Raw genomic sequence first — 251,043 nt, 5'->3', positions numbered from 1 at the left:
AAAAGGTAATTAAAGGTAATAATAGCTAAAAGATGATCTACTTTTCCTTCACAAAAGGATCAGTCTGGGAGGGCAGGATCCTTCAAAGTTTCTGACCAGAACAGAAACAATTGCTATTTACTCCCACTCTGAGCCATTAAGACTCAAGCAATAAAGAGGTGAGGCTTGGACTGGGACTTATTGCTGGCCAATCAGTGAAGCCATACTGGTTTGGGTTTAAAGGCATAGTCTATTTGTTGAATCTTAATGTTCTTTATGATTTCTTGAAATATATTTCTGGAAGTGAAACTTAAAGAAAGCCAGAGAAAGCCGTAGGTAGAACTTAGGAAGGTTCTGGGAATGGGGAATAGTCAAAGAGACTTTAACTATTGTCATTGAAAAATGAAGTGTCTTGTTTATGGAGCGGCAAGGAAGCCAGTGTCCTCAGATCAAATAGTAGGAGAATAAAGTGTAAGAAAAGGGGGAAAAAAGGTGGTGATAGGATGAATCAATGGGAGCTACTTGATAATACCAGATCCTCATTCTCTTTTGTGGCCCTGAAGCTCAGAGTTTTTAGTTGGGACTTAATTGTGGTTTATCATTTATTCTTGAACAGAACTAATGATTTGCAAGTGGTGAATTTGTTTTAAATGAGGTAGGTTAAGAGATCTGGTTTCTGTTCCCTATTTCAGTAAGTTGTGGTTGTTTTTGGAAATCTTCTAAAAAACTTATGATCTAATTCATAGTGAACAGAAAGATCTGCTCCTGTAGGAAGGAGGCCAAGACACTGGTGGTGATGATGCGGGAGAGAGAAAAACTTAAGAGGGAGCAGGAACAGGAATAGTGTCCGCCCTGGTTCCCTTGTGTTAGGGGCGAGGTAGATGAGATGGTTGCAGGGAGGTATTAGTGTTTTAACAACTTTAGAAGAAAAGAATGTATACAAGACAAACTTAAGTTTACTCTTCATTTTTAATATTTTCTCCATCAACTTTATTAAGTCTAGACAATCAACAAAACAATGAATCAAGGCAATAATTTTTAGCTTTTGCTGAGTTCTGAGGTATAAACGCTCACAAAGAAAATTAAACTATAGGTTAGTTTGAAAGAGTTGGTTGCAATATCATCCCTCTTTCCCCCTCAATCATGACTATATTTGGCTGTCTAGAGTAATGTGCTTTGTAATACAACTCCTTTGGGACCCAAATACTCTGGGAAGTGATGATTCTGGTTCAAGCAATTCAGGTGACTAAAAAAGACCAGCTGGCTGATTAGTTCTAGCCATAGGGCATTAAGGAAAGATAAATGTGTAGGCTGGTTTCTTCTAGGTCTCAGTCAATGTTCCTACATAACAAAGCTAAGATTTCCCTCCAAAATTCTATATCACACCACTTTCAGATTTATCTCTTTGAGGAAGAAGGGAAGTCTATACTAGAAGCACATCAAAGGGTGTTTAGGCTATTTGTTTATTCTGTAATATCTTACGAGATTTGATCTTTATCTTCTGAAGGATAGTAGGAAGACTTCCACAGAGGAAGCTACGATCCTGTACCACCTAATAAGGCCCACTAATTTATAGGGACTCCTGAATTTGGGACTGAGACATAGGGTTGATGAATGAGAGATGCCAAAAACCAGTGAGTAATGATGAGGTAACATAATTGTACTTTTGGTTTACATGCTTTTGTGTGCTCACTGAAAAAAAACAAATCATAATGGTATAGTCCTCCTGGTTATTTTTAGGAACTTATTTTTCCTCTTGCTATTTGCTAAAAACCCTTTTTTCATGCTTAAAAACCCTTATGGGTTTAGCTTACTCTTAGCAGCATAATAAAATCTTTGCCTCTTGGGGAAAAAATGAAAAGAACAAATTAATTCCTTAGAGTCTGTTATTTTATAAAGGGTCTATGGGTATGTGTTCTTCAGACCAAGAAACTATACCATTGAGAGCACATTTTCTAGAAATCCTAGGATAAGAGTTTCAAGGTAGGATGACTTTTTTTTTCTCTGATAAACATCAATTCAATGATCCCCATATCTTTTCAAACTGGACTAAAAATAATGCAGTGCTGAATACCATTTAATATCGATGGGCTACAGTTAGAGCTTAGAATTCTTCTTTATAAAGGGATTGTAGTCCATTACTGTCCATCGTAATAGGATTTGACCTATGAAAAGAGATTTTGTTAATGGATTAGCAACAGAGGACGAGAGAAGAGAGTTAGGGAACAGAGGAAATTGGTTCTTGAGAATGGTAGTTGGAGGGATACCATATATATACCACTGTCTCCAGGAAAGCCTGACAATCATTTTCTCTATACCCATAGCATTGATTCATCTAATCCAGATGTTTTATCTTTTTTTTTTTTCAATGTCTTGGGGATTTGCAGTCTGGTGAAGCCTATGGACTCTTTCTCAAAATATTGTTATTGATTACTATATTCATAATCAAAGGAAACAATAAATTTCAATTAGAGATTGGTGAAAACAAAACAAAGATATAATTTTTTCCCATCCAAATTCACTGAATCCCTGAAATTTGCTTGGAGTCCATGGATTCCAGATTAAGAACCTATAATTTAATCAAGTTTCTACTAACCTCTTACTAGCTCCAATTTTCCAATTGAGAGTGAAGCTGTATAGAGTAGCAACATCATTGTATCACATGAGGAATCTTCCAGACTTGTGGGCTACCCTAGCATGGTCTGAAAATTTAGGAGTGTTTATATGGTGAAGAAGGCAGAGAACTATCAGCATTTAGAACCATAGTTGGGAGATTAAGGATGTGGTCTAGAAGCTTTCAGGAATAGGAATAGGATGGGAAGTGGGCGGAGCTTTGTGATAGAACTATTCCTGTTCCATTAATTTCAATTTGAAAAAAATATTTTTTCTTCTCTTCTTTTTTAATGATAGATAATATGCACCTTTCTCCCAGTACATTTCTCTCACCCCTTAATTTCATAATTTAAAAAATTATTATCCTTTCATATTCAATTTACACCTGTGGCCTCTGTCTATATATTCTTTTCCTAACCATCATAATAATGAGAAAATTCTAATGAGTTATAAGCATCCTCTCATGTAGGAATGTAAACAGATAAAACTTTATTAGGCAAAAAAAAATTATTTTTTCAATGAACAAAACTCATTTTATTTTCTGCTCCTTTCCTCCCCAAACACCTAAAGCCTTATTATTGTTATTATTTTTTTGGTAAGGGAAACAAAGTTGGCCCTATAAACCTGGAAAAGGGAGCCAGGAAATCCTGGGGTGTCATATTAGAGAGGATTTTCATTGTTTCCAAAATTCCACCTTCCTCCATGTTATAGTGACTAAATAGAGCCTGTGTTATTTTTCTCCTTCCTACCCCATTTACTGATGCTAAATGCATGGATGGGAAAGAGGAAGGATGGGCAGCAAACTTCCTTGGTGGGTCTCCTTTGCTGAAAGAGGGACTTATATTGATAATAGCTATCATTTACATAACACTTTAAGGTTTGCAAATATTATCGGATTCTTGCAACAACCTTGGGAGATTTTTTTTTTTTTTTTTAACAATTGAGGAACCTAAGGTGGATGGAATATGGATGATTTGCCCAAAGTTACGCAGATAGTAATGTCTAAAGAAGGATTTGACTCAGATTTTCTGTGTTTTGTAGCCGACTGGAGTGCTAATGGGGGACAAAGATAGGAGCTTGATAATAAATCCGGGTGAGTTAATAGATTGGGGAAATCAGAGTGGAGTCTTTTTGGTTCTGAGGAGTCACCTAAGTAAAAATAACAATCCAGGGATGAGATCTGCATATTTTTATCAATGGCGTGGATAAGGCATAAATAATCTGTTTATCACATTTGCAGGTACCATAAAGATGGGTGGGATAGATAACAAAATATGGGTATATATAGATATAGTTCATACTAAATGGGGATGCTGAGGTCACTTCCAACTCTGAAATTCTGTGATTGATTCCATGAAGTAGTGTTACATTTCCAAATAAAGCCTTATTTTCCCCAATTGAAACAAATGTAGATTAGAGATGAAAAGCTATGTCTAGGAAAGACAGAAAGCTTCTTGGGTGTACATGTCTGGGTAATGCCCATATTGTGGATAAAAGATAAATAGATCAGCCTGCCAAGCTTGTTGTCAGGAGACACAGTTTTGAACCTAAGGGTCACTTGTCTGATTTCCTTCCCCAAGAAGTTCCTCTGGTTGCCAAGTGAAAGCCAGAGGTATGTATTCCATCTTTCTCCCTTCCCCTGGGTGTCCTGAAACAGTGATTACTTTCCATATAGTATATTCAATGATAAAAAATCAGGATGAATGAGCAAACGTGTTGGGGAAAGGCAAACAAAAACACAGAAATTCCTCCAGTTATTAGTGGCTTCACCTGTCAAAATGGTCTTGCATTTATTTTGTGTATACTTATACATGTTATCTCTCCATATGGTATGCAATCTTCTCGAGAATGAGTTTTCAGCCTTTATATTTGAATCTCCAGTGCCCAGCACATAAGGTTTTAATAAATATCTGTTGATTGATACAAAACTCAGACTGAAAACCCTGGTGGAGATGATTAGAGTTGAGAGTGGAAGAAGAAACTTTACCAGTATTTTTATTTTTTCCAATATTTCACCAGGTTTTTAGAAGACCAGCTCTTCCTCAAAAGGCAAGGGAAGGAAAGTTAATGGATAACCTGGGTTATTCAGGCTGAATATCTACCGTGGATCTGCTAGTTTCATAGGGAATTGAAAACAATAGGACGCAGCAAAATCTTAGGATCTTAGATTTGGAACTAAAAGGAACCTTACAGGTTAGCCAGAGGTTCAAACCAAGATTCTCCAACTGCAAATTCAGTGCCCCACAAATGGTATAAGGCCTTCCTTAGAAAAGGAGTTAAAGTAAAAGATGCCAGTAGCAAAGACTTAATTCTTTGGTAATGACGCTGGCCAGAAATCTAGTGGTAAAGGTCATAGTGCATCGAGGAAGGGAGTTGGCAAGAGGAGATAATTAACAAATAGAGTACTCTGGAGGTGTTAACCAGATTTGTCTTCCTTGCCACATATCTGTCATGGATGAGAGAAGAAGAGGATATAGCCCTTCCCTTCCAACCCCGAGGCAGGGAATAAATCTGTTTTCTGGAAAATGATGCAACTTCTTGATGTTCTAACACTAAATGATTTTCAGACCTGTTGGTTGTAACTTAATGTGCATAAGGTGCAAGTGTGAGTTATAAAGAAGTAAGCATCCTCAAAAATAACCCAAGTATATCAGGAAGACTTTTTTTCCATTGACTTGCTGGCAAACATTGCCATCTTGTGGCCATATCTTGGTTTTCTTGCCGGGGCATTGCAGAAAGAAAAAGAAATGGGGCAGAATCCTAGGATTCTAAGGTCACAATGGGGAAATTTCAAGGCAGCTTAGAAAAATCACTGGCCTTTCTAAGAAATAGGGATCCAGAGACAAAGAATGCAGACACTGAGATTTATCAATTTTTTTTTATTTAGAAAAACAACCAAATCCCTTTCTTCCACACACAAATAACCCAAACCACTACAAGAGTAAAGCTTTGAAGTGTTATCGGTAATGCTGCTTTCAGTCCAGAATTATGATGTTGAGATGGGGAAAGGAGCCCAAAAGGTTGGGGTCGCAGACCAGTGTCACGAGTATCTCAAAAGAATTTGCAGGTTTGAACCCATATCCAAGGCAAGGAGCAAAGTTTATTGTAATTGTAACACCAATTAAAGTCGGCTAAGTTCCAAAAGAATTTAGCAAAGAATCAGAAACAAGGAGACATATTATCCAGTTCTTCATGTCACTGATATGCTAATTTTATAGTCTAGAGGTAGAACTGAGGAGTGGTCTTAGCAATTTGGCCATGGCTAGCCAGCAGACCCTAGGATTACCCTAAAACCAGAAAACTTTAGAATGATTGACATAGATGGTGAGAACAATAGCACTCTCTGGTCAGAGAGTCTCAGGATCACTAACGTATCTTCCCTAAAGTTTAAGACAAGAATTATTATTTAATTCATAAATCAGAGGACTTTTACTTTCATTGACAGACATACTGCCAGAACACTAGTACTCCAAGATTGGGAGGGGGAACCTCAGGATCACAGATTCCTAAACTAAAAGACTTTCAAATCACTGACAGATTGTTAGAATAGAAGCACCTCCCTAGTTCTGTCTCCCCTAGAAGCTATATTCCATCAGTAATTCCAGGGAAATGTGTAGTCTGAAAGTTTGCCAGGGCACCATTTAGATAAGGAAGATAATAACTTGTCCCCATGAATCCATCTTGGAATGCACATCCTCCCTCTAGTCAGCCTCTCCTGGGAAGCCAGAGGCACTTTTTGTTATTACATAGCATCTCTCCCATTCTAACCAGTCTGTGTTACATGGCCAAGGCCTATTCCAAGTTATAGTGGGAGGTCCAAGAGCATACTTTTGGACACCCTAACAGGCTGCTCTGACTGTCTTCTAAGGTGAGAGATGAGTGGTACATGAGGTCTCCTCAATCCAAATTGGCTTGGGTCACCCAACCCATATGGTAAATGTTTAACCTGGATGTTTTTCATCTGGAGCTCATGGATAGATTCGAACTTAATGGGGGAAAAAAACGACATCTTTATTTTCACTAACCTCTGACTGAAATTTAGAATTTTCTTCAATTATTATTAACAAAAAAACCCTACCAACATTATTGTGATGAGTCTGAAGCTTTTAACAAATTATCTAAGGGTTTCATGACACAAAAAAGGGTTGTTATTATTGTTGGTGTTGTTCAGTCGTGCTGTGACCCCATTTGGAGTTTTCTTGGCAAAGATTCTGGAGTGGTTTGCCATTTCCTTCTCCAGATCATTTTACAGATGAGGGAACCAAGAACCCCTATGTTATGCCCTCTTATCTAGACAGTGAATGAACTTTCTCTAGGTTTTAATCAGTGTAACTACTGGGGGGAAAGGGGGGGACAAGGGCTAGTGGACAAATTGGCTAATTCACACTTAAGTAGGACATAGTCTGCATTTCTTACCCAGAAATTAAATGCAGCAAAGGCCTGTCTGACCTAAATAAAAGGAAGTCAAACTTTGAGTGGTTCTTTTGGGTTAGGAGAATGGTAATACAGCACCTCAAAGATGTCATCCCTATGAATGTGTGTAGGACTTCCCGATAGTTCTGGCTTGATCTCTACATTTCTAGGAGATCCAGGAAAGATCTACTGGGAGGAGAAGAGTTATAATATGAATTAACTTTATGTGAGAAGTGGGCTTTCTTATTCCTTAAATTCTAACCTAAAAATAATGTAGCTACTTGAATGATGCAGTAAAGCCCTATTCCTCAAGCCTCTGAGAACTATCATAGTATGATAGAGGACTGAACTCAAGTCAGGAACACCTGGGTTCAGACTTGGCCCAGACACTTAATGGGTGACCCTCAGCAGGTCACAAATCCCTCTGAATTTTCCTCATTGTCTTATACTTTTATTGGTATTGGGAATCCCCTGGATAGAAACTCCTTCTATTAATGCATATTTTTGTTTGCTAGGCAATTTATGGTCTGCTTGATGATGCAGTGGATAAACCAGAAAGACTCATCTGCCTAAACCAAATCTGGCTGAAGACAGTTACTAACTCTGTAACCACTTAATCCTGTTTGCCTCATCTTTAAAATGAACTGGAGAAGAAAATGGCAAATTACTCTAGCATCTCTGCTGAGAAAATATCCAAAATGGAGTCACAGAGAGTTGGACACAATTGAAAAATGACTTGACAAATACAACTTACAGTATTAGTTTCCTGAGCACTGATAATTTTAGATAATTAGCCCATGGTCATATAGCTAGTATGTGTTAGAGGCAGCTCTGGACCGGCTATCTTTGGCTGATTACACAGAATTGCATAAGTGTAAGCTATTATTATTATTGGTCATTGTGTAGAGGTGATCCTGGGTTGGCACAGAAGGGAGTGCAAAGTCTGGGAGATTCTCCTAAGGTGACAAGATCTGAGACCATGTACTTGTAAATGAATTATGTCTGTCATCCCAAGTTCAGCTTAATGAAACACATAGAGGCTCATCATCAGAGGATTGACTACCAGGTAGTTAATTATTTCTGCCACAGAAACTCAAGACAAAGTCATTGCCATCTGCATCAAAGGAGGTACACCATATCCATGGACTCCCAGATGTCCTAAAGACGTTAGAACAACCTGTAAATTAGGCAATTCCTGCAGGATGGATGGCTTTTATTCTTTAATTCTTCATTTTCATTCGGAATAACACTATATTCTTGAGTGAGTAAGTGATCTAAAATTTCCTAGATTGACACTCATTTTTGAAGCCCATACCAATGGGCTTAGATTATCAATATATTGATGACTAAGGGTTTCCTTAGTCTGAACATATAAGAATAGTTTTCACAATTCCTTACACTTTCCTCTTTGTTGATAAAAATACAGAGAACCTTGTTTAAGATACAATCACTTTCTGCTTTGACCCAATAACCATTTTTTTCCATCTATGCCCGTTCTCCCAAATTAGGAAGAGGGAGGAGACCTTTAAATCCTATCCTTGCTGCAAAATGCTGCTGCCACCAGTAATCTCCTTTCTTGTGCACTAGGAATCTATCCCATACAAAAGTTTCTAATACTATTTGCAGTTCTCTGAACCTTAAAATGCACTAATCCTGAAGAAAGCTTTCTGTCTCCTTTCTCCTTTTTCCTCTCTCCTCCCCTCTCCCTTTCTTTACCTCTATTCCCCCAATCAACTGAATTCCACTGTTCCTCATCCCAATTGGCTAAAAATTTGGTGTTACAGAAATATACATAAGAAAGCTAATTTACCCCCAATTCTATAATTTTCATGATTTTATTATGCTACAACGATTTTTTTCCCAGAGAAAGAAGGGAGTGTTTTCACCCACATGCTTGCTGGATATTTCTATCCTCCATAACCTGATAAAGAGTTTAGGTGTCAACTTATATCCTAAGTTGAAACCCAAACACTATTCTAAGGAGGAATAACTCAAGGAGCTTGCTTCAAGAACTACCAAGTTAGGGACTGTTTCCATTGGGACAGTAGGGACAACTTCCTCCTCCAGGAAGACAATTAGTAATCCCACCATAGTTATTCCAATAAAAAAGGTAAGACTCCCATCTCCATGTGCATTATTGAAGAGAATGAGGAAGAAAATAAAAAGGGAGGGTCAGTCTCTAAGCAGAATGAGAATAGATAATGATTGATTTCCGGAAAGCCTTTAGTAGGGTGCAGGAAAGAAAACATCAACTCTGAAGCTTGTACAAAAGAACTGTACAATTCACATATATATTTATATACAGTATATAAATCTCTTTCTTATCAAGGCTGAACAAACTCCAACAAAACAAAACAAAACAAAACTCTAAAAGTTGTCAGTAGCTGAGTCAAAAAAAGAGAAAACTTTTGCTTTTTTTCCTCTTCTCTTCTCCCACTGTGGTATTCAATAACAGTGTTAAAAAAAAAAAAAAACAGGACCCAAAACAAAACAACACACACACACACATACACACATGAGAGAATGATTTAAAAGTGCAAACATTGTGGGCACCTCTCCTGGTAGGCAGGATGTGACTTGTCAGGGTCAAAGGTCTCTGATCCATTCTCTCTTCATGGGACTCTCCACCCGCTCTTCTGCTTTTAGACCAGTTGTCCTACTGGGAATATGGATAAGTATAGAGAGAAGGAAGAAAATATAAGCAAAAGTCACATGGAGCTTCAGGTAAGATGGTTGTGGGGATGGAGGTGGAGAGAAGAAGAAGAGAGAGCTGGGTGAAAAGATCAACTTGCTTGCAATTGCAATTGTAGAAAAGCTTGCAAATAAACACAATTTATGAACCCACTCTGGCCTCTGGAGGAATCACTTTACAGATTTAAAAGAGGGACTTTCAGTGTTGTCTCTGTTTATTCTTTATCCTAGAAAAATGTTTGCCACAAGATGGTTGCACATGAGCCCTAAACTCAACTGTATTGAGTTGCTTGTAACCATGGACTGGGGTAGGGTGGAGAGGAAATAATAACATAAGCCTCGTTTCTTTTGGACCATCTCATTATGAAATGAGAGAGTTAGAATAAGTTTCCTGACAGGATGTTGAAATAGTTGAGGGAAAATAAGGACTGATAGAAAAGGGACAGAAAGAAGAAAGTGACTTACTGAATGGGGAGAAAAAGAGGAAAGTGACTTACTGAATGGGTTAATGCCTTGTCTTTTTCCATGAGGAAAGCTGCCCATGCTGCTACCTGCAAAAGACAAGAACATGAAGGTGCTTTGTCACCAAAGGAGAAGGAGGGGACAGCCATTTGTATCTGGTCTTTTGTTCCCTAGTCTAGCTCCTTTCTCTAAATGTGAGTATGGGAAACAGGTGGAAATTGAGTAGCTATGTTTATTTTTCCTTGCATCTTGCACTTGCAGTCAGAAAAAGTTAGGTTGGAATCTGGTCTTGGAACATTTAGGAACTTTGTGATTCTGTGTGAGTCTTTTGTATCCTTAGTTTTATCTGGAAAATAGTACTACTAGTACCTATCCCTCAAGGTTATTTTGAGTATTTTGGCTTGAAATATAGAGGACTTTTGATTTACAAAATGGCACAAGGGCTGAGTCTAATTCAGACTAAATTCCTAACCCTAGCATGTCCCTTCTGCATTGCCCTTCTTTCCTGCTTCTACCTAGTGCAAAAATCTCTAAACTTGGAGAGAAAGAGACCGGGTTGGCTAGCTTCAGTGTCCCCCTTAATCAATTGGATGACTTTGGGGCAAATATGATGTTGGATAAGTCATTTTTCTGGATTCCAGTTTCCTCATGTATACGAGACAGTTGGATTAAATGATCTTAAAAATCCTTTGCACCTTTAAAACCTATGACCTCACTTTCATTCATCTCATTGGAAAAATGTTATGTCTGCTTTCTACAAGAGCATGAAAATAAGTGCTTATGTCTGGTAGCTAGCTGAGCCTATGTTATCCTTTAGTCTGGCAACTAAAATTGAATAGTCATCTTAAAGACAGTAAGACCCTCTCAGGCCATGGGGATACCCTGTTGTAATTATCCCTCTTTAAATGAATTTCTGTATTATTATTGTTAAAGAATTAATTCTTTATTATTCTGTATTATTAAAGAAAATCGAGGTAAAGAAAATCAAGAGCACTTAAGACTTGAACCAGCAATTGGAAGAGGCTCAAGGCATTAGACTACCATGAATGACCCCACTTGTAGTAGCCAATTACCTCCTTCCTTTCTCACTCCCAGGCAGCCTTTCAGCTCTTGTAGTGAGATGGATTTGTCCTTGTTCAGGTCACAGTAGTCTGTAAAACGCCGGGCACATTTCTTGGGTTTGGCTTTCTTCTTCACATATCTTTTGAAGGGCTTCATCTCTCTCTTGCTGATGTCATTACTGCTGTTGTTATCCAGCTGGCTAAAGTACCAGTGTACCACCCGCTCTTCCAGAGTGTGGCTTGGATCTGGCTCAGAGAACCTAGGCCCAAAGCATACCCATTCCCCATACTTAGATCCCTTGGAAAGTCTCCCAAGGGAAAGGTCACAATTACCTCAGATCATTCCCAAGGAGCAGGGCTGAATAAGGCAGAGGCATAATTTCTGTCCCAAGTCAGCCACTGAGGATGTCTAATTCACCCTCCTTCAATTTGAATCACAAGAGATTTGTTCTCTCAAGAACCCACAAACTGAGAGAACCTTCAACAAACCAACTTGCCCAACCTGAGCAATACAGGTCAGGAGATGCTTTGCTGCGCCTCCCCAGAATAAGTGGGAAAGTCAAAAAGAGGAAAGATTGCATCTCCTTCCAGAACAAGGATGTTAGCCTTTTTCATGACATGGTCCTTCCCCCTCAAAGACTTTGCAGTCTACTTGACATTGTTATTATTGAGGCACGGTGGAAAAGTCTAGCATAAGAAGTTGGGTAACCCGAGTTCGGCTCCCTATTCAGCTGCTTTGTGTCTTCCCCTGTGAAATATTAATAACTACACTTGCACTGCCTTTCACTCAAAGCTGTTATAGGAAAAGCACTCTGTACAAATGAAAGTGCCATTTAAGTATGTCTGTAGTGTAGAAAAAGGTGTTGAAAAGTAGTAAAAAACAAAAAGTCAGGAGTGAAGAGATGATCATGGGTTAGAAGAGTTAAAGAAAGCTTTATAAAAGGCTTTATGCCCTGTGGTCATGGTGTGAATATAAATTCACAAGGCTCATTCATATACACAGTTCATGGAAATTATTCCCGGCTTTGGATAGTCACCTCATATAACATATTGAAATAACTGCAAAATCAGGAACAAAATATATCAGCACCTTTAGCATACATGCAACTGAAAAGAAGCACTTCACTTAGATGGACAGACTGTGTTGATAATGCTGAGCATGAGGTTCCATGAGTATGATCTGATGGAATACAACAAAACCTTGTAGCTTCTAATCCCAGCTTTGATCACCAACCCATTAAAATGGTTGTAGAATGAGTACTTGAAGCTAGGTGGCGCAATGGGTTTGGAATCAAGAAGACTCATCATGAGTTTAAATTTAATCTCAAATTTACTAGGTATGTGACCCTAGACAAATCATGGAACCTTATTTGCCTCCATTTCCTCATTTGTAAAATAAGGTAGAGAAGAAAATGGCAAAGTACTCAATTATCTTTGCCAAGATACTCAAGATTCCAAGAGTTTTCACATTTCTGGCTCACTAAGGCAGAAGGTTATCACAAGTACAAACATTTGGCTAAGAAGGAGAGAGCTATGGGATGTGGTACTCTACTAGAGTTTCACTATTGAATCAAAATCATAAAATTGAAAAGGACCAATTTGAAAAGTGGACTTGCAATTTCTATTATAAGATCTTCAGTAATGGAAATATTATTGCCTCTTTCTCTCTCCCTTTCCCAAATTTCAATTTTAGATGGCTCTATTAAGAAATTTTCTTTTTATATCAAGCCTAAATCTGTCTTGATGCAACTTCTAACCAATGCTGCTAGTTCTATCTTCTAGAGCTAAATTAAAATAAAAAAACTTAATCCCATTTTTATGTAACAGGACTTCAAATGCATGAAGACAATGCCATCTTCCTTTTTAAACAATTTAAATTTCAGTTCCTTTTTTCATAACCTATGGTTTGGTTTCTAGTCCTTTATTCTTCTTCTCATCCTTCACAGATGTGTTCTGGCTTATCAAAATTTTTCTTTAGATGTGGCAACCCAAGTTAAACACAACAATCTGAGCTATGACTATCATCCTGAGTAGGGCATGATGGAACTATATGGGTTTATAGCTTACCTTTATTTTGGACATTGTGCTCTTATTAATGAATTATTTTTGATGGATTGCATTATTAAGCTTACAATCCAATGAAGATCCTCAGCCTTTTTTCACCTAAATTGTTGTTTGGTCATTGCTCTTCCATTGTGTGTTTCTATGTTTAATTCAAGGATAATACAACACCATTAACTTTCATTTTATTAGATTTAATCTTTACATTTAACAGGTATCTTTTTTGGATCCTAATTTTGTTGTCATATGTGTGAGTTATCACTTCTCTACTTTGAGTTATCTACACAACAGATATCCAGGGCATTACACTACAGGCCTTTCTTTATTATTAAACCATAAATAAGGATCAACTAGTGGATGGATAAATTTGACCTGATAGATCTCCAAGTCAGGAAGCATAATCACATCCATCTCTCCTCTTTGGTTTGCTCAGATGCCCCAAAAAGGGGGTTAGATGGGGAATATGATAATGGTAGTAGTCCCTCTCCTGCTCAGAAATTTTTCTATGGCTACCTATATTAAAAAAAGGCATCAATGGTAACAGAACAAATTAGAGGAATAAAAAAATAACATCTCACAGAAAGTTTGGGATATCTTTATAATCTATTTTATAGCTGCAATTTAAAGAGGAATTAATCCAAAGTAAATTAATAGTTTAATACCAATAAGATCTCATTAATGTTGTCTTTGGGAGTTCTAAAACTGTTCCATAATGACACGTGGGAGTATTATCTATACAGACAATATATAGTCCTTAAACATCGAAGTTTTCTAGGAAATACAAAATGTTTGGAGATTTGGTGAGGGCATTTTTATCTTCAAGCTATCTTCAGTATCCTACTGCATTTGTTACAGGAATAAATGGCATAGCTGGTCCTTCGCATTTGACTATAACAAGCAGGTACTTGAAAGTAAATTCTATTGAGATTATAACATGTATAGTTCTTTGTGGGAGGAAAGAGAAAGACTATAGTCTAAGTTACAACTTTAAATATGACCCAGCCAACTGGCCTAGAATCTCCCTATATACCCAATGAAGAAAGGACACTGAGGAGGCATACCAAAAAAAAAAAAGCGTCTGACATCTACTAACCCATCAGAAGCATTTCTAAGAAGGAGAGAGGGAAAGGCTGCTAACCCTTAAGCAGTGAGTTTTACTGTCTGTCTCTCCCTTGCTAGGGGGAGGTCATGGGATTCCCAGGCAAAATCGAGCTTTTCCTTTAACCTTTAGGATTAGCATAACGTAATGTCTCACCTACAGGATGAAATAATAAAGCCTCAGTCAGGGAAAGATGGAAAAGAGTGGGTCATCCGACCCACTGATCCTGCCAGGGAAAGATTGCTCCCTCTAGCATGTGCTCTCAGGACTCTGTCCTGTCCAGTTTTTAGCTGCTCAGTTGACAGAGACTTTCCCTACTTTCTTTTAGGGCTTTTCCATAGGAATAAATCGTCTTACTTTCCCCCACTTCACATCAACAACTCTTCTATACTTCTCTCAATATCCTTAGGAAAAAGTATAGAAGTTAGAATTTAACATTTCTTAAATCTTATCCACCTACCATCCTCAAATTACATTTTGCTTCTTGGTCATAATTTGGCATCACTCAGATTATTTTATTTCAATTACACCTCCTTACTGCTCGACCTTCCCTCTTTTGGGGGCAATTTGTGGGTGAAAACCCCTGAATAGACATAGACTCACTTAGGAGGCTATACTACAAATCATGGAACCACTATCACTTTTATCTGCAAGAATTCCAGTACTGGCCCCTATTTCAACCTCTGGGCAAGTCACTTCCCCCAAACCTAGTTAGAATGAACAACACACACTCAGATATTTTTCCCCCACTGCTTATAAATTAATTCCTTATTAGATCCTATAATGTCCCCTGAACAGATGGTATGAAGGTATTATGTCCTTTTTGACTGATACCAAAAGAGATTAAGACATCTTAGACTCATACAGAATGTGGAATTCAAGTATCCTCACCAGCATAGTCAACATGATACAATGGTGACTCTTTACTGTCCTCCTTTTGCCCCCAAAAGTAAATGTAATCCTAGGATGAGGAAAATTACTTCTAAGCAATAAGGCTCCTGTTATTGTTGAAAGAAGACAGATTAAAAGCAGGTGTCCTATCTAATGCCCTGATGGTCCTGACAGTCAAAATCATTGGCACTACAATGTAAGAGAGAAATAAACCATCATGGGATAGAGGAAGAGAAGGAAATACAGAGCAATATTTAAGGATAAAAATAGAGATTGGGTGAAGGCAGAGTAATCGTCATATCTCTGTTGTTATTTTTTAGTCTTTTCTAACTCTTTGTGACCTTGGGATTTTCTTGGTATTGATTCTAGAGTAGTTTGCTGTTTCCCACTCAAACTCATTTTACAGATGAGGAAACCGAGGCAAACAGGATTCTGTAATTTGACCATGGTCACATATCTAGTAATTGTCTGAAGCTGAATTTGAACTCATGAATATGTTTTCCCATCTCCAGGTCCACCTTCTATCCATTGTGGCATCTAGCTGCCCTTTATACCTCTACATAAAGCCCAAGAAGGGAGAGTCATAAAAATAATTTGAGTGAAGGAATGAAAAGGCTTATTATATATATTATATGCCAACTAATGATACAAATCTAAAAATAAAAATTGTTCCTTTCCTCAAAGATCTTATATTCCATTGCAGGAGGACAACACAAAAAGAGGAATGGTATCCAATAAAAGGCATTTTGTTAGAAAAGTTATAAGAACAGTGAGGAGGATTTTAGAGATATACTATTTAATGAAAATCAGCTGAACCATACTATTGGCTGAGAAGCATCCTAAAATCCAAGGAAAAACAATCACTTAATACAACATAAGCAAAATGTGATCAATGAGAATAGTGCTTAAGTTCCCCAAATCAAATCATGAGAATTAGATGTGTGCACATCAAATGGAACACACATATAAAACTAATATTATAGGGAGAGTTCATTAGTTGGAAGGAAAAACATCTAGAGCCAGAGGATTTGGATTAAAATCTTATCTCTGATGATTACCACCTATGTGATATTTGATAAGTCAGTCTGGGTCTCAGTTGGTGGTCTTTCACAGGACTATGTCATCATAAGAGAAAGGCTTGGATACTCCCCAAGGAAACACAGTAGAGGGAAGTCATGTCTCCTATGCTGCTATAGACTGGAATCATTTTATCTTACTTTTAGATTAATGCTTTCCAATTTAAGAAATGTGATTCATTGAGTTTAAATCTTGATCTTGTTCAGTTCCCTGGTTTTCAGTGATTCCTTGCCATTAGGCAAATATGTGTGGCAGCTGCTTTTCCACAAAAAGAAGTTATTACCTCTTTGTATTCTCCATAGGTCTGATGACTGATAATTAATCAGCAACCAAAAGGCTTTGGGGAAGTTACAAAATTGATTTTCTTTTTTAAAAAGTTAGAGATTCGTATCTAAAGGCTTTGGTACTCTAGAGGTCACTATATTGTCCTCTACATTTATGTCACCGAAGTGAGGAAGAAAACAAACACTTGTTCAGCATTTACTATTTGCTAGGCACTGTGTTACTAGTATCTCACTTGATCCTCACAACAATCCAGTAAAATAGGTGCTAGTATTATCCCTAGTTTATAGTTGAGGAAATTGACTCAGACGGAGGTTGAGTGGCTTGCTTGTGTCCGAGGCTGCACTGAACTCAGATTTTTTTTTTTTTTTGACTCCTAGCTCAGTATTCTATCTACTGTGCCACCCAGCTAATTCATAGGAGAAACCATGAAGTCTTTGGGGTATTCCAAAAAACTAAAAGCATTTGGACAGGATCCATGTGATATCAAATTTCAGGTCTTGATTAATTGTATTATGGTCCAATGCTAATTTACCTTGTGTCTGTAGTTGATCATTGAAGGTTGTTCAGGAAGAGAGTACTTGTCTACTTATGTTGGGGAATCTATGCAAAAACTAGTAAGGTCCCTCCCTAGAGGTTTTCTCTGAATTCTGAAAAGGGCAAAATTTCACCCTTCTCTTTTTAAGTTTCTATCTTTAATTGCTGCCATAGCTTTTACGAACTCTAATTAAGGTAAGGAACATGAATGGCAGGAACTCTTACTTCAAAGCAACCAGCTTTGGCCAACATCTCGAGTCCATTTCTGCTATGCCAACCACTTTTCAGGAATGTGTAAAAGGTCATCTTGGATATTTAGCCAAGTCAAGCAAATATTCTAAATCTCCAGAGACTTATTCAACTCATTCAACTTATTCAATTTCCTTTCTTACTGATGCCTTCTCTCAATTCATCATTGTATATATGATCACAGTGAAAAAAGGATAGGGCTAAAAATACTACACTGATTGTCTTTTTCTTGGTGAGATAAAATTACAAACTATAACCCATAATGTAATATCACTCCAGAGGACATGTATTTATTGAAGATAAGTTGAGTCAGGAGTACTTGAGTTCAAATTCAGCCTCATACACTTATTAGACACTGGTTGTTTAACCTCTGTCTTCTTTAGTTTACTCAACTGTCAAATAGAGAAAATAATAGAACCTACCTCTCAAGATGGTTGTGAGGATCAATGAGTTAATATTTGTTTGGATCCTTCTCTTCCCTTTTCCTTTCTCATAGGGGAAAACTATCGAATGGAAAATCTTTCTATGCTTAAAGACTCTCAATTTTTCACCTCCAACATTTATAGAATTGTAAAACAAAATCCCTCATTTTTCCATTGAATAAATCAAGATCAAGACTGACATAATAACATGCAGAAGGTCAAACAACCTGGCTAATGGCAAAACTAGAATGAAAACTTATTTTTTTTTGTATCCAGCAGAATTAAAATGCAAATACAGCATCAAATATTTGTACTATTCTGAGGAACTTGAGGGGGAAGGACAAGGGTGTCAAACATTAGCATAGTCCCATGAACACAAAACTGATCAAGATTTTCAAGCCTCATTGGAAGGTAGAAGTTTCCATGGAAATATTTATATATTAAATTTCATCCATGCTTGCTTTCAACACATTTTCTGTCAGGGAAGATTAGATGGTCAAAGATAGTTAGTGGCAAAAGAGTATTATGAGAGAGTTTTGAAGAGAACAAGATATTAAAAATATTATGAATGGAGTAAGTGAGGTGGAAATTTTCTCTTTATTGTTGCCATTATTAGGACCAAAGACCTCTCATTCAACTAAGCTTCCTCCATCAGAAATGCAGGGAACTTTAACTTATATCCCACCAGAGACTAGTACCTAGAGCTAGAAAGATCCAGGTCAAACAAATAGGCCAGGTCTGATTTGACCTAACTGGCTTCATGCGACAAATTCTATATTCAAAACTGAAGTCACTTCAGACTTCTTCCAAACCAGATCCTCAGACTGAGTTTCCTATTTCTCTAACTGGTATCACTATATTTGCAATTATAAAAGTTCAAAATCTTCAGTCAACCTTGTCCTTTTCTCCCCCTATCAGTATTCTTTTGTCCATTTTACCTATGTTATATCTCCCTCTATTCATTCCATGATACAGCCCTAGTTCATATCATTGTTTTTTCAAATAAACTATGCCAGTAGGCTTCTATAATTATCCAGTCTCATCCTCATCTAATTCATCCCTTGCTAAATATGAGAATACTTTCATGAGATTAATCATGTCTCTCCCATGGAAGATGGTGTCTTCCAGGAAGTAGAGTCCTCTCATCCCATATCCTGTACCCACAACTATTCCAAAACAGATCTAGGAAATGTACCAGGCCAAATAATAATCAGGAATTTTTCAAAAATTCAATTGGATCATTTTTCCCACTCCAGGTCAACATAAGAAGATAAACAGAGACATTGGGAATAGAGTTCTGAAGGAATATGCCATGAACAAAATATTCCTGTGTAGAGAAAGGCTATGTGTGTTTTGGGGGCAAGAAGATATCCTAAATCCAGCAGGGAGGCACCTAAACTTCTGTGAGGTGCCAAATGGCAGCTGTGTTATTCATTACTTAGTTTTGTGTTATAGATTCAAGACAGACTAAGGAAGGGATTTATACCTTGGGGTAAATATTACAGGAGAGAGTGATCATGAGCTCTAAAGTATCTGCCGATCAAAGAGCAAATTCAAAAGCAAGTAGCAAGTCTATGATTCTGACTCTAGGAGCACAGTTGGGTTCAGCTTCTAGCTCAGTTGAAGTCTGCAGAGGAATAACCAGGGCAGAAATCCTAAAGCAAAAGGAAGCTTATAGTAAGTCATTCTGAACCAGTGGAGCTTTCTATCTGGAGGATAGCAGTTGAATCCTAAAATAATGTACTGAAACTCCAAATGGGGCAAGTCCAGAGGCCTGTTGTTTAACCCCAAATTTAGGTGAGAAACTTGTAGAGCTTAAACCAAAAAGGCCAGCAATCAAATTGTCTAGTGCGTAAGTTTTCAGGTTTTCCAGGTCTCCAGGCTTATCTGTTCATGAAATCTTAGAATGACACAACATTCAATATCTCAAGAAAGCATCAACAAAACCTGTCCAGACATTCCTTCCAGAAATTTTCAGAGACTGGCCCTAACATAATTGGGAAAATGAGCGAAGAATCTCACCATAAAAAGCTATTGTGGTGACAGGGAAGTTCAAGATAAACCTCAAAAGAAGAAAATGACTTTAAAACATCTATAAGCAAAGTCTTAAATAACTCAGCTTAAGCAGATTTGACTGGAGATCCTGAAAGAGATGAATTAAAAAAAACAAAAACCAAAAATGATTTTATAAGAGAAATAAGAAAACTATAGGAAAAGAATTGAAAGCTACTAAAAGAAAGAATTGGAAAGTACATAGCTTGGCATGAAAGAGATAAGATGTTGCCAATGCAATTAACTCCCTGAAAATGTGAATGGACCCAATAAAAGCCAATGATTCCATAAGATAAAAGAGAGGGAGAGGATATAAAGTATTTTTTGTTTAGTAAACAAAAACTGAAACAAAAACTGACCTTGTTTCTTCTTTCACAACTATGACTAACATGGAAATCTGTTTTACATGATTACACATATATAATCTATATCAAATTGATTACCATTTTAGAATCTGGGGAGGGAGAAAAATTTAGAACTCAAAAATTTCCAGAAATGAATGCTAAAAATTGTTTTTATATATAATTGAAAAAAGAACAAAATATTATTTTTAAAAATTGACCTGAACAACAGATTAAGGAAAGATAATTTAAACATTGCTGAAAAGTCACAACTAAAAAAAAGAATCTAGACATTATATTTCAAGATTTCTAGAATAATACAACATTCAATATCCCAATAAAGCAGCAGCAAGACCAATCCAGACATTCTCTCCAGAAGTATTTAGAGCCTAGAGCTAAAATAATAACCAACGGAAGAAGTAGGCTCAAAGAAAACTGCCCAGATCTCATAGAACAAGAAGGCAAGATTAAAATAAGAAAAAAAGTTACACTGGCCACTTCTTGAAAGCAACTTTCAAATGAAACTCTTAGAAACATTATAGTCAAAATCCAGTGAGATCCCTCATAGTACTCATAGGCACGTAAGTTCTGACTTGTCCTGTTTTTTTTTTTTCCTCCTGGTTTGACCCTTCCTAGGGAGCCTTGTAGATCCCTCTTAGGCACCATATTGGTGCCAAACTTAGTGAGGACCCTGAATCAACTTTAGACCTTTTGAGAATTCCCAATCCCAATGATCCATCAGTCTCACCATTTCTAGCACCCAGGATTACTAGCATATATCATGATACTCTACTCCATGAAACCTTTTTTGATACTTTCAACCAGTCAAGGCTCCAAATCTTTCAAATACTTTGTAACACTCTTACATATATTTTAGTTACATAAAGCTTTGTTGTAGGTCTTAAACTAACAGAGTTCAGGAACCATCTCCATTGTATCTTTATATACTTCCACACCACCCAGTACAGTGCTTTTTTCAAAGTAAGTCATCTCTCTATGTATTTCTTCCTCTCATATATGTATATATGTTCATTTAAAATATATAATATACACACATATTAAAGTGAATCTTATGCCGTGCCTTGCTCTCTATTTTCTTTCTAGATATGATATTAAAATTCTGAGGCAGATGATACAAGATTAGCTGAAGACAGAAGGAAGGGACCAATTTAAATTCTGTGGTTAGAATTCTAAAGCTTTTGTTTTCCCTATCAAAGAAAATTACTTGTATAGGCTAAAACAAATATAGTTAAGAACAAAACAAGGTAATAGAAGCATCTACTTAATCTAAATAAGTTTGTCTTTAAAACTCACATATGGTTTATCCCAGAACACTGAAAACATACAATTGAGATTTCTAATTGCTGCTTATTACCATTGAGTAATTATAGAGAATGACAGAGGTATTGGAGAGAAACAAGGTTCCAATTTTCAAAAAAAGTAATAGAAAGGTAAATTCTGCAAATCATAGACCAATGAGATTAATTTACTTCATCAGAAAAATCCTCCAGTAGATTAAGTGAATGACTTATTAACATTCAGAAAGAGAAGATAGGAATTATCATGGATTTGCCAAGAAATCAAAACTGACAGATTTCAACATTGTCCTTAAGCTCCTGGGTAGAGAAGTATTTTCAGGAGATTACATATTCTCTGACTGGTCTCCCATTCATTATCCTGGTACTTCTAAGGTTGCCACCATAGACTGCCTAGTACCTTTTGCTTTCTCCTTAGTAATCAATCAAGTCCCAAGCCCCAATATCATATCCTCTTAAACTAAGGGGAATGTGTTTCTGAGCCATGTTACACAGTAAAGCCTGGCCATGATGAAAACCCCTGTAAATAAAATGGGGTTTGAAAATAAAAAAAAAAAACATACTTGAAAATTGCTTCTTTTAATAGCTTCTGACTGAGAATTTATAATTAACTGAGATCTTTGCTCTAGGTTTTCTCTGACCTATTTCCCAGATTTAAATAATATAGATGATACAATGATAAACTCACTTGAATTTAGGACAACTCATTTTTCATCAAGACAAGAAAAAAATAGCTTCATAGCAGTGGGACTAACAGGAAGGGGGTTTCTCATGCTCAATGTGAAAACAGATCTTATGAACTGCATGTTATGACCGAATCTATTGCTTGAATTGATCTATATAAGAGGCCCATCAACTAGAGCTTGAGGAGAGTGAGCTCCATATTTCTGTGCAAAAACAGTTTCAAATACCATGTCAAAGAGGCAATAACTTTGGATTTCTCTATGAGAGTATAAAATCATGAAGTCCAGAATCCTGATTCACTGACTGGCCCTATGCTGTTTCTGATGTAAAAAGTCATACCAGGGCAGCTAGGTGGTGTAGTGGACAGAGCACCGGCCCTGAAATCAGGAGAACCTGAGTTCAAATCTGGGCTCACATTTAATACTTTTTGGCTGTGTGACCCTGGGCAAGTCATTTAACCCCAATTGCTGCAGCAAAAAAATAAATAAAGAAAGAATTCATACCATATGTTTAACATTCTACCCCCTACTCTGTTCTTCAATAATTCTGTGTAGTATTTCTTTGCTTTCACGAATTACATCTTTTCCATCATACACACAATTCCTTTCTTCTATTTCAAGCTCTCTACATCTGAATCCAACCACTCTCATGAACAAGAAGATATTTGGCCTATAAACAGTACTAAAAGGCTACAGAGCAATAAATTCTGATTAACTAGAGGAGAGAGAAAAAATGAAAGTTTTCAACTCATAATGAGAAAAAGAAATTTACTCTATCCTTAAGCCCTTTTCTCATACTATCCCCAGATTCCCTGCTAAGTCAAAAAAAGTCATGCTTACCTCCCACCTCCAGTAGGTGCTGCCGAATTAATAGCCTGAACCATATCTGTGGTGAGAGCATCTAGCAAACTGGTGATAAATTCCATTTTCTTCCCTTCTGGACAGCCTATAGGAGGGAATAATAAGAGAAAACAGATGATAGATATCAACTAGGCAAGGAAACTGCCTCTCCCGACTAGAATGGAAAATTCTTTGTATTAAAGGAACTTTAGAAGCCATCGAGTCTAACCTCTGGTCCTATGAAGGAGAATCCTCTACAATATTACTAACAAATAGATGTAACAAATATCTCTAATGACTGGGAACCTTTTGGTTTTCATTTCTGGAAAGCTAATTATTTTGGTGGTCTTCCTTATATTAATATTAATTAATTAATTAATATTAATTCTTATATCCATATTAAAACAAAGTCTGCCTATATTTGTTAATCTTGGTTCTTGCTTACTAGGAACAAAAATAATGTCTTCCCTTCAGATATCTGAAGAGAGTGAATATATTTCCCTAAGTGTTCTCTTGGGCAACTAAGTGGCGCAGTAGAGTACCTGTCCTTCCATCAGAAAGACTCATTTTGAGTTCAAATCTGGCCTCACATACTTAGTGGATAAGTCACTTAACCTTATTTGCCTCAGTTTCCTCATCTGTAAAATGTAAAATGAGCTGGAGTAGGAAACAGCAAACCACTTTAGTATCTTTCCAGGAAAATTTCAAAGGGTTCACAAGGAGTCAGGCACTGTTGAAAAACTACAAGTGTTCTCTTGTTCATATTAAACATTTCTAATCCCTGCAAGTAATCTTTGACATGCATCGTCTTTCACCAGCTTAGTAGCTCTTCCTTAGATGAACTCCAGTTTGTCAATATCTCTGAAATGTGACATCCAGATATATACATTTTTAGCTGAGATCTGACCAGGGCATAAAAGAATGGAACAATCTCCAGATATGCTATGCCTATGAGATTACCACATCTCTCCTTATCTTTCCTTGATCAGATAATTTTACTTCTGGGATTTTTTCTACCTTCAAACAATTCCATGCCATTTTAATGTTCTTTTGACCTCCATAGGTAAGTAGACTAACCTAGGATCCCAAAGCTCAGGTATTCCTGACAAATTAGCAATGTCAGACTTAATTTTCCCCTCAATTCACAAAGCCAGGAGCACAAAGTGATTCCTAGATCCTCCCTTAAGTATAAATACAAGCTATTGATAATCATATGAAAGAATGCTCCAAATTACTACTAATATGAGAAAGGCAAATTAAAACAACACTTAAGTTTCTCCCATCAGTCTGGCAAAGATAACAAATTATGAGAATAATAAATGTTAAGGAGGATTATGAGAAGCAAGGGACATTAATGCATCATTAGTTTATCTGTGAACTACAGATGAATCCAGAAAATAATTTGAAAATATAAAAAAGAAATCATTAAGATGTATATAGTCCCCTGACTCAATAATATCATTACCAGGCATATACTCCAAGGAGATTAATGGTGGAAGAAAAGGAATAAAATATACAAAAAATATTTTTAACAGTGCATTTTACAGTTACAAATTGATTGGGGAATGGAGGACAAGTTGTCATGAATTAATGTAGTAGAATATTGGAACAATCTATATGTTGATCATGACAATGTAAAGGAAAATAACAATGAAAGATTTCAGAATTCTGCTCAGTGCAATAATCAAAGTTAATTTTAGTACAGTGAAATATGCTTCCTCAGATGGGAGCTAATAGATTAGCAATGTGGAATGAAGCCTATACTGTCAGATATGCTAACATTTCTCTTTCACTTAATTGTAGTTCTTTGTTATAAGGGTGAGGGGGAGTGTGTGTGTGTGTGTGTGTGTGTGTGTGTGTGTAGAAAAAGGGGAATAAAAAGATTTCATGTTATCTTTTCTACCTTTAAATCTAATCTGTGCTTCCTTTCATGAAAATCCTTTCAACACTGTATCAAAAAGGCCAATCCAAAATGGGCTCATCTTATGATGTATAGTTTCACAGATTTGCCTGGATCCTAGAGTCACTGATACCAAGGAAAATGTGCTTTGGATAGAATTTAGAGCCTGCAAGGCTGGTACTATTAGTATTCCAAACCACAATTCTGACCTTGTTGCAAGAAGGGAAAGCAAAAAAAAAAAAAAAAAAAAAGTCAGGCTGCAAACTGGACATTTATCACCTCTAGGACCTCTACACTTGCTTAGATATGCACATTTGAGTCCAACTCCATGCTATTTGACACTATAAGGAGAGTCAATCTATTACCTACAAGGTGGATAACATGGCCATAGAATGAGAGGCTTCCTCAACCTGAATCTGACTGACATATTTTATGCAAACCATGTGTTTTACTTATTTAAAAACTGAATGAATTATTGCCACTTTTGCATTAATAGAACTCCTTTATCTGTGGGGTCCCAAAGCACTTGCACAGTCAATTTCTCATCCATTCCAAGGTAGGTCAGTGGATGGGTAAGCTAGTCTGCATCCATACTTGGGAAAACTGGGGCATAGAGAAGAAGAGAGATTTTTCAGTGAAAGAAAAAGGAGAAAAAAATCCAGATAAGAGACAGATTTCATCCTACCTGGTAGTTCTCTTTCTTTAAATGGATCGTCCATTTCTGAACTCTTCGACCTGGCGTCACTTTCACATACAGGAGTCTCATATCTGAAGGAGATAAAAATGTACTTCAGTTTGACTAATAATTTGCAGCTTTGCTGTGAGTTTAGCATTCATAACAGAGCATCCAGTTGTTATTTTTATAATCATATAAATAGTGATGAACTAATCTGATTATTCTAGAAAATAATTTGGGATTATTTTTTTAAAAAATCACTAAACTGTATAGTATCCTCTGACTCAGTAAACTCATTACTAGTCATTTACTCCCAGAGGTCAAAGGAAGAGGGAAATCAGTAATATGTACAAAAATATCTATAGCAGTACATTTTGTAATTGCTAAGAGCTGTAAGGAAAATGGATGCCCATTGATTGGGTAATGGCTAAACAAATTGTCATAAATGAATATAATAGAACATTGTTTTGCCATAAGAAATGATGAATATGAAGATTTTGGAAAACTTGGAACATTTGTAGCAACTAATTTAGCATTTTGCTGATGAACCAGAAGAGCAATTTATACATTGATCACAATAATCTTCAGGAAGCCACAAACTAAATAAATCTCATTATAAATGATTCTAATTGTATTATTTTAATTATCTTTTAAAGGGGATCACAAAAGCACTTTTTGAAAGGTCATTATTCTAGTTTAGGCAATTTAACTACCAATGAAGCACTCACAAAACCCAGGTGGCAAGACTCATGTATAACCATTGTAAAGGGAAGACTGTTTTTTGGGCAACATGAATAGATCTCTCATCCTTACCATTTTTCTAGTCCCAGTTTCTAATTCAAAACCTGAGACAAACAGCTTGTCAGTCTTACCGAGTGGAAGTCCCAGGAAGTGGGCGTCCTGTGTCAACCAGGACACACCAACAATAGCCAGTGGACTGGTGGCACTGTACTGGCTTATAAAGCCCTCCTGGGGCACACTCTGGGATAACGATCCCCTCCCGGGGGTTCTGACGAGCCTCTTCTAGTGCACTCTGTCTTTCCTGGTCACATGAATGGACTTTCTCTATAAGAATCAATAAAGATAGATATCTCATCATATCACCTCAAGGATCTACCTACTGGACCAAGAGTCCAAACTAAAATTTGAAAACCTGGCCTATAACATTAAAAGAATATGTTTATCAAAGAAGTCAATGTAGAGTTCTTTCTAGTAACAATGTAACAATGGCACCTACTAGAATTTTGTTCCAATATATGCCAATTTAGCAATTATTTTGCTTTTTTAAAGCCAGGTCTCTATTTCACCCAACCTGGAAGTACAATGACCATTAATGGGCAAGATCCCTGCAATGATCAGCAAGGAAGTTTAATGTGCTCAATTTCTTCTAAGCTAGAGCAGTGAGTCCCTCATTAGGCAACCTGATGCCCTGCTTCTTCTGGGGGTCCACCACCTTGATAATAAGAAGAACAGATACAATTTTAATAGTGTCTACTATGTGCCAGGTACTGGGCTACATGCTTTACAAATATTATCTCTTTTTGTTCTCACAACAAGCCTGAATAGTAGATGCTATTATTAAAGTCCCTATTTTGCAGATGAAGAAACTGAGGGAAATGGCATTTAAGTGACTTGTCCATAGTTATACAACTAGTTATATTTCTGATAGTTATGATTTTGATTTGATTCAAGTCTTTCTGACTTCAAGCCTAACATCTGCAGACTTAATGTACATACCTAATCAGCTATTAGCTTATCCCAGCTCAAGAACTCCAAAGCTCAAGTGATCCACTAGCTTCAGCCTCTCCATCAGCAAGAACTACAGAATATACTCCCACTCAAAGTGGTCTCTGTATTGTTATTAAAGTCATGGAATGTGATTCAGGAAAATATATGCTGTAGCCTACTGAAAAATTCTGTCATGACGTCTTACCTGCAATACTATAGGCCCATCCTTTATTTAATGATAAAAGTATATATCTAAAACCCCAAACTAGTATTATTTGCAACAGGGAAACACTAGAAACTTTCCAATACAAATATAGGTATAAACAAGGACACCCCTTATCCCCATAATTATTTAAATATTTGAAGAAATGCTAGCCATAGCAATAAGAGAAAGAAACTAAAGGCATTAACATCAACAAAGAACAGAAAACAATTATTCTTATTTTCTGAAGGTGTAATAACTTGTCAGAAAAGTAAAGAAACTGGCATCAAAAACTTTGTTAAAGTAGCAGAATACAAAATAAGTCCACAAAAAAACCATGACCATTTCCATACACCAATAACAAAACGTAGGAGAAAATAATAGAAAGGGAAATTCCATTTGTAAAAGCCTACAAGACATCTGGAAGTCAATCTAGACTTAAGACAAACAAGACATTTAAATGCAATTACAGGGACTTTAAAAACTGTAACCCATCAACTTTCACAACCTTTTTAAAGATAGTGATTATGATAATGATCTTAAGAATCTTGGAGAATTCTTAGCTTGCTATTTTAAATACATTTTATCATGATAAGACTGCAAATTGTTATAAAGTAGATAACAAAAATGAATCAATGATGAAATTTTATACAAACATGTTCCAGGCCATGGCAACTAGTAGAGACCCCTAAGATATCACTAATAATATTCTAGGCAAAAAAAGCTCTTGACTACCAGACCAGTGTTATTTCTGTTCTTCAAGGTCTTCTAATCCATATTTATCTTACTCTTTCTGGACTGAAAGACATTTTTATTGAGAGAGAAAAATGAGAACAAATTCCTGACATCCTAGAAATGCTGACTGACCCTGGAATAAAACCACCACCATTGGTTCCCATGATACTTGAGAAGAAGGGCAAAAAATAGTAAGTGGAAAGTTAGCAAAACTGAGTGGGGTCTCAATTTCTAAACTGAGGTCTCTAGCTAAGATACCTTGGTATTAACTTAAGAAAAGTTGAGTACCTTGGGTACTTTTTAAGATTACCAAATCCAAAGATCATTTAAAAAAACATTTTTTGACTCATATTTGATGACACAAAAAAATGCAACACAAGGAAAGAGCATTGATCACTCTCAACTCCAACAAAACCAACAACAGTTTTTTGTGAACACCATGTACAAGGAAAATGTCATTGATATTCTACAGTGCCTCAGTGTAGTGAGAAGGTGATATTAAGTTCTCCAAGGTTATACCAATAGAGTACAAACATTGACAAGTCTTTTTCCAAGCAAAGAAGTCTTCAAGTATAAACCTTGCAGTAAATGGAGTGACTATTTTCCTAGGACCAGTCTAGCTAAATTGCAAGAGGCTTATCGCCAGAAGATTGGTCACCAGGTGATAATTATTTTTGGCCATAGCAGCCTATAAAGAATGTCTAGTACACAGAAGGGCTTTATCTACATCAGTGAAGGGATAGCGTTAATACTGATGATATCATGGATATTTTTAAGTGTTGAAGTTTATGTAATATAACTGTTTGACTAGAGCTTTAAATTAATGTATTATATAGGCCACCATTCTGAAGTAATAAATGTGACTGAAAGAAAAATTAGGAACTGAAAGTTAGAACTCTTCAGACAGAATAAAATATGAGAGATACACATTTCTACCATCAGAATCTACCATAATCATCTGACAATTCTTGTGGACATGTGTAATAAAGCCTTAAATAAACCACCTTATTATAAAAGACAAGAAAAGCAATAGTCCCTATTGGGAGATTTCTAGAAATTGTTGACAGCTATTCTCAAATGTTTACAAAGAGCTTGGTGACTCACAGGTCAATCAAAATGTCATATACTCAGAAAGTAGTTCAGAAACTGGAAATATAAGTATAGAAGACTTAGTTCATTGAGACCAGAAGCTTAATCTGAATTAGTAAACATGAAAACTATAGAATGCTCTTTAAAAAGTTTAAGGTTTGTTGCTTTCAACTCACTCAAATTTGGTTTATAGTTCTTTCAAGAAGAGGTTCCTCTTTAAAGAATACCTAAGCATGATTTATATATTTAGAAATATTAACCTTTAAAAATAATAATATTTTTAAATATGTAGACTAAAAAGCCCCTCTTGAGGTTTTTTTTTTGGTGTGATTTTGCTTTGAAAAATCTGTTTTTCCTTTATGAAATGTAAACAATTTCATCTTAGTCCCAATTCAATTATTCTAAATTATCAGGATCCAAATTAGGAAGGGGAAGGGAATATGAATTTATATGTCAGGCATTGTGCTAAGTGCTTTTTACAAATACTACTTTGCTTGATATAGAGATAGGAAAGAAAGTACATGAATTAAAGTGCGGGAATTGGAATTTAGTTCAATTAAGTTCAATTCTGATTAACATTTATGTGAACTTAGGCCTCAGTTTCTTTATCTGAAAAATGAAGGTTATCTAGAGTAGTTGATTTCTTCTCTCCCTCCTTTTCTCCTTCCCTCCCTCCCTCTTTCTGTCCCTTCCTTCCTTCATCCCTCTCTTCCATTCTTCCTCCCTTCCCTCATCTCTTCCTTCCTTTCTCCCTTCCTTCTTCTCTTCCTTCCTTCTTCCTTCATTCCCTCCCTCCCTCCTTTTTTTCCTTCCCTCTTTTCCTCTCTTCTTCCTTTTCTTTCACAAGGTAATTGGGCTTAAGTCATTTGCCCAGGGACACACAGCTAGTAAGTGTTAAATTGTCTGAAATGGCTTTTGAACTCAGGGGTAGTGCTCTATTCACAGTGCCATCTAGAGGCTAGATGATTTCTTTATTTTATTATTATTATTATTATTATTATTATTTTGGTTATGCATGTACACTAGTTTTTTAAAAATACATATTTCTTTATGAATCATGTTGGGAGAAAAAATCATGACAAAAGGGAAAACCCATGAGAGGAAAAAAATCAGAGGAAAAAGAAGTGAAGATAACAAGTGTTGATTTATATTTAGTTTCCACGATTCTCTCTCTGGATGCAGATGGCATTTTCTATCCAAAATTTATTGGGATTGCCTTGGATCATTGAATCACTGAGAAGAACAAAGTCTTTCATAGCTGATCTTTGCACAAATCTTGCAGTTACTATGTACAATATATTCCTAGTTTTGCTTGTTTTGTTCAGCATCAGTTCATGTAAATCTTTACAGGCTCTTCTAAACTCAGCTTGTTAATTATTTTTATAGAAAAATAATATTCCATTACTTTCATATATCCTAACTTATTCATCCATTTCCCAATGGATGGGCATCTATTCATTTTCCAATTCTTTGCCACCACAAAAAGAGCTGCTACAAATATATCATTTCTAAAATCCTTTTCTGTTTAAATTTATAATCCTATGAAGTTCTACTATAAAGAGAAATGAAGTGCTTCCACTAATTCATTTGTTATTTCTTGTCTAAAGGTCACACTTATAAATATCTTATCTATAAAATGAGAGAACATTTGTAAAGCACTAAATAAGACTATATGCATATATACATACATACAGACACACACACATATATAGACACCATATATAAAGGGTGTATGTGTGTGTGTGTGTGAGTATGTGTGTGTGTGTTTTGTGTAGGCACTATTATTCCTTTCCCTTCTCCACTGTCCATATTTATAACTATCCCAATAACCAGCTAGAGATGATAATTTGGCTAAACTTTTTTCTGTACAGATGGAACATTCCCTTTCTTTCTGAACTACCTGAAAAAACTAGATTCCATCTGTCCTATGCTTAAAGACCCCAATCCTAGCTGCTTTGGGATTTTCTATACTTGAACTGTCTGCCATATTCCACCTTTACTCTGTTCCTCACAAAAAGAATATTTGAATCCACACCAGTCACTTCTCCCAAGGATAGAGGGATGAAGTACCCACAAAAACATCTACTGCCTTTCAGGATCTATGAATCACTTGTAGCTTGAAAAAAGCTCTCTAGAAGTAGATATTCTTTTAAAGACCTGCTTTTTCTTGGAAGGGTTCAGAAAGGGGCAATATGTCTCACAGTGGGAATCAGGACTCTAAGTGATACTAGGGGTTAGTGTTTGGTACAGGAACACGAACACAGATCACTTTCTTATCTGAGACATTTTTCTAGTTAAACAAAAGGCATACAGTGGGTATCCATTATATTCATCATTATACCAGGATATAAATAATGCAGTGATAAAAATAATGCAGAAGAGGTCAAAGAACAACAATAAAAAACAAAAACCCATTTCTTAAGGCATTTACCACATAGACGGACTAGAGAGAATTATAAGACATCACAAAGCAAGGGAATAGTATATAATCCTATTAATAATTCAAGGTTAAGAGTATAGGGGAATGTGCCAAATTCGGGTTCAAATCCAACCTCTGGTATTTACAAGTTGTGTGACCTTGATCAAGTCATTGAATTCCACCAAGACTTGGACAACTCTTTGCGAGGGTCTACAAACTATGACCAGAGGGCTAGAGAGGAGGCAGACTTGCAGGGATGTACTAATTTATCCCTCAAGCTGTAGTTTGCCAACCCTTGTCCTAGGGCTATAAATTTATGAAATATCTTTGATATTTTGTCTTTTAAAGTTCAACTCAAATCTCACCTTCTGAATATTTCCTATCCTGTCTCTAAACTCTTAAAGCCTATATCATCATTGTCAAACATATGATGTTTATCATATCTACCTTCTGCAAGCCATTTCTCTTCTGTGGTGCTTTCTGAGCTTACCTTCTATCTGCTCTGAATATATCTTTTCTCTGTATAGTTGTTCATGTATTATCACCCCTGTTAAAATGTGAACTCTTTGAGAGTAGGAGCTTTGCTTTGGATTTTTATCCTTAAAAAATCTTCAGGCTACAAAAAGGACACCAATAAAGAAGCTTAATTTAGAGTTCAGCATAAAGTGTTTCATAAATATTTGTTGACACACTATTGCCAATGAACTAATTTACACATATCATATATTTATTTTAAAATATACTTACATACATGGACAAATATACATTTGTTTTCCCAACTAGAGAACATCAGTAGCTAAGTAGTTGCAATGGATAGAGCAGTGGGCCTGCACTCAGGAAGATTTGAGTTAAATTTGAATTTAAATTAAATTAAAATGTGTAATCTCAGGTAAGTTACCTTATTTTTGTTAGCTTGTTTCCTCAACTGTAAAATGAGGATAATAATAGCAATAGCAACACAGGGTTTTTGTTAGGATCAAATGACATATTAGTAAAATGCTTAGCAGAGTGCCTAATCTATATTTTGCTTATTTCCTTCCTTTATCAACTACATTATAAGCCCCCAAAGAGCAAGAATCATCTCATATCATGTGTCTGCAAATTATATAAATGTCTTCTGTGACCCTTAGCAAGTACATGGATAATTTATTGACTGATTAGCAAGGACTTAATTAGTTGAGTCAGATCTCAAGAGCTCAACAGAAAGAGCAGAAAGATTACCTGCTGCCTCAGGTTAATGATACCGGAGGGATTTTCTAAAGCAAAGGTCAGACCATACAATAATTTTTAAAAAGTTGGAAAGGCACATAGGGGCTAGATTGTTAAAGGCTTTAAATACAAAGCAGAGATCTTAAGAGGTAATAGAAACCCACCAGAATTTGAGTTGAGGAGAGATACAGTCAGACTTAAACTTTAAGAAAAATAACATGGGAAGAAAAATTGGATTGGGGAGACACTTCAAGTAGAGATACCAATAAGGAAGCTATTAAAATTAGCCAAGAGAAAATGATTTTGTTCTATTTAATGAAGCTGGAGGAAATAAAATTGGTTACTGGATCCAGTACAATTTTATGTTATGTAATGTTAGCGGGGCTCTCACTACAGCAAGGCAATCCTTTTACATCTCTTTACTTAATTCACTATTCTACTCCATATATTGATTCTTCTAAATCTTCCATAGCTTTCACTCCCCCATCCCTTTAGCTGAGAAATTTGCCTTATATTTTTAAAAATAGTATTTTATTTTTACAAATACATGTAAAGATAGTTTTCAACTTTTACCTTTGCAAAATCTTGCATTCCATATTTGGAACATCTACATATATCATATATTTATTTTAAAATATATTTTTTCTCCTTCTTTCCTCCCTCCCCAAGACATCAAGCAATCTGATATGGGTTAAACATGTGCAATTCTTCTAAACATATTTCCATAATCATCATGCTGCACAAGAAACATCAGATCAAAAGGGGAAAAACACAAGAAAGAAAATAAAACTAAACAACTACCACAACAACAAAAAGGTGAAAATACTGTGCTTTCATCCATATTCAGTCTCCATAGTTTTCTTTCTGGATGTGGGTGTTTACTTCACATTTTACCAAAAAAAGTTGGTCATTTGCAGAGAGCTTTTTCTTCCTTCCTCTTCATCTCAAATCACCCAGATCCCTTCTGCCACTATTTCCTTCTTCACTTTTGCCTCACACAAAGAGATAGTCCTCATTGCCATGGCAAATATCTCCATGTATATGTTATTCTCTTCCATTCTACCTTCATGTCCTATTCTCCTACTGTTCTTCAGTCTCCCCCTGATACTAGCTGCTGCTTCTTTACTAACCAAAAACATGCTCATGTCTCCACCATCTGCCAAAAAAAAAAACTCAACAACAAACTAACCTTCATTTGATTCAACCATTCCCAGTAGCTATCATTCCATATCTCTTGCCTTTTGGGGCTAAACACTTTGAAAAGACCATCTATAACAGAAGTTTCCTCTTCCTTTCCTCTCTTTGTTTTTTAATTCTCTAAAGTCCAATCTCATCATTAAACTGAAACTGCTCTCTTCAAAGTTGTTTATGAACTCTCGTCGAATCTAATGGTCTTTTCTTCAATTTTCATTTTTCTGACTTCTCTGCACCCGTGACATTGATAATTATGCTTTTCTCTTTGATACTCTCTTCCCTCTAGGTTTTCATTGACACTATTCAGTTTTGTCCTCCTAACTTCTTAATCTCCCTTGTTGGTTCTTCATCCAGGTCATTCCCGTGGGTATGTCCAAGATCCTCTCTTCTCTTCTATCTATATACTATTTCACATAGTGATTCTCCATGAACTCAATTATTATCTCTAAACTGTTAAAATGTAAAACCTAATTATCCAGCCTTACCCTCTCTACTGATCTTCAGTCTCCCATCTCTAACTGCTTATTAGTCATTTCAAATATGTTAATATGATAATATATTCCAAACTGAACTCATATTTTTTCTTCTCTTTTACTGGTTTCTCAGTAATCTCCATCTCAGGCTTGTAATCCAGATTTTATCCTTACCTTCCTACTCTATCTCACCCTTTATATCCAATCTATTGCCAAGGCCTGTATATTTTATCTTCTTAACATCTCTCATATGACTCTTTTTTCTCATATGATACTAAAACCACCTTAAATTATGTCAGAGCCTTCTTGTTGTTCTCCTTGTCTCAAATCTCTTCTCATTCCAAATCATCCTCTATGTAGCTGTCAAAATGTCTTCCTGAAGCAGACTATGTCATCCCCTCAGTCAATATGTTCCAGTGACTCCCTATCATCTCCAGGATCACATATCAAATCCTGTTTAATTTTCAAAGTCCTTTATAATCTGTCCCATTTATCTTTCTAATTTTCTTGCACCTTACACTTTCCAAACCATATTCTGTAATCTAGTCATTTTGATCTCTTTGCTGTTCCTCAAAAAAACAAACAAACAAACAAATAAAAACCCACTCCATCTTTTGATTGAACATTTTCACTGGTTGTCCCTCATGTTTAGAGTGTTCTTTTTTTTTTCATTTTTGCCTTTATTTCTTACTTCAATACCCATATAAAATCTTACCTTCCAAAGATAGCTCTTTCTAATCCCTATTAATCCTAGTGCCTTTCTTATTATTACCACTTTATTACACATCTTGCACATGCACACATCTTGTTTGTACAAGATTATTTGGGAGGTTGTAAGACATTATCTATTATTTTATGAGCTACTTAAGGGCAGGGACTTTGCCTTATTTTGTAGCCCTGGGGCTTAGCACAGTGCCAGGAAGATAATAAGTTCTTAATAAATATTTATTGACTGACTGACTGAGTTAGGATGGTGATAGGTTAAGTGGAGAAAGGGGCACAAATGCAAGAGATGCCATTGAGGTAAAACTGACAAATTTGGCAATTGAGGGATAAGGGAAAGTTAGAGAATTAAGAACAAAACTGTCTATAAATCTGAGGGAAGTTCAGAAGATAGGTAGATTTTGGGAGGGAAATAATGACTTCTGTTTTTGACATATTGAGTTGAAGATGCCTATGGAATATCCAATTTGAAAAATCCACTCATCAGTTTGCAATGTTGAACTGAAGTTAAAAACAGAAACTACAGCTAGATATACCATTAGTAAAACCATGACACACTGGAAGAAGAGAGCAAATAGAAAAGAAGATCCAAAACAGAGCTTTGGGGATATACCCACAGGTAGGAGGTAGGATATGAATATGGTCTTTAAGAAAATAAAGAAAACATTTAAGCTATGTTCCCTACAATTAGACCTAACCTCATCCGCTAATCTAATCCTTCTAGACTTCTGGCAAAAATGAACAAAATATTGGAGGAAAAGCCAAAGTAAAGCTTTTTATATGTTCTTTTATAGCTAGTTAAATTTCTTAACTTTTAATATTTCTGGTGAAGATGGTGACATGAAAGTTCATAAAGGAGTTCAGAAGAAAAAAATTAGAAAGTTTATCATATTTAAACAGGTGGAAGGGACTAAATGATTATTAAATGTTTATATTCTAATATAGGAGAATAAAGAAGTGTCTCTTCAGAATTTCAGTGAATTCAAGGGTCATAGAAGAAGTGAGGAAAGACAAATATAGGACTGAGGTGTGGTTTTGGTCTGTTGTGCTGTTTTTAAAAGAGCAAAGAAAAGGGAGGGAAGAGGAGTGTACTAGGGAAGAAATGAAGAAAAAGAGGACATTACTATTTTTTCAAAGTTGGAGTATGCCAAAAGAAAAGTACACAAACATGAAGGTTCTAAATATTTCTCCCTTCCTCTCTCTGCTCTCTTCTTTTAAAAAAAAAACACAACTGTATATAATGGAGATTGATATTTTCATTGATAATCGTTTTTATGTTCTTTGTATATGGAAATGTTCATGTTTGTGGATGCTTATTAAGTTCAAAATAATAAAAAGGTTAATAGTAAAATGAATTATTTGTTTTTCACCCTGAAACAAAAATTGGGGTTTCTAGTCTGCCAAAAATGGCAGATTAAATATTTTTTTAACCAGAATCAATTACTTCTTAAAAGAACATCCTATAAATGCATAATTATGCACCAAATATAAAACAATTATAAATAAATCAACAGGACAAAAAAGAGATATGATGAACCTGATAGAATTCTTATGAATTAACTGACTCAATGGTTTGTCCCAACCAGCATTCATGCCTGGAGTTCAGATACACAAACTACTCTGAGGACTTCTGCCAATGGTCCATATTGGAATGCCATCTTGCTGCAAGTTAGCATCTTTCCCATCATGTTCTCCTTCTGAACAAGGAAGATCCTGACTATTCCCAGAAGCATGAAGAAACAAGGGAAGAAAGTATATTGCTTTCTGCCTAGGACTGCCCTCATATGAGGGAGTCCCAAGACTAAAGAGAGTTCCCAGAAAATACTCCTTGACCTAACCTAATTCTTTAAAAGGAGGCAAATATTGATTTAGTTCTAATGAAAAGAAAAAGAGAAAAGCCAAGAGAGGAAATGAAGCATGGAGGCAATGTGCATGGAAGCTCCTAACCTGAAGAAATTAAGGATTAGTTGTAGTCAGTCTTGTTATCCTAGGAGAAACCCAAGGCAGGGACCCAGCTCAATACCCTCAAAACCCTAACTCAGAAGGTACAAGATATAGTCCAACCCCAGAGGTGCAGCAATAATGCAAAGGTGAAGGAATTAAAGAGGAGGAAAGGAGAATTATAAACATCAAAGAATTCAAGAGAAAGAAAACCCAATAAAATCACCCAATATAAGTAGACAAATCAACAAAGAATATCTTAAAACTTGAAAATAGGATGAGTACAAAATCCTCCAAAAAATTACAAAATTATCATTTAAAAAATCAAAAATTTACTTTTGAACTTAAACACTAAATATAATGAGTATTTCCATATACTAAGTAGAGCAAAAAAATGAGGGAAAACAAACATGAAAATATACCATGTATATTTTATTTTTATACAGTGTTACTTTTGAAGCCACCCTACTTATGTATTTCTTTTGAAATTTTCTTTTTCTCTTCTCTGCAGGAAAAAAAAAATTCTTCAATGACTCTCACTAATTTGTTTTTGTCTTTTTTGACATTACTAATGCTAATGCACCCTTTTCTGATCCTCTTCCATTAGAAAAAGGAAAAATAAAAATCTTATAACAAATATTCATTATAAACTAAAACAGATACACAAATTGGACATAATAGAAATATTTGCCTTTTTTAATACCTTAAATGATTTTACCTAATGCATCATCTATTTGCAATTTCTGCATGTCCTAATATGTTTTTAAATATCATGTGGGATTTTTATTTAAAAAAAACACAACAGATTATGTATTAGGGCATGGAGAAATTGAAATAAATGTAAAAAAGCAGAACTATTAAATATGTCTCTAACAATGATAATATGAAGCACAAGAAAAAAACATATACCCACATGGAAACATATACTACATGATGAGTGGGCCTAAAGAACAAATCATCAAAATGATTATGAACTACTTGAAAGAGAAACAATGATAATAACAAGACAACATATCAAAATCTCTGGGACGCAGCTAAAGCAGTCCTCAGAGGAAAAAAATTATATCTCTGAAAACATATGTTAACAAAATAGAAAAAGAGAGCATTAATGAACTGACTATGAAATTTTAAAAATAGATACTCCCAAAATAAACCCATAAAGAGAAGAGAAAAAAATTTAAAAATTAGAGGAGAAACAAATTGGAAACCAACAAGATTTTGGAACTGATAAAGAATGAAATCTCATTCTTTGAAAAGAATAAAAAATTGATAAACTTAAAGGCTAAAGCCAAACTAGAGAAATGCTATTAACAAAATAAAAAAATGATCAAAATTTGAAGAGAAGAAATAAAAAATTATCAGAAGCTGTGAAGAAAATTAAAAAAATTATCAGAATATATACATATGCACACACATGTGTGTATGTATCCTCAAATTAACAGAACACTTTTAAAATACAGATCTTGAATAATTTAATCTCAGAAAAGGAAATTAATGTATTTGTAAAGCAACTATCAAAGAAGGAAAGTCTTGGTTCAGATGGATTTATAGAAAAATAATATTGATCTTTTAAAGTACGATTAAAATTAATACATACTAAAAAACTTATTCTCAGGAGCTGAGAAAGAAAACACTCTGTCATCCTTCTTTTGAGACAATGCAGTTCTAATGACTAACCCAAAGAAAGATCAAGCAAATAAAGATAATAATCTAAAATTATTAATGAATATTGATTAAAAATTAAATTATATCCTAAGATCATATTGGATTTATACCTGATGAAAGGATAGCATCATGTTGGGAAAATAATTGTTGTGTTATTTATTAAAAATTAAAACATTTTACACAATATGATTCTATCAATAGATTTTTTAAAAGTACCTTCAGTAGAAAGACAGTTTTATTAATATGATTTAAAAAATCTTTCTAAAACCAAAAACTAGCATTATATGCAATAGGGAAACATCAGAAGCTTTCCCAATAAATATAAGGATAAAGCAAAGACATCCTTTCCCCTACGATGTTAATTGACAAAAGCCTAGAAATGCTACCATTAGCAACAATATAAGGAAAGAAATGAAGACAGATGGGTAAGAAAGGAAGACATAAATCTATACCTATTTGCTGATGCCATGATGGTTTAACTTATAAAATTCAAAGGAACTAGCAAAAATACTAAATGAAATTATAATTTCAGTAGAGTTTCAAGACACAAAATAAAACCAGAAAATCAATAGCATTTCTATGGAGTAATAAAATATAGAAATTATGATAGAAAGACCCAGCCAAAAATTATGAAATGCAGGAAATATTTGGAAGTCAATTTAACAAAGCACATTCAATATTGGTATTAAGAAAGAATAACTTATATAATTGAAAGTCTCTTCAGTGTTCATGGCTAGAACATATATGATTTGTATATGGCATATAATAAAAATGATGATGCTACTAAAATAAATTCTAAGAGTTAGTGCTATTCCTATTAAACTACTGAGGAAATCCTTTATAAACTAATGAGAGTAATAAAAAATCCATGTGAAGTACAAGAGATCTAGCAGCAAAGGAAATAATGAAATTTGGTAGAAAAGAAACGAATAGTATGAACAGACTTCAAAATAAATAGTAATCACAGAAACAATATGGTACTGGTTTTTTTAAAAAAAAATAGATCAATGAAGCAGACTAGATTATGAAGAACCAGAAAAATTCCACTTGAAAATCCATTGTTCAATCAACATGAAAACATAAAATATCAAGGAAAAAATCTTTTTTGAAAATAATTGCTGGGAAAATTGGAAAATAGTTTAGCAGAAAATAAGTTTAGAATAATAGTTTATGTAACACAACAAGTTCAAAATACATATATGACCTGAATATTAAAACACATATCACAAGAGAAGAGAAGAATTATGCTTTCCATATCTGTATCTAAGGTGTGAAATTCTTAACTGATCATGAAATAGGGATGATTATGAAAGATAAAATAGATACTTTTAATTGAGATATTCTTACTGAACAAAATTACTGCAAACAGGAAGAGGAGACAAGTCACTGATGTAAGAAATAAATCTTTTTACATCGAATATTTTTGATAAGGGTCTGACATAATAAAATATATAAACAGTTAACATATATACATATATATATATACATATATATATACATATATATATTATATATATATATATAAAGTTGAAAGCCATTCCCTAATAAGGAAATGGCTAAATAAAAGAAGAAATGGTCCTTTAAAGTCCTTTAAAGTTCTGGAAAACTATTGAAAAGTAAAGAATGCTCCAAAGCACTAATGAGAAAAAGCTAAAGTAAAAAGAACTATTAGATTTTAGGTCACACTTGGCAAGTTGGGAAAGATGATAAAAGAAATGATAAGTCAATGTTAGAAGAATTGTAAAAAGATGGACATTTGAGTGCATCACTGGTAAACCTGGTCTCACAATCTGGAAAGAAATTTGGAATTGCATGAGAGAATGACTAAAATGTCACTCTTTTTAGTTCTAGAAGTGACATATATCCTAAAGAGAATGGTGACAGAAAGTTTCCATGTAGACCAATCATTTATAATGTAATGAATGTAATGGTGTATGTACATGTGTATGTGTGTATGTGTATATATATATATATATAATATATATATATATATATATATATATATACATCTCTCTCTCTATATATATATTGAAAAATGACTGAACAACAATCTCTCTCTCTCTGTATATATATATATATATATCTATCTAGATATCTCGCTCTCTTTCTCTTTATATATATATATATATGTATATATATATATATAGTCAGACATGTTGAAAAATGACTGAACAACAAAGACTGTCAAAGATTGTTGTTCAGTCATTTTTCAACATGTCTGACTATACACACACACACACACACACATATATATATATATATAGAGAGAGATTGTTGTTCAGTCATTTTTCAACATGTCTGACAATTCATGACCCCCTCTGGAGTTTTCTTGAAAAAATTACTGGAATGCTTTGCCATTTATTCTCCAGTTCATTTTATGAATGAGGAAACTGAGGCAAACAGGGGTAAGTGACTTGCTCAGGGTAACACAGATAGAAAGTGTTTGAAACCAGTCCAGCCCCAGCTGGATTTTAGTCTCCTTTCCTTCAGACATTGTGAAATTTTACACAGTGACCTCCTGTCCAATTTCCATCTGTTCTCTGGTTCTCTATTTGTACTATTTGCACTATTTGTGGCCTTAGAGGAGGGCATAGTAGGTATTCTGGACAGAATTTCTGTTGTTTTTGGCATTACATTATCTAAGGCTGTCCTAGAAAGAAAAGAAAAATCGTGTTTCTCCCCTCCCCCACACCCCTCTTTCCTTGGTGAGTGTGCAGAGTTTAGGTATGTTGTGTGCTATATTAAGAAAATATTGGGAAAGAGATGGGGGATGCTGTATGCTGGCAGAGACTGAAGCACGAGAGAAATCCCTGAATGGGTTTGAAAGTACAAGTCTGTAAGTTAATATTTTCTGCGCGAGAGTGAAAGATAGTGGGATAGGGATGCTAAGTGTGTTAGGGATTAGTTTTCTCCACCATTGATTCATGAAACTTTACCTCATTAGATTTCTTGATGTCTTGTACTGTGAAAATAGCTATAATTTTTCTACTTCTGGACACTAATTTCTCTCTAAGGTGAACCAGCAGATATTACTCCTGATTTTTTCAGGATCTAAGGATGAAGTTAATATGGACCAGGTGACTTGAATTCATAAAGAGAAGCCAAATGCTCTTTTATTCCCTCTTTATTTATTTTGGGTATCCTCCCTATTAGTCATTTTTGTTGTTATTTCCAGTATAAAGGTCATTCTCTTTAGGAGAGAAAATAGAAACAAAATAAGACCCAAGTAGTTCTTCTAGTTCTCTATTGTCAGTATCATTGTTCCAATTATTCTAAGCAAATGTCTGATCCCTTCTTTGTTTTTACTTTTCTTTCAGTATAATTTTTAAAAATCCCTTTTTATTGTCCTGACCTTCCTTTGCTTGCCTCAACACATTTTGAGCTTTAGCATTACTGACACTACTTGCATACTCATATCATCCTCAGTAACCTTGCCTTGTTTCTATCTTCCATACTTTTTTTTTGGTAAGATTTTGTATATTCCCTGTGCATCATTGTTGGTCTCTTCATGTTTTTTTCCCCTCCTCATTCAGACTGTTTCCCTTTGTTTCTTCAGAATTTCATTCCTGAACATCTTTCTTGAGCTGATTTCTCTTGAAGCATTTTACTCTTTGATGATATTCAATCAATCTTTCATCTGAACTTACTGAAATGTGTTTTCCTAAGATCTAGAACACATGTCAAACTATGCCTAATTTTCCTTTCCTCTATCATAACTTCTAGGATATAGTGGCCATTTCCCTCTCAATTCCATTCCAGCAACCGGTTAGTTTTCTCTGTTAGGAAGAATTAGATCCAAAATAGAACTTCCTCTTCTGAAGAATCTCTCCACCTTTGGCAAGATGTAATTATTTAAGGCAAATCATGAAATTATTAGCTGTTCTACCTTTGGGAAAGAGTAACAGCTTCAAAAGACATGTGAGGTTCTTTATCATTATTTCATGAATCTGTGATGAACTTATGATCTATTTTCCAAATTTCTCATCTTTATTTCCATGTCCAGAAGGTCTGTAATATACTTCAAAGAAAAAAAATGATTTCTATTCTTCATCCTTTTACCCATACCTATTTGTCATTATTTTTGCCATTCTTCCCTTCTCTTGTTCCTGATTTCCTCAACATGAGCATACTATTTTAATCTATAATTCCATCTCCCTCTTACCATCATCTATTTATCACATTTCTTTTGAATAAAGTATGCCCTTACAGAACCATGATCTGATATCAGGTATCATCCTGTCAAGTCTCATTGATAACTAGTTTATTTTATGTGTTGCTTCAATTGTGTGTGTTTGCATATAGACACTTGAACCATGACCACTTTCTTGGTTTTTGTTTTCAATGAATGTCCCAGTTTCTATTCTGTTTCATTATATTCTCCATGGTAGTTAACTTTGGGGATAAATATAAGCAATCTTATCCTACCATCCTTTTCATTTTAAATCCTTTTGATTAAATTTATAAGATTTGAAATATACATTCTTACTTATCTTTATTTAGTGTACTCCATTATTGGCCAAGAAATGTTCAGTCCTATATTGTAACCTGAGATTCAGAAATCCAACCCATTCAAGCTATTTACTCCCTTCTGAAATTTAGTTTTATTCTTCTGTTTCTTTTAGCTTCAAAAAGCAACAATGAAGAAGATAATAATTGTGTCTTTGTGGACTTCGGTTTCTTGCCTAAGACTTCATCATTGTTAGTAATACTTTTTAGGTTCCTTCTGACAGTGTCATTTGTGCTCACATGAATTCCTTAAAATAGCAATCATCTAAGTCCTGGGAGGTCTTCTCTATGTCTTTCTACAACTTTCCCAGTGAAGTTAAGCCATTATTACCATGATTTTAATCACCAACTTCCTGCATATTTTGATAGAAATAATCCACAATTCAAGAGATTTGAGAATAGGCATGGCCTCTATGTCACCAGACTTGCTTCTAGCCCAGTCCATGAAGCCATCATTGAGGAGAAAAATCACTGGGAAAAGAAGTCAATTTTCCTCATCACTAAATATCAGCATCTTCTGATAGTCTCCAATTCACCGATAAGTAAAAGAGCCCTAGGACTGGCAACCTACAAATCAATTATCAGTCTTACTTCTGGTCCAGCCCTCACAGTCATCATCTGCAGAGACAACTCCTAAGGAGAAGGGATCTCTTAACTCCCATTGACTGTCATTTATACCTGCCTATCAGAAAGGCAAGGAACATTGAAGGAGATGAGAAGTACTGTACTCTAGGAAGGTCAAAGCATAATCACCATGACTGCCATTAAACCTTGGAGGAGATTGCTGAGAACTCAAAAGCCTTTGGAAGAGCAATATTTATAGATGAGTATCTGCAGTCATTATCCTAAAAAGCAACTCTTGAGGAGATGTAGTCTGGCAACTGCTCCTGCAAGTGCTAAAGCAGTAACTATTAAAGACCCAGAAAAGAAAGATCTTATTCCAAACTTCTTATTACTTTTGAATGATGACATCAGACATGAATATAATTTTATTAGCAGAAATGTCTATAAAGAAGAGGTCCTCATTTTCTTTGCCATTTTACCCTCAGGATAATGGGACATTTCCATCTAATTTCATATGTGTTATCTATGTCATTGGAATGGAAAATCTTTGAAGGCAAAGATTTTTTTCTATTAGTATCTCTACTGCTTAGTATAGGGCTTTATATAAATAATAAGTGCTATATTCATTGATTTATCAAGTTCCAAATCCACCTATCATTTAGTCCACCATTATCATTTAGTCCGTATCCATCTATCCTTTCTAAATGAATAGCAAAAATGACTGTTAAATATTATACCAAAATCTAGATAAGTTATGTCTACAGCATTCCTCTGATTTGAATATAATGTTCCTGTTAAAAAAAAAAAGAAAATCTGTTCTTGCTGAAGTCAAACTGGTATGTAGCAGTTTCCTTTTCTACTATATTTGTTCGCTGATCAAAATTAAATAATACATTCTATAATTTTTTTTTCCAGGAATCATAGTCTCACTGACCTAAAATTTGCAAACTCCATTCTCTTCCCTATTTTTTCTACCTTAAAAAATCAGAACTTGCACTTTTCTCTAATCCTGTATTACCTCTTCAATTTTTCACAGTCTTTCAAAGTTCATGCACAGTGCCTCAGAACCTTTTCCAGTCATTCAATAATTGCCTAATTCATCAGGGCTAGTAACTTTAATACATTAAGGCAGTCAGATGCTTTCTCACTACTTTTCTTGGTTAGCAATACTACTCTATTGGCCATTTTTTTTGTTCTGTCTTTTTCAAAGATCATTCTCGTTGGCAGAGAAAACTGAAGCAAATTAAAAGATAACTTGAGAGTTAATAGTTCTGCCCTCTTTCCAGTGTTTGTAATGATTGTTCAGCCTCCCTAAGCAACAGTCATCTTTGCTTTGATTTTCTTTCTTTTTTAAATATTTGTTGCCTTAGCTTTCCTCACCAGTATCAGCTCTTTATTTTTTATTTTTATTGTCTTATCTTATATTTTTCTTTAATTTTAATAGTATTTTATTTTTCAAACACTTGTAAAGACAGTTCTTTATGTGCTTTAAGTATCATGATTGTCTTCTAAAATGAATGACAAATAACAATAAGAGCATGTCTGACAATATTCTTTAAAGGATTGTATTATGCCTTTTTATTCATCAACTGTTATTTGCTAGTACTTCTGTCTTCAATGAATCTGTTGTTTTTGTTGCTGTTGTCATTGCTGATGAGTCCTTTTTGTTGGGTCTGATTCCTTATGACCCCATTTAGGGTTTTCTTGGCAAGGGCACTTGAGTGGTTTGCCATTTCTCTAGCCCATTTTACAGATGAGAAATGGAAACAAACAAGGTTAACTGACTTGCCCAGAATTACACATCTTGTAAGTGTCTAAAGCTGGATTTGAACTAATAAAGATGAGTCTTTCTGATTCCTAATCCAGGGCCCTATCCATTGTGCTACCTAGCCATCCCTGTGTGGATCTTTTAAAATCTATTTTGGTTGATAACTTCTCCATGCAGAACCCTTTAGATAATACATTTTTGTCTTCTTTGGAAGTTCTGTCTTTGTGCCTTCAGAATTTCATTCTTGAGAGCTTTTAACATCCTTCCTTGACTTTCCCTGTAGAATTTTAATTTATGGGATCCTATATCTTCTCTCTGAACTTTGTGAAATCTCATCTTCAAAAATCTACATGTTAGACCATGCCCAGATTTTCTCTCCTTATAGATCCCAAATTCTAAAATAAGATGTTCATCTGCTTTTAGGGTTCCTTATAATTCTCACTCCAATATCCAGCTTCTTATTGATGAGAATCAAATCTAAAATATAATTTTCCCCACATTGGATCTTTTGAAAATGAAATCATCATTAAGGAAAGTCAAGAAGTTATTAGCAACTCCACTGTGGGGAGCAAGAAAAAGGGAGAGAAAAAATTCTAGCACAATCTATGTTTAATCACATAGAATTTAATCATTCTTTTATCACTATTATATTTTGCCTCTATGCAAGTCCTGAGATTTATTTTATAAAACACTCATCATTTCCTCTCAGGGGGCCTGTAACATATTTGATGAACAATATCAGTTCTATTTCTATTGATTGGATTAGGGACTGGCACTATGATTTAATTTCCAGGTAAAGAATGCCCTCTACTGATGCACATCACCATCTTTCCTAAAACTTGTCTAAAGCACTTTGAAATTAGTCAATTTGTCCAGGATCATACATCCAATATATAACAGAGGCAATACTTGAACATGGATCTTTGTGGATTTAAGACCAACTCTCTATTCTATGAAACATCTTATATCCTGATAGTCACTTAAATACTCTCAATTTAATTTACCCACTCTTGTTCCTATGTGAGCATATCTTTTCAGCAGATCTATATTCCATTTGTGAGGGCTCATCCAAAATCTCAGTGATATATGTACCCAAAGATTCTTTGTAATTAGGACTGCTGATTCATTTGTGGGTAGATATCTGAAAGTATGGACTTTGTTATTGGCTTCCTTCCTTGGATTCTGCCATGGACTTCTGAAAGTATTTACCAATGTTCATTTTCCTATATTATAGCTAGTCGCCATGGCATCTAGCCTAGTTATTCACTTCCCAAACTAGTTTTATTTTTGTGTATCTCTTGCCTTCAATATGTAAGAAAACAATATTTCTGTCTCTAAGGATTTCAGTCTCTTACCCAAGATTTCATAATTGTTAGTAGTATATTTTAGGTTCCTTCTCATAGTGTCATCCCTATTCCAAGTTCTGGAAGGTCTTTTCAATGTTTTCTGTAACTTTCTACTCCCGGGTTAAGCTAAACCATTATCATCATGACTTTTCTCCCTTCCTCTTACTTTTCATGAAATAATGAGAAGGATCCCATTTTTTTTTTTTAGCCAAACATGTTTTTTAAGCACCTACGGTTTCCCCTTGACTGGTATATTGTGTTACTTTTCCTACTTAAGTACATCACACAATTTAATAGGTGGGATTAAGTAGCTTCAGTGGCGTCAATATCTTTTAGCTAGAAGAATTTTTCTGTCCCTAAGCTGTCTTTCACCTGCTCCTATCTTATCTGTCTTTCTGGCTCCTATTTGGCAGGCTTCTTATCTCTACATTTCAAAATCCAAACAGCTGAAAGTCATTTGGAGTCAGGATTGGGAGTGAACCAATTGGATCACAGCTTCAATGTTCTATGTCAAAACAAAGATGCAAAAACGTTCTTAGAGGACAAAGGCAAAAGGAAAGTACCCACAAATGTGGAGATACTTACAACAGCATTATTTGTAGCAGCAAAAAATTAGTAGGAAAGTGGATGCTTATCAAAGGTGAAACAAATTGGGATAAATGAATGAAGGAGGAATGAGGGAATAAGGAGGGGAGAAAGGAAGGGAAGTATCATAGACTCAGAGATGTAAGAAGCTACCAATAGATGTAGGAATAACCCCAATGAAGCATATGCACTACCCAAAAGATAACTAAGTGTATACTAACCAGTTATATGAGAAATGATTTGGGAAGAGGGAAAAGGAAGAGAGAGGTAAATTTGACCTTTTCTGGCTAGGAATAGATAGGAAAAACAGTGTTCTATGATTCATAATTTTCTTCTTTACTCTTTTATTCTCCAATTTTATGGAGAGTTATCTCTTCTTAGTCTGCTGGCTTCATATTCTCAGGAAAGTCATTGAGTAACATCTGAATTGTAATGTCAGTTCAGGGCACTCATAATTATCCTTTCTCTTCTATCTTTTTTCATAGTGTGTTTTAGTGAACTCAGTTTTAGAACAGGAATGCAGAAATTTTGCTAATGGTCCCTGTATAATGAAGTTGGGATGGAAGATTGAGAATAGAAGAACCATTACATAAATTAACTTCTTTATGAAGAAGAAAATGACCACCCTACTCTAGGGGGAGAACTCCCAATTCTACTTTCCTATGTCCCAATCTCTCATTTCTATTGCTCCCCTGGATATTGCCACATAATTGTCAATGTAGAATTTTAACCTCAATATCTTCAAACTGAAGTCATCTTTCCCTCCAAAACCAGCTTCTCTTTCTCTCTTCATTAATTAACTTGGGAAAGAGAAGAATAAAATTTAAAATCCAACAGTTTAGGGAACAATGACAAAAGCCAAGCTAAGCAGTCTTACCAAAAGCTTAATATGAATTTTGAGAAAAATTGGAGGAATAGTCCCCTTTTAGAATGCTAAAGTCTGTGAGGGCAGAGACTATATCTGATTTGTTTTTTAAATTTTATACTGCCCCATCTTATTTTCTATGCAGATTAAGATATATAAAAGGAGCAATTTATACGTATAATTTTAGGATTTATGCCCTATTTTCCTATAACGTATTTTAAATATTTTTTAATGATGATATAAGAATAAAACAGAATTCAGAAGCAGAACAGCTAAAGGAAACTAAGGAAATAAATTTGTTTTTCAGATCAGTCTACAAGGAAACACAATGGATTTTATAGTTCATTTTTTTTCTGAGAGTAATTCTGTACAAATTAATAAATTAATCTTCAAAACTCAAAATTTTTTCCCTTAGGGCAACAAGTTAATAAGAATGGAACCTGTGACTTTCACCAGCCCCATCTCACTATCCATCCATGGATACACTCAGGGAAAAGAGGTAGCAAAATCAAATGGGAAGCCTAATTTTAAAACAGAGTAAAAATGGAATGAGGGGAATAACCACATTGGTTCCTCCAGCCTTGTTTACCATTCTATTATGCAGAGGGAAAACTTGAAAGAGCAAAATGGGTTTAGTAGTAGTGAAGAAAAGTTATAACCATATTGGCTTCTGAATTATTCTTCACACCCTTGTACCATGTTTCTTCTTGCCATTCTCCCTCTAACCATTGTTGACTATAACTAAATCAAGTCACCTGCATAGGGAAGGCCAGCAGCAATCCAGAAATAAACATTTTTTTAAAAGTACATGCACCCGACTGGTCCTCAGCTGCTAACGTTCATGGATTACTCATTCTTCCTTCCAATCACGTCATGTGCAAGTCTCCAGGTGGCTGCGGGGTATTTGCTTATGGTGACTACCACTGGTTTCCCTGAGAGCTGTTTATTTTTCCAGACCTCAACTTATTACATCACTCTGTGGTTTTCCTGCAAGCAGTCGATGCAGACCAACGGAGTTTAGGGGGTGAGAGAGCACAAGGGTTAGACTCAGCAGCCTTTGAGCCATCAAAATCTAAAGACAATAGATTCTCTGTCAGAGGGAAAAATAGGCTTATAGCCTTGAAGATCTGATGGCATCAAGTCAGAGATTATATAAAGAGCATCCTAAATCCCAGTGTGTTTATGCTAAAAAATTTATGTAACCATTGACACATACAGACTAGATTAAAGTAAGCACTGCCCTGTCTATAAACAAGTGGCAAGCAACTTAAGGAGAAGAATGATGTTAATAATTTTTAGAAACTACAATATCTGTAAGGGAAGGCATGAGAAATTTAGGACTCCTTCTATACATGAAGACCAAGGGACAGTGAGAACCAATTAGGCAAAGAAAGAAGTCAGGATCATTTTTGATTCAGCCCATAGAATCTAGTTCCAGACATTTCTGTGCTAAATAGTGTATTTTACCCAATAAAGGAAGGATTCATTGAATGAATGGATTGTACTGGCATTTCTGTTCCTCTATGACCTTTCCTTATTATCTCTATTCTTCTTTCTCTCTATTTATACTACAAAATATTACTTTATGGCATCACCATCTAAAAAGATGAGATCTCCTGGAAAGCTGAGGCAGGTGTACATCAAACCAAAGGCAGGGAAAAATGAAGAAATCGTTCAAGCAGAATAGATGAAAGCCAAATAACCTTATCAAAGCCTTTTAAGAATTCAAAGGAAAAGTCTAGGTAGGAATGAGAACAGAATAGTAACTGACATAATATAATGATGTTATATTATCATTATGACATAGAATGATGTGATATGATACAAATGCTTTAAAATTCAAACATATTTTACATATATTTTCTCATCTGACCCCAACAATAATGGAATGAGAGAGATTTTGCCTATTTTATTTTACTGAAGAGAAAACCAACGTTCAGAAAGGTTATATTTAGTGAATGTCATAGTCAGGATTCAAACACAGATCTTGACTCCAAGACAGGAATTTTATCTATTATGCCTTGTTATCTTTCTCCATAGCAACCATTTAGGGCATTATACACTCATATTGTATTTAGTAGATAGAGGAAGATTCATATGAACATGTCTTCAGTTGTGAAGCCAATTCCCAAAGACAAATGGAGAGCAACACTGCCATTTAGGATATAGAAGGAAAAGAAGGACATTGAAAGATTATAGGGATTTACCAGACAACAAGATCTGGAAAGGGTGAATAAAAGTTTGTCAGAAGAGTAGAGTGAATTTTAGAGAACTACAAAAATAAGAACATGAATTCTAATCTAGGTTTTGCTATTAAGATTATTGTGTCAACTGATGTGATTCTAAACCAGCCACTAACCCACTTTCTTCTTCTGTAAAACAAGGTTAAGGAAATTTGTAAATAATGCTAAACTCTTCAAAACCCAAAAGATTAAAGGCAAGAGAACAGAGATCTAGGCTAAAACTTAACTCTGAGAGAAGCAAACTCCCAGGTTGTAAAGCATTTTATTTGTGTGCATTCATGTTGTTTAAAAAAAAAATCAAAGAAATTTTCCAAATTGAGGGAGAGGGTTATATAGGTTCATAGAAACACTGATCTAGAGCTCTAAAAAAACCCACAAGATAATCTATTATAATCCTCCTATTTTACACATAGGGAAACTGAGGCCCAGAGTAATTAACTAAATGGCAGAAGCAAAATTCAATGCTTACCATTGCACCAAGCTGTTTTCCATAGAAAAATAGGGAGAAAAAGGAAGATTTTTTTTTAAGGGAAAAAATCAGTCCAACATCTAAAGGATGACACAGACTATGGGAGAATATGACAAAGGCTTAAGGATTTGAAAGACCAAGATACCTGGCAGAAAAGTGTGTCAGTGTGGGCAGGGAGGGTTTGGGGTGAGGGATGGCAGGCTGAGCCTGTCTGAAGATGTGTCATGGCTTCCAAAACCTTTAGCCACTTTGCAGAGCATTTCCAATACCAACAATTCCCAATCCAACAAGAAAAAAAAATAGAATCCTACAGTCTGAGCTTGGAAAAAAGAATGTTTGAAAAAAATGAAGCTGGGATAGTCTCTTGTAGAGGGAAGAGAGAAATCACGCCAGGAAGATCACACTCAGAGGTTATCACCAACAGGTAACTCCTCTTGTTTCCACTGGAGCTTCCCAGGGTGGAAGGATTAGAAATACCTAAGAGCTGAAAGGATTTCTACAATCAAATCTTCATTAAAACCAAAATAAAACAAAACACATTTTTGCCAGATACCTGACTGTACAAGACACAATCAGTATCAAGTTCTACCTACTTCACTAAGCGGCTTCTCTCTCATACCCTAAGAGAGTATCATTGACATCACCATTGGCGTCATAATGGAAGTTAAAACTCCAGGTTCCCATCAAACTTTGCAGACTACTTCTGAGAGGCTAACACAAGCATACGGGTCAAATAACAGAGAAGCAAAAGAATCATAAGTAGTTTTCTTTTTTCAGAGCATTGGTTTACTTGGATAAAACTAGGAAGCATTTCATATTTAGAAGAGGGCACTTAGTCTCTTAAATGAGACTGACTTCAATAAATATTTAAACGCCCATTGTGTACAAGATGCTAGGAATAAGAAATTTAAAACTGACTGGCTCTGCCCTTCAAAAAGTTTACAATCTTTTTTACTGTCTTCATGCTACTTGACCTTTCTATGGCCTTTAATATTTCTTGTTGATACTCTCCCCCTAGCTTTTCTATTTTGGTATTACTCTATATTAGTCCCCCACTTACCTAGCTGGTCATTTTTCCCCACAGTCTCCTTTTCTGAGCATCATGAAGTCTTCCATACCATTAAGTGGGTATCCATCCAATTATTTGTCATGGAAATCTCATCTATTCTAAAAGGTTTTATTATCATGCTCAATTTTATGTATCTGAATCTTTAACTCTAGTCCCATATTATTCCCTGCAATTCATTCACATCACTTTCCTTTAGTAATTCAAACTCAACAAGTCCATCACCAAATTCATCATCTCCTCCTGCTCTCATAGGTAATAGAAATGACCTATTTCTACTGAAGATACCAACATCCTCCCCATAATCCATTTTCAAAATCTAAGTCATCTTTCATATTTTATCCTCCCTCACCGCCTCCATCTACACATCTAACTGGTCATTATCTTGTAGCAATACTGCCCCCATGACATCTTTTGTTTCCTTCTCTTTACTTATAAGGCCTTTCCCTGAATTATAAAAGCCTTTTAATTTCACCTGTTCAACTCTCCTCTCTATAATTCATCACTCATACAACTGTCCAAATAATTTTCCTAAAAGACTTACCATAATCAAAAGCCGTTAAAGGTCCCCTCTCTCCTTTAGTCTAAAATAAAATATAAACTCCTGCACCTGGTATTCAAGGCCTTCTTTCTCTATGTTACTCTCCAGACTTGATTTATCTATCTCTCCTTCACACTCTTTACATTCCAGATAGCTAGCTGATATCTGCACTTATTTCTGTGCAATTTTAAAAACCTTTCCTCATACCAGAAATGTACCATCTTTTCTTCACTTTTCAGAATTTTTCTTCTTTGAGGATCAGTCCTGAGGTAGTTGGTAAGAGTGCTGGACTAAGAGAAATGGAAACCTGAATTTGAATCTTGCCTCAGTCACTTAGGGACATTTCACTTAACCTGGAGAAAAACCATTATATTAGTGCACAGAGCATTGCACTGAGGGTCAGAAAGAGCCACATTCAGGTTGTTTGACACTGGGCAAGTCGTTTAACCACTCTGTGCCTTAGTTAACTCATCTTTAAAATAGAGTCAGATTCCATGATTTCTGAGGTCTCTTCAGGATTCAAATTTATAATTCTGTGGTACTCCAAATATACACAAAATTTGTTCAATAGGAATATACCTCCCTTACTTATTCTCTCCTCATTTTTTCCTAATTAAATAATACCTAACACATATAGCATTTACTATGTGCTGAATACTGTACTAAGTGTTTTAAAATTATCTCATTTGATCCTCACAACAACTCTAGGATCTGGTATACTGCCTAGCATATAGTAAATGAGGCAAACAGAAGTTGTTTCTTTCCTTGGGTCCTACAGCTACCATGAACTCTTCTTGACTCCAAGTCCAATGCTCTATCTACCACTGTACTCCTTAAACACTTTGGCTATCTACCCTTTGTCCAGTTCACTCCCTGAGAGTATAAACTCATTGTGGGCAGAGTCTATTTCATGTCTGGTTTTTTGCCCTCAACAATGGGGACTGAGTTTGCAATTAATATAAGCTTAATACATATTTATGGAATTGTTATTGTTTTAAACAGTGACACATGAACTAGTTAGCCTTGAAGAGAAAAAAAAAAGGAGAGAGAGAAAGAAGGAATTCCTTAAGGAGAAGGAATGTAAAGTTAGTGTTTTCCAGGCAGAAGTCAGAGAGAAGAAAACAATTTTTACTGGCAAATCCCCAGAACATCCACCCTTGAAAATTAGTTCTGGTTTCAATTCTTTTGGGGGAACCACCATTTCAGCTCCCCTAAAGCTGCCACATCCCAAAACAATAAGCATAATGACCTCATTTATACTTCTTACTGAAACAACCTTTGGTCAATTGAAGCAATGCAAAAGGATATAGGAGCCAACAGTAAGGGTTCAGCTACTTCTAAAAAGGAATCTTGGCATCTCTCTTGAAAAAGAGAGATAAGGGAGAAATAATTGCCATACTATCTGGGAAAGAATAAGACTGTCCATCCTGCTCTTTTGCCCAAGAACCTATAAGGACCTTTGTGACAAAATACAAACTCCTCTTTGACATTTAAGGCATTTCACAATCTGGTTACAATTGAGTCTTCTGAGATTATTGCGTTTTACTGTTTTTTCTAACATTCTATCTACATCCTGACCAAACTGAGCAACACTTCCTCTCCCCCCACCTTTTTTTGTTTTTGCTCGACTTTTCTCCTTTCCTAAAATAGGTTGTTATTTGTTTCTGACTCTTTGTGACCCCATTTGTTTGTTTTTTGTTTGGCAAAGATATTGGAGTGGTTTGCCATTTCAGTTTACAGATGAGAAAACTGAGGCAAATAGGATTAAGTGACTGGAACACACAGCTAATATGTATCTGAGGCTGGATTTGAACTCAATTCTTGACTCCAGAGCCAATGATTTATTCACTGTACTACTTAGTTGCCTGGAATACACTCCCTCCTTAGAATTCCTAGCTCAGTTTATGCGTAACTTCCTATAGAAAGCCTGTGATGATCTCCTTAGTTATTAGTGCTCTCCCTTTTCCTCGGATTATCCCATGTAAACTTATCTGTTGACTTGTACTATATTCCCAATTCCTATCCTCTTGTAAAATATAAAACCTTGAGGATAGAGATGTTTTTGAGGGGTTTTTGGTATTCCCAGTGAAGTGGACATACATACTGTGCCAGAACCTTATTAAATGCTCTTTGGTTTAGCTTGGGATAGAATGGATCCAATTACCTGATCTTTGGAATAAATGCATTTCCAGAATTCCTGTTGTTGTTTGTCCTTAATTCTCAAAGAAAGCCATGACATCAGGGAGGTGATTCCATGACATGCAAGTGAATTGTATTTAAGTTAGATCACAAGCCTTATTTTCTCCTTCAGAGCCATCTGGGTCCATTGGCAAGATATAGATTATGGCAACTAGCGATGGCCCTGTCCAGCATTAATGATAAAGTAATTATCTCCAGAGGTTACTACTATCTACTTCCCAAGATAAATCTCCCTTAATATTTTACCACCATGAGAGGTAACATAGAAATCCACACTAACAAGTTGGCTTTGAGGTCATAAAAGCCTGGATTTTCCCATGAATAAAGAAATACAATTTTGCCTGAATCACTATCATCATCATCATCATCATTATCATTATCATCATCATCATCATCCCTAATCCCTCTTCCTCTATCATCAATATAAGCTACACACACTATAAACCATAATTATTTGTCTTCTTAATTTGTAGTCACTACTGTTTGTATACATTGATATTTTTATATTTATTAGAGAAATCTCTGCCCTTAATCAACTTTCATAAAAATCATACTTATCAAAGTAATATTCCTAAAACACAAGTCTGATCCTGTCACCATTCAACTCAGTAAATTCCGGTGATTCCCTATTACCTTCAGGATCAAATATAAAATTCTGTTTGATTTACAAAGCCTTTTATATCTTTCCCTCATTTCATCTTTCCAGTCTTCTTTAGATCCCACTCATACCCTATGATCCAGTGACAATGACTTCCTTACTGTTCCTTGCACGGGACATTTTATTTCCAGATGTTATTCCACTGGCTGTTCCCCAAGTCTGAAAGGCTTTCCCTTCTTATTTACAATTCTTGAGTCCCTTAGCTTCCTTTTTTATCTTCTACAGATTTCCCAGTTTCCCTTAATTCTAATGACTTCTCTCCCTTAATTTTTCCAATTTATCCTGCAAACAGTTTGTACAAAATTGTTTAGATATTTTCTCCCTCATTAGACTGTGAATTCCTCAAGAACAGAGGTCCTTAAGATAATCTTTAAATGGTTCTCCACTATTTGTCTTTTTTTGTGGCTCAGAACATAATAAGCACTTAATAAATACTTATTGACTGAATTTTAGAGATTAATACATTAACAAATGATTATACTTCATAATAGAACTAATTAATGAATTTGTTAATAGTTATTCCTATTTAGAAACCACATAGATGTGTGGTTAGGAAGCTGATTTCAGAACCAGAAAGACTTGGGATTCAAGTTTCCACTTCTGATGCATACTGAAATGCTGTGCATTTCTGTGAGAATCACTTTACCTCTCAGTGTTCTAGGCAATTCTTTGGGTTAAGAGTTCTTAACCTGAAATCTATGAACTCTAAAAAAAAACCTGATAACTAAACTTCAACATAATTAGTTTTCTTCCTATACATTTAAAATCAATATTTTGAGAAGAGTTCCATAGGCTTTATCAGACTTTTAGAGGAGTCCATAACATCATGATTAAGAATCCTTATTCTAAGTTTAAGAAGGTGGTGACTTGAATTAGAAGGGGGAGTTGCTCCAAATTCCCTATATCAATGAACTCTTACTTCTAGTTCTTACCTATTCCAGTGGTTTTCCTAGTGCGATTTAGGGATCCCTGGGCATCCTTGAGACTTTTTAGTGCATTCCCAAGGTAGATACTATTTTTCTCAATATCATGAGATGTTTTAATTTTTAATTTAGCAATATTAAATATTTGTAATAATTTAATTTTATATAATTTAATATATTATAATATAATTTAATAATAAAAGATATGTCATGAACAAAAGCTCTCTAGGGTCCTCAGTATTTTTAAGCATCTTAGAAGGATCTTGAGACAAAAAAATCTGAAAACTGTTCTTCTATCCTATGGCCTATTTATGAACATTAATCCAATGTTACTCTTCAGGATAAGGAAAGTAATCAGAGATTTCCCCCAAACCTATTAGTCTTCAAAGATTCACATATATCTCACCAAGTTCATAATCATGGAAGATCCAATCAATGTTAAACAAGGTCCAAAAGAACTAATCATAAAGAATATCCACTATCAGCACCCAAAGACAGTGAACAGTTTTGAGAGAGTTGTGGCTTAAATTAGGTCCGGAATTAAGAGTTTTAAGGGTCAGTTGGTAGATATCTTTATGAATAGTCTTGCTTCTTTCAGATTCTGGGCTATTCTGCCCTAGAAAGTAAACAAAAGTAAAACATGAAGTTGAATCACACATATCATAGAATGTTCAATTTGGAGTAGACTTGAGTGGCCATCTCACACGTGCTTGGCACCTCGTAGAAGCTTAGTCCAACCTTCTCATTTTATAATGAAGAAAGTGAGGATCAAGATGGTCAGGTTACATAGCTAATCAGTAGCAAAAGATATGGGCTAAAGAATACTCTCCCCAAGGATCATTTACCTGAATTTCTTACATTAGAGTTGTTTAGCTTCGAGTCTTTGATTACCAGGTGCTTAATCCACAGAGTGGGGGCTGTGATTTCTTTAAAAAAAAGAAAGAAATGAAAAAGGTTAAAGATTAAACGAAAAGGATAAAATTCCCATAATCATGAAGTTGAACACAGTCAGACTCTGAGCTTTCATTCCTTGATTCTGATTTGGTCACATTTTCTAAGAGCCTGGGGTATCTCCTAAAATCTATGAGATGATATCTCTTTCTCCTCCAAACCTGCCTTCATCTCTTGCCTTCTGCCTTTTTTCCTCTTCCCTACATAAGCTCAAAGTATCTGATTCAGGATAATAAGTTTAACTCCCTCCCCACCCTTTAGTGATTCCATGGGGAGACATCTGCACTGTACAGTGGGGACCAGTCCACAAAGTGGTCAGAGGCTGGGGGCCCTAAGTCATTCTGACCAGAAATAAAAATATTATTCCAGGAGTTGAAGAAGGCTGGGCCAAGCCCACTTCCTCTCAGCTGCTTCCTTGGGAGAAGATTTAAAGGGGATAAGTCAACAAAATTTGCTCCAAACAAGCCACAGAGACCGCTTTAACTGGGAACGGTTGAGACTTTACCAACAAGGAATAGAAAGTGAAATAGTCATATAAATTCTCTCTTGTTGTCTTTCCAATCAGCCAAAATATCAAGGTAGGCCTGATCCAGACTGGCCTTCAACGATTCCTTTGTCTTGAAGACTCCAGGAAAACAAGGTTGGTTCTAGGGCCTCTAGTAATTTGGGTCTCTCAATTTACAGTCCAGAGGTGTGAAATCCATTCCTTTCCAGGGGCAGCCAGAGCCACAGGTCATCTGAATTCCCAAGTTGTCCCCCCAAATTCAATTGGTATTTACAGGAAATTTAAGACTGTCAAAGAACCAGGTCTCTTTGAAGTTCTCAAGGTGCTGGGCTCAAGCAAGCCTTACCTCAAACTCAAACAGCTTTGCTATACAATTTTCCCTAAACACCAAATCTAATAGGTTGATCAATATTAGCTCATTTCCATTTAAAGATGGCATATATAGTTTTAGACACCTACTTTATGAATTAGAGTTCTCTCTTTTCTATTTTTATTTTAGTTTTAAAAATCTCATACTGTTATTTAATTTTACACATGCAATTCTTGTCTCATTTATTATTATCATTAGTTCTTTGAGGCAAAGAACTATATTCTCTACTTCCCCTTGTTCCATATGGTAAGCAATACAGTGTGTTACCTGAGGAGTGCTTAAATAAATTTAAACCTTCCTTAATTACCTGTGATATTTCACATACTCTGCTAGGTACTAGGAGAGAGACAAAGATCAATGAGGTACAATCATAGTACACAAGTAGCATGCATTCTATTAAGGGAAATGAGACATGCACAAAAAATATAACATAAATAGAATATGGAAAAGAATGAGTAAATGAGAAAAATATAGGCAACTTTCCACACAACTTCTGGAAGAGAAGATGGCTTCTGGCTCTGAGAAATTATTGGAATGACAATTCAGATAAAGCATTTGAGCTGAAGCTTAGAAGATTTTAAGGGTTCCACAAGCTGACATTAGGCAGAGCAGGACATTGAACCCAGAGGGAACAACCCTGCCAGATGCAAAGGTCCCTAGGGATGTAAGTGGTGGATTCTAAGAATCCTAGCGTGATTGGCGTATGAATATACTAAAGAGAGGCATGTGAGATAAGACTGAGGTGGTGAGTTGAAACCTGATTGTAGACAGTCTTGAATAAGAGGATAAAGAGTTTAAGCTAAAGTAGAGTCAATGAGGATTGCCATGGAAGTTACAGGAAGCATGAGGAAGAATACTTACCTACTAATAGCTATGTGAAAGATAAAATGGAGTGGGAGAGATTAGAGGCAGTTTAGGGAGGTTGTTGATTAATTATTCCAGTCAATTCCAGTCACCTCTTCCTTATAATGCTCATTTTTATTTCAGGAATAACTGAGATCCAGAAGAGGAAAACATTGAATAACATTGTACATTAAGCAAGGAAAGAATAAAGATTAAAACTCAGGTATCTTGGCTCACAGCCTCATTTCTCTGCCAAACACATAATAGTCAAACAAATAGCTGTTCCAAAAAATCAAAATATAATATTCCAACTTGAGTATACAAGAGAAAACCAAGTAAGTGGCTGCTGACCAGAGTGGCGCAATTGTAGGAGCAGACAGGCAGGCACTTGCCCAGTGGCCATAAGGGAATCAGCCATTTTTACACTTTTCTGTACAGAAGCAAAGAACACTGGCTTTACAGCCATCGTGGAAATCTACTGCACTACCTATATTTCTTGTCCAAATGTAGAGGTGATTGCTGACAGCTGAGTCTGATAAAAACAAGTTGTGACAGACCTGTATAGTACAGTGAGAGTAACGGTTTTTCTCAATAGACTGATATTCTCACAGGAAAATGGCTATAAAAGAAATAGAAAGTTATTATCTCCATGATAGAGAGGGTAAGAGTTTCTCTTCAATTAATACTTATTTGCATTTTACTTTGATGGATCTGTGATTATCAGCAAGGTGACTACTGCCTTCAATGATGAAGACTGAAATGAAATCTTACTGTTTTATTCCATCTAACTATTGTTTATGTCCTCCCAAAAAATTCCCAAAGAGAAACTTCTTGATGTACTGTTTTTTTTTTAAATAAATCTTGACATTGATGCATATAGGATATTTGAGCTATTAGTCTCTTTTTTTCCTTTCACTTTTTCTTCTCTTCATATACTTCCTGATGATTTCCTTTATGACTTCTTTTTATGCAGAATTTTTTGTTGAAGCCTTTTAAAATTCCCCTCTCCATTACCTTTTGGATAGTCTTCAAGTTGAAATTTTCAGAAACTATAATGTTTCATAATATGTAACTGTACAAACTCACTAGAAGAGTACTAATTTTTTTTAATGGCCTTTTTATTTCCCAGTGGAAATCACTGAATTGTTTCCCAAATATAATCCTCTTCTTTTCAAATTAAGTTCCTTCCATTGTCTATTCACTATTTATTTGTTCAAAATTGACTACCTACTTATTGATATGTTTATCTATCTATAATTGTCAATGCTAGTTAGCTAGCTCTATCTACATTTATGTATTTCTATACATTGATAGACAAGCTTCATGAGCTGTCCACCCCACTGCATATCATAATCTGAATAATAGGTATTATTGAATCCATTTGGATTTTTTTGTTATTTTTTATTTAACAATTTTATTTAGCAATTAGTGATCTATATGTTCAAGGCTTTGAAACAAAACAGCATAGTATCATATGCAAACAGGAATAACTGGAGGTTGTCACACTGCATAAAAGTGTCTTCGTTTAATATGAGCTTTGGGCAGACAACTGACCCTTTTATTTGAATGGAACTTGATATAGAGAATTACTGGTGAAGAACTACTTTTGCCAATGCAAATTAGAACTAAGAATTGCTTAGGGAACTGGAGGGTTAAATCACTTTCCTAAGGCACATAATCAATATGAGTCAGTGTGTGCGGGAAAAGAAAGACTTTAGCAAGTAGATATCTTGTTTTAGTTCTTGTTTATATTGATACTCATCAAAAAAATTCTCTGTTAAAAATGTCAAGGAGTCTTGTGATTTTAATATATACAAAGGAAATCAAATCAAAATTATTCTTATAGTCAATAGGGAACACACACACACACACATACAGAGTTGGACCTTGTATTCTCTGTACTTTTTGGCCAATTGTGTGCCTATGATGATGTAGCCCACATTAAAACCCAATTTTCCCAAACCTACCTGTTTGTTCATATTCTACCATTATAGAAATTTTGATAGTCCTTTTTTGTTATCCTCTCTTTAGTTTTATCTTTAAGAGCTCTTATGATCTGGCTGAACTGATTCTTGTGCTAATATTTCTGTAACATTGTTTTTTCCTCTATGACATCTTTCTATTTTGTGAGAGAATATTCATGATCTTGTACCATCCTCCTCTAAAAGATCTGAAAAAGGTTCATATTCCAAAATGGCATTGTTCTTTAGCAGTATGTTTCTCCACTTGGCAGGGAGATTGAATGTATACTGAATGAAGTAGTTTTAGGTTCTTCTGTCCTCTTCATTGTGACAATTGATTGGCCTCAGGTTAAACTTCATAAGAATTCCCATTTTTCCCCTCATTTAAACTTAGTTTAAATAAATTGTTAGAACTGTCTCTATTTTACTTCATGTCTTCTCATGATTATTCTTCTAATTGGTATTGATTTCCATCTGTCCTGTACAGTAACAGCTGATTTGAAATGAGTCCCATTTCTTAACAAATTAATTCTTATCTGTTACAAAATAATTTCACTTTTTTGGTGATAATTATTCAGTGCTCATGATGGCCACTGTATCTTGACTTTCTTTTTGAAATGTTCATGGGGATTAGGTATAAAGCTTCTATAGAGTTTAAAACTCATTTTCAGCATGTTTTTCTCCATGTTTTTGCCTATTGAATCTGATACCTCCTTTGCATTGAAGTAATCAAGTATGTATCAATTAAATTTGGAGAGTTTATCAGTTTTTTCATTATATTCTCTAACTCCTCTCTCTTTTCAATAGATGTTGCTGCAAAAGTTATAGTATATTCTTGATGATGTTTTTGCACATACTTGTTATGAGCATGACAATCTGAGGTTTATCAAATATGCCACAAAATATTTATTATCTTTGTTCACACAACAAAAGCAATTTAGTCAGTTCATTTATTTGTCCCTTAAGGAGTTTGTGAGCTATCATTCCGTGAGCTATGACTACTACTTTCTTTTTTTCTTCAGGTTTAATTTAACAGGGGTTCTTAACCGAGGAACTGGACAATTTAAAAAATATATATTTTTGAAACTATATTTCAATAAAATAGGTTTCCTTTGAAATCCTATTATTTTATTTTGTGCATTAAAATATTATTCCAAGAAAGAGTTAGTGACATAAAAAAGGTTAAGAAACCCAGATTTTTATGAGACAATTCAGGGCAGCCAGGTGACACAGTAGTGACCTAGACTCAGGAAGGTCTAAATTCATACACTGGTCTTAGGCCTGGTCTCAGATTCTATGTAACTCTGGAAAAGTCACTTAACCTCACTTCATTTTCCTCATCTGCAAAATGGGAATAATAAAACAATACCTATCTCCCAGGATTGTTGTTTGAGATTTAAAAAAAAATTAAATATAAAAAAATAAAAAATAAAAAAGAGTTCATATATCCATGGCAAAAATCCCATTCCAATGCCTCATTTTTCTCTGTGTTCTCAGAGGCTGTACCAGCAAAGCAGAAGCTATAGTACATCATATTATGCTGAAAGGCTTGGAGTATGGTCCCCACAAGTCTGCTTTCTGTGAACTCTTTTAGCCAAATAGAGAGAAAAATCTCAGACAATCATTCAATGTACATTCACTTCTTGTTTCAGTTATTAGACTATTATTAGTTTCTTGAGGCAAAGAACTGTATGTTCTATTCCCCCTTGTTCCTTATAGTAATCACTCTAGTATATTACCTGAGAGATCCTTAAATAAATTTAAAGCTCCATTAACTACCCATTATATTTCAGATACTCTGCTAGGTTCTGGAAGAGAGACAAGGATCAATGAGGCACAATCCTAGTTTACAGATAGCTTACAATCTATTAAAAAGATGAGACATACTCAAAAATGTACTGTAAATAGAATAGAATAAATGAATGAGAAAGGTAGGAACAACCTTTCATACAACTTGATGGAAGAAAATATGGCTTCTAGCCCTATCAGAGAGAAACATCAGATAAGACTTCATAAAGAAGGTAGCATTTAAGCTGAGAATTTACCTCTATGGTACCTTAGAGATTTTTAAGAGTTCAACAAGCTGACATAAAACAGAGCACAACATTGCTAGAGATGTGCTTGGTGGATTCTGAGAATCCTCTGTGACTGGAGGATGAATACATTAAAAAGAGGCATGTGAGATAAGTCTGAGGGAGGGGGTTGGAGCCAGATTGTAGACAGCCTTGAATAACAGGGTAGAGTTTAGACTAGCCTAGAGTCAATGAAGATTGACATGAAAGTTATAGGAAGCATGAAGAAGAATGCTTATCTACTGATAGCAGAATGAAAGATAAAAATGGAGTAGGCAGGTTAGGGAATTTGTTGATAAATTACTTCAGCCAAGTAGGAGCCACCTTTTCCTTAGTAGATGATAATGCTCATTTTTATAATTTTTTATGATTAACCAAGATCCAGAAGAGAAAGGCATAGAATAGGACCTCACAGAAAGAAAAAAAAAATAAAGGCTAAAACTCAGATGAATAGATTACTTGCTTCTTAGAGTTAACTCTTTTAAAGTTTAAAAATGCATACTTAACTCTGCAAAAATGAAAGATCATCCCCCAACTTTAAGGTGCTAAGTAAGAAGAAAAGAAAAAGAAACTCTTACCATCTCCATCAAACACCAACTGTGTCTCCATCGTGGGTGTTGGCTTAGATCCATCATCTGAATTGAGAGTTAAAAAGAAACGAAAAGAAACTACCATTATTGAGGTAAATTACTATCTACTCTCCAGAACTGTTGAATGGTTGGGGTTTGTACATGGCCTGGCCAAGTCCAGAATGAGGGCAACAAAGAGGGAAAACATAGGTGAAGAAAAAGGGGCAGAGTGAGGAAGACATCCATAAAAAAGAAAATCCTACACTTGCTATTTCAAGGGGTAAGGAGGTGAATAAGAAAAGGGAAGTGGGCCTTCATTTCTTGAGAGACTTCAATTCCCAGGTAAAATATGGCACAGGAAAGAATTATCTTGCCAGCTCTTATGTCTACCCATTTTAGATACTAGAAAGAATAGTAGATATGGTACACAAGGCTTAGGCAGATCTAAGTGTGCCCTGCAATATCTATTTCTTGCTCTCATAGAGGACAAGGAATAGTAACCAAAAAGATAAAGACCTCTTCCCTTCATGTCTTTCCCATCCTTCCTGTGACACTTACCAACATAAAACCTGCCCCAGTACTTTCGTAGCTGTAGACGAACAAGGGCTTAAAAATAGTTCTGATGATTCTGTCCCCATAGTCCTTGGCTGTAGCTTCCATTTCTGGTGCTCACCAATTTTAGAAAATAGAGAGGTCCATCTTGCTATCATCTAAGCCCTCTGTAGTATTCTTATGACTTGGAATAAGAATAATTATAACTGGGCATTTGTTGTTGTTGTTGTTCAATTGTTTCACTATTCTCCAATTCTTCTTGACCCCATTTAGAGTTTTCTTGGCAATGATACTGGAGTAGTTTTCCATTTCTTTCTCCAACTTATTTTACAGATGAGGAAACTGAGGCAAACACATGGTGAAGTAACTTACCCAACATCACCCAGTTAGTGTTTGAGTTCAGATTTGAACTCAAGAGTTCCTAACTTGAGAAACAACACTCTTATTTATTGTATCATCTAGGCATTTTTTACTTTGATCTAAAGAATCCATTTCATCATGGTCTACAATGTTAAAGAAACAGAGAGATTTCATTTTGTATATGTTCTTAACATAGAGGTGAGAGTGAATATTTTTGTCATTCTAATCCTATTCTTGAAGTAAAGATTTTTGTTTCTTTACAGCAGTGGTACCTAGGAGCCAATAATCCATACATAAAGATCTGTCTTCATATTAACTCAATTTGAAAATTTAACATTATCTATATTTTATTGTATTTTAAAATTTATTTTGTTAAATATTTCTTAATTACATTTTAATCTGTTTCAACAGCACTTGACAGAGTGGTGAGCTGCATACTGGTTGATGTTTGACATTTCTGCTCTATAGAACAGAAACCCCTTGTTTAAAGTGTCAACAATGCCAAAAGGTGATCAGGATTGGAGGAAATAGATAGGCAATAATACAATGATCCCAGACATCTGTGTTATTATATATCTCCTCTATCTCATAAAAAAAGAAAATTGTTTTCATGTAATGCCAAATGATTCTGTGATCTCATTAATTTGAGAAGTTCTGTTATTGATACAGATTGTAATTCATCCATGGCTATCAAATGAGATATCTGTAAAGTACTTAGGGCATGCTGGATATAAGGTAGGTGCTTCATATGTGCTTTTTCCCTCCCTTCCCATCCTGTCCATTTGGTGTGACTCCCAAAAGTTCATCATTAGGGGTTTATCCAACTTGCTGGAGATCTTCCCTATTGCTTTTTTTTTTTTAAATCATGAGGGTACCAGGAAAGCACTGGTAAGATCCCATTGTGTGTATATATATCTATATGTATAATGTAATACTATAATACCAATTATTAATACTAAACAAGGAATATAGAACACATTGTTTAGAATACTAGTAAAATAATTCATCAGTAATAAAAGTCAGCTAACTAGAGCTGAAACTAGAAATTCTTGCATACAGAATAAATTCAAGAGTTAGGAACAACACAGAAGACAATTGACTTTGGATACCAGGTTCTATAACTCCAAAAGAGGAGTCAATATATGATTCATCCCCCAAGGAGTCTAGTCAGCACCCCCATGGCAAAGCTAACCATCTCTGACCTCAGCCCCTGAAATCAGGAAAGGGGGATATGGTAAACTGAAAAGGATAAAGCAGTAGGGGAAGGTAGGACCTTGGAAAAAAAATGATATTATAATGATAACAGCCTTTGAGTTGTGGCTTCCAGTCAGATAAGAAAAAACAAAATGTGGTCATACCCTCATTACAGGATTTAGTGGAAAATCATAAGGAATGATTATATTATATTATATATTATAAGGACAGCAAGACAAGGAGGAAACATATTGTCCAGATATTGCTATCCCTAGAGCAAACAGGACTCTGCCTTAAGTTTAACATTGAATCAAAATAAGAGGAGGGGAATCATATTGCTTAGAGCTATTTATCCTTTTAGGAAAAAAAATCAGTTATTTGATTTAATTTAATTCTTGCTAGGCTGATCTCTGTGAAGGCCAGTCATATTAATAGAAAATAAAAACCTAAATCCTTTATTTGTTAATACATATAAACTATCACTCCTAATTGACTCACAGGATTCAAAAGGATATAGAATTATCTGTAGTAACCAGTGAGATGCAGAATCCTGGGCTGTGCATGTGTTAGGGGAAGAAGAGGGGGTGATATTGGAAGTTGGAGGAGAGTAGGGTCAAATGCCAGAGCAGTAAAGAAAAAGAAAGAAAGAAAGAAATCCAGCTGTATTTGCATGTTTTAAGCAGGCTCCTGAAACAAAGATCTTTTGACTCCTAAGCTGCTCAAGGTTGATCTGGAAGTCATTGAGGGAAAATAAACACAGCACAGAGCCACACAATGTCATTTTTATAGCATCGTTTCCCCTGACTCTATTAACACCTTTTTCCATTCAATTCAACAAACCGCACAAGTTCTCTTGGCTGCTCCAGCATACAGTTGGTTGCTCTTGCTGGATATGAAGCTCATATTCTAAATGCCTGTGTACACTCGGCCTCTCTGCCAGTTTATTGTCCTTGTCTGTATTTATCCCCCATATAACAAAGGAAGTGTTAGAGACAGAAAAGTTTCAAGAAGCAATAGATATAAGTGGAATGAACAGTAAATCTGTCATTTCATGTCTCTACCATTATTCTACAAGACACTTAATTTGTTTGGGCCTCAGTTTATTCAACTGCAAAATGAGGGAATTGTACAACACAATCTCTTTCTGATTTAAATATTTGTTCCTGTCATTTTACAGAAAGACAATTGGATAGGTCACCAGAAAACCTGGATTAGAATACCATTTTCTTTACTAATTATGTGGCTTTTGACAAGTGTCTCTGGACTTGTTTTCCCAAATATTAAATAAAAGGGGTGGTGATGTTGGAGAGGACTGACTTAGATCTCCATGAATTTCTTTTCAGTTCTAAATACTATAATATTTTAGGGAACAGAAAACAAATATTTACAACTGAACTGTGAGCAATGTCGTACAAAATATTTAAGGTGAATGACACCTTTGAAACAGGGTATTCCACAAATCAGTGTAATTGGAGCTTATAACTGCACTAAGGGTTTTGATATATCCTGTATACCTTTATATGTCCAGGGTGCTGATGGGAAGTGTAGTTTTTTTCAGGAGGAAAGAGAGCCAGAGAGATCATGGCAGCCAGAGCTGCTAAGGATAAGGAAACTGCAAACTTTTAAGTTCCACAGACTGACCTGTCGAATATGCAGAAGAATGCCAGTGAAAGGTTCATGAGCCTGATTGCCATGAAAGGAGTTGCCCCTGGACTTAATATAATCATGAGCTGTTCGAGCTTTGTCTGGCTCACTGACCCACTTAAAGAGTGAACTTTCTGGACAGAACTTGCTGCCAAACTGGTAGAGTGAATTTATCTCCTCTCTCTTTGTCTCCCTCCTCTTCAATTGCTGCCTGGTAAAATGGCATTTACACAAAATCTTATATATTTGCTGTCTATATTTTTATATTTTTTTCTCAAAAAATAAACTATTTTTTATTCTAAGAGATTGATTAAAAACATATAATGATATGTGATGATATATCACATATCATTATATATATATATAATATGTATTTATATATAATGATATATACATCATATATTAAACATACCAAGGAGAGAACCACAATCTGGCCAAAGGACAAAAGGGAGCCTCTGGTCAATATCCCTATACTTGATCATGAGCTTTTATCTCTCTCTGCCCCACCCCTTCTCTCTCTCTGTCTCTCTTAAAAAGAGTTTTGACATATATAAGATCATAAAACTGCAGAATTTAGAACTAGCAAAGTTTGTAGTTGTCTAGTTTTCAGCTCCCTTGTTTTGCAGATGCAGATTCAGAGACAGGTTGAAGTTATTTGCCCACAAGCCTACATCTCATAAGCAGCAGAGCTGAGATTTGAATTCTGATTGTCTAAATCCAGTGTTCATTCTACCAAGCCAAAACAAGCCAAATATTATATTATATTTGTGACCATGCTATATAACTTAGTAGAATGTCTTTGAAAATTGCTATGTGCAAAAAATTCATTCCTCTTCAGCCAACTAGGTGAAGAGACTTTTGTAGTTAGCTACGCTAGTCCTAGGAAGAAACTCATGGCTGAGTTTCTATTCAAAGTTTTTTTTCAACTTGCTAGTATAAATTCCACCTGTGTATAGTCATTGAAAACCCAGAATCATTAACAACAAAACTTTGGAAGACTTAAGTCCACTGATTAATGCAGTGACCAAACATGATTCCAGAGGACCCATGATAAAATTTTCTACCCATCTCCTGACAAAGGTGATGGACTCAGGTTGAAAACGGAGACATACATTTTTTTTTTGGATATGGCTAACTTGGGAGTTTGTTTTGTTTAACAATGCATATTTGTTATAAGGGCTTTGTAGTTTCTCCTTTTTTGGAGCAGGGTTAAGGAGAAATAGAGAAAAAACTCTTGTTCATTGGAAAAGAATAAATTAAAAAATGAAAACACAGGGTCACCATCTTGTTGTTTAGTCATTTCCATATGACTCTGCAGGACCCCATTTAGAGTTTTCTTGGCAATATACTGCAGTGGTTTGCCATTTCCTTCTCCAGCTTATTTTACATGATAAAACTAAGGCAAACAGAGTAATATAACTTTCCTAGGGTCACACAGTGACTAATGATCTTAGGATGGATTAGAGTTCAGGTCTTCCTGACTCCAGGTCTGGTATTCTATCCACTAGGCCATGAAGCTGCCCCCAGTTACCACTGTAGCACAAAAAGTAATCAATCATAAGAACAAACTAATAGAGGAGACCGTTTTATGTTTCTATTAATGTGATCACTAAAATGCTATGATTGCAAATTTCTCTCCTGATGAAATAACATCCTGAGTACTGATAAAATTTTTTCCATTTGTTCATTACCCAGGATGAGAATCTGAAATTACTCAATTCCTCCAAATCAATGTTTAGGAAGACCCCAGAAATTCCAGCATGCAAGAAGATGTTGATTATATACATTTTTTTAAATGAGGTTTTTTTGTTTTGTTTTGGTTTTTAGTTGAAACTTTCAACAGAAATACTAGGACCAAAAAGTCTAGTAGTCTCTATTATGAAAAATAAGGTAAAATAATTGTTGATACCTTCATAGAACAGTATCATCAGAAACTTGAAAGCACTAGATCAAAAACTACATATTGAGATAAGATAAGGAATTATGCTACTGTGGCAGAAAACTGTTAAATCCCAAATATCCAAGGAACCAGAAAGCCAGGCTGAAGTCAGTGGGTTCTGTCTCAAAGTTAAAAATCAAATATTTGACCAAACATTATACCATGTTACCTGGCACACAGGTCCCTGATCTCAAGATGCAGATCACATCCATTTTCCTGGCAGGACTCAGCAAGAGTGCTCAGGCACACTGCCAATTAACAAGTGTCAGAATAAACTACCTGGTTACCGAATTTTAGGGGTTACTATCAGTCCACAGGTCTGAAATTAAGAGTCAAAGAATAAGATTTTCTGGTCTTGGATTAAGAAGCACAAGTTTCCTCATCTAAAAATAAATATGATGTCTGAACCTATAAAATAAAAGAGCAGAATACACACATGTACCTATACATATACATACACATATGTGTGTGGATATATAGATATGTAGGTATGTATATATATATATATTTGTGTGTGTATAATACATACACACATAATACACACATATTATTGCTGTTGTTCAGTTATTTCAATACTGTCCAGCTCTTTATGATAAGATCCTAGAGAGGTTTCTCATTTCCTTCTCCAGATCATTTTACAGCTGACAAAATTGAGACACACAGGGTTAAGTGACTTGCCCAGGGTCACACAGATAGTAAATGTCTGAGGCCAGATTTGAATTCACAGTCTTCCTGACCCCAGGGCTGGTACTATATTCACTGTGTTATTTAGCTGCCAATAGCTAAATAGATCGATTGATCTATAGATAGAACAATAGAACAGACTTATATGTTATGCAAATGTGACTGGAAAATATAATTTTCATACAAACTACTTATTTTAAAACTTTTTTCAAATGATTTAATTTTTTAAAAGAGTCAATTTGGGGGAATTTCTTCTGGAAAATGTTAAGAATAGTAATATTAAAATTATTAATTTAGCAATATTAAAACCACCACTTTGGTTAGATCTTATTCCTTTCCCTCTCTTCCCCTACCTAATTCTCAATGTATTCGAGGCAAACTTTTCTCCATTCATTCTCCTAACCACCTGGGGAAAAGACAAAGACCAAACACATGCAGAACTAAGATACAGAGAGTTTGGATAATCTGTCCAAATTCCTCTAGCAGCTCAGCAGCTTTGGAAATTCAAAAGTGTTTTCTAATAGTTTAGAAGTTTATATGACCGGTCTTCCAAAATTCAACATCCAGTTCTCCCTCCTCTCAATGGCTTGTACTTGCCTTGCAGGTGTTTCCCAGAGGAAATCATAGCCCCAAAGGGCTCTGTGGGCCAATACAGACAGCGGGTTTATGTAATAGCTCAATTCCTAGCCTTGCAGGAAGGCCTGGCCCACGCACAGACAGCTGGAAGTCTCTTCGACCCCCATGACACTATTCAAAGCTTCCTCTGTTTGGCTTTTTGATTCCTGATTGACATTCAGTGGCAGGTGGAGATAAATGTCGGCAGAGGACAATGTTGATTTGGTCTGACTATTCTAGGGAAAAACTTTTCAGAATAAAACAAAACAAAAACCAAAAAAAAAAAAAAATGTGCTTAAGGGACTGAATAGAATCTAAAAGGTCCAGAGAAGCAGGGCTGCAGTTTTCATGGCACTGGCAAGTCAATTGAAGAGTTAATTGTTTGGGTGTACAATGAGTTTATTCTGACTACATACAAAGAGCTTTCTCTTCCAGGTCCTTCAAAAGCAAATGTGTCAAAGAGACTGGAATAGTCTTCTATACTAATGGCACCTCTTGAGGTCTCTAAGATCACACAGCCTTGGAAAAGGAGGAAAGAAAAGAAAACTATTGCCCCTTCCAAGATCCAAACACTTCCCCCCCAAAGAAAAGGCTTCTCAGTGAGCCAAAGTTCCCCTTTGCTTCTTGGTCTCTTAAACCACTTTTGTCTATTTCTCCTAGAGTCTATTGTGACTATTATCATCCCCTAATAAATATATCCGTCGTTATGTCTTTATGTATACAGACAAGTATCTTGTATGGGGTAATAGTAGACTAATTCTTCCTCAGGAGAAGGGGGAGAAAGTTTGTGCTTTTCACAACCAGTGGGCAGAGACTTTCTGTAAATTATGTCCTCAAGGTCTGTAATGTTGAAATGATTTTTCTAAGATTTACCTTTTATAAGGAATAGATAGTACCTGTTTGCAAAATTCCTTTGTGAATCTGACTGGAAAAAAAACTGTAGAAGGGTAGTTATGGAAGAATGAATCTTAGCCTATTTAGCTATCATTCTGGGGTGGATTTTCTTCAGGTCATCTTTACCATGAATATTCTCCCTCCATGAAGACCCATAAATTCCATTATTAGCTATTCTGATCCTTTTGTTTGAGAGTGTTTGGGAGTATTTTGAAAAAGGGAAGAATGGAAAGTGGGGAAATTATTTTCTAATCTTTTATGCAGTCCCTATACATGGATATTTCCACCTTCTAAAAATGCATGAGGACAGATTTTGACCAGTCATTCACATTCTCATATGTGCATTTCCTAGGATCATAAAAAAGGAGCCTTGGAATAGTGCTTCTGAGTCAGATTAGAGGTAGAGGATAAAAAGCCTAATGACTAGGCCCAGATAAAGGACATAAGAGGAAAAAAAAGCAAAAATGGTTTGCCATGTCTCAGGGCTGGGATACAGTCTTTTAGAATTGGTCCTAAGATCTTTCCCCCATTGGATTCATGATCTGGGCTGCACTTTACTTCTCCCTGGAACACTATTGCACATCTGGATTTAGAGGTAATGTCCCAAGCTCTAAAAATAAAGAGAAAGAAAGAAACTTTGGAGGAAAAAAGTACTCATAGTCCTCCTACCTTAAGTTATTTTGAAAACTTACATTTGTATTTCACTCCATTCCTGAAAACAGGATGAGAATACTATGAGGATGCAGGAAAGTCTTTCAAAACAAAATGATTCTCTTGGTCTAAAAGGTTTTTTTATTTTTGATATCCAGGGGAAACCCCCCAAAATTACTTTCCATTTTTTTTCTTTCCATTTTCTTTGTCTAGAAAAGACAAAAGCTTCTACATGGAATTTTGATTTTTTTCCCCTTAGAAGTTTCTTTAAGTAAAGCTTTCAGAAAAATAAATTAAAGCAAAGGCTTCAAGAGTTGGATAATTTACTCACATCTTTTTTGGGCATTTGTCACAGTAGGAATGAATAATTTGAGTTCCTTAGTTTTGGGGAAAGATTATTCATCATGAATTATCAACTCTTTTCTTCTTAGATATCACATTCTTGTGCCCTCCTATCATGTGATCTCCAATAGAAGATATTGGATATACAGTAGTATAATTGAAATAATACTGAATAACAATATACTTTTGGTTAATTATTTAAGATTAACAAAATTTTCTTCCCCCTTCCACTGAAACCCTCTCTGCCTCTATAACAACTTTATGACTGTAAGTATTTTCTCTATCACAGTACATAGGCGAAGCCATAGAGAGAGCCCTGGGCCTGAAATCAGCAAGACCTGAATTCAAATCTGGTCTCAGACACTTGGGAGCTAAAGAACAGTGGACATGTCACTTAATTTGTTTGCCTCAGTTTCCTCATCTGTAAAATGATCTGCAGAAGGAAAAGGCAAACTACTCCAGTTTCTTTGCCAAGAAAACCCCATATAGAATCACAAAGAGTTGGACACAACTGAAATGACTGAACAACATTTTCTCCATATTACAGATTATGAGACTGAACTTAGAGAGGTTTGTTCCCTATCCATGGTCCCATAACTATTTAGTGCCAGAGCCAAGATATGAATCTGGGTTATACTTGACTCCAGTTTGATGCTCTTTACCTGCAAAGAGAGTGACCTAAGCTGGAATTGCAGCTCAGATGCTGATTTATTAGGCTAGTTACAATTTCCCGGAGATGCAATTTCTTCATCCATAACAGGGGTGGAGAACCTGCAATTGTATATGGCCTGTGAAATCATTTGCATAATCAACTTCAGGCAATGATGGGCTGAAATTTAGGTACAACCACCTTCCCTTGCTTGAGTTCTATAAAATGATAATTTTATATGGCCCATGAATGATGTTTTAAATATCCAAATGGCCCTTGGCAGAAAAACAGTCCCCTATTCCTGATTTATAAAATGATATCTACCTTATAGGAGTGTTTTGGGAATCAAATGTGAAAATACAAGAGAAATAAAGGTCATAAAGAACAAACTGCTAAATAAATGTCAGGTGTCATTGTTAAATTAGCACACACACACACACACACACACACACACACACACACACACATCTTGAAGCAACAGGCCCTAAAAGGAAGAAACACAGGGAAGGATGTGATCTTTCCAGATCAATTGTTGTTTGAAATTCAAACATATGGCACAAGACCTAATATAGCTTGTGTTAATTACCACACATGTGCCCCATAAAAGAGTCTGTTAAACCCACAGAGCACAAAGAACAGAGAGGGAAAATCTATTCTGAGAGATTAAGTAAATAGTCTGCAGTTTTCACTCCTCTCCCGTCCCTGCAGGTGTCTCTAAGATAACAGAGCTGCTGCCTCCCCTTTCCTTCCCTCCCTCAGGCTTCACACCTGGGAGCCAGAGGACCCGGGGGCACTCAGAGGTTCCCTTCTAGGGCCGAAGCTCACCCAGCTACTGTGACCTTGTAAGTGATTAGTCTTCTCTCCCTCTTTTTCTCCCTATTTCCATGTTTTTTTTGGTCAATTCTCCTGCTTTCCTTTAAAGGGCTAATTCCCAATTGGCAACCAGACTCTGGCTCATAATATAACTTTTCATTACTCCCAACTAAAGAGAAAGAATCCTTTTCTAGTCTTGTCAATGAGCAATGTCATGCTCATAGAGATACGTGGGAAGGGGGAGGAAAGTTATAGTGGATCTGGATCCAGTCTATGCCCCTGCACACATTACATAGACTTGGGACATGTCCTCCCCTTAACCCTTCTTCCTATATCTCTCCACTGTCTAAATCCTCATTTTTGAGGCTGGCTACAAAAACAACGAACTGGAGAAGATGGAGACGTGTGATTATGTTAGGATCCGATATAGGGAAAGCAGACAAGGAGTCTTTTGTCCCTTTCCCACCTGCTACCCTCCAGAACACATTCCACTCTTAAGTGGCAGCTGAAAGAGGAACCTTGGCAGGTTGATTCAGGATATTACAAATGCCCTCTGCCACCTTAGGGCACCAGTTCAAATCCAGCTTTCCTGGACAGGTGTGCCCGAGGGTGGTCATTTCTACCAGGTGGCCAGGAAGGGAGACTTTACATTCCAAGGACACCAGCTCTTCCTATCTCACATCTACCCAGACAGGCAGGGGAATACATTACCTCCCTACAGTGGTTTTCTCATCAGAGGCAAACAATTCCCCCAGATTCTCACTGCTGTCGTTTTGCCAAAGACACAATCCTAGTTGGTAGCACCAGTGTCTATGGAAATTAGCACTGGATGGTACACCAGAAAGGAAATTGCTAACAATTCCCTCATCAGAAGTCATTCTTTGATGGTTGCCAGCAGATTTCATTTTCTCTGCCATTCCAAATCTCCCCATCAGAACAAGACTAATGCTGAAGCCCCTTTTAATAATAATAAAATACACAGGAACCCTGGCTCATCTCAGATATCCTTTCTAACTTTATTAACAGCTTAGTGAAGCATTATTTCTGAGATTTGTTATTCCTGGGGTGAAGGTATCTTAATCAATCTGGAAATCTGCTGAGTGATCTCTTCATTAGTTCATTTTAGTAAATAAATAATTCCTATGTAACCCATCCTTTTATGCAGATCATTCATGGTTGTCCACTTTGCTCCTTTTAGGGGAAAAAAAGCCAAACTAACTCATTTTGTATTGTTGTTGGTCAATTTCATTTGTAAGATCTCTTCTGAAGATAATGTTAATTTTTATAAGGATTTCTAATGCATCAAGGAAATTGAAAAACTCCCCTCCAACATCAATTTCCCCAAAGTTCCTCATAAACCACCCCAAACTATAGTACCATAAGGAGAATTTGCAAACCACCAGTAAGTTTGCCAAGAAAACCATGAAGACTTGGAAATGATGGAACAACAACAATTCACAGGATGATTCAGAGCAGGGCACTTGAACTCATATTTTTTTGACAAAGATCCATCTACTTCTATAGCACCTCTCTTGGACATCCTTCTAGGCTGTGCCTCAAGGTATTAAATATGGGGAAATTAAAAACCATCATTAAAACAACCTCAAGAATATCTGGTATCCTTAATTATACTGGGATATATAATGAGGAAATTAGACAAGATAGCCTCTAAGTTCCCTTCCAGTTCTAGAGCCATCTTATCTGTTACTACATTTCTCTCTTCCTTGCACACACACACACACACACACACACACACACACTCATTCTGTGTGTGTGTGTGTGTGTGTGTGTGTGTATAGATAATGAATACTATATCCTTATTGACTGAAAGACTGAATCATCCCATAGTGGGTGTACCACATGACTCTGTCCTTGCTCAATAGCAGTTATGATGTATTTATTATATGACTAACAATCGAGGCTCTTGCTGGGGATTCCAGGTGTTTGCTCTCATACCCCAGACCTGACCAAATTTTCTGTGAATAATTATTTGCTTTAAAAAGGAGAGGCTGGGGAGAGAAGCAAGGACTCTCTAGGGGAAAGCTCCAGCTTTTACAAGAGGTTCTTTCTAGATTGACTAAAAGTTGATTGTTTAAGAATAGCTTAGGAAGCAGGACTCACATTTTTAACATGTAAGGAACTCCTTCCACCAAAGCAAATAACAAGTCCTTGATGACTTAATGGACCTATAGAGTTGCTGAAGATGGATCAAGATTAAGCAACATGTTGAGAATCATAGCCAGTTAAATTTAAGAGATAAGATTTTAATCAAGATTTTCCTAGCTTCAAACTTAGCACTCCATTCACTTGACCAGCTGTTCTCAAGCTTTTTGGTCTCAGAACTTTTTTACATTCTTAAAAATTATTGAATAGCTACCAAAAAGCTTTTGTTTTTGTTGTTGTTGTTCAGTCATTTCAGTAATGTCTGAATCGTCATGTCCCTAATTAGGATTTTTTTTTTTTGGCAAAGATACTGAAAGGGTTTGCCACTTTCTTTTCCAAATCATTTTACAGACAAGGAAACTGAGGCAAACAGAGTGAAGTAACTTGCCTAGATTCATCCAGCTAATAAGTGTTTGAGATCAGATTTGAATTCACAAAGATAAATCTGCCTGATTTGCACTCTATCCACTGTGCTAACTTGCTGTCCTTTTGTTCATGTGAGTTTATATATATATATATATATATATATGTATGTATGTATGTATAGATATGAATATTTATTATATTAAAACTTGACCTCATAGACCCTTTAAAAAGATTTCAGGGACACACAGGGGTTCCCAGACCACCCTTTTGAGAACCATTGTACTATACCATATTACCATTATACCACTCAGTGGAGATAACCCCTGAATAAATCACAAAACTTCACTCACCTTTCCTTCCTGAGTTACCATGGCCTGAGGGTTTATCTGTGACTGAACCTTTGTTAAGGAAGGGAAAAAAAATAAAGATATCAGGATGTATTCTAGATTGACTTCTATTAAAGTCTCTGAACAGATAGTGAGGTTTGTGTTATATAAATTGGTATAATCACATACAATGTTAGTACACACACTTGAGATTTATTTTGCATCAGTGGTTCCAATATCCAAATGCTACTGAAATACACCATAGTTTTCTCATTTCCCTAACTCAAGATATCAGTGGAATTCCACTCCCTTCCCCCCACTTTAGTCATCCCTGTTTAAAAAATAAATGTGCTAAGTAGCATCCCAGTCTGGACTAGGTTATTTCTTCAGCAAAATCAGCTGAAAAGAAAACATTTCTCTCATACCAGCTGTAATAACTGACATCTTATTGGTAAGAGCAGGAAATCAGTGATTTTCCAATTGCATTAACTGGAAAATAGTTGATCCAACTGAATAGGCAAAAATGGTCCAAGACATGGAAACAATTTTCCACAGAGGGGCTTGTCCCTTGAGGGAATGAATGTCAAACACACTTGGCTAAACAAGCTGCTGTACACATGTGGGTGTCCTACACAGACCTGTTCTACTGAGGCACCTGTAAGTTCTAGGGAAGCTGTATCCATAAAAGGAGAGAGTGATAGGGAGAAAGAAAAACACTATTGCAAACTCATCTTCAAAATGGCATTTAGGGAAAGATATTCCCTTAGATATATCTCTTCTTGGAACAGTGAATCCTATGATATCACTCCCTTCCATAAACTGCTCTTAGAGAAGAATTCACTTAATTTGGATCTGTTTTGTTTTAAAGAAAAAAAGATGTCCAGGTTATTTATAAGATGTCTAAAGCCAAAGAAGTCTTGACTTTTCTCTTTTTAAGTAAAATTTTCCAGTTCTCCTTTAAAGCAATACCAAAGAAAGTATTCCTAATTGCCTTATGGATTTAAGTATGCTATTACTAATACTTATTTCCTTTTCTACTCATTTTCTCTATTCCCTTTTTTATCTAAGGAAGTCATGAAGAAGGAGAACAATCCAAAGTTTTTAGAAATAAAATTACTGTAACAGTAGTATTGGAATTCATTAGATCCCGGTTAAAAAAAATCTGGCCAGGGTAGCATTAAATTGTTTTTGTTTGTTTGAAATTTCATTGGGAATGGGGAAGATGTATTAAGAAAAATGAAGGGGAAGTAGTAGGTGATTTATTTCTGGGTGATAAATTCTTATATTAATCTCATGAAGCAGCCGCTATCTTTAGTTTTAGTTGAATTGAAACTTGTTGACTTTGTCACTTTCACTCTATCCCATCTTGACCATCTTAACTAAACCAAGCAAAATTTTTGTTTACAAAATTAGAAACAGAAAAATAGAAATACATGCTCCTTTTGTGGACCAACCCAAAGGGTATCATGTGTTTTACAATCCCATATGTTTATCTACCCTGAATAATGTATCATTTACAAGATAAGAAAGAAGGGACTGGACTAGAACCAAAGCTCATAAATTATGATCACTTGGCATCTTTTCTAGACAATTCCAGGCATGACTATTTGAGCTGCATGTTCCTCTGTTAGGACAAATAAAGAGCTCACAATCCTGACCAACATTCTCAAGTATTCCAATCAGATCTACTGGGTTTCTCTTTCCAATCCCCTGATTCTTCCCATACTTCCACCCCATAGTACCTGAACATACAGGAGTTTTGTTCTGCACAGAAGAGCCACTGATGGGCTTCCCATCAGTAGTGACACACCAACAGTATCCAGTATATGTATGACACTGCACCTGTTTAGAGAAATGAGCAAAGACCATTAGACACAGGTATTGCTTCACCAAGAGTAGGTCAAGTTAGCTTGTGAAAGTAAAGATATATCTTGTACCTGGTACCTGTTGCCAATTCCCTCTATTCCTACATCTCACTTCTAAGTATTTTTATATGAAGAGGTCAGTCATTCAATATCATTTATCAAAAGCCCATTATATACATAGATGTATATGAATGTACATGTATAGATATATGATTATAGAGCTAGCAGGGAGGAAAGGCCAAAAAAAAAAAAAAAAAGAATGGAGTCAAAAGTGCACAGCAAAGAACAAAAAACCTACAAGGAAGAGAAGAAACAAGATGGACAGCTCTGAATAAAATGTATAGTATTTACCATATCGGCTTTCTTGAAATGGAAATTTATGGTTTCATATTTTGAATCCTTTTATGTTCTGCTGGGCATATGACAATGTTTTTTTTTTCTTTTTCTATCCTAAGTTTTAAATAAATAATTTTTAAAAGCCTATTGTAGTATGATAAAGTAATTCCTGGGAATAAGAGTATGTGCTGAAAAAAATAGCAGGGACATCCTTCAAAGGTAATTTATCTAAAACAAAGCTGAAAGCAACTACCTGCAATATTAATATCATACTAGTTTGAGGGTCTTAATGTTGAAGGAATACAGAGAAATGGGAATTACTGTCAGATTGGGTCAATCAGGAAGGTTCCTAGAGGAGAAGGACTTAGAATTTTAAGAATGGCAACAAATACTCTCTGCCTTTGGGGAGATGACATGCATGGATCAAAGATATTATTCTTTTCACCCTCCTTAAGTGAAAATAAAATTAATTAAGATAAATCACAAGTTCAGAGGCACGAGCTGGAAGGGGCCTCTGGGGAAATCAAGGTCAACCCTTTCATTTTACAAAGAGAAAACTTGAAGTCCAGGAGGAAGCTAAAGCAATTTGCTTAAACTCACAGAGGGAGTACACTTAACATGGGATTCAAATCTTAGTCCTTTGATTTAAGAGCTAAATTTTTCCTCAGTACATATGTTTTTACTGTCACTTTATTTAGTTTATTTGTAACCTTATTTATTAGGTTAAATAACTCACTGAAGATCACAGGTAGTAATCACCAGATTTCTCTATAACAGACACAAGCAAGAAGGCATTCTATGTAATTAGCAAGGTGACCGTCACATAATAAAGAATAGTAGGTCTATGGGAACAATGGGACATGTGGTTCATAACAACAATAATAATAGTTATTATTTATGTAGTACTTTAAGTTTTAAGCAAAGCACTTTTCAAATATCTCTTTTTATCCTCACAATAACCCTGGGAAGGACATATTATTATTATCCCTATTTTACAGATGAGGAAACTGAGAAAGACCAGAGTTAAGTGACTTGCCTAGAGGGTCACACTGCTAGTAAGTTTCTGTAGAAGAAGTTAAACTTGTCATCAAAGCCAGGTACAGTATGCTATCCTCTTTACTATCCATATCCAGGACTTATAAAAACAAAAAGGCCTTTGGTTATCCTAGTGATTTTTGTCTTCCTGTAGGTAAAAGAATATCATCTTACCCCTTGATACCTCCCTGCCCAGGATGGTGGGAGGAAGTTTCTACAAGTCAAAAGGCTGGTATCATTCTGCAAAGGTAAATATATATTGCTGCCATCTTCAGCCCCCATCATTACCTCCCAAGTGATATAGCTAAGTGATTATCTATTCTCAAACAGAGCTGTTTCAATGGTACCTTGAGCCAACAGTGATGTTGAGAAGCCCATTGTATACAGATCCGAACACTGAACAAAGACTTCAGATGGAAGCTCAACATGTCCAGCTGAGTCAAAGTCCCTTGTGATACTGGGCACTGACCCAGTTCTGTTCAATCTGAGCTGGATAAAAAAACACCTCTTGGATCAAGAGTCTCCCTTGACACCCAGAGTGTCTCTAAATCCCTAGATGTCTCCAGTCGTACTTTTTGGGGGGGAAGTACAGCTGGAAACTTGGAGAGGACCCTCTAGATTTTCTCAGTGCCATAGGAATAAGCTCATACAGAAATCATCCTTCTCTAACAGCTAAGATTTTAATGAGATCTGGCTGTTAACTTTCCCCTCCTCTGCCTCTAATTATCATTATAGAAAGATGTGTCTTGGAGACCATGCAACCATTCTGACTCCATCTGAAAGTCTTGGACTCCTACTGCTCCATGAAGCAGTATACTACTAAACAGGCAATGCCAACCAAGTCTAGCACCCTGGGGTTGTTTGAGTTTTCTCTCCAAAGAGATTTACTGTTGAATTTGGAGAATAGATGTGAAAAAAGGGATATGGGAATAGATGCCAAGCTGGCTCTGGAGGTTCATCTCAGATTCATGCTACTTATGGAAGAATTTGCCTCCACCCAGAAACACGGTGAATAGCCAAAGTCAATACTATCTCCTGGTGTTGAGGGACAGAATGGGGCATCCATAGTAGTGCTCAACAATGTAAAACCAGATTTTTATTATATTGAGAACCATATTTTGAGAATTATATTATACTGAAAACTATAGTTCAGGGGACATGAACAAATGCAAGGTCTATCCAAGTCTGTAGAGTGAAAAGCTAGTGTATTGGGGTTAAAGTTCTGGGAAGGGAGTAAGGCTAGTATTAAAGTTTCATCTTATTAGCTGCATGAATATAGAAAAGTTAAAATCCCAGGCTTCTTATCTGTAAAGGGAGAGGGGGAATGATACCTGTAGTATCTACCCCATAAAGCTGATATATGGTTCAAATGAAATCATGTGTACAGAGAAGTTTATAAACTTTTAAAAAGAATTATGTAAATGTCAGTGAGACTACATGTACTGAAAAATCTCTTTCTATTCAAAGAATCTCTGACTCTCCATATAAACCTATTGTATAAAACCCAAGCTGTTATGCCAGGATTTTTTTCCAGGCATGGGAGAAGCCTGGAAGCACACATGCTCAAATTCAGCATCCTTACTCATGGATTTTGCTGCTAAACAGAACAATTACTGCTTAGATTGGATTATGATAGCACAGTTGAAAGGTAAGGAGAGATTGATTCCCAATCCAATAAGAAGAGAGATGGAGGGAGATAGAGAGGGAGGGGAGACAGAGAAAGAGAGGAAAGAAAAGAGAAAAGAAGGGGAAGGAAGAAGAGAGGAGAGAAAGACAAAGACAAAGAGACAGACAGAGAGTCAAAGACACAGAGACACAGAGACAGAGAGAGAGAGACAGGCAGAGACAGATTTAGAGACAGATACAGAGAGACACACATACATATACACATAATGTTTACCATTTTCTTTAGACTAAGTACAAATAAAATTCACACTCTTTTATAGCATGTAGGTATACAGAGTCACTCCAAAGCAGAATGCCTCAGGCAAAGAACAAAACTGAAGTAAACCTGGATCAGACCAAGTTCAAAGGGCTGGTGGAATTATTCAAGTGAATTTCTTTTTCCATGAACATTGCCTTTAAACAGGCATAAAATCAAACTTTAAAAGCTTGATACTTTTTTTTTTAAAGAAGTGATTTTAAATTTGTTTTTTTCTGTGAAACAGAGGATACATCTAGGAATGTATGATCTATTTGGAATTTTAGTTTTGTTGTTATTGTTTGTTTTTTTTAAGCAAACTGGTGGAAATAAGCTTTTACCTAAAAGACACAACAAATAATAACTCTTGAAAGCAGAACATCATTGAAGCTTCACAAGAACCTTTAATATAGCAATTATTGGCTTTATTATTTCCATTGGAGAAATGAGCTGAGTCTGACAGCAATTGTATAACTTTCCCAGTTTCACATCACCAGTAAGTATCAGAGAGATTTAAACTCAAGTCTTCCTAGTACAACATTAAGCATTCTACCCTCTATGTCATGATCTTTTTTTTTTTTTAGCAAATTGCCTGCATACTGATTTGTAATAGATCCTCAGCTTTTTAATTGGAGGAAGGAGACAGTTTAAACCAATAAAATTTTTATCTAGCTTTTTTGTTTAAAAATTTTAATTCATTAAATTTTATGTTATCTACTTGTATTTTCTTGTATACATGGTAAGATCGCCTTCTTTATTATGGATACTAGAGAGTAGTCTCATGACTATCATTCTGATAATATACAATCTAGAAAGGTTTTTTACTATTATATATGTATTGGACAAATGCTACAAATGAATAGTAAGCTGGACACAGGATTAAAGTGCAAGAGAATGGATGAATTTCCTTTAGGAAAGTACAGAATTCCTTTAATGGAGCTACCTTCTCCTAGAATCAAAGATTCAAGTGCCAGAGAATCTGCCAGGGAATAGGCAGATGCCAATGCAGAAACACCCCACTGAACTCATTACTCCAGCTCAGCACTAGGTAAGCTGCCAGACCCTTACTGTCTCCAAGAGCACTAGTTACCCTCAACCCTACCCTTCAATATAGCACCAGACACAAGGATCCCCTTTGGGCCTCAGGGTGATATCAGTACAGCACTAGGTAAACCACAAGGTTTACCTCTCACAAGAAACCTGAGACACCACAAAAGCAGAACTCAAATTTAAAAGACAGGAAAAAAGCCAAAAAAGATGAGCAACAACAAGAAGAAGAATCTGACTATAGTAAGTTATTATAGTGACAGAGAAGATCAAGACACAAACTCAACAGTGTCAAAATACTTTATGAGTATTTTGCTCTATGAGCTCTAAACAAAAATGAAAAGTGATCTCAAGCCTAGAAAGAATTCATGGAAGAGATCAAAAGAGAGCTTAAAAACCATGTATGAAACGTAAAAGAAAAATTGGAGGCGGGGAGGGAAATGAGAGTGATTAAAAGAATTATGAAAAAAAGAATCAATTATGAAAAAAGGAAATGACTACTTAAAAAGTTAAATTGGTTGAATGGAAAAGAAGATACAAAAATCCACTGAAGAAAATCACTCCTCAGTTTTTATTCTTTATTTTCCAAACTGGAAAGGGAAGTATAAAAGCTAATTGAGGAAAACAATTCCTTAACAGTTAGAATTGGGAAAATAAAAGCTAATGACTCTATGAGACATCAAGATTTAATCAAACAATTTCAAAAGAAAGAAAAAAAGAAGAAAATGTAAAATACCTCATGGGAAAAACAACTAATCTGAAAAATAGATCCTTCAGAGACAATATCAAAATCATTGGATTATGTGAAAGCCATGATCAAAAGGAGCATCTGGGCAGTGTTTTTTGAGGAATTATCAAGGAAAAGTATCATGATGATGGAGGGCAAAATAGAAATTGAAAGAATCTACTGATCACCTCAAGAAAGAGATCCCAAAATAATAACTCTAAGCAATTTCAGAACTATCAAATCAGGGAAAAAATATGGCAAGTGGCTAGAAAGAAACAATTTAAATGTTGGGGAGCCACAATCAGGATTACATAAGATTCAGCAGTTGCAATTTTAAAGAATCAGAGATAAATCTGGGAAGATGGTATAGTAGGTCAGAAAATTCCAACCTCTCTAGATCTTACTGATGAATGAGACAAAATAGCACTTCAAAGTGAATATAAAGCATTAAAAACAAACAAAAGTTGGAGTAGAAGAGTTGTCTTTCTGGGACAACCATAGAAGATACAAAGAAAGATCTGGACCTGAGGTTTGGCCTAAGTGAAGTATAAATACTTCCAGGCTAGTTCTGATGAAATAGAAAGCAGCAAACCCTGTATTAGGAGGTAGCTTCAGCTGTAGCTATAGGAATTTTTACTTTCTGCACAGAATAGGGAAATCTAGCATCTGAATCAGGGAAGGCTGAAGGAACCTCTGCTTTTAAGGAAAGCCAGGCCCAACTGTGGCTGAGACACACCTGGGCAAGAAGGAACCAGCACATACCTGATGAATACAGACGCAGTAGACTGGGGATGCAGAGGTCTATGGACACTTACAGGAGAACAAAAAAAAAAAACAAACAAAACAAACAAAAAAAAAAAACAGGAGTTGATTTCAGTTTTAGATCACAAGAGGCCAGAAATTCCATCCCCCATATTCTATGACTAGAGGTGATTATACTAACGAACTACTGTTAAAAAATGAACTTGCAAAGGAGAAAAAGCCAACCATAGAAAATTACTGTGAGACCAGTGTACATCTTCAATAGAGGATACTGAAGCAAAAAAGGCCTCTCCTACGTCCAAAGAGTAAAGTTAAATGGTCATCTGCCCAAAAAGAATTCACAGAGGAACTCTAAAAAGACTTAAAATCAAATGAAGGAGATGCAAAAAAATTTTTTTAAATATCAATCTAGGAAAAACAAGATTATGAAAAGAAAGTCAACCAACTGGAAAAGGAGATCTAGAAGAAAATAACTCCTTGAAAACTAGACTTGGGCAAGGAGAAGCCAATAGAACTATGAGACCAAGAAATAATAAGACCAAATATATAGAATGAAAACATAGAAGAGAATATAAAACATCTCATAAGGAAAACAACTAATCTAGAGGATAGATCAAGAAGAGAAAATGTAGAGGGCTGGAACTCTGAAAAGATATACTTGAATCTAAGACAGCAGAGAACTTAAGGCTAAGTACCTATTCAATGTGTTATAATGGTTCTATAAACATATACTTAGATGATATGGTGATGTGATGGCTCTCCTCATGATTGGTGCCTGCTGAATGTGGTGTGGTGAGGTAATCTTAGGGAAGGACTGGAGGGTTGAGCAGAAGAGTCAGAATCTCTCTGCTGCAGCCAGCACAGCAGGGAAGACTTCAGGCTCCAGACTCCAGAGTCCAGGATCCATCTTTGACGAGCCACATGGCAGATTGCCTGACTCCTTCACTTCTCCTCCTAAAGACCAAGGACTCTGACTGATCCTGACACTGACTGATCCTGAGGCCCTCCAGAGATCTAGCCTGGACATTACAAGAAAACATAAGAATAATCAGATTACCTGAAAGCTATGATTTTTAAAAGAATCTTGATATAATAATACAAGAAATAATTAAAGAAAATTGTCCTAAGTGTTAGAATAAAAAGGGAAAGTAGAAATGGAAAAAAAAATCCACTGATCACCACCTGAAAGAAATCCTATGAGGAAAACTTACAGGAACATCATAGCCAAATTCTGAAATCTCCAGATCAGGGAGAAAATGTTACAAGCAACAAGAAAAAAATTCAAATATGGCAGAACCACAGTTAGAATCACACAAGACCTGGCAGCAGCTATATTATGAGATCATGGATCTTAAAACATTGTATAGTGAAGAACGATAGAAAGAAGCTTGTGGCCAAAAATATTATACCCATCTAAATTAAGCATAATCCTGAAAAAAGGAATGGCTATTCAATGAATTTCTAGACTTTGAGATTGTGAAAAGACCTAAACAACAAAGGCTAATATCAAAGGACAAACTGTTCAAGTTTTATATATGGAAATTAAAATCATAGGTCTAATATATTGTAATTGTTGAGTAGCCCCAAAGAAAGAGTGGGGTAAAATTGAATATTAGGCAATTCTAAAAAGAAAATCACATAGGAAAAGGTAAAAGAGTAATTATTTTATATTAATGAGGTATGAGAGGAAGAACTGACACAAAGGAATTAGATAGGGGAGAAAGGCTATTAGTTTTGAATCTACTCTCATCAAGAATGGATTAAAGAAAGAACAATACATATATATGTAATCTAGAAGAGTGTAAAAAAATCTTCTAAATTCAGAAAGAAATAAGAGGGTAAGGGGATAGGGTGAAGGGAGAAGATAAGGAAGGAATTTTTTTTATTATAGCTTTTTATTGACAGAACATATGCATGGGTAATTTTTTACAACATTATCCCTTGCACTCGCTTCTGTTCTGACTTTTCCCTTCCCTCCCTCCATCCCCTCTCCTAGATGGCAGGCAGTCTTATACATGTTAAATATGTTATAGTATATTCTAGATACAATATTTGTGTGCAGAATGATACAGTTCTCTTGTTGCACAAGAAGAATTGGATTCAGAAGATAAAAATAACCTGGTAAGAAAAGCAAAAATTCAAACAGTTCACACTCATTTCCCAGTGTTCCTTCTCTGAGTGTAGTTGATTCTGTCCATCATTGATCAATTGGAACTGAATTAGATATTCTCTTTATCAAAGATATCTACTTCCATAAGAATACATCCTCATACAGTATTGTTGAAGTGTATAATGATCTCCTGGTTCTGCTCTTTTCACTCAGCATCAGTTCATGTAAATCTTTCCAAGCCTCTCTGTATTCACCCTGCTGGTCATTTCTTTCAGAACAATAATATTCCATAATATTCATATGTCACAATTTACCCAGCCATTCTCCAGTTGATGGATATCCATTCATTTAAGGAAGGGATTTTTAAAAAGGAACCTTATTTACATCAGATTTGAGTTAAAGAAAGAACAACATATACCTTTAGAAGGGAATAAAAATCTTCTGAATATATATAGAAACAAGAGTATGAGGAAATAGGATAAGAGGGCAATATAGAAAGATCTTAGATTGATGGGAATGGAATAAGGTGTATAGATTAGTGGTACAGGGAGGGAAAGGGTAGGAGGAAAGAATAAGGAAGAGATCTTTGGAGAGAAGATAGGTTAAGAAATAGGAAGGAATAAGGAAATAGGAAGAAATAGGGCAAACAAGATTAGAAGGGAAGCAACAAACTGGGAAAACATCTTCACAGTTAAAAGTTCTGATAAAGACCTTATTTCCAAAATATATAGAGAACTGACTCAAATTTATAAGAAATCAAGCCATTCTCCAATTGATAAATGGTCAAAGGATATGAACAGACAATTTTCAGATGATGAAATTGAAACTATTACCACTCATATGAAAGAGTGTTCCAAATCACTATTGATCAGAGAAATGCAAATTAAGACAACTCTGAGATACTACTACACACCTGTCAGATTGGCTAAGATGACAGGAAAAAATAATGATGAATGTTGGAGGGGATGCGGGAAAACTGGGACACTGATGCATTGTTGGTGGAGTTGTGAATGAATCCAACCATTCTGGAGAGCAATCTGGAATTATGCCCCAAAGTTATCAAACTGTGCACACCCTTTGATCCAGCAGTGTTACTTCTGGGCTTATATCCCAAAGAAATACTAAAGAAGGGAAAGGGACCTGTATGTGCAAAATGTTTGTGGCAGCCCTGTTTGTAGTGGCTAGAAACTGGAAATTGAATGGATGCCCATCAATTGGAGAATGGCTGGGTAAATTGTGGTATATGAATGTTATGGAATATTATTGTTCTGTAAGAAATGACCAGCAGGATGAATACAGAAGGACTGGCGAGACTTACATGAACTGATGCTGAGTGAAATGAGCAGAACCAGGAGATCATTATACACTTCAACAACAATATTGTATGAGGATATATTCTGATGGAAGTGGATTTCTTTGACAAAGAGACCTAACTCAGTTTCAATTATTAAATGATGGATAGAAGCAGCTACATCCAAAGAAAGAACACTGGGAAATGAATGTGAACTATTTGCATTTTTGTTTTTCTTCCCGGGTTATTTTTACCTTCTGAATCCAATTCTCCCTGTGCAACAAGAGAACTGTTCGGTTCTGCAAACATATATTGTATCTAGAATATACTGCAACATATCTAACATATATAGGACTGCTTGCCATCTAGGGGAGGGGATGGAGGGAGGGAGGGGAAAAATCGGAACAGAAGCGAGTGCAAGGGATAATGTTGTGAAAAAATTACCCTGGCATGGATTCTGTCAATATAAAGTTATTATAAAATAAAATAAAATATATTTAAAAAAAAAGAAATAGGAAGGCAACATAATGGGTAGGTAAAGCAGAGGAGTCAGGAGAGATAGGAAACACGATACATTCAATAATAATAATAAATATTAGGAGTACAGTTTATTAGGTTAAAAAAGCAGAGATAATAATCATTGATCTTAAAGTTAAAGATAAATACATTTAATCAAAAGAGAATAATAGGGAAACTATACCATATGTAGTATTAATCAATAGTGTTTTATACTAAGCAATATAGATTTGAATATTCCTTTAGTGTAGGAAATGATGAGTTCATAGATTTAGAAAAACAAGGAAAGGCTTAGATTTATGAAGGAAGATGTACTCCACCTTCAGAGAAACAGAAGACAAACAAGAATAATATGATCTTACAAAATGTATATGAATATACATATGATTATAAATATATATTTAGTTTGTGGATGTCTGTCTAAATATATATGTGTGTATATGTGCATATGTATATGTATGTATATATAAATAAATATATTCCTGCTCGATCACAGCCTTTTTGAGGAAGGAAAGGAAAGAGGAAAGAAAATTATAAAGCAAAAAATGCACATAAGAGAATAAAATAACAAGGAACAAATAGAAGATTGACAGCTCTGAATACAAATTGTGGTATTTATTTTATATGCTTTCTTGAAATGGAAATTTATTGTTTTATATTTTGAATACTCTCCTATGTTCTTCAGTACACATAGTAAAGTTTTTTCCTCCTCTGGTGTATTTAAACTTCAAATAAAGAAAAAAAAAAGGAAAAAAAAAGAAAAAAAAAATTAAAGGTTTAGAGATCTTAAAACATGATATTCCAGAAGGCAAAGGAGCTAGGACTACAACCAAGAATCAACTACCTAGTAATTTGGCTTCAAGCTTTCATAAGGAGCCCAATATTGAACAAAAAACAATTGATTTCTTATACCAAGACCCAAGGGAATCCTAAAAAGGTAAAAAAAGAAAAAAAAGAAAAAAAAAGAAAACATAAAGGATTCAGTGGAGCTGAACTGTTTACATATCTACATGTAAAGATATTTGTCATTTTTTAAAAAGAATAACACTAATAGTATAATTAGAAGGAATATACTTAGATGGCATCAGTACAAGGGGAATTTGAGGGAATGACAAAATATAATTAAGGAATGAAAAAGAAGAGTACACTAGATGCAAAAGGAAGGGAGAAGTAGTACAGAATAAATTATTTCATGCAAAGAGGTATGAAAAACCTATTACTGTGGAGGGAAAGATGGGAGAGTGGACAATGGGTATAACTTGAATCACATTCTCATTAATATTGGCTCAGAAAGGAAATAATATAGACAATCAGTTGAATGTGGAAATCTGACAGGGAAATAAGAGGGAAAAATAAGTAAAAGGGGGATGGGGTGGTGACTGAGAGGAGAGAGGACAGATTGGTAGACGTGGTAGATAGAAGCAAAACACTATTGAAGAAGGAAAGAATGAAAGGAGAGAGAGAGTACAAACAGGAGAAAAATAGGCTGAAGGGAAACACACAGTAATCATAATTGTGAATCTGAATGGGATGAACTCTCCCACAAAATGGAAGCAGATAGTATGAAGATCAAAAGCAAGAGTCTCACAATACATTGTAAGAAAAACACTTGAAGCAGAGAGACACATAGAATAAAAGTAAGGGGTTGAGGCAGAATCTATTTATGTTTCAGCTGAAGTCCAAAGCAATCAAGATTAGAAGGAAACCTGAAAGTTGGAAAATTATCTTTAGAGTAAGAGTATCTGATATAAATATCATTTCTCAAATATATAGAGAACTGAGTCAAATTTATAAGAATACAAGCCATTTCCCAATGGATAAATAGTCAAAGGATATGAACAGGCAGTTTTCAGAGAAAAAAAGAAGAGTTCTAAATCATTTTAATTAGAAAAAATGCAAATTAATGCAGCTCAGAGGTACCACCTCACATTTATAAGATTAGCTAATATGACAAAAAAAAAAAAGGAAATAAAAATGTTAGAGAGAATATTGAGAAATTGGGACACTAATGCACTATTGGTGGAGTTGTGAACTAATCCAACCATTCTGGAAAGTAATTTGGAAGTATACCCGAAAGATAACCAAACTGTGCATACCCTCTGATCCACCAATATCACTACTAGGTCTATACTGCAAACAAATCACCAAAAGTAAAAAGGACTTATGTATGCAAAGATATTTATAAGAAGCCTTTTTCATGATGGCAAAATATTGGAAATTGAGGGGATGCCCATCGAGGAAATAGAAATAGATAGCTTCAAAGCCTTAAGTCTTTCATCCTTATTTTCCCACATTTCTTTGAGAATTCAATATTTCTAGTAGCTTTCAGAACAAAGATTCTTAATCTGGAATCCATAGATTGTTTCTTTTTCAATTTTGGTAATTAAAATTTCAACATAGTTTCAAATTCAATGTGGAGTTTCAACTTCAATATAGTTTCCTTTATAATCTTAATAGACACCAATGGAATTTGAAGGTCACATTGATCTCAGGTTTCTTGTATAGGCTTTATATATGTTTATGTAGTCAACAAGTAACAACTTGGGGCAAGCCAATATACCCATCACTGGAATGGTGATGGGAGCATCTGATTTTGAGCTAAGAATATTAGGTAGTGCACTTACTTTGAATCTTCTGCTATGTATACCATACCTTCTGATATAGAACTTTATCACAAAAGAAGAGGATGGACATTATAGAGCAATGTCTTTAAAGAGTATTGTTATTGAAATATCAAATAAAATATTAGTAAGAAGGAGAGAGTAGTATATTAAAAAGATTATACACAATAACCAGGTTGGATTTGTAAATTCAGGGCTGATTCAATATTAGGAAAATTATAAATGATAGACCTCATTAACAACAAGAGCAATAAAATATATAATTATTCTAATAAGTACAGCAAAGTTGTTTGTTGTAAAAACAAAATAAAACAAAACCAGTAAGCATAGAAACTAATGGACCTTTTCTTAACATGGCAAATAGTATCTATGACCCCTATCATTCATAATACAGAAATACTAAAGGCTTTTCTAATAAGATTGGGGTAGAGCAAGTTGCCCATTGCCACTATTATTTGATATAGTTCTGAAAATACTAGATATAGCAATAAGATAAAAAAATAATTAAGAGAAATAAGCATAAGTAAAGAAAAAATATTATCACTTTTGCAGATGACATGGTTTATTTGTGGAATCTCAGAACGTCATCTAAGATGAATGAAATTGTTTCTGTTAAAAGGAGCAGGATATGAAATAAAATCCAAATAAATCATTAGCCTTTTCACATATTATTTCACATATTTTCACATATAAAAATCACAAAAGAGAGAGGAAATACCATTCAAAATTACCTCAGAATTGAATATCTAGGATCCACATTAAAGAATGCTTAAATTGTAAAGAATATATTTGTTCATGGTGGGGCAAGCTAATGTAACAAAAGTGACAGTGCTACCTAAATTAAGTTACAGATTCAATGGCTAAAAAACTTATGAAAGTAATAAAATATCATTGTGATTATAGAAATGATGAAAGAGATGGATTCAAAGAAGCCTAGAAAACATTTATGAACATAAACAGAATGAATTTTATAGAACAAGAAGTATTTATACAATGACCATAACATTGTAAAAAAAAATTTCTTTGAAAGACTTAAAAACCACAACTCTAGAAGACTATTAAAAATGTGTCCTAATAGTTGCTGAATGAGAACACCTTTCAAGGCATGAACATTGCAACAATTGTTTCAACATTGCAAATTTATTTTGTTTGACTAAAAATCCATTACAAAGGAGGCCTTTCATTTAGGAGCAAGGATGGGGAGAATTAAGGGAATAGGGATAGTGGGAGGGAAAGGAGTCAAAAGAATATCAAAGAAACATAAAAAAAAAAAACCAGAGATAGAATACCATAGGAGAGTTATGAGAGGAGTATAAATAAGTAGTACTGGAACTTCCACATCAAAATCAATGTGTGTATATATATATATATATATATATATTATATATATATATATTATATATATATATATATGTTCATTGTATAGAGTGGATATTTCAAGTACTATCTCTGTTTTCTGTCCTTTGTATATGGAAATGTTCATACAAGGATGATTTTTTTCAGCTTATAGTTTAAAAAAAAAAGATTTGATAGCAGCATAGCTATTCCTTCCCAAAGACCAAAAGATCCTCTTTCACAAATGGTGTTGTCCCTAGAGGGGCCAGAAAAGGAGGGTGATGAAATGATATCAACCTCAAAGTAGAACAAATCTTATCTTAATGCTAGCTAAATTTGGTGATTTCTTCCTTACTCCATTAAAAAAAGCAGCTTCTTGCCCAACAGTGAAACAATTTACTATTTATCCATCCCTCCAAATAATAGACAAGCATGCATGTTTAACAGTGTGATTGTTTGGTGTGTTTTGTTTTTTTTTTAGTGAACACTGTACATTATGTAGGGAGCCCCAAGCAGGGGTAGCAGCCACAACCACACACAGAAACTGCTTTGTCTCTTGTGCCCAAGGGAGCCTGATATGTACAGACACATTCAAAACACTCAGACACACACAGAGAGTAATCTTAGGAAGAAGAATTAGGGTTACATTCACCTTCTTTACCTGACTAGAACTTAGTTTTTTGTTTTGTTGCATTTTCATAACATAGTGTGATAAAAAAGATGATTATACATAAAATTGCCAATTATGCACAACTTGCTATTCCTTTCAAATATACAACAAAATTATCATGTAAATTTTTCTCCATTCTCCTACCTCCTCCTTTTGGGTTTTCATTATCTAGTACAGCACTATGCTTGAAAAATATTTACTGAATTTAATCACAATTTTCCCCCAGGTATGTTCTTTCCACATCAAGAAAGACATAGAATGAGTAAACCAAATCTTGCTTTTCAAAGTCCATTTTAAAAATGCCAATAACATACCAGATAACCTTGTTGGTACTGAGAATATGAAGATAGAAGCAAATCAGATTCTGTCTCTGAGGTATTTTGCACTTATTATAGTCAAGTTTGGGGAATTTATAGTTAGTTTTGTCATTGATTTTCAAAATTTCTTTTATTTAATTTCTTAGATTAAATTAATGAGTATAATCATTCTCATCCAAAGAAGCTCATTGCTAATGATTAATCAGCATAATTAGTAATATTAATAGTTAGTATAAGATATGAGTATATCATTTTAAGGCATATAAACCAATTTACATGTATTTTTCAATTTGATTATCATAATACCCTTGGGGAGGTAGGCACTTAGGTATCATCATTTTTATTTAAAATGAGGAAAGAGCTTCCAAAAAACTACTTGACCTACCCATGGTAATTCAGTAAATAAAGGCATATTTCAACCTCATGTGCTATCGCTTGCTCCCATCAGCTGATGGGAGATGATTATTAAATTTTCACTGTGAGTATTTGCACTTTGAAAATCATTAAGAGTTACTAATCAGGGTTTGATTTATTGCTTTATTAATTGCCTATATTTAAGAAGGCTATGAAGAGAATATTAATAATACACTAAATTTGAAGATGTGTCATGCATATATTTCCCTCCCCAGAGCCATTTGCTAAACACTTACCAGAACACTTCTGTTCTTACCTAACTAAAAATCCAGTGTTTATTCTATTCATTCATTTTACCAAGTGTTCATAAAACTTAACTTCAAAATTAACAATTAGCAAATAATAAATATGAATATGAATATAATAAACATGTAATAGATAAATATAAATATGAATATAATATATATATATATATGAATAAACTGTCAGAATCATATTTATCAACTTTCCAGAAAAAAAAAACAATCTACTTACTAAAGGATAGAGTTTTGAAGAGACAAATAAATAAATAAATGTGTGCATATACATGTGTATGTATATATACATTTACATAGATATACTTTTTTCACACACTTTAGTAAGTAGTTTTTTTATGCCCAGATTACAGTTAATTCCATTCCTTCTTCACCTCTACACCCAATTCTCTCCCAAAGAGAAAGACAGAACAAAGCAACAATTTTTTATTTCTTTAAAATGTGAGTTCCCATAGAACTTCTCTATTCTGTGAATTTAGTGCTTAAATTTATATAATTCAAATGCTTTTAAGAACTATTATAAAAGATGTTCTTAGAAAGCAGGAAAGTATGTTTTTCAAGATTGCTAGTTTGCTATTTGCTTTGGACTCAATCAAAAAGTATTTATTGTTGTTCAATTGTGTCTGACTTTTTGTGACCCCATTTGGAGTTTTCTTGGCAAAGATGTTAGAGTGCCTTGCCATTTCCTTTTCCAGCTCATTTTACAGATGAGGAAACTAAGGGAAATAGAGTTAAGTCATTTACCTAGGGTCACATAGTAAGTAAGTATCTGAGACCATATTTGAACTCAGGAAGATGAGTTTTCCTGACTCTAGCCTATACTCTCTATTCACTGCATCACCTAGCTGCCCAAGGATTTATTAAAAGTTTACCATGAGCAAGGCTCTATGTTAGGCTTGAGAATATATAGACAAAAGAGAAATACTCCCTGGCTTTCAAGGACATATGAATAGCTATATACAAAATAGATTCAAGGTGATTGAAGTAGGAGGATGAGAGAAAGGAGAAAGGGAGAACTTTAGTCACTTTACTTCTTTCACTATCAATTTCCTCATCTATAGAATAAGAAGGTTATAATAGATGATTTTGCAGAGGACATTCTAATTCTTCCAAGGTGTTTTGGAGGTTTGGCTTATGATTGAGTTTTTTTATATAAAGTATATTGAGTTTTTTAATATAAATTTTTAAAATTACTATATGCTAGTTAGTTACTTTAGTGGGAAAATGCACTCCAAATTCAAAAGTTATAAAAGGTTAGGAAGCTGCATCTACTCTGCTCATGCAAAGGATGAGAGTTGGAAGGATTGTCTGGTTCATTCCAGACATCAAGGTCAAGAGGTCAACCTCTACACCCGTGGTGTCAAACACATCACCTGAGGACTGCACATGGCCTTCAAGATTATTGAGTGACATATGGACCAAATTAAACAAAATTGGGAAATAGCTAACAAAATAAGCAAAAATACAATAAAACATAGATTTTATTAATATGTGGTTTTCTAAGTCAATGTGTGGCCAGCAGGGATACCTATGTGTATGTACATATGTATGTGTATATGTATATGTTTATATAGATAGATACTTAAGTGGGCATTTGTTTTTTTTTTACTTTATATTAAAATATTAATCCTTCCAACTCTCATACTTTGCATGAGCAGAGTAGATGCAGCTTCCTAACCTTTTATAACTTTTGAATTTGGAGTGTATTTTCTCTCTAAAGTAACTAACTAGCATATAGTAATTTTTTTAAAAAATGACATTTATTAGCCAAGTACCACTTTTACTGACTTATATCGGCTATTTTTTTCATGTCTTATCTGCACAATTAGATTATTAACTCCTTGAGGGCAGGAATTGTGATTTATTTTATCTCCTATGATACCTAAAACAGTGCTTTGTATATAGAAGGCATGTGGCAATTTATTCATTAATTCATATTATGGAGAGGGAAAAGAACAGTTATCAGTCAAAGAATTATGTCAAAACTATAGCCATATTATGGTCATGCACAAGTTTTCTCAGGTATCAGAATAACTATTCTTCCAGTGATAACAGAGGTTTGAAGTAGCTTGCATAAATCAAGGGTTTGGCTATTTATTTTCCATGTGATCTCGGGCAGGTCATTTAACTTTATGGGACCTCATTTTCTTAATTATAAAAATGAGGTGACCTCTGAGGTGCTTTAAAGCTCTAAATCAAGGATTTTATAATTGTGAAAATACCACTTAGCTTGTGTATTATAGATAGAATAATCTATGGACAAAGCACAGGAACAACTGAGACATTTGGGTTTTAACAGTTACGTTGTAGATTTTCATTCATTCTTTCCAAATTTACAAAATGCCTTTTCACATAGGGCAGTGTTTTAATTAAATGAGTTGGGCATGATATTTATCCATCAGAAATGTAGCAGCTAGTAAAGGAAAAGAATGAAAAGTATACAGAAATAAGTATAATATATAAGTGGCTCAAGAAAGATTCAAATACTGTCTATATTAACATGCTATATTAGACACACTAAAGAAAAAAATAACAGGAACAAAATACAAGACAATAGAATATACAATCTGTTCAAACAAGACTTCCATACTATACTACTCTGGGAACATTGTGAAGTACAAGTCTTTAGACATAAGAATGGGAAAATCCATAAATGAGAGGAGGTGGCACATATATCATTCTTTCCTTAAGTTCAGAGTAGGGTGGAGATGAAGTCAAGGAAGAAGTGATGGGTACATGTGGTACTGGCTCCTGCAGGAATCCCATTAAAGCCAAATCACATTCAAAAGTCCTAAACAATGCTAGGCAAATCATATCCATCTGGGAGTCCTTTCATTTCCTCAAAAACAAAGTACAAGCATTTCCACTGTATAGTAATTCACATAACTGTAACATAATTGCTAACATTAGGTATCTTCAAGTATCTTGTCTCAGATCTATCTACAACTTCTCTAAGTCAAATTCAGACTCAGTAGCAATTTTCTATACATGTCAAATATTTCTTCTTCAGGGAGGGAAAAACTAGGATAAAACATCTCTCTCCCATAAACTCTACAACTCTTTATAGATATTAATTTAGGTATTAATTTTTATGGTCCTGAAGAAACTTGTTGCCGATGGGTATTACTTTTCAAAAAGGGAAGAAAACCAAACCTACAGACACACAAAGAAAAGAAGTTAGTGGAATAAATTGAGGGAGGAAGGAGAGGCAAGTCTCAAAGGACTCAGCAGCCATCAACATAATTGAAGCAACACGAGAAAAGACAGCCTCATTTCAAAAAGTTATTGCAATGTCTTTGATCAAGGGAAAAAGCAAATCCATTCCCATCACTTTAGCTGAAATGGGCCTTCAATCTAGCTGTCTGTCTGCCCACCAGGGTAATCAAACATTACTGATTGAACAGCACATGGTAGTACTTAGAATGTCAAATGAAAGAGACAGCTCTAAGCCATTTTTTCTGCCACCACCTGGGTCTGCCTCAAACCTTTTTTGCCTTCACATTTAACATTTCAGTTCCCACCTATTTTGAACTGATACCTTTTATAGTAAACCACTGTTTTGTTGAGCTTTACTCACCCAAAGTAAAAGCACACAGACACATTATAGCAAAAACTTTGCTCCAAGGAGCTCAGAGGCCCAAATGGACTATAAGCTCTGTGAGGGTAGAGCCCATATCTTAAGTAAACTTTGTGTTTTCCCTAGTATAGTGATTTGTACACTTATTATGTGTTTATTGTCTTCTTGCTTAGTTGTGTCTAAACTCATTTAGGGTTTTCTTGGAAGAGATAATAAAGTGGTTTATTATTTCTTTCTCCAGCTCATTTTACATATGAACAAACAGGTTTAAGTGATTTGCCCAGAGTCACACAACTACTGAGGATCTAAGGCTCAATTTGAATTCAGGTCCTCCTAATCCCAAGGCCTGGTAATCTATCACTAAACCACCTAGATTTTCTAACAAGACTATTTTTTTAGAAATTTCTTTTTACAGTAGTCAAAAATTAGGAGCTAAAGCATTGTCCTCCTTTAGGGGAATATCTAAACAAATTGTGGCATATGAAGTTAATGAAATAGTATGCCATAAAATAGGGAAATGGATAGTTTCTGAGGATACTGGAAAAATATGTGAACTAATGAAGAATTAAAGTAAGCATATCTAGATCTACATAATGATCTATATAAAGATAACAATAGAGAAAAACAACTTCGGAGGATTTTAGAATTCTGATTAACATAGTAAGTCATGAGTCCCAAAAGAATGAAGATGAAACAGCAAAATCATTGTCAGTGTGGAACACTGTTGATTTACACTGCATGCAAATCTTTAGGACTTTTTTTCATTTAAAAAGAATTTCTGCATGGGGGAGATAGAGAAACCACATTTAAAATGAGAGATTGAACTGGAGGGCTTTTGAGGCTCCTTCCAACTTGAAATATGCAAAAAAAAAATAGAGAAAACTTTCACAACCTAATTTGTACCCTCCCAAAAAGGTGTTTTTAAAAAAGTTTCATTGGCATCTCTTCCAAAAAAATACTACAGGTATTTCCCAATACCTCCTCCCACACATAAAACTCTCTTTTGTAACAGAAGAAAAAAAATCAGGAAAATTAACCTACACCAACAATCATAACGACTACTGTATGCAACATTCAGCACTCATAGAACAAGTGTTTCATTATCAGGTCCCTGGAATCAGTTTTAAGCACTGCTTTTAATCAGAGCTTTTGTTGCCTTTTAGTATTGCTTTCATTTATATTGTAGTTGTTTATATAGTTATACTCAATCTGCTTTCAGTGCTTTACATCTGTTCACACTAGTTCCAAGAAATTTTTTTGAAAGACATTTTCCCCAAAAGTGAAAAGATATATAGCCAATTATAATAAAGATGATACCTTCCCGACCTCCCAAAACACTAGTTTGAGAAAGCTGTCATTGAATTGGAAGACAGTGGATTTATCAGTAGGACTAAAGTAATATAGAAAGCTTTTTTTCTAACTGCCTTCCTCCTTATTTTAATCCCAGAACCTCAATTTGAGAGAGAGTACATCCACAGAGTGAGGACAATATAGCATTAATTAAGGCTCAGAGAATAGAATATAAATTGGTAGAAATCTAAATATGTGATGATGACCCAACCCTTATCTAATCTGTAGGGGAAAACTTTCTCTTCTATGTTTCCTAGTATTTCAACATACCCATTGATTCAAAACTTAGATTACTACTGATCTGGAATTGTTAAAAATATTTCCCCTCCACTTACTGATAACTTATATTAATCATCAAATTTTTTCCAGTATTCCTTTTTCTACCTACTCCTGTCTCTAAAACAAATAATATTTTAAAGCATAAAAAGAGGAAAAAATCAGTAAAATTGATAAATATTTGGAAAAAGTCTTAACATAGATACAATATACCACACTTATGGACCTCTTATCCAAAGGATCATTTACATTTATATTTTTTAATTTTACCAATTAGAAAATGAAGAAAAGAAATGTGTCTTACCTACAATAGATAACATAACTACTTAGTGAAAAATAAAATAAAATAAAAATATAAGGCTCAGGTCTCTTTATCCAATTCTTTTTTTAAAAAATGCTATGATACTTTTTTTTTACTGAACTCAGTAAACAATTTGGCAGAATCAGAAATGGAACACTGTTCTAATCAGAACACATGGTGTAGTTTTTACTAGGTTATCAAATTTTATTTTTGCTAAAACTTTACTTTTTGGCATTCTACGGTTGATAACCTTAAAACATGAACATTTCCATATACAAAGAATTTTGTTTTGCTAATCTCATTGCATCAGGTCATTTAAGTCTTCATAAACTATTCTAAAACTACAGTTTTGGTCATTTCTTATAATGCAATAACATTTCATACATTCATGTACCATTATTGGTTAGGCAATTGCCTAATGAATGGGCATTTCCTAGGGTTTTAGTTCTTTGTTACAAGAAACTATTTTGCCTTGAATATTTTTCCCACATGTGGGTTCTTTCCCTCTTTTATTTTTTATGGGCTATAGACTTAGCAGTTGTATCAGTGAATAAGATTATTCAGAGTTTAGTAGTTTAGGGGGTATAGTTCCAAATTGCTTAGGTGAATAATTTAATCTAGTTCCAGTATTGCATTAGTGTACCTGAACTCCCACATTCTCCCTAACAACTGTCATTTTCCTTGTTTTTGTCAGTCTGATAGAAGTGAGGCAAAATCTTAGAGTTGTTTTTATTTGATCTCAGCATTAATGATTTGGAGGAATTCTTTCAAGATGGTTGTCAATAAACTATTTTTCTTTGGAGAACTATCTGTTTATTTCATTTGATCATCTATCTATGGGATAATGGTACTGTTGTTTACTTAAATTAGTTCTATACATATTTTTGTATCATACCTTTGTCAGAGAAAATTACTACAAACACTTTTCCCCAGTTAACTCATTGTTTTCTAATTTTAGCTGCAGTGATCATTTTTTAGGGGGTAAAAAGATTTTCAGTTTTGTGAAACAAAATTGCCTATTTTCTAAACCTATGATCCTTTCTATCCCTTGTAGCATCAAGAAGTCTTCCCCATCCATAATTTCAAAATAATATCCCTTCAGTTTATTTCATTTGTTTGTGATATGACCTTTTCTTTCTAAATCATGAATCTGTTTGGAACATTTTATTATATAAGGTATAATATGGCAGTCTAAATCTACTGAATGTCAAGTTGTTTTTCAGTTTTGCACCTTATTTTGTTGAAGAGTCTTTGCACCAATTAACTGTGGTCATGGGGTTTATTTAACGGTATACTAATGTTAATATTCTTCTGAATCATATATTCCTAATCTAATCATCTTTTCTATTTTTTAACCAATATCAAATAGATTTGATCATTACTCCTTTGTGACAGGATTTAAGATAATGATAGTCTTAGGCTACCTTCCTTTCACATTGTTTCTTTTGTACAAAATAGACAAAATGCACTTAGTAGAGAATTTTATTCAATAACTACAATAAGTAATATCAAATGATATTACTTCTATAAGGAAAAAAAATTCAAGGGATCATCTCTATCTTCATTCCTGTTGAGACAGGACTTTCCAGGCTTTCTTCACCATGCTATAGCAGCCTTCTCACCGTAGAAAGCTTTCTCACTCTGCTCCTATAGTCTAATTCTAGAAGTTCAATCTATCCTTGGCCTGCTTACAATCAAAGTATGCTCTACCTAGGTCCCATACTTGGACTGGTTAGTTTCTTTCAAAGCCTACATTTTAAGGAAAGTACTGAGTTAGCCATGTCTTCATTCCTCTCTTAAATTGCTAATTTTCTCCACCACACCCCAATCCAAACATGAATCCTTCCTACATGCCTCCCTTTTCTTTTTATTTATTTTTATTAAAGCTTTTTATTTTTGAAACATATACATGGATAATTTTTCAACATTAACCTTTGTAAAACCTTGTTTCCAATTTCCACCCCTTCCCCCACCTGCCCCTAGATGGTAATTCAATATATGTTAGACATGGTAGAAATATATGTCAAATCCATATATTTATACAATTATCTTGCTGCACAAGAAAAATCAGATCAAAAAGAAAAAAAATGGGAAAGAAAAATAAATGCATGCAAACAACAACAAAAAGAGTGGAAATGCTACGTCGATCCATACTCAGTTCCCAAAGTCCTCTTTGTGGGTGCTGATGGCTCTCCTCATCACAAAATCATTGGAACTGGCCTGAATCATCTCATTGTTGAAAAGAGCCACCTGATCTCTCTTTTCATTTTTTTTTAAAATGTAGCCCATCAGAGTATAAACTCCTTGAGGTCAGGGGTTGTCTTTCTCTATGTTTTTATTTTTATTCCTAGAACATAGCACAGTGTTTGATACACAGCAAGTACTCAACGAATATTTATAGACTTATTGCAATGAGACATAACTGAAAGATATATGTTTGCCAAAGATTTTTTGTTTGTAGAATCATGAAGGATAGAGTACAAATGTTTGTGTAATAACTTTTCAGGTATGTTCAACTCTTCAGGTTTCCTTGGCAGAGTTACTGGAGTAGTTTGCCATTTATTTCTCCATTTCATTTTACAGATAAGTAAACTGAGGCAAACAGGGTTAAATGACTTTCCCAGGGTCATATAGCTTGTAAGTGTGTGAGGCCAGATTTGAACTCAGGAAGATAAACTTTCCTGAGTCCATGCTCTATCCACTGAGCCAGTTAGCTGCCCTACAAAATATTTGAGTGGAGAGAGGAGTATAACAAATGTGTTTTTCTGTACCTCACATTGACTGAATCTTGGTGACATTGCAGAGTCTGTTAATTAAAGCTCACAAATATTTTAGACCTCAGTCTGGCAAGTCACATATAAAAAACAAAGTCGATGATGAATATCTATCATTGATGATGACATGCAAATGGAAAGAAATTTTATCGAGATTTTTCATCATTTTCTACATCTTGGACAGATAATGCAGATGGACAATGTGCTGGATCCACAACCCAACAGGAGGTTTCTGGAATGAATTTGGAAAATAGCATGATACTTTCAAAATCCCTAAGTACCTCTGTGAGGGGAGAAAAACCCAATTTATCTTTTGTACACTTACATTTTTCTATGATATTGTGAAACATATGATATTTCAGTCTCCAAATAATCGGAACTTCAGATCAACCAAAGGGAAATAGAAAAATACAGAGAGAGCACAACAATACTAAATCAAATTATAAACAATAAATTCCCTGCAAAAAGCATCATAAAAGATATCAAGGAGATACATGTCTGGGAAAAAGAAGAGGACAGGTGATAAACTAGACTATCAATGAACCATTGAAATAATAAAGAAGAGAAACAACATAAAGTACTGTATGAAATCTTAGGTGAGAATGGGAACCAATGTCATTACTTGCAGAAAAGAAACTTACTTACATTACATTACAGAGGAAAAATTGGCCTTGCCTAATGCCCCTCATTACTTGCATGAAGCTGTGGGGGTCTTGCCACAGAGGAGCACAATACTAGATTCACCCAACTCAATTAGTCTATCCTTATGGCTAATGTTTCTGCTCCAGCTAGGTTCCTTCATCTGTCAGATAAACCTTTGTGAGGAGGTGGGGCTGGAGACAGACTAAATGTTTTACCAAGAGAGTATTTAATTGGCCCATACAACATAATATTTTGTAAATACTCCATGCCAACATCAACATATAATACCTTCACAAATAGCACTAACCAAAGGACTGTTGGAGACTACAACCTGACGCACCCTTCTCCCTTTTCCAGGAAACAAGATTCCTATTGAATTCGAATTGAACAATGTTTTATTAAAGAACTTTGGGTATGGGACAGAGTAGAGTAAGAATTGTATAGGGAGAAGAAAGGGAAGTGAGGAGAAGAAGAGGGTAGTTGAAAGAAAAATTCCATGGAAATTGGCAAAATATGAGAAAAAAATCTCCTTGACAGGAGAAAAATGAAGGTCTGGCATTGGGAGGAGACAGCCAGCAGGGAGGATGGGGACCAAGAAATCCAGGTTTCCTGGCTCCCCATTTCACGCATCTCTTAAAAATTCCATCGCCAGCTGGCAAGGTACAATAGGAAAGAGGGGAAAAAAGAGGAGACAGGGATGACCAAGAAAGCACTGCAGAGAGAAATCACCCAGTGTCTTATAAAATATGAAAAGGAAAAAAAGTCTGTTCTCTTCTCCAGAACACAGAAAACATCTCCCAGTCCAGAAAATGAACCTGTGAAGAGTGATGGTAAAGAGCTTACCTGTGTGAAAGAGCCATCCTCACTACATTCTGGCACAAACACCGCTTCCTGAGGTTTCTTGGCTTGCTCCAAGGCTTGAGCCCTCTCCTGGCGGCACTTGCTTTGGCCAACATCTGAAAGGGGAGTAAGGAGACCACACCTCACTTGAATCAAAAGTACCTCAAGACAGGGAGAAAGTGAATTTGAGAGAACCTACTAAAAAAAAGTCATTCAACTAATAAGTTAAGCTCCTTAGTTAAGACTACTCTGATGACCAACTTCCATCAGAACCAGTTTAGGGGAAAGAAATCTTAGAGGGAAGTTAACTAATGATGTACCTATGATTGTACCTATGGACTTTAAGCAAGTTACAATTTCTTTGGGCTTCAGTTTCCTTACCTGTTAAATGAGAGATCTGAATTAGATAGCCTTTGGGGTCCATTCTTAATTCTATTAAAGTGATGACTCCTGAGTCTAATCTAATTTAATATGAAAATTTCTTGCAGACAACTGAGTTGCCTCTAAGAACTTATTACCTTGAGACCAAATGACCTATTTTTTTTTAAGTTTCATCTGAAGTTCAATGACTTTACATAAAGGAAGCAAAAAAAAATTAGATTGATTTTTATTGTCTCCAAAAAATTCAGCCCACTTACAAATGAAGTTTTAGTGTTAAATGGAATCATAGCTATTATATGGTCTAAACTTCTACTGCTAAAATCATCAAACTCAGGGAGCAGTGTATTGTGGCAACACTTACATCTTAAGTATCACCAGCATACACTCAGCATATTTCCAAGTCAACAACAACAAAAAGGGGAATGTCATCATCCACACTGAGTTTCATCTTGTTAATATTTAACAAGGAAAAAAAGGCTCATTTTTCCAAAAGACTTGAATTATTCCCAATAACCTCTGAGAAAAAAGTCATGCCTTTATGATTTTTACTGATGTTTCTTACAAAATAGTTGTCAGGCTTTTAAAAGATACTTTTCTCTCAATAATTACAAGCCATTTATTTGATATACCTTTATATATGTGTGACATTTTATATATTTGTAACAATATATCATAGCCATCTGTAGGATATATATGTGTTCGTATGTATGTGTAGGGGGTGTGTGTGTGTGCATATCATACAAATAGTTGAGATCTATTAAGAGCTTGTATTTTATATAACTCATTTAAGAAAAAATAAAGTGTAAGGATAACAGTTCCTTTTCCAAACTCTCTTCAAGGGTAACCTTATCAGAAATGGAAAAGGTGCTCATTTCTTCAGAGGAAGAAGTTTTCTCCATTTTGTCCTTCTTCCCTAGATAAAAGTAAAGGAAAGAAAGGAAACAGATGCTATGTGTTTATGTATAAGATACTGACAAAGAGGATATTGGACTTCTGGGAGACAGTTTTATACAGAGGAAAGAGAACTAGTTTTGGAGTCAGAAAATTTGAGTTTAAATCTTGCTTCTGACATCACATCTCTGAAAAAATTATTCCTGATTTTCAATTTTCTCATTTGTAAAATAAGAGAGTTGTTGAATCCCGTCCATCTTTAGACCTACAATCTTTTATGAGTTATAATTCTCTATGAACCTTTGAGCTATGGTTTGTACCCCATCTCATCCCCAGAATATTCAGAGCTATCCACACTTACCTTTACACCTGCCTCGATGTACCACCCCCAAGGCTGCATCCCTGCACTTGGCTCTCTGGTAGTCACACATTGACTCATAGGTCCTGCCATCTGAAGCACACAGTGGCTTGGGCTGAGACCGGGAGCAGTGAAGGTTGCACTGAGGGTCACGATCACTTATTAGGAACTAGGAAAAATAAAGAGAGGAAGAAGAAAAAGAAATTATGATAAACCCATCATGTACAATTTCAGTTCACTCAAGGTGGCAATGGACCCAAGAAACAGAACTAGAAAGGACCTTAGATGTTATAACAAGTTGATGTTGTTGTTCAGTCATTTTAAATCATGTCTGACTCCTTATGATCCCTTTTGGAGTTTTCTTGGCAAAGTTACTGGATTGGGGTACCATTTCCTTCTCCAGCTCATTTTACAGATGGGGAAACTGAGACAAACAAGGTAAAGTGACTTGCTTGGGGTCACACAGCTAGTGTCTACAGCTATATTTGAACTCAGAGAGATGAGTGTTCCTAACTCCAGATCCAGGATTCTGCAGTATGGCACCACTTTGCTGCCCTAATATAGACTATGAAACCAAGACAAAGTCTAAGAAGTAGAGTCAAGGAACAAACCCAAGAATTTTCTGTGCTCTTTCCTTCTTTCTGATACATCTTCTTTCTTTTTGCTTCCACTAATGGAAAAGTTAGGGTCATAAGATAATAGATTCAGAGCCAGAAGACACTTTAGAGGCTTTATAAAATCAATCATTTTACAAATTAGAAAACTGAGGTCCATATAGAGAAAGTGATTTGTTCATGTCCAACTCTTCATCATCCCATTTGTTGGTTTCTTGTTAAAACTACTAAAGTGCTTGGCTATTTCCTTCTCCAGCTCATTTTGCAGATGAAGAAACTGAGGCAAATTGGGTCACATAGCAAGTAAGTGTTTGAGGCTGGATTTGAACTTGAGTTTTCCTGACTCCAGACCTAGCATTCTATCCAATGCACTACCTAGCTGCCCCTCATTTAGACTGTAGGTAATGAATTAAACATATACTATAAAATGAGGCCAATGTGTTAATCTTGTTTGATGAATTATATATATTTTTGTTGTTGTTGCAAAGGAGGATTCTATTGAAGTAAGGATGGAAAATTGAGAAAGTGACAGCAATGTTTTAAAAAAAGCATCAATAAAACACTTTTTAAAAATATTAATTATCCAGAGATCTAGACCAAAAAATGCTTCTTCTCTCTACTCCCTTCCACCTGGATGAATCCTTATCCTGATGCTCATTGAATTAAGAAGGATGCCTCTGAGCTTATAAACATTCTCTTCCCTCATCTTTCTAGATAACATGGTGGATGAAGTATTTGACTTGAAATTGGGAAGAACCAAATTTAAATTCAGCCTCAGGCACTTACTAGCTATGTGACCCTGGGCAAATCACTTAACACTTGAATGTCCTTAGTTTCTTCATTTGTAAAATGGAGATTATAATAGATATATAATAGATATTATAGTATCTTCCAGAGTTGGTTTGATGATCAAATGAAATATTTGTGAAATATTAGCAATTATTATGTGTCCAAAAGAGAATATAAGATGTAGATGATGAGCAGGGGTAGAAATTACTTCCTCCTCATGATTCTAGCTTCTAAATAGCATATAGGGGTGTTGGACTTAGTGTCAAGAAGACCTGAGTTTTAATCTTTCTTCTTATATTTGCTAGTTGTATGACCCTGGACAAGTCACCTAAACTCTAAGCCTCAGCTTCCTCATCTGTAAAATGGAAATAAAAATACCTACTTCATAAAGTTGTTGTAAGGATAAAATAGCATAATACATGTAAAGCACTTTGTAAATTTTAAAGTACTCCTATAAAGGATAACTATTATTATTATAGTAATGTTGTTGATCATTATTATTAGTCTGGAAAATTAATGTAAATCAACACATGCTATGTCCACTTCTTTTTTCTGTTTTCCTTCTCTCTTTCATGGTCCCTTTTACTTTGATTTTTCTCTCCTAATATGATTCATAAATAATTTGTATTAAAAACAAATAAATTTCAAAAATTATTACTCTATCCAGGGATCCTCAAACTTTTAAAATAGGGGGCCAGTTCACTGTCCGCTCAGACTGTTAGAGGGCCAGACTATAGTAAAAAAAAAACAAAAAAACCTTTGTTTTGTGAGCCTTTAAATAAAGAAAGCCCTGGGTGAGGGGGATAAAGATCCTCAGCTGCTGCATCTGGCCTGCAGGCCATAGTTTGAGGACCCCTGCAGCATTTACCTAATAATACTTTACTAAGTGTTCTGGGTAAGCCTAGTTTTTCAAATAGGAGGGGTTTTTTCACTCATGTAACCAACTCCTGCCTTACAGAGCTTGTTTCTTAAACTACCATCTCAATATTCTCTATGCCTTCCACTTCAAGGACTCTTCTTGAAGGACTTGTACTAAGGACTAATGAAGAGTGAGTTGGTAAATATTTAACAATCAGCTCTCCATAGGACAAATGTACCCTTGACATGAGTTTAATTAGCATATTAATATTTTACCATCATTTTATTAAATGTGGGAAATCATCAAAACAATAAACTAAGTCCTTGTTTTTAGCATTCACTTATGTCTGAGATATAAATGCTCAAAATAAAAATTTAATAATAAGTTAGTTTGAATTGCCTCTAACAAGCCTGTAAACTCACTTGAGTACAGTTGTTCTGAAGCTTCTGGGATAAGTCCCAATGTAGCCACTAAACTACTACTGCAACTAGGTTTTCAGCATGAATTTCCTCTCCTCTCATTATCTCCTCTGACAACTTAGCCATCCTCTGAGACTAATAATTTCCATCCTTCATAGAGGTAATGGTAGAAGGCGACAACAACATTTCTTCTGAGTGTCATGGGTCAAACTTGGATATTTAGTAGTTCAGCACAGAATAAAATCTGACAGGAGGCTGATTATTCCTAAGGCATTAACCTATCAAGTTCTCCAATAAACTAAGGCTGAAATCAAGAAGCTCCCTTCCTGCTTGTTTCTTCCATAGTTCTGCTTCTGATGTCTTCCTCAAACCTGGATGTCAGCAGTCCATACTGGGTTGCCAGTAGTCTACAAGAATTGGGTAGTATGGTGTTACCTGGCAAACAGGCAGTGATTTATGTTCTTTTCTCCTCCTATGCCGGAGCCAACCAATGGTTGGAGGGTTGTCAGGGAAATGTGAGTCACTGCTATAATCACCTAAGTATATAAGTCTGACTCTTTCCCACTTTTTTTTAAAGGTTAGTGTTAAACAAAAAAACCAAAAACTCTTTTTGCCTCTGCTCAGTCTCTATTGAATTAAACTTTATTTTATTGATGCCTTTTGTGTTTACATAGAATTCATTTCTGAATATGCCCCTTCTAGCTTTCTACCAGAGGATTATTCTTTAACAAAGATTTTTTTGAAAGGGGAAAAAGAAATGCTAGTTCAACAAAAACAAATGTCAACTGTGTCTGACAGCATAAATAAATATTCCATACCCATGGCCCCAATCACTTGAATGAAATTAGGTAAATACACTTCTGATTCTTCTCCCAAACCAAGTTTACACAACACACACCTTTCCTCCTATTGTTTTTTGCACTTACATTGTTGTATAAACTGGCACATTGGGCCAATATGTGTACTGGTGTTACTGATTCTGCTAACTTCATGACATCACTTCACATAAATTTTCTTACATTTTTCTGAATTCCTTATTTAATTTTTCTTTGACAGAAATGAGATTTCACTACATTCTTGTGCCACAGTTTGTTTAACCATTCTTCAGTAAATAGACATCTACTTTGTTTCCAGATCTTTACCACTAAAAAAAAAGTCTACAAAGAATATTTTGGAGGAGGCATAGTGAATAGAGAGTGGGGTGTAAAGTCAGACATCTTCCTCGATTCAAATCTCTAAACACCTACTAACGGTTTGGCAAATGGCAAACCACCAATATCTCCACCAACAAAATCCAAGAAGACTTGGACACCACAGAAATAATCAAAAAAACAACAAATATATGCTTGTGTCTTTGATATTCTTGGGATGTATGCCTAGAAGTGGTATTTCTGGATATCGCTTTTAGAGATATCTCTGGATAGTCCATTTAAGTGACATTTAAATCATATTTTTGGTTCAACATAATTATTTTCCAGAATGATTGGACCTGTTTGAAATTCTACCAAAATCAATTTATCTTCCTCATGTACCCATTCCATCATTATTTAACTTGATTTCATTTATGACAATTTGCCGGATAAAATTTCAGAGTTGCTTTAACCTATATTTATGTTATGACTGATTTGGAATAATTGTTCATATGTTTATTAATAATTTACAATACTTCTTTTGAGAACTGTTTATAAGTAAACTTTGGAAAAGGTTTTTGCTTTTATATATATTTGTGTTAACTTCTTATATATCTTAGCATTAAGATACTTAGTAGCAATATTTGATTTAACAGTTTCCCCCAATCAATGGATTTCCTTCTTAATCAATTACTTTGATTTTGTTATGCAAAAGCTTTTCAATTTCATATAATTAAAATTCTTCTTTTTCTTTTTTTTATGGCGATGTTCCCCATCCCTTTTGGTCTTCTCTTAGTAATATTGGAAAGATATCTCCACCTATTTCCTTCCATTAAAAAAAATGATGTGACCTTTCAGGTTTAATTATATTTGGAGGAATACATATGAGGTGCTAGTTTAGAACCTTAAAAAAATTTTCCCCCCCTGCAGTTGTTGTTTAATAGAGAATCCTCCTCCAAGATTCTGGGAAGATAGCAGAGTAGGCTGATAAATTTTATGCTTTCCTGATTTCCCCCACAAATAGAACAAATTTGTGCCTTAGAGTGAAAAAAAATCAAAAAGACTTGGGGCAGAAGAGGAATCTTCCTGATACAATCTTAGAAGATCCAGAGAAAGACGCTGGGTGAAGAAAGATTAACCTATGGGCAGTGCAAACACCTCCAGCCTAGCTTCATAGAAACATCCTGGGGCTAGCTGGGTATGGTGGAACTTCAGCATGAACCACAGAAACTTTCACCTGCCAGAAAGCTTGAGATGTCAAAGGTCTGAGTCCAGGAAGACTGAGGGAACCTTAGCTGATTAGGAATGCCAGGCCCCACTGTGCTGGGGGGAAATGGTCCAGAGCAAGAAGGAACCAGCATACCAGTGAGTGTAGAAGCTGTGGGACAGGGACGCTGCTAGCTGGCTTGCTAGATTTGGGGGCTCCTAGTCAGAAGGGAGAGCTAAGGTGAAACCAAAGGCATCATTCCTCAACCCCAAAATTAGAGGTGCTTCCACTAATACCTCTTATTTAAAAAGAAATGAACTGGCAAAGAAGAAAGAACCCCACTGTAAAAACATGCTATGGCAACAGGGATGAATTGGGGTTCTTTTGATGAGGACACTGAAGTCAAAAAAAGCTTCTATCCCAGTGAAATGGCTTCCTGCCCAGAGAGAATTTATAGAACAAAAAAAGAATTTAAAAATCAAATGAGGAACATTTTGAGGAAAAATTAAAATAAAATAAAATAAAAACCACCCATGAAGATTATGGGGAAATGTTAACCAATTAGAAAAGGAGATACAGAGTCTAAAAAAGAAAATAACTTTGAAAATTAGAATCAGGATAAGGGAAGCCAATGAAGTTATGAGAAAGCAAGAAATAATAAAAAAACAAAAAAAAACAGAATATGAAGAATGAAAAAATAGAACAGAATGTGAAATATCATATAAGAAAAATGACAAATGTGGAGAACAGATCAAGAAGAGAAAACATAAGAATAATTGAGCTGCTTGAAAGTTGTGACCAAAAAAAGAATCTTGACACAATAATGCAAGAAATAATCCAAGTCCTAGAATGATAAAATGAGTAGAAATAGAAAAAATCCACTGATCACTACTTCAATTAGATCCTCTGTGAAAAACACATAAGAACATTATTGCCAAATTTCAAAACTTCCAGATCAAAGAGAAAATTTTGAAAGAAACAAGGAAAAAACAAATCAAATATGCTGGAGCTACAATTAGAATTAGGACTTATCACACAGCCACAATAAAAAGGCTAGGTCTTGGAATCATATCTACCGACAATCAAAAGAACTACATCTGTGGCCAAAAATATCATATTCAGTAAAATTGTCTATAATATTGAATGAGAAAAAAAGGACATTCAACAAACTTGTATATTTTCAGGACTTTCGCCCAACCAAACCCGAATTTAATAGAAAATTTAGTCAATATCAAAGATCAACTTCAAGGAACTCAGCACAGACAAATTGTTTATGTTTTTCTTACATGGGAAATGTATGCCATATGTTTAAGATTGATACCAGCAATAGGATAGCTCAAAAGAAATATTGGAGCAAAGTTAAGTTAAAATAGCAATTATATTATACAGATGAGGTGCAGAGGAAGAATAGACACAGAGACATTAGTGGAAAATGGAAGGCTCCTAATTCTGAAAACCTACTCACCTTGGGAATGGGTTAAATAGGCGACACTATACCATGAAGGGTATAGCACTCTCCAAAACCCATAAAGAAATAAGGGGGAAGGGATTGGTAGACTGGGAAGCAAAGGGTATGGGAAGAATGACAAGGGAGGGATCCATGCCTTGAAGGAGGGGGGGGGTTAATACTAATAATAAGAATAAGAATAATAAAAGAGAATCCTTCTCCAAACAGTTAATGGTCTTTAGTTTATCAAACCCTGGGTTATTTTTGAGATATTTACTCACCTTGTTTGTTTCACTATTATACCTTAATTTTTTTTAACCAGTCACAAATAAATAACTGCTTCACGATATACTCTGAGATCTGCTTTTCAAACTTTTATTTTATTGTATCATTTTTTTTTTGTTTAAATGGACTTTGTTATTTATTATTTTGTCTGTTCTGTAAAATAATAGTAAACCCTTGCTAATCTGATTAGTAGAGAACTAAATTATAAGTTTACTTCATTATTATTAATACTTTAATATTTTTATTATTTTGGTTCAATGCAAACATGAAAATAAACACTTTTCCAATGATTTTTTAAGGAATGCTATAGAATTGTATTTATATGAGAACTGTGTTAGATTGATTCCCAGTTAGGTTAGGAATTTTTTAGTTATTATAAAAGGGATTTCTGGAATTTTCTATAATATCCTCCTGGTTTTTATATTCCTATATAGAAATACTAATGATTTATGTAGATTAATTTTGCATATTGTTACTCTAATGAAACTATGAATTAGTTAAAAAACCTCAGAACTTCAGTAAAAAATCAGTAAAATTAGATAAAGGAAACCATACTGTCATCTGCAGATAAGGATTTTCCCCCTCTTTGCCGATATGTCTTTTTTTATTTTGTCTTATTGATGTCACTGACCTTTTTAGAACTATGACATATAATATAGAAGAGAGGAGTATACTTACTTTATTCTTCCATCTCTTGGAAAAGCTTCTAGTGCTTCCCCATTACAAATAATGCTAACTTTTGCTTTTTTATCATTTAAATATGACTCCTCTGGATTTTTTGGGGGAAGAACATAAGTTAATATTATACTCTATTAAAGAATTTTTTTTTCATTATATAGTCATTTTTGTTTTTAATATGATTTTTATATTGATTATTTCTTAATGTTGAATCATCCTTACATCCCTACTATAAATTCTACTTGGTCAATAGGAATAATGCTTTTTCAATATAGTACTTTAATATTTTTGTTAAGGTTTAATTTTTTGTATTCATATTTATTAGGGATATTATATATAGTTCTATTTCTTTGCATTATCTTTCTTAGGTTCTGGTTTTAGTATCTTATTATTCTTAATTGTAAAACTGAGGGGGTGTTTCTTTTTATACTTTATAATTTGTTCGATTTCATTTTCTAAGACTGAATGGAAATCATTTCATTTTTCTTAAGTTAGATAACATTTATATACAAAATAATCCATTTCCTTCAAATTCTTGGCTATGCTAATATATAATTGTTCAGGAAGATATATTAATTTTTTTCATTTTTTATTTCTTGATTTTTTTCTTTTGAAATTAGTTGTAGCCTCTGGTGAATATAAAGACAAAAAAAAGAACAAATATAAATATAAACTATGAACTGGATTTTTTATTTTCTTCTCTCTTTTACCTTTGATGAAGATAATTAAAACTGTACTACATATTTTAGACTTTAAAAACACCTTTTAATGTTATCATTTTGTCTCATTTCTTATCTACTATTCAAAATCCCTTCTAATATACGAGACTCTCTCTTCTATGCTTATTGTTGATTTTTTAGTTTTTTCTAATGGCATGCATAGTTAATCAGTCATTGTCCCTCAACTCCTCTCCCCCTTCTATTTTCTTAATGAATGTTTTCACAAGAGAAAGTAAAAGGTCTAAAGGATAGAAAACTGATCTTAGAGTGAGGAATGCTTATGCCAAAGTTTTGGCTCTGATAAAGACAATCCAATCACTTCATAGTAATTCTGAACATTCTCTAAGACTACATATTATAGAACAGTTAGGAATTTGTATTGGTAGAAGGAATTCTCACACTAAATGATTGAAATTATAGATCAGTTTTAATAACTTTTAGAGATTTTTCCTTGAGTATGACTTGAGTAGCATCCCCTTGATTTTGGTATGTTGTTTTAGCATTATCACCCTCCTTCACATAGTTACTATTTCTATAATTTCCTTTGGCATGCTCATTACTTGGGGAGCTATTAAGATTTTTGCTTGTGTTTCCTATAATTCATCATAATTCTTACTCATTTTTATGGTTAGTGTTTCTGCTTTTTTTTTTAAAAAGGTATATAAATTCTTTATGCTCTTTCATATGATCTAATTTTGTAAAGACATCAAGAGATGCTGAGAATTATATATTTTTATTGTCCTGTTTGGAAAATTATATACAGCTTTCACATGTAACTTCCAACAATTCATTCAGTTCTATATTTTTTATCTTTTAAAAAAAATCATTTTCATTTATGTCCATAATTATTGTTATTATATGTACTTTTATATGTTTAACTTTTACTTTATGAATTTATATCACTGGTTTTATATGCTTAGTATATTTTTCATTACTGATAGTATCTTTAAGACAAGATATAATTTCTTTCATATATCTGCTGACATTGTGAATTTTTAGTTTGGTTTTACCTGATATGTTCTGATAATGTTGCTTTTTAAAAAAAATCATTTGATGCATGACAAATGTTTTTCTAGCTTCTAATTTTCAGTCTGTACACAACTTATTTATATATATATATTTCTTGTATAAAGAAAATTGTGGGGGTTTGTTTTTTTATCCAATTCTGCTATTTCTGCTATTCTCATTTTACTGGAATATTTAATAATTTACATTTAATTTAAATTAATTTTAAGTTTTCCTTCATTTATATTTTTATCCCTTTTCTCTTGTAGGTTAGCATTTTGCTCTTGTAATTAATTTTGCTTTTGTTACTTTTTTACTTATCTGTTCTCACAAGCTAGAGGGAAAATAAACAAATAAACTATCAGCAATTTAAAGAGAGAGGAAAACCAAATTGCTACAAAAAAATAGAAAGGAAACATAACAAACAAAAAAGGGAAATTTTTATAAACTTTTATCCCACTATGTCTCAAAAAAACTACTTAAATGAGACAGATTAAGAATGTAAAATATCAAGGCTAATAGACTAGAGAATTTAAATTAGCTGGTCTCAGAAAAATAAATTTAATAAGACATAATTCCAGGAAGACATTAATTTAAAACTGAATTCTATCAAACATTCAAACAGTGAATATTTCCATTATTACATAAAACACTTTGGAGGGAAAATAGGAAAATTAGGAACTCTATGAAATTCATTTTATGATACAAATATGTATCATAAACCAGAGACAAAACAGAGAACAAAGACTATAGACATCCTTAATGAATATCAATGCAAAAAATTTAAATAAAATTTTATCAAAGCAGAAACTATAGTAACATTAAAATATAAAATACTGACAATTCTCCTACACATAGAAAATGCACAAATATAACTATAAGTACAAAACACTCATTTGGTAAAGACAGATTTAAATAATTTTAGAGAGTGATTGCTTGTGGTTGGGACAGAGAGCAATATAATAAAAACTAACTACTTAATGCTATATCAAATCACTAAATGATCCCTTTATATTGTTAGAAATATATGAAAACATTCATCTGTTAATAACAATAAAAAAGTCAATAATATTTAGGGAAATAATGGGGAAAATGAAAAGGAAAGGTATCAACCATCACCAGATTTTACATTATATTATTACACAAAAGTAATATCAACACTATTTGGTATTAGTTCAAAAATTAAAAAAAAATAATCAATGGAACAATTCAGTATACAATATACAGAAGAAATTAATATAGTAGTATATGGTTCAATAAATCTAAAGACATCAACTACTAAGGTAAGGACTTACTATTCAATACCATCTGCTGAAAAAAACTGGAAAGCAATCTGTCAAACATTAGATTTAGACTAACACTCCTACTATAAACTAAGACAAGATCCAAATGAATGCATAATTTAGACCTTAGACATTAAAGACTATAACAAATAGAAATCAGAGGATTCAGGAAATAAATATCATTTTACAACTCTGAATAGTGAAAGAATTTATGACTAAACCAGTGATAGGATCACAAAAGATAAAAAAAAAATCCGATTCCATAAAACAGATTAAAAGTTTTTATGCAAATAAAATCAGTACTATTATAATTAGAAATGAAACAGATAACTCGGGGGAAACCTCATTTCTCTAATAGAAATCTGACATCCAAGACAGATAAGAATTTAAATTCTTTAGATTTAAATATCTAAAAACAAAAATCATGTCCCAATAGATCATGGACAAGAACAAGCATTTGCCAAAGAGAAACATACTATCAACAATCATATCAAAAAAAGCTTCCAATCACTAATAATTAGAAAAATCCATATTAAAATAACTCTGATGTTAGACTTTATACATACATACATATCTATCTATCTATCTATCTATATATATATCATATTGACAAAGACAACAGAAAAGGAAAATGACAATTGTTAAAAGTGCTCCAAGAAAATAGATTGATGCACTGTTTTGAAGGAGTTGTGAATTGGGCTAGCCAGTCCAGGAAGCAATTTGTCATTAAGTCACTAAATAATTTATACTCTTTAACAGCATGATACCACTACTAAGCTTATAATCCAAGAAGACTGAAGACCAAAGGGACTCATTTATCATTTATTATTATTTTTGCAAAGAATTAGAAATCAGGGGGATACTCATCAATTAGGGATGGTAAAACAAGTTGTGTATTGTGAATATAATAAAATTATTATTGCCCTGTAAGAAATAACAAATGGGACGATTTCAGAGAAAATACTGTAAAGAGACATGAAATGATACAAATTAGGTTGAGCAGGATATACTGAACAGTTTATATAAAAACATTGCAAAGAAAAGTCACTGTGAAAGACATAGAACTCTGATCAATGTAAGGATCAGCTACAGAACTCTGATCAATGTAAGGATCAGCTAGCTACAATTCCAAAAAATCAGTGATGAGGCCTATTTCTGAACATCACCAGTTTATTCATCTATTTTGACTAAGCAGTTTTGTTAAAAGTGTTTTGTTTTCTTTTTAAAAAACAACTTTTTGTTTTGGAGTGACAGAGTGGCAAATTGTGAGGAAGAAATCTAATGATAGAGTACCCAAAAAATAATTTAAAAGAAGAAAATGTAAAGAGAGATAAGAAGGTCATAGGATCATTTAAAAAAAATACACAGATGATATCAGAAGGAAGGTCAGAAGCAAACAAAGAAAAAAGGGTTTGAAAGTAGAGTTGAATTTATCATATACCTAAAAGAGAAAAGCTATATGTAAAAGAGATTTGTTATTTTATAGATAATTATTTTTGTGCAATTCTTTGCATATATAAATGATCATTTTATTGGTTATTTGGTTCAGAATTTTAAAAAATTAATAATTGGCTCTTGATCACACAGGGTTTGAGAAATTACCCCCAAACCAGCTTTCAACTGTTGAAAAAGCAAGACTCACAAATGAAAGTTTTCATTACTAAAACTTTTATTGTCTTGGTATTTGACCTAGAGATGATTTCTTTTCTTTCCTCACAGAAATGTCAAATGTCTTTATTAATATTATCCAGACCAAGTAGTATTTGAACAAAAATATGTTCGCTAACATTTCCAATATGTGCTACCTGTTATTTTGTTTGAAGATCTCCAATGAAGAAAGCTTTTCTTTACATCAAGCCCAAGTCCATTTGCTTTCAATGGGTACTCATTGCTTTTACCTATGCCCTCTCTAAAGTGATATGAGAGATCTAATTTCCATGTCACATGACAGACCTATTAATACTTGAAAATTCCTATCATATTCATCAGTCCCAATATATTTTCACACTGACAGTTAAACTTTTCAAAAAAGGACCATTCCTACCCTTCCTTAATTTCTCTCATAGTCCTATGAGTAACTCTGTCGTGGGAGAAATACATTCCACTCTACTAGCCACTTTAGCTCTTGAACCTGCACCAATTATTCTTCCCTTTATTCAGAACCATCCAGGTTATTTTTAGGTTTTAAACATAATCACATATTTAACAAGAAAGCAAAAAAAATTATAACAACACAGATACTTTATATAGTAAAGCAAATGCAAGAATAATAAATACATCACAATCTACACTTAAACTCTGGCAACATTCTCCTGCCAAACTGCTCAGCATCTGTGGTGAAGAGTTGGTGAGCACATCTATAAAACTGACAAGATATCCGAGTAAAGAAAACCATGTACTTAGAGTAATTCATAAATTTGGAAATGTAAACTTCAGTGTCTTTTCATCTGAGGAACTTTCAATAAAAATCCCTTTATAGATGTAGTTTCTGTGCTGAACATGCTTCTACTGCTAATCTGAGTTGTTCATACTTTGCCTGATTAACATCTCTCTAGGTACAATGACTTAGTCAAACTAATCAGTGCTCTCTGCCACTTCTCTGATTCTTTGCTTTCAAGTGGTATTTTTGCCCAGCTTGACTTATTCAAATTGTAGTATTAATCGCTTTTAACTTAGCTGATGAAGTTGGAAATCTGTCTTTTCACTTCTATTATCTCACTGGGCTCATTTTCAGTCCCTTCTGCAAATGACCTTACCTAAACTTTTGGGTAGTATGTGTATGGCATTTTCAGAAGGACTTGACATCACTGGTATGAGGACTTGATAAGCCCTTTTCAGCCTGCTCAAGCAGTTTTAGTGTCCACCCGATTCACTCAATTTTCACCTGTGGCTACAAGAAGTTGTAGCACTTACTATGCCCATAGCCAGCTAAAAGGGAAGAGAGGGGCAGCTAGGTGGCTCAATGGATGGAGCCCTAGATTGGAGTCAGGAGGAATTGAGTCCAAAACTAGTCCCAGATATATACTAGCTGTGTGACCCCATTGCCTCCAAAAATGGGGTCGGGGAGAGCAGGGAAAAAGAAAGGAGTCGGCAAGCCACAGGCAGAGAACATCTGCCCTCCTTCTTCCTTTGTGAAACTTCTCACACACTCTCTACAATTTTTCGAAAAAGCACCTGGGAACTTGAATTCACACATATGTACCTATCTTATTCCTTCTTCTCCCAACTGTTTCTTCCCTTTACTGTATCAGTTCTAATTCTCCTCTTTCGATTTCTCAAATTCTCCCAAATCCAATCTTTTTGGATGTTCCTTATTAAAGAAAGATCTCCCCAAATTTCTTTGAGAATTTCTTATCCTGCTTTAGCTGAGGTCTTCCTCTTATTACTTCTACCAAATAAAGAAGTAGATAATACATAAAACACACACATACAGAGAGGAGAGAGAGAGAGAGAGAGAGAGAGAGAGAGAGAGAGAGAGAGATATTGAGCCGTTACCTGTGTTTTTAAAAAAAACACTGCTTCTGGAAGTGGAAGAATATAAATACCTATGTGAAACTCATGAAAGACAAAGCATCTTGGAAATAAAATCCACTATCTCAGCTGAAAAGCAATAGCCATGTATTGCCAGAGAAAAGCTTCTCAGAAGCAAAAAGGTAATGTCTATAATCCTGCAGGTTCAAAACATTGCAGGAAAACATCCATCTTTATAAGCAGGCTAAATGTTTCCCTTTCCTCCAAATTTAAGATTTCAGAGTAATTCATACACTGTTGGGTGGGAAGTAGAAATTGACTTAAATCTGGGAATATAAACCTCTTCTCCCTCCCTAATAGCCTGAAATTTTTATTACTCAATGCCAAGTAAGACAAACCAATGATTTCCTGATTCCCCCTTAATGCTAGTAGTACTTTCTACTCTGTTGATTACCTCTGATATATTCTGTACACCTAATTTTAACACAGATGTTTTTATGTTTTCTCCCATAATAGACTGTGACCCCCTTAAGAACAAGGATTGTAGTTTGTCTTTCTTCATATTCTCAGGGTTTAGTATATAGTGATTAATTAATAAAAACTTATTGATTAATTCAAAGTTCAATCTCCTAGATGAATAAAATCCTGAAAATAGACTCCTTGTTCCTTTAAAAGGGAAACTAGCCCAGTCAAATGCCACTGCTTATGTGTACAGGGCCTGGTCACTTAGTACTCAAACAAAACCTTACACCAACAGATTGAGTCACCCTGCTGGGATTTGAACCTGTAGTTCCTCGGTATCTTCTCTGGCCCTTGGAGTTTTGAGGCTTCCCATCACCACCACCAAACGCTAAACAATTCTCTCAATGGAAGAAAAAAGTTAATTCTATTTATAAAGATGTTTGTTCACACTCCTATACTCCTCTCCCAGACAAAAAATCACAAAGAGAAACAAAACAATAACTATTCAATAAGATTGTACAATGGGAAACCACACAAAAGGGAAAAAAACAAAGTTTTCTCCTCCCCTCTCCACTTTCAGGAATGAATGACTCCAAGGCAAACTCAGAATGCTTTGTTCTGTGTCACAGAACAGATTCCAGAAGCACATTTTTATTCTCATAAACAATCTGTTCTTCGTATTTGGAAACTGAGGTACAGATTGGTGAGTAATGTTTTCAGCCATGATTACCTTCCCACATGTCTGGCAAGAATGTTCAACCAATATTCCCTTTTACATTGACCCCCTTGGCTTTCATTCAAAGTCACAACTTGTGACTGTGGCCTTCAGATATATTTTTTTCTATTTGTTCAAGAAGTTTTCAGTGTTACTATTTGACTGAACTCCATGACTATGGAAGATAGACCAGTGTAAGTGAAATGTTCCATCTCAGAGAACATTTTATTTCTTATTAAGAACATTATGTTTTCAATTGGCAGTGTCATTAATTAGCTGCTAATTAAGTATTGTTACCCAACTAACTGTCCAGAGAGCCATTTTTCTAGAAACATGTTTTCTCATCTGTAAAATGAGGGAGTTGGTCTAAATAAATATTTCTCAAAGTGTGATATAGGAAGCCCTAGCAGTCCCCAATATCCTTTCAAGTGTCTATGAGGTAAAAATTTATTTTCCTAATTTTTTTTTATTTCTAATGTGGTAAACATTAGTAGATATAATCCACTTTAATAAAAGTTCTTGGAGTGAAGGTCTTCAATTTTTAACAGTGTAAAGTCATCCTCAGATGAAAAAGTTTGAGAACCACTATACTAAATAACATATAGGTTTCCATCTGATATGCCTGATGTAGGACCAGATGATGTGCTTTAAAAGAAGCACCAAATGTTGGGGTTTAGTTATGTGAAGAATTCACAATGGCATTCTCTTTGGCAAAAGATAGATTTTATTTAGGAGAAGAGGTTACAGACAAAATGAAGAGATACAATAGATGCCAGGAGTGGTAAATATGAAATAGAGTGGGAGAGCATATAGCTACCAAGAAAGGGGTTTTAACAATTAATGGTGGAAAGGGCAAGTTCCCTAGTGGAACCCCCAATTAGCCAGGAGAAAAGAAACACTCCATGAGGTTGAGGATTATCCTTAACTGGCAGGCTAAATCCTAAAAGGTATTTGGCACCTAACAGAGTTAGTTATCTTTAAGGAGGAAAAGTGAGCTTTGAGAAGAGAGACACCATAAGGCATAGTAAGATTAGGAAAAACACCACATGGCATGGAGGAGAAGTAAGGATAAAGACACTAAAGGAGGGCAGGAAAGATGGCATGGACCATAAGGAAATTTATAGAGGTAATTTAATCTCAGGGGACACGATGGGGATTTCTAGTGGGACACAGCTAGATTATGGCCCTGGACCCACAGAGGGTTTTGACATAGATTGGATTTCTGACTGGATGACTTTCCCAGAGGGTGGGACTACAGAGCTCTATCAGAGACTTTTCTCTGCCTGCCCCAGGGAACAATTCCATCAATGTTCTAGTTTCTGTCAACTGCACCCAGTACTGGGAACCTCATCACTTCTACTTGGATAGCTAGGTAACCCACCAACTAGAGTACTGGAAATAGGAAAATTTGAATTTATGTCCTTCCTAACATATTTATATTGTGATCACAGACAAATCATTTAACTGCTGTCTGCCTAAGTTTTCCCATCTATAAAATGGAGATAATAATACAACTGTCTTCCAAAATTGTTGTGGGTATAAAATTAGATATTTTTTTCAAGCACTTTGCAAACTTTAAAGCACTAAGTAAATACAAGCTATTTTATCTTTATTTTATTATGCAATCTATCAGTTAATGACCCCCATTGGCTACTAATATCATTGGGTATTAAAAGTAAGAGTAAAAATAGGGGGAAAATGTTGACTTGTCAGATCAATGAAGAAGTCCTGTAAAAAAACTAGAGAAGAAAAGGATAGAATTAAGTTAACCCTCAATCCCATCAAAAAATTTGAAGAGAGAACTCTTGAAGTCCTTTTCTAATCCTCCAGTTCTCATCATAGATCATGAAGAGCAGAATCAATAACATAAGGAACAGAAAAACAACTCAAGTGAAAATGTAAAAGTATGTCCTTTTCTTGGTCCTTTGCTAAATCCTTTTGGAACTTAGTCTATGAAAGACTTCTCTGACATTTTTTTATGTGTCTAGATGAAAACGAGACTCTAAGGATTGTTATATGACAGGAGATAAAGAATAGACTTTGTCTTTGCTTTGAGAATGGAGTTTCCCCACTACTAAGACCTATTTTCATTGGGTGGGAGTAAAGCTGTGAAAGGAAGGTGTTAAAAGGACAATTTTTTTATTCTGGTTTTCATTCTGATTATCAAGGTAAAACTCAGGAGAAAGAGAATTTTTTTTTAAAAAAGTTTATTTTAAAATATGTCAAAGCAGCAATACATTGATGGACTGCTACCTTGAAGTATTTTTTAAAATAAATTCCTTTTAATCCTCTTTTTTTCTGAGTTTTGCTATTTAATCAGGATGAAAGCCAAAAGAATTCCAAAGGGAATAATCATTTATGTAATATTATGCATCAGGAACTGTGCTAAGTGTTTTTTATAAATATTATGTCACTTGATGCTCACAACAGTCCTGCAAGGTGTGTACTACTATCTTCCTCATTTTATACTTGAGGAAAGTGAGGCAAACAGAAGTTAAGTGACTTGCTCAAGATCACATAGCTAATAAGTATCTAAGGATGGGTTTGGACTAGTATTCCCAATTCCAGGCTCAATCTTTATCCACTTGGTCACCAGCTGCCATAAGTCATCTTAAAGTTGGAAGGAATTTCAGGGGTCATTTAGGTTATCCCTTGTGTGCATCAAAATTCCTTCTACAATTCTCAAAAAAAGTGAGCTTGAAGACCTCCAGTAATGGAGTCCATCTCCTGAGGGAGCCAGCAATGGCCTGAATCCTTTGAAACAAAAACCATTAAGTTAAGCATCCCTTGACTGGAGCTCCTACTACCACCACTATCTAATCTGCAATTTGCATTGGAAATTTAAATCACTATTTCTGCTGTTAACTCTAACCCTTCCCTGACCCCCACTGTAAAGGCATTTACACAGGTGCACAGGAGATTCCCTAACTTGGCTGGCTTCAGATGGAGATCTGGGGAAGATTGAAGAGGGGAGATAAGAGAGGTCAAAGGGAAAGAGAGATCTGCCAACAAAAGCCACATCTGCTCTTCTCTACACCTCAATTGCCTGGATTGACAAACAGCAAAACACTGATTAAAGCTCTCTTCACCACACTGTGAGAAAGCAGCCTCCCCCTCCAGCTGTTGGGCAGCTGGAAACACTTCTGTTATTTTAACCAGGAAAGCCCTGACCGGTCTCTTTGCAAGCCAAAAAAAGGGATCTGCTGGTCGCTCTGCCTCTTCCTTCTCCTTTCTATGTTCATATTGGTTTTGTGGATTGAAGAGAAATCTTAAGACAACATTGCAGGTTTAATTAGAACAAGAATGTTTGAGTGGTGTGTGTGTGTGTGTGTGTGTGTGTGTGTGTGTGTGTGTGTGTGTGTGTGTGTTAGGGTTGTGCACTGTGGAACTGCCAGTAGAGAAAATGCACTCAGCATTTAGATTTCTGGGTTCAGACACTGACCAACACATAGAAAAGGAATCTTGCTCAAAACCTTGAGTCTAAAAGAGCTCCTAAGTCCCCAAACTATCAGCCAGCCTCTTGGAAATAAATGCATACATGAAACTTAGGCCAAACCTTCAGAGTCCCTGGGGAGCTAGCTAAACAAGCTTGCAGAGCTTGTTTGTTTCCATAGGCACATCTGAGAGACTGTTTTTGATGGCCCCTGTTATAGCCTTCTCTCCCTTACCCCTCCCCCTCCAATCACCAAATGGACCACTTCTCCTTTCTCTTCTCCTTTTTCTCCCTCCTCTTCTCTTTCTCTCTCCTGTTTTCTTCTCTTTCTTCCTTCTCTTTCTTTCTCCTCTTCTTTCCTCTCTTCTTTTCTCTCTCTCTCTCCACATAACCCTCATTTTTTCCTCCCTTCTCATCTATCCCTCTTGCCTGTAGGAACTAAAAGGCACATGGACGTTACCTTTTAAAGACATAGCTCAAAGAGGTTCACAGTTTTCTCTGGAAAGGTGAGTCTCTTTGGGGTGTGATAACTGGCTTAGCAAACATTCAAGGACCCCAACATTCACAAAGACATTCCCCTAAGATCCACTCCCAAAGATATTGTACCATTTTTAGCAAGTCCATTCATCCTTCTTAGACCTAGTTAATCATTTAGTCATTTGAGCATTGTACTAGACTAAGTTGCATCATGTTCCAGGCTAAAAGTTCTTATTGGTGTCTGCAAACTTGTTTTAAAGAATACTTTGATAACTATTTTTGTATAATTGATTTTCTTTGTAAATTTCTCAGGCAAATATGTATCTTATATATTTAAATGTATCTTTCTGAAAAGGAATCCATATGCTTTATCAGACTGCCAACGGGGATGATGACTCAAGTGCTCCTGGGGTTTATAATAAATTACAGAAAACAAAAGGCTTAGGTAGAATTTGATTTTAAAAAATCATGTGTTTCATTGACCAAATCAAGAGACTTAAAATGAAGACTGAAAAAACCATATACCATATGGAGAACTCTATGGAAAGAACCAAACATAGTTAACCTGAAGAAGATAAAGCATGTTAGCTACCTTCAAATATATGAAAGATCACCAATCAGAGGACTAATTTTAAAGAGCAGAAGGGAACTGGTGGATAGAATTTGCAGAAAAACATTTAAGCCTGGTATTTTTATAGTATTTAGAACTGGAAAGGAGTGCCTTAGAAGAGGGTGAATTCCCCATCACTGGAAGATTTAAAAAGAAATTATAAAACCACTCATCAGTTATTTTATGAGTGATCCATGATATAGTTAGGTTTGGTTTAGATAACCAATGAGGTCATAGGATTATAAATATAAAATTTAGTAGGAGGAGATAGGAATAAGAAAAGCAAATGGTTGAGGATGGTAGGAGAGAGATAAAGGTGAAAAGAAAGGGATCAATATTTCTCTGGATTTGTGGGCTTTAACAGTACAAAAACATATTCTGTAGAGTTTACCTGTACTGTTGTAAACTTCTGGTAAGACAAATGGAACAGCATAAATCTTTCTTTTACGCATTTATTTATTTATTTTTTAAATAACTTTTTATTGACAGAATCCATGCCAGGGTAATTTTTTTTACAACATTATTCCTTGCACTCACTTCTCTTCTGATTTTTCCCCTCCCTCCCTCCACTCCCTTCCCCAGATGGCAAGCAGTCCTATACATGTTAAATAGATTATAGTATATCCTAGATACAATATATGTGTGCAGAACCGAACAATTCTCTTCTTGCACAAGGAGAATTGCTTTCAGAAGGTATAAATAACCCGGGAAGAAAAACAAAAACGCAAATAGTTTACATTCATTTCCCAGTGTTCTTTCTTTGGGTATAGCTGTTTCTGTCCCTCGTTGATCAATTGAAACTGAGTTAGATCTTCTCTTTGTCGAAGAAATCCGCTTCCATCAGGATATATCCTCATACAGTATTGTTGTTGAGGTATATAATGATCTTCTGATTCTCCTCATTTCACTTAGCAAGCATAAATCTTTCAATCAGTATTTGAAGCCTTTGCTTGTTTGCCATTTGGTAGAAATGAAATGAACATAAAACACTAGGTAGATTTTATAAAATAAGTTTTGAGAAAGCTCCATCCTCTTTTTCCTCAAATTTTGCCACCAAAAACTTCTAACTCTGAATCATAAGCAATGACTAATAAAAGGTTAGAGAATTCTGAACACTGGAAAATGCTAAAACATGCATGGACATGGGAGGGGAAAAAAACTGAGAATAAAAAAAGGGTCAAAGTTACCTGGTATTCCCAAGTAAAATTTCTTTCAGCTACATAGGAACAAAGGATATATAACAACAAAAGATTTTAAAAGTCCTCTAATCCCCAGCTTCTTAAATTGTGGTTCACAACTCCATACGGGGTCTTCTAACTGAATGTGAGGGTCATGAAATTACGATTTGTTATCAGAATTTGATTTATATGCCTATTTTGAAAAACCTATATAGGTCCAGGGTCATACAGCTAGTGTCTGAGTTGGATTTTACTTTGGCTCTTAATGACTCCAAGTTTAGAGCTCTATCCATTGTACCACCCACTTGCCTAGGCTTAGTTTGGCAAAGTTGCTCAAGGTGACATAAAAATTTTTCAGGCAAAAGGAATCATTTTAAAGGTCATCTAGTCCTCAGCTTCTTAAACTGTGATTCACAACCTCATATGGGGTCTCATAATTGAATGTTGTGAAATTATTATTTGTTATCACTAAGTGTTTGAATTATGTGCCTATTTTAAAAATCTATATGCCAAGATCACATAAAAATTTCTCAGGCAAAAAAGGATCATGAGTAGAAAAACTTTATGAAGTCCTGATTCTAGTCCAGCCCTTTCCTTTTACCAATGAGGGATATGGTGCCCAGATTGGTTCAAGTAATTTGGCCAACAGGATCACACAAGCAGTAAGAAACAGAGTCAAGATGTAAACCCAGGTTGTTTGACTGTAAATATAGTACTCTTTCCCTGCATCATGGATAGGGCTTAAAGGGCAGAGTACAATCTTCCCTTTATTCAGAAGTCTGATTTTGTTATGACTAGTCTGCCCTTCATACTGGACATGAAGCTAAAGACTTGGGCTTAAATTCCTTTGCTATTTACTCACTGTGTGACTTAGGCAAGTCATTAATTTCCTTGGACCTCCGTTTTCTTACCTGATAAATGATGATGTTGGACTGGATGACCTTCACAGTCCTTTCCAAATTGAAATCTATGATTCTAACATCCTATGAGTTCAGTAATAAGATTCAGTAACATCAGATTTTTTTTTTTATTTCCCAACATAGGTAGTGTTATTCATCCTTGGCAAGTGGCTATTTGAAAGACTCAAAGTTTGAAATGTAATTTAATATCATCATCATCATAATTTATATGTCACTAATATAATCACAATAATATCAATATCAAATTATTTCTATGTCATAATAATAAAAACATAATTTGTATATCATAGTCATTCATATATCAACATCATAATAATATCTGGTATTTATGTAGCTTTGCAGAGCATTTCATTTGATTCTCATAACAACCCTGTGAGGTAAGTGCTATTTTTCTTTAATGAATGAGAACACTGATGTTTAAAGGAGAGTAAAGGATTTTAAAAAGCATCTAACTCAAACTCCTCATTCTACTGATGAGGCTTCTGTTGTCCAGACACATTTGAGCAACTTTGCCAAATTAAGCCAAGGCAGGTAGGTGCTACAATGGATAAGAGCCAAAGTAAAATCCGTATGACCCTGGAGAAGTCACTTCATCTGTTTGGCTCAGTTTCTATAATTGTAAAATAGGTATAATTATAGCACTTTGCAGAGTTGTTTTGAAGATCAAATAAGATAATATTTATAAAGCACTTAATGCAGTTCCTGGTATGTAGTAAGTGTTTATATATGTGCTGGGATGGCAAGTACTAGTATTACTAATATTATCATTATTATTGCTATTATGTGACTTGCTTGCCCAGGGTCACACAGCTACTAAGTATATAAGGCAGAACTGGAAACTCATGTCTTCCTAAGTTCAATTCTCTCTCTATCCACCTAGGGATATTAGGAAAAGAAAGTCCCAGTCATCATGTTCCAAAAATTCCTTTGCACACCAGCTTCTTGGGGCTAAATAGGAATATTTTTTCTTTCTTTCTTTTTTTTTTTATTGACAAAACATATGCATGGGTAATTTTTCAGCACTGACTCTTGCAAAAACTTCTGTTCCAATTTTTCCCTTCCTTCCCTCCACCTCCTCCCCTAGATGGCAGGCAGTCCCACACATGTTCAACATGTTAAAGCATATGTTAAATACAATACATGTATACAATTATCTTCTAGCACAAGAAAAATCGAATTTAGAAAGAAGGTAAAAATAACCTGGGAAGAAAAAGAAAAATGTAAGCAAACAACAACAGAATGAGTGCAAATGCTATGTTGTGTTCCACATTCATTTCCCAGTGTTCTTTCACTGGGTGTAGCTGGTTCTATTCATCACTGATCAATTGGAACTGATTTGGATCCTCTCATTGCCGAAGATAGTCATTTCCATCAGAATTGATCGTCAGTTCAGATAAATCTCTCCAAGCCTCTCTGTAATCATCCTGCTGGTCATTTCTTACAGAACAATAATAAGGAATAGATTTTCTTGCATAGAAATCAAGCTAAAAATAATGAATAGGTACCTAGGCAAGCTCACAAAAGCCTACCTAACTCATAGTGTCACTGAAATATTACTAATAGTAATCCTGAGATCCTTTATGCTCCAAGATTATGAGAATATTTTAATGACTTCAGTCCTGGTGAAAGCATAGAAAAGATGGACCCAGGAAGAAAAAAATAGAAAAAGCAATAAATACTGTATATGTGTGTGTATACATATGTGTGCATGTATATGCATATATAAACACACACACACACACACACATATATATACATATATTTATGTGGTTGATATAAAAGATAAAATTGACACATACATGTATATATACATATAAACATATATGTAGATATATGATAGAAAAGATACAAATATATAATATACAAAGGTATATATGTACATGCATAAACATATGTGTGTGTATATATGATATAAAAGATTAAAATATATAATATACAAAAGTGTATATATTTATATTTTCACCCACATAAGCATATATATGTGTGTACAGATGAATATGTGTATATATGTATATATATATAATCCAATATGCCCAAACTTAAAACTGTCTTTATTCAATATTAGTACTTTATAAATCCTTCTCCCAATCTCTATTTCCCCCTCTTAATTCATTCTTTTAAATAGATGCCAGATTGATTTTCCTAAGGCACAGATACAGTTTTTATACATCTGTTCAAAAAGGACCCTCTATTGCCTAATGTTTAAAACACAAAATCTTTTCAATTCAACAATTCAGTGCCTATTATATGTAAAACCTTCCACATGTGATCTCAGCCTTGTCTCATATCATTTCTTGTTACTTACCCTATATGCTTTCCAAAATAAATTGTTTGATTCTCTTAACATTTCCTACCCATCCACCCTAATGTTAACACACAAACAAGCTTAAGGATCCCTATGGAAAAATTCTGGGTACTCAAGGTGTATAGCTTCTATAGAGTATATTGTCATATTTAATGATTGTATTTCAACCATCACAGATTTTAAAATTTAAAGAACAAAATAATAATTTTCCTTTAGATGTGTTTTTATTAGATATATATGTGTGTATATAAATACACACACATATATATTTTCAACATTTACTTTTGTAAGATTTTTTTTCCATTTTTTCTCCATTCCTCCCTTCCCCAAAAGGGCAAACGATCTGATATAGGTTATACATACAATCATATTCCGCGTATTTCTTCATTAGTTATATTGTGAAAGAATCAGAACAAAAGAAAAAAACACAACAAAATAATAATCTAGCATTTATATAGTATTTTAAAATTTACAAAGTACTTAGCATATATTAAGCCATTTGAGCCTAATAGGAATCCTGTGATTTAGTTACTATTATTATCTTCACTTTACAGACAAAGAAACTAAGATACAGAAAGATTGTCACACAAGATCACACAGATAATGTCTGAGGTAGGATTTGAATTCAGACCTTTCTAACTCTAAATACCAGACTCTATCTGCTGTACTACCAAGTTGCCTAGAAAAAGTGAAATAAAATAATGTTATGCTTGGCTTGTAAGGTCAGTTGTATAGGACTCCTCATTGGTGAAAAATTGCTTACTCAATGAGCTGTGCCTGAGCCGAGTGGGCAGAATTGAGCAAAAGAAGAGGTCTGAACTTCTCAGCTTTCAGCTTCAAGAGAGAAAATGCTCAACTTCAATCTCCAGGTTGCTAAAAGGAGAAAAAGACTCTAGGAAGAAGCTGATATGTAGAGAAGTTGACATTCTCTAACACGTTCTTATCCCTAGCATGGGGACTACGGACCTTGGGGAATTAATTCAATCATGAAACATTTTCAGCTATCTTGTTCCCAATGAGACAGTTTATTGATTCTTGTGTATTTTCTTACATATATGTTTTCAGATTTCTGTTTTGTTCACTGACTTGAATAAATGGGTTTATTTGTAATTTGCTGTATGTGTTTAATATGGAAATGGTATTTGATATAAAGGGGTTCACCTTTCTTTCCCATTAATAAAGAACAATCAGGAACTTAGTTTGAAACTAAAATTTACTTCCCCAGAATAACAATATTTAATAGATTATATTGACATAATTTTAGCCCAGTACTCCTTCTCTTTGAGGAGAGTAGAATGTTCATACCTCTGACCTCAGCCTCCTATTCTTCTTATTACTATTTTGTGCTTTTTTGCTTTAAAATTTACAGTGATTGAAATATGATAGAGATAGGTAGAAGATAGACAGATATATTGCTAACCCTCCTGATAGGAGCAAAAGTTTTCCTTGGAGAAGGGTGAGATAGGAGATGCTAGAGATGTCTATTCTTGCCTCCATGCTAGCTACATCCAAAAAGATCTATGTGGACATATATAACTTCTATAAGCAAAGTAAAATAGCACACACACGCACACACACACACACATGCATACACACATTATCATGCAAAAATAAAATAAAATTTAGAAAAGCTATTACTAGCTCTTCAGAAGAAAAGATATATCAAATCTAAGATTAAGAAGAACAGAGAATAAATGGCTCCTTTTACTGATCCAGACTTCAATTCTTGGTCTCCAAGATTCTTTCCACTCTAAATCTGAGGATTCTTGATGAGGAAGGTGGATTTTTGTATTGGGTTTTAGATACTTGGTAGAAATCAACAGGAAAAGAAGAGAAAGGAAAAGTCAGAAAGAAATCCAGTTTGGCTAAAATATTGTGTGGATAGTATTCAATAGAATGATATAAGGTAGAGTGACATCCGATCACAAAAGGCTTTAAAAACCAAAAGATTTTTTAAAACTATACTCATTACTTTAGCCACTGAAGATTTTTGACCAGTTCAGCTCAGAATCTTACATAGCTCCTTTTATGCAAGGTGCTAGGTTATACTGTTGATGCAAAAATAAAATGAAAAAGACAACCTCTGTCCTCAAACAGCTTAGGGGATGTAACATATAACTAGATAACTAAAATAATATTAGCTAATAGCTAACATTCATATAGGGTTTACTATGTGCCAGTCTGCATTAAATGTTTTATAATTCTAATTTCATTTCATTCTCACTACAACCCTGGAAGGTAGATACTATCATTATCCTCATTTTACAAATGAGGAAACTGAGGCAAACAGTGGCTTGACAAGCTAGGATCACAGAGTCCATGAGTATTTTAAGTTCAGATTGGAATTCAGGTCTTCCTGACTCCAGGTACAGTATTCTATCCATTGCACCACATATCTGCCAAATCAAAATAATGTGAGAAGTAAGCCCTAACAATTAGGGGGAATCCTATAAACTTATTATTATAAAATACTGTGCATACACTTGAGCAGCCAGGCAGTTCAGCTAATAAGTATACTGGCTGTGAGGTCAGGAGGACTTGACTTCAAATCTGGCCTCAGATCCTTACTAGCTGTGTGAGCTGGGCAAGTCACTTAACTTCATTTGTCTCAGTTTCCTCATCAATAAAATGAGTTGGCAAAGGCAATGGTAAGTTTAAGATGTCTATGGGTTATCCAATTAGGGATAGTTATCCAGTTTTAATGGGCAGTGAAATGGAATATTCTAACACTGTTGTTGAATTCCTTTCAGAAGCAAATTGTTGCAAACCCCAGGACCAAGAGGTTTCTGTGGTACATGGGAGTCCTTCAAATCCAATTTTTGAGATGAGTTAGGGGTGAATTATCCATACTCACCCTCATCAATGAGCAACACTCTGGACAACTGTGCCCCAGGTTCTGAGTTTCAATGTAATATTGACATGAATGATGCAGTCAAATTTATTTATGCCTAAAGAAAATTGACCCAACTGCTGTACCAAAAGGGCCAAAGAGTAGAGGCAGATGATTCTGTAAGGAGGCTGTTGAAATAGACTATATGGATTTGTAATAAAATAAAGGGAGGTTGTAGAAAGATGACTGGATTTGTAATCAAAAGACCTGGGTTTGAAAATCAATCTTACTATTTACTGCCAGTGTGATCTTGGGTAGATTATTAAACTAATCTGGGCCAAAATTTCTCATCTGAAAATGAGGGTGTAATACCTAAGTGAGCTCTAAGGCTTCTTCCAGGTCCAAACCTACAACTTGTGACTATCCTAGAGTCATGCAGTTGAAACATAAAGGAGGTGATTTTACAGAATTTTAGGGCAGCGAGGTGACACAGTGGATAGAGCACCAGCCCGGAAGTCAGGAAGACCTGAGTTCAAATCTGGGCTCAGACACTTAACACTTCCTAGTGATATAACCCTGGGCAAGTCATTTAACCCCAATTGCTTCAGAAAAAAAACAAAACAAAAACAAAAAACAAAAACAAACCCAGAATTTTATAATCGATTGCGGATGTCAGAAATAAGAAAGTCAAGTAACACCAAAAATTTAAAGTGGGAGTTAAGAGGTAGAATGCCAGTATCACAAATATATAGTAAAGTCAGAAAGTAGACCAGAAGGTGGTCCCACTTGGCACAGTCCAATGCTGGGGTCCTCCAAGTATTCCCAGGGGGGTCTGGGATGGCCTATGGTAGAGGAAAGGGAAAGTAGGTTTGGTTGATACCAAGGAGAACCATGCTTTGTTTCTCTGTCCCCAAACCCAGTCCTAATCTTTTTTTTTTTATCAAGTCCTCTTTCCCTTCTTTCTACCTTGACTGGACAGTGTTCCTCCCAACCCTTTCTGTGTTTTAATTTGGCTAAAATAAAAATTCTGAATCACTTCCTCATTCCCACCCCTATGAGGCCCACCTTACCTCCTTCCAAAGGTGGTGGTCCATTCCAGTGTATCATAACCAATTACTGGACTTTTTTATATGCAGTTGTACTCTCCTGTCTCACCTTCTCTAATTAGAATGCAAACTTCTTAATAACAGGGACCCTTCATTTTCCATTAGTATCTCTAATTTTTAACACAATGCTTTGAATTTAGTAAATGCTTAATAAACATTTTTTCATTTATTCTTTCACTCAATAGGCAGAGGAACAACAAGTTCAGTTTGGGATACGTTGAAATGAAAAGGCTAACAGGATACACTGCACTGCAGGCAGTTGAGGATGAAACCTGGAGCTCAAAAAACAAAGACTAGGATTGAAGACAAAGAATTTCATCTATAAAATGAGGGGACTATACTAAGGGAACTTTATAGTCCCTTCCAGCTTCCTAGAGAATGGCCTCTTTGGATTATAGACATCAAGGATTGTTTCTATTCCATTCCTCTGGATAAGGAGGATATGAAGAGATTTGCCTTTTCAGTGCCCAGCGTTAACTTAGCTGAGCCTTATAAAAGATATGAATGGACAGTTTTGCCACGGGGAATGAAGAACAGTCCCACTATGTGTCAAATGTATGTTGCTGCTGCTCTTGCTCCAATAAGAAAAGCATCTCCAAAAGTTATGCTATTACATTATATGGATGATATATTGGGATGTGCACTTGAGGAACAAATGCTAGAAGCATGTCTACAAAAAACCATAGAAACACTAAGATACTACAAACTTCATATCGCTACAGAAAAAATTCAAAGGCATGCTCCTTTTCAATATTTAGGATATGAAATATATCCTAAGGCACTTACACTACAAAAACTGTCTTTAAGAACAGAGAGGTTGAACACCTTAAATGATTTCCAAAAATTAATAAGAGATATCCAGTGGATGCATCCAGTATTAGGTTTAACTACCAATCAATTGCAACCCCTATATGACATTTTAAGGGGAGACACTGCTTTAAATTCACCACGCCGGCTTACAAAAGAAGCTCAAGAGGCCTTGAGAGAAGTTGAACTGGCTTTATCCAATGTAGTTGAAAGAGTAACTCAAAAACCCTTGGAAATATCAGTTTTTGCTACGAAAGAATTAAGAGAGAACTATGCTTGAATCGAAAAAGAGTTGAAATTTAAAAAAAAAGTAGAACATCTTTCTGAAGCAGAGAAAAACATTGATATAATAGATGAATTAGAAATGCAGTATTATGAAGTTCAACTTGAATTGTATGACATTCAGCTTGAGATATTGAAGTTTAAAGAGATGCTGCTTATTACAGAGTTAGATGCTACGAGACGACTCATAAAAGAGAAACAAGATGAAGTTGTGTATTATGATGCTGTTGATGCCAAATGTTATGAGTTCAAATGTGGGGTCCCTGTTCTTCTCAAAATATTATAAAAGTTCTCTCTGGGTGTCTTCCCTGGAATCAGGATTTTGTCAGTCCCTGTTCGGGCGCCAAAATGTGGTGAGCTTTTTCTTCTCAAATGCAGCCAGGTGATAAAAGTTCAGATCTTTTATTATCTCCAATATAGCCCGGTTAGCTTAGAGGCCTTAATAGGCTATGATTAGAGGTGGCAGTTGAACTTGCTAGACCAAATTAGATGACTAAGAAATAGCATGGAGAGAGAAAAATAACAAGAATGAGCTTTTAGGGACAAATGGGAGGTGTGGAGGGAAGAATCTGATCCAATAATTTAAAAAGAGCCTACTATGTGCGAGGCATTGTGCTACAATTAATAAAGAAGAAAGACATTAAGAAAAGGACATGGAGTCACCGAAGGAAATAGGGATAAAATAGTTACAAAATGAAAAATGTTGTGTCTGAAGACAAAGGAGAGTATGGTCACTGTCAAATGATGAAGATCAAGAAAGACTTGGAAAAAAAACAAACATTGGGATATGGGGATTAAAAGGTTATTGGTGATTTCTGAGAGAGTAATTATGGTCAGAGTTAAAATTAACTTGAACAAGTCTTTGTCACCAGGCAAGTCTTAAACACCCATTCCTATTTAATTATTACCAAGACAACAACATATGTAGTACTTTGTAAACCTCAAAATGCCAGCTAGGTGGCAGAGTGCATAGAGCACAGGGCTTGGACACAGGAAGACTGATCTTCCTGAGTTCAAATCTAGTCTCACACACTTAGTAGTGATGTAACCTTGGATAAGTCACTTAACCTTTTTGCCTCAGTTTCTCACCTGTAAAGTAAACTGGAGAAGATAATGGCAAACCACTCAATAAATGTTGCCAAGAAAACCCCAAATGTGGTCACAGAGAATTGGACATAACTGAAAAACAATTGAACCAAAACTTTAAAAACACTTTTAGTCTTAATTTCTCAATTTGTAAAATAGGAATACTTATGAAGAAAACACTTTAAAATTTTGGTTCAATTGTTTTTCAGTCATGTCCAATTTTCTATAGTTGTCTGATTTGAGAACTGGCTCTCTCTCCACTGTGCCATCTAGCTGCCTAGCTTCCCATTTCCTTTTTGGATGTGGCACCATGGATCTAAGCAATTCTCTAAGACTGAGTTGCAAAAGTGCTATATGGGTAGAAGGAATTCCCTCATCATTCATACCAATGAAACTGACATCAAGGGATTATCCCTATAATTTATATTCAGTCTATTGTTATCTAACATCCATCCTACAGCAATTTCTAGAGGGGAGGGTGATAACCAGACAGAAGAAAAAGAAAGGAATCTGAGTACTTCTGGAAATCTCTTCCTTTCCCAAACTCCATAGCATTAAGCTATGAGAATGAAATTTGATTAAATGTAGATGAAAAAGAAAACAGAAAAAGAAATCACAAAGAATTTGTTACATAATCTTCATGCTGTGCTGATACTATATCTATTTGTATTGGGTATTTATCATATGTTATGTGAGCTGCTTTCATCTTAAAATTGGGTCATACTCATGAATATATATATATATATATATATACATATATATATATATAATATTTAACTTGTACTTTAACATATTTAACATGTATTGGTCAACCTGCAATTTTGGGGGAGGGGGTGCGGGGGAAGGAGGGGAAAAATTGGAATAAAATGTTTTGCAATTGTCAATGGTGAAAAATTACCCATGCATATATCTTGTAAATAAAAAGCTATATTAAAAAAAATAGGTCATACTGCTACCTGATTCCAGTTTGTGTGTATGTGTGTGTGTGTGTCTGTATGTCTGTCTGTCTCTCTCACTCTCTTTCTCTCTCTCTCTTCTCTCTCTCTCTCTCTCTCTCTCACACACACACACACACACACACACACACACCTTTAAAATAGCTCTTAAAGAAAAAAAGCATATAATCTGTTTCATGTGGACATAGTATAGTAGCTAGAAACTGGCAGTCTGATTTGTTTCCTACTCAAAATCCCTGTTATATCTTCTAGACAAGAATAGATAACTGCTCCTCTCCAAAGCCCCTGACTCACTGAATATTTCTTATAAATATGGGACTGATTAGAATAGAGGAGAAAAATCTTGCTGACCTCTTACTGGCTCAAGGAAAGGTAAATAAAATCATGAAAAATTCTATAGGTATTATTTAGGAAATCAAGGCAAACCTAGCTCACTTTCGAGAAAGAAAAATTTTTTCCTCTTATGCCCGTAGGTTATAGGCTTTAGATGTAGAAAGGACTTTAGACATAATCTAAATTATCCAATTCCTTTAGTTTATGGATAAAAGAACTTGGCCAATCAAGGTGAATTGGCTTATTCAGGGTCATACAGTAAGTAGCAAAACTACCTCTGCTTGACTCAAAAGATTTTTGTTTTAGTTCGGATAGAATAACAATAAACCTATAATATAACATATAATATAATAATAACTATGCTAGAACTCTTATGATTTCAGACACCACTCAACTCTGTAATAATTCAAATCTAGCCAAGCTTAAGTTTAAATTTTTCCTTAATAGGTTGTGCTAGCAAAAGGTGTAATCAAGGTTTACAAAGGGTATATTTAACCTGCCAAAGAAAATAAACTCATTAAGGACTTGAAATTTATAAAATGAGATCATGGTTGTGAAAGTGCACAGAAAAGTGAAAAGCACCATGTACATATTAAATATCAGCCTTATAATACGCTAATTACAAAAGGGGACAGTGTAGAGTAAGTACAAAAACAAGAATTTGGAATGAAAGACCTTGGGTTTTAATTTGGCTTTATTCCTTACATTCTACATAACTTTGGGCAAGTCATTTTATTTATAAACTTTCATTTTCTCATCAACAAGATGAAGAGATCAAGATAGATGATCTCTGGGGGTCTCAGTGGCCCTAAGTCTAATGGTCCTATGAATTCACATTCATTAAAGGTAAAATATTCTATACTTACTGTATGAACTTTAAAAAAGTAAAAAAAAAACCATCTCCTCTAAAATGTATTTTGTAACTCAGACAACCTTTTCTTATTTCCAGTTGTTCTGAATCAGTAAAGCTCTGCTTCAAATTTTATTGTATAAGATTTACAACAATCTTCTGTCTATAGAACTTGAGAAAAAGGAAAATGATTGGAAAGTCATAAGCTATTCATCAAACCCTTGTAAAACTAACTTGAAAATGGTTATATATTCAGGATTTGGCATGGGAGATAGAAAGGGAGGCAGGAGAAAGAATAAGAAGGTATACAAGAAGCAAAATGATTTGCCCCAAGTCCAAGCAACAGAGCCAGGAGTAGAAGCCAAAGCTTCCTGACCTCCAGCCAGAAGTATCTCGGGGGAAGCAGCCTATTTTCAAGATGCTATAATAATGTAGTAGACTTCTAGGTCTGCTAAGGCAGTAGAGAAACATTTATAGAATCCTGAGCAATAATACAGCTACTCCAAGGAAGAAATACCCCCTGGTTACTTTCCCCCAAAGCTATGGGCTAGCCAAGGTTACAGTTTATTTCAGAAAAAAAAAATGTATAGGCTTGCTTTAAAAAAAAAAAAAAAAAACTCACTTCACTCTGCTTTAATCCTCAACATAGTTCACTCATGACTTGTTCTAGTTGAACCAGCCACACTTTGTTTGCTTTGTGCATTTGCCCAGGTACCAGATGTGTCTGGTGGGTCATAGTGGCCCAAAACTCCCTGAGCAGCTTTGCTGAAGCACGTGGTCCTTCACCAAGTATAGATCATAAGATATTAAATTCAAATACTATGTTATCCCCTATCATGGGTACCTCCTCTGAAAAATGGGGAAAATAATAGTACCTACTCACAGAGTTGTGAGGAGCCAATAAGATAAGAGTATAAATCACTTCAGAAACCTTAAATATAAATGTCAACTATTATTATTTTTAATGTAATTATTTTAAAACGCTCTCTCTCTCTGGGAAGAAAAAGTAATACACTTGTCCTTAAGGCCAGTGAAATCCCCCTAAACCTAGACAAGATTCCATCACTGATTCTTAAGCACTTGATCCACATTCGTATACAATGGGGTATATAAATTGGTCACCAGGTAAGGGTTCATAAATGCAGCCTTGTTTGCAATTTTAATCCCCAAGTCCTCAAGTCAGCCATGGTTACACTCTTTCCAAGGTCTTAATCAAGGATGTTGAGAAACTCTTCTCCAATACAATATCAAAAACAAGCATTTATTATATTTGGAGTTTGAATATAACACCAAGCAAAGAAATGTACAAAACGGTTAAACAGTTTATATGTGTGTGTGTGTGTGTGTGTGTTTGTGTGTATGTGTGTGTGTGTGTGTGTGGTATGTCCTAGCTAAATCAGACTGAGGGTAATCAACAGTGCTCAAATTTGTTAGTGATTTAGGGGAATATTTACCCCAAGCATGGGAAGTCTTTCCCTGGTGCAATAGGTGGAGGAGAATAATTTGTTTCAGAAGCCATGAAGGTACACACATATGCACACACACACACACACACACACACACACATGTCAACATGGTTATCAATGGCTTGGCAGCTTTCCACAGAGAAGTGTGCATGGAATCAAATATTTGTCAAGTGGAATCTAGTTGCATATACATTTCATTCAACAAGCATTTATTGAGCACCTATGATGTGCCAAAAATGAAATCGTTTCTCCCTCAAGGACCTTACATTCTATAGTCAGCATATGCACATAAAAATCAAAATAAAATATACCCTTCCCAATCTGCTTTATCCTTTCAGGTTTATTATACATTTCTCCCCTTGACAATTTTTCAGTACAGTAAAACAGACACTGCTACTGTCTTGTATTCATGACACTCCTGTCTTTGTACCTTTACTCATGATTAAAATGCATTCCCATCTCATCTGTTTCTTAAAATCCCTCACTTCCTTAGAATTCTTACAAGAATGGTAATGTTCAAGCACCATTTCCTTCATGAGTCTTTTCTTATTTACCCCCAACTACGAGGCTTTCCTCTTTCTCCATCCCTCACATCACTTTATATTTATTTTTCATAGATTTTCTATTTACTTATATGTATATACATTGCTTCCCTTAATAGAATATAAACTTTTGGAGAGCAGGAATTGTTTAATTTGTCTTTGTATTCAGGGGACTTTTCACAATGCCAGGCACAGAATATATACTTATAAGTTGATGGGATATAAAAGTTCATAATGGGGAGAAATATGAAATGTCTAGAATAATAGGTCAGAGCTAGATTGTGAGTGGCTTTAAATGCTCCTAGAAATCTTGTTATTTGTCCTTCATTTCAAAGAGGACCAATGATATCTTGGGGTGACATTCTGATACATGCATAAATTGGGTTTTAATGAAGCAGAATTTCACAGTCATCTGTGACATCTTCCAAGCTCATCAGAGTTCACTGATAAGAAAAAAGACAAGTGACAACATCTTAGGATTAAAGAATGATTTTGGTGTCTTTAATGTCTGACCAAGCTCTAAGTACTCCAAGGTGCTTGCTTCAGCCACCTACAGAGCCTAGCAGAATCTGTTCAGGAAGAACTGGGGTTTAGGAGAGAACGGAGGGCTGAATAAATAGAACTGGGAGTTATATGTAGAGATGATGCACAAATCCATGAAAACTTATGAGATCACTAAGAGTACATAAAGAGATGAGGAGACTACATGTCCTGAAAAGGTATATTATGTTGGGCCCTAAAGTGGTAAATACACAATTTATTTTTGTCCTGTGAAGTTTTCATTTATGATTTCTTGAAACATAGCTCTGAAAAACAGGCTTTTAAAAACTCCTTCATGTTTTGAATGGTATTTGACTATGCCTTTAAACCCAAATCACTCTGGTTTTCACTGGATAACCAATAACAGCACCCAGTCCAAGTCTCTGTGACTCACTGTTTAGGTTTTAATGACTTAGAATGAGCATGAACACCAATTTCTGTTTTAGCCAAAAACTTTAAGGGTCTTCCCCTCCCTGACTGAAAATTTTTGATGATAAATTAGGCTATCTTTGTCTTAATTATAACAGCTCTTAGTCATTGACTGGACAGTGCTTCAGACAAACTGAGACTTGGGAAAGACTGTTAGAAGGCCATGGTCACCCACTGCATTCTGGAACATCAACAGTTGTTCTTAACTTTTGTCTTGTCACTGGACTTAGATGACTCTAGAGTGAGGCTAATTGTGCAACTCTGCCTCATTTAAATCCAATTCATGCACAGGTGAAGACATCATTCCATAATGTCATTGCTCTTCTTTGTGTACAAAGAATGAATAACAACAACAAATGTGCAATAAAGCTAATGCTGTAATGACAACAGATATTAGTGAAGGAGGAGGCATCAAAAAAGATTTCAGAAAGAAGATGGGACCTTGTTTCTAGTTAGCTTTCCCTCTTTATCAGAATTCTAGTTTCAGGTAGCGGGGAAGGTCTCTAATGTTGAATACCAAGGCTCAGAGAATAAAGAAAGAAGACATGATCAAGGACAAACTAGGATGAATGTTAACCTTTGAAGTGTCAGCAACTAATTAGTCTAATCTTATTCTATGAATTTCAACAAAAGAATGATGTGCCCAGATCCACTAGGTAAAACCAAAATCATCTAAGTTCTTACCAATGGAGCCTTTTAATTTCGGATAGACTTTAGTTCTGTAGGCTTAATAGAGGTTCATTCCAAGGCAGAACAGATAACCAGGGACTCCCAAAACAGAGCTATGTGTATTTTAACTAAGTCAGACAAGTTTTTGAGGAAGTTTGTCTAAGTTGGCTATGAGGTGAGAGAATGGGGAAAAAGATTATTCCACAAAGATTTGAACGAAAAGGCTACATCTTGCCTCTAAAGCAGGATTTCTCAACTTGGGGTCCAGGGAGCTACAAGGACTCACAGATGGATTTCAGAGTAGTCTATGAATTTGAATGGAAAAATGCCCCTTTATTTTCACTATTATCTTTTGGAAGTTTAGTATTTCCCTCAATTATTTAAAAACACTGAGACTTTACTAGATTGCCAAAGGGCTCCAGCAAACAAATCCTCTTTCCTCTTCCTAAGAATCCTCTTCCTAAAGCAAAACAGTGCCCTATATTTTGTCACTGGATTCTTCATTTTAACTCAAGCAAATCCCGATATATAGTACAGAGTTATTCAATAGAGGGAATAGGTCGGGCATGAACACAAAAAGGAAACCTTTTCTAAGACTGCTTACTTTTTCTTCTTCAAGAGCTCTGACAAATCACCCTCCATCCTCTGCTTGTGCTCATCAATCTATTTGTGCCAGAATCAAAGAGAGCATTTAACTATACTAAAAAGTAAGTCTGAAAATACATTGATCTGATTGTGATGTAGCTTCTGCTGTATCAAAATTAAAAATTTGACAGTTTTCCAGCAGGCTGAAAAGTCATCCCTTGAATAACAAATCATCAGGCATCATCATCATTTCTATCCTATTATGTTCCACAGTTTAGGCAGCAAGTCTATATGCAATATTAGATCCTTAAGAATGAAGAAATTCTTGTTTTCACTAAGTCAGAGAAATATATAACCTGTGTTGTCAAATGCAATTTTTGGATGAGGGGCATTAAAACACACAGGTGTAACATTGCAAATTTCAAGACAAAGGGCATAGAGTATAACACTAAGAGGGAAGGCTGGGAGGGGGGATGAATTGGAAACATAGAATGAAAACACACAGAGAAAAGGAAAAGGAACAGTTGCTAACTGAGGGATGAAAAGAAAACAAGAGAATCTATAGCATAGATTATTAAAGATTTCCTTGCTCCTGAAAAAAATGTCTTAGAATAAGCATTTACCTAAGTCTTACTCAGCCTTTAGCAACCAGTTTGTGGTTTCACAGACTAAGAGGCCATGAGATTGAGAGTGATTTGCTCAGTCAAAAAACAAGTGTCTGAGACAGGATTTGAATTCTAGCTTCCAGATTCAAAGCTTGAGTTCACGATGCCATTTCTTACCTCCACCACTTGCCTCCTCAAGAATCAGTCAACAGCTCTTGTCAAGTGAGGATCCTTTTCAGAACACAATGATGATTCTAGCTTATAAACAATACTCAGCTCACTAAACTGCTCAAGTAGTGAATTACAGTCAGTCAACAAGTATTTATTAAACATTTACTATGTTCCCGGAATTGTACTAAGTTTTGGGGATATGAAAAAAAAGGCAAAAACAAGGTCTTTGCCCTCATGGGACACAATCTTAAGGGGAAGCAACATACAATATATATACACAGAGAAATTGTAATTTCAGAGGAACAGCAGTAGCAGTATTGGGGTGGTGGTGAAAGTGGACAAGGAAAGTCTGGGCCAATACATTCTATTTTACAAAATTTAGTCCCCGAGTTAATCTAAAATGATAACTAAAGGTAGATCCAAAGGGCTAGTTCAGTTTTGAACTCAGAAAGTCACCATGGAATAACCCAAACTCCCCAAACCAGCTCTAAAATCTTTCCCTTAGTCTCATCAGAGTCCTTGGGATTGACAATAATTTGAAGGCTACCCATCTCTTTCTGATTTGGATTCAAAGTATTAATCTCTGAGGAGGCATAGGATTTATAAATCAAGCATTTCAACAAATGGTACCAATGTTAGAACCTTTCCCCTCTGGGTCAAACAACACAACTGGAAAATTTTGAAATTCCTTATTTTGAGCAGACCACACCCTTCAATTTCTGGCTCTGTTTATAAGAAAGTTTCTTGGGAAGAAAGGCAAAAGATTTAAGTTCCATAGTCCATATTAGAAAACAACAGCAACAAAAATGACTTTAAGTATTTACCAGAAGTTAACCTACATGAATTCTCTGCATTTCAGAACATAAGCTCTCAGTAAACAGACACATCTATTTGACTGAATACCATGTACCGCCTAACAGAATATTGTGAGTAGGTAACCACTTCATAGGAATTGATGATATAGCAAAACCTCTAATCAAGGGAAGGGGGCTGCATTAGCAATGATTGCTCTTCAGAACGAAGGAAAAAAAGTTAAGATATCTTATCTGTGTTTGTGATCTAGGTAGGATGTGATGTTCAAAATTGTTCCACCTCAAATTCTAGTTGTGTTCACATACATATCCAAAAGGGATAGGCAAAAATAGGAGAAAATTAATTATTCCTTTCCATCTCTTCAATACAGACTACAGAACAAGAAAAGTTATTAAAACTCAAGCAAAGAGCTCTGCTTCCTTCTTAAGCTATGATACCCAATTCATACTTCTAACCTGGAAACAAGGATATATACCTGACTGGATCTATGCTTGCTTGAAATATCTGCACTGCACTAAGCTGATTTGCCTCTGTCCAGTCAGGAAAAAGCACTACTAAATAGAATCAATGCAGCTATCACTAACTAACTACTAACATAGGAAGGAGTATGAAATTATGCCTTTTCCAGAAACATGGGAAAGAACACCAGCCTAAGTGAGTGGTTGGATGTCTTTATCATTCAGGTAGTCCAACTTTTAACAGAGTCCAGATATTCACCATAGAATATGGGACCTCTGAATCCACTAACTAATGGACTAAGGTTGTACCTAAAATCCATGACAAATTTTTATCAAAAATCTATGATTTTTAACATCTAAATATTCTATGATTTCAAAAGGTTAGAAAAATTCCTACTTTTCTAGTTTTATAGCTCAACCCAGGTTAGAATTTTCCCTTTGGATGAAGGAAGAGTAGTCACTACTACCCTTTCACTGCTTCCCACTACTGTAAGGATCTTTCTGCGGCTACAGTGGCTCCCAGCAGAATGAATGCCATCCTTTCCTAGAGCCACCACAAGGTGCCCACATCCACATGTCCAGCCAGCAACTCCTAAGTTGTGCAGAGCAGTGGGAAGGGGGAAAAGTGCCTCCAAACATAAGGGCAGGTCCCAAGTTCCACAACGCAGCTTACTAATAAATAGTGTGGAAGTGTGGCTGGAGAGGCTGGAGCAAAAGCTAAATGACACTAATCTGTCCAATGAAAGTGACTGTACCTGTATTAACAAAGCTGCATGTGACACCCAAATAGGCTCCTCAAATGTATTTCTCAAAGGTCTTTTACTTCCACCCCTTTTTTTCTTCATACCCCTAAATCATTCTCTTTATTTTTTGTCTAACTTGCACTGTGCATTTTTTCTTTACCCATCCTCTTTATCTTGCACAAGAGTAAGAGAGAGTGCCTTTCTTTAGCAGCAACGTCCACAAGTACTAATGAAACTAAGTCTGGGTGTATCTAGGTAACATTCCACCTGTTGCTTTTCTTAGTTTGGCTGACATATACTATTAATCTAGAAAAGGGGAGAAGTGAAGAGTATTCCTGTTCATTGAAACACACCACAAATATGAAAACTAGTGTGTTAAAATTATATATATTGGAACAATATTCACTAAATACTTTTAAATGTCTGCTATGTTCCCATAGGGGCAGCTAGGTGGTACAGTGGATAGTGCACTGAACTTGGAGTCAGGAAGATTTGAACTGAGATATGAGCTCTGATGAAAGTCAAGTGTCATGTGGGCATTAAGGATAGATGAGCAGCCCTGAGAATGGCTGCAAAAGTTTTCATATCAGAGGTGCTAATCCTCCTGAATAGCCCCCACATACATATTTACAAAATAAATGCTTACTGACTCACTGCCATTTATTCTAGGTAAAGACTAATAAGACACATACTTATAGTTACCAATTTGGTTCCTCAGAAACTCCAACTCATCTCCAGGACTTTTTATAAAGTTTCCTAGTTATTCATAAATTCACCCTAAGAAATAAGGTTATAGTTACCTTACTGAAGACAAGTGATTGAAAATAATTGAGTTTGTTTTCAAAGGTAACTGGAGTACTGTGTATGCACACACATGCTTCACTAGTTTCCAAAAAGGGATAAGATCTTGTTTTATTCTGCCATTCATTCTCATTCCCACCTCCCTACTCCTGTCTAAAGGTAATCACTTCAGAAAAATTCAGGCTTTCACAGAAGTGAGATTGGTACCCTTCCATACAAGCATGTGCCTTGCATTTCTGCCAAGGAGGGAGGGTCACCTGGTTCTTGAATTTGAAATTCCAGATGTACAATAAATCTGGCTTTAAAGGTGGAAATCAATTCTAGCCAAGATAGATGTGGGCTTGTCTTACTACAAATGATAGTTGAGGGAAAGATAGAAATAGTCAATGTTGCAAGGGTTATGGGAAAACTGACATATTGATGCACTGGAAAACAATACAAAGCAACTCAAAAATATCTACTACTAGGCCTATAACTCAAAGAATGCAAAGACAGAAAGAGAGATCCTACAGATAAGAAAATATTCATGGCAGGATTTTAAATTTTTTATAAAAAATATACAAGATACAAAATTTAAAGAGAGAAAAAAAATCAAGAAAGAAAAAGAAAGTATTGCCATGTACACAGCAGAACATAAGAGCGAATTCAAAATATTTCCATTTCAAGAAAGCCTATATAATAAATACAATGTTCAGACCTGAACATATATATATATATTTTTGCTTTCTTGTAGGTTTTCTTTTGTTTTCTGCTGTAGCCTTTTAATTTTACTCTTTATCTTCCCATCTCTCCCCTCCACCTACCTCAATAAGGCTACAATTAAGCATGGATATATTTATACATACATATATATATACACATAGAGGTAATTATTTATAACCTTATACATTTTTATATACATATATACACATATACATTCATGTACATCTATATAAGGCCATACTACACTTTTTTGCTCTCTATTTCTCTGAAGGTGAATAACATCATTCTTTTTAAGTCCAAGTCTTTTCATGAGAATTATTTACAATGGCAAAAAAAAATCAAACTATGCAATCAATATGGAATCCTTACACTGGAAAATAGCTGAACGTGTTGTTATTTATAGATATAATGAAATATAATGATACTATAAGAAATTACATATACATATGTATGTATGTATACATAATATGTATATAAGCACACACACACTATATATACACACACACACATATAAATATAAAATTGAGAGTGACATGAGATACTTTATATAAATTGAAGCAGAATGAAGATAGGAGCATGATTGTTACATAAGGACTAAAATAATATAAATTTAAATAATACTAAGAAGCAATCAAGATCAAATTAGTTGCAATGACCAATCTTGATCCCAAAGAACAGATTATAAAATAAAATTCCCTCTTCTTGGTAGAAAGGTATGGAACTACAATACAGAATGCTACACATGCTATCTCCACTGATAAGTTATGCTTATTTTTTCCTTTGTTACAAAAAGACTAGTGGGTGGGAGTTGGGGAGGGCATTGCAGGATACAATGTTATCACTGACTTCCAACTAAGTAGTCAGGATCATTGAACACCTAAAATTGGAGTAACTACGGTAGCATGAAAAATTAAATTGAAGGATGTTAAAGGAGCTGGCACTAACAGAAGGGGAAAAAAGCCCACTACTAAGTATGAAAATGTGGCAACAAAATGGTTAAGTTATCTAGCTTGGTCTGTGTAGATAGACTAAGGTAAAAGGTGCTAACTTACGCAGTTATTGCTTGTCCGCCATCTTCAGCCTCTCCTCAGATTATCACCTTGACACCCTGCAGTAAGTGGCAATATTAAGTATAGAGAGATTCTGTGCAATGTGTAGTCTCCATGCTAGAAACTAGAGAAATTTCTCTGTGCAGCAAACACTGAAAATAGATTTGTTAATGTTTAGTCATTTTCAGGTGTATCCAACTCTGTGACCCCATTTGGAGTTTTCTTGGCAAAGATATTGAAGTTGTTTACCATTTCCCTCTCCAGTTCATTTTACAAATGGGGAAACTGAGGCAAACAGAGTTAAGTGACTTGCCCAGAGTCACAGAGCTTCGTGTCTGAAGCCATTTTGAAATTCAAGAAGATGAGCCTTCAGGCTCAGCCTTCTCTCTTATCTAGCTGCCCTGACAAGGAACTTTAAGATTTCCTTTTTTCTCCCCCATTTTATTCTGCAGGATCCAAGCTTTTGCTTGTTCCTTCCATGTCCCCTCTATGAACTGTTGTTCATTTAACTAACAATTTGTCATATACCCAGTTGCTACCAATAAAGAAAGTCCACCTGCATTTAATCTGAGGTAACGTATTTGCTTACTAACATTTTTCCCCCTGGAGGTGGCTTCTCTCCTCATGGACTCTTGGATCATAATTCTCATCTGTAATCGATGATTCCTATATTGAATTCTTTACCACCACCCACTCACCTCCTACACAGTATTCTTCCTAGGGACACAATTCTTCGAGTATGGGGAAAACCCATCTTCAAAGTGCACTAGCTGTTTGTTTTTTTTCTCTATTTCTTGTGAATGGTGGGTAATGAGTAATTTCTTTCAGCTCACTATGATCCTATGTGACCAAAAGGAAGCCAGGTACTACAGTCTTTTGAAAGCCCTCTGAAAGATTACATGATGAGTAAGAACTAACAGAGGGAAGGAAGAAAATAAGTGTTTATTAAATACTTACTATATGCCAGGCACTGTGCTAAGTACTTTACAAATATCATTTCATTTGATCTTCACAATAACCCTGGGAAGTAATGCTATTATCATCACCCCGATTTCATAGTTGGGGAAACTGAGGCAGATTGAAGTTATATGATTTGTCTGGAATTATATAGGTATTAAGTATCTGAGGCTGAACTTAATTCAGATTTTCCTGACTCCAGGCTCAGTGTTCTATCCATCGCACAATCCAACTGCCTCTAAAATATAACAGAAGAATGTACCCATCCATTCATCTTGAATAAAAAGACTCCATTTATAATTTATAATCCAGGGGGAAAATAAGATAATGCAATCTTATCATATAGTCAGTGGTTTGTATTCACTGATTATAGAGGTCATTCAAACTGGCATCTATACCTACGTGTAAAAATTCAATTGTGTGGTAGGTCATTCTGGTCTAAGAAGAGTTTCCCCAAATTGTTTTTTGAGGTCAAATCTCATTTCTCCTGACTTTATAACCAAAAGTTGGTTCAACAAAGAAAAATACAGAGTGGCCCTTTGTGATTCTGGCTGACCATGTGTGTTAGCTCACTCCTTGAGTAGCTTTGTTGATGACAAAGCATTTGGCTGCTTCCAGTAAATCCATACTGAAAAGTACTTTGAGGATGACACAACTATTTCCTTATTGGCCACTGAGCAGGAAGAAGTGTTGACTCAGTGGGCCTTTAAAAAGGGAGTGACTGTTAAAGAAGGTGGTCTAACAGTTCCAGATTTCCAATTATATTACAAAAGAGTAATTATCAAAACAATCTATTAGTTTCTAAGAAACAAAGTGGATCGGTGGAATAGATTAGGCATACAATGTTATTGTTGTCCAGTCATTCAGTACATTTGACTCTATGACTCCATGGATCCATACTTTCTGTGCTATTTTCTTGGTAAAGATACTAGAGTGATTTACCATTTCCTTCTCCAGTAAATTAAGGTGAATAGAGACTCACCAAGAGTCATACAATTAGTGTCTGAACTGGATTTGAATTCAGGTCTTCCTGACTCCAGAGCCAGATTCAATGTATACACTGAGCCATCTAGCTGTTTCTTGGGTACACAGCACACAGCAGCAGATAGCCAATAGTCTGTAATCTAGTGCTTGCCAAACTGAAAGATCCTAGCTTTTGGAGTAAAAACTTACTATTTGACAAAAATTGCTAGGGAAACTGGAAAGTAATTTGTTGGAAAGTAGGCATAGACCAATATCTCACACCGTATATCAAGATAAGGCCAAAATGGGTACATGATTTAGATATAAGAATGACATCATAAGTAAAATAGAGGTACATGGAAAAATGTACCTATTAGATTTATGAATAAGTGAAGAATTTATAATCAAACAAGAGAGAAAGAGGGAGAAATGGGGGGGGGGGAAGAGAGAAACAGAGATAAAGAGACAAAAAGACAATTAAAAGAAGATTGATAATTTTGATAACATGAAATTGCAACCTTTTGTACAAACAAAACTAAAGCAGCCAAAATTAGAAAAAAAATTAGCAAATGGGGGCGGGAATGGATTTATTGCAAGATTCTCTAATAAAGGCCTCATTTCTCAAATATATAGACAACTGTTACCAATTTTTCAAAAAGTCATTCTCAGTTGATATATAGCCAAAGCATATGAACAGGCACTTTTCAAAAGAAGAAATAAAAGTTATTTATAGTCATATGAAATGTAAATTAAAACAACTCTTCCTCATATCTTTCAGAATGGCAAGTATCACAGAAATGGAAAATGAAAAATGTAGGAGGAGATATGGAAAAAATAAGTACATAAATGCATTATTGATGGAGTTGTGAACCGATTCAACCATTCTAGAGAACAATTTGGAGCTATGTTCAAATAGGTCCCAATATCATGAGACCACGAGATGGAGCTGACTGGCTAAGTGTCCTGCACCTGCTGGCTGGTGAACACAGAATTTGAGTCAACAAAACAGAGCCACAGTGAATTGCAACAATACCTGCTCAGGAGAGTTGAAAATTGGGCAAAGTGGAAATTTGTTTTGATTGACTGTAGATATTTGTACTGTTCTTTGTTTTTCTTATGTTTTCTGTTGGGGAAGGGGAGCAAAGACAGATCTTAGTTGATTAAAAGAAAAAAAATACCTAAAACTCTCCTTTATGTTTCAATGAAATTTAGGTATCAACCTTCTGGGAGAAGATAAATGCAGTTATAAAAAGTTATTGAATTCTGCTTTAAGTCTGTCAATGTGTGCTCATGAGTGTACCTTTTTGTGGGTACTTCCCTTGTTGGAAGATCCCCAGACGTGAATTAAAACCTAAGCTTTAAGTAAAGTGTTCCAAAGGCTGGGGGAGACAAGCTACCAATATTAGAATAGAAAAACTAACTTTTCTCATTGGAGGCTAATTTCCTTCCAAGACTGAATGCAGCCAGAATAAAAAAAGGGTTCCCTGGGAGCACTCTCTCTGGGAGCAGAGGGGACCTTTAGTCTCTTAGGCCTCAGTCTCTTAGGCCTAAAAGTAGCTAATTATTCTTAGGCTTTGGGGGGCAGATATTTTAAATTAGCAGAGGGAGGCTTACAGACAATCTGAACAAAGTAAGCCACGAAAAAGGACTAAAGCAAATTGATTTAGCTGCAAAGATCCAAAGCTGTTTCACTACAACTTTCATCACTGGTTTTAATTTTGCTCTTTGGGGCTAATAGAACATGCCTTCCACCATTCTTTCAAATATTTAATGATACTTATTATATCTCCTATAAGCCTTCTCTTCTCTAACCGTTCATAGTTACTTCAATTAGTCCTTTTATTGTATGGTCTCCACTTCATTCATCATCCAAGATTTTCTCTGTAGACATATCCCAGTTTGTTTGCGTCCAACAAAAAATCTAATTCTTAGAAAGGAACAGAGAGCTTCAGATGGGACTTGACCAGAACAATGTATAGTGAGACTATTACCTCCTTGTCTGCAAGATAAGAAATATGGAAAACATATTCCAGGCATGGAGCACAGCTTGTATGATTTTGCAAGGGGAATATAGGGTATGTGATGACGAGTAAGGCTGTTAAAGTAGCTTAAAGCTTCATTGTGAAGAACTCTGAGTGAAAGAGTGAGGAATTTGCATTGTAGTGGCCTAAAATGAGCATCAGAATGAATAATGATAAAGAAATTCAAAGACTTCCTTCTATTCAGTGTAGGACTATACAATCAAAGACAAACACAGATTCTCAGGAACTGAGAAAAGTGGCCCACCAGGGAAGCTAGAGAAGTTTAGGATAACAGGTCTGAAAGCTGCCAGAGTTTTGACCAGAAATGTCCCAAGAGATTGGTAGTCCACTGCTCTCTAGAAAATCCAGAGAAAGTAGGAAGGGAACAAAGTAGATTAGTTAGTTTACCAAATATTGAAGTTAGATATGCCATAAAAGATGGAAACTATCAGCATGAGTTGCTAAAACCAGAGATGTTATCAATAGAGCTTGACTACCCTTCTCAAGGGCTCAGAAGGGAGTGAATCTGAATTAGTCCAAAAGCCTAAGCAGGAAGTGAAGTTGTTGTTGGCTTGATATTCTTGTGATTTTCAGAATCTCCAATTAACTTTTTTTCTAATAAAATTTTATTTTCCACTATTCAAAGGAATGCTCATAAAGGTACCTCCAGTTAATTGATAATGGAAACATATAAATTCAAATCCCAGGATTTATAATAAATATGATAAGATGTAAATGATAAAGATTAAACATGAATAACACTAAGAGGAAAATAAAAAAGAATCCTTTCTCACATGATATAGTAACTTGACATTCTGGGACATTAAAGAGTATTTTGAGCTTTTTCATAGAAAGAATTAATTCCTGGCCCCAAGTATCATTATAATAAAGTGTTTTCTCTTTAGGATTTGCCACACAATTCATCAATAGAGTGAGTAGAATTCCTTCTAAGTAGATTCCTTCCCATGTATTTTTGCCTAAAGGTCTAAGAGCAGGACAATATGGTTAAAAAGGAGAATAAATAGACATTATTTTCTTTCACTATTTTCCTTCCAAGGTTCATTAGAAAAAACTAAAATAAAAACAAACAAAAAACAAATAAAACCAAAGCAGCTAATTTCTAGAGATCTTTTTCCAGATAAAATCAAGATTGAATCCTCAATTTACATTAGGTATTTCTAGACAACTTCTTTTCTTACAACTCCTTTGAAAAAATGAGGAATCATATGAATACCAAAAGTGATTCAGAAAAAAAAAAAAAAAACAAGAAGGAAAATGACCTATATATACTAAAAAATATTCATAACGTTCTCAGGACAAAAAAACTGGAAATTGAGGGGAGGCTTCATCAATGAGGGAATGGCTCATTAACCATGGTATGTGTTTGTGATGGAATTATTATTGTACTCTGGGAAATGATGGGCAGGATGCTCTCAGGAAAAAAAACAAACTGGAAAGTCCTCCATGAACAAAGTGAAATATACTGTATAAGAAGTAATAGCAATGTTCTGAGATGACTATCTATAAATGACTTTGCTATTCTCAGGGATGCAATCATCCATGACTATTCTGAAGGACTTATAATGAAAAAAAAAAATCCTAGCCATATCTAGAGAAGGAATTGATTGTGTCTGAATATAGAGAATCTAGACTCAAAATCTTAAAAACAAATGTAAGAAAATTGTTTTGGGTGTAACTGAGGAAAAATATTAAATAAATAATTTTTAAAAATTTAAATAGAGAGAACCATTAGGAATTGAAAATAAATTGAAATAAGAAACATCCACTGAATGGGACATCAGACATTTCCCATGTGTTGATCAGTTTTATTGATTTATTTTTTCTTGCTTTAAACATTTTTTTTGTTTTAAGAGATGAGTCTTTGGGAAAGAATGAAGGTAAAGAATACAGAGCAAATCTAGGTGATGTAAAAACAAAAGGTGTTGGTTTAAAAAATTTGTTTTTTAAATGAGATATTTGTAAACTAAATGGATTCTTTTTATCTGTTTCTATCCCCAGAAAACCTGAATTGCTTCTTCAAACAAAAAAAAGCTCTTTAGAAAGAGAAATGGCATGTCACAGTGAATATAAAGTCAGCCTGTGATTTGGAAATATCTGAATTCAAATTGTGTTTCTGACACTTCTGTGTTTATACTGGCAAGTCCCTTAAAGACTCCTTGAGAGAGTGCTCCAGGTTATTTTAAGCCTATACATTAGTTTCCTTACCTTGGAATCCCCTTAACCAATGAAGTCATAGGTTCAGATGAAAAAGTAAATATAAGTTTCTATTCTCTATCCTTGATTGATCTCCTTTATAAATCCAAAGTGTAATACAAGGGTAGCTAAGTGATGTAGTGGTAGAGTGCCATGTCTGAAATTAAAAAGACTTATCTTCCTGAATTCAAGCCTAAGTTCATATACTTACTAGCTGTATAATCCTGGACAAGTCACTTAATTCTGTTTGCCTCAGTTCCTTATCTGTAAAATGAGCTAGAGAAAGAAATGGCAAACCTTTTTAGTATCTTTGCCAAGAAAATCATAAATGAGGTTACAGAGAGTCAGATACAACTGAAAACTTTGTGATAAAGACACAACAACAATATACATTAAGAAGAAACCCATACATCATGTCCTCAGAAATTACTAAATTACATATCCTTTGACTCAGCTATATCAATACTAGGCCCATACTCCAAAAAGAATAAAGAAAAAGGAAAAGAACTTATATTGCACCAAAAAACTATGTGTAGCAGTTAATTTTTGAGTAGCCCCAAACTGGAAACTAAGTGGGTGCCCAAATAATGGGGAACAGCTAAACAAATAATGGCATGTCATTACATTGGTATATTATTGTGCCATAAGAAATGTTGAAATGGACAGCACAAAGGAAACTAAGAATACCTCTTCAAACTCTTGAGAAGTGAAGTAGGAAAAAAAGGAAAATAATTTATTCAATGTAAAGAAAAACAATTTTGAAAGTTTTTAAAATTCTGATGAATTCAATGATAAATTCAAAATCTAGAGGATTAAAAATGAAACATGTCACCATACAGAATGGCAAATGAGATAAAAGGCATGGGGCATCAAGAAATAATAAAATAAAGTAAAAAAAAAATAACTTATATGGGAAAATCTCACTTAGAAAATAGATCTAGGAGAGATAATTTAAGAATCTTTTGTTTACATGAAAACCATGAACAAAAATAAAAAGGGCCTACACATCATCTTTCAAAAAATCATAAAGAAAAATTGCTCATATATTTTAAAAGCAAAGGACAATGTAGTCACCTCATGAAAGAAGCCGCCAGACAAAACCTCCCAGGAATATGATAGACAAAAATCCAGCACTTCCAGGTCAAAGAAGTGCTGCAAATAGCCAGAAGGAAAGGACACAAATATGGAATCACAGGTAAAACACACAAGACTTGGCAGTCATCAACATAAAGAAACTGAGAGCTTGGAACATATTTTGAAGGACTTAGTTTTCCAACTAAGAATAACCTGCCCACCAAACATGGGTATAATTTTATAGGAGAAAATAGATATTTAATGAAATAGAAAACTTTCAAGGATTCCTCGTAAAAAGAAAAGAGTGAAAGAGAAAATTTTGACATTCAAATATAAGACTCAAGAGAAGGATAAAAAGGCAAATATGGATGAGAAATCAGAAGATTAAAAAGAACCTTTACATTATATGGAGAGATGATAACGATAACCCCTAACTTTATCATCAATTTATAAGACAAAGAGTCTTAAAGGGAATCTAATTAGACAGAAATCCTGGGTTTGATTCTATTTTGTTTGGATGATTTCAAAAGAAGAATGGAAAGGTAAAGAAGAGGAATGTACTAGGAGGTGGAAATGAAGAGATGAATTCAGAAAATTATATTATATAAATGAGGCATGCAAAGAAGAATTTATACAATTATAGTTATAGTGGTGGGAAGGAATATGCAACATTTGAACCTCACTCTCATATGAATTGGGAAGGAAGAATATGCATAGATAGCTAAGTATAAAAATTTATCCACCAGTGAAATAGGAGGGGATTGAGTTAAGAGTAAAAGAGTGGGGAATAAAATCAAAGATATATTAAAGAAGGCAATGACCAGAAGTAAAACTGGCTCAAAAAAGGGAGAAAGTAAAAAACAAAAACAACAACAACAAAAAAAAAACTTAAGTATAAGAAAATAGGACAGAGAGAAATTCGTTAGAAGTCATAATTGTGAATATTAATGGGATAAACTCACCCCAAAATAGAAGAGAACATCATAATGGATTAGAAGTCAGAATTCAAGAAAATATTGTTTATGAGAAACACACTTGAAAAAAAAAGACATACATAGAATTAAAATAAGGAGTTGAGTAGAATCTATTATGTTTCACCAAAAGTAAAAAAGGCAGGGGTGGAGAAACATACGCTCAAGCAAAGAAAGAATATTAAAATTTAAAAATAAATAAAGGAGACAAATAGGGAAACTATATTTTTTCTAAAAAGCACCAAATTGAATTACTATCAATAGTGAACATACATGCAAAAATGACATAATATCTAAATTCTTGAATAAAAAATTAAATTATAAGAGGAAATATACTAGCAGTAGACTTCAGCTAAACCTCTCTAAGATCTAGATAAATTGAATCATAAAATAAACAAGTAAAGGGATAAATATGATAGATATTTGAAGGATATTGAATGGAAACTATGTGTCATGTATACAAAGTACCTTTACAAAAATTGATCTTATACTAGAGCTTAAAAATTTCACAAACATACAGAAAAACAGAAGCATTAAATGCATTTTTTCTGACCAGAATTCAATAAAAATTACATTGAATGAGGGGCCTTGGAAGTGTGGATTAAAAACTAACTGGAAACTAAAAAAACTTAGTCCTAAGGAATGGGTAGGTCAAAGAACAAATTATAGAAACAATAATTTTGCTAAAGATAAAGACAGCAAAGAGACATATTGAAATTTGTGGGATAGAGTCAAACCAAAAACTTAGGGGAAATTTTATATTTCAAAACACATAAGTAAAAGAGAGAAAGAGCAAGAGAGAGAGAGAGAGAGAGAGAGAGAGAGAGAGAGCAAGCAAATCAACAAATTGGACATGTAAATTAAAAAAAAAAATTTAAACTCAACAAATTAAAAATTCCACACCAAAACAGAAACCTTGAAAATATAAAGAAAGACTAGCAAAAGTTGAAAGAAAAAGGACTAATAAATAAAACTAAAAGTATTAAAGAATAAGCAATAAAATAGATAAATCATTGACTAATTAATTTTTTAAAGAAAACGAGATTAGTACTATCAAAAATGAAAAAGGTGAATTCATGACCAAAAGAGATAAAATATAAGCAATTATTAGGAACTATTTTGCCCAAGTATATGCCAATAAAATGGACAATCTTCAGAAACTAAGAAATTACAAAAATAAAAATAGTCTGATTCATAGAATATAGAATACTTAAATAATCCTATCTTAGAAATTGATCAAGCCATAAATGAAATCTCTTAAAATCCAACTACAGCCCTAGATTGGATGGATTTATAAGAGAATTCTACCAAATATTTAATACATAATTAATTCTAAAACTACATTATCTGTTTGGGATGGAAAGTAAGAAGGAAATCTACCAAATTCCTTCCATTATACAAATGTGGTTTTGATACCTAAACCAGAGAGAGCCAAGACAAAGAAATAAAACAATAGACCAATTTTACTAATGAATTCTGATGCAAAATTTTAAAATTAAATATTAAAAGAAATTATGGCAATATGTTACAAAGATTATATACTGTAACTAACCTGGATTTTTACCAGAAATTCATGGCTGCTTGTGGAGAACAATTTGGAACTATAACCAAGGGCATATCCTTTCATCCAGTAAGTGCCATTACTGTGTCTTTATCACAAAGAGATCATAAGAGAAGAGAATGTTTGCAGCAGTTTTTTTTTTTGGTAGTGGCAAGGAATTAGAAATTGAGTATATGCTTATCAATTGGGGAATGGATAAACAAGTTATGGTATGTGAATATAATGGAATATTATTGTTCTAAAAGAAATAATTAAGAGGCTGATTTCAGAAAAGCCTTGAAAGACTGATGCTGAGTGAAGTAAGCAGAACTGGGAGAACATTTTACATAGTATCAACAAAATTATGTGATGATCAGCTATAGTAGAATTAGCTCTTCTCAGCAATGTGGTGATCCAAAACAATTCCTATAAACTTGGGGTGGAAAATGCCATCCTCATCCAGAGAGAGAATTATAGAGACTGAATGAGGATTGAAGCATAATATTTTCATCTTTTCCTTTTTCTTTGCCTTTCCTTTGTTTTATTTTTCTCTCTTTTGTTCTGATTTTTTTCTTTCACAACATGACAAATATGGAAATATGTTTAAAATGATTGTACATGTATAATCTATATCCAATTGCTTGCTGATTTGGGAAGGGGAAAGGTAAAGGAGAAAGGAGGAAAAATCTGGAATTTAAAAACTTACAAAGACAAATTTTAACGTGCAAATGTTTGCAGCAGCTTTTTTGTAGTAGTAAAGAACTTAAAACTGAGTAGATGCCCATTAGTAGGGGAATAGCTGAATACGTTCTAGTATATGAATGTTATGGAATATTATTGTTCTATAAGAAATGACCAGCAGGATGATTTCAGAAAGGCCTTAAGAGACTTACATGAACAAAAGCCGAGTAAAGTGAATTGAACCAAGAGAACATTATACACAGCAACAACAATATTATGTGATGATCAATTCTGATGGACATGGCTCTTTTCAACAATGAGATGATTCAGGCCAATTCCAATAGAGTTGTAATGGAGAGAACCATCTGCATCTAGAAAGAGGACTGTGGGGACTGAGTGTGGATCACAACATAGTATTTTTGCTTGCTTATTTTCTTTTTTTTTTCCCTTTTTTGATCTGATTTTTATAGTGTAATAAATGTGGAAATATGTATAGAAAAACTGAACATGTTTAACATATTCTGGATTACTTACTGTCCAGAGAGATAGTATGGGGGGAAGCAAAGGGGAAAATTTTGCAACACAAAGTTTGCAGAGGTGAATTTTAAAAACTATTTTTCCATATATTTTGAAAATAAAAAGCTATTAAATTTTCAAAAGGGAGGGAAAAAATGTTGAAAACTATATTTACATTTAATTGGAAAAAATAAAATGCTATTGAGAAAAAAATTCTTCAGAAAAAATTTATCTCAATAAAATTATCTTAAAACAAAAAAGAAATTCCAATAGTACCTCCCTCCTAGAACTTTGTGAGATTCAAATGAAATAATCACATTAAAAATTGTACATGTACTAAATAAAGTATAATACAGATTTTCAAACAAAAAAATTTATAACTGATTCAAAATTAGAAAAACTATAAAAGTATAAATGACCAAATAAATAACACAAACAACAAAAAGCATATGGGCATATAAATGAATGCAGAAAAAGCTTTTGATAAAAAACATCCATTCTTATCAAAAACACTGGGAAGACAGGAATAAATTGAGCTTTTCTTAAAATGATAAGTAGTGTCTATTTAAAAGCAAATGTAATTATTTATAATGCAGATAAAATAGAAGCCTTTCCAAGAAGTTTAGGGGTAAAACAAGGATGTCCATTATCACCATTTTTATTAAGAAATGCTAAGTATAGTAATAAAACAAGAAAGAAATATTGAAAGAATAAACCTGATCAATGAGGAAATAAAACTATCACCCTTTGCAGATGATATGATGGCTTTTTTTTTTTTTAGAGAATCCTAGAGATCCAATAAAAAACTAATCACAGCAATGAACAACTTTAGAAAAGCTGTTGAATAGGAAATAAATACACACATATTATCAGCATTTCTGTGGTAATACACAAAATTCATTAAGATTTTAAAGTTTTTTTTTTTAATTTAAGTTAAAAAATAGAAATAATTACATTTAAAGGGACAGCTGGTGGATAGAGAGCACCAGCCCTGAAGTCAGAAGGACTTGAGTTCAAATTTGGTCTCAGATACTTAACACTTGCTAGCTGTGTGACCCTGGGCAAGTCACTTAACCCCAACAAATGGCATAAAATATTTGAAAATTTATATACCAAGATACATAGAAACTATAAGAACACAATTACAAAACACTCTTCACAAAAGACAGATTTCTTATGATAGACCAAGTCAATGTAATTAAAATGACAATACTTCCTAAATTAATTTATTTAACTGGTGTCATATTAATCAAATTTTCCAGGTGTTACTTTATAGAACTAGAAAGAATAATAAAAATATTCATCTGGCAAAATAAAAGATAAAAAATATCAAAGAAATAATGAAAAAATCAAGAGGAACCAGTGAGATGAGCCCTCAAACTATGCTATAAAGCAGTAATCAAAACAATTGGAACTGAGTCAGAAACAGAAAAGTAGGTCAGCGGATCAGAGTAGGTACACAGTTTATAGAAGGAAACAATCACATAAACCCACTACTTAATAAACTCAAGTCATCTCTTGAAAGAATTCAAGATCCAATGAAAAATGTTGTGAAAACAAGAAAGTAGTCAGGCAGAAACTGGGCAAAGACTACCATCTTACACTGTACACAAAAATAAGCTCAACATGGATATATGATTTAGACATAAACATATCAAAAGATATAAACACATTAGTAGAGCAAGGAGGAAATTACCTATCAGATTGATGGATAGGGAAAAAGTTTATGACAAAAAAGAGACAAAGAGGTTCACAGGAGGTGAAATAGATAATTTTAATTACATGAAGTTAAATTTTTGCACAAACTAAACCAATGTAGCTAAAGTTAAAAAAGAAAAATAGTAAATGGGGTACAATCTTTGTAGCAAATTAATTTGATAAAGGTCTCGTTTCTAAAATAATATAAATGAAATTAGTCAAATCTACAACAATAGGAGCCATTTCTCAATTGATAAGTGGTGAAAGAATATAAATAGGCAGTTTTCAGAGGAGGAAATCATCTGAAAAAAAATTCTAAAACACTAATAATTAGAGATGCAAATTAAAAGATCCTTATCACACATATCAGATTGGCTAAGATGATCCTAAAAATAGCAAATGTTGAAGAGAATGTGGGAAAATAGGTACACTAATACCCTATTAATAGAGTTGTGAAATAGTCATATATTCTGGAGAACAATTTCAATTTCTGCCCCAAAAGCTATCAAACTATACATACCTTTTGACCTAGTGGTAGAATAATGACAAGTTCTATGTCTGAAAGAGATTGAAAAAAGGGAAAAGGGCCCATATGTATAAGAAGTTATAATAGCTCTTTTTGTGAGAACAAAAAATTGGAAAGTGATGGATGCCCATCAATCAAAGACCAGCTGAACAAATTATGGCCTATAAATATGATCAAATATTATTGTGTTATAAGAAATGATCAAGATGATGGTTTCAGAAAAACCTTGGAAGATTCATATAAATTAAGGTCAAGTGAACTGAGTAGACCAAGGAGAATAATTTTTATAGCAACAGCAATACTATAAAGATAATTAGGCCTAAAAGACTGGTCAATACATTGATAAATACATGGTAGCAATGGGTTTTATTTTTACAGCTTTCTTAATGAGAGGAGATGACAATTTTCAGAAAATATACAATAAAATAAAATTACATTAAAAATAAAATACAGATAGGGAAGAAAATTTTTTAAAAATAAAATTGTCTTTTCAATCAAGTTCATGAAACCATGAAGTATATCAAATATTTATTGTTACAGACATCAAAGTGGTGGCTACCTGAATACATAAAATCAATTGCCCAAGGAAATTCCAAGTTATTAAGAAGAGTTCATTTAACAGTAATGCTTCCTAATCAGGGGTTTAGATAAGGTAATTATAATATCATAGATCATAGTTCATACATACTGATGCTAAGTAGGGGAGAAAAAAGATAATCTACTTTATTAACTGAAGTCCTCCTTATTTTTTATGGATAAGAAGAGAGAATGAAATTGGAGCATGAAAAGGCAGGAACATTACATTGCCAGAGCCAACCAATAATTCATACCACCACACCATCTGTGTTTCTCTAACACCAGCACTTCAGGGGCCCAGAGACGCTAACTCTTAACTAGCCAGCCCTCTGTTGTCTTGCTCTATCATTCTAGTTTCTAATTTATTCTTAACCTGCTGTTTCTGGCTTATTTCCATGAAAGAAAGTCCTAGCTGTTCCCAAGACTTCTCTGACCTTTTTATGAAAAATGCATGATAAATTTCAGCTCTGAATCCAGCTGTACAGCATTGTAGAGACCACCCAGTTTAAGAGTACACCCCATCTCTTGGGATGATGGTCTTTTTGTTGGGATAGAAGAATGAGAATTCTTCTTATTGGTACTTATACAACTTCTTGCCAAAGTTCAAAGTTTTTCACTTAGACATGATCTCATTTATCCCTCCCACAGTCTGTACTATAAAGGAAGAATGTATTGTCTCCATTTACCAGGATAGGGGAACCAGAAGCACAGAGCAAAAAGGATAACCTGCTAAACTCTATTTCAAATAAAGTAGATCTGGATTAAAACCCCAACTTTATGAAGACTGCTCTTCTATCAAATCGATCACAATGAATTCCATACCATAGCATACCACTGGTTCTAGATATGCCAAATGACCTTTTTTTAAAAGTAGGAAATGCCACTAATGCCAACCCAAACAGGTAACATAGATGCAAACCTTAAAGGCAAGGAAGGGTATAAGGTTGGGATGTCATATAAAGATTGAATATTAAAGACACACATAGTAGAGTTTCCCTCCCTTCTCACATTACTCACATTCTCTCCTCTCCAAGTTATGAGGTAGAAAGATCAGAGTCGCCTTAAAATAGTCTGTTGAATCATCTTAATTTGAGAAAGTCCATTCTGAAACACATCTTCTTTCTACCTCAAAATTATATAAGGTAGAGGCAGAACTGGGAAGAAGCTTTCCATAACAGAATCTCACTAGTATGTCAAGCATTGAATTCTAACAGTGTGAGCAACTACCCTTCATTGTTACAATTTGAAATCCCCTTTTTAATGTCATAAACTATGAGAATTGGATAGTTAAATGGTGCAATGGATAGAACACTAGATCTGGATTCAAGAGAATCTGAGTTAAAATCTGGCCTTAGATACTTAACATTTACTAACTGTGCGACCCTGAGCAACTCACTTAACTCCAATTGCCTCTCCCCTCCCCCCAACAAAAAAGAATTAAAACCAAACCAGAATTGTCATGACCGAAAAATTTATCAGCATGTAGTCAAGCTGGTAAGTCAAAAAGTTTTTGTTCAATTATTTTTAATTGTGTCTGACTATTTATGACCCCATTTGAGGCTTTCTTGGCAAAGATAATGGAGTGGTTTGTCATTTTCTTCTCTAGTTCATCTTATAGATGAGAAAATTGAGGCAAATGGGGATAAGTGACTTGCTTAAAGTCACATAGCAGTAAGTATCTGAAACCAGATGAGTCTTTCTGATTTTACACCCAGCAGCACTCTAGTCACTATGTCAACTAGCTGCCCCTTTTAAACTTAGCTAAATGGAGATTAGACAAATGTATATATATATATGTATATTTTTATATGCCTATCATATACAAGTATGTATACATGCATGTACCCACAAACATGTATGCATATATTAATATGTATATGTGTATATTTCATACCTACTTACTCAAAGTCTTAACAATTTGATAAAACTAATCAAAACTACAACTTCAATATTACTATACTTTTGGAGTCAGGATCAAATGGAGATGTGGAGAAGGAAAAAGAATGGAAAAAAGAAACGAGAAAAAGCAAGGAGAAATATGAAAAGAGAAGAGAACAGAAGGCGAACTGGTTATAATTTTTGTCTCAAGTAATTTTCTCTTTTTAAATAGGATTTGGGTTCATTTTGTGTTGTTTTGTTTTTAAAGTCATTTTTCCAATGGACATCATTGAATCTTACTTGAGGAATTTTCCATCAATCCTATCATGGCTACGGAACAGCAATTGGGATATAATTATGGAATGTTTACATTACATCAGAAATACTCACTATCATGAAAAGACTAGCCCCTTCATCCCCCCAAATCTTAAAAAAAAATAAATCCTAATCTTTTATGTAAATAGATATGGAGAGTTACTAGATAAGGGGAATAGCCAATAAGGCAATACCTCAATTCCAGAATATCATAGAACTATTCATTTAGGATTAAAAAAAAAATCCTTAAGAAGTCAACTCAACAAAACCCTACATTTAACAGAAGAAAAAATGAAGACCTAGAATTAAGTGATTAGCCTGATTTTTGTCATTGTTCAGTCATTCAATTATGTCCAATTCTTTGTGACTTCATGCACCACACTATTCATGAGGTTTTCAAGGATACTTAAGTGATTAAGTGGATTAAGTGGATTAAGGCAAATAGAGGCTAAATGACTGTCTGAAGTCAGGTGGTAAGCATCTGAATTTACTTTTGAAGTCAGATCTTCTAAATCTAGGTATTGAATAGAAAAAGATTGCATTCTTATTTCAAAATAATCTATTTTCTTATATCTTATGCATTGAAAAATATTACCCTGAGAAGGGATTCTTAAATTTCATCATCTTGCCAAAGGACTTCACGACATAAAAACAAGTAAAGAACAGTGACAGCTCAGTAGTATTAAAATCAGCTCCTGGAAACAAGAAGATCTGCGTTAACATTTGGCTTCAGTATACTGCATGATGGGCAAGTCACTTAATCCTGTTTGCTTCTATTTCCTCACTTTTAAAAATTGGGGTGGGGAAGAGAATGACAAGCCACTCTTGGTATCTTTGGTATCTTTGCCAAAAAACAACAACAACAACAACAACAAAAAAAAAAACAAACACCAAATTGAGATCATAAAAATTAGACACAACTGAAAAGACTCAACCACAACAAAAACTCTTTTGAAGAAAAGTGAAAACATGAGAGGAAGGTGAGTTATGAGGGAAAGTGTGATAAATCATTTCTAGTTTAAATAAAAATCTTCAAAGAAGATGACTTTGGACTTCTTGGATTTAAAACCCAGCTCTAATTCTTATCTGCATGAACTTGGGTATTTCTCTAGGTCTCAGTCACCTCATCTCTAAAATGAAAGAAGTGGACTAGATAATATCTAAGTTCTCTCCAACTTTATTTCTTGGATTCTATGAAATAATATGGGTGAAACATCTTGAAGAATTAAAAGCACTGTGTAAATGTCAATGATTTTTATTATTATTTATACATCTTGTGGGAAAAGGCACATTATACCTATCCCTCCCCTCCTAGATATTTGCGAGCTGTATAATAAACTAGGGAAGTCACTCAATCTCTCTAAACCTCTGTTTCCTCAATTGTAAAATGGGAAAAATAATAACACCTCTCTTCCATGGCTATTGTGAGAATCAAATGAGATAATTTGTAAAAAGTATTTAGCATAGTAGTCTAACACACTTATTTTATATACCCACATTTATAAAGTAGATACTGTATAAACACTTATACAGTATTCTTTATTTACTCCCTTTTGTTTCATCTCCATTACATAAAAGTCTCAAAGAGATATTTGAGTGGAAGAACAACAAAAATAACATCAAAACTCATGCTTATGTAAACTGTTTTAGGTCAACTCTTTCACAAAAATGTTGTACATTACTACTATATATTTAAAAGAGAAAGAATAGAATCTTGAGGAGTAGAGTTTGCTTTTCTGTAAAGATTTCCCATCTCAGCTAGAGGGGAACTGTGCAAAGCTCAGAAAGGATTGAAAGAATTTTCCTGAAAGGCCGAGTGAATTAAATATTTTCTTTGAGAAATCCTGAAAAGACATTTGAGAGATCTGAGTTTAATTCTTATTTTTTGAGAAAATATACTGTGGAAGAAAAGATACTGGTGATAAATGGAAGGATTAACATCAGCAAAAGAAGACACCAGAAGCCTGAAGGCACTAAAAAAGATAATTCAACTAGACAAGTCATTACAACACTTAGGGGTCTTCCATCTCTAATAGCCTTGGAATGTGGCAATCAATGTCAAGATATTTAATGAATAATGAAAACAAATCTATACAATGAATATTAGTAAAGAGACTATAACAACATATTCAACACATACATCAATTATTGTACCATCTTTTGAATACAAAATCATGTTGTATTTTACCTAGAAATATCCAGTAAGAATATCTGGGAATCTACCTACCAAGATATACATAAATTACATTAGTACAACTACAAAACTCATTTTACAGAAATTAAAAAAAAATTAAAATATTGTTCATTGACCATACTTGGGCAATACCACTACAACAACAGTGACAATACTGCTTAATCAACAGATTCAGTATCATAACAACCAAGAAGTAATTTGATAGTTATTTTAAAAAAATAAGAAAAATATCTACTGAAACAAAAGGTTAATAATGCTAAATTTTTTAAAAAGGGAACAAAAAGGGCAGGAATATGGCTTTGAAAACCATGTCTCAAACTTTATTACCAAGCAATAATTTTTTAAACCATTTGGTATTGGTTAAGAGATACAAAAGTTGACAATCAGAACATATTTGTTATAAAAGCAATCTAACATGAAAAATTATGTTTGAAAAAAACCCCAAACTCTAATTTTTGGAGTAACAAGACTCCAAATTGATATAGATCCTAGATTTAACTCAGGCTTGTCTGAATATATCCAGATGGGCTAACATAATATGTCTCTATGTCCCCTACTATATGGGCTGGTATAGCCTCCTTTGATTGGCTGTCTAATCAGAAGAAGTTTCATCTTTAACACTGGTAAGAACTGAAATGGTTGCTCTTCCTATCATGCTTTCTGGCTTGTACTCTTTCCTACTATATCCAAAGAATAAAGATTATAGTTCATGTACAGCGTGGGTACCAAGAACTGAACTGCTGAAGGGGAAAGGCTGTCTTCTCCTGCTTCTACTATCCCAGATGAAAAATGGGCATAGAAATGTGCATATTTGCATCTGTTCTATGTCCTTTGTACTTCTCAATTGTAGGTACAGGCAGTGTATTAGATCCAGGAGTTTGATTCATGACAATCTAGAAATCAGGATTCCTGGTGAGATGGGCTGGGGAATGGAACAGCCAACCCAACCAGTGTGACTGTTGCTCAAGTCTGAGGGGTACTTTAGATTTAGACTTTGGATTAGGCTTTATAGGAACTGAGCTAAGAGGTAAACCTAATTCTCTTTCCTACCTCAGAAAAGGAGATGATATAGGAAGGACAGAAAATTATTCTTCTCAAATTTGGGGCAACAAATTTATATATTTAAAATTATACCTTTTGAAATAAATATTTCTTTGTAAAGACTAATGCTATTGTCAAGTAGCTAAATGGAAGTGGAGTTCAGAACACCATACCCTACAACTATCATTAAGGCTGGACACATTTGTAGAAACCCTAAACCAATATCAAATTCCCAGAAAACGTTGAAAGAGGAATAAAATATAGCAATTCAGGCAATGGGGGTCAAGGTGACTAATGTTTCATGAATATAAAAGCTCATAGTATAAACATTTAAGAAGAACAAGGAAAGAAATTTCATAAGTACAGAGAGAGGATGAATGCTTAACCAAACAAAGGACGGAAAGAATCATAAGAGATAATAAAAGGGGAAATTTTAGTTGCTTAAAATTGAATGGTTTTTGCATAACAAAATAAATGCACTTAGAATTTTAAGAGAAACTACTAACTGGGAATAATTTTTGTTATGACAATTTTTTCAGATAATCTGATATCATAAATAAATAAGAATTGATTCAAAAATATAAGACCAATAATCATTCTTCAAAAGAAAAGGAATAAGCTAATTGTTAAAAGAAGAAAAGCAAGCTATGAACAATTACATTTTTTAAAATGCTGTAAATCACTAACGAGAGAAATTCAAATTGAAATGAACAACTCTGAAGTTCCATTGTTTGAATGACAAAGACTGACAAAAAAAGAAAAATTAAAATTCTTCCAGGAGATGTGAAAGGAGAAGCATACTACTATACTCCTGGCTGAGCTATGAATTGGTCCAACCATTCTCTTAAAAAAACTACTTTGAATTCTATCCCTAAAGTCACTAAAATATGCATTCCCAATAACCCACTGATAATACAGGCATGTACCCCAAAGAAATAAAGAATTAGAAACAAAGGGATGATCATCAATTGGTTATACCACCTAACTATAATGGGATATTGTTATTTCATTAGAAATGTCAAAAGAGAGATTAAGATAAATCCTTGAGAGATGTATAAATTGATGTACAGTGAAGTAAGGCAATTAGTGATAACACTAGTAGAATGCTGGTCTGAAGTCAGGAAGACTCATCTTAATCTTCCCGAGTCCAAACTCAGCCTCAGATACTAGCTGTGTTATACTGGGCAAGTAATTTAACCCTGCTTTGCTTCAGTTTTCTCATCTGTCAAAAGAGCTGGAGAAGGAAATGGCAAACCATTCTAATTTCTTTGCCAAGAAAACCCCAAATGGGGTCATGAAGAGTCAGATATGATTCAAACAATTGAACCAACTAACAACAACAAAGAGTAAAGTGAAAAGAACTAGGAAATTAATTTACACAATGACTACAACATTACTAATCAAAACAACTTTGAAAGGTTTAAGAACCCTGATTAAGGAGCAGTTGAGACTGTGAAAGTCTGATGAAGAATTATGTTGACCCCATTGTTGGCAAAAAAAGTAAGGGCTCAAAGGTACCATCTATTTCATGCACAATGATTGGATTCGTTTGCTTGACTAAACTTATTTGTTATAAAGGAGATTTTTGTTTGTTTTGTGTTTTGAAGATACCAGGAATTATCAAGTATCATGGGTGAATATATTGCTCCCCCCAAAAGAACATTAATAAAATGTTTCTAAAAATATACACAGTAGAGCTGGAGGAATCTCAATTGCCTCATCAAAAAAAGGAAGAAAAAGAGAAAAGAAGGAAGAAGAAAAGGAGGAGGAGGAGAAGAAGAGGAGAAGAGAAGGAAGAGAAGAAGAGGAGGAGGAGAAGAAGAAAAAAGAAAAGGAGGAAAGAAAGGAAAGGAAAGAAAAGAAGAAAGAAAAGAAAAGAGGGGAAAGGAGGAGAAAGGAGAAAGGAAGGAAAGGAGGGAAAGGAGAGGAAAAAAAAGGAAAGGAGAGGAAAGAGAAGGAAAGGGAAGGAAAGTGGAAGGAAGGAAAGGAAAGGAAGAAAAAAGGAAAGAAAGAAAGAAAGAGGAGGAACAGGAGGAGAAGGAGAAAGAAGAAAGAAGAACATAAATTAAACTCTAAGTTCCCATCTCATATCCATAGGATCAGCAAAGATGACCAAAAAAGAAAAATGACAAGTATTGGAGGGGCTGTGGGAAAACAGGCATAGTAGGGTCCTGCTGGTAGGTTTGTGAATGAGATCAACTATTCTAGAAAGCAAATTACAACTATGGCAAAAAAAGATTACTAAACCATGTCTCTGTCCCATCCATACTATTACCAGGCCTATTCCCCAGGGATCCAAGAGAAATAGGACTTGTATGTACAAAAACATTTATTGTAACATAGTTTATTGTTTATTGTAACAGAGTAGCTCCAAACTGGAAACTAAGGAAGTATGGGATATGAACATAATGGAATATTATGATATTGTTAGAAATTACAAAATGAAAAATTTTGAGTGAAACTGGTAAAATATTGTTCAGGAGCTAAGGTACAGTGAAGTGCGAACTATGAGAAAAATATATACAATGACAACATTATAGAAAACAAGTTTATAAAACTCAGAACTCTGTTCACTGTAAACATAAAACATGAGTCCAGAGGACTGAAGATGAAAGATACAACCCTTTCTATTTAAAGAGGTGATGAACTTAAGATGCAAAATAAATTCTACCTTTTTGGACATGGCCAATATAGAAGTTTGTTTTGTTTACCAACTAATATTTGTTAGGAGTGTTGTATTTTTTTTTAATTGTTGAAATAAGTGTTGAAGTGGTAGAAGGGAAGTAGGACAAGAATTGGACCTGAGATTTCATTAATACAGGGTTCTCTCAAATGAGAAAATTTCCTCTACCAATGCAGGGCAGTACCATCTACAACATATAGTTTTAGAAAGCTTTCTCAGGAATTGAGAGGTAAAATGATTTGGCAAGGGTCATTAGGTCATGATATGCCAGAAGCAGGTCATATAATAACATAGAAAATAATTTAAAAAACAAAATAATAAGCCATATTATTTCAGAATTATATTCCATTCCTCTTCTCCAAGTCTCAGTTATGCCCCCAAATTTGTGCATTTGTGCATACATATATAAGCCAAAAGTTTTGACAAGCACTTCCTTGAGAACAAGGATCACGTTATGTTTTTTCTGAGAATAGGTAAACAATTAATATTCAAATATTGAAACATTCCAATCAATTTTGTACTCAAAAGTCTGAAATAATGAGGAATTTTTGAAAAGCAGTCTTTCAGAGTTCTTTAAGCAAAACAACATTCTCTATACATGTCAATGCATAAACATTTGTACCAAGTTCCACATTATTTTTTTATTTTATTTTTCTCTTTAACCTTTTTCTCTCAGCATTTGAGAATTTGCCTGGTTTGACACTGAATCTGGACACAATTCAACACGTCACTTCTAAATCTATTGCTTCAGATTTGGATTCTGTTCTTGAAAACTCTCTCTGGAATATACATGTCTATATATATATATATATATGTATGTATGTATGTATATATATATATATATATATGTGTGTGTGTGTGTATATATACACATATATATACATATCTATCTATTTACATATATATGTATATGTATGTATGTGTATATATATATATATATATATATTTATATTTATAAACAGAACCACTGCTATGAAAGTCCCTAGTTTCAGCCTTTACAAAAGGTGTCCTTGGTGATGTCTCTCCATTTGGAAGCCCTCCATAGACATTGTTCTTGACTACATTGGAAGTATTGGTTGCCTGAATTGGCAGGACATGGCAAATTCATCTGTGATGGATTTCTGGCAAGTAACACATTTGACTTGACACCTCCTCAGTATAAACACAGTCTGTCTCTTTTGACCTCACCCAGTTGCTTAGGCTTTGTGGTTTATTAGAAGTTAGGTACCCAAGGCTTACTGCAATAGCAGCATTTTGTCAAGCAAATAAATAAATAAATAAACTTTTAGACATAAATCACTGCTACTGCCCTCCACATAGCTGGCATGCAAATCTTGGGAAACAAAAGTAAACAGAGCCTGTCTTATGAGCTTACTGAGCCAAGGCAGCTTTGCCAGTTCCAAGCCTTTCACTGTGGCCACCCTAAAAAGATTATTATTTTTTTAGTGTAGAAGAGAGTTGCTACATGGCTGCCTGTTTTTATTTCTCTAATAGCTAGGATTCCCATTTGTTCCAACATGTCTAATTTAAATAGTGGCAATTTTTTTCCTAATAACACGAGCCCCACAGAAACCTAAAAATTCTGGCTAATTCACTAGGCAAAGATGAATGATGGGAGGCCATCAGTGGGGATGGGAAGGATTTGTTGCTTTAGATTTAAAGACCCTGGTTAAGAGAAATGAATAAGTGTGAAGGAAGAGAAAAAGTCAATTATCCCTATATATTTTTTCATAAGGGTAATCAGTTTTGATTTTGTCATCTTGACACTCCAAATAAGGAGTTTTTAGTTTAATTTTTAGAACTGATAACCTTTTATAGCAAAACAATGATTACTTAACTCCTTAAATTTCTCATTCATATCTTATTGGAATTCTATGATCAATAATAAATCTTTTTTAAAAAATTCTGTAGTATGATGGAGGCAGGACATTATTTCAAAAGTTTTACTATCCTGAACTCCTATGGTACCTTGAAAATTTTTGGAAAAACTCTTTTCAAAGCATAATTTAAAACCAAAAATGTTTTCAAAAGGAAAATGACTCTTTGCAAAAGGAGTATAAACACATATTTTAAAAGGACCTTACAACCTTGAAAAATTTTTATATAACATCTGGCTAGGAACTATTTTTCCTGATGACCTTCTCCTTCCAAGTTAGATATTCTCACCATCTGAATGTAATAATGAAAGATTCATATGCCTAGATTTGAAGTCTCCTTGAATTATTTTGAAAGATAATGACAATAGCTAGCTTTAAGGGTTGCAAAGCAAAAGGTTTTGCATATGCTTATCCATTTAATTCTTACAGCAATCCCTATGAGGTAGGGGTTTATTAATATCCCCATTTTACAGATGAGGTAACTAAGGTTGAAAAAGGTTAATGATTTACTCAAAGTCTTATAATAAGCAAAGAAGGCAGGAATAGAATTAAGATCTTAACTCCAAATCCAAGTTATCACCAATCTGGTACAGAAACACTAGGGAGATATCTTATAATTCAGTGATATCTCATTCAATCAAGGTGGATATTTCTTCAATCAATGGAGGCTGTTTGCATGCACCTAAATAGGCAATCTAACTGATGGTCAATTCTTGTGATCCAGTGAGAAGAATATTAAACTTGGAGTTTACAGAACCTAGATTCGTTCAGGCTCTACCATTAGTACATGTGTGACAACTCGCTCAACCTGGATTCCTCCTGTCTTTTCATCTGTAAAAGAAGGGTCCAGATAAGATTATTCAAATGTATTATCCTGACTTTAGCCTACAATTATTTAGCTTTTCTAAGCTAAGTGATGTTGATCTTCCAAGGAAAAAAACATTTGAACACTTTCCATATTGGAAGTACCCACAAAGAAGTAGATTTTGGTGGGTAGAGAGAGGAAGATACTTACTATGCTTCAATACACCCCTATTAAACCATAATTGGTTTAACAAAGTTACAGCTATCATAAGATGCCAGAGGAGTGACAATGGGGATGAGGCAGGAAAAAGTCCATTGCTCATGAGTGCAAAAGAAAACTTGATTTTTCTTTGCTATAGCAAGTCACCTCCTGCCAGTTTATACATGGCAGTTATCACACATCTGTTACCTTGGAGAAGAGCTAAAATAAAATGGCCTATCCTCTTTTGCTGGCCTGGATCCATCCAAATTCTCTTAATTTTATTATGAAAGTTATCAATAAAAGCTGGCCTGTTCTTGAATCCCTTCCTGATTTCCTCGCTGATTTGTCAATGTGTTGCTATCTTGATGTACTTTTCATAAACTCCTTTTGATTCCTTTTGTCCTTAGTTTTGCCTGTCCTCTGCCATCATAGTCTCAAAGGATTTCCATGCCATGATGAGATAATACACCAATAACTGTGGTGAAGAAGATGTCAATTATCCAAAATATATGACCTCTGACAAAGAGGAAAAAGATGTCCTAAAATTTCATGCTACTATCACATCCCATAATGGCAGACAAATATTCTTTTTTTTTTCCAAACATAGGTAAAGATAGTTTTCAACATTCATTGTAATTCTTTGTATTCCAATTTTCTCTTCCTCTATCCCTTATCTTCCACTGCCCAAAACTACAAATAAACTACTGGTTGTACTATTGAAAATACTGGTTATGTATTAACATGTTAATACATAACCAGTATTTTCAATAGTACAACCAGTAGTTTCAGCCCAGGTTTGTAGGAAGAAGCCGGTGGCAATTGTTTTACCCTCTACTTTGTTTTTGTTTGTTTGTTTGTTTTAATAAAGCTTTTTATTTTTTAAAACATATACACGGATAATTTGACAACATTGCGTAATCTTGTGTTTCACATTTTTCTCCTCTTTCTCTCTACTCCCTCTCCTAGATGGCAAGCAATTCAATATATGTTAAACATGTTAAAATATATGTTAAATCCATTATGTATAAACATATTTATACAATTCTCTTGCTACATAAGAGAAATCAGATTAAAAAAAAGAAAGTAAATGAGTAAGAAAACAAAATGCAAGTGAACAACAACAAAAAACTGAGAATGTTATGTGGTGATCCACACTTATTTCCCACAGAACTCTTTCTGGTTGCAGATGGCTCTTGTCATCACAAGATCATTGGAACTGGCATCAATCATCTCATTGTTGGAAAGAGTCAAGTTCATCAGAATTGATCATCGTATAATATTGATGTTGTCATATACAATGATCTCCTGGTTCTACTCATTTCACTCAGCATCAGTCTCTCCAGGCCTCTCTAAAATCAACCTTCTGATCATTTTTTATAGAACAATAATATTCTATAACATTCATATATCATAATTTATTCAGCCATTCTCCAACTGATGGGCATCTATTCAGTTTCCAGTTTCTTGCCACTACAAAAAGGGCTATCACAAATATTTTTGCATATGTGGGTCCCTTTTCTTCCTTTAAGATCTCTTTGGGATACAGGAAGTAGAAACACTGCTGGGTCAAAGGGTATGCACAGTTTGATAACTTTTTGAGCATAGTTCCAAACTGCTTCCAGCCAAATGGCTGGATCTGTTCACAATTCCAACAATGTATTAGTTAGAATGATATTCTTAATGAAATAAAAACCAACATAAATTCCAAATTCAGAAATACCATGGAAACTTTTTTAAAATAAACACATACTCTTCTCTGCTACTGCTATACCAGTTAATATCAGTAGACATTTACAGAACACTGAATGTGTGCTTTTATGATGTGTGTGTGTGTGTGTGTGTGTGTGTGTGTGTGTGTGTATGTGTATGAAAGGGGATGTGTAGTAGGTCATAATAGGTTCTGGGGATACAAAGAGGTTAGAGAAATAGTTCCCTGTATGTGTGTGTGTTTTTTTTAAAGCATATTACTAACACACATAATTTAGCATAATTGCAAAAGGCCAGGTGAAATGAAGGACTTATTCAAGGGTGAGATGTAGAATGGGAATGGAAAAAGGGAAGGATTAACATTCTTAGGGTTCTTTTTAAAAATATCTTGCAAACACATGGGTTTGCACACAGTAGATGCTGAATAAGTGTTTGTTGAATGGAATTACAATGGAGAAATAGATTCTTAAAAATGTTTGTAAGATTTTGGCTGCTTGGTACTTAAGCTTAAAGCCATAAGAAAAGGCCAACTCAACTTCATCTAATCCTCCCTCACTAGCAGCATACTGGCTAGGGTTCATTCTACCAGAAGAGAAGAGAAAGAGGGAAGGTAGGATAAAGGAAGAGAGGGAAAGAAGAAGAGAGAAAGGGAAGGAGAGAAGAGAGAGAGAGAGAAAAAAACAGAGAGCTGAGAGAGAGAGAGAGGGAGGGGGAAAGAAAAGAAGGGAGAGGGGGAAGAGGGGAAGGAAAGAAAAATTACTACATAAAATGCTATTTTTTTCTTTTAAATATATTGATGGGGTTCTAGTGGCAGTCAGAGAGTTGTGGAAATTCCCTTTTGGTCGGAGGCACAGTTTCTCCGTGAAAGAATTCACGAACCCAGAGAGTTTTAGGTGGCAAAAACAAAGGTTTATTATTGGATGAGAAGTCAGCTCTGCTAGAAAAACTGTCTTCTTTAGTGGCAAAGTCCTATTAGGGAAATGGAGGCTGGCACTGAGAAAAGAATGTCTTCTCAGCAGGCAGGATCCTTGTAGCTATACCAAAGAGGCCTTTTGACCTTTTACAAAGAAATGAGTAAACAGAAACCTATTATATGAGCAAACTTTGGGGGAGAGGGTTGGGGCAGTTTGAGCTGAACAGACCAGGATCTCCCAAATCAAATTGCTTTGAAGGCTTTTTCAGCCTGAATTTGAATGGAGATTCTGCTATCAATGGAGGTGATTTGCCTTAGAAATGGCCCAGCCAAGAGGATATGCTCTCATAGACTTTCTGGAGTCTGGTGAGATATGCTTCCCAAGAGGGCCTGAGACTCGAATCTCCCTTCTTTACAGATAAAAGGCTACACAATTTAAATTTTACAGATTAAAGGGAACACAATTTCACCCCCCTCAATATTTCCACATTTATTATATGCTGCACAAGAAAAACCAGATCAAAAAGGAAAGAAAGTGAGAAGGGGTAGGGGGAGCAAGCAAACAACAACAAAAAATGTGAAAATATGTGAACCACATTCAGTCCCCATATTCCTCTTTCTGGATGCAGATGACTCTCTCCATCACAAGTCTGTTAGAATTGGCCTGAATCACCTCAAAATGTTCTTTTAGAAGAAAGAAGAAAGGATAGTAGTCAGACAAGAATAACTAATATAATGTCTAGTCTCACTCAACCTCCAACATCTAGTTTCATTTTCTAGCTATGTATCTCACTGACCTTCTACCACCCATCAGGAAAATTTTTTTTCCATTACCACAGAGTCCATTTATACTAATCTGAGGTGTAGGCTCACAGGTGATTGACAGTTCTAGAGAGGAATCTTGAAGATCATTTAAATGGTTATTAAAAAACCTCATTTGATAGATAAGAAAACTAAAGGCCCAGAAAAGTTGAGACTTTTCCAAGATCATCCAGGTAAAAAAAATAATAGATTTAGGATTTGAATCCAGGTTCTCTGACTTCAAATCCTGGACTTTTCCTACTGAATTATACTTCTCAGATTTGTCTTTTTTGTCCTACTAGACCATAAGCTCGTTGAAGATATGTTGGAAATATGCTACAAAGATAAAAAGGACTTAGGAATATATGAAGTAAGCGGGCTTATTGATGGCTCTTGCAAGAAAGGGTGATATATTCAGGGACATTAATTGGGTGGATCCATGTTTATAGATACTGGAATGAAACTTTTTCTCTTATCCTAAAACACAAGGTCTTTCCCTTGAGGCTCCAATTGGCTGAAGATGAGGAAGTTAACAGACTTCTTGGTTCTCCCACTGCATGTTCTTCCTCCACTTGCCCTCCCTCATCATATATTTCCATGTTCAAAATGGCAGAAATTCCTTTGGGGAGAAAAAAGTTAATATCCATTAACTCATTAAGCATGCACACTCAGTGCTTACAATTACTTTTTATCCACTTTTTGTTTTAGGATGATTTTTTTTTTTACCAGTTTATTGGTTCAGTGGCTCAATATCTTATATACAACTAATTCAGTTAACTGACATGACATTTCTCTATATTTTCATCCCTATATGGAAATACAATTCTAAAGTTATCACAAAGTAGGGCTCATGTTTTTTCTTTAGATGTGACGTGTCTTTTGATCACCCAGGCAGTAGCAGGGATATAGTTTTTAAATGTCTGCTGGAGTACATATTATTTTAACATAAATCTAGTGCCCTCTTTAGGCTACCCTACCTTCTACAATTCCAGGTTGGATCTTGGTGGGAAGGCAGAGAAGAGGGTAGCTAACTCAAGGTACTCTGTTGATCAGTACTCTAAAACCATAATTCATATATGCCCCTGCAATGCATTCACCTTCAATGTTGTTCAATCACTTGTGACTCCATGGACCATTACATGCCAGTACTGTCCATGGACTTTTTTCTTGGTAAAGATTTTTGTTGGTGTCACATCTGTTGTTTATCATAATTGATTCTGTGATCCCATTTTGGGTTTTCTTGGCAAAGATACTGAAGAGTTTGCCATGAGATTATCTTTTGCCTCCTTGTATCTTTAGCACTTAACATAGTATCAACCACATAGTAGATGCTTAATAAATGTTTGTTGATTAGTCCACATTTCCTACTATCCTTCTTGGACCTCACAATACTTTGAAACCTGTCATATAAACTTATTCTGTAGTTATTTACCTTAGTGTCAGATTTCCTTACCATGAAAGTTGAAAGAATGCTTTATTTAGATTTTGTATCTCCTCACCTGGAGGGACACAATGTTCTGCAGAGTAGGTACTTAATAGATGTTTGTTGAACTCACTTAAAAAACATAATCTTCAAGGAAAATAAGCATCATTGTCAAGACTAAAAGTAAAATGAGGAGCCTTTATTTCAAATGAAAGTGGGGGAGAAAGTCCTTCTTTATGGTTAGTAAGGTAGATTAGTACAGATCTTCAGAGAATGATCATTTATCATTCTCTCCTCACTGCTCTGATTCCCCATATCTAAACACTGGGACCTTAATGATTTATTAGCATTTGCAATCAAAAACACAACAATGATAAGATATCCCAATTACCTTTCTTAACTACTATCTTACCTTTTCTTATCTACATTTTCCTCAAGCATTACTTTAATCTGGGCAATTTTGTGTAGAACTTGTACAAAATTCAAATAAAGCAAACTTTTATGATTGGCAGGAAAAAATTCTCAGTTGATATTGAAATAAGGGATCTTTCTTTTCTTCCTTCCTTTTCTTTCTTTCTTCCCAATTTCTGATTTTAATGGTATAGAGATCAAGGGAATGCTTAACAATCCATATGGTCACATACTTTTTGATTTATAACAATTTGCTAAATTGCTTGAAGCACCAAGGACTTGCCCAAAGTCACAAAGTCTATTTGTGTTACGAGTGGGACTTGACCACAGCTTTTCCTTACTTCAAAGCCAGTACTCCATTTGCTTACACCACACTTTTTCATATAGATATTATAGACACTATGAGAGGCACTGTGGCCTAGTGATAGATTTTTGGACTTGGAATCAGGAAACCTGAGTTCACCATATTCCATTTCAGACATTTAGCACCAGAAAGATTTACATGAGCTGATACTAAGTGAAGTGAGTAGAACCAAGAGAATATTGTACATAGCAACAAGATTATATGATGATCAACTGTGATGGACTTGTCTCCTTTCAATAATGAGGTGATTCAGGCCAATTCCAGTAGACTTGTGATGGAGAGAGCCATCTGCATCCAGAGAAAGGACTATGGGGACTGAATGTAGATAACAATATAGTATTTTTACATTTTTTGTTTCTTTCTCATTTTTTTCCCTTTTAGAGCTGATTTTTTTGTGTGTCCTGTGATAAAAGTGGAAATATGTAAAGAAGAATTGCACATGTTTAACTTATATCATATTACTTGATATCGAGGGGAAAAGAGAGGGAGAAAAATGTAGAATACAAGGTTTTGCAAGAGTGAATGTTGGAAATTATTTTTGCTTGTATTTTAAAAAATAAAAAAACTATTATTATCAAACATTTAGCACCTAATTTTTTGCTCATGAACAAATAACGCAAATATCTCAAAGTCTTTTTCATCATCTAGTAAATGAGGTTTATTTGTACTATTGACCCCAATGGGTTGCTGTGAAGAAAAGATTTGCAAATCTCAACGTTTTATATAAATTACTACTACTGTTGCCATTTTATAGATGGGGAGACTCTAGCTCAGGTTAAATGACTCTCCCATCTTCATTCAAAGATGAAATTAGATAATATATGGATGTCAGCTACTTATTATTATAATATAATATATATTAATATTATATAATTATCTGTAATGTAGTTATTATGTTCTATAACAAGATGAACTGCATCACAAATTATAAGAGCTAGAGAGCATCTCAGAAGCCACGAAATCCAAGCTCCTTATCTTATAGATGAAGAAACTAAGACCTTTACAAGCTGAATGACCTGTCATAGGCAGAAAACATGAAAAGAGCAATTTAAACCCAGATCCCCTGATTCCAGAGCCAGTGCTCTTTCAACCCATGAAAATCAATAAAAATTTGTTGGATATTTTTAGGCGCCAGACACTCTGCTAAGCACTGGAGATACAAAAAGAGGCAGAAGTTAGTACCTGCCCTCATGGAATTTATAATCTAATGGGGTAGGGGATATTTCATTTGACCTTTGCAATAATCTAGAGGGATGAATGCTATTTTTACAGTCTCATTTTACAGAAGAGGGAAACTGAGACAGAGAAAAGGTAGGTGACTTGCCCAGCATCATATAGTTGAAAGTCCCTAAAGCTAGATTTGAATCTAGATCTTCTTGACTCCAGACCCAATACTCTGACCATTGTGTTACCCCAGCTACCTGGAACCTGGGATAAATTATGTAAAATTTTTCATCATCTGGTAAATGAAGGATATTTATACTATCATCTACCCCAGTAAGGTACTGTGAAGAAATAATTTCACAAATCTCAAAGTATTATATAAGTTACTATTACTGTTGCCATTTTAAAACCCTGAAAGTTTTTTTTTTCAGGAGGAAGTGTTATGGTTAGTGATAAATTAAAGTCATTGCCAAAACATTCTTTGTATAGGATTGAAAGAAGACGGGCCATTCCAGAACATTGAAAAGAAGGTAGGGGGAAGGAGAGACTGTGGTGTTAAGCTTCACAATTCTTCCTGAAAGTTAGACCCCTGGAAGCAACTACAAAAAAAATCAATATGTGACCAACAATCCATTTTTAGACATTTTGTTTTTCACCCTAAATAAATTCTAATCTGTTTTATTTTATAAAAATGCTTCCATCTTCAGTATAAAACATGACTTTTTTTCCCCTTCTATTGTGCTAGGCATTGTTAAAAAAAAAAAAGCCATTAGGTTCTGGATAACTTGAGAAAAAAATTTAAGTTGGCTATAATGCATGAATAGCTTTTCATATTTTCAATATCTACACTAAGAACTAGATTAGCCTTTACTTTTTCCCTGATTTTTTTCTTTAAATAGTTAAAAGGTAGAAAAAGCTGCACCATTTCATAGGCAAAGTCTTAAGTTTTGCCAAACCAGGTGTTCCATTCATTTTGCAGAGTGAGAAGAGTTTAAGGAAGAAAGAATAACAAAGCCATACTCAGAGTGGGCAAAGTAGTTGCTTCAGAATTTTAGCCATAAGTTCCAATTTCTGTCACAGTATTAGCCAAAAACAACTCAGAAACATAATCTTCCACTAAAGCGTAAACCATTTTCTCCCCTCTTCTGAATTTTTGCCATATTCCATGCTATTCCAATAGAGTTTTTAGAGGTTAACATTGGACAGAAGAAAACCAAATAAATATTCAAAAGCCCACGGTTCCACACCCAGAGTTCTCCCTGACTAGCTGTATGATTGTACATTTAACATCTCCCAATCTCAGATTTCTCTATCTATTAAATGAGTTGGATTAGAATAAAGAATTTCTAAGGTCCTTTCTGATATCATTTCCTTCTTCTTTTTCATATTGTCTGCCACTTTTAGGAGGCTTTTATTCTTTGCCTATTCTCTTTGCAGCATCATCTCAGAGTTGACCTTGATAATTAGATCCTCAGCAACACTGCTACTCTCAGATTCAAGACACTGTGTGGAGTTGCATTCTCAAAAGGAAAAAAAAAAAAGATTCATAAGGCTCCATTGATGTCTTTATTTTTAAGTCTGCCAGATGACATAATTACTCAAAATGAAGACATTTACTGAGATAGCTATAATACATTCTTTAACTAAACCTGAGGTATACTCTCCTACAAACATAGATAGTTGGAGTTGGAAAAAAGAACAAATATGCAGTGTACATCAATAGAAAAGTATATATGTAGGGAATAGTTGTGAGCAAAAGAGTTCATACTACAGGGTCCCAATGTCCTTTCTCCTTTCATGATATCCTAATGTTGCTCCTTCCATAATTCCCTTACCCATAGCACAACTGCTAGATTTCCTAGACCTGTTCTTGCTAGGTTTGGTATTGCCTACTGGGTAAATACCTCTACTCCAAAGTTCAATGGGGGTTGAGACAAGGGAAGAAAAAAAAAAAAAACTTTCCCCAGAGTCAATGAATAATTCCCTTTCAAGTGCTGAGGTATTCCATAACTGACTATCTTCTCAATTTACAGATCTCGGAAAATTCAAAATTATTTTCTACTTCAACTAACTGCCAACGGAACACATCTTGCCTTTGGCCAACCAATACTAGCTCCCTCTAATACCCTGAAGTTTGACCTAAGATCTTATTCATACCTCATAATTGATACGAAATGAAAATACATTTTAAAAGATTCAGACTTCATTGTTTTTGTTACTTCTCTTCTATATTCTATATTTCCATTCAATTAGTCTGGAAGGAAATCAATTGATTTAAGGGTCATACAACTAGTAAGTGTCTGAAACCAAATTTGAACTCATGAAAATGAGTCTTTCCTCCTCCAGGCCTATCTACTATGCAATTAGCTGCTGCCCTTCCTAATCTTGCATGATTTTTAAAAAAAAATCATGCATGGAATGTCCACCTAATCTGCTAGAGAAATCAGGAAAGGCCTCTTAAAGGAAATGATGCTTAAATTAGAAGATTTGGCTTCAAATCTTATCTCTTTTATACACACACACACACACACACACACACACACACACACACACACACATATAAAACTATAAGACCATGGATAAGTTATTTAACCTTTGAGCTTCAATTTATCTATCTGTAATATAGGTATTTATATCACTTGTATCTCTCTAATAGGATTATTGTAAGACAAAATGAGATAGGACGTATAAAGTGCTTACAACTTTATAGCACTATATAAATGCCAGTTATTTAAAAAAGGAGGCAAAATTCTCTATTTGTCAACAATATGAGGGTTTGTTCTTGGGAAAGTCTAGAAAAATCTCTTGCCTAACTTAACTTTTCTTGTGTAATCAGCCTTTGACCAGAAATTCCTGGAAGTACTAAGCTTGACTTCCATGCTTACCCCATCCTTCCTTTTGAAGACAAGTTATGAGAAGAAGAGACAGAAAAGTTAATTAAGCAGGAAGGAGTTATTAGAGAGCTGAATATGGATATGGATAACATGAGATAAGTGGGGGCCCCAGAGTCAGAATTACATATGTCCAAGGCATTAAGAGTTGGCCCAAAGAATGGGATAGGCCTGAGAACTCTTCTACCCATTAGCAAAACTATAACCCCTCCATCTTCTTGCCCCTTCCATTTAAACAAGTTGGCAAACTGGTGATTTTCTTAACCCTTGTCTTCAAAAATCAGACCTTATTTGCCTACTATAAAACTATATTGACCAATAGAAATGGTGGTTTACATTATTTAAGACTTACCAACAGAAAGCGGGTAGAGAAGATTCCTTTTGTTAGAGATGAAAAATATGATCGTTGGGAGTAATCTAAGGGTTTTGAAATATTAAGACAAAGGATGAGCTTGGTAGTGACATATTAAATCAAAATTCAATTACTCCTAGAAACAAATCAGGAATTAATAAGAAAAAAATCCTTTGAGGAACAAATTATGGGTAATAGTACCCTCATCTTCAAACCACTAACAATCATTCTTTGAAAGTCAAGTTTGGGGGACAGTGGAAAGCCATTCTATAGATGAAGGAGGAAATGGAAAGAAAGTCATGTTTCCAAAAACTCACCCACCTAGCCCAAAGGCAGCTCATGTCTAACTTGCTCGATAGTGCCACCTGCTGCCTACACTTGCAATAGGTTATCTTTAGTCTACTACTCTAATCTTTGAAACTTCCATGAACACTAATTGACTCCTCCCTGCCTGACACTAGATAATGGAAAACCATCTTCACCTGACTGATAACCTACTCTTTTATATAAAACATCTAGCCTTCTTTTACATTAATTGTATTATGGGAAAGAACCCAGACATGCCTGAACAGAACTGGAGGAAGTATAGCCCATGAGCCAAGTTAGAAGGGTCACCTTTCACTGAGTCATTCATGGCCCTCCTCTTCTTGCTATTATTTGCAGATCATCTCACCAAGGACCCCTGCTGCCTAAATCATGGATGTATTACTAAGTGGAATTCTTGTCTTTTCAGTGACTATGATCCAGATATATCTTAACCCCACTACGACTTCCTCTTCTCTTTATACCCTCCCTCCAGATGTCTTATTAAGCACCTTTCCTGGTATAAGTAAAACATGCCAAAGAAGGACCTATTGCTTTTGGCATCCTTAGCTAGTTTGCTTCTTCTAAGGAAACCTCCAAATGGAAGTAGGGAAAAGGAAAACCAAAAAACAGTGGATGAACAACTTAGAAAATCTGGTAGAATCATCTTAAAAATTAACCAAGTTAATCAATGGTTTGGGCAAATTAGCAGGAGAGAAAAACAAATGCATAAATCAGCATCTTTGTATGTTAGTAATAAAAACCAAAAGAGGAAAAAAAAAGAACTTAAAATAACAAAAATGTACATTTTGTATTCAATATCCTGGAGTTAACCTAGTAATTTTTTTTTTTTTACAAATATACCTATAAAATTTATTTCAATATAAATTCAATATAATTCAAATAAATTCAATATAAATAAAAGATGATTAAGTAGTCAATGTTCACAATCAGACCACATAAACAATCATCAGTTCATTATACTAACAAAGCTATAGATTTAATGCCATACTAATGGAATATTTTCCATTATTAGACAAAATAAAATAGCCAGTTAACAAGTATTTAAGCACCTAATATATATCAGGCATTGTGCTAAGGCAAAAACAAAATGACCAAAAATCTCAATTCTTGTTCTCTAGAAGCTCATATGCAAACTACTATGCACAAACAAGATATATAAAAAATTAATTGGAGGGAGGTAATCTCAGTAGGAAGGTCCTAAGATGAAGGAGAACTAGGAAAACCTCACAGAAACAGGAAATTTAGCTAAGACATGAAGGAAGCCAGGAAGCCAAGAGGCTGAAATGAAGAGGAGAGAACTCCAAATATGGAGGACAGCCTGAGGTATCTTATTCAAGAAAAGCAAAGAAGCCAGTATCACTGTATTGAAGAGTAATTGAGGGAGAGGGGATATGGGATAACATCGGAGAGAAGAATAAGGTATTAGAAGAATGAAAAGGTAGAAAAAAGTTCCATCAAAAAGGGATTTAAAAGTCAGTGAATTGTTATACTAGAGGTTATAGAGAGCCACCAGGGTTTATTTATTATAGAATGGGAAAAAATTCAAAAATATCTAGGAAAATGATGAAAAAACATAAATGAAGGAGTTATATAATCAGATTTCAAATTATATCACAAAGTATATGTTGAAACTATATACACTGAATAAAAAATTCAAAAATTGCTAAATCTTTGATTAAATGTATTCAGTGCTCTAATCTTTGATAAAATGTAAGAATACAAAGTAGTAAAGAAAGAACTCTATTTTGCAAGAATTATTAAGAAAACTTGCTGAACAATAATCTGAATTCAATCTTACATCATATACAATGGTAAATTCAAAACAGATCAATGCCATAAATATAAAAAGTAGCATTATTTAAAAAATCCTGCCACAAAAAAGTGCTCTTCTATAACTATGGACAGAGAAACATAATGGTTAAGTCTGACTACTTAAATAAGATAAAAATAAAAAGGGTTTTGAAGAAATAAATTGGAATAAAAAGAAAGTATGGATTAAGAAAAAGTTGGCTCTGTAGTAAAAGATTGTTGTTTAACCATTTTAAATCGTGTTTGACTCTTTGTGACCCAATTTCATTTTCCTGGCAAAAATGCTGTAGCAGTTTGCCATTTCCTTCTCCAACTCATTTTATAGATGAGTAAACTGAGGCAAAGTTAAGTAACTTGCCCGGGGTTACACAGCTAATAAGTGTCTGAGGCCAAATTTAATGTTAGGGAAGATGAGTCTTCCTGTCTCCAAGCCAACACTCTATCCACTATGCCATCTAGTGACCCTTCTAATCCTGCTTCTGATACCTATTATGTATATGACTTGAACTTATTAGATCTCAGTTATATCTATAAAATGAGAAGGCTGGTTTAAATTGAAGTCTTTTCCAGCTCTAAATATATAACCCATTAATTTTACGTAAACTTTCATTCCTCTCGGCTCTGCTTATGACTCTCCAGATTTCATCACCATCCCTTAGCCTCTATAATTCCCTTTCATCATTGAAGCGTTCCTCCTTGGGCCTCCATCCTGCATTCCCTATTTAGCTGTGCTTCTGACTTCCAGACTTTTGGTCATCAATTCTCCCCATAATTGTATTTCTCCCTATCCCCAATTTTTTGCTCCTTTTTATGGATTATCATCTCCCATTAGAATGTAAGCTCCTTGAGGGAAAGTACTGATTTTTTTTTTACTTGTATTTACATCATTAGCACTTGGCACAGTGGCATATTTAATAACTGCTAGCTAATTAACTGAAATCAAATCAATAAAAAGTTTTTAAATTAAATCTATCATTTATAGAACTTTAAAGTTCATAAAATTTTATGTATATTATCTCTTTTGAGCCTCACAATCGCCCATAGTGAAACTCAGAAAAGTTAAACAATTTGCTTGTGGTTACACAGGTAATAAGTATCAGGGGTGGGATTCAAATCAAATCAAATTCCAAGCCTAGTACTCTATCCATTACATCACATTGCCTCTAGTGAGAAAAGATTGAGAAAGAGAATAAAACACAGCAAGAACGGGAGAACAGTAGCAGAACTGTAGCGTTAGGTACATGCAAAATTGCTTGAATGATCAACAATCCAATATTAATTTAGAAAGAGGTTTTTACTAGGACATCCTGGGGACCTGTTTTTATCCCTGAGGTAGAAAGCTACGTTCTTGTCAATGACTTGAACAAAAGCATATTGCATATGATGGCATTCATCAAGTTTATAGTATCATCTGTATCATCTATAAATACAAAGTTTAGAAAGATAGATAACACTGGACACTAACTGAGACCCCAAAAATCATGCTATAAAGATAAGATAAATATGACAGAATTTAATAGCAATAAACTCACATTTAAAAATATCAATTTCTCTAATACTAGATGGGAGAGCAATGGTTAGATGAGAGTTTTTAGTGGACTTAAAGCTCATTAGGTCAACAATGCTACATAGTAGACAAAAAAATTGAGAGTGCGTTGAGAGAAACTTAGCATCCAAGACTTCGAAGGTAACATTTCTGTTCTATTCTGTCCTGGTAAGCCCCATATATGAAACATGGTTTCAGTTTTGGCTATTACATTTTTAGGAAACACGTTAAGAAGAGAGTATTCTGAGATTGATTGATATAGTAAGGGCACTGAAGACCATGTCATAGAAGAATCAACTAAAGTAAATAGGAATATTTAGTATGAAGTAAATGCAAGTAGGTGGTACCATAGTACACGGAGTGATGGTCCTGGAGTCAGAAAGACTCATCTTTCCAAGCCTCAGATATATATAGCCTCAGATACTTACTGTGACTCTGGAAAAATCACTTAATTCTCTTTCCCTTAGTTTCCTTATCTGTAAAATGAGTTGGAGAAGAAAATGGCAAATCACTACAGTATCTTTGCCAAGAAAATCCTAAATGAGTTCATGAAGAGTTAGATATAACTGAAAAACGACTTGAGATAATGAAAAAATGTCCTAACAACTACAGCCATTAAAAGTAAAATGGGATAATAGAGGAAAGGGCATTGTAGTGATGTCTGAGAAAAAAGGGGTATGATCATTTGTAAAGAGAATTTCTATATAAGAACAGGCTAGGCTAGGTGTTCCCTGGACTTCCCTTATAATACTGTTCTTCTATAATCACTAGATTAGAATTCTCTAGATTAGATCCTCTAACTTGGTCTCAATTCCCAGCTTTCTACTTAGAAATCTGGGCTTACCAGATAAGCTAGTTTTAGCTACATTATAAAGTAGTGGTCATCAAAATCATTTGGTACTGGCTAAGAAATAGAGTAGTTGATGAGTGCAATAAATTAGGTTTATAAAACACAATAGTCAATAACTATAGTAATCTAGAGATGATAAACCCAAAGATCCCAGCTTCTGTGATAAGAACTCACTTTTTGACAAAAATTTCTGGGAAAATTGGAAATTAGTATGGCAGAAACTAGGCATTGACCCACATCTAACACCCTATATTAAGATAAGTTCATGATTTAGACATAAAGAGTGATACTATAAGCAAATTAGAGGAAGAAAGGATAGTCTACTCTCAGCTCTGTGAAGAAGGAAGGAATTTGTGGCTGAAGAAGAACTAGTGTACATTATAGAATGCATATATTCAAAATTGCTTACCCTTTGACCCAGCAGTGTTTCTACTGGGCCTATATTATCTTTAAGAGATCTTAAAGAAAGGAAAGGGACTCACATGTGCAAAAATGTTTATAGCAGCCTTTTTTATAGTGGCAAGGAACTGGAAACTGAGTGGATGTCCAACAGTTGGAGAATAGTTAAATAAGTTATGGTATATGAATGTTACAGAATATTATTGTTCTATAAGAAATGACCAGCAGGATGATTTCAGAAAGGCCTGGAGACTTACATGAGCTGATGCTAAGTGAAGTGAGTAGAAACAAGAGAGCACTGTACACAGCAACAAGATAGTATGATGATCAATTCTGATAGATAAGACTCTTTTCAACAGCAAAGTGATTCAGGTCTGTTCCAGTAATCTTGTGATGGAGAGAGCCATCTGCACCCAGAGAGAGGACCATGGGAATTGATTTCTGTGTGTCTCTCTCTGTCTTTCTGTCTATCTTCCTTCCCCCACCCCAAACTAAGTTCTTTTTTTTTTTTTACCAATTAGTTAATTTCCTTTTTCATTTTAATATTAATGTTTTCTTTGAGTATTTTCACTTTTTTGTTGTTGTTTGCTTGCATTTTTTTCTTTCTCATTTTTTCCTTTTTGATCTGCTTTTCTTGTGCAGCACAATAATTGTGAAAATATGTTTGGGAGAATTACACATGTTTAACATATATTGGATTACTTTCAGTCTAGGGGAGGGATAGGGGGAAAAGAGGGAAAAAAACATTTGAAACACAAGGTTTTGCAAGGGTGAATCTTGAAGCCTATCTACGCATATGATTTGAAAATAAAAGGCTTTAAAACTTTAAAAAAAAATCTTCCTATGCTCAGTTTCCTTATCTGTAAAGTGAAAAACTGAACTAGACAATCTCAGTTCTCTCACCAAATCTATTTTTCTCAGCATCATCTCAAGGATAACTTGAATTTGGGACTTGGACTATTAGGTAAAGCAATGAATGAGGGTAAATAAAGTGGGAAGTTAACTGGGTTATAACAAAAACACTTTAATAGTTCTTATAAATACATATTTGTAAAGCCTGGAAAAAACCATCTTTTACAGGACAGAGGCACTGGCAATGAACCAACTCAAATGTATTATCAGCCTTAGGGGAGAGCAACATATAAGAGACATGAGGAACATATTTTCCAGCCTCGTCTAGAGGACACTCCACTGTGGAGTCAGATAAACAAAGGATAGTGCTCTGGCAGAGAGTAGACTGGGATTTGCCTGGCTTACTTCATGAAGATATCTAGCCAAAAGTTTGATTGAAATTTATTGAGGAACTCCAAAAGAATATTTGGGGCTCCTCATAGAGCAGCTATTGATCTTCCAGAAAAGAACTAGGGCTGATGATTTAATGTTTCTAATAAGTGTCTGAAGCATACTGGCAATATGATCCTAGGGAAATGGCTTCATTTCTAAGTGAATCAAATAATATTAAGACTGTATGCTGATCTACACTGTAGAGAACATTTCCTTACCAAAAGTACCCTAATCTAATGAAATCATTTCAAATAGTGAAAAATGAAACATCTACTAGACATTTTTTTTAACACAAGAAGTTCAAAGAAAACATTGATATTAAAATGAAAATATATGTGAAAAAGGAAAATCAACTAATTGGTAAAAAAAAGAACTTAGTTTGGGATGGGGGAGGTAAGATAGACAGAAAGACAGAGAAAGACACACACAGAAACACACACAGACAGAAACAGACACAGAAATAGAGAGACAAAAAGAGAAATCGTTTGCCTTTTTTTAAAGGTGGGGGGAGAAAATGGAGGTGTTAAACAGAGATACAATTTTCCATCTATCTTCTACTTTGGGAAAGGGAGAGAGAGAAGAGAGCGACAGACAGATAGAAGAAAGAGACCAAGACATAGAGAAATTACTTGCCTTTTTTAAGGGGTAGGAGAAGAAAATAGAGATGTTAAATGGAGATCCAATTTTTCATCTACCCTCTAACTACCTTCTAGTTTGAAGTGGGGGGGGGGGAAGAGATAGATAGATAGGGAGAGAGAGAGAGAGAGAGAGAGAGAGAGAGAGAGAGAGAGAGAGAGAAGAGAGCGACAGACAGATAGAAGAAAGAGACCAAGACATAGAGAAATTACTTGCCTTTTTTAAGGGGTAGGAGAAGAAAATAGAGATGTTAAATGGAGATCCAATTTTTCATCTACCCTCTAACTACCTTCTAGTTTGAAGTGGGGGGGGGGGAAGAGATAGATAGATAGGGAGAGAGAGAGAGAGAGAGAGAGAGAGAGAGAGAGAGAGAGAGAGAGAGAGAGAGAGAGAGAGAAGAGAGACTGACTATTCCACACTTTGAATCATGATCCCTGCTGAGCAAATATTGTACAATGCTAACCCTGTTTAGCAGGCCTTGGGAACTGCACTGATCGATTTCTCTTCAGCAAATCAACCCTTGTCCTTCCTGAAACAACTCTTCAGTGGCAAATGTGGAAGGAGGGGGGCCTTCCATCCTGATGCTCCAAGCAACAATGCCAGAAACCTGGATACCTGAACAATTAAACCTCTATGTGATTTAGAGAGAAAAGGGACCTGTACCAGATAAATGGGGCATGGCTGTCTCTTGGTTAAAAAAAAAAAAAAAGAGGGGGGGAAGGAGGGCATTAAGAGGAAAGGAAAATATCAGCTCAGAAGCAAATCTTTTGGCATGAGTTTTCTAATCTGAAGCTTTTGACTTAATTACCTGCTAGATACCTAGTCTAAGGTATCATTAAGATTACCATTTGAATCAGCTAATGGGACTTTTACCAGGGCCTTGCACATGAATTCCAATAAATCAATATTTATTTTCATTTTTTTAAATAATAGCTTTTTATGTTCAAAATATATGCAAAGATAGTTTTCAGCATTCACCTTTGCAAAAACTTGTGCTCTAAAATTTCCCCCCTCCCTTCTCCCCACCTAATCCAACATAGGTTAAACATGTGCAATTCTTCGAAACATATTTCCATATTTATCATGCTGCACAATAAAAATCAGATTAAAAAGGAAAAGAATGAGAAAGGAAAAAAACAAGCAAACAACAACAACAAAAAGTGAAACTACTATGTTGTGATCCATATTCACTTCCTGTAGATCTTTCTCTAGATGCTCTATCACAACTCTACTGGAATTGGCCTAAATTATCTTAGTGCCACAACTCTCTTTTCAAGAACAGCATGAGATGTAAAAGGATGCAGGGCGCTTGACTTGCATAGAACAGTAGAATTGGAGTTTCTAATTTTTTTTTTTAACCATCTAGCTAACAGTGAGCTAGGGGATAGGCAGAAGGGAGAATGAATTTCAGGGTAAGAAAGGAGTTGTGTCAGTACATGGGCTGGATTTGAATCTTCTTAGACTTACATTGTTGAAAAGAGCCAAGTCCATCACAGTTGACCCATCACATAATCTTGTTATTACTGCGTACAATGTTCTTTTGGTTCTATTCCTCTCTCAGCATCAATTCATGTAAATCTCTCCAGGCCTTTCTGAAATCATCCTGCTAATCATTTCTTATGAAAAAAATAATATTCTGTAACATTCATATACCATTACTTAGCCATTCTCCAACTGATGGACATCCACTCAGTTTCCAGTTCCTTGCCATTCAATTAATATTTATTAAGCATCAACTATGTACCCAGCATGGTGCATGGATGTAAAATGAGGTAAAAGACAGTCCCTGCCCTCAAAGATCTTATAAAATAATGAGAGGAAAAAAACATGCAAATATATTCAAAGCAAGCTATATATGCACAGATACAAATATGTGTCTATACATATGCATAATAAATAGAAAATAATTAAAAGAAAAAAAAACTTGAATTAACAGGGATTGGGAAAGGTTTCCTATAGGAGATGGGATTTTAGTTGGGACCTAAAGGAAGCCAGAGAGGTCAGAAGTTGGAACAGAGGAAGGAGAGTGCTCCAGGTGAAGTGGAGAGATGGAGAATCTGGTACATAGAGCAGGAAATCAATGTTACTGGATCAAAAAGGTAAAATATAAGACTGGGAAGATGGGAGAAGGCTAGATTATAAAAGACTTTGAATGTCAGACAGTATTTTGTATTTGATCCTGGAGGCAATGGGAGCCAAAGGTATCAAGCAGGGGGACTGACCTGACAAAACCTGATCAGGCTAAATCATCTAAATAATTTAGCTGAATGAAGGCAAGAGAACTGGGAGAATCTTAAGGCAGGCAAAGTGTTCATGTTAGACCCCTCTGTCTTTCATTTTCACTAGGAGCTTCTTAAGCATCCTACTTCCATATCTACAAGGCAGGTATCCTGATGATTAGAGACCATAAAGGTACAAATTCAACTTTCTGACTCCATTCCTATCTTTGAGATGGAATACTCAACTAGAAAATCAGAGTACCAGACTTTCATTTCCTAACTTCTTCACAATCATTGTTCTCACCAAAGTCCTTGACTGTTGGCTGATTGGAAATTTGCTATACATCCATTATAACTCTGAGGCCCAAAGAAAATGCAAATGTGAATTTTTTTATGTTATATGTGGAGGATTATTTTTATTAAAGAGCAGCTGTATCATAAAATGAATGTAAGGTTGATATTCCAGTCAGAAAGACCCAGGTCCAAGTCTAATTCTAAAGCATACTAGCTATGTGACTACAGGCATGCCGTTCTACTTCTCAGTTTCCTCCAGATAATTATATAAATTAAAGGCAATTTGGCTGATTGGCATCTATGGAAGGAACTTTTCTCTGTGTCCCCCATCCAACTAATAGAATTCCCTTTCTAGACCAAGAAAAATAAAATTTGAGCTACTGTAGTAAACTAGAGATATTCAGGGTTAGGGATGAGGGTGGAATAAAAAGAAGAAAACAACACCATCAATGAAGAATAGCAAATCAAGTTTTAGCATTGTGTGTGAATGGGATATCTCATCCCCTAAGTTTGGGTCATCTTCATAGGTATGACTAAAAGTAGAAGTGTCATCATAGAATTTTTAACCTAGGCATATGTTTGACACCTAATATTCATTAATATCCAATGTCAAACAAAAATCAGAAATTTCACAAAAGCACAAAATAAATGGAGCAAACATTGGGGGTATGTTCCCTTTAAGGGAATTTAGTGAGTTAGATAAAGTTAAACCCAAAGGGCACAGTCTTAAATTCCTAGAAAGAACATGGAAAAATGACAACTTTCACTCAAAAATATAAAGCAAGACACACAGGGATTCCCTGTGTGCACAGGAATACTGCAACAAAATAGTTATTTTTTCTTACTCTTCTTACACTACTAATCTTGGTCATTCTACAATCCTTGAGTGGAGGCAGAAAGAAAACAGTCTTTGATAATTCTAAGACTCTGAAAATGAAAAGTTTAATATCAAGGAGAGGATAAAAGCATAGTTAAACTAAGAATCATTTGACTTCAATATTTTCTTATTTCTTCTCCATTCTTTTTGTAAAAGGAGAATTATCTACTTCCTCCACCATACCCCAAAAAAGCATATGTGTAACCTCCACCCCCACCCCAGACTTGATTGTCTCAGGGGGCTAAAACTTGAGCCATTAATGGGATTTTTCTGTTGTCTGAGGGTCATCTATGAAAAGTCAGCATCCTTCAGACTTGGTAGATGACCTACTGTCATGGAAATCTCTTCTCCTTGCTGATAAAATATATTTATCTGTGGAGACAAGGAAAAGAGATGGGATAAGTCCATCTTAACCAATCCTCTATCTTTGTTAAGTATCCTTTCCATTCTATGGTTAAGTACATTTCCTTTGTTCACTGTTAGATTGTCCATGCATATCTAAATTTAATTCCAATCTAGAACTTGAGATACCAGACTGATTCAGTTTTGGATAATTAAATCAGGATTCCAAAAAGAATCACACCTGAAGTAGAAAAAAGACTTAGCAGATGCAAAGAATAAATGATCAGATAGCCAGATACAGTAACACTGCACCCTATGGGGGGGGGGGGGAAGGGAACTTTTTTAGTGAGGTATGGAAAATCGTCTCAATTGGACAAAAAGAAGTTCCCATTGACAGGAAGGAAATAAATTTGTTTTATACTAAAGGAGATTGACTTAGAGTTTAAAGATAATGCCAGAAGGAACACACTTTGATGTTCTAAAAAAGTTCTAAAAAAGCTAGATAGCTAACATGGAAAATGAAAACAAAAAAACAACTAAGAACAGAGTTCCTGGTTTTTAAGGATCATGACACAAGGTCAGAAGGATGTTGGATTTATTAACAGTATAAGTGAGGGGTAATGTTCATGGGGTGGGACTGTCAGGTGACAGGCAGGACATATGGTCTCTAACTCAGAGGTTTTGTTGGAAAAGGTGTTAAATCCTGTTGAAATTCAGGCTGTAAAGTAAGAGAATAGGAACCAAAGGGAAGAGAATTGGGAACCTTCATGGGGGGTACAAAAACTTTGGGCATACATTATTACTATCTATTCCTCTCCCTTCAGGGATTGGGATTGGAGTGGGGAATTACATTTATTACCAAGGACCTAAGGAAGTTGCAGAAGTTTAAACACAATTTGATAAGCCACTGAAACAATTATAGTTGAGGTTGTGGTCCAATAGAGCCAAATTGGAGATCTCCACAGCTGAGTTCCAAAGACTTGAGGAGCTTACTGAAGACTTACTTACTTTTGCAAAGCAAATTAAAGCAGTTAGAGACCCCATATAGGAACTATTACTTTATCTCTTTTAGGTACCTAAAAAGGAGAGTTTTACATACCTGATTCTATAAAGATTCCCATTTATCTGGTTGTCTAATGTGCATCTGCAAGGAAGGAGGTGAAGTACCTAAAAGAGTTTGATAGACCAAGCCTATGTGTTCCCCAAGTTCTACTCTAATACAAATAGAGAGCACATATATCCTATAACAAACTTGTGTAGAAGACAATTAGATCCCATCTTATGGGACGGAGCTATCCCCAAATGGCATCAGGCTTTAGCTATGGACTTATGCATATTACTAGGTGACATGTGAGGAGAAAATCAAAAATAGTAGTGGGCAAATAAGACTGTCAGTGCAAATAGTAATTCTGGAAATGATGGAGGATTCATGTGCCACAGCTAAGGTGGAAAATTTTCTCTCCTAGAGGAAGCTTTGTGTATGGTTCATTAAACATGAACTTGAAAGAGAATGAATAGATTGCCAACTTATATGAGTGCTAGTGAAACTGTCTTCTGATATCTGGGGTCAGATAGGTAAGGGCTCTTCTGCCCCACCTAAGCGTAAGCCGTCCCCTCAAGCCATTACCCACTTGAAGTCCTGAACTCTACCCAGATTCAAGGAGCTTCAAGGACAAGGGCCAAAGCCAAAATCCCCTTAAAGCTAAGTTCATCCTAACTGTAGGACTTCAAAGGCAACAGACCTATATGCACAAGCCATACTAGCCTGGAAAGGGAAGAGCCTACTAGATCTCCTAGACACTGGTAGCCAGAATATACCATTATACCAGGAGGACGTTAATGGGATCATAAAGGCATCGCATGAAAGACTTCAAGGGACAGAATACCAAGGAATGTGAGGAGATCCCAGCAGAATGGCCATCACAACTGTGACTTAGAGTATAGTAGAAATGGGCATCCTATTTGTCTCATCTGTAAAATAGTCTGGAGAAGGCAATGGCAAACCACTTCAGATTTTGCCAAGAAAACCTCAGATGGGGTCACAAAAAGTTAGACACAACTAAAATGACAGAACAACAAAGTGATGGAGATGAAAGAAGTTGCAATTGCTCTTACAACAACCCTATGCTGCTGTTGAAAAAGTCAAATGATTCCTGGCACATAGTGAACTAAAAATAGCTGAACAAAGTTTTCAGACTCATCATGGCAACCATTCCTGGTCTCATCAACATAGAAGATCTGACAGCCCAGGCAGCTAGTGAAAAGGCATGGAATTACTAAATTCATTAATTTTTTCCCCTAAAACTATTCAGAAGTTATTAAATTTCACCTGGAAAGGACTCTAGTATACTTTCACCATTCTTCTTTAGGGTTGGTTACCTGAACTTTCTGCATTCTGGGATAGTTTGAGGAGCAAAAATTTGAAAGAAGTTTTCCTTCTTGAAGATATCTATATTCACCATGATGATATATATATGCTAGGTCAAACAAGAACAAAATATATCCCTAAAAACATCTAGGTATCCAATTATTTAGTCAAGTTTTGGGGAAAGAACAGATAGCAAAAACTCAGATGATTCTGGGCAGAGTCAACCACATTCCCACACTCTAAAAAGAAAATCTAGTGATTTTTGGGCTCTTTGGGTTTTGGAGAACTCACATTTTCTATCTGGCTAATGATCTCATTTACTAAGTCACCCATATATCTACCTCTTGTGCTGTAGCTCAGAATAGCTTACAAGTTTGAAAGATCTGTATAAGGTCCAGGAGTCTGTTTTTTAAGGTTTTATTCCACATGAGGAAGAGGATGGAGCTTTTAGCAGCATCTAGGCATGGTCAAACCAAACAATCAGCAGACTTACAGGTTCTAGAATTGCCCCCAATGATCATTCTTGATGCCACTTTTAAAAGTAGTGACTCAATTACTGCTGAGCCCAAGTAGCTAATGAACAAATAATTTTGAACATTCTATCATTCGTTACTGGAAGAGGCAAATCTCTCTGGTTCACTGGCTTCTGGAACGTTTACCAGATAAGGATAAACTGACTTTAGACATCATCTCAGTTGCTTCCTTATTCCATCATCTATACAGTTTCCTGGATCACAAGGTCTCAGATTCCTCAGAGGGCTCTATGCAGGAAATAACTCTTTTGACAGATCTTCTTTCTTATAGGACAGTCCATATAACTTCTAGGAAATTGTTTCAGGGACAAAAGAGTGGAATTGTTGTTCTCTAACAATATATGGGAAGACAAAGCTGTATAACCATGATCACTGCAAATTTGCCAAGATGAAAAGAAGATCCATTAGCCAACTGGGTGGCAAAACTGAGTCCCTAGATGAACATGAGGGGGAGTATTTTCCAAGTTTTTATGGAATTAGGGAATAACCCCTTAGCAGAGGTCTCCAAATAGGCAAAGAATTTATCTTTTTTATATAATAGAGCTCCCACAGAGGAAGAGATTTGGGGTGATGTGCCAAGGAATAATGAATGAATGGCTGTTAGGAAAAATTTCAGTATAAACTCAGATCTTGGGACAAAATATATACAAGAGAGTTATTTTACTCCAGAAGACTTTGAGACATGATGAGAATTTTAGATTGGGATAAAATGTCATGTGTTGAAGATTTGATGTTCTTAGTGCTGCTCCTGTTCTTTATCACTAGTCATTGTAAAATTGTGAGATTTTTGTGAGAAAACCCACGGTGAACTACAGATTTTGTATCATCCAGGACTCAGTATTTTCATGGGATAGGGAGATGAAAGCTAGAATTTTTAGTCTTTATTCTCTTAAATATTCTACTTCTGGAGATCTTTACACTGCTTGTTTGTAATTTATATGGGGGTAAGAGTGACTATCTTTTTGTTTTTGTTTTTCTTTTATTTCTCCAGTGCTTTCTATGTCAAGCTTCTCATTTTTCAAAGGTTAGTATTTCCCAGTATGGACCCATTTAAGTAGTGAAAGGTTCTCTAGAAGACCTTTAAGACCTGGCCACCATTGTATGAAATGTGAGAGGTACAGTATCTGCCATGTGGAAAGTATATTGGGTCATGAAAATTCTACTTAATTCCAGAAATTTACAACTGTGTAATCCTGAACAAATCACTTATCTTCTCCTTTCCTCAGTTTCCTCATTACTAGAGATAATAGTAGTATTACCTCACAGGGTTGTGAAGATTATGTGAGATAATATTTTTAATATACTTTATAAACCTTAAAGTACTTTATAAATCTTACCTATGCTAGTTTTACCCTTAAAAGATAAGGTTTGAGCCATTGTTATGGCTTCCTCATTGTTTAAGGGCATTGAAAGAATTCAGTTTACAGAGAATCAGAGTCTCCTTAGACTTGGTGGAGATCCCACTGTCATAAGAGCCACCACTCTCTGCTAACTAGATATATTTCTTTACAGAGACAAAGAGGGCAGCATCTATCTGAACCAGTGCTATATCCTTTCCAACCAAGGCTAAGTAGATCTTTTGGTAACAGTTATATGATCTAGAAGTATCTTGTTTTATTCCAATTTCAAATCTGAACTTTCAAGACAATCTGAGATAAGTCTGGCATATAAGACCTTTATATAGATATAATTTCAATGCTTAAAAAATCTATAAAGTAACTTAAAATAACCACAAACTCAGAGGATTTACTTCTAGTACAATCCTAAAAATATCATAGGCTTACATGTTTGATGGGTGAGGAAAGTGAGTGAGTGAGTGAGTGTGTGTGTGTGTGTGTGTGTTGTGTGTGTGTGTGTTGTGTGTGTGTGTGTGTGTATGAAAAGCACAGAAGCCTATTCTATTTATTGTTTATGTACCACTAGTTGTATTGAATTGATGAGTTAAAGAAGCTGGGGAAGGGAGTAAACAAGGGGAGATTTATCAATTGCTCAATTCATTTTTATTTATTAAGAACCTCCTGTGTATAAAACATGGTATTATGGGGAAATAATAAAAACACAAATAACTGTAGTACAAAATAAAAGACATAAGAGCTGCCTTTCTCAAAAACAATTTATTCTAAGTAATAAATAGAGAGGAAATGACTTGCAAATGTAGGAATTTTGTAAAGTAAGATTTCACTCTCAAACCATTTTTAGATAAATTAATTTTGACCATCATGGTAGGGAAGCTGGCATCTTTATTTTATTTGAGAGAACTCTAGTCTATTTCTACAGACTTTGCTGTTCTTAATTAGTTGGAGGAAACACCCTTGTACAACCAACCTCTCAGTTTAAGAGGCTTTAATATCAAATCAAGTGGCTTCATTTAAAAGGCATCCTCATCTACATCCATAAAAGTCACTTACACAGAGAGCTTGCTCTAACCTTGAAAATCCTGCTGCCAAGGATTTAGGACACATACTGGGTCTAATCTGCCACATTTTAACTGCTGCTGTTACACATCTGGTCATAAAAGCAAGGTACAACCCAACACAGACAAGCACTTTTCTTCCATAGAATGCCTAGAGCATTGATCTCACAATGATAAAAGGGCTTCAAACAAAATCACTATGTCTGATGAGTGATTAAGTCTCTTCATGCCTTGCCATTTTTTCTTTTTTCACACTTAGGCTACTGCTATGAAGATGATTCTCATATAGTAGTGAGAGGTTTAAAAGATTCTGAGATTTTAAAACAAATATAAGAGGAAAGCCAGTGAGATTATCTATAGAAGCACACACTAATGGAAAGCTCAGTTGGCTTTCATAAAAATCATTTCTTTTTTTTTTTCTTATTAAACATTCGTGTTGACTTGGTATAACAGCTATCCCTATATGCAGATGAGTAAATAGTTCATTTCTGGACTGGAGATTGCCTGGAGTTTGCAAAAAATAAACTGTTAAAAACTACAGGATGATTTCCCCTTTCCTAAAATTGTAGGAGGGAAATCTATAAAGGAAATTCACAAGTTGTCAATGCAGTGTACTAGGGACAATCCTGTTCTCCGAATAAGAATTGCATTTTATCCTTTTTTCCAAACAGAGCAAAGGTCACACTCATACAATTTCCAAACAGAGTAGTGTTAGAAACAAGTAGAGCTGCTACTTCATACTGCACATTTTTTCCTTCTATTTCCTCACTGTATAGCTATTCGACAATCCCCCCAACTCCAGCATTTCAGTTGTGCCCTACATATGAGCACTAAGATTTTCTGTTTTGATTTAATTAAAAATGCTCATTAAAACAAAACAAAACAAAACAAAATAAAAAAACAAGATCTTGTTTTGCTACTGGATAGATAACTCAAAACTATGGGGGGCGGGGGGAGCAGGGAGAAGGTGGGGACGATGAGTACTGTTTCCTTCCAGAGCCCCTAGCACTGAGGAAGCAGTTGCAGGTTGTGACAACAGGAAATCCATACTTTAGGTGAGACTCCATAGCAGGAATCAGCAGGGATTGGGGCAATCCGAAGAGTAAATTATGGAAGTGAAGGATGCTGAACCGTCTGGGGAGATAGTGAAACTAGTAATTAATCACAAAGCAGGAAGGGACATTGAGCACCTTTGGTTCAAAATACTTCTGGAGAAGGGAGGTGGAGGAAAATCTATCATCTAGCTGTATACCAGTAACCTGACAGTCCCATAGAAGCTGCGGAAGCAGCTGAAGAAAACCCGTTCTGTTTTAACCTCTTCTCAAATAAGTCAACAAGAGCACGCATTGGAAAGTGGGGAAAGACAGACCTTAGCTCTTTTTTAAAGCGGTAAGAAGAAATAACCATCAAAACTAGCACAGCTGCCTCTTCCTAGATGGAAAAGTGAGAGGTGGTGGAATGGAGGAGCAAAGGCAGGGATCTGTCTATGCGTCCCTTTGCTTGCTCCGGGGAGAACACAGTCCACAGGGTGAAGGCTACGCAGGCACGCACTTACCCGGGGTCCAGTAGCTCTGTGGCTGGAAGTCTGCGGGAGATGCACCAGCACCAGGAGCAGCTGGGAAGTCACCAGCCGGCTCCAGCGCCCGGGAAGCATTTTGACAGCGACAGTCGTGGGGTGGGTAGCAGGCTCCGCACACACCGCCTCCCCACCCCCTGCTTCGCCCCTGATGGAGATTCGCGGTTCGTGGAAGAGGACAGGAGAGGTCCCGATTCGGGTGCTCCTGGAGACTGCTTTCAAAAAGCACTGTCATGAAACAGGGAGCAGGGGTGGGCTGCGAAGGAGGCAGGCAGAAAGCCTAGGCTGCAGCCGACCGCGAGCGCGTGCTCTTTTTAGTTGGTTAGGCTGGGCTCTGCCAGTCCCACGGAGGTAGCAGGTTAAAAGCCTTATCCCTGGGCCATGAGAATCCCCGTTATAAACTCTGGGAGGGGCGGATCTGGGCAGGTCTGATGGACGGCTAGGAGGGCCAGTACCGATCGAAACGATGACAAGTAAAAGCCAATGGGAAAAAGAAAGGAGGGGGAGGGGTCGTTCTCCCCCTCTCCTCTCCCCCACGCTCCTCCGCTACTTCAGTGGACTGGGTCAAAAGAACTGGGTTGCCCAGCCTAATTCGTGAGTAAAGAGGATAAAAAGAAAACCTCTGCTCTCTGCGTTCTCCTTTGACCTTCTCCACCCTCAACTTGGACAACAAGGTTTACACTATCACAGAAGACACTTCCACCTCCCATTCCATTATCTCGTGAAAAGCAGCAACTAGTTGGTAATTCTATAATAATCATACAAAACACTTTACCATTATTAAAGTACTTTATTATTAATTATTATGAACTGCCCTTAGTGTTCCCATTTTAAAAATAAGGAAGCTGAAGCTAAGGAGGGGCGGGGCAGGAGAGGGAGAAACAGGGGAGGAAAAGGATAGTAACCAAGGGTGGTAGTAGTCGTTCTTTCCTCCTTTCCTTCCTCTCTCCCTCCCAGGTCACTTCTCTTGTTGTCCACTATTCCTTCTACTACTTTCTATATCCCGTAATATTAGAAGATGAAATAAGAGGAAAGGGTACTGTATATGCCTTCTTGGAGAAAGCAAAAGAGAGAAAGAGAAAGATTTGTTAATGAAAACATGGGAAAGATTAGAGTGGGAAATTGATTTAAGTATCACTGGAAGTGAGAAATTAAATTACACAACATGGGAGTGTTTAAGCAGAATTGGTTGCCTGCTGGTTGATAATAAGACATTAATTTATTGGATGGGGTTGGATTAAATGATCTATAATACCTCTTCCAACTCTTAAAAAAAGGTCTAATACTCTTAAATAAGGTGCTAAATTCTAGTTCTCAGATCTGGGATTCTCAGCTTTCCTTTTAAACACAACTTTCAAATAGGCTCCTTCTTCTCCCCTCTCCAATCAATTAGAACACAGGATTTATAGTCAAAGGATTTTTATTTGAAAGTTAGCTCTATTGACAATTATCTGTGGAGTCTTGGGCAAGTCAGGTCACTTCTCACTGCCTCAGTTTCTTAATCTATAAAACCCAGGGGGTTATATTGTTGTTCTTGTTCAGTTACAGCCATCTCTTTGTGAGATATTTGGGGTTTTCTTGGCAAAGATACTGGAGCTGTTTCCTTCTTCAGTACATTCCCAATTTGTGAATTGGGAACATGAGGCAAACTGGATTAAGTGACTTGCTCAAGGTCACACAGCTAATAAATGTCTGAGGTTGGATTTGAATGCTGGTTTTACTGACTCCAGATCTAGCACTTCATCCAGTGAGTAACCTAGCTGATATCTAAGGTTCCTTTTAATTCCAAATCTATTTTCTTAAATTATGCTGTCCTGTCAAAATATATAAGAATGAAAAGGACTAGCTCTTCAGTCAGAGGACCTCCATTGAACTCTCCCTCTGATACTTACTACCTATATGATGTTGGGCAAGTCTGGTGGATGACACCATTTAATCACTGCAGGCCTCCATTTTCTCATCTATAAAGTGAGAGGATTTGAACTTGATGAATTATAAGATTTATCCTGTGGTTCTTCTTAAAAACACAAAGTGGCTGTTTATTGCCTACAATAGTGGATTCCATGATAGGGGCTGAGATCCCAGGGATACATGACCAGCTGATTACATGGGAAGTTCAGTGACTTCCAGTCCAATCAATAAAAATTAAATGAGCACATATTATATGCCAGACACTGTGCTAAGCACCGGGCATCCTAGTAATAAAGAAGAAAACAATTTCTGCCATCAAGCAGCTTACAATCAAATCGGAGCCAATAAAATACAAAAAGACAGGAAAGAGGGGGTTGAGAGAAGGACACCCAAAGATATCTTGTTCTGTGGAGATGAAACCTGACAGAAAAGCAGATACAGAATGGAATACATTGTAAAATCCAGTTTCCCTTTTATAATGAAAAAGCATTAAGAAGTGTTTGGTATTCCACCATCCTCAGCCTAATATGAGAGAGAGAGAGAGAAGAGAGAGAGAGAGAGAGAGAGAGAGGAGAGAGAGAGAGAGAGAGAGAGAGAGAGAGAGAGAGAGAGAGAGAGAGAGAGACAGAGAGAGAGAGAGACACACAGAGAGAGAGAGAGAGAGACACAGAGAGAGAGAGAGAGACAGAGAGAGACAGAGACAGAGACACAGAGACAGAGAGAAGGTTGAAGTAGTTGGTATCAATAAAGGCATGAGTTAGCACATGGGAATGAGATTAGAGGTGATGAATTTAACCTGGGAGAGTTATCTTGTAACTAGAAGTTTGGGAGCAGATTAATTGTGGAGTTTATCTCCAACATCAGCATTCTTACCCTAATCTCCTCCTGACACTTCCCAATTCAACACCCTTCCTCCTTTTTAGAAGCTCCCAAGCTCTTCTTAGGGCCATGTAGGTGTCACAGTAGATAGTGCACCAGGAATGGAATCAGAAAGATTCATTTCCTGAGTTTGAATCTGTCATCAAATGTTTACTGGCTGTGTGACCCCGAGCAAGTCATTTAACTCCATTTGCCTCTATTTCCTCATTTATAAAATGAAATGGAAAACCATTCTGGTATCTTCGCAAAGAAAACCCCAAATAAGGTCATGAAGAGTTGGTCACAGCTGAGACCAATAACAACATGTGTCAGGAACTTGAAATACTATCCATGCCATCAAAGTATTTAAAAATCTAATGAGGGTGGAAAGGTGCAAGATTTACACACACACACACACACACACAAAAGAACACAACAATAGCAACTAATATTGATATGGTGCTCAGTGTATTCAAATATTTCATCTATATTATCTTATTTGATGACCACAAAAACTTATTAAGGTAGGTGCTACAGATATTGTTATCCCCATTTTACAAATGAAGAAAAAAACTCAGAGAGATTAAGTGATTTCCCCATGGTCACAGAGCAATTAAGTATCAGAGAGGATATTGGAACCAAGACTTTCTAGATAGTCTACTATTCTTTCTAGCACATCATCCTGCCTCTGCCTAATAAACAAATATAATATAGAATGCAAAAAAGGCAAAGGGGAGATCTGGGCAAATGGTTTAAAAAACTTGAGCAGAGGCAAATTAATGTCATCAAGAGAATCAGGGAGGAGAGGTGACATTTGAGCTATACTTTGGAGAAACAGGATTTCAACAAGCAGAGGGACTGAAAGAATGACCTGGGAGTGGACTGTTCAAATAAGAAGTATAGATAGAAGCAGAGACTGGGGTGAGATGACTGGTTCAGACTTTTGCTAAGTGAAATGAAATAATGGGAATATTGTGGAATAAGGCTGGAAAGCCTGGAAGCTGATTATGGATATTCTTAAATATCAGACTAAGGATTTTGTATTATATTTACTAGACAATAGGAAGTCATGGAAGATTTTTGAGATGGGGCATGACATGGATATTTTCGTTAGGAAAATAATTTAAGGGGCCTATGTGGAGAAATGCTACATTGGAGACAGACCAGAATCAGGTAGAGTAATGAATTTATTTCAATAGTCTGAGTAATAAAATTACTCCATTTGGGGTCACAAATAAGTATTGCCTCTCAAAGATATTAAAATGGTTTGCCATTTTCTTCCCCCACTTATTTTATAGATGAGAAAACTGAGGCAAACAGGATTAAGTATTTCATAAGGTCACACAGCTAGTGTCTGAAGCTAGATTTGAACCCAGGTTTCCTGACTTTAGACACAACACTTACCCACTGAGCCACCTAGCTATCTAAAACCCTAGCTTTGATGACCGAATTCTGTCTCAAAGGATAACTTTTTCATATCTTTATTCAATTCTATCCCTTCCAAAATCCATCCGATCTTTCCTTCACTAAATATTCTCTTGTTCTCTCACATCTTTATTTTTCTTCAGCAATACTGCTTCTTACCTATTTGCTTGTAAATATACTTGTTACTCCTCCCCACACTTCTACACATACCTTCTGAGATTTCATTGGTGTAGGGATTTGCCAGATGACGAAGTGCCCTTTACCAATGCAGATTAGCAAATACTCTGCTACCATCAGTTTATTCTGTCCTATTCCATCATAATTTCCTCCCCAAAAGTCTATATTTAATAGTCACTGCCTCCACTTGTTCACCAATAAATCACTCTTCAATCTTTTGTAATCCATATTCTATCCCCAACCATCCTTAATGAAAGTATGCCCTAACCACCAAATCTAATGACTTCTTATCCATCTTCAACTTCATTGACATGACTACAACATTTGGTACAATTAACATCTCTCCTAAAAACTACTTTCTCCCTTAACTGTCCTGGCATTGTTTCTTTAGACTTCTTTCTTTCCCCTTCCTTCTATAATTGTTTCTTCTATTTCTTCCATTGGCTCTTCCTATAATCCTCATTCTAAATGTTAACTTTCTCCAGAATTCTTTTCTTGAGTCAAGAAAAACCATAAAATCATAGCATATTACAGTTGGCAGGAATGCATTAGAGACCATCTAGTCCAACACACGCATTTTAAAGATGAAGAAATAAAGCCCAGAGGTATGATGAAGTGAGTTGCCCAAAGTCATCCAACTTGGTAAATCTAGGACAATTTCCTAATTGCCTTGTTAAATGATTTTTCCATTCAGTTAAACTGCCTCCCATACAGAAATAATATAATTAGTTTCTTAGCTAGAAGGCACCAAAGTGCACAGAGTGTTGGGCTCAAACTCATTTTCCTGGGTTCAAATCAGATCTCAGATTGTGTGACCCTGAGCAAGTCACTTAATCTTGTTTGTCTTAGTTTTCTCAATTATAAAATGACCTGGAGAAGGAAATGACAGATCTGTCCAATATCTTTGCCAACAAAACCCCAACGGGGGTCACAAAGAGCTGGATACAGCTGAGAACAATTGAACAACAAATCATAGACATAGACCTACAAAGTGAGGTGACTTGTGCGGAGTTCTGTAGGTAATAAGTATAAGAGATGTAATTTGCACCTGTGAACTCAGAGTTACTATGCATGAATTATTATATATGAACTCCCATGGGGCTTTCTTTATATTTCATAATCTTCCTTGCATTATAATTATGTGCATATATATTTATCTCTCTTCTAAACTGTAAAGTTTCTAGTATAGAAAATCTCATTCACCTTTGTTTTTTTCTCTCTTATTCACCTTTGTATACCAGCCACCTCTCCCAGCCCTGTCTCCAAAAAATATTAATCTCTATAGTTTCCATATCATTGGATTTTAATAAATGTTTGTTGAATGAACAATTAAATTGTGGGATTAATGAATGAAAACACTTCCTTTTTGCAGTTTGGGAATGTCTTCTGCCTACTTTGTTGTTGTTAAGTCATCTTTCAATTGTGAACTCTCTGTGACTCTATTTGGAGTCTTCTTGGCAAAGATACTAAAGTGGTTTGCATTTTCTTCTCCAGCTGATTTTACAGATGAGGTAGCTGAGGCAAACATTCCAGGGTTAAATGACTTTCCCAGGATCACATAGCTAATAAGTATCTAAGATCAGATTTGAACTCAGGAAAATAAGTCTTCTTGACTCCAGGCCCAGCACTCCCTATCTGCTTCTTAGTCTCCTTTGTAATAACATCATCTTCTTTCTGTCTCCATTGCTCTTTACCTAAGAACCTTCATGTCTTAAGTTTCCTTAGCTAGATGTCTCTGGAGGTTGAGAGATAAGAAAGACTACAAATTGACTTCCTCCCCATTCCTTAAAAAGAATATTATTTCTATTGTTTTTTTTTTTTAAGATTTAGTATAAAGTACTAGAAGGATAAACCTTAAGCAAAGAACTTAACAATAGATGAAGAGGATAAAGTTTTAAGTTATAATGGTTTGTATTAATTAATTCTATGTACTAACTACTTGACATTACTGTCTTGCTCTTTATTTTCTTCTTGACTTGTTCTAAGTTTTGTCCTTATTATTAGATAAATTCTAATTATGGACTGGGTTAGCAAGACTATGGGTATCCTAATACTCCTTAATCTGATTCTTATTTATATATAACAGGGAAGGAGCAGGGAAGTAAGCATTTATTAAGGACATACTATGTTCCAGGCACCGTGCTAAATGCTTTATAAATATTACCTTATTTTGTCTTCATATTTCTATAAAGTAGGCACTATTTTTATTCCCATTTACAGTTGTGGAAATTCAGACAGACAGGGGTTAAGTGACTTGCCCAAAGTCACTTAGATAATAAAGTCACAGATAATAAGTGCCTGAGGCCAGATTTGAACTGAGGTTTTCCTGACCCCCGGCACAATGATCTATCTACCACATTATCTACTTGTCTCTTAAAAAAAAAAAAGACATGGAATTTTTGTTCTGCTCCTTCAAACATTTTCATGAAGATACCTTACTTTCCAATATTGACTAAAGTTTGGTGAACTACTTATTTCTCCCCTTACCAAAACTCATGCCAGAATGATTATTTTTGATCATCTTGTGTTATCCTCAAATTTCTGGCATGGCCCCTCTCACCTGTCCTTGGGAGAATGACATTTTCTGGCCCAGGTATGTTTCATCTTTCTCTTGTCTAGATTTGTGCTATCTGTCTTCAATTGTACTACATGAATAAAATTTTAATAGTTATATATTAATGGATTATCTCTGTTCTTGGTATTAAAATTTTTTGAATCTACCTTCACCCTTTTACTTTTGCTTGGGGACTTAGTGGCAGATCCATAGAATCAAAGTATATTGGACATCCTTCCTGGTTTTTGGTCACCTCCATCCCTGTCTTTAACTAGACATGAAGAAAAAACACTTATCTTCCCCTGGGGAGAGTTCTTTCAGAGAAAATTTTTTTACAATAACTAAAACTAAAAATGAATGAATATTATCACATTCAAAACTTTTTTTTTTTTTTTTTTTTTTTTTTTTTTACAAATTTTAGAATGGAGAAAGATCTCAGTGACCATGTTTTCCAATCCACACTCCCAAAATACTTCCAACCACAATATAGCAGAAGCTGAATGATTTTCAATTAAGAGGAAGCTAGTAACTCCCAAAGAAGCTCCTTTCACTCTTGGGTATCTGTAGATGTTAAGTTTTCCTGACACCAAATCTAAATCTTTCTTTCAATTATCACCATTCTTATCAGTTTTATTCTTTAGCGCCAAAGAGAACAAATCTAATCCTTCAATACGGCAGTCCTTCAAATACTTGAAGACAGCTATCAACCCTTCTACTTGACCCCCAGTCTTCTCTTCTAATAGAGAGATTTTTGCCTTTATCTTGCCCTGAACCAGCCTTCTATTTTCACTTTTGAGCCACTATTTCCATGTGGCTTCATAAGCTTACTTCCCAACCTCTTTCTAACAAAGCTTTATGCTTTTTCTTCTCCTTTTAGAATATAAAGGGAGAGGTTTTCTTGCTTTCTTTTATTTGTATTCCCAGCACTTACTTAGCATCTAGTAAGTACTTAATAAGTGTTTTTTTAAAATCTAACTATCCAACATGATAGTGCTAAACCTGACTTCAAATGAGATGAACTTAAGGCCCTTCACTATGCTGATTGCATCCCTCTGTATGCTCTTCAGTTTATCGACACTCTTCCTAAACTATGGTACCTAGAATTGAACATAATTCTTCAACTGTGGTCTGACCAATGCGGAGTACAGTCAAATTATTGCTGTCTTTCTCCTATAAGCTAGGTTTCCCTTAATGCATTCCAAGATCCCAATTGCTTTTTTGGCAGGTCTACTGCAGTACTTTCTCATATTAAGTTTACAGCTCACTAAAACCCTCAGATATTTTTCAAGCCAACTGTTGTCAAACCATGCTTTTTCACTTCTACTAGTACTACTGATTTTTCAGCCCAGTCCTTTGCATTTATCACTATTAAATTTTGATTTAGTCCAATATTCTAATGTCAGGATCTTTTTGGATACATAATCTGTCATGCAATATATTAGTATTTCCTCACAGTTTCATGTCATAAACAAATTTGATAAACCTGCCATTTTTGCCTTTAAGTCCTTGATTTAAATGTTAAATAGCACAAAGCCAAGTACAGATTCCTGGAGCATTCTCCTGGTAATTCCCTTGCAAGTTGACATTAAACTTTAAGAACTTTTAAGAACCAGTCATTTAATAATTTCTAAATCCATCTAGGTATATCATACTAGATAGAACCTGAGCTTGAAATTAGCACTCATTTCCCTGAGTTCAAATTTGGCCTCAGACACTTCATAACTGTGTGGGTCATGGCAAGTCATTTAACTGTTTGCCTCAGTTTCCTTATCTGTAAAAAAAATGAACTAGAGAAGGAAATGGCACCCAACTTTATCATCTTTGTCAAGAAAACTCCAATAGTCAGATATGATTGAAATGACTGAAAATCAACAATCTAACTGTACTTTTATCTAGCTCATATTTATACATTTTTTCAAACAAAAATAGCATGAAAAATTTTATTAAAAGCTTTACTAAAACCGAGATAAACTGTACCTACAACATTCTCTGAGCTAACAATTTAGTTCACCTATCAAACTGAAGAAAAATATTAGTCTGGCATAACCTGCTCTTGATGAAGTCACATTAACTTCTTGTGATCCTTGTTTTCTCTTCCTCTCCCCTACTTTCCCCTCCTTAACCCTTTCCTCCCACCCTTTTATTTTCTCCTCTTCTTTTTCCCTCCCTCCCTTCCTCCTCCTTTCCCTTCTTTTGTCAATGCTACCTTTTCTTGATATTCTGGAAGCTTCCCTGGTTTCCTTCAAATCTCACCTAAAGCCCAACTTTTTGCAGGAAATCTTTCCTAGTCCTTCTTCATCTTAGTGCCTTCTCCCTGAAATTACTCCCAATTTATCCTGTACATAATTTGTTTGTATGTAGTTGCTTGTATTACGTTGTCTCCCCCATTAAACGGTGAATTTTACCCTTCTTTGTATCCCTAGCACTTGGCACATTATTTTTGCTGTCATTCACTCAGTCAATCCTGTTCAACTCTTGTGGCCCTGTGGACCATAGTCCCCCGATACTCTCCGTGGAAATTTCTTGGCCATTTTCTTCTCTAACAGACTAAGGCAAATCAGGATTAAATGATTTGGCTAGGATCACACAGCTAGTATGAAGCCATATTTGAACTCAGGTGATTCCAGGCCTGGTGATCTATCCATTGAACCACCCAGCTGCCTCTGTCTGGTAAAAGCACTTAAAAATGCTAACTGACTGATTAACTTATTAACCATTTTTCTCCTCCAAGAATTAAAATCAAAATCTCTGGCTTCTAGTTTGTAGTCTCTATTTTCTCCCTCCCCCCAGCTTTTTTTTTTTTTTTAATTGAGGCAATATTTGCCTTCCTCCGGTCCTATAGAAGCTCCCATTTTCCATGATTTTTTGCAGAGATATCAACCATGCTGCTCACTGATGACATTCTGAAGTGAGTCCAGAATCAAATTAAAATGAAATTGGAATATATTTATTAATACTAACAAGAATAGAATAGTGGTTTTCTAAGTCAATATGCTGACAGTAGAGATCTTCATATGCTGTTTCTATTTGGGTGCCACTGGTAAAAAGGACATAACAAATTAATGATCTTGTCCTAATGTGGACCCTGATTGCATAAACACATGGTGGTGGGAGTTTCAAAAAGGACTCTGGGAAGATGATGAAAGAAAAGGTTATGGCCCAAAAGGACTGTACATACCCTTATTAGAGTGGTAATTTTCCAATCCTGAACCTAATTCACTATATTCCTTGTGAGTCCTATTGATTGAGCAGATGTCACAAGGTTTCATTCATCAGCCTGACAGTTTTTTCTTGGACACATCAGTTGGGCAGATTGTCACCATCAAGCTGGCCAATGTCTTATTAACGGGGTTATTGAGTAAGAGACTGCAGCAAATATTGTTAAATGACCTAGTGAGGACAGTCTTGGATTTGGCAGGGAGAAGAGCAAGCATAAAGTAGATTGTGATAGTCCTTTCCATTTTTAACATCAAATATTACCTTCCAGGCAGAAATCTTATTTCCAAATGGTTACTAAGCCAGAAGTCTTCATTGTTCTGGATCTCACCCATGCAACCTACTTAAAACACATGACCAATTGCTTTCCAATTACTCTACTCACCAAGTATTTTCTTTCTTTCTAGTTGGCATAAGAGGCTTGGAGACCTTTTGTAACCATGGCTGCCATTCAAACAATGCATTTCCTTCTCCTGCGTCCTACCAAGCTCAGACAAGGTTAAAAATTCCAGAGAATTTAGAATCACACAAATCCCCCTTCTACCAGGTTTTCTCAAACCATCCAAGTTAGAAAGTGAAGCTAGCAGGTTGTCCTTTCCTTGAGGTTGGGTGTATATTCCAAAAAAAAAAAACAAAAACAGGCATTTGGTTTAACTGATCACATCAGATTTTCATTTCTATGTGGCTTTTTCAATTAGAAAAGTGGGGGGAAGGAACTTAAGTCTTTCATTCAGGTAAATTTTCCTAAGAAAAGATTTTTCTATAAAGATTCTGAGTTGTTTTCCAGTTTGCCACCCATGTGAACAAAAGAAAAATAGGACACTTATTTAGTTTTTACTGTGCACATAAATTGTTGAACTTAAAGGAAGACCTGGATTCATTCCCACCTGATATATTTGTTACTTCAATAAACTTGGATAAGAGCCTTAATTTCTTTTGGCCAGTTTCCTCTTCTGTAAAATAGTCTTTAGTAATAGTCCTGGAATTGAGTTTACTGTTATGAAAGATCAAATGAGAAAAGGTAAGTGAAGGACTTTGCAAATCTTCAGGTATTCTATAAATGTCCATAATAATATTATCATTATCATTATTATTATTATTAAGTTGAGTTCAGCAAAGATGAGTTCCTACTATAATGTAAACATTGTGCTTGATACTATGGGTTACAAGTTACAAAGGAGAAAGTCTTAGCTTTCAAGATTTTTACAACCTAAATGGAGAGATGATTATTATTAATGATAATAATAATTGACATTTATATAATGCTGCAAGGTTTGCAAAGCAATTTACATACATTATTTCATTTTGATTCTCCCACCAACCCTATGAGATAGGTATTGCAGTATGATTATCCCCATTTTTCAGATGAGACAACTGAGGCTGAGAGAAGTTAAATGGTTTGCCCATAATCATACAGTAAATGATCAAACAAGATTTGAAATCAATTCTTTCTTATTCCAAGTCCAATTCTCTACTCATTCTGTATACATTAAAAAATTGTCAAAGAAGAGTACTAATAATCCATCCCTTAGCAGTCAGATAAGGGAAAATCCCCTGTCACTGGAAGTAATTAATGTAGAAATTAGGACTTGAGCTGAGTGCTAGAGATCAAGTGTGTCTGGAACATGTGTCCTAGATTTGTTGCCCACTGTGGTTTTTCTCACAAATAAAAATGGGTTGTGACTAAAGTCCAGTGCTGTATTGAAAAATAATCTCTAAGCTCAAGAACTTAGAAGACATGATCTCCTGGGTTCTTTCTCTGTACATATATGTCTGGCACAAATAATGATTTGAATATAAAAGAAAATGTATACATTTATTTAATTATAAATTTTACTTTGTATATATGTAGTGATATAAATACATTCTTAGAAAAATTAACAAAGGTTGCTCATTATTTAAGGCACTGACCCCAAAATACATCAGACATAAGAAATACTCTTATTGAAAGAAAACTCTGCATGTCTGAGTTCCTCACCTGCTTGTTGCATTCCCAGCTTAAATCTTCAGTGTACTGTCAAAGAACACTTTGCCATGAGAGATTCATTCATTGTCTCCTCTCCTACACTCTGGTTCAGTGATACTGGCTTTCTTGCTGTTCTTTGAACAGGAAACTTAGTCTCTCAGTTCTGGGCACCTTCTTTGGCTGTTCTCCATATTTGGAATTTTTCCTTCATCTCTCCTCCTGGCTTCTCTGGCTTCCTTCAAGTCTCAGTAAAATCCTCAGTTTTCCAAGAAGCCTTTTTTGGTCTGCCTTGATTCTTCTGATCCCAGCTTATTCCATGTCATGTTGTCTCCACCACTGGACTTTGAATTTCTTGAGGGCAGAGATTGCCATTTTTATTTTTATTTTTGCCATTTCTTTTGTGTTTGTCACTTAGTTCTATGCCAAGCACGCTTGACTGACCCCAAGGCCCCTTTCATCTTGAATACTCTGTTTTAGCAGACCTGTTAGCAAAGTGAACCACCTGAAGTCAGGCACTGGATCTCTGTGACTTTTGTCCTGACACTACCTCAATAAGACAGAGTGAAGCTGACTACTATGTGCAACTTTGCTTCACTTAAATCCAGTCCACCACAAATCAAGACATCACCTATCCCATTATTATATCATTGGTTGTCTTCAGAAACAAAGGATAAACAGCAGAACTTCTATCTAACTTGTTTTTCAGCATTCCTACTTCCAAAATTCCTGCCTGTATTCTTCAACTTCTAAATTGCTATGTATTCCTTGGACAGTCTTGGAAAGTTTTCCCTTCAGAAAGAGGTACCCCTAAAGATCTATTTCAGAAAAGGTTCTCAGTCAGATACAAATTGGACTAGATGACTTCCAAAGTACCTTCCAACTCTGAGATGCTATGATGCTTTATCATCATTTCCTTTTCTGTGTCTCAGTTTCTTCATCTGTAATAGGAGTTGGGTGAGATGACTCACCCTGAGAGTCCTTAAATATAGAATATCAAGAAAAAGTTAATTAATGGTCATGTACTCCTGACAACCTTATTGAGGAAGTATGAAACTATCACTTTTATCAAATGCTCTGAGTTCCTCAATGAACAGTCCTCTCAAGGCTGCTAGAGCCCATTGACACTGATTTTAATTGCCTAAGGATAGAACATTTGGACTACCAAAAAACCACTTCACTTCACCACCTCCCCCAAATTGCTTTTGTTATCCATTCCTTTAAGGACTTTCAATTCATAAGAAACTGAGAACATCTTGGGATGAAAGCCAAGTCATTCTGTGGGAGGATGGCTAGAAATCACCACAAAGAACAAACCAACTGTCAGTTGCTATCCCTGAGAATTAGGCACATACTTGTGAATGAGTCCTTAGCAATTTGTTTTTATTCACTTTGTTTCTATTATTGGATTGGCCTTTCCTCTGCTATTGCCCTCTTCTACCTTGCTCTTAAGCCTTTAGAGAAAATGACTCTTCCAAGAAGGTTACTTGTCTAGAGCCTAGGCTAAGACATTCAATGACTAGTTATAATTTTGACATAAGTCTTTATGCTTTAAAACTTAACACGTGAAGAATACCATCCTTTCTATTTCCCTTGTGGATTTCACAATTTATTCACTAATTTGCATTTTTTATGTTTTTTGGTGACTTAATTAAGATGGAAAATCTTTGAGCAGGCAACTCTTACCTATTTTCCATGCTAATGTCTAATAGGAAAATATAAGAGCTCTAAGAATTTTACTCTGTCTGGAAGTCAAAAGCTCTTCCAATTCCATTCAATTAAAATTTTATTAGGGATTTTCTAACATATACAAAGCACAAGGATATTTAAGAACCAAATATCAGCCTTTGTTCTTAATCAATGATTGAGTTTTTATTAAATGCTTACAATGTTTTTGGCATTGTATTAGGTCTGGGAATACAAAGACAAAAATTAAATAATCCCTATCTTCACAGAGTCCATAATTTCCTAAGGGGAAACAACATATCTGATCTTTAAAAGATTCAAAACTGATACAAAATAATTTCATGGTGGGGAGAAGGAATATGAAGTGAATTTTGAAAGCTGCTTTATAAAATTGTTTAGGAAAAACATTTTACAAATTTTAAAATTAAATGTGAAGTGTTATTGTTATTAATAATCTTAAGAGAGTCAGTATGGCATTGTGGATAGAGATCTGATCTCTAAACCAGGAAGACTTGGGTTCAAGTCTCATCTCTGAAAAATAGCAATACTGCTATGATCCTAGACAATCCACTGAAGATGCTGACTTGCATCGGTGGAGGGAATTTCCCTATTCAGAAATTTCTTACATCAATGAAATTGTAGGTCCTCTCTTTATTTCTATTCCTATCTTATTAGTAATCTTGCAAAAGCAAACAAAGCAAACACAACTGAAATTACACTATTTTGGCTCCTATAGAATTGTATAGCTAATTCTAATAAAATTGGGTATGGTGTTGCTGCCCTAGACAATCACCAGTAGTGTCAATTAAACAAGGGGAAAAAAATTGAAAGAAAATCCAAGTGTAGCACTTCCTCTGGAATATCCCAAAAGAGATTAATAATGATGATGATGATGAACAGCCAACATTTACATAGAGTTTCTATATGCCAGAGTGTTCAGTACTTTATAAATATTATCTAATTTCATTGACACAACCCTGGGAGGTAGGTAATCCTCTAATCTCCATTTTACAGTGGAGAAAACTGAAATAAATAGATGTTAAGTGATTTAGTCAAGTAATAAGTTTCTGAGGCAGGATTTGAACTGCTCCATTGTGCTTCAAGGAAACATCTTGAGAGACCACTCTTCTAAAACTATAGCTCAGGTGTCTGCCTTGGCCAATTTACCCTTCAGAAGATGGCTCTTTTCTGTGCTGCCAGGATCCATCTTCCTTGAAAGTGTTTTTGAGGGATAGCTAGATTGCACAGTGGATAGAGCACCAGCCCTGAAGTCAGGACGACTTGAGTTGAAATCTGGTCTCAGACCTTCTTAACACTTCTTTGCTGTATGACCCTGGGCAAGTCACTTAACCTCAATTGCCTCAGGAAAATTAAATTAAATACTTTATTATCAGGTAATAATAGGGCAATTATCAGCCCCTTTTATGACACATAAAGCATTTAGTACTCCCTGGCCCAGCAATCAAAGCTATCTTCTCCCTGGGACTCCATCAAGGGGATAATATAATGTCTTTGTCCCTTTAAACACCTTCTACAGGGGTTGAATAAAGACTCCCCAACATTTTCATTCAGTGTCACAGAACTGCCACCATGTAGGCTAAGTAAGCTCCTTTCTTTCAAATGAATTTATATTCCCCTACTTACATAAAGATGGTTTTGCCTCCCTTATGTTTTTAGAAAGCAAAAACATTCCCCCAAATTCCACCCCTTTTATATTGCAAACTTTCTAGGAAGGAGCTATCCAAAATATCCTAAAGAGGGAGATGGAACAAGGAAAGAACACTTGCCAGTTAAGGAGAGAACCTAAGTCATTTCCTTGGCATGTGTAGAATCTTCCGGGAAGAGAAAAAAACCTGAAGACCCAGGGGAATACAAGCAAGGGGAAAATAAGGCAGGGCTGGAGAAGGTCAACCAGGATGATTTCTAAAAATAGTTCCTCCTTATCAGTTAAGTTTTCCTGGAGGTCAAATCTAAGAAATTGCTAGACTGCAGAGCCTTTCTCCTTCCTGGAGTAGTGATAATTTGTCCTAGAGGAAGCTTTTGTGAGGTGATATATCCAGCCCTTATAAGCAGGGGTTTGAAATTGAAGCTATTCTTTCAAGAATCTATTCAAACATTCAACAATGCTGAATATATCGCTGGCATTGTTTTAAAAAGAAAGATTAAAATGCTCATCAATGTGACAAAGGTATGTTCAATCTTGGACCTTCATTTGCAATGAAATAGATGTTCTAACCAGAGGCAATAGTTTGAGGTAAAGGCTTGGATTCAAAGAAGAAGAATTAAGTTTTGTAAGAGATTTGATGGTGGTTTCCTTGGAAAAGGAATTGACTGGCATTGTAAAGCAATATCTTGAAAAAGTGTTAATTGCCCTAATGTGGGGTCAGGAGGTTGGTATGATCAGCTTTTCAGTCAGAAACAGGTTAAGAAGGATCATGTCATTTTGATTGTGGTTGCTTTATTAAATGCAAAGATCACTGTTGAAAAGGAGATACCTAATCTTTAATTGTGGCAGTCATGTGCTCTCATACCAACCATGCCATATGGGATCATAGCTCCCACATCCAAATTAGATCAATAATGGATCATCTATCAATGGATCAGTCTTTATCATTCTTTTGGCATTATCTTGATTAATCAGCTCAAAATTGAGCATGTGGTCTGTAATGTATGTGAACAGGCTCTACTAAAAACAGTTTTAAGTGGAAAACTTTGGCAAAATTCTTTTAGAAGTCCTAATTCAAAAGGGAAGAACCTTTGATTCTTCACTCTTCTTCTTCCCAGGGCTCAGACCATTCATCCAGACACATGGCTATTGCCCAGGAATCAGTATTAATGAAGATCGTATCTGTTCCATTCTTAAAATGTCTTTCACGTGCTAGCCATATGGCTTACAGTTTATTTTAATAGAAGGATTTACAAGGACCCCAGAGTATACCTTGTTACTGGATTAATGATAACTAAGGTCCAGTTGCATATTGCTCTCATAGTTGGCAGAGCAAATGGTGAAGTCGGTAAAAAAGCTTTCCTTAAGTGCTGAGTTTCTTAAATAGAAGAAGAGATTTAGTACCTTCTCACTGTCCTTCCTAAGGATTATTTGAATTTCCTGTGTATTGCCATTTTGGTGGGCAAACCGCCTGAAAGAGGCCTTACTTTATAAAGATATTGATATCTACCACCATACTGATGGTGGAGATGTAGCCTATTGGATTAGCAGAGATAGAAAAACATTGTAGATAGGGTTGGAGGTCTCAACTTCTAACAAATCATAAACTGTTCACAAAAGGCACCAATCCCCAAGGAGCCTGGGAAACATTGTCTTAAATATACCATTTCCATTTAATGATGGAAATCTTTTGCTATCTCCTTTGATCTTGTTGTATTATCCAGTGGGAATGGATATGGACCAAAAGTGATGATATGAAACTATGCTACCATTTAGTGGCAACAAGAGTCAACTGCTTTTCAAAAGTGATATCAGGACTAGAGGAGCAGCCACATGGCCCAGTGGATAAAGTGCCAGCTCTGAGATCAGGTGAATTCAAATTTGGCCTCAGACACTAGATGTGTGACCTTAGGCAAGTCACTTACCCCTGTTTGCCCCAGTTCCCACATATGTAAAATGAGTTAGAATAGGAAATTCCAAACCACTCCATTGTCTTTGCCAAGAAAACCCCAAGTGAGGAAACAGTCAGACACAACTAATCAACTAAACAAAAACAAAAATCACGACTAGATGAAGCTTCAGGGAACTAACAACTGCAGAAGCATAATGGTCATTTAATCTGACCACTTCTTGGTATCAAATAAAAACTCCATGCATTCTTGCACTTATAAACCAGGACTTCTGAAAAACATAGTCTCCACATCCATCATAAGGACCCATGGAAAGAGTCTTCTGGATAGTCCTCAAGGGCTACAACTTATACTGAACTCCAGTCAGAATAGGTATTTACAAACCACTCAGTAATACTAGCTAATATTTGTTTAGCACTTACTATATGCTGCTAGGTTATAAACTAAGCACTTTATATTCTTGGTTCTTACAATAACCTCGAGAAGTAAATGCTTTTATTATTCACATTTATAGATGAGGAAAATGAGGCAGGCAAAAGTTAAATGACTTATTTAGGGTCACACAGATAGTGTCTGAAACCATCTTTGAGGGAACTATCAAAGTGTCCAATACTCCAGAATTTGAAGAGTTCAATAAGTCTTTGGGTTTCCCTTTGCAACTGTGGAGGAATGCTGTCTACAACTTTTTATGGACTACATTTGAAATCATCTGGATTCTCCCCACCTAATTGGAATTCCTCCAAATTCATCTGGGTGAGCTGCACCCTGAATTTGATCTTCCAATTCTAGTCTTTCATATGAACTATATTTGATTGAAGGCCTCTAACATTCAATACTACATCATCATTACATCACTAAAATAATGTTGAACATCAGTCCCCTAAGGAAATAAGATGTCAAGTCTCTGCACACTAGATAGTGGCAATATAAAGAAAATAACCATAAGGAAAGACAATGAAACTCTACCACAGTCTTTTCCTTATAAAAACAAACTGCTGATGAATAATCAGCAATGGAAATACAAGCAAAAGTCACTGGAAAAATTTTATCACTCATCTACTTATGCTATCTAGCCCATCATTTTGACAGTCAGAAATGGCCTCAGCCATTGGCATAATATTCATATTCCTATAACGTATTTTAATCCTTCAGGTACCATACATATCTTTTCCACCAGTCACATACAGTTATTATAAATGAGTTTGTATGGTGAAATACCTCAGCCTCCTTTATTTCCATCACTAAAAAAGAAATGATATAACAACTCCTAGAAATGTATAATATTCATTCTCACAATTTACTTACTCTGATTAATCACCATAACTGTTACCCAGATGGTTGGTTTTACAACCACCACTACCCTCAGTGGTCTTCTTCTCAAAATCCTTAATGGACCTTGAGGTGCTTCTATGGATCCAACTAAAAGTCCTTTAGTACTACAGAAATCTTGCTACTGATTCCTTTATATGTCCTTTTCAAGCCTCTACAATTCAAGATTATGGCTTCTAGGCTCCTTGCAGTCCTAATTTTAGAACAATCCAAGGAAACCTGATTTTTTCCCTGTGGAGATTTATCCTGAATTCATGAAATCTGAATACAAAGACTTGAATAGTTCAGTTATCAAAATGTGTGGGAACTTTAAGGGAATAAGCTAAATTTGAGAGAGATAGAAAGACCCTTACTGCCTCTATTCCACATAGTACATTACAGTTTTACCAACTACATCCTACAACAACATCCTACAGATGATCAGTAATCTTTTGAACTCCATATTTTAAGAGTCTTATATAAGGCTTCTTTTTGGAGAAGATAATGTCATTCTTTATCCACTTAACATTACAACAAACACAGTGTCACTCTACCATTACCAGACCACCTATTTGTGTGGACAGCTGTATTTTCCTGTACAGCTGCCTGATATGTTCCAATTTTCCATTCAAATTTTGCCAATTGATCTTTCTAGCTCAATTAGGTACTATGTCAAAGAGGCCAGAATCACATGCCTGACATTATTCAAGAGTCACTCTGCTCAAAAGATAAGATTAATTGTTCATGATATAGGTAGGGGATTGGAAGGAGGAAATAAATCTAATTCACGAATTGCATCTTTTAGGAATTCACCCCTTCCCTTACTGACCCTATCAGAAAATCATCTACAGAGAAAATTCATTATTGTGGGGTTAAGATATACAAAAATTCCCACCTTAGCAACTTTTGCTATTCTGATATAATTGTGTCAGTTGCTTGACTATTTTTCCCACAATTTTTCTAATTACATATAAAGTTTTCAACATTTACTTTTATAAGATTTTGATTTCATTTTTTATCTCCTTATCTTTTCCCGTTTCAAGATGACAAGCAATTTAATATAGGTTACATATGTAGAATCATAACATGAGAAAAAAATCAAAGTGAAATAGTATACTTTTCAGTATAGCTTTCATAGTTTTTTTCCCCCTCTTTGGATATAGATAACATTTTCCATCACAAACCTCTGGAATTGTTTTATATCATTTTATTGCTGAGAAGCTCTAACTCTATCAAAGTTGATCATTGCAAAATGTTGGTGCTTCTATATAAAATGTTCTCCTGGTTCTGCTCACTTCACTCAGCATCAATTCGTTGATTTAAGTCTTTCCATGGTTTTCTGAAATACTCCTGCTCATCATTTCTTATAGTACAATAGTATTCTATTACATTCATATACCACAACTTGTTCAAACATTCCCCAGTTGATAGACATCCTTTTGATTTTCCATTCTTTCCCACCATAAAGAGAGCTGCTATAAACATTTGTATATATGGGCCTTTTCTCCCTTTTTATGATTTTATTGGATACAGACCTAGCAGTAGTATTACTGTATCAAAGGGTATGCACAGTTTTATAGCTCTTTGAACATAGTTCCAAATTGCACTCCAGAATGGTTGGATCAGTTCATGACTCCACCAACAATGTATTAGTGTTCCATTTTCCCCACATCCTCTTCATCATTTATCATTTCCCTTTTCTGTCATATTAGCCAACTTGACAGGTATAAGGAAGTATTTTAGAGTTGTTTTAATTTGCATTTCTCTAATCAATAATGATTTAGAGCATTTTTATATGACTATAGCTATCTTTAATTTCTTCATTTGAAAACTGCCTGTTCATATCAATTGATAATTTATTTTAGGGATTCACCAATCCCCTTATTGACTCCATCAGAAAATCATCTACAGAGAAAATTCATCACTGTGAGGTGATAAAATAAATTTATCAATTGATATGTATTCCTATAAATCTGGTTTAGTTCTCCATATGTTTTAGACATGAGACCTTTATCAGAAACATTGGTTATAAAAATTGTTTCCCAGCTTTCAAAATTGGCTGATTATTGGAAGTAAATGTATGATGGTGGGCTCATGAACTATATTTTTAGAAGTATAGATCCACAGAATCTCTTGAAACTGAAATCCTCATTCCTCAAGTGATCCAATCTATGAGTAGTATTTGAAGATATACCTAGAAGGGGCACTAAAATGTAAGATATCTGAAGTCATTTTTATTATTTATATTCCTTTATCCAGCACAGTACCTAGCATATAATAGGCACCTCAATATTTTTTCATTAATTTTTCTAACATGCAAATTCCAATCCAGTCTCTGGCACCTATTCAGAGGTCTATCATGCATCTTTCAAGAATGATTTTTTTTCAAGACAGAAAAGTTTGCATATGCGTTAGAGTGTCAAAGGCACCACCCTTAGTAAGATAGTCATATATTCAGCAATTTTCTGGTCTCTGGATTAATAAAAAGGCAGAGAATGAGGAAGGGAATGAAAGGGTTGGGGCTGAGGTGAGAAAGAAGATGAAAGTGCCCCAAAGCAAAAAAGGAAATGATTGTAGAAGAGGAAGATATCAAGAATGAGATATTGAAAGGATAAGAAAGTGCAGAAAGGAAGTACCTTGAGTACACAAGAGACACAGAGCCAGAGGCAGAAACTCTAAAAGAACAACTAAGGAAAACCTAAAGGGAGTTAGAGAATTAGAGCAGAAGACATTCATACAGAAATAGAACTGAAAAAAGAAAAAAAGAAAAAAAAACAAGCACTTTTCATACTGACAATGCATTTCTCTAGGCACTACTCTAGAATCAGTTCACTTTAAGTCAAATTAATAGGTTAAAATTGGATTTGTATAAAAGACCAAATTAGGGGAAATGATTGTTTAACCAAAAGATCCACTATCTCATTCCTTTAAATAGAAAACTTCTTGATTAACATACATTTTAATTTGTTTTTTGATATTCAGTCATATCCAACTCTTTGTAACCCCTTTGGGGTTTTCTTGATAAAGATACTGGAGTGGTTTATTTCCTTCTCCAACTCATTTTACAGATAAGGAAAGTGATCAAACAGGGTTAATTGACTTTCCTAGAGTCATAAAGCTAGTGTGTATCTAATGTGAGATTTGAATTCAGTTCTTTTGGACTCCAGGGTGAGAAAAATCTCAAAATGATAATTAATTCAATATGATAAACATAACTTTTGTTGTTTTTGCTCAGTCATGTCCAACTCTTGCTGAATCTTTTTGGGGTTTGCTTTGCAGAGATGTAGACTAGCTTGTCATTTCCTTCTTCAGCTCATTTTACAGATGAAGAAACTGAGTCAAATAGGATGAAGTGACTTGACCAGGATCACACAGTAAAAATCTGAGGTTAGGAAGATTAGTCTTTCTGACTTCAGGCCTGGCACTCTATCTACTGCATTGCACAGTTGTACTTTTTAATGTCTTAACATTCTATATTTACTCAACTCCCTCCGGGGTCCATCTATTATGTAAATTAAGGCACGATGATAGCCCCCACTGCCCTTGCTCTTATGGACCACAAAATATTCTTTCATGAAAAGAGGATCCGTTATTTCCTAGCACCTAGACCAACCCAGCCCCTATCAATGCCAGAAAAAAAAGTCAATCCTAGTTGATTAAAGTCCAAATCACGACTCTTTGGGACTCTATCTTCCTCGAAGTCAGTCCTTAGCTTTAATTTATGACAGAAAAAGCCCAGAGGCCTCAAGCCCACTCTGTTTCTGCTTTGTTTGAATGGAAGGAGACCAGTCACTGACTACTCTGAAAGCAAAGACCTAAAAAGGGCTTTGTCTATTTAAAACCAAACACAATTCTCCTTCTGCAGCCCTAAACTGATTAAAAGCTGGAGTCTTTCCGTTTTGTTTTGAAAAGTGCCAACGTTTTATGTTGGATTCCCCCCCCCCCTTCACTATTTCCAGCTGTTGAGGCACATCAATGTGAAAGACCACACACCAGCAGCCACAGTATTTTGGAGGCCTGGTGGAGATTAAACACTTAGGCAGGGTTTGCAGGCTTAACAGAAGGCTTGTGGCAAAGCATCCCTGGAAACCTGGGAGCAGAAGGTGGAGAAATGGGGGGTGGAGGAGTGGGGACAACCCGGGAGGGAGAGGGGAGTGCAAGCAGGAAACAGAGATAAGTCTAAAAGGAGAGCATTTAAGAAACTGTCATTTCATTTCTCTGAAAGTCTCCCCATCCAAAGTATCCCTAAGAAGAGATTTGATAACAAATTCATAAAGAAAACTATCACAATTAATAATTTACTTTAGAGGTATTTTTACAACATCACAGATTCAGAGCATCTTCCTTATAGATGAGGAAATTGTGAACCAAAAAGGTTATCATCTAAGCAAGGTTTTTTGTTGCTCAGTCAATTCTATCATGTCTGATCCTTTGTGACCCCATTTGGTCTTTTCTTGGCAAAGACAATGAAGTGGTTTGCCATTTCTTTCTCCAAATCATTTTACAAATAAGAAAACAAAGGCAAGCATTTGAACAAAGTGTCCAGTCCAATGAAGTTGCACTCTGCAGTGGAATTAGAATGCTGGGCAGTTTAGTTTGAAAATACCTCCATGATATCTTTTTCTGCTAGGTGATCTTCAGAATCAGAATAGAAGTGATTCATTTTCCTGCCATGACGCTGGTATACTGTCCAGGTTTCACAGGTGTACAATAATGAGGTCTGCACAATGGCTCTGTAGATCTTCAGTTGGGTAATCAACCTGATACCTCTCCTTTCCCACACTTTCCTTCAGAGTCTCCCAAACACTGAGCCAGGTCTGGCACTGAGTGTGTTAATCTCGCTATCAATATGAACATCTCTGGAAAGTATATTGCCAAGGTAAGAGAACTTATCCATTGCATTCAAAACTTCACTATTTATTGTAACTGATGGTTCCACATATGGATGGTGTGCTATTGGCTGATGGAAAACCTGTATTTTCTTGTTAATTTTTAGGCCAAAATTAGCACAAGCAACAGAGAATCAATCCACAATTTATTGCATCTCAGCTTTGGAAGTTACAATCTTTGGAAGTTACTGTAACCTTGCAAGGTTACAGTCATCTGCAAACAAAAAATCATTTAGGTTATCATGAAGGGAACAGAGGAATAAGAATGTATTAAATACTTACTATGTATCAGGTGAAAATATGCTAAATGGTTTATAGATATTATCTCAACTGATCCTACTCTGTGAGACACAGGTACTATTATGATCCCCATTTTACATTTGAGGAAATTGAGGTAGACAGAAGTTAAATGACCAGCCAAAAATTCTATAGCTAGCAAGTGTCTAAGGTTGGATTTGAACTCTCCACTGGATGGTTGCTCCACTGATCAAACAAGTTATCACTAAATAGAAAGTCTATGAAGCTGTGTCAACACCTCAAGTCTTAATTTTCTAGAACAATCTAGTTTCAATAATTATTTCATTGTCTTTCAGGAAACATCTAGGCTAGCCAATGTGGCAAGAAACTCCATAAATATTATTCCTTCTACTAAATCTCCCCCTTTGGCAATGAAGTCCTGAAGGTCTTCTTGAGGACTTCCTTCCATTTAAGTGACTTTGAGACTATTATTAGATAACTTGACATAGATAGCAGTGGAGGAAGAACTTAGTTCAATAAAAGAAAAACACAAATATAAAGAGACAGAGAGAAAAGGAGAGAGGGGGAGGGAGAAAGGGGAAGAGAGGAGGAAAAAGGGAAGAAGGGAGGAAGAAAGGAGAGGAGAGAGAGGGGGAAAGAAAAAGGGAAAGGGAAGAAAAGGGGGAGAAAAAGGAGAGGAGAGGGAGAGGGGAAGGAAGGAGGTAGGGAGAAGAGAGTGGAAGAGAAAAAGGGAAAGGGTGGGGGAAGGGAGATAAGGAGAAAAAAGAGAGTGAGGGAGAAGGAGAGAGAGAGGAAGAAAGAGAGGAAGAGAAGCTAGGAATCATGATGGATAGAGAACAGTCCAAGAGTCAGGAAGATGAATCTTCCTAAGTTCAAATCCAGCCTCAGACACTTCCTAATCCTGAACAAGTCATTTCTTCATCTGTAAAATGAACTGGAGAAGAAAATGCAAAATACCACAGGATCTTTGGCAAGAAAACACAAATGCAGTCATGAAGAATTGGACACAACTGAACAAGTGAACAACAGCTTCTTGAAGTGATGACCAAAGTGGATGAAGGTCAGAAATCTGAGGTTTTGTCTTTTCCCTTCAAAGGACTGAATCTTGAATCTTAACTATCTGGTCCAAAGATGATAAATATTTTTAGTTTGCAGTGAGTACCACTATGTAAAGCAGTGATGAGGAATGGGGGCAATATTAGAAACATTAGGGTCATAGATAATACTTCTGCCACACTCACCAATCCTCATCATAAGTTAGAACTATAATTTTAGTAAAGTAGCTATGAGATCTTTAATCTATCAAAGAAAAGGGAAAGGACCTATTTGTACAAAAAATATTTATGACAGGTTGTATTTTGTTGTTGTTGTTTGTGGTGGCAAAGAATTGGAAATGTAGATGTTCATCAATTGGGGAATGGCTAAACAAGTTTTGGTATATAATTGTGATGAAATACTATTGTGTTTTAAGAAATGACAGGCAGGATAGACCTTCAGAAAAACCAGAGAAAACTTATATGAACTGATATAAAATGAAGTGAGCAGAAACAACAACAACAACAAAAACATTGTGCATAGTAACAGCAATATTATAAAGGATGTTCAAATGTGAAAACCTTATTTAGCTACTATGATCAAGAAAATGAATCATCCAAGACAATTCCAAAGGACATATGATAATTGTTGTCCATCTCCAGAGAAAGAACTGACAAACTTTGAGTACAAATCGAAGCATAATGTTTTCTTTTGTTTTGCTTTTACTTTTTATTTTTCTGATTTGTTTTTGTGTGTGTTTTCTTTTCAACATAGTTAATATGGAATGTTTTGTATAACTTCATATATACTGTTTGCTTTCTCAAGGGGTAGGCAAGGGAGGGAAAATTTTTTGAACTTAAAATTTTAAAAAATGAAAGTTAAATTTTTTACATGTAGTAGAGAAATATTTAATGAATTAAAAAATAAATTTTAAAAAGAGAGAGACCTTTACCTTCTTGTATGCAGCCTGTTTCAATATGAAGTGTCATTCTGTACCACTCACTTGATATTCCCTCACCCATCAGCCAACTGTCTTTCCCTTATTGTTAGAAAGGAAGACATTGGCAAATATTTCCACTTTTTTGTCCTTCAGATCTTTCCTAAGAAGGAATTGTTTTGGCTACTGCCTACTAGTGTAGCAACAATATAGAAGAGCCTTAAGAATTCCATATTATAGTAAAGAAAGAGATACTATGGGCCTGCCATATCCTATTATATCTTTGACAAATGACCACTCCTTTGCTAGAACCTGAGCTCTATCCCCCTGTTCTTACTGCACCTTCCCCCATACCACTATTCTTCTGTGCTAATAATGTCCAATCTCTGCTCCCTTTTATTGAAACTGAGTCCCTTGTGTCCCTATATTGAGGACCAAGGAATGTCTCTCTATGTCTAGGCTCAAGTACTGTCATTGGACCTCATACAAATTACCTGAGCAATACTGTGTCGAACTATGAATTAACTTTCTGGACCAGGGCTGCACTGTGCACTTTCAGTATCCACAGCTCAGGAAATAACTATTTCTAATTCCTATAACACTGAGGTCACAAATAGACACGCATAATGGTTCAGGTAATTTTATAAGATTGTGGCCAGCCAGGCAAGGAAGTGGGCATCTCTTATTATAATAATCATCTTCTCTTATGCAAAATAACCATTCTGGTGTCCATCATTTCTTACTGGAAGACTCAGAAGTTCTCTCATAAGACTAAAGCCAATGCTAGGAATGTCCATCTAAAGATTGTTGTTCACTCACTTGTACTCAGGAAAAAGACATAAATCAGAAGAGGCAGTCACAAGTTTATTTACATCAGTAAAGGTGCTGCCATGCACAAGCAGTTGCTATTTCTTCTAGGCTAAAGATGGATGCCTGGACCTCTGCTGGGGATTACTCTTCTGGAGTTCTTCACCCAGCTAGCACTGGATATTCCAGTAGGAAAGAGATTTACAATCCATAGTTCCAGAAGGAGAACAAAACTATCTTTTCTTTTAAACTGATGGAACCTTCCCATCTTCAGAAAATCAAATGATACGTATTTAACACATTTGTCCATATCTCTAATTCCAGAAAGGTCCCTATAAGTCAGGGGAAACTCAAATACTCTCTCTTAATGCTTTCATCAGTGATTTGCACTAAAATCTTAATAAAACCCATGCAACACAATTGTTATGGCCTTATTTTAAAAATCTGAATTTCTCTATTCAGTAGGTTTTCTAAATTAAGTCTTCAAGGTGCACTGAAACCTACTCTAGCTGATAGCCCTAGATATAAATCTCAAATCATTCTCAAATATAAATGTATTTAAATTCAATAAACTACAGTTTACAATACTTATCTACAAGGCAGTATTTTTTTAAAGATTCAGTACACTTCACATCTGTCTCTCCTTGTTAAATGACTACCAGCAATTTATTTTCTAATGCTCTTGACTAGGTCACTGAAAACATTTGAACAGAAATACAAGTAGAAGCTCTTCCAGAAATATCGTGGACAGAGGGTGCAATGCTCCAGTATCAAGGCTTCAGATTGCCTGAGGCTTCCCTTTCTCTGCATTGTCTTTTTCCCACTTTAGCCATGAAATTGTTCTAATTCAATCTTGCTGAGCAATGCTGAATGGTGTGCATAATACCTGACTCACATCAGTTCAGTGGCTCAGGTTCCGGAATGGAATAAAATGAACTACTCATAGAGTATCTAATGATTAATTAAAAGAAGTTAGCTTAGCCATGCCATTGAGAGCACATTCAGGTAGATATAGCTCCCAAATGGTAGCGTGGGCCAACAACATCAAATCTGAAACTGAGGATATTTTGTGTACTGGGCTTATTTTATTAGGCAACCAGGAAGCTGGTTTTTGACTTGAGTTGGTCATTTCCCTTGTATTAGTGCCTGGAACCAATCAAGTATTGAGGATACTTGCCTTTTAAAGGAAAATCCAGGCTAGATAGAGGTGTCAAATGCATAGGCCACAAGCCACAACACTTCTAAATGCAGCATGAATCAGATTAAAATGTGGTTTCAACCTGGTTTTAATGTGTTGATGATTAATAAAAAAATTAGAGATATGGTTTTCTAAGTCACTATGAAGCCCACAAGGACCATTAGTAACCTCCCTTTGAGTTTGATATCTCTGGTCTAGACCATATTGCAGGGACATTAATAAATTTTGGTCTTTATATTTCTCACCTTTGTTTTTAGGAAAAATGGACATAAATTTTTTTCTAAATTCTTATTTTCAATATTGTAATACACATAACAAAGGCCTGGAATATATATATATATTTCAGTGCTTCTTGTACTCAGACCCTTTTCCCCTTACTATTTTTCTTCTTCTTTTCTCTTCTCTTTTCTTCTGTCCTCTTCCTTCTCTTCCCCTTCTCAACTTCCTCAGTTTTCTATCTCTTGCTGTTTCTCACTCTCACCCTCCTCCTCTCTCATCCCTTTCCTTCTCTTTCCATTTTCCCTTTACTTTTCATCTCTCATTTTCCACTTTCCCCCATTTTCCTTTTTTATTTCTCTTTCTGATACTATTTCTGCTTTCTCTAGTGAGGATTCCAAGATGCCTAAATATGGAAAGCTTCATAATTTCCCTTGATTGGGAAAGAAAGTGAACAACCAGGGATAAATCTAAAGTAATAAAAATATATGTGACCAAACATTTTAAAATAAGTATTATTTTGGTATACATATACATATATACATGTATCACATATAAATGCATATAACCTGCTGAAATGAAGAATTTTGTAAATAAGAATAATTTATAATTAGCATATTTATTTTTGAATTCAACTGTTCTTGAATTCAACTATTTTTATTAACTAGTTCAATATTCTAATACTCCAAGAAAGCAGAAATAAAAACAGTACAAATAATCTTCTAACAGAAGCATAGAGAATCCAGCTGGAAAATTGAATATATAAGAAGAATCATCCAATAAAAAAGCATTGGTCCACACACACACACACACACACACACACACACACACACACACACCAGATAAAGAGAATGACTCCAAAATATCTACAAGTAAAGCCTCAAAAGAAAAACCACAACTTCGATACAAATTCAGCTAGGATTTCTGAAATAAACAAATAGAATAAAAAAATTTAGAGGAGATAAAAATATCCTTACAAATAAAATGAGAGCTCTAGAAAAAAAAATTTAAAAGTAACAAAGGGTATTGAAGAAAGGTTTCAAAATGGAACTAACAATTTGGTGCTAGAGGCACAGTATAAACCCCCTGACCAAGCAACAAAGTCCCTGAAAATGATAATATGAACCTTTTGATTTCATGAATCAATAAGAAATATTAAAATAAGGTTAAATGCCTGGAAAAAATAGAAGAAAATAAAATATATCTTATAGCATTAACAACTGACCTAGAAAATAGTTAAAGGAGAGATAATTTAAGAATCATTGGACTACTTTAAACTCATGATCAAGAGCAAAGAATATAAACATTATATTTTAAGAAATCATAAAAGAAAACTGCTTACTTCACTCTCCCTCCATATAGATATAGATATGGGTGTGTGTATATGTATATGTATAATTAGTATTAGTAAATTTGCAATGAAGAAATTCCCTTTACCAATGTAGCTTTTCGTCTCTCTACAACTTACAGTCTTAGATAATGATAAGTTAAGCAATTTGTTCAATATCACAGAGGATTTGGGGGAAATGAATATAAATAGCTATTTTGAACATGTTGAATTTGAAATGCCTACAAAGTATCCAGTTAGAAATATCCAATAGAAATATGGTCATGCAAGTTTGGTGGTCAAAAGAGAAGTTAAATCTGAATAAAGATAAATGAAAATCATCTGCATAAAGATTGTCAAGAAGTCTTTTAACTCTTGTGAATTTTTTGTTTTGGGCCCATACTTCATGCCTATATATTGTACAGAACACTGAATACTTGTGAGGAAACTGGGAACCCCTGGGTTCTGGGGAAATACTGAAATAAGCTAAGATTTATTTAGAGATTTTTCTAAAGATCTTTTAAGTAAGAGGATCATTTCTTTAGGTTAGCTCTCAGGACTGAACCTGTTCAGTGTGAGTGAACAATTTGGGGGGGCGGTATTCTGAATCACAGGTGACATGCAAAATAAGAGAATTTAACTAGATCACATTTCAAGTCTTCTTCAGTTCATTGCTTGTCTACAGACATTTATTAAGAGCCCATTATTCTGTGCCAAATATAGAGGTAAGTGCTAAGGGCAATATCAAGTTTTAAGTAGCAATCTCTGTCTTTATAGGGTCTGCAGATTAACAAATGCTAACATGCATGAATAACTGGAATACAAATAACTGATGATAAATGCATTAAAGATAGAAACAGAAAAAATTATATGAGGTCTGAAAATAAGGGAAGACATTTAGAAGGAGGCATTTGGATTGAATATTAAGATAATAGGTAAAAATTGAATATGCAATTGGAAAGAAGGAAAAGTATTCTGGAAATAGGGAACAGTGAGTAAAGCTACTTAACCAGAGTATTTCCTAAGAATAATGAAAATAATTTGGCTAGAACACAGAGTAAGTGGCAAGAACCTAAAATATTAAGCTAAAATGGTAGCATGATGCCTATTTTGGAAGACCTAGAATTCCACAATTTTTTAAAAGTGAGTGATTTGACCTATTCTATGCATGAGAAATTCTATGCATTAGTTTCACAGTTGTATGAATGTTGGAGAGAGAGACAGAAATAAAGCTATTGTAAATGGCTTTAGGCAGCCGTAATGAGGGCCTGCAACAGGAGTTGCAGTGGGAATAGAAAGGAAGGAACAGATGTCAAACATATTGTGCCCATAGAATCAACAGGTCATAGTAACTGATTAGAGGTGAAGGAGAGGAAATAACCAAAGATAACACCAATATCTGGAACATGGGAGACGGGGTGAATGGTGACGCCACTGACAGGAGTAGGAAATTAGCAGGAGGAGAGTGTTTTAGGGTAAAAAGCAGAGAAGATCTCCCTTTGGGGTGTCAATTGCGTAGGTCTTTGGCAGGGGAGGACCGGTGCTCAGGAGAAAGTATTAGAAGTAGCAACAGAGAGATAATAGATGAAGTTATAGAACCAAATGAGATTTTCTCCTCATGTTTTAAAATGGGAACTAACAATTAGAATGAAAAAATTCCAAACTTAGTAAAAGTTAATTAAAACAAGCATTTTAACAGATACAACAGAGCACAAAGAGAGGGATGTACATGAAACTATGAATCTCTTTTTATATACAGCTCATTTTTTGGGGGTGCTAAATAAGATTGTATTTATAGAGATAGAAGTGCCAAGAACAGCCACTTAGACTAGGAGAAATTATGTTCAATTAACATTGTTCCTTCCATTTGAACAAGTCAGAAAATTTGAAAACCAGACCTTCTTATCTTGGTCTCTGCCCATTCAACAAGGAAAAGGTGATCATTCACCTGAAGATGCTGGAAGGAAAACAAGAATTCATTCCTGTCACTGGCTAAGGGAAAAATAGCCATCTGGGCCTCCCTTCCTAGCCACACCCTTGGGAACTGCCAAAGCCTGTGATCTGGAGTTCATACTGAGGTCCAAACATCTGGCATTGAGTCTGATTCCTATTGGCCTGCTTGTAGCGTTATAATTCACTACCTTCCTTCACGAGACCTTGGGCCCCCATCCTTGCTATGGGGGGCAGAGCTTGAAGAAAGGATTTTTACACCTGGAATGGGGAAAGAGCAACTCACCTGGGGTACAAATGATGCAGGGGACTTTCAGGATTCTCAAAATTAAGATACCCTGGGACAAAGGCCCTACCACACTGTTCTAGTTACAGCTCTAGCTGGGGGTCCTGTTTTGTAATTAGGCCTTCCAATTCTCTCTCATTGATTTATACAGTGTGCTAGCTTACACACATCCCACGGCCTCCCAGGGTGTCTGATTTAAGATTCTTGTCAAACCTGTAGAACACATGTCAGACAAGAACCTCTGGGTGAGTAACACGATTGCAGTTGGTGCCTTGTGGTTTTATGTAAAGGTTTGGCTCAGTTCTCATTTGAGCTAAATAAGTTACCTGACAACAACTCATACTCCCCCCCCCCCATACCACCCTCCCTTCCTCCCCCCAACCCCCTATCCCTTGAAGGGGGATTAAAAACCATTTACTATTGCCAGGAACCAGGCTCTTCAATGATCCCAGGGGGGGATATAAACTTTCCAATTGATTGATAGACCTATCCAGGGACATCCAACAGAACAGATGTGCATCTGGCTGGTGGAGGGTGGGGGCTGTCAAAACTCATTCAGTAAAAGAGCCTGTCAATTCCCCAGTCCCCCCCGCTGTCAGGACCAACTACACGGAATGACCAGGGGTGAGGAATGAAGGGATGGCCGAGAGGAGAAGTGTTCGATTGCAGCTGAAATTCGCCTCCTCCACAACAGCAAAGGGCTTCTCCCTCCTTTCGTGTCAACAAATATGCAACCAATTAAAGTAATTGCAGGAGTTATTTATGACCCACAGGAAAGCACTGCCGGATCCTAAAGGACAAGGTCGTAGGGAGAAGGAACCTCTCTCTGTTTTTGGTGTATGTGGTGTGTATATTGTGTTTTCCTTCAGATGTTTCAATCAACTTGTGGTATCCGTGTGTCTGGTGACCGTGGCCCCTAGGACTTTTGTTTGCAGGTGTTACTTGCAAGACAAGGGACATAAAAGGGGTTGAGGGTGGGGGTGGGAGAAAATAGTTAAAGGTCTTCAGATTTCAAACTGTGATCCAATGATAGAGACACTTTTGAAAGATTCCTCACCACCACCACCACCACCACCTTAATCCTCTCCCAATGACCCTTCCCATAACACCCACCACCCAAAGTTGCAGGAGTAACATTTTCCCCCCTTTTGCTCCTACTCTGTTATGTGATTGTTTGGGATGACAGCTTTGTTACTGTTCAGTGCCCTGCACAAGACAGGTTTTAATTAGAGCTATTAAGGGCTTTGAATTGACACAATTAGGGCTATATTAATGGGGACTCCATGTGTGCTTTTGAACAGTAAGGCCCTATTTTTTGTCCCAGAATGGGGAGCAAGGGGCGGGGGGAAGTAGAACAGCTAATGAAGTCAGAGAGTACAACTTATCTCTGCAAAAGAGGCCAGCATAACCCCCTTAGTTGAAGGGGAAGCCAAGCAGGGGGAGGGGGAAGAGAAGAAGAGACATTCCCATGTCTTCTCTATTTTAAAAACCAGTCCTTTGGCTATGAGCTGAACTAGTTCTTTCTGGGAAACAAATTTGGAATTATGTGAGAGAAATCACAAAACTATTCACACTGTTTTAACTAGTGATCCCAGGACACTTGAAGTACAAGCCAGAAACAAAGGTCTAATAAACCTATATCTATAGAAATACTTTATATGGCAGTAAAGAACTGGAAACCAAGTGGATAACCCATTGATTGGAAGCACTATGATCTGGCACAAAGAACAATGGAGTCAGAAGAGCTTAGTTCAAATCCATCTAGATTCTTACTATTTATGTGACAATGGACTAGTCATTTTACTTTCCTTAGGTCTGACAATCCATTATCCTATGATTGGATGTTCATCCCAATAAATAGATAATGAAGCCTTCTTCCCTCCTCTCAACAGGATTTGGATTGGGAACAGAGTTTTGGATATGTTGTCACTGCATTGGGTTTCTTTGCTTAACTATCTTTCAAACAAAAAACACCATTAAAGTTTTTTTTTTGATATTTTTTAAAATAATGCTCCATTTCACCAAATATATGAAAGGCAATTTTCAACATTCACATTTGTAAAACTTAAGTGTTCCAGATTTTTCTCCCTCTTTTCCCCCTCCCCAAAACAGCAAGTAATCCATGTTTTAACTTAGATTTAAAACATGTGCAATCTTTCTAAAGATATTTCCATATCCATCAAGCTGCACAAGAAAAACTGGATCAAAAGGAAAAAAATGAGAAAGGAAAAAAATAAGCAGCAAAAGATAAAAATACTGTGCTTTGATCCACATTGTTTCTATAGTTCTTTCTCTAAATGCAGATGGCACTTTCCATCACAAGTCTATTGGAATTTCCATGAATCACCTCATTGTTGAAAAGAACCAAGTTCATCACAGTTGATCATCACAAAATCTTGCTTTTACTATGTACAATGTTCTCTTGATTCTACTCACTTAGCATCAGTTCTTGTGAGTCTTTCCAGGCTTATTTGAAGTCAGTCTGCTCATCATTTCTTATAAACCAATAATATTCCATTACATTCATCTATCATAACTTATTCAGCTATTCACTAATTAATGGGAATTCACTCAATTTCCAGTTCTTTGCCACTACAAAAAGAATTGTAAAACTTAAAAAAAAATGTTTCTTTTAGCAACAAAAGTAAAATGTCAACAAATGGTGATTAAAGAGACAAATAGGAAAAATGTATGCTATGTCAGGGATATGTATGAACATCTGTACAAATATTTGTTGGGGGTTTGCTTTTATTTGTATATGCTATATGTATATATTTTATATACATTTTATATGTGTACACTTGTGAATGTATTCCTTAATATAAATCTATTTGTGTGTTGTAAGTCTTTGCCCAATCATGTATTGCTGTGTGTTTATTTGTGTATATTTGTATTTGCTGCTTACACATTATCTCCCTATTAGACTGTGAACTCTTTGAGAATAAGGACTATGTTTTGTCTTCCTACTGCTAAATATTCTATATAGTACACAAGCAAAAGAGTTTAGTCATTTTTCAGTCATAACTAACTCTTCAGAGCCTCTCTTGGGGTTTTCTTGGTAAAGATACTGAAGTGATTTGCCATTTCCTTCTCCAGTTCTACAAATGAGGAAACTGAGGCAATCAGGGTTAAGTGATTTGTCCAGGATTATACAACTAATAGCGTGTTTCCCTGATAATAAGACACTGTCTTACTAATTTTTTGGACAGAAAAACACCAGAGGGCTTATTTTCAGGGGAGGGCTTATTTTAATGAACATTGACAGCAATTTTAATAAACAGGTAACTGTGAACAAAAAAAAGTACCTTTATTCAACAATGATCATGTCATCTTCTTCAACGACATCGTCATAAGTGTCCATACCCTGAATTCCGTCCTGGATGTCTTGCGCCTCTATTTCCTTCAGAAGAAGTGGACCCAATCTGTCATGTCCAGCAATATAGCTCTCTTTCAATGAACATGTCTTGTCCAGGTAACCTGCTCATAGTGCCTTGGCGACACAGCTGTCAGTAATTTTATCCCATGACTTTTTCACCCAAATCACGACTTCTTGCAGACAGGGCTTCACAAAGTTTCCACGCTGATTTCTTTCCATTCTATTTTCAATGTAGTCATTGACTTCCATGCACAAATGGTCCTTAAATGGCTTGTTTATTGCAATATCAAGGGTCTGGAGATAGGCAGTCATTCCTGCAGGAATCATTACTTGATCTATTCTTCTCTCTGCAAGGAAGTTCTTCATTTCTTTAGCGTGGTGAGTGCTGGCTGAGTTCTTCTTTTATCCTCCATCATGCCCCTTTTGTCCTCCATCATGCCCCCTCACTCCCGCTTACATACCAGGTTTTTATGTTTTCCTGCCTCAGCTCTCCTCTGCGGCACTGCTCTCAATGGCGCCAGCAAGCAAATCACTGGGGAAGAAGAGGATGATGCGCTCACTTCTGCAGCTCTGATTGGATGCAGCTTGGAGTGCGGCGTGTGTTTCACCTGGGGGGAATGGGGGACGGTGCATACAGAGGGTACCGTAATGTAGCGTGTAGCGCAGGGGATCACTTTCACTACAGTAGCAATCTCAATAGGGCTTATTTTGGGGGAGGGCTTATTTTAGAGAAATCTTACAGAGTAAGGGGAGGGCTTATTTTTGGGATAGGTCTTATTATTGGGGAAACACGGTAAGTGTCTTAGGCTGGATTTGAACTCAGGAAGATGAGTCTCCTTAACTTCAGGGCTAATACTCTATCCATTGTGCCCCCTAGATCCCCATGTAAAACTAAAACCTTACTCCAATGTTTTATCAAGATACGTAAGTGACTCTGGATGCTCATGGGCTTGAAAGTAGAATACATAATCTCATAGGTCCTACCAACTAGAACAGCTTTCATTATAATCTTGGTGACTCCCTCTGTGGGTCTATTCTCTGAGGACCTACATATCTAAGTTTGGAAAAAGTCATCGAATCAAAGATTTCAAGGGAGGAAAAAGACATGGCTCATACTCCGAGAACTTATCAAACTACAAGACATTGTTATGAAAACAAAATACACATCAAAATATTTGCCAATCATGTACTCTAAAGAACATCCATTTCCTAACCTTGAGTTGAACTCAGAGAGGCAGATTGGAGGTTTTACCATTACATTGGCTGTTTTTGTCAACATATCTTCCCTTCAGGGAAAGAGAGTTAAGCCTGACCAGATTACCATATTCCATTCCTGAAAGAGACACACATATATATAGGGAAAACTATTAAGATTACAGGGCAGTTAAGTGGCTCAGTGGACAGAGAACCAGACCTGAAATCAAAATAGGAGTTTAAATCCAGCATCAGATACTTACCAGTTCTGTAATCCTGGACATGTCCCTTAAATCTCTTTACCTCAGTTCTTCATCTAAAAAATGAACTGGGGAAGGAGATGGCAAGCCAAAATAGCATTTTTGCCAATAAAATCTTAAATGGGTTCATGAAGAGTTAAATAGAATTGAACAACAACTAAGATTATATATTTTCTTACACAAGCCACACTTCCCCACAAAAGGGCACAAAAATGTACAAACACAAAGGTTTAAAAACAACAACAACAAAGGATATCACATGACAATATTTTTTTAGCCACAGAAATTCATGATAATCATCTACTAAAACTTGGAGAGGATTATGATTTTTATACAAAGAGTCTCCATGTGTATAAAGAAGTATTTGTGTACATATATTCTTGTGTTTGTATACATATGTAATACATATGCCAATCACTCTACAATATGATGGTCAGTATGTTATCATATTGACTGTCTCTTTAGCTTCAGCTCTTTCTACATGTGGAGAGCACATGGGAAAAAATGCTAGGTTAAAGATTATGAATTGGCAAAAACTAGGGTTCTAGAAGCCTGTTTGTTTCTAAACCACTAAATTATGTTCATTTAGCCTAAGACTTTTCAAACTCCAAGATGATTTTTTCTTGATATTCTGCTTTTCTTTTTTAAAATAGCATTTTAGTTTTCCAAATACATTTAAAGATAGTTTTCAACATTCATTCTCATAAAATCTTATGTCCAAATTTTTCTCCCTCCCTCCCTTACATTCCCCCTCCCCAAGACAGCAAGCAATCTGATATAGGCTAAATATGTGCAATCCTTTAAAATATATTTCCATATTTGTCATGTTGTGCAAGAAAAATCAGACCAAAAGGAAAAAAAAAAAAAAAAAAACATGAGCAAGAAAAAAACCAAACAAACAAAAAGTGAAAATACTATGCCCTGATCCACAACCAGTATCCATAATTCCCTCTCTGGATGTGATTGGTATTTTCCATCTCAAGTCCATTGGAATTGCCTTGAATCATTGCCCTGTTGAGAAGAGCCAAATCCATTACTTGATCATCATATAATCTTCTTACAGTGTACAATGTTCTCCTAGTTCTATTCACCCCACCCAGCACCAGTTCATGCACGTCTTTCCAGACTTCTCCAAAATTAGCCTGCTCATCATTTCCCATAGAACAGTAATGTTCCATTACCTTCATATACCATAACCTTTTAGCCATTCCCCAACTGATAGGCATCCACTCAATCCTCACTTCCTTGCCACTACAAAAATAACTGGCACAAACATTCTTGTACATATGGATCCCCTTCCCTCTTTTTTTTCTCTTTGAGAGACAGACCCAGCAGTGAGACCACTGGATCAAAATGTATGCACAGTTTCATAGCCCCCAGGCACAGCTCCAAACCACCAAGATGATTTTTTAAAATTCAACAAAAAAATCAAGTAAAATCAACTCTCCTACTTTGAAAGATGAATGCATAGAAGACAAAAATTTCAGTTCCTATTATATAGCATAACTAAATCTAAATACAAGTTCAGATAAGTCATGATAACCAGCCAGTTAACAAACAGTTATTAAGCTTCTATTATGTGCCAGACATATGGCAGCTAGTTGCTCCAGTGAATAGAGTGCTAGATCTGGATTCAGGAAATCTCATATTCCCGAGTTCAAATCTGGCCTCAAATACTTACTTGTTATATGTCCCTAGGCAAGAGTTTCTTCATCTGTTAAAAAAAAAAAAAAAAAAAAAAAAAAAGCTGAACAAAGAAATGGCAAATCACTTCTGTATTTTTGCCACAAAAACCTCAAATAGGGTCATGAAGAGTTGGATATAACTAAAAATAACTGAACTATAACAACATACAGCAGGTATCGTATTAAGCAGTAGAGACACAAAACAGTCATTGATTTCAAGGAATTTATAGTCTAATGAGGAGACAATGTGTACACAATTATGTACACACACAAGATACATACAGAATAAGGCAACAGAATTAAGGAGAATCAGGAAAGGCTTTTTGTAGAAGGTGGGATTTTAGGTAGAACTTGAAGGAATCCTATGAAGAGAGGAGGCAGAAATGGGAAGAGAGAGAATTCCAGGCATAGGAAAAATTAGTGAAAATTGACAATCTTGTTTGAGCAATAGCACTGAGATCATTGTTACAGGATCACAAAGTTCTGATTGGTTAGTAAAGTGAATAAAGCTAAAACATAAGAATTAGGGTGTAGCCATTCCCTAAGAGATAAGTAGGCAAAAGATATAAACAAACAGTTCTTAAAAAAAAAAAAAAGCTGCAAACTATTAATTACCATATGAAAGAATGCTCCAAATCACTAACGAGAAAAGCAAATCAAAGCAATGAGGTTTCACCTCACACTCAGTAAACTAACAAAAATGACAAAAAGATGGGAATAATTAACGTTGGAGGAGTTGTGGAAAGACAGACTCACTAATGAGTTTTTGGTAGAGTTGCGAATTACTGCAATCATTCTGGAAAACAATTTAGAGTTAGGCAAATAAAGTGACTGAAATGTTCACCCATTGCAGCAATTCTCCTGCTAGCCATATACCTAAAAGAGGTCATTGACAAAAAGAAAGAATTCAGATACTTGAAAATATTTATGGCAGCACTTTTTGTGGTAGCAAAGAACTGGAAATAAAAGTGATACCCATTGATTGAGAAATGGCTAAACTTAATATGATATGTTAATAAAAGGAAATATTAGCATTCTTCAAGAAACAACAAAAATGATATATAAAAGCACAGAAAGACATAAGTGATAAAAAGTGAAATAAACAGGATAAGAAATTAGACAGTGGCTACAACAATGTTAATAAAAAGAACAATCACAAAACAATAAAATGAATATTTCAAATTATAAAGAAGATGCTTTGATTTGGAACACCAGATTTTACAAGGGTGAATGTTTTGAAAATAAAAAGCTTTAAAAAAAGTCATCAGCTCATCAGGATGAAAAGTCAGTCTGGCTGTTGGCATTAACACAATTTGAAAGGTCTCTCCTGAGCTCATCAGACTTGGCCATTGCTTTGGATTCATGATGCATGTAGTCAGACAGGACTGGGAACAGACTTCCCAGGGGAAGATCTGGATGCATTTCTTGGGGTAGGTCCAAAACCAATGACCTCTCAAGAGCAGGAACAGAGAGCTCTCCTTGGGAGCCATGGTTCAGAGGTTCTTCTTTAGAAGAGGTCACCAAAATGGCTAGAGAGAAATTGATTTGGGGGATTGGAGATGGACCATCAGGATTCTGAGCAAACATGGTGACAGTAAGAAGATAATGTTGGTACTTTGTCCATACTTTATGGATGCAGGCTGGATTGAGATTGTGGCTTTGGTAAAATGTACCCAAGGAGAAAACTGCTTCCTTCAAAGTAGATAAACACATCCCTTTGGGAAAGTCACATGCACACATATATGTTTGTATATGTATATATGTGTCTATACACATTTTATTTTTAATTTATGAAATAGAACAAGCATTTTATTATATAGTAAAATTAGAAAAAGTAGCTTGCACATTAAAATGCAAATCTATTATGTACAACTTGCTATTTCTTAAAAATATATAATAGAATTATCATATAACTTTTTAAAAAGAAAATGCTTAGTTCCAAAGAAGAGATATGAGCTGAAACTTCCCCATCTCCCTTGCAGAGGTAGGATTTCCACATATGGAATACTGTATATAATGCCAGAGTTTTCATTATATTGATTGTTTTTGCTGTATTTTTCTCTTTTATTTTTTTTAAGTCCTTATTATAAGGGATGGCTCTTTGGATGGGGGGGGCAGAGAAAGAGAGAAAAGTATATAGAGAGAAATTTAGTTAATATAAATATTTCTTTTAAAGAACTAAGGTTTAGCTCTGGAAGTTACTTTGGGGAACATCAGGTTCAAACTCTTTGTTTTACAGATTGGGAAACTGAGGATTAGAAAAGTTTATGCACTTTGCCCAAGGTCACAAAGTTAGAATGAATTTTGGACTAGAATTCAAGTGTCATATTATCCATGAGACTTTAATCATCCTTTGACTTCAATTTCCTCATCTTATCAAAGACAAACTCCTTGAGGAGAATTTTCTTTCTGTATACCTCATACCATATTGCTTGGCACACAGTAGTCATTTAATAAATGCTTATTGGTTAATTAATTATTTATAATTCAATGTGGAAACAAGCACCCTTGATGTGAATCCTTGCCACGTCCTTCTCAGGGCTGCTCATGTACCTTTCATATAATTCTCACCTGTAGCTTCATGAAGCTATAGCATAGGCAGCCCATTAAACTATCTTAGCAGGTGGAGGATAATACAGAAGATTCAAAGCCATCTGGGAGTGAGAGGGCTATCTACTCCAAGCATGGAAACATTTCCCCTGGAATCATGGGGTGGATGAGAATAAGTTGTTCTAAAAGATGGCTGAAGCAGGCACTGTGGAGCACCTAGAGCTTGGTTGGGTATCAGAGATGCCAAGGTCATTCACTGCATCCTGGATCATTACCAGTCATCCTGACATTTGTCTTGCCACTGGACATTGATGACTCTGGAAAAAAGAGTATAAATGATGATTTTATGCAACTCTGCCTCACTTAAATCCATCTAATGCCCAAGTAAAGACCTTATCCCATGGTATCATTGGTCCACTTATCTTTAAAGTGAAGGGGCTGTACCCCAAAATCCCTTCCAGGCATGTACTTGGCAATCTAACGACACTGATCTTCTGGCTCTTCCTCAAAAGACACTCTCTCACTGGTTTGTTCCCCATGCCTAAAATCCTCATCTCTGCCTTCTGGCTTCCTTAAACTATCAGCTAAAATCCCAGATTAAATAGTAATGATTTCCTGATATGACTTATCTCTGTTGATTATTTATCCTATGAGTAGCTTGTTTGTATATAATTATTTTTATATGATGCTCCCATTAAACTGAGATCATTTTTTTTTTTTGCCTTTCTTTGTATCTCTAGGACTTAATACAGTGCCTAGCATGTAATAAGCACTTAATATCTGTTAACTAAAGGACTGGCTAACATTTAGTTAGCATAAATTTATTATGCTTTTATGATTTTAGCTAGCTCCAAGTTTTACTCTAGTAAGCTTTGGGGACTGGAGCTGGAAGGTCATTCTGCTATGGAGATCAAGTGGTTGAGGTTGCAACCTAGAACATGAGTTTTGGCTATTAATTTTTAAAAAGGAGATATACTCAAGATATTCACACATGTGCATATACATGTATATATTTGTATTATGCATGCATGTATATGTGAATATATAGGTATCTATATTTATAAAACCTATGACCTGCCCTGTCCTTCCTTCAAATACCCACATTCTACCATGAAAAGATAAAGTAGTTCATATGTTTCATCTTGGCTGCCTGGCCATAAAAACCTCTTTCCTTCTTTCACGCATACTGGAATCCTAAGTTTATCTTTAATAACACTTCTTCCCTTTAGGCTTCTTCCTTCATCTTATATATCCACCTGCTACTATTCTACATGATTCCAATAATTAAAAGCTTTGCTGTACATATTAACTAGATTTCACTCATATGAAAAGATTATATAGAAGAGACACATAGTAGGATTTGTTCTGGGTCTTATTCCAGCCTAAAGATACTAGCTTTTTGGCACCAGCCTTTTCCCCAATAGACATAGGAATTCCCAAACAAATATTTATTCTTGATTGATTCCTGAAGATCAAATTGTTCTTACAGCCACAATAACAGAGCTTAGAATACTTCATTTCCCTTTTCCCTTTTACTTTAAAGAAATTACTAATCAATTTTTATTATAATAATTGACAAGTAACCTCACACATGAGAGCTTTATACTGAACTATTTTTCTTCTGTAATAGTTTTGTTGCTCTCTGCAACCTCAGCACTCATTTCTCAATAAAGAAATAAAACACGTTAAGTACTGGCTTCGAATGATCCATATTACATACGTTCAAAATAATGCAATGAAAGATTTCAAAGTTGGGGTCCCCTTGATTGTCAAATGTTAAAGGGATTGTTCAAGAGATCAACTGGATGAATTCCCCAACTTATTTTATGAGGTGATAGAGTATGATTCTTCGATCTGAAAGATATCATCTCATGAAATGATACCATTACCACCTTCTTTTACACCTGTTCTTCTCAAGACCCTTTGTAATCCATAGCTTGGGATCCCTCCTCTCCCAAAGATTCTTGAGACATGAACTAGAGTTAAATTGTGGTGACTTATTTCCAAAGATCATTTTCACTCTTTGGCTCTTTACCCCCTATTTGGGGATGATTTAGGAGAAAAAATTAGTATTTAGGTTTCCCACAAGATGGAGAATAGGGATAAAAATGAGAACCTTTCTGAGAGATCACAGGGAGCTCCTCCATTTTTCAGTGACTTGGCCTTATCAACCAAGAGTCAAGGAAATGTTATTAGAAGAACCACCCTTCTTTATAGTCTGGAAAGAATAAATCTGGATACTTAAAGCTTGGATTCAATACTAGTGAATAATTTTACTGATGCCTTTCACTGAATACAGTATTTTGTATGCCTAACAGAGACATCATTATACCCCCTGTTGAACTGAATAATCAGTCCAATATCCGAATAAGGATAGAAGGTACCAGGTTTGAATCATCATCAATCTTAACATGGGGGCAACATGTTATAAAAGTAACCTGATCAACAGGATGATTTCTGAGAGGCTTGGAGAGACTTATATGAACTGATGCTGAATGAAATAAATAAAACCAAGAGAACATTGTATACAACAACAAGATTATACATTGATCAATTCTGATGGGCATGGCTTTTTTCAAAGTGAGGTGATTCAGGCCAGTTCCAATGGTCTTGTGATGGAGAGACCCATCTGCACCTACAGAGAGGACTATGGGGATTGAGTGTGGATCACAATATAGTATTTTCATTTTTTTATTGTTTGCTTGCATTTTGTTTTCTTTCTAATTTTTTTTTCCTTTTTACTTTAATTGTGAAATATGTATGGAAGAATTACACATATTTAACATATATTAGGTTGATTGCCATCTAGGGGAGGAGTGAGGGGAAGGGAAGGAGAAAAAATCTGGAACAAAAGGTGAATGTTGAAAATTATCTATGCATACATTTTGAAAATAAAAAGCTTTTTAAAAAAGAAGTGACCTAGTATTGCATAGTCTACAGGAGAATTTTAGAGCTACTTTTATTCAATAATTATTTTTATGCCAACTAGAGGTCTACATTTTTTTCTGTACCAGATCAAATATCCTTTTTATTTTTTATTTTTTTATTTGAGCAAAAGGAACCTAATGACTTTATTTTTTTAATAACTGTTTATTAACTGAACCCATGCCAGGTTAATTTTTTACAACATTATCCCTTTCACTCACTTCTGTTCCAATTTTTCCCCTCCCTCCCTCCACCCCCTCCCCCAGATGGCAAGCAGTCCTATACATGTTAAATAGGTTACAGTATATCCTAGATACAATATATGTATGCAGAACCGAACAGTTCTCTTGTTGCACAGGGAGAATTGGATTCAGAAGGTATAAATAATCCGGGAAGAAAGACAAAAATGCAAGCAGTTTATATTCATTTCCCAGTGTTCTTTCTTTGGGTGTAGCTGCTTCTGTCCATCGTTGATCAATTGCAACTGATCTCTTTGTCAAAGAAATCCACTTTCATCAGAATACATCCTCAAACAGTATCGGTGTTGAGGTATATAATGATCTCCTGGTTCTGCTCATTTCACTTAGTATCAGTTCATGTATGTCTCGCCAGTCCTTTCTGTATTCATCCTGCTGGTCATTTCTTACAGAACAATAATATTCCATAACATTCACCACTATTTACTCAACCATTCTCCAATTGATGGGCATCCATTCATTTTCCAGCTTCTAGCCACTACAAACAAGGCTGTCACAAACATTTTGGCACATATAGGTCCCTTCTTTAGTATCTCTTTGGGGTATAAGCCCAGTGGAAACACCACTTTGGTGGTGGATCAAAGGGTATGCACAGTTTGATAACTTTTTGAGCATAGTTCCAAATTGCTCTCCAGAATGGCTGGATGCATTCACAATTCCACCAACAATGTATCAGTGTCCCTGTTTTCCCACATCCCTTCCAACATTCCGCATTATCTTTCCCTGTCACTCTAGCCAATCTGACAGGTGTGTAGTGATGTCTCAGAGTTGTCTTACTTTGCATTTCTCTGATTAATAATGATTTGGAGCATATTTTCATATGTCTATGAATAGTTTCAATTTCTTCATCTGAGAATTGTCTGTTCATATCCTTTGGCCATTTATCAATTGGAGAATGGCTTGATTTCTTATAATTTAGAGTCAATTCTTCTCTGGTCATAAATTCCTCCTTCTTCCACAGGTCTGAGAGGTAAACTATCCTATGCTCTTCCAATTTATTTATAATCTCATTCTTTATGCCTAGGTCATGAACCCATTTTGACCTTATCTTGGTGTACAGTGTTAAGTGTGGGTCAATGCCTAGTTTCTGCCATACTAATTTCCAATTTTCCCAGCAACTTTTGTCAAATAATGCATTCTTATCCCCAAAACTGGGTCTTTGGGTTTGTCAAACACTTTATTATTAAAGTTATTGGCTGTTTTGTCCTTTGAACCTAACCTATTCCATTGATCAACTAGTCTATTTCTTAGCCAATACCAGATGGTTTTAGTAACTGCTGCTTTATAATATAATTTTAGATCTGGTACAGCTAGGCCACCTTCATTTGATTTTTTTTTTTCATTAATTCCCTTGAAATTCTTGACCTTTTATTTTTCCATATGAACTTTGTTGTTATTTTTCCTAGGTCATCAAAATAGTTTTTTGGGAGTCTGATTGGTATAGCGGTAAATAAATAAATTAGTTTAGTAGTATTGTCATCTTTATTGTATTTGCTCGCCCAATCCAAGAGCATTTAATATTTTTCCAGTTGGTTAGATCAGACTTAATTTGTGTGGAAAGTGTTTTGTAGTTTTGCTCATATAGTTTCTGATTTTCCCTTGGCAGATATATTCCTAAATATTTTATACAATCAGTAGTTACTTTAAATGGAATTTCTCTTTGTAACTCTAACTGTTGGGTTTTGTTAGGGATATATAAGAATGCTGATGACTTATATGGGTTTATTTTGTATCCTGCAACTTTGCTAAAGGTATGGATTGTTTCTAATAACTTTTTAGTAGAATCTCTGGGGTCCTCTAAGTATACCATCATATCATCAGCAAAGATGATTTCCTCATTTGGTTTCCTCATTGCCTATTCTTATTCCTTTAATCTCTTTCTCAACTCTTATTGCCAAAGCTAGCATTTCTAATACAATATTAAGTAGTAATGGTGATAGTGGGCAACCTTGTTTCACTCCTGATCTTATTGGGAATGGTTGCAGTTTGTCCCCATTACATATGATGCTTACTGCTGGTTTGAAATAGATGCTACTGATTATTTTAAGGAAAAGTCCATGTATTCATATACTCTCAAGTGTTTTTAATAGGAATGGATGTTGGATTTTATCAAATATTTTTTCTGCTTCTATTGAGATGATCATATGTTTTTTGTTAATTTGGTTATTAATATGGCCAATTATACTGATAGTTTTCCTAATATTGAACCAGCCCTGCATTCCTAGTATAAATCCTACTTGATTGTGGTGTATTATCCTGGGGATGATTTTCTGTAATCTTTTTGCTAATATCTTATTTAAGTCAAATGCCCTTTTTAAAAATTAAAGCTTTTTATTTTCAAAAGATATACATGGATAATTTTCAATATTCATACTTACAAAACCTTGTGTTCTAATTTTTTTTCCTTCCTTTCTTCCCACTCCCTCCCCTAGCTGGAAAAAGAATCGATATATGTTAAACATGTGCAATTCTTCTATACTTATTTCCACAAATATCATATTAGACAAGAAAAATCAGGAAAAAAGGAAAAAACGAGAAAGAAAACAAAATGCAAGCAAATAACAAAAAAGTGAAAATACTATGTTGTGTTCCACATTCAGTTACCACTGTCCTCTCTCTGAGTTCAGATGGCTTTCTTCATCACAAGATCATTGAAATTGGCCTGAATCATCTCATTGTTGATGAGAGCCATGTCCATCAGAATTGATCATTGTATAAGCTTACTGTTATCATGTATAATGATCTCCTGGTTCTGCTCATTTCACTTAGCATCAGTTCATGTAAGTCTCTCCAGGCCTCTCTGAAATCATCCTGCTGATCGTTTCTTACAGAACAATAATATCCCATAACATTCATATGCCATAACTTATTCAGCCATTCTCCAACTGATGGGCATTCACTCCAATTTCTTGCCACTACCAAAAGGGCTGCTACAAACATTTTTGCACATGTGAGTCCCTTTCCCTCTTTTATTATTTCTTTAGGATATAAGCCCAGTAAAAACACTGCTGGATCAAAGGGTATGCACAATTTGATAGCCCTTTGGGCATTGTTCCAAATTGTTGAATCAGTTCACAACTCCAACAACAACATATTAGCATTTCAGTTTTCCAATATTCATCATTATCTTTTCCTGTCATCTTAGCCAATCTGAGAGGTATGTAGTGGTACCCCAGAGTTGTCTTAATTTGCATTTTTCTAATCAATCATGATTTAAAGCACCTTTTCATATGACTAGAAATGGTTTTACTTTCTTCATCTGAAAATTACTCATTCATATCCTTTGACCATTTATTAACTGGAGAATGTCATGAATTCTTATAAATTTGAGTCAATTCTCTATGTATTTTAGAAATGAAGCCTTTATCAGAATCTTTGAATGTAAAATGTTTTCCCAGTTTATTGCTTCTCTTCTAATCTTGTCTGCATTGGTATTATTCGTCCAAAAACTTTTTAGCTTAATATAATCACGATTATCCATTTTGCATTCAAAAGTGCATTGAAATTCTGCTTTGGCCATAGCTTCCTTCTTTCTCCACAGATCTGAGAGGTAGACTATTCTTTGCTATTCTACTTTGCTTATAATATCACTCTTAATGTCTAAATCATGAACTCTTTTGATTTTTTCTTGGTATAGGGTGTTAGATGTGGGTCAGTGCTTAGTTTCTGACTCATTAGTTTCCAATTTTCCCAGCAGTTTTTAATAAATAGTGAGTTCTTATCCCAAAAACTGGGGTCTTTGGGTTTGTCAAACACTAGATTACTATAATCATTGACTATTTTGTCCTGTCCTAATCTTTTCTACTGATTGACTACTCTTTCTTACCTACTACCAAATGATTTTGATGTCTGCTGCTTTATAATATAGTTTTAGATCTGGCACAGCTAGGCTTTCTTAATTTGCTTTTTTTCATTAATTCTCTTGAAATTCTTCATTTTTTCTTCTTTCAGATGAATTTTTTTTTTAGCGGAATTTTTTGGGACTGGGATTGGTATGGCACTGAATAAGTGGATTAATTTAGGTAATATTGTCATTTTTGTTATATTAACTCAACCTACCCATGAGCACTTGATATTTTCCCAAGAGATTAGATCTGATTTTATTTGTGTGGAAAGCATTTTGTAATTGTGTCCATATAGTTCTTTCCTTTACCTCGGCAGGTAGACTCCCAAATATTTTATACTATATAATTATTTTAAATGGAATTTCTCTTTGTATCTTTTGCTCTGGACTTTGTTGGTAATATATTAAAATGTTGATTTATGTGGATTTATTTTGCATCCTGCAACTTTGCTAAAGTTGTGAATTATTCCCAATAGTTTTTTTAGTTGATTCTTTAGGATTCTCTAAGATACCATCATATCATCTGCAAAGAGTGACAATTTGATCACCTCATTACCTACTCTAATTCCTTTGATCTCTTTTTCTTCTCTTTTTGCCAAAGCTAACATTTCTAATACAGTATTGAACAATAATGGTGATAGTGGGCAATCTTGTTGTCCTGAGCTTATGTGGAATAGTTCTAGCTTATTTCCATTATATCTGATGCTTGCTGATGGTTTTAAATAGATGCTATTGATCATTTTAAGGAAAAGTCCAATTATTCCTATACTCTCTAGTGTTTTTAATAGAAATAGGTGTTGAAGTTTGTCAGATTCTTTTTCTGCATCTATTGAGATAATCATATGATTTTTGTTAGTTTGGTTATTGTTATAATCAATTATGCTAATAGTCTTCCTAATCTTGGACCAGCCCTGCATTCCTGGTATAAATTCTACTTGATTATGGCATATTATCCTGAAGATAACTATTTGATAATAGTTTATTTGATAAATATCTATTTGATAAATAGATTATCTGTTTGATAATATTTTATTTAAGATTTTTGCATAAAATTTGTTGTGAGCTTTTTCTTCTCAAAAAGCAGCCAGGTGATAAAAGTTCAGATCTTTTATTATCTCCAATATAGCCCGGTTAGCTTAGAGGCCTATCTCTCTGCTTGGTTCCAAGAGCTCTTGCCGCTTTGTCCTTTGCTTCTGCCTCTGCTTTCTTCAGCCTCCAGAGCCAGCACCACTCTTCATGTCATTCTGGTGAAATCTCTCAAAGTGCTCTGTGTCTGTTTCTTTTATACAAGAGGGAGGAATTGTGGGATACGAGAGAGAGGGATTATGGGTTTTCTCCCATAGTGCTCTCTGGCCCAAAGAGCTTCAAGGGAGGTGTGAACTCATTGAACTCCAATGAGTAAAGGTGTGAACACAAACCTTGTATTAATTAGTTCTACTTAGTATGTTGTTTCAGGTTCTGGCCAAAATCTTCTTGTAAGATTAGATCAACTCTAATTAGTTAGCAGTTAGTAAGGATTCCAACAAATATTCATTAGGGAAATTAATCTATAATTTTCTTTCTCTGTTTTGACTCTACCTGGTTTAGGTATCAGCATCATATCTGTGTCATAAAAAGAATTTGGTAGGATTCCTTCTTTCCCTATTTTTCCAAATAGTTTGCATAATATTAGAATTATTTGTTGTTTAAATGTTTAGTAGAATTCACATGTAAATCCATCTGGCTCTGGAGATTTTTTCTTAGGGCATTGCTTAATAAGTTGTTCAATTTTTTTTTCTAAAATGCAACAATGTAAATAATATATTTCCTCCTCTGTTAATCTCGGCAATCTATATTTTTGTAAATACCCATCCATTTCCCTTAGATTATCATATTTATTATTATACAGTTAGGTAAAATAGCTTCTAATTATCACTCCAATTTCCTCTTCATTGATGGAAAGTCCACCTTTTCCATTTTTGAAACTAACAATTTTATTTTCTTCTTCCCTTTTTCTGATCAAATTAACTAAAGGCTTGTCCATTTTGTTGATTTTTTTCATAAAACCATTTCTTACTATTGTTTATTAGTTCAATACATTTTTAAATTTTCAGGTTTATTAATTTCCTCTTTTATTTTCAGAATTTCAAATTTGGTATTTATTTGGGGGGTTTTAATTTGTTCTTTTTCTAGCTTTTTTAGTTAACTGCCCAGTTCATTATTCATCTCTTTATCTACTTTATGCAAGTAAGCATCTAGAAATATAAAACTTTCCCTAAGAACTGCTTTGGCTGCATCCTATAAATTTTGGTATGTTGTCTCATTATTGTCATTCTCTTGAATGAAATTATTGATTGTCTGTGATTTGTTGTTTCACTCATTTATTCCTTAGAATCAGTTTCCAGTTAATTTTTGGTCATTTTTTCTGACCCTTTATTACATAGAATTTTTATTGCATTATGACCTGAAAAAGATGCATTTACTATATCTTCATTTCTGCATTTGATTTTGAGGTTTTTATGCCCTAATATATGGTCAATTTTTATGTAGGTTCTATGAACTACTAAGAAAAATATACTCCTTTCTGTCTCCATTCGATTTTCTCCAAAGATCTATCATACCTAACTTTTTAAAAATTGTATTTGCCTCCTTAACTTCTTTCTTATTTACTCTGTGGTTTGATTTATCTAGTTCTGAGAGAGCAAGGTTGAGATGCCCCACTAGTATAATTTTGCTGTCTTTTTCTTCTTGCAACTCTCTTAACTTCTCTAGGAATGTGGATGTTATGCTACTTGGTGCATATATGTTAGTATTGATGTGACTTCTTTATCTCTGGTATCCTTTAGCAAGTTATAGTTTCATTACTTCTCTCTTTTAACTAGATCTATTTTTGCTTTTGTTTGATATGAGATCAAGATTGCTACTCCTGTTTTTTTTTTAATTCATCTGAAGCATAATAGATTCTGCTCCAGCCTTTTACCTTTGCTCTGTATGTATCATTCTGCTTTAAATATGTTTCTTGTAAACAACATATTGTAGGATTCTGGCTTTTAGTCCAGTCTGTTATAAACTTCTGGTTTATGGGAGAGTTCATCCCATTCACATTCACAGTTAAAATGACTAATTCTGTATTTTCTGCCATCTTATCTTCCCAAAGTTATACTTTTCTCTTTCCTTTCCCCCTTTCCCTCCTCCCCAGCATTTTGCTTCTGACCACCACCTCCCTCAAACAGCCCTCCCCCTTTCTTAAACCTTTCCCCTACTAGTTCTGTTTTCCCCTCTATTAGCTTCCCCCTTTCCTTTCCATTTTCCCTCCCACTTCCCTATAGGGTAAGACAAATTTCTTTGTGAAGCAAAATATGTCTGATATTCTCTCTTTGAGCCAAATCTGATGAGAATAAGATTCACACAATGTTCGTTCTTCTCCCTTCTTTCCCTCAATTATAATAGATCTTCTTTGCCTCTTCATGAAATGCAATTTACTCTATTTTATCTCTATTTTCCTTT

The 251,043-nt window shown here is 35.1% G+C and overlaps 1 protein-coding gene across 3 annotated transcripts; it reads right to left on the bottom strand.

Moving 5' to 3' along the window:
* Nucleotides 1-9,125: 9,125 nt before the first annotated feature.
* SMOC1 (SPARC related modular calcium binding 1) lies at nt 9,126-200,310 on the bottom strand. Of its 3 annotated transcripts, none has more exons than XM_051977686.1 (13): nt 199,869-200,310; nt 105,834-105,999; nt 104,204-104,316; nt 78,962-79,061; nt 77,244-77,291; nt 64,037-64,126; nt 57,602-57,682; nt 26,518-26,710; nt 25,655-25,737; nt 23,070-23,175; nt 11,232-11,479; nt 10,194-10,247; nt 9,126-9,661 (listed from the first exon to the last, which is right to left on the bottom strand). In XM_051977686.1, exons 1-13 carry the CDS (start codon nt 199,965-199,967, stop codon nt 9,648-9,650), a joined length of 1,395 nt encoding a protein of 464 aa, XP_051833646.1. In that variant the 5' UTR covers nt 199,968-200,310; the 3' UTR covers nt 9,126-9,647. The 3 variants fall into 3 exon arrangements, with proteins under 3 accessions (XP_051833646.1, XP_051833645.1, XP_051833647.1); XM_051977685.1 differs by having other exon boundaries at nt 9,126-9,664; nt 199,869-200,309; XM_051977687.1 differs by having other exon boundaries at nt 9,126-9,664; nt 64,037-64,093; nt 199,869-200,309.
* Nucleotides 200,311-251,043: the final 50,733 nt, after the last annotated feature.

Source organism: Antechinus flavipes, chromosome 2 (assembly GCF_016432865.1).
Source record: "Antechinus flavipes isolate AdamAnt ecotype Samford, QLD, Australia chromosome 2, AdamAnt_v2, whole genome shotgun sequence".
Taxonomy (NCBI): Eukaryota; Metazoa; Chordata; class Mammalia; order Dasyuromorphia; family Dasyuridae; genus Antechinus; species Antechinus flavipes.
This window is presented reverse-complemented; position numbering and strand designations above follow the sequence as displayed.

Coding starts and splice junctions, on each gene's coding strand:
- SMOC1 (XM_051977685.1), bottom strand. CDS start 199,967: ATGCTTCCCGGGCGCTGGAGCCGGCTGGTGACTTCCCAGCTGCTCCTG. Junction 79,062..104,203: donor AGGATGGCTCTTTCACACAG/GTAAGCTCTTTA, acceptor TTCTCTAAACAG/GTGCAGTGTCATACATATAC. Junction 25,738..26,517: donor CTTCCTGGGACTTCCACTCG/GTAAGACTGACA, acceptor TATCTCCTTCAG/ATATGAGACTCCTGTATGTG.